The sequence below is a fragment of the Drosophila sechellia genome, chromosome 3L, assembly GCF_004382195.2.
Source record: "Drosophila sechellia strain sech25 chromosome 3L, ASM438219v1, whole genome shotgun sequence".
NCBI lineage: Eukaryota > Metazoa > Arthropoda > Insecta > Diptera > Drosophilidae > Drosophila > Drosophila sechellia.
This window is the reverse complement of record NC_045951.1, coordinates 7,077,064-7,345,266: the sequence shown is the minus strand read 5'-3', so window position 1 is coordinate 7,345,266 and position 268,203 is coordinate 7,077,064. Positions and strand designations below refer to the sequence as shown.

Genomic DNA, 268,203 nt, shown 5'->3' with positions numbered 1-268,203 from the left:
CTGCTAGTGAGCAAATATTCTTCCACAAGTTAAAATCTCCTCCTTCCCAGATGAGGTACTGCACAAACTTACAAAGTAAATAGCAAATAAAGCATTTTCCGAGCAAATTTCGCAGTTTCTTTATGTAGAGATACACTGCAATTGTGAGAATACAGCCAACCATGGAAATAGTACCCACTGGAAAAATCAAAGAATTATTTGAGCTACTATATAGTAGGTGCTTACCCTGAGGTACGGCTGGCATCGACTTCGGTATATATACATGTTCCAGAATCCACATCGAATTTTGATCTTCCAAACGCGGATGGAGGCAGTACCACTGCTTGCTCAATGTCCAGTTTACAGCGGGGTTAATCACAAAGCTTCCATTCTATAGATATAAAATTACATTGAGATACTTTAAGAAGATTGAAATCTTAACCTCATATAGCTTGTACTGATCCTCCTTTACCGTAACAACCTTTTCGCAATACCTAAATTTATATCTTAAGACGATCATGTCGGTGAGAAGGTAATATGTTTCTATAGTTCCATCCTGCAGTGTAATCTTCAAGTAGGGATTGATCCGCTTCAGATTCTCTGTGAGTCCATCTTTACACCGACTATTGGGCAACATTTTGTTGCGGGGGCAGCAGAATCGGATGCAGGGTTTCATAATTCAGATTGTACGAAAGTTTAGCCAAGTCTCAGGGGACTTTATTATCAAAAACTGGTAAATTTATGCGTTTCTTATTATGAATCATTCGAAATCTGGAAAAAGAATGGTCCCTTAAAACTATATTTATTGCATTAAGCTCTGCGATATAGTAGACATTTGGTGCCACATACACAAATTTAGCTACTCATATTTTAATAGTATTATTTCAGATCCTTTGAGTATAGTTTTGCTTACCCTTGTGGTGAAAAAAAGAGAATTCTTGATGAGACGTATTCAAGTATTAAAGTAATGTTAATTTTTCATTCACTTGACACTTTTGTGATGCTGCTTTTATTAATACTTACGTTCCTTTACCAGTTTAATGTGCCTGATATCAGCTTAAATAGCCTCGACCATATGCGAATCACGACCTAAAGGGCTTCAACTGAATGGCACCAAATCGGCTTTCGACGCTCCCCCATTCAGTCATCTACACACATGTGTGTAAAAGTGCGAATTCATGTTTTGTTTGACAAAATCTGTATAAATCTAAAGACCGAATGCCAGCAGTCAGCTCAGCACAGAGCTCTCACATCGCAGGGATTAAATGGAAAATGGGTGGTTGGTACGACGAATGCGACGAGCTATTCGATGCCATGCAAATGGATTGCTTTGGGGCCTCTGGGGTCAAATGGAATTAGCCGGCATTTTCAGAGGGGTGGGAGGGGTACAGAGATCCAAGGACCAAGACGCGAGCACTTGTTGCTCCGCGCAAACCATTTTCATAGTCATTAAAAATTTGCATAATTACGGCAGCCTGCGCCGGCTCATTAACACTTTTGAGGTAGACAGGACTTAAGGACCCAGGACACTCGTAACCAAATGAGCTTTTCATAAGGCCGCGAGAGAATGTTGAATTATAAATGCATGGAAATTAAAAACAATTACATGATATTCCATTCCATTTCGCCCACGGCTCGTGCATGTATTAACAAATAAAGTGCCCATAACGATGCTAATCCTTTAAGCCACACCAAACTGTTCGCGGCTATGCGCCCCCACAGAAAGGGGGCGTGGCTGTCAAAAAAAAGGGCTATCAATTTGCATTGCGTTTGGCTCATTAGCGTCGCTGCCACTGACCACTTGTAAATTTGGCATGTCTATATGGGATATTCGTAAAATTTATAGCCTTGTGGATGACATTCATTCAGAGAGGGTTGATGCTTCTCATGTACTATTGTGGAATTTTAAATAAATAAAATTATTTATTTAATTTTTATATAATAATTTATATAATAATTTCGGAATGAGCTTAAAACGATACATAGCTTACTGGTTTGAAGCTAATGATCTAAACTTTTTGATCTCACCTCGCTGAGCCCGCCATTTGACAAAATAATGCGGTTTGGGCCCTGCTCGATGGCTCGAATATATTCGAAAAGCTTGAATTACAACGGCTAGCAGGGAAATATTTATTTAAAATATTTTCAATGAGTCGGCTCTGGCCATAATAATATGAGTAATTAAATGTCAATAGAATTAAGCCAGACAAAGTGGCACAAACATTGAAATGGAGTAAACAGTAATTTCAATGAGAAAAGCCAACAAAATATATGTGTAATTTTAATAGGAAACAATATTAACTTACACAATAATTTGAGACTACTGCGATTAACTAATATTGATTTACAGTTAAGGTCTTGAAGTGCCGCTGTGAAGTGAAGAAACAAACGTATTGCCCAGAATTGCTGAATCTGCAGGGGAAATTTGCTGTGTCGCTAAGCCGTAAGTCCAACAAGAAAAATCACTTTTCTCCGCCAGACGGACAGGGTGTTTTCCACTTTCTTTCTTTTTTTTATTTTGGTTGTGGGTGGCTTGGGATTTGCTTTCGATTTTGCAACGGCTTTGCCGAATGATTCCCGCTTAATATGCCAAACACAATTTGACTTTTATTCAATATGCAAAAGATACGCGTCAATTTGTTGCTTGTCTGCGGGACTTTTTAATCTGATCGATGTGCAATTCTTCCTCCTCCGACTCAGGCTCTTTAAATCTTCATTTCACGTGGCTGGCATTAACTTCTGGCGTCTAGTGGCAACATAAAAGATGTTGTGGCCAGATTTATGTTGGCAGTTTTACAGTCATTTTAAGCACCACCCCGCCGAACAGCTACTTAAGCCAGTGAGCTCGCGTTGAAAACTTTTGCAACTATTAAAGTCTTAAGTAGAAGTGGATAAAGAGAAGCTGCCACAGTCAGCAAACTGTAAATGCATTTCCACCAACAGCAACAACGATATCACATTGCAAGGGAAAACTTTTCTTGGTCTGTTGTTCTACTTATGCGGCCTGGCCAACACTTTCCGTTCGTTTGTTTGTTTCGGCGAGGACAAGACAAAAACTGACTTAAGCCCACATCCCGAGTTTGGTACGGGTGCTCTTGAGTGGGTCAAAGGGTGTGCTTACCCCAGAGATACCAGGTGTGCTGAATAAAGAGATTAGGGACTCCAGTTCAAAAAGTATCTACAACTCTTTAAATAAATACATGCAGCATACAAGTAGCATATTTTAATCAAGAGTCTTGAGCATGAGATGTTTGCTTTGAATTGGATATATATTCATGCTTTAGTTACATATAAAAATACATTTTCACCTCAAACTCCACATCTTGTAGGTTAAAACTTTATCCAAGTATTTAGAGCACCTGATAACACTTTTTCCATCTTCTTGGGGCTTAACATTTTTTGACTTATGGTAAAAGCAAACGAAATGTCAAATGATTTTCCAATTCCTCCCGCCAATTCGTACTTTCCCATAATATGCACCCTCTTTAGCCTTAAATCAATGTTGACAAAAGTTTTATTGGATAAGTTTGTTTAACGACAAGCAAGAGTAGACGCACACAAAAGGGCAGGTAAAAAGGCAAAAGTTCTTGCTATTTTGCTGAAAAATCAAATTGAGCAAAAGTTGATCTTGAAGCAGGATAGAGCCAATGGAAAGTGTGGAGTGCGGGGAATGGATGCTGGAAAAGTTTTTTTTTTTGCAAAAATCGTTGGACGCGGAAAGTTTGCAATTTGATTTGTGTTCAATGTGCGCGCAATTGATTAGGCATTCTGCGAGTTCATGAATGTCCACTTTCATCAAGAACAAATCCGGACAAATTTTATAATAATTTTTGGTATGTTTGTACTTTGATTTCTGGAGCACATAAATCAATCCATTCATTAACCAGCAATTGCTTGAGATGAAATGATCCTACTTGACTTCTTCGATGCTTTAAGCAGTTCGTTGAAGCAGTACCTCATGATCTACAAGTCAATTCTATAAAGATGAATCATTCAATATGCAGAATATTACTTTATCTATTTATCTAGGTAGTGGATATTGCCCAAATTAATTAATATTAATATTATACCTATTTCCTTGTTAAATATTTGGTATTCCCTAAAAATTTTCATTATAATTTTCGCAGTGTGTTTACCTTGGAAGTACCCCAGACTATCTTCATCTGGAAGCTTGCCAAGTGTGGCACCCTGAAATTTTGCGGCAAGGACTAACAACTGTTGCAGGAGTCGTCCGGAATCCGAACTTCACACCCTCGCATGCATAATGGCATTGTGGTTTTCCGGCCGCAGACTCCTGCTGTTTAATATGCTGTTAAATTACATTAAAATTTGAAAAAGAGTTGGCTCTGCTGCTGGTTGGCTTTCTGATAAGCGTATTACGAGCTGCAAACGCCGATAGCCGAGCTTTCTCATGTGATCGGATGAATAAGCCAGGAAAATCCAGGAAAACCCTGGAACTGGGGTCTTCAATGTCAGGCGGCAGTAATTGGCTGGCAAATAATTTAATGCGAAATCATGGAACACGCCCCCGGGGCGGCAGTGTGTTGCACATTTAAAATGAAATAAGCGGATTAGATTGTGTTGTTGTCATATCGGCGTGTCCTTTTTGGCCGCACCCCGTTGTTGTGTTGCATGTTACTCTAGTATTTATAGAGTTTTAACGCAATCGCAATTTCGGTTGACATTTTGCGCTCTCGGCCATTTCCCATTTTGCAACTTGCCCCAGCCTCTGGCTGTCGATAGACGTCATCTACAGGTAGTCCGCCCCCAAAAAAGTCCACATGAAATCTCTAGCCATGTCGAAAACCAGGTATATATGCCCCATGCCCCCACTGTCTGCTTTATGAAAAATGAATTTTGTCTGTCGTCGGTGGTCCATGAACTGCGTACTGCGGCCGTGTGGCTAATATTATTTCATTTGGCTTTTGAGTTCGTTAGTTGAAGTTCCCAATTCACTGGGGCATTGGCAAATATCTATTCAATTAAATGGCTTAAATTAAATCGCCCTTATTGGCCACTATAAGTTCCATTTGTGCACTTAATTGACATTTAAAATTAATTGAAAAAGTCAAGTTTGGGATTTTAAGGAATTTGGTTTGCCATTTGTCATTTCAGTGAAAACACGAGAATACCTAATGAAATCAAGTAGAGTGCTAATCAAACTTAGGATAAATCTCCTCCAGATTGTTTTTTTTTTTTTGGAAGTTGTTAAAAAATCATCCCGCTTCACATAAAAAACGCTGATGAATAAATCTCATAATTTTGTGTGCCATCCATCAATCAAAAATGTGACATCTGCAACACCTGTGGCTGTGTCAGCCGCAACATCCCTTCAAAATTCCATTTTTTTCGGATTGCTATTGATGTTCGTACAAATTAAACAGAATGCAAATAAGTCAATTTCGAATGAAACACGAAGCGAAATTAATGTGCTACAAAATAAATACGACAAGATAAATGTTTTTGCCACTGAGCGGGTGGCAAGTAACAAGATAAACTGATGCCGGCGTATCTCACGGATGTGCGATGGTGTACTAATAAAAATACACGGACACGAGTCCTGCGAAGCGTCCTTGTGAAATGTGTGAAAAACGCTTGTGGCTCCAGACGTTTGGATGTGTGTGTGTGAGTGCGGCACGTTTAGCATTTCAAAAGGCGTATTGTTTATTTTTTCGTTTTTCCCTTGTGTTTTCACATTCAATGTTATTTATCTGCGTTTTTCCTGCCCTCCAAAACTTCTACGATCTTTTCTCCTTTGTAACCCAAGTTCACTTTCCACAGACCGCTTTTGTAGTTAACTTCTTTGTAGTTTCGTTTGCTTATTCATTTCCTTTTGCCCACATGTACACATGAAAAGTTATTTTTTCATCCCACAATGAAAATGAAAATGAGTGTGCGGAGAATAAGCGCAAGACTGGAAAACTTGTCACGTGATAAACTCGGAAAGCAAAAGAATGTCACGTACTGAGAAGCCCAGCGACAACCTTTGGCACTTAAAGTTTTAAGCTCGCAGCTCGGAAATATGTTTTAATTCCATAATCAGCTCGTACTTGGCCAAAACCCGAAATCAATTCCCCATTGTTACCCTACTGTCCTGCCAAAAAGATGAAAAAATAGGAAAAATCCCAGCGTTTCGGGGCGACGAATGCTGGTCACGTAGAGTTTTCCCCTCCTGGAAAAGTGGGGGACAGCTGTTTGGGTGCACTTAGCATTGCTACATAATTTCTGATGGCGTCATTTTAAGAATTATGAATGCCACGTGACTTCTGCTGGGCAAATAAAAGAAAATGGAAATCCGGAAATCAGGCAACAGGACCTTCAGTGTGAAGCTAACCCGCATAATCGTTTTTGAAAATCTGAGTCAATTTGAAAGTGGGATATTGACGTGAGGCAATTTTTTAAATTGAAAATTTATTCAAATTTATCGCTTGACCGGAAATTAAAGAAATTTATTCAAGATAAGGAGGAAACAAATGATGACTATTTTTAGTAAAAATACTGCAAGGACACTTTAAATGCTACTTCTTATAACATTTATAATTGTCTAATTGTAATGATGAATGCTAATGGGTAACTTACTAAAGAGCTTATCATTTTAGTAATTATAACCAGATACTCTCCAGATACCGTGCTGTAATAAATGACCTTCTGTGATTTTAAGCCCACGATTTTAGTTTCCCCTGCTTGCAGGTGCAATTTAATTTATTTCGTCTGAACGTGAAAACCTCCGCCAGAAAAACACCTCGGTGACCGGTCAAATGTGTCACACATAAACCATTCAATCTGACAACCAGATGGAGGAGATATGTATGTATAAACGAGTTGGTGGGGCTACATGTACATATGTATTCGTAGTGATATGGAAAAGCGATAGACAATGACAGTGGCCAACGCTGACCGCAGTCAAACTTTCGATTTCACTTCGTTAACGTGGCGAGTTGGACACGTTTCCGCCCCTCAGCTCACCTTTTCGTGTTCTGCAATTTATTTTCCCTGCACATTTGTCGAGAGTTTTCCCCCTGCGCTCCATATTCATTTCGGTGGTGCAAATTGCGCACGAAACATGCGAGTGGTGAGTGCACAAAACCAATTTGTAATAAAGACGACGATGGCGAGGAAAAGCTGGAAAAGCGCAATGCCTTCATTTCATTGTTCATTGTTGCTATACCCAGTACTCGAAAGCGTGTGGGGGTATGCTGTATATGGGGTTATCTACAAGAAAGGGAAAGACCCTTTCTTCCTTCCTTCTCTATCAATATTTTCCATTTGGAACATTCCATACCTTAGCCTTCTAATTTGAGCTCAATACTTTCGCTCTCTATAACTTGTCTTAAATACAAATCCTTCAAAATGTTGTCCTTGCGTTTCAATCATTTTCACTTTCAGGCAGAAGATTTTCATTATACGAGCAGGATATCCTTTAGTCAAAATCAGCGACCAGTTCTTTATAGTGTTGAAGGAATAGGTGATGGGAATGGGTCAGTGGGACCGGAGTGGGATTATGCGGCATCAGAAGATGTTAACACATCACGCAGCCGTCCAGGCATTTGAATGCTTTCAATTAAGTTTATGTAGATAAATAGCCGCAACTAGCAGAGTTGACTGAGCCGCTGGAACTGCCTGAGTTGGCTTTAAAAGGACGAACGCGAAGGACGCAACAAAAATGAAACATTGCACGGCTGTAAATTACGCCGGTGTCGGGGGGGATAAAACGGGGTTCTTTGGCGGAAATTGCATTATCAGCGTCAAAAGGCAAAGGCATTTCAGACCCCACAACGAACTTGCCCCATTCTGGTGGCATGTTTTGCCGCCGGCTGCTGTTGCTGCCACTTCCTACTGCACTTCCTGCCCGCCGAGACAATGAGTTGTGATAGCACAACTTTTGCAGCGGCGTCGCGCGTTGCGCATAATTACCGTTCGGGCGGAATGAGAATGGGAGCGGCTGCTTTACCGCCCTCCCAAGACTGATGAGCTGTTTATGACTTGACGCTTTCGCAGTGCATTTAATACCGTTATTGTGGAGCATTTGTAACTAGCAGTTAATAACAGTGCACAGCGCAAACAGGACTTTCTACTTAGCCATGATAGTTTTGCTTACCAATATTACAACGAAGTTGCAGTCCTTAATAGCGGACTTAATATATATTTTTCCAACTTAACAAGTTTCCATCGAAAATTTTGTTCTCTGTACTGTTGCAGCTGCAAAATGGATTACGTTCGCTGGCCATTGTTCATGGTGTTGATATGAAATTTTAATGAATTGTAAAGCCAGGACATCTTGGAGCAACACACATGTGCCTTTGCCGCTCTATCAGACAAACAATATCGCAGTCCCTACTTCAAGTTCAATAAAGTTGAGTGCCTGGCACAAATGGAAATTTTACGCATACCCATCGAGGCGAAAGGAAAGTGCGGGAAAGTGCCCTTTAAAATCACTTTATTACGCCGGCGTGTGTGGGTGGGTGTTTTTCACCCCCAATGAAGTTGAACGGCAGGGGGGGGGGGGGGGGCTGGTGGTGGACACATTTGTTGGGGGCGACAATTTATAAGAAAATTCCCATCGAACTCCGGCATCGTTGGGCAAATGTCTTTCGGCCGATAAAAACGTACCCGGCACACGCTTTAATCATGAAAAATCATATTGAAAGCTTATGCCCTGCACATGCTGATAGCGAAGGGCGGTCCGCAGATAGTGGGCGTGGCAGCCATTAAATTAATATTTCAACAAATTTGCTTTACAAGTATATTTAAGAGCAGGCCAAAGTGTCTCACAATTCCACACACAAAACAGCTGCACAATTTCCGCTGGAAACTTTGGACTGCAAAGTTTTTGTGTGCGACTTTTGACAACAACAAGAACTGAGACATTTGGCAGGGGAAAAATAAGTTACAGAAAGTCCTCCATCGAAATACCCTAACCTAGTCATAATAGTTATAACTTCAGTAGTCACATATAAAGATTAATACCATTGAACTGAATAAGTACTTCTGATAAATACATGTCAATACATTTTCGAATGTGCTAACTAAAGTATATATACTGCTGATTGTAATGTTCAGTAATTATATTATGAAACCTTCTCTTAACCCACTTGCCCAGCATACCCTTCTTCGACAAGTTGAAAGTTTTTGCCGCATGCATTTCAATTGCGTAGCCTGCGCCGTCCTCATTTACATGGCAAGTCATTGGACAAAGTGGGCGCCCCGCTGGATGCCTTGCCACCCGGTGGCATGGAGAGCATCTACCGCCTGCTTAGTGTCTTACATCTCTTTGACTCTAATAGATTTTAATCAGCCGCAGGACATGCGCCCGGACAAGGACAACGGCAACGACAACGTCGACGACATGCTGTTATGGCCCCCCAAATTCCAGTCCAGCAATCCAATGAAAATCGCCGGGGGCCGATCAGGCCTCGTCTTTAATTATGCCAGTTGGGGGAATTAAAAAGAAATGAAATACTTATTTTTGGCCATTCATATCTTTGTTCGCATTTAAATTGAAATCCACAAAAAGAGGGCTTTGTTTGTAGCTAAAGGCTTTGAGCATTTCGGTGTAAAAGTGTCAGTTTAGAGCGCGTTTTTCCACACGATTTCCCGGCCAAAAGCTTCGGGGCAGCGCACACACACCTCTAATGAGCCACTTCACATCCTTGAATTCTGCTGCATTTTCCACCACTTTGACACGTTCCATTCTGCTTCCTTTTCTTTTTTTTCCATCCAAGGAGGGTGTGTACTTTTATTTGCGTAATTGGCCAAATGCTGAGTGATGTGGCCAGCGTCTTTATGGCTGAAACAAATTTAATGCCCTTATCGGCATTTCTTTCTTGGCCATAAAATGACCCGCTTTTCCGCTTTCCATCCCACTCCGTTTCCATTGCCAATAAAAGTGTCAAGTGAAACGCGTGTAATGAGCATCGGACTTTTGCTCTGCCTGACTTCTGACCGAGTGGGAAAAGTGTTTTAAAATGCAAAGTATCATTATTTGTGGGAATCGTTAAACTTCATTTAAAGCTGCGCAAATGGAGCCAACAGATGACCCCGGCGGGGTCACAGCCTCTGCTCCTGTTGGCGCTTATCTTGTCATTGTCATCTTTATTGGCTGCTATTATCGTCCTGCGGGTGTCCATAATGCCGCATGTAATTTGATTACCCACACAGCCCACAAATTGGCACGCCCGCCGATATCAACAGCTTCATCAACACTTTGAGGTCACTTTCACGGAAGGAGGTGTTTTAAGATTAAAGTAGGAGAATTGATATTACAGCATCAACGTCGTTTATATTAACAACGAGTAAAATAATATACAAATTTATAATGTAACAAAGTTTGTTGTATATTAAGTATTAAACTGTAACTACGAAACAGAAATCAGGAATTATCTTTAGTCTAATAGCCCAATTGAAACAGCCGAGTTTGCTCATGCAGCCGCATACAGAAAATAACCGTCAGAACCGAACATATTATCTGTTTCAAAATGAAATATCAATTACTTGAACTAAATATCGATAAATCAAACCTGCAGATACCGATAAGCCCATGTTGAGCTGGAACCATACGTGGGTGACGTCCTCCGCGGACATTGGCGACAGATTCTTACACACTATCCACATGACTATCTTGAATAAGCAGAATGTTATCAACACGAACATCAGCTGAAAGAATTTCAAAATATACATTTTACTGGCACAGAAGAACCTTATAAGGACCTACCAATCGAATTATGAAGATTGTATTCATAATCGTTCCATAAATTCCAAATGCCAGAGAAAGAAGTGCAATGAAGCATGCAACTATGTTTAAGTTGATGGCAATCTGATGAGCTTCGGCTTTCGAGTTCACACCATTGTAAATTACTTCCATTATATTAACAGCCTGCGAATTTGATCAATGATAGTTGCTCAGAATAACTAAAGTTAGTAACTCACGATTGTAGGAAATATAACCATCAGCAGGGCGATCTTAAGAATGAGAGGCGGGCAAACGCACATACTAAAATTTTACGAAATTCCAAAATGAAATGACAAGTTTTTCATGTCTGTAAATATAGCAAGAGAGAACTATTTAGTATGTATCTCGACTATAAGATACCTGTTACTCAACCAAGTGCGGATAAGAATTTATTACATAGCCAGTGGTGTTGATAAAAGTGTGACAACTTCTCCAACTTTAGCTAGTTATTTAGAAGTGCTAAGCCGCAAGATATCCAAGTGGCGGAAGAGGACGGGGTCCTCGAGGTCCTTCGAGTCCTGCCACATGTGGCTGAGTAACAGGAACGACAAAGCGGCCAACAGCAATGCCAAAAACACTGTTGACATTTTCCAGTTGAACGCACAATAGCCCCCATTCCATTTGGAACCCGTTTGTTGTTTGCCGTCTTGTATCTTGTATCTGGTATCTGTCCTGTGTGTTCTGCCGCTCTGCTAAAATAATCGCCACAATAATCTGTCAACGACAGCTGCTGATGTCATAAAAACCTTTTGAAGATGTCCTTGCTGGAGTCCTCTCCTCCTTGTTTGTGGACCCCAAACAGGCTAATGATAATTTGCCACAATTTACACTCAAACCAGACGCAGCAACAGGACCTCCTGGCTGTGTGATAAAATCATTGATGGAGCCAAAAGCTAATTGAATGTTAATCGCTTGGCATTGACATTGCACGTGGCAGCCAACCAACCAACGGCGGGGTTGAAAACTGCCAAGGAAAATCGCAGGAAAACGGAGGAGTGGAAAACCCCTCATCCCGAGCTTTTCACAGATGTGCTGCGATAAAGCTCAAAGGTAAGCGGTCAATTTGCATAAAGTGATGATAAATCAACAGAAAAAAGCGACCTTAAAGTTGCTTTTGTCTTCCCGCCCAGCTGCACTTGTTTGTTTCGCCTCGTCGGGCAAATATACAACAAATTGTCTTTAATCTAAAAATTAAATTTTAATACACCCACCAGTTGTGTGGCATAAAAATGGTATAGATAAGTGGGAGGATATCCTCTTTGTCTACTTCTATGACATATCGCGATCTGGGGTCGGTTTTCTCTCTTCTACTTTTGCAATGCAGCATCAGTGATTAAAAAAATCATTTAATATTATAAAGCATAAATGATCATGAAAATAGAAAAGAGCCTAGAACACAGTAGGCCGAAAATAAGGCAACAAATTCGTTTGTTGTGCCTTTGAAATGTTTCAAATGCAATGCAGTCAAAGTGTGGCTGGTGCTGACAGAAGGACACATTAACTGCAGTCACAGTCCGGCAGTTATAGTCGCAGTTAGGAAAACAGAATCCGGACCAGGGGACGGCCCTTTTGTGGTTCCGCGGAGTCAAAGTTGCAATTGAAATGCTGGCACAAATGTAAATTCAAACGGGCGGGACGGGCACAACAGCCATAGCAGATGTATCAATTGTCTAACTGTGTGCCGAGACAGAGTCGTCATAATGTCCATCAAAATGAGGGAAAAATGACCAGTACACAATGTGTCCTTCTTCCACGGAGGAAAATTACCACAGAACAAAATGTAAAGTTTTAAAAGGATCTGAACAGGATGTTTCTTAGTTCAATTTTAGCTTTTATTAGGAGTCTCTAGTTAAATCTAATAGTATTTATATTAAGCATATTTTATAAAATATTCTTAATTTCTTTCAGTGCATTGTTGGCTATGGGAAACTGTGTCTGTGACGCCGTCTGGAGTGTCATGCTCGGCATGGACCCGTGGGATAGGTAAATTTGATTTATGACCTATTATGCGTCTTATGTCCAGCCATAATTTAATTATACCAAGACACACAGCCAGCCAGTCAGACAAAACACAAAATACCGAACGGCAAAGCGACAATGTCTGCAGTTTTTCAACCACATACACACACAATCTACCACACATAATGCTGTTATTTAAATCATGAAAATTCGCTTACCTAAATTGCATTGCAACAATTGCAGGATGGTCCCAGCAATTTGCTCCCTTGTCAGTCTCGTTTTTGTGGCAAAAACTAAAGCGACAATCTCAAGCCAAAATGTAAATGTAATTCAAGTGCAGTTAGGCTTTCCTTTCAGGGGGTGTGTTTGCGTGTGTGTGTGTGCTTGGCATGCGAAATGAAATTGAAATAAATTATTGACTAATTGTCAACTCGGACGAGGACAATCTGGCATATTTTGGCATGTGGCACGGGGCGTATGCGCAATCAAATCACAAATCAAAGCGCCCGCCGAGAAGAAGAACAAATGCAGCTAATTTGGCTGGCAAAAATTCCAAGACAGGGTCCTCGTTCTACTCTTTTTAGACACGTTTTCATTTCATTTGATTGTTCTTGTCTGGCCTGTCAATTGGCCAAGAGGGAATTAATCAGCTCGATTGCATGTCTCATTAGTGTCATGTCTTAGAAGGGTCAACAAAAATTGAACATTTTGCCTTATTTTTGAGAAAATCTTAAACGAATTTTAAGAGCATTGTGCACTTTTCGAAGAATAACAATCTTTATGGTTTATTACTCATCAATAAACATTGTAGTGTGATGACTTATTTAGATACAATAAAGTTCATAAGTTCATGAAGCATAAGTTAATGCTTATTAAGAGTTGATCCATATCTTTAATTACTTCCATGTCTTTTTATCTATTACCTAACTCTCTCTATCACTTACCTTTCATTACGCAACTTGATTGCTGTTCAAGCAATCCCGTTAAAATATTACTGTCAAAACATGCATTCGGTCTATTAAACTCTACCTCTTGGCCGCCTGTCAATGGTTCCAATTGAACCCATTTAACTGTTACCCATTAATGTACCACATATCTATCCACAACCACTATGAGCCAAGATGTCAATGTTAAGCTTGGGGGGGCAAGCGTATAAGCCATTTATGCGGAGTTGCGGTTATGCGAGCATAAATATCCGTTAATTAACTGACAATAATTATAACAAGTGCACAAGTGGGCCGGCCAGAGGTTCGATTTGGGGGGAAAGGTGTGCGAAAAATATGAAATCCAATTAAAGAGCCATAAAACACGACATGCCACGCCCCCGCAGCTTATCACAAAGCCGCTTACCACCATGCCCACCTCCTCAGCACTTAAGGTAAGACCTCATAGAAGGCCAACGCATAACGATGAATTGGCAGAAACCAGTTTGGCCCATTGTTCACCCAGAAGGTCTACTTTACTCGGCTCATGTTTAATTTGCAACAATCGATCTCCGTCTTTATTGACCACCAAACATTAACAATTGCTTAAGCCCAAAGGCCAAGACTTATTTAGAAACCCCAGTGGGTTCCGAATCCATCGAAGCTCATGTGCGACACACTCTCGGCGGGGGAATAGTGAACCGTCTGGGAGCTTCCATAGCTGGAGACGCCCAGAGCTGGAGCATTGTGGGTGTAGGTGGTGGCAGCGGGTCCATGGTTCACATTGGTGGTGGCCAGTGGGGCGGCATAGGACACAGTCTTGGCCACAACCGGGGCGGAATCAGCATAAACTGGAGCGGGAGCAGAGTACACGGTCTTGGCCAGAACTGGAGCTGGTGCGGAGTACACGGTCTTGGCTACAACTGGAGCGGGGGCAGCATAAACTGGAGCAGGAGCAGCATAAACTGGAGCAGGAGCAGAGTACACGGTCTTGGCCACAACTGGGGCGGCAGCAGCATAAACCTGAGCTGGAGCGGAATAAACGTGCTTGGCCACAACTGGAGCAGGAGCGGAGTAAACAGTCTTGGCCAGAACTGGAGCTGGAGCAGCAGCGTACACAGTCTTCTCAACAACGGGAGCTGGAGCATGGACCAGAGTCTTGGACACAATGGGAGTAGCCTGAGTGTACAGAGGAGCAGCACCATAAGTGGTCGTCTTAATAGCAGGAGTGTACACATTGTTCTGGATCCTAGTGTCGCTCTTCCTCACACTGGAGTACGGGGTGTCCACGGCCTTGGAGTAGCTGGAAACAGTGCCGGCAAAGGACCTCACCACATTCTGTTGAGTGGAGGCGACGGCATCCACCGACGGATTGGCAATGGCCACATGGCTGGCCAGGAGACCAGCATTGGCGCAGGCCACCAGGGCGCACAGAGAGATGAGGTAGCGGAAAGCCATGTTGGAGTACGTGGATGACTGGACGGTTTGCTCGAGTGAAGTTGAAAGCAGGCTGGTTGGGCTGCGACTGATGCTGATTTGGCCAAAATGTTGCGGCTTTTATTCGCATCGGACGCGTGCCAGTTTCTGTTAGTTTTTGCTTGGTTTTCTGGTGATTTTTGGTAATTTGAACTGCCCACAATGCGATGGCAGTTCACCTGCGTAACCGCTTGAAAGCCAATTTGCAGGCATGCATTAAACGCGGTAATTAGGTCTCGGTGTGGGGCAAAAAAAAGGCTACAGCTCCCCCAGTGTAAAATTAATAACAATTTGCCAAAAACAAAAACCAAAAAAAAGTGCGCCAATAGAAGAAAGAGCGCAGAATTTGTGGCAGTAAGAAGCATCCCAAGTTGGCAACACAATTCAATTTGGAGTAGCGTCAACTTTGGTAATTTCAATAAATATTCATCATGCGCCCGTGAGCAGCAGAGCAGGAAAATTCATTTTCCAAACTTGGCCGAAACAAAAGAAAAACATCAAGAGTGGAGGAAAGCAAACAGAACGAAGTGGTAGATGCTCTATGCGTAGTGTGAATAACATAGGTGTTTTTGAATGAAATATCTATAAATAATATTAAATTTATGCCCAATCCATATTCGAACTTTATACTATGATATGCATATGGGATCTTTCTTGAACAGCTATTTAGGACGCACCAAAACTTTCCGACTCCTGATCATTAATTTCAACTTGAGATCTTCCTTCTGGAAGGGCACAAAAACTTCTCGGCTCCCCCTTGGAATAAAAACAAACAAAAATCATAAACAACTGAGTGCCACCACTCCGAAAAGAAGAGAACCACTGACACCCCTGCTGATAAAGTTGACAGCAAAAAGGAGCTAAGGAACATCCCCTTATTGAGGGGTGGCCTCATATTTGCTGCTCGAGTGGAACTCAATTTAATGGAAAAACACGGCGGGAAAATAAAAGTTTGCCCCCACTACGTCGCTGGAAAATTTATGAGCTGCTGATAGTACGAGTATTCAAAATAATTCACTTTCCTGTTACATTTCGCATTTGGGGTGTGGGGCACTTGAGCTGGCCTCCAATTAAGACAGAGACGGAGCACGGAAAGAGGGAGAAAAAAGAGCACAGTCATTTGTCGACCCATTGAACCACTTTTTTTTCTTCTTTTTTTTTGTGGTGAGCTTAGGCCTAAGTCAATCTGTCATACGAACACACTGTAATTTGCGAGTTGGCCGTGAAATTTGGCAAGCCATATGCGAGTTTTGGCTATAAAAACAGTCGCTTGCCAAGAGTTTAGCATCAGTAGCTACCGCAGCTCACTACAAACATCAGCTTAAGTGTTCCATTTTATATTGTCAATTAATCCAATCTTAGCCATGGCATTCAAGTACGTCCTGTTGTCCTTCTGCGCTGTGGTGGGTGTGGCCAGTGCTGGCTTCCTGGCTCCGGCCACCACATATGCCGCTGCCTCCATTCCCGTGGTGGCCAAGGTGGCGCAGCCCCACTACGATGCCGTGGGAACCACCCAGCAGAATGTGGTGCGCTCCTTCGGCGGCACTGTGTCCACCTACTCCAAGAACGTGGTCACCCCGTACTCCAGTGTCAGCAAGGTGGACTCCCGCATCACCAACAATGTCTACACCCCCAAGACCCTGTACTCCGCACCTGCTCCCGTGATCACCAAGTCCTTCTACGCTGCTGCTCCTGCTCCGGTCGTGGCTAAGACTGTCTACTCCGCTCCTGCTCAGGTCTACGCTGCTCCAGCTCCAGTTGTGGCCAAGACCGTGTACTCTGCTCCCGTCGCCAAGGCTGTTTATGCCGCCCCAGCTCCAGTCTACGCCGCTCCTGCTCCAGTCGTTGCCAAGACCGTGTACTCCGCTCCTGCTCCTCTGGTGGCTGCCGCTCCCGCCGCTTATGTGAAGTACTCGCCCGCCGCCGTGGTTGCCCACGCCAGCTTCGATGGATTCGGATCCCACTGGGGATACTAGGTCAGGTCATCCCATCTTTTGTTGACACTTTGTTGAATTGTCTGTACGAAATAAAGTCTGTTTATAACTGAATCAAGCTCGAATTCTTGTAATTACAATAGGGAAGCTGGGCTGCAAAGGTAAAAAGGTTGTCCAAGTAAGCAAATAATTTAAGATTAAACATTTTATAGGAAGTCAGTCATAAATCTAATTCTTGAGAAGTTCCCATATGAAACAATTTAATAACATCAATTTATGGCAACACTTTCACCCTTTTTCTAGCCCTTAGCATTTCGTTTGTCTAGCGTTTAATGGGGCGTATGTGTGCCAAGAAATGTTGTAACCATTCCAAATCCCTGGAAACCATGGTCACTCACCTCAAAAACCCTTTTTATTCTGTTTTCCTAGTTCAACTCTGCATTTTTTTTTTTGCGAGGGCGCAAATATTTAGTGCAAAACTTTCTGTTTGTCTTTGTCGGTTGGGGGGTGCAACAAAAAATTGTTGGCCAAAGTTTAATGAGCCACATGAACCTTTTGGCCTGCGACTCCGTCTTTGTATCCCCTTCTATCTGTGAACTTTGCACTGGATATTTCAGCAGCTTGACCAAAGTGTGGTTGCTTTTGCTGCCGTTATTGTTATGGCGGCTAAAAAGTTTACCCAACACCCAAACACACGCATAAAAAAGGCATTAACGATGTGGGCCGGAGCAAACTATTTAGCCATAAAGTTGGTCGTTCCGGCAGACAATTTCGTATGCATATTTTATGGATTTTCAAATGCTGCAAAATTGTTTTTCACGACTAGAATTTAATGTTGACAACAATAAAATTTATGCGCGGGACGAGGGACACAAAATGAATCTATAAACTTGAGCGTTTGGTGGAGGGGCTGGATCGTCCTTGAATATTTTCTGCTTAGCTGCATTTGCATATTGTCCGGATTGCAGTCCAATTCCGTGTCCGAATCCCCGGCTATCCGGGGTATTTGCAATACTTTTTCAATCGCCCGACATGCTTTGTTGATTTCTTTATTGGCTCATCCATATGCATGCCGTTGTTGGACAGGATTCTGGACATTGGATTTGCGACTCAAGTGTTTATCGTTATTGATTGCAGTCCGTGAAATATGACGATGGCCAGCAGCATCCAATTTGTCTCGCTCGCCAGAATGCCAATACTCATGCCCGGGGCAATGTGAATTCTAAACCGCACCCAAAACTGCAATTCACATGAAAATCTGCTGCTTAAGTTCCATGCAATGTTGGAAAATAGCCCTAAAGTTCAGAGATGTTCTTTAGGATTGCTTCCCAAATCCGAATAGAACTTTAAGTCAATTTTTCACACTACCAAACATTTCGGCGCGTCGCTCAGACCACATACTTGTGCGTTGGGTCTTGCTCCTTAGCAGGATAATGAGGAATACCTTAATGCATATGACTAAAACATACTAAAATGGTTTTTAGCGACTGAATTCGAAGCAACCGATCACTACTCACCTGAATTACGAAGGAGATCACCTGGATGATGGGCGACGAGGGTTTTATGGAGTGCGTGGAGCAGCCTGATCGGTAGAGGTCCTCCTCCATTTCACTGCCATTCTTGTAACAGGATTTTGGGATATTCAGATCGCCCAACTTGTAGTCGTCAGGTCCCAAAACGCCGCAGCACTGGCACTTTTAATAAACGAAGTGTTTAACTTTACTACTTAACTAATATTAATATCTTACACGCCTTTCGTAGAATTCCAAACTCTTGTGATTCATCCATATTCGAAGTACATCTCCAACAATTTGGTACTGCTGTGCAAACAGAATAGTCAACATCATTTGCAACCATGTTGCTAGGAAGAGTACTGTGGCATACTGCAAGAATGAAATACAATCTAGGCAATCGCTGCGTTTTTAAAAATAATGTTTACAAACAATTACAATGCGTATTTCGCCGGATAAGTTCGAATATATGAAGATAAAACCGACGATCAGCAGCGGAACCATTAGGACATTTACGGTTAGAGCGATTATCATGTAGGACCTGAACAAACAATTCCAGCAGCCCATGTAGTCCTTCAGTATGAAATAGTATATGTAGACATCAGCACAGGTGAAAATCTGTGGGTGGGAACACCTTTGTAGTGGCTTTTTCTTGGCTTCCATGATAGTACCTACGAAATTGACCACCCACACAAAGTAGATTATGTACTTGTAGATCTGTAGCTTCCCAACGCTGAGTAATCTCCGAATGACTCCTGTTTCCTCATTATCCACCATACTTTTCCGAAAAATACGAATATATATTATATGACACTGCTTTCGATGGTATAACTGCTCAAAAAAAACAGAATTTATTCGGTTCACAATTAGCGATACTATGTTTTTCAATACCCAAACGATGGCCATTATAATTTGCGAATTCAGCTAGCTTGTTCTCATTTCAATGAAATAATTCCAGTCTAATAGTCTTCGTTGGCAAGGTCATGTAGCCGAAGCCAGTATAGTATTATAGCGGCCATACATAAGAACTATTACGTTGGCAGAAAAACTTGGTTAAGATATATTTATACAATTGGAAAGTATGTATAATCATACCGTAAGGAGCCAGCATACCATAAATATGGGATGAGCTGCCGTCTTGTCAGGATTCAATTCAGTACTTATGCACGCGAACAGAATTATCAGTTTCACCACGACGATTGCTACATAAACAAAGATCATCTGAAAATTACATCAAGAATTCATCTTATGGATTTTTGTAAAACCTCATGCTAACCGACCACTTTTAGAATTCGAATTTTATTACAGATCGCCGCATAGATTAAAAGAACTAGAGTCGCCAGTATAACTACGGAAAGGGATAGGCTTATAATAAGCATAATATAATGGTATCCCTGTAATAAATTCCACATAGAAACATCTTTGGCTATTTGAGCACCATTAATTCCCTGCCAAATGAATAATGAATTTGTTAATCAATCAAATTAGCATCCAACTTACTGCCGTTATAGGTATTATAAGCAAAAGTCCAATTTTGAGACCAAGTGTAGGGCAAAAGCACATCCTGTCAAGATACAATTCGAAAATATATCGTTGGAAGAACTAAAACCAATATGTGGGAAAAAAATTACAATTTTCTGCAATGTTTACAAGTTTATCAAATCCTTACCACAATCACTACTCTTTATAAGAATTAGTCAGTTTGTCTTGAATCCTCTGTTAGCCGTATATAAAAGAATAGATTAAAGATCATACAGCAACACTGTATTGCGTTAAATATTATTAATTAATTACTAATCTAATTAAATGAAATACGTACCGTGAATTTCCAGCATAAAAAGAACCATAAATGGGCGGCAGTATTTTCAATACCTGTTTCTGCAGTTAAAGTACAAACGATTACGATAATACCCTTTGCTACACACTTAAAAATCAAGAAAACAAGCGTCTGAAAAAGTTGAAAATTATTTTCAAAACAATAATTTTGAATAATTCAAAGGTACGCACCACGTTTAAAGCCAATATATGATGACAAATCGCAGCAAAAATGGCAACTATAAGAACAACTAGTATAATAACACATAGTGCTAGACTTATAGTAAGTATAACGTGATGGTGACCCACCAGTTTATCCAGCAAAGTAATATCTTTTGCTATTTGTGCGGCATTAAATCCCTTAAAAAGTGTGTATACAGTAATTTGATTAAACGGGTGTCTATTTAACTCACTGCGGCAAGATGTATAAATGCCAAAAGAACGATTTTGAGTACACGAGTTGAGCAAATGCACATTATATGGTAATCCAATTGACATTGTTCTCAAGTGTTATATAAACAAATATTATTATTTATTTTCATAAATGTTTACTTTTTTGCTCCATTCAACGTTTGAAGAGCTTGAAAAAAGTCTTAAAGAAATCTCTGGAATTTGCATAGATTTATTCAGCATCGCAGTTTTTGACCGCGTTTGGTAATGGAATATGGCTGGGAGGCGGGGAAAACTAGAACTAAGCCCGTACACATCCCTGCATGTGCAAAAGCTGCTGCGGAATTTTTTAATCAAACAGTTGCCATTAATTACTGCAAAATTCTCTAGCCACATAACAGACATTTTTTCGACAGCCAGCCGCGTCGGAATGAATGAAAAGAAAACAGGATGCGCTGCCGAGTCCTTCTTCGTGTGGGCGGGCGCCTGTATTTGTGAGCTAGGATCTGCGAGATGGTTTCAAATGCCATATGGGTGGAGCAGCAGCAGCCGGGGATGGAATGCCAAGCGAACCGACCGCAGACTCGCCACCAAAAGGAGCAGCAACTAAAAATCAAATTAGGTGCAAACGAGCGCCCGTCGGCGGCAGGCGTTCATTTACTTGGCTCAAAAATAAAAAGAAGAAAAAATTGGGCGTGTCGCGGTTGCGTTTTCGTAATGAATAATTTATAATGCAAACGGGCGATGGATTTTATTTTCTTGTAAGCTCTTAGTTGAGATTAAAATTTTGCGGTTGCCCAAAACCGGTGGAGTTAAAGTTCATGCTCCGCAGGATTCGCCTGAATCGGCTGATAAATGTGCGTGGGCTGGTGTCATGTGCACGCTCATGAATTCAATTTGATACACAAACTGATTTATCGACTCCAAAGCAGTGGCAGTTGAAGCAAATTCCAGGCACTTCAAAAAAAACATACGAAACATTCAGTATAATGCAATATAATACAATTTTTTTAATAAATCTTTTCCAAAATTTATATAAGTCAGCATAATATAAATATGCTTCATTCTGATATATACACAAATATTTTATTATTTTTTTAACTATATATTATTATTTTTAAGGCCATACGATTTCTTTCAGTGCTTTGTCTCGACTCAACTTGGCACACGCCATTCATAAGTCAGTCGTCGTCAGTGGGAGAGTAGAGTCGAAAGTCGCAGACGATAAAAAATTACATACACTTGTAACTGGTGTCCTCGGGTCGGAGTCCTTGCCGTTACCACTGCTCCGGAGTTATGTCCTGGCCCCGCCTTTGCCTGTGCTGCAGCCTCTAACAAGGTTAATTTGTTGCGATCGCAGTTCTGTGTCATTTATCTTCGCTGTCAGCGGCAACTTCTCGCATAGAGCGCAGCTCCTGGCATCGTTCTAATTTGAATTTAACAAGCTCACTGGGAGGCAAGGATGTGGACAGGGGTCCATCAGAGCCCCAGTCTATGGGGGAGCATTGAAAATTAAAAATTTATTGCCGGGCGTGGTGTCAATCATCGCTGGCATCATTCTCAGTTGAGCTGAGAAAGTAATAAAGTATTGGAATAAAAATCACTGGGGATTTGTGCTACTCTATCAAAAGTGAAAATTCATATTTTTAATATAATTTTAATTTTCTTTCCAAAAATAAGTTAAGTTAAAAGTACTTACAGATATTAAATGCATCAATATTATTTTGAGGCCCTCAACTCGCTCTATAAATTCGCAAAACCCATGTCAGGATGCATAAGAAATCTCGCTGAGCTTCCTGCCACACAGTTGCAGGCACACACACTACATCATCATCAATTTGTGCCTGTGAGCTTCTAGAGCACCCTCATCCATCCCGTTTCCTTTCCATGCCCCTCTGCCCACATTCATCCTTTCAGGCACTCCGCACTATCCATTGAACGTTTCAATTTCACTTGTTGGCTTCGATTGTCGCCTGTAGTTGCGAAGTTGGGGTAACAATTGAAAGCGACACTTTTATGGTTTTCAGATTTGTGTGATGTTTCCTCTTTCACCCAATTTTACCACACTCTATTCGGTCTGTTTTTTTTTGTTTTTTTTTTATTGTTCATCGTAGCACTTTTCCCCTCTGTTACGTGCTTTATTACACGGGTGCGGTGTTTTTCAGCTACTATTCTAATTGATAAATTCTTTGGAACGAATGCCTTCAAGTATTTTTCACACTAACTTCCAAAGCATTGACCAATATTATTTTTATGCCAGCCAAGGTCTAGAGCTCTTATTTCTGCAAATAAAATTTAGTTGCTTATTTTGCGGCGCCAAATGGCAGCCACAAAAATGAATGAAATCGTAAAATTCAGACCCTGCTGCTGGACCGCATCCACGCCCAGTGAGCTAATAACGTATACTCGAAAACCGGAAACGCCGCAGACCAATCCAATGCCGCACAAAAGCTGACCCGCAGTTTAAACCCCTTTTGACCCTCGACCCCAAAGGAATTTCTTGCTTTTTATGCAGAGAGAAAAATCTATTTTAGCCACCTCTACATGTAACTTAGAATTAGGATAAAACCTATTACGATAACATATCATTTTAACATATTCGTAACTTTTGTCTGTTCTTGAGCTTTCGAAACAGCATTATCTTTTTTATACCCGCTTATATGTTTTCAAAATTCCAATACTGACTTATGTCGATTTTTTTTTCCTGTGTAACTCCATTCAAACTTGCATATGAGTGTGTTTTCCGAGCTTGTGTGCATTGGCATTTAAGTGCCGAAACAAATTTTGGAAAAGAGCGGAAAGAGTTTGCAGCCAGGACGTCTAACATAACCTCGATTTGTATGCGTTGCTTCTTCCATTCGGGGTTTGTCTGTTTGTTTGTTTGCCTTTTGTCTCTGGGACTGCCGTCTATTGCCGTCTCTTTCGCCGGGAGAAGTGCAATTGCATTGCCTCCTCTTTCCCACCAACCATTCAACGCCGCAACGACTGTCCTTGTCCCGCATCCGCGCTGTGTAAATATTTGATTTTTGCATTAAAGTCAATTTGCTTTCATGATTCCGTAATTCATTGTTTACTCACGCCAACTTCTATTACGCCTTCTGCCGCCCGCTTTGATTGTTTATTTTTATATCCCCAGGCCCAGCAGTCTTTGGGATCGGGGGTAGCCATAGTCCCGGAATCCCGCATTTCCGCTGCACTTCCATATCCACTTCCATATAATATCCACAGACTCCGACACACCAGACCGAGCTCAGTGATATCCGCATCATCTTTGTTTGTTGCTCGCAGCAAGGTTTTCCTCCGCCTTTTGTCTGCTGCCGCCTCCCCTTGTTTTTCACCCGGAAAATCCCCGGGCCACCACAATCACCACCATCCTCCAGCGGCAGACTCATCCCATCCTCACTGTTTTAATATGCGCACTCAACGTTAGAAATTAAATCTGGCTCTCAAATGTTATTTGCGCTTTTCGTTTATTTATTTATTTATTATTTGCTTACGCGGCTGCCAGTTTTGTTCCTCGGTTCCTGGGTCCTTGGTCCTGGCCCAGTTTTCATTAGGTAATGCATAATAAGCTCGAGAACTTGCGCCAGTGAATTTAATTCAAATTATTTTCTCTGGGTGCAGATTTTTCGGGGCTGGTCCCCGGCAAAAGCAATTATAAAACTGAATATGAATGGGCGTGTAAGGACTCCGGTTTCAATTGTTTAGTCCTTGGAAATGGGATTAGATATGGAATTTTACATACAGAATGTCCATTGCAGATTTTACAAATGGAATATATTCGTAGAATAGTGTTAGAACTATAGAAATGTCTATAAAACTTAATTTTTATTCGAGAAATCATAAACTACAACAGGTTGCAAGCTCAAGACCTGCAAATTCTATTTATTTTATGCTACTCACTTACCATTAAGGATTTTATGTTTACTTTGCTCCACTCTCGGATTAACCATGAACCGCAAGGAGAATCCTGCGGAGCCAAATCAATATGTCGCACCATCAATATCCTTCAGCTAACCGGCATCCTCAGTCAGCCATCGATTGCCATTATTATAAGAGGCGCGTCGCGTGCAATTTTAACGAGCTTACGCATTTTATCGCCACAAGCGGGAAAAGCGGGAAAATACACCCGGAGACCCTGTCATCGCCTCATCATCAAGCGGACGATGTGGCTGCAGTAAAAAAGAATCTAATTTAGTGCGCGGTTTGCATACAAATGCCAAATACAAGTGCCAATGCCGCAGCGAATCCTTCGTGACAATGATGCCACATGCATAAGTATGTATGGGAGTATATGAGGGTGTTAATTCGCAATTGGTGTCACGATATACATTGATTCGCCATTTGGCTTATGCATTTTTCATTAATTGTCTCGTCCCATCTTGTCGCAGTAAATTGCCAAGAATCCCGCCTGGCAAGCAATTTAATCAAAAATTCTAATTCGTATCCAAAGTTGGGAGCAAGTTTTTAATGACTTTTCCAACTCCGGTTAAAGTTTTAGACGCGCTACAACTGCAATTACTGCAATCGATGCCGGTGTTTCGGTTCTTCGAGTTCCCGGGCTGAGGTGTTGCTACACAGGACTTTCCACGACTTGGGCACCACAGCATACAAAACAACGTTGAGCGCAAACCGCTAATCGCGTTACACAAAACTTCGCCTCCAAGGCAATCGAGTGCGAAATTCCACATACGCCCCGTGTGACGTGGCGATAGCGAAGGCATTCAAGTCATTTCCGCTTAAGCAATCAGTTCTAGGCAGCAGTCGTCATCCGTTCCACTCCCATCCCATCCCCTCCAATCCATTCCTATCCTATCCGATCGGATCCCCTCCAGGTGGGCCACCACTTGACGTGACAGCCGCGTGCTGTAGTCACTCTGCATTTGAATGTCTGAATGCCGCAAAACGTTGCTCGGCAAACCGACATAAATACAAACAAACATGGCTGCCTGGCGGCCACTTCCTCATCCTTTCTGGCCGTAGATTGTAAAGTGGTGAACAGTGCAGTTCAAACTGAGGAAGAGCTTATTGCAAATGTCTAAAAATCCTATTTTCATACATTTTTTAAAGTTTTTCGAGAGTAGTTAGTTATATTTTATACGTCTGTTTATTAAAAAAATGTTCTCAAAAATGTCAAAAATCTAAATTAAATGTGATTTCCACGAATTTCTCTATATCCTTTTTTTGGTCATATGCTAAACGACTGCTCATTGAGATTGCGAGTAAATAACACGTTAGAATCCAATCATGTATATCTAATATTATTTGATATTCGCTGGTTCTGTTATTTTCGCTGTGGGTTCCTAAACCGGAAACAGGAAACCGGAAATTCAAAGCACCGCCGAGCAAATCAAACGGTTGGCCAAATGCAGCACGTCTTGCACTTTGTTATTGGTTGTTGCTATGCAGCTGATGGCTTTTAGTTGCTGCTGCCAGACACTGCGGACAGTTTGAGTTGCATTGTGCAAAAGTTTAATTACAATTTGTACTTTTTTTTTGCGTGCCATTTCTGCAAAAAGTGAAGAAAACTTTTTATTGATATTGCTCGCGAGTGCACGATTCCCCGCCGACCTCCGGCTCAATGTCAAGTGTCATGTTATCCCGGACTTATTCATGTCCGCCATCACAAAGGGAGGAAAACTCAACCGGAACCAAGCAGAAATTACTTGCAAATTGATTACTGACACTGCCTGCCCCGACTTTGAGTAGGTTTTAGTGCTTAATAGTCAATGTCACATTATCGGCGACTGAAACGAGAATATAATACAGTCTCAATGCCCCAACGAAGATACTTGTGTAAAATAAGAGTTTCGTCCTTCCACGAGATTCGGTGGAAGAAATGACAAAAGGGAAACTTGACAAAAGAAAAAAGTATAAATTAATTCAAGTCTGGGCATTTTAAGTTTTGCGAAATGAAGTAGTATTGTGAGCCTTATCAATACAACAACCAATGCCCCTAAGAATCATTTCAATATTTTTGAATCCACCCTCGCTTTGTGTGAAATCAATAAAGCCCTCGACACAGCCTTGGCAGCCATCAGCCGGAAATTGTCATAAATTCATTTTTATATGTGAATCAAATTGGCAGGCACGGAAAGTAAAAAGTGGCCCACAAAAGGCGAAAAGCAGCCGGTGGAGATGGAAAGTGCCAAAGTGCGGACACGGATGTGGACTGCGATTTCGTGCCCGATGTGCAATGTGCGATGCACTCCGCCGTGTGTGGGCATGAAAATTTTATTAGGCATATGCAAATGTGTCAACTTTATTTGCAATATTTCGACACTTGTTGCCGTAATGAACTCCGCGGCAAAATTCAGCCGTTTCATGGCCCGCACAACTGTTGCGCAACAATTTGGTGGAAAATGTACGTGGCGTACATAATGCACACAGCCAATTGAATTAAACAAAATGACAGGCAGTGCATGGCAACATTTTAAAGCCTACTTTGGCTACAGTGGCTGCAGGATGTGAAGTCACCGGGTTGGGTGTGCATAAATTGCTGCTATTGTTTAAATATTTGCCAACATAATTAACTTAATTCAATTGGATTTCCATTAGAGCCGCACGCACAACTTGAACGAAGGAGTGCCGGGATTGACTCAGTGTTTGCCCAGCCAAGGTATCCCATGCCCCATGCCTCCCATACTCTTGGGATCAGGATACATTCGGATTTACTTGGTCTGAATCAAAGGATTGGCCCTGCATAACATATGAGCTGGAAGTTGAGATGCGTAGCTCCCCTTTGACTTTGTCCACGACTCTTCGACGACGTTGTCTATTGACTTTCGAAATCGAATCGAATCGCATTGCATCGCATCGCATCGAAGGCAGCAGCAAATCACACAATAAAATAATTGATTCCATTTCAAATGCACACAGACTTACACACACATACAGAGGCACAGAGAAGATTTGGCAGGATGCGGGTCGTATCGGAACGGATAGAGGACTGCATTTGCCGTCTAGTGCTGAGTACAACTTTATTTTCATTGTTTGCAGATTTAACATTTAACGCAGAACAAACACAGAGCAGCAGAGTCAGCTCAACTTTGGCTTCCAATTCAGCTGGATTCACTGGGAAACTGGGAATTATTTATGGGCCGTACAGGAGGTCCCTCGATTAGGCATCCTTGTTGACCGCCTTCAGCAGTTCCTTGCGGGTTTTGCGGCGCATCCTCAGGTTCGAGATGAGGCGCACGGTGCAGAAATAGATCAGTTCCACTATGCTCAGCATGGAAACGCCCATAAAGAGGCCAAGTAAGCCACCACAATTGGCAAGAAAGTCGGTGGTACCATAAAGCTCTGAGCGCCGAGAGGTCAAGAACTGGGCCTCCTTGAAAAATATGGACACGCGGGACATCTTCATTCTGTCAAAGGGATTTTTTAAGAAAAAATTTTAAATTTTTCGAAATACTTTTTAAGAGAAAGTTATATCTATCTAAAGGAGTTTCTTGTCTGACTTACCCCTGCCTCTTAGCTTGCTCCTCCTTTCCCTCCGGAGAATCCGTATTAATAACTGTCTTATAGTCAAAATCAGCCTGGGAGATCTCAGCCTCGTAGGCAATAGAAGTACACGATGGAAGGCAGTTGCACTCGGTTTCTCCCCGAGTATTCTCCCCTGCGTTAACCAAGCCCTGGGTGAATTCCCTTAGCAGCAGCTCATCCTCGGCTTGGTTATAGCACTTCAAGCTGGCGTCACCACACACGGGCATATTAACATTACCTGAAACAAAACTGGTTAAATAAATCCCAATGGACGATACTGGTCTAAAACTTACGTGGCATGGAGAACTTAACACAGCCACATTTGGTCAACGTGAAGTTCGCCAGGCACTCCAATTCGCAATTACTCTGCGAGTAGATATTGAAGTAACGTAATTCCCTTTCCTTCTGGAAATAGCACTGCCGACGATTAGGTTCGTAGTGCTTCAGACCATCCGAAGTGGTAATGATCTTGGGGCGAATGGATATGAGCACTTCCTGGTCGAACGGTATGCGGAAGTACTGCTTGGACACTTGGGCCACATCGCCAGGTGTGTGTAATAAAATCTAAGAGGTTTCTTGTGAGATGGTTATAGCAAACATAATAGATTTTACCTTGAAACCCTGAACTGGACCACGACACATGTCATCGAAATCAATCTCCGCACCACCCATGAACAGATATAAACCAGCTCGAGCTCCGGGACCCAAAACTCGATTTGGATAGGGAGATGTATCCGCACTGGCGCTATAACCATCCTCCACATTCCAGTCCATGGATAGTCTGTTCTCCTCGCGGAATATAAAGTCGGGAATAATACTGCAACAGAGCTCCAGTCTTCGAATTTGAGCTTATCATAAACTTGATGTCCAATCTTACCCTTCCGCTCGGAAAATCTCCGCTGGACTGAGTGAATTGAAACTGAAGCAAACGCCATCCTCCGTCACAAATTTGTGGAAAATATCACTGCATTTAACCGGAGAGTTACGCCACTTACAGTTCAGATAGGTGTCATCGAAATGGGGGGATACTTCAGTCAGGGCGTCAATGATTTCCATGCCCCTCCGGGTTTTATTACCCAGAGTTACATCATGCAAATGTGGCTCGCAAACCTGCGACACAGCGCCATATAATCCCTTTCTGTTAGCAAATTTACCCTAATAAACATTTGTTTTTAGGTGTGAAAAGCACAATAACTTACTGCTTATCGGTGAGGTCCACAATGCCGCTGACATTAGTCTGAAAATCACGAACTTGGTGATACGAATCCGTAAAATTAAATATCTCACGACGCGTTTTAGTCTCCGGACAAACTGTGACAGCGGGAAATGGGATTTGCCACACCGGAGTGGATTTCTCGGCGAAACTGACAATCACCGGATTGTTGTTCCACTTGTCCCAGATATTTAGGGTCAGCTTAACGCAGGTGAAAACCGATAGCACCAGAACACTGATCCAGAAGAGTCGCTCCAAGAGCGGTCTCTTCTTCTCGCCCAGATACCGGATGCCATGGATGGTCGTATAGTCGCAGTACTCGTGTATGATGGCCTTGGCCGCCTGGAAGCCGCTGCCGTATTTGATCTGCTTCTTGGTGTCCACCTCGTCCTCGCTGTCATCGGATACGGTCTCCCGGAATGACGGAGCCATCCGGGCCATCAGTGCAGCCCGTTTCCACTGGTTGGAAACGGCACAAGGCGGCGGACGTACCGCCTCCTCATGGCTGGGCGTATGGGGTTGTGTGCTGTCCGTCGACATCCGGTCCGGCGTGCTGGAGATGCGTTGACTAAGTCAGCGGTGCGCACGCAAGACCCCGGCTTTTATATACCCATCCGTCCGGGTGCAGGGTGCGGCTGCCGTCCTGGGATGGAACCGGGTGGAGGAATGTCCCGACGGATCGCCAACGCGGCACGCATACTTTTCCACGAATTTTCGGCGTGGGTAGGTGGCGTTTTCGGTGGCGTTTCAATTACTTCATGTCGCTAAGCTGGCGTAATTTGCAAGCTCGCCCTGGAGCACCGGAATCCCCGTGGGGGTTAAAGAAACCCAGAGACTGGCACACCACCTCTCTCACCTGCAGCTAACGTAATTGTCAACTCTGACCCAATGCCCGGCTAAATGTTACCTTTGAGCCTGCACTAGGCGAGGCATTCTAATTAGCCAGTGCGCACTTGAAGCTCACCAAGCCCCGGGTCACCAGCGCCACATCCTCGCCTGCAACTAGCCACCGCGACAGGTGCAGCTGCATATGGCCATGGCCAAATTGAAAACGGCTACTTTCCGGCCACGCGGGCTTATGCATTTTAAATCCCGGCCACTTGACTGCAGGCGCTTAACTCGACCTCGAAACAAAACGCCAAACGGCTGCAGACGCCGACAATGTCGAGTCAAATCCTCACGTTAAACACGGCTAAACAATGGCGGTGCTTGAACATGGCGAACAGCGACCAGAAAATGCTCTATCTAAATAAAAATGATTGGTACTAAAATTAATATTATTTACTTTAGTAAGGAAAGCCTGTCTTCCCCTTGAACTCATACTTCGACTGTTATTTATTAAATTTATTAGTAGTAAACAAATTAAATTAATTATTTATATTATATAAGCATTTCAATTAAAATTATAAACCTATAAAATACAATTTAATTGTTTCTCTTGACTAAAAAAAATTTAATCAAATTTTCGGACATTTAATTAAGCCTTCTTTAAAATGTTTGGCAAAGTCTAACTACCCTTTAATGAGAGTACAAGCAAGAAGTGCAGTGGCCAGCGGCAAGGACACAACAAAGAGGAAGCCACGACAGGAGCAATACGGCGCAACACGATGCCGACCATTTTGGTTGCGCATTTTAATAAAGTGAACTGCATTCGTGGCATTGTGTCTAAATTTTTCGGAGGTCCTGGAAAACGGCGCCAAAACAACGCGGAAAATGGGTCCCCTTTGTTGGGGACTTTTCATTATTGCGAGGCTGTGCCTTCAACAATGTTGGCATTGTCCTTGCACTTGCCGTTGTTACCTGTTACCTGTTCCTTGTGCCAGCCGTAAACATTTACACACTTCTCGTTTCTGTCTGGCGATCATTTATTTTAATGAGCTGCGAAATAGAATTTCTGATGCGTCGCCCGAAATTCAACTAGGGAAAAGTGACTTGACTTGGGAAAATCACTTTAGTTTAGCCACCCATTGCCCACCAAACCATTGAAAGGCTCAATAAATTATATATTTGTATATATATATCTTTATATATATATTTGGTATTCTCATTTAGCATAATACATTTCGTTTGTTGGTTTATATGCTTTAGCTGGAGGACATTGAATTGAGTGTTGTTACTGTTTACAAATTGGTTTGCTTGGTAAGTACATAATACGTTGATTAACCTATTTACATAGCCGCTACTTTTGATATAGTTATTACAGAATATGGTCGCTATTAATATTACGCATATTTGATTATGGTTCTAGATAATGTATAGCAAGTTACTCCGAATTTGTTTTTGAAACACCTGTTGTCACTATGCTACTTTTGATATACAATCTGCGTGGGCTAATTTGGTACCAACGACGATTAATTAGTTTCGTAAATTATATCCAAAATATATAAACATCGGTTAAAGCCGTTGCCAGACGATTGTGTCTGGTTAATAACAATGATCTTATAATTCCGTAATTTGTATCCATATTATTGGTATTAACTATATACAAAGCTCGATTACCGTTCAATTTGCACCGCCGACAGGCGATGACAGTTTAAGCTTTCCATAATTTTACCTATACGTTCACTTATGCAGTTTTGAAACCCAAATAAATACACTTACATTTTAAACGCTAAACCCAAAGGACATGCAAACAACACAAACACAAAGGCGTTTTGCAGTTACAATTACAATTACAAATACAAATACATTACATATAAACGCACACATGGCTGTAATTGATATATATAGTACGCAGTACACTATATATACTATAGCAGCTCGTATTTCATATCTATGGCTAAGTAAAAATGATATGTTTGCTGTAATTTACGTTATTCGTTCTTTTTCTCTTTCGAGCTTATTAGCTCCCTCCAAGGTTAGTCTGTTATAAAAATACTGAAGAAATTGCACTTGTATCGCCATACGATAGCACAAATAACACCGCTCCAATGGGAGTCTTTTGACCCTCCCCGCGAACTTTGACCTATTGCGGTGCGATAGCCAGGCCTAAACTGTTCGACATCAGACTCAAAGTATTGGCAGTTGGCGCTGTGGGTGACCCGGCTGTCTCCTGGAAATAAAGTTAAAGATTTATTGATTAAGGAGTTTAAGCTCTAACTGAAAAACAATCAGTTTTTGGATTGCATATAAAGTGACTATTATTATTTCTTGTATGAAGTGACTGTGTAATTAGTTTGCCCCGGATCATCCATACTCACAATGCTTAAGGTGCGGACAATGCAAGCCCTTGTGGCCGGCGGCTCATCCGCCTCCAATCCGGGCGAGCTGCCCCTCGAGGAGACGGAGCCATTCAGCAGCTTGACGTTCAGTTCGTCGGAGTGATGGGTCTGCTGGGAGCTGCTCGACATGCGTCCATCCAGGGAGAGATCATCCCTGTGCTGATCCTGTAACGGAATCACTGGGGAATGAGAACCACTGCCTGGTGCGGCGGTAATCATGTCACCCGCCTCCTTGGGACTGGCACTGGGGCTGAACTTGATGTCCAGACAGTTGGTCTCCATGTCGCTGGCCATTCCATTCTCAGCCGAAGATACCGATGCCATAATGATGCCCGTTCCCGTGGGCGACATGTGGCCATTGATGGCCTCACTGTTGATATTGTTGTTGCTAATTTTATTATTGTTATTGGGCTCCTTGTTAAGTGTTGATGAGGCATCCGGCATCTGCGGCATCTGCTGCTTTGTGGCAGCCTCATCGCCGATGGTATGGCCATTCTCCACGGCTGCATTTGCAACATTGTTGTTGTTGGCTGTGGTGGCATTGCTGTTGCTGTTGCTGCTGCTGCTGCCCTCATCATCGCCCAGCTCGTAAATGTTAACCATGTGGGCGGCCTGTGCGTGGACCATCAAATCCCAAGGATTGACGAACGCATCCTTGCAAACGGCGCACAGCAATTTGGCGCTCGTCGGCGGAGTCTCTGTAGGCGCAAGGGTGAAACATGCGAAAATTAATTAGTTATTTAAGTTGGAATTTGCAGAAGGACAGACATCGGAGACTCTGGCGCATAAATAACTCAATTTTAAATGCATTCGCCAGCAGCCGCAGGACATGAATGCACAGACATCCTGCCGCCCGGCCACCAGATGTTGCTGACTGGCAAACAGAGGAGCGCCTACGACTTAGACAAACACTTTTGGGGCCGGGGCAAGGGCAAAAAGTGTTTAACAATCATAAATTAATTGCCAACAGACAGGCTGCTCCACGCCCGCAAAGAGGCCCGTTTCGCCCACTTACTTGCACTTGCCGCAAAGGCAACATCCTGGCACTTGCATGTGAACCTCAGCTTGCAATAACTTTTCTTGTGGTCCAATAACTCAGACAGCTCGCCAAAGGATTCCCGGCAATTGCCGCAGATTAATGTATCCGGATTGCCTGTAAATATGCAATGGGATAGGTCTTGAAAACATGTTGAACGTAAGTGAAAAACTATGAAAAAGCTATATGCACAAGAAAAGTACTTTTAATGATTACTAGTAGCTGCCTGTGTTATAAAATTTAAAAATCACTAATCTGGTTTATTTAATTAATATTTCTATAAGGCTAACAGTTCAATGTTCTTAATTTCTTTATTTTAATCATTGCATATCAAAAATATATAAATATTGGGAACTTAGTGCAATCGTTCCACAAAATTCGATCTTATGCTAATGGGCCAAATCTTCAGTTCAGCCTGAAGCAGTTGCTTTTTGTCCAGGATCCTATCTCTTTTTCGTTTCGATCGGCTCTGCAACTCATCATCATTTTGAGCAGAAAAGGGTTTGGGATATGGAGCTGCACCCTGAGCCCTTTTTCTGCGATATCTTAGAAAGTTTTTAATGGCATTTATGCGCAAATCAGGCTGAATGGCGTGTCTACCACTTCGTGGTTGCTGTTGCAAGGCTTTTGACTGCTCCGAGTTCTCATTTTGTACATTCAGAGAAAAGCTGATGACATTTGGAGTTTCTACAACGCCATTATTCTTTGGCTTGGTGCAACATGGAAGTTTTCTGGTCGTACTTTTGGTAGCACGCGTTGTCAAAGGTTTTTGGGTGGTAGTCTTGCCGATTGGAGGCTTAGTTGCCTTCGTTTTGGGAGCCACAGATGGTTTGACAGTGCTTGTTGTAGTAGATTCCTCGTTCTTCACATCAACGGATATCGAATCCTCCTCTTCATTTTTATTGGAGTCACAAGCCTCGGTAGTCCCAAACACTTCGCATTCTCCTTTTTCCTCATTTTGATCCACTTGAGCGCAGTTCATTGCCTCCTGCGGTCGCACCTGTTGTTGCAACTGCTGGCGCTGGCCAAAGAACTCGGACAACTGTTGCAGCAACTCGAGCTGCTCGGCAGTTGGCGGCGGATCGTGTGTCTCCTGTCGCTCCTGCTGCTTTGCCAATGGCACGAATGGCGGCTGGAATAGATGAAAGGCGGGGAACTCCTGATTATATCGATTCAACTTGGCCGACGGCATCTGGGAGTGAAGATGGCTGCTCTGAGTTATCGCTGCTGGCCTCAGATTGGCAACGGGCTCAACCTGAATCTCCTGCAACGGCTGGCTTTCCGGCTGCTGTACGTCCAACTGCTGTGTATACCGCATACCAGGTCTGATTCCGGATAGGGAAGCGGGGCCGTTCACCTGCTGACTGGCGGCGTAACCCAAGGCCTGCTTGTTGGTCAGCAGACTGCTCTTCAGGCTAAGTATTCCCTTCACGTAATCCGCGGGCAGAGGCTGCGGTGAAGGGATTTCCGCCACGGGCCTCGGCATAACTTGCTGTTGACCCCGAACGACACTGAATACGCTTGCAATGGCCAAAAGAGTGGCAACGTGACTCATTTCTCTTTTTCAGAGACTCGGTCGTCAGGCGTCAGCATTTTTGACCCGTTCAACCAGGACAACTAGACGAAAATTATTATTTGGATAATTATTAAAAAATATATTAAGTCCTATTAGTGCGTTACATTTCTCGTAATTATCTTTAAGATACCTACTCCAATCTTTTCAGTCAAGGAGAGAAAATCTATCCGCTGTTTTACTAACTTATAAAAGCTTACTGCTCTTTTGGTAACTCCCAAGATGAAACCACAGACAAAAATTAAAATATACTTTTCCAGCTTTATCCCTCAATTGGCCAGCATCCTTCTGAGCAAACTGAAGTCAATACTCACTGTAGACTTTGAATGGTCCCCATTGCTGATGCAAACTTAATTGCTCCTGAGCATGTTGCTGCTGTTGGTTGTGCTGCTGCTGTTGTTGCTGCTGGTGCTGCTGCTGCTGCTGTTGATGTTGCTGCATCAATTGGCTGTGCAATTGTAGTGGCGTTGCCGCCTGATGAGGCTGCGGTTGCTGTGGGGACAATGCCAAAGTCAACGGCTGCAGCAAGGGTTGCTGATGTTGCTGATGCTGCTGGTGCTGGTTCTGCTGCTGCTGATGCTGATGTTGCTGCTGATGGGCGGCAAAGGCGGCGGCTCCAACCGGATATGGCTCGCCGAGCGCCGTTTGATTAGCAATTATTGCAGACTTTGCATTTTGCGGCGATGTCGTCGCCTGGACAGCCACGCTGCTCTTCAGCTGGAATCCGAATGGTTGCTGGTGGTGCGGGTGGTGCGCATGTGGGTGGTGCTGCTGCTCCTGTTTGTATTGCGACCAGTGAATGGAACCCGGAGCCGCCGTTACCGTTGTGGCCACCGCCGCATTCGATAGCAGATTCTGCTGATGCAGCAGCAACTGCTGCTGCGGCAACAAATTGGCCATGGCCGCCATCGCAACGGCAGCAACCTGCTGCTGGTGCTGCTGCTGTTGCTGCTGATGGTGTTGCTGTTGCTGCTGCTGCACCTGCTGCTGTTGCTGATGGACAGCGGCTGCCGCAGCAGCGGCCACTGCGGCCGCACTGTGATGATGCTGCTGTTGTTGCTGTTGCACAGCCACTGCGAGACCGCCGCCGTTGGTCATCAGACGCTTTCGCTTCTTGGCCCGCACTCCATTCGAACCGCCCCCGCCTGCACCCCCGCCACCGCGCAGCAGCGCCGAGGAGCAGTAGCTGTCGTAAAAGTAGTCCCTGCACGGAGAGAAAAGTAAAGCATTGTTTAATAAGCACCAGCTATCAAAATAATAATGCTTATATGTGAATAACTCATATTTTATCAGTGCATTAAGTAAACTAGTGTCCATTTAGCAGTCGTAATCTGCTCAACCAATATTTGCTCGCTAATTGAAGTGTCACCCCCAAAAGTATGCTATTCAGTGATGTGTAGGGAATAGGATAGTTGTGTGTTTCAGCTTAAACAACGAATTGTCAATACCCTGCTTATCAAATGGTAGCAAAAAAGTCAAAAAAACTCAAAAATCTTAATTCCTTATAGTAACAGTAATTGTATCTTAAAATCAAATTTCCTAATTTGCCAAGCCCACCGATAAATGTGAATTCCCTCTCATTAACTGCAAATGAAGAACCTGCCAACTGTTGCCCAACCTCAATGTCAGTCAGTCACTTGCTCAACCCTCCCATCAGTCCGTCAATATTTGTTTAGGCTGCCATTGCCGCCGTTTGAATTGTCATTTGGCAATTGTGTTTGTGTGCCGGGGTCTCCCGTTGGGTCATGTTGCCAGTGATTGATACAAATGCCGAACCAGGACGAAAATGAACCTCCCCCCGCCCCCTCCCACTTCCTGACGAAGCCAACCAATTGTGGTCAAATGAGTGGGGACAGTGGGCTGGGTGGTGGAGTGCAACAATTGTGGCTTTTTCGGTCAGTTTGTGTGCGGTCAGAGGATGGCAACCAGGTGAGCAGACGTTTAATGACAAACACAAGAGCACCTGGACATAGCTATGGGTTTTCGATAGAGCGGGAGGGGGGCCGTGACATGTTTGCGTTTTAATTACAATCAAGTCGATGTCAGTTGGGCTTCCCGTCCCAAAGTCTCCCCTCTCTCACGTCGTCGTCCCGCGTCGTTGGTCTTTTTAAAGCCAAAGCGCCAACGCATTCGGCATTTCGTTTCGGCGTCATTAAGGTTAAATTAAATATTTCCACACGAGTGCTGGAAGGTCTGGAAGCTCAAGGCCCAAATAAATTGTGAATGTCGCTCAGTCATCATTAAGGCCGCGCCAACGACAAAGACAAACAAGTGCACATGTCAGCGCCAGGACATTATGGCATACATTGCAACTGTCACTCACAGGATCCGCAGGATACCCACACACAAATACTCGTATATACTATTACGGCTACGTTGACGCAGCGAACTCGAACACCAACTGACCAAGAGCAGAGAAAGTGAGGAGAGAAATGGAGACGAGAACTTGGCCTGAAGTGTCCTGGTTCCGGTTGGGCGCAAAAAGCCCGGCTAGCCGTTGACAGCCAAATATTTTATGCCGGTCGGGCAGTTGAAACAAAGGGCGACCCCATCGCCTGATGAATGGTTTCTTATTTATTTATTTATTTGTGGGGCGGGCACTCGAAACAAAAAACCCACCCGTTAAATGATATGTAAATAGAGTCCAAGTGAATGCCACATGGCGGCGTTAAATTGAGCAAAATTAACTTTTAGATTAAATTGAAATGAGGCTAGAACTTACCAATCGTTTCCGGTCTTGCTCACATTCTGCCTTTTCCTTCCGATCTGATGCGCTTTCGGTTCGGCCACCATGTTGACATCTGGAAATGGGAAATTTGAAATGGGAAATTCTTAATGACAAAAGGCAATCTGTATTATAGCCAAAAAATATAAGTATACAAAAATTCAGTGTACTTTGAAGTCATTGTTTCGGAACATAAAAGAGATTTATAACCCTACTCCTTTCATTATGCAAATGAATAGACAAAATGTGAGTGATTAAAAATGTTTTGTTTTTTCTTTCTACGTGCATTTCCATTGACCAGCTGCAGTTCTCGGTTAATTCAATCTGGCTGCACCCCAATCATTAATCTTAATAAAAGTGTGCCAAAGCCAGAAAGTACATTGTCAGTTATTGTTTATGCAAAAAAAATGATGCAAACAAAAGTACAATATATGGTCGAAGAAGAATTGCTCTTTATAACAAAAATTCCTTACTAATATTACATATTCCTTACTAATATTACATGGGCTTTTAAAGTGATTTTCAAGTAGATCGAAAAATTATTATTATTCTGCGGGATTTTTTCTATATTTATTTAGGCGGTATTTTAAATTCCCTAAGTGTATTCAAATAGCTTTATAAACCCTAACCGCATTTGATTTTTTTATGAAAAGGGTGGATACGGATAGCTTTTCGGAAGAAACCAGGATTTCGCAGCCCACGCTCGTTCATCATAATTCATGACAAAGTTTGAAGTGGGACGGCTGCGCCTCCAATCCGTTGGAAAATGGGAGCAGGGGTAAAATTCAGAGGAACCCAGAGCTATCTACAAATTGGTGGGTTTGGCTTACAAAAAGAAAAATACTGCAAGAAAAGCGGGCGTGAAGGCTTTGAGACTTTCTTTTTTCAGCTGCTCCATTTCCTTCTTGGCTTTTTTGTTATTTTTGTTTTTTCCTCTTACTGCCTCAGTGTCCGACTGTTGGGCTGGCAGGCTATAATTAAGATTAAGGATAAAAGCGTAAGAAGGATTTGCACAAGTTCCAGGCAACCATCCCCACTGGTAGCCCAGTGTAAATCGCTTTAGTTGGCCTGGCCGCGTTTTCCAGCGCTTCAAAGTCAATGGCGCGTAGCAATGAAATATTATTCCGGCCACTTCGTTGTCGGTTCTTCTTTTCCTAATCAGTGGAATTAGCATTCCACATTTTGCGATTCGCATTTGCATAAGCGGGAGAGTATTTTCCATGAGAGTCTCTGGAAAATTCGCTTTGTTTGCGCGGCGAACGGGGCGTATGAATATGAAGCATTCGCCGCGTTGCCGCCAGGAGCAGAAGCATCATCATCAACCGACACAGAGCACTAAGTGCATTAACTTGTTCTCCACACGAGACACGCACTGGAGAAATGAAAAAAAAATAGTAAATAAAAGAGTAAAAAAACAGAAAAAGAGATTCACAGAACCGTCAACATGGCAGCTGCAACTGGCGTTGAATTATTTCATTAAACGCCGAACGACTAGACTGCCAGATAGTCGAATAGTCAGGGAAGGTGGCAGATACAAAAGACAGTCGACTGTCTGGCACAACATTGAAATTTCATTAAAAGTATCGTGCCAAGATTTATGTCGGCCGCACTTTAAGTTTTTGCGGCCGGCAGCGACTTCCGCCCGTCGAAATACTCAGACATTAGTGCGGAGGGTGCCTGGAGATATGGCCACTACACATGCCAGGATCGTCGGCGGTTTCTTCATTACCATTGCCTACTATGTGTGTATGTAAGCCATAAGCCAGGACAAGCCATGCCATCCGCACCTTCTTCCTTTGCCCTTCCGGCGCCTTTGTGGCTTTTTTCGCGCGTTTGTTCGATTTTAGTGCAACGCTTCCGCTGCCGGCGGCCATTAACCTGACGAATGCCCCAAACTCCTTTCAGAGCCACATAACTGGCGATATCCTGCGAACATGCAACTTTGGCCAAGGCGAGGACGAGGGTTAAGGTCTAAAATGTCTATGCAAAGCAGGAGCCTTCGTTAGCGGCGATTTCAAGGGACGCAGCAATTGCACAGATTTAAGACCACATTTATGCACTGTAAAGGCAAACACTATCTAGACTATCATATACCCGTTATTAAGGTGAAGGAAGTGAGAAGACTGCGGTTGGCAAACTTCACAGAGGCTATCTTTGACTATTTATAACTTTTTAAGAATTGGTTCGATTAATGTTTTAAATAATTCCCAAAATCTTCAAGTTTCTCCACTTTAAAGTTCAATTTGGCTATCAGTCAAATTAATAAAATGAAATAAATAAATAAATAAAATGAAATGAAACTATGAGATGTCACCAGGACATGTAGGGCATATAAAGGTACCAGGACATTGAAAGACATAATTCCTTACCTAATGTCTGGCTGAGGACCGTCTTGCCATCCTCGCCGTGGCAGGCATTCCGGGCATCGAATGGATTGGTGAACTGCACAAAGGCATAGCCCTTATGCATGGATATGCCTGCAGGATGTTCGGGAATTCAGATTTAGAGGGAATGAGGCTGGTTGCTGGATGACAAGGACTTACCCGCGAGGCGGCCATAGATCTGAAACATGCGCTCCACGTCCGTTTTGGAGCACTGGAAGGTATTCAGATTGCCCACAAAGATGCGCGAGTTGACCGCCTGCGGATCCTGCGAGTTGGTCTGGTTGGACAGTTTGGACAGCTTCATGGTGGCTACTGGCAACGTCACAGATCCTGCCAAGGACACGGGCACGGGCGCAGCCGCGTCGCACCTGTGTTCAAAGAACAAGAACGCAATCCTGGTGAAAACCCTGCTGTTGTCCCCGTTTTTGATGCTGCCCTTTTCCCTTTTTTGTCTGTGGCTAAGACGGGGCTTTTGTTGACGGCTTATTGCATTTGCAGTCGGATTGTTTTCCCCTCAAACTCTGCCGGCTGATTTTTTTCACTTTTAACGAATCCCCAAATCTGTGAGCGGTTGCAGATTGTACGGTACCCTTGGAAAATCTGCAAAATAAGAGAAAAACGCATTGAACAATAAATAAAAATCACATTCGCTTTTGTTTGCCACTGGGCTTAAAAGTATCAATGGGCGTGTTTTTGTTTCATTTATTTATCCGGGTATGAGTTTTACGCTGTCGTGTTGATTTTTGGGAATTTTTAACTTAATGCCAGCCAATTAAAATGCAAAAATGCCTTTTAATTGAAAAAAACTTTTTCATCGGTTAATACCTTAATCTGCTTTCAGAATTTCCTTTTATATAAACACTATATGTTCTTAATACTTTGGAAATTTGTGGTTTATTAATAGGAGTAGCTGTTCACACTTTTTCAATTAGAAGATGCTTCTGTTAAATTATACTTTATTAATTTTCTTCTAAATATCCTTTTTATATTGATGTCCTTTTGATTTCACTGGAAACATGTTTCGTGCTTGTTATTAAATAAAATAACTTTCAAATTGCTTATACAAGGACACACATCCATTTACACACCCATTATCCTTCCTTTGAAAAAGGATGCAAAAGGATAAAAAATGGAGAAGAGGTGCCGAAGCGGCAACAACAAAGAAACTTTGCTCTCTCTCGTGTAAAAGTGAAAAATTAAGCGTTTTTATTGCGCTTTCGATGCCAACAGTGCAGTGCGTCCTTGTCTGACACTCCGCCCCACTCACTCACTCACACTCACCAACACCCACACCCACACTACCACACCCATTGTGGCAACATGTGTGTTCAATGTGTGCGTGTGTGGCTCCTTTGCATAGTATGCGTGTGGTAGTGTGGCTGGCAATGGGCATTAAAATGTACAAAAGACGTGCATGAAATAAAAATAAAACATGCAGCCATAAAAATAAAATACTCGTGTACTAGCAAATTGTTAATGTGATTTTTATGCAATCCCCACCCCCGAAAGAATTTATTGCGGATTTATGGGTGCGCCAGTTGGTGTTAATTGTGAAAGCTTTTGGCGCTTCAACTTGAATCTAATATAGGAAGGAGTCTGCTGATAGACGTAGAAAAAACTGAATAGTATAAAAAAAAATAAAAGGTTAACAAGCCTAAAACATACCATCGCTTTTTGTAGGAACTGCTTCTAATTATTTATTTATTTAGCAGAATATTGCATTCGATAATCATTTGAATGTTTAGAAAATAACATAGAACCGCATTCCATTGCCGGCAGCTGCGGGAAGTTGGTAAATATTCATTGATCGGTATCTACGGCTTTTCCCATCAGTTTTATTAAAAGCGTTTTCGCATTGTTTGGCATAAATCAAGCGGAGGAAGCAGTAAAGGAGTAGCAAGGAGTTTGGGATATTCAGGGCTTTGGCTGCATTGTGCGCCAGTTATGAGTGAAAGACTCTTTATTTATTATAATGGCATTCCTGCCTGCCAGTCTTCTGTCTGGTTTTCCATCCATTCACTCACCCATTCAGGCATTCATTCACTCATTCAACGCTTTCTATTTTTGTGTCGCATTGTCCTTGCAAATGAAGGAACAACGCCGATGGCGAATGCACCGTGAACAAAACCATCAGATCAGCCAAGTAGATAAGTTTGTTATTAAACCTGAGACTGCCACTTTATTTGACTCACAAACATTTGAATTCCAGACGATTAGTAGATAAGAATTTTATGAGTGTTTTGTGATATTATAGGATCATGCTACTCACAACAATTCTGCACATTCCACAATTATAAGAAAAATGTTTATGATTTTTCACAGTGCATGGCCTAACAGGCCTCCACCTCCGGGTGGAGTCATATCGAATAAACGTTTGAATATGCAACAGTTTTGGTGGCCTACTTTTCGCCGCTGCCGGCATATTAATAAATGCAACTTTAATTAAGACAACAATAAGGGTAGCTGACATATTAAAGATGTCTGTGCTGCTAAGTCCTGTGGACTAGTGAGTGTGGCAATAGAGATTCTCAAGTGCCTGCAAGTGGTTAGTTAACTCGGCTTAATTATAATTAACTGCACTGCGCAGCAAGTCAGCAGCCCAAGTTCAACCGCTAGAAAATGTGCAGGAAATTGCCGTAGTCCCCACTTTTCACAAGCCCTTCCCTTCCCTTTCCCCTTTCGAGTCCTACCAGCCCAGTTTTAGGCCCAGGACAAAGGCTGCCACCGTTTGCACTTTTATTTTCCAGACGCCCGAGCGCAAAAGTAAATTAAGACGCCTCGTGGCAAGTGAGTTAGTAAAAGTCGTCGCCGGCTAAACTTCAGGATGCCAACGTGGAGCCGCCATGTGAGCTGAACTTTGTAATTGAGTGTGGTAAAAACACACAAACAGTTGTTGCACAAGTCGCATATTTAATGCTCTACATGAGGTCTAAAACCAAACAACAAATGAAATGCATTTCAATTAGACTTTCAAATCAGTTTAAAGGAGTCTCCACTTTAAGGTGTCTTTGAAAATAGATTTGACATTAGTTCAGATTTATTTCAACAGTTGAATTGAACGACCCTCTTCTCACCTAAGTTGATGTACTCTGCCGCAAAGTGCTTAATTACTTTTGCTGCATCCGCCCAGGCTCGGGATGCCTAATGCCCCGCATTGTCTACGGCTTAAAGTCAACGACTCTGTGGACTACATTCCGCAGCCTCCTTGTTCGAGGATTTCGCTCCCCGATACTTTTTACCCAGCATTTCGTGTTAAAGCGTTTTGATGGGGCCTCGACGTGCCATAAATAATGCAGAAAGCCATTAAGCTGCCGGAGTTGTTGAAGAGCCAACGATGCGATGCTGTCAGGATTATCGGTGGCGAGCGATCAAATGTCAAAGGACACATTTCGTCGGCACGCCTGTTGCTATTTACTGCCTACTGCTCGTATCATCTTGCGTTTTCTTTTTCCATCTCTACATATGTTTATATGGCAGACAACTTTTCATTTCAAATTGCTGGGGGGGCCAGAGGGATGGTGTTGATGGCAGCCCCAATAGCGTAGCACAAAAAAATGAATAGACGTCGTGGCCCATTGAAAGCCGAAAAGTCAACAAAGGGGCTCTCACACCCACCGATCTGAAGCAGATAGAGCGACAAATAACCCCAATTGAAAGGGGGGCCAACCAAGGGGGGATGGGGGAATGACCGAAATGTTAAAGGAATGATGATGATGCCATGTGTGCATTGACAAGCCAGCAAACAACTTTATTCATAAGCAGTCAAACAGGACGAAGTCGGGCCAGGACATGGTAGAACAGGCCAACAAGGACCCGCAGACGTGACCCCGGTCGGAGCGAATAGAATCCTTTCCGAAAAGCATAGAATCCATATGAATGTACTAAGAAAAGCGCAAAAAAAGGGAAATAAAATATTTTATAATAATTTAAATTTATTTTATAATATTTAAGGCTAACATAAAGAAAAGCTTATCCCTTTAACTCAAAAACAAACAAACTACATAACTGGCTTTTTCATTATTCTGTTCGTTATTTCCCTCAGTGCATCGATTTGTTGCCCAGAGATGACTTCACGTCTGCTGGCGATAACTCTGCCGAGTTTATGGAACTCGGACTAGAGACCAGAGTCGAAGGAGCCTTTTGAGCTTTTGGAAGTTCCATGGTTTGAAATTCATATTTTGTACATGCTGAAAAGTTTAAAATTCCGAAAAAGTACTCAAAATTGTCGATAAGCGGAGAACGTGTCACCACCCGGCGCATTGTTGCTTTTTGTTTGCTGTTAATTTATCGTAATGCACAAAACAATTTACAAAAGTGAGTGAGCGACAAACAAACAAAAAAAAATGGATACAAATATTTAAATATATTTACAGGCGTATTAAGTGCCAACTATTTGCATAAATAACAAGAAATTAATAACAAACACACGGCGCCATGGCAGCAGCCGCACAAAAGTTAATAATTGCCGCTGCTGTCAACAGGCTGTGGAAATGGGTGGAAAATGCTACTGACATGTGGACCACATATAAATGAAAAATATGCCAAGGAGCGGGGTGGGGGGAAAAAAAGGAAAACACTTGCTTCGGACCTGCAATGCCATTTTATCACTTGACAGTAAATGCGTTTTATTGCTCATTAAATAAATTAAATTTGCAATGGATAAAGTGCAGCGGGGAAATCGGAAAAGTATTTAAACAATTAAAAAGCCAAGGAATTCACGCTTTAAAATTTTGAGTGTACAAATTTCACGGGAATATACGTGTTGATCATACCGAAATAAATAGCAATAATTACCTAGTTTTACTATAGAAAATGTATACTATAAAATGGAAAGGTACAACAATGAAAGCGAAATTAAATTAAGCAAATTAGTCGCACCAACATAAAATTGATTAGACACACCACGAATATATTTCAAAACTATGATAATAGAGTAACACTGTAATACTGTTTGGCGATGAAGCTAGTTGTGGCATTGTTAGTCTTATCACTAACTGTTTCGGTCTGTGAAAAAAATAAATTGAGCCCCAGGATCACCGGCGGATATCGGGCCAAGGCCTATACAATCATCTACCTAGTTGGAATCGTCTACGCCAAGAGTCCATTATCCTCACTCAAATTCGGAGCCGGCACCATAATTTCGAATCAATGGATACTCACAGTCAAGGATGTTCTGGTATTTAAGTACATTGAGGCCCACTTCGGATCGAAAAGAGCCTTTTGGGGCTACGACATTTTAAGGATATACAGGGAAAACTTCTACTTTCACTATGATAAAGATCACATTATTGCCCTGATTAAGTGTCCCTACCAAAAGTTTGATCGTCGAGTGAGTCGTGTTCGCGTTCCAGCTTATGATTCAAGATTCGATCGATACGTGGGAAATATGACCATGGTGTGTGGCTGGGGAACTGAGAAACGAAAGGTTAGGCTGCCCACATGGATGCGTTGCATAGAAGTGGAAGTCATGACGAACACGGAATGCGCCAAATACTATACCCCATTGAAATGGTATGAGATGTGCACCTCCGGCGAGGGCTTTAAAGGAGTTTGTGAGGGCGACATGGGTGGTGCGGTGGTCACAATGGGGCCAAATCCCACCTTCATTGGCGTCATATGGCTCATGCCCTCAAACTGCAGCATTGCATATCCTTCGGTACACATTCGCGTCAGCGATCACATAAAGTGGATAAAGTATGTATCCGGAGTAGGATTTTGTGAGTATCCCAAATATGAATTATAATGCATCTATGGAAAGTGAATGTCTAAATTTATTAATTTCAGAAAGCGGATAGATGGTATAATTATGCAGGCAACAACTGGAGCAGTATAAGAGAGAACGCTATAGTCGAGTTGCTCGACTATCAGATACCCGTTACTCAGATAGTGTCAGTGCGAGGCAGACATTTCAAAGTTCTTTAACACATCGTCGGAAATTGGCAAAAAAAAAAAATAAATTGCAAAAATATCAAAAATACTTTAAAAGTATTTTCGATTCTTGGACATTACAGTGGGCGTGGACAGGTGTCACTAGAATTGGCTTGTTGCATTTTGATTTTCGAGCTTTTTAAGTTTTTGAGATTACCGGACAGACATACGGGCAGACGGACGGACAGATAGGCATGCCCAGAATGCCTTAGAAAATAATCCAGCTCAAGAATACCTTATACAGTCGGACACAATACCCTCTACCTGTTACACACTGTCCAATGAATCGAGTATACCCTGTAACTCTACAACTAACAGGGATAATGAAATTGATTCGACACACCACAAATATTATTCAAAGCAATCGTAGTAAAGTTACATATTGTTACTGTTTGGCAATGAAGCTCGTTGTGACATTGTTAGTCTTATCACTAACTGTTTCGGTCGGTGAAAAAAATAAATTGAGTCCAAGGATCGCCGGGGGCTATAGGGCCAAGACCTTTACAATCATATACCTAGTTGGAATCGTCTTCTTCAAAAGTCAAACTTCATCCCTGAACTACGGAGCCGGCACCATCATTTCGAATCAATGGATCCTTACAGTCAAGACTGTTTTAAAATATAGCTACATTGAAGTCCACCTCGCATCAAGAAGATCGTATAGGGGCTTTGACATCATAAGGATCTACAGGGAAAACTTCCGCTTTCATTATGACAAGAACCATGTAATTGCTCTGGTTAAGTGTCCCTACCAAAAGTTTGATCGTCGAATGGGTCGTGTTCGCGTTCCAGCTTATGATGCAAGATTCGATCGATACGTGGGAAATATGACCGTGGTCTGTGGCTATGGAACTGAAAAACGACATGCCAAGCTGCCCGAATGGATGCGTTGCATAGAAGTGGAGGTTATTACGAACACGGAGTGCGCTAAATACTATACCCCATTGAAATGGTATGAGATGTGCACCTCCGGCGAGGGTTTTAAGGGAGTTTGTGAGGGCGACATTGGCGGTGCGGTGGTCACAATGGGGCCAAGTCCAACCTTCATTGGCATCATATGGCTCATGCCGGAAAACTGCAGCAGTGGTTATCCTTCGGTACACATTCGCGTCAGCGATCACATAAAGTGGATAAAGTATGTATCCGGAGTGGGATTCTGTGAGTATTCCAATGTGAATTATTTTTTTACTAATAAAAGTGAATGGATATATTGATTCATTGCAGAACAAAGATGTACGTTTTAATAATGCTGCCCATAAAATAAACGGAAAAATAAATCAAACAAAAACACAAAAAAAGTTTTTCTGGAATCAAAGCAACAAAATTAACGAATGTTTATTATATTTTTAATGAATATTAATAAAAATTATTGTAAATACTCTGCAAAATATAGTCCCTTGTTTTAAATCAGTTAGTCATTTGAGTACAGAGTAGCAAATATTTCACAGCTTGAGATTAGCACACCTAAAAAACAGGCGTCCTAAAAGTCAGCTTATACTTACTTACTTATTAAACATAAATAATATGCTTTGTTTATAATGTAACCATTTATTTCAATTTGGGGATATTATATAAAGCACAACCGTTAAAGTGTTAAATTTATTGTTATTGTAGCCCTGTTACAGTTCAAGTTGCACTATTTGCTTTATTTCGCACTTTTCGGTTCAGGCTGCGGTTCTTTAGCGCACATTCATTCATTATCGCCATATATATATAAATATATATATATATATGTATATCTGGTGTTCGGTTCGTCTGGTGTGGCAATAAAAATGGCTTGAATATTTTTCAGTTTGTTATGCATTTTCCTGCCACTTGGGCAGCAACAACAATTATGAATAACTCGCTGCATAATGGCCAGCAAGCTGTTCCCATGAAATTCCTGGATCGATTACCAGGGGGTGGGATATATATTCATATAAATGTATATATATATGTGCATATATCACTCCGCCAATTACGTGGCAAAGGGAACTGAACTGGGAACTGGCAGTCCCGGCGACAGTAATCAAATAATTGTTGCACTCGCTGTCATACGTATCGCACTTTGGCTTTAATTATTTGCACAGTTTTCCACTTCGCAATGGACACGTCGTAATAAGGATATGCGGATAAAGTCCTGAATGTGCCAAGGATTACTCGATTAATGCAAAGCGGTTCATTGCGGCATTTCAATTGGAATTGTTTACTATGCAGCGCAGTTAGTTTACTGATTTCAAAAAACAAGTAATCAGAAATTTGTTTACGTATATGTCAGTAACGCTTTTATTTCAAAACCCTTAGATATTACACCGATTTGTAAATGTGAGCACGTCTGATGTGGAATATTTGATAAAACATATTTTCCAGCGCCGCGACTTTTCCAAAATTATTGAGTTTCCTGATCATCTCGCCCGTGTCGACTAAAATTCGCCTCCATTCCCTAGCATTCCGATGGAGTACAGCTATAGCATTGGCTCCACGTCGCCAGTGTTCATCAGCCAATGTGCCCCGTATAACTTTCTGCGGGAATACCGCCTAGCCTGCGATTGTAGGAATATACCAGCTGTCACACTGGTTAGGGAAGCCCGCAACGCTTGGCACGCACTTAGTGACCAGGAGCAGTCCTTGTTCGAGGAAGTCCCCTATCTGATGGCCCAATTCGGACAATCCATCGAGTCGGCAATGAGGTTAACCGTCAATGTCCTGTCGCCTCAGCAAGTCATAGTGCGAAGGACACGCTCTGATGAGCGGTTAAGTAAGCGTAGAATCCGTCGTGGAAATGCCAAGACGCATAGGAAGAAGCGGCAGCAGAAGATGGGTGCAGCCAGCAGGATGCGAAGTCCAGGGATTGGAAGTACCAGGTGTCGGGCAAGCACCTAAACTTCCCAATTTCTCTGGGAAAATCCCGCCTCTTCAAAACTAAAATGATGGATATGGTAGGAATGAAAAATATAGGTACACTGCAACCAAATGCGTTTTTTTTTCTGGGAGCTTTAGGGCTCATTTGGGTTTCAAAATGTTATGGTTTAAGTAAATAACTTTGCTGAAAGGTAATTTGATAACTGCATTATTTGTTGCGCTTATCGCTTTTCAACTTAATTTAACACCATTGTTTTAGCCAAAAGCTTTCGATTGGTTAATCTTTTAAATTACGCTGTAATTTGAAAATTAATTCGAAAAAGTGTTGTTATTGTTTCCCGCCCTGACCCGCCGATAACCTTGCGACGCCCATCCGCCCACTTGAAATCGAATACGAAATCGAATGATTCACCCACGCACAAACGGAAACAGAAACATTTATTCCACTTGAGCGGACTTCATTGGTGATTTAATTGTTGCGAATTTTTTACAGTAAATTCCATTAAAAACTTTTTGAAAATGCATATTATTGAAATTCATATATTCGTGCTTGTTGTTCGGATTGCTGGAGAACAAATTTTGTGGCGCCTATTTAATTATCCAATTACAGCAGCACCATCAGCAGTGCGAGAAATTAACTTATATGCGAAAATATTCGCCGACGGCACTTTAAACATTTCCATTTTAAAATCAATGCGAAAATGGGCGTGGCATGTGGGGGGAGGGGGGTGTCTGGTTTTTGGGGCGGAAGCCAAAACACAAACACGAAATATTTCGGCTATCACTTTTGGCTGAATGCGGATGCGGCGGATTGGGTGGATTCGGTTTGGGTTCTGTTTTTGCTTTTTGGTTTTTACTGTCGATATTTTGCACTGTTTGCTAGTGTTATTTGTTTGTTATTCCTTGGGCTTTGGTTTTTGCCGACACACGCAATTTTGTGGTCCATTAAAACAGTCAACGGCAGCAAATATCGCTGGTCATGAAAAATTTAATAATTCGTTTACCATAAGAATTAGATGGGATGTAACGGTCGTAAATTGATTAATATGGCCCAAATTAAGGAAAATTAAAGGCACTTCGAGAATCTGAGTTGATGTTTTAAAAAATGTATACTTCCATTTAAGTATATTCATAAAAAGACGGTGACACATATTTAGGACACATAATTGATTCATCAATAAAAAAATATTGTTCAATTAATATTTATATCGCAATATCAACGTTATGCTTATTTTTGGTGTGGCACTGTTATTGTACCGAGATAAGCTACAAGCTATGTGTACCTGAGTTAGGTACCGCACATCTCTGATAGTCTCTAGTCGCGTGGAAATTGGCTCAAAACAACAAAACGGTCGGGAAATTCGTGGAAAACCGTCGAACAAATATAGAAAACTCTACAAAAACGACCAAAGCAAGGTCAAGTAAAGAGACTCACTATCTCTCTCTCTCTCTACCTCGCTATCTCTGTCTCGCTCTGCTCTCTATGGATTGCCACGACTAACGTCACCGAGCGAATGACTCACTGTGACTAATTTTACGGGACTGCACTGTGCTTGTGTCGCTCTCGCTCTCGCTCACATTCGCTCGCTCGCTCTTTGTGTGGGAGAGCGTATGCGCAAAGCGCTTCATTTAATCGACTGACGCACGCGAGCGAGCGAGACATCCGTACAAACAAGTTGAGAGAGCGAAAACTTCAGTGAAAAACAAGTACAACAACTGCCAGCGGAGGCAGAAATTTTCTTCAATCGCCGCGAAGATTTCACAGCGTTTGGGCGTGTTTTTTCCGTTTCTGCCACAGCAAATAAGCAAATCCCCACATATGCGGGCCCAATTAATTCATAAATAATATACCGAGCGAACAGGAAGAACGCCGTCACGGTTCTGCATTCAATTAAGAATATTGATTTAACAACTTTCGCGATAAATCAAACTCCACTTCAAATTCGCATCACTCTCTGTACGCGATTGTTTGTCTTTGTATGTGTGTGGGCAGAATTTGTATTAGTGCGTGAGCAAATTATTGTATAATCGCCGAAACAATAAAAGCAAAACGCCAACGCGAAAAGCAAAAGCTATACAATTAGAAAAACTAGCTGAGCTGCTGCGATACAAGGCAAAACTAAATTGTATGACTAAAATTTGTGCGTTGAACTAAAAGAAAAGTACAAATATCGAAACATTCAAAAACTGCCTGACCTACTGAGTTGAATGATTACCCCGAAGTAATTATAAAGTTAGGCTGCCACAAAGAAAACCAGTTGAGCCACTTCAAATCGAGCACGAAACCAGCTGATCCACTGAAAAACCCTCTGCACCCAGCGCACAGCACAACCAACCAACCCATCGAGCTGCTGAATCCATCGATCGCCCAGTAGTACCACCAGTACAGCATTCATCATGCAGGCCATCAAGTGTGTGGTTGTGGGCGACGGAGCGGTGGGAAAGACCTGCCTGCTGATCAGCTATACGACCAACGCCTTCCCGGGCGAGTACATACCCACTGTGTTCGACAACTACTCGGCGAATGTGATGGTGGATGCCAAGCCCATCAATCTGGGCCTCTGGGATACGGCTGGTCAGGAGGACTACGATCGCCTGAGGCCGCTATCCTATCCGCAAACGGATGTCTTTCTCATCTGTTTCTCACTGGTGAATCCGGCATCGTTTGAGAACGTGCGGGCCAAATGGTTTCCCGAGGTGCGTCATCACTGCCCGAGTGTGCCAATAATCCTGGTCGGCACCAAGCTAGATCTGCGCGACGATAAGCAGACGATCGAGAAGCTGAAGGACAAGAAGCTGACACCGATCACCTATCCCCAGGGACTGGCGATGGCCAAGGAAATAGCTGCGGTCAAGTATCTGGAGTGCTCTGCCCTGACCCAAAAGGGTCTGAAGACGGTCTTCGATGAGGCCATACGATCCGTGCTATGTCCTGTCGTTCGAGGACCCAAGAGGCATAAGTGCGCTCTGCTCTAAGAACTTTGAACCCACACAAAACAAAAATGCGAAGAAGAACTCCAACAAAAACAAAAAAAAAACAAGAAGAGAAGAAGAGAACAAAGCGCAAAATTCTGTGCAAAATATTCATATTCGCTTTGTTGGGTCTTTAGTTACAGCAGATAGTGTGTGAGTGTGTGTGTGATGTGAGTGCAAGTGTGAGTGCGTCTCTGGGTTGCGAGTGTGACGGCATGAGTGTGTGAATGAGTGAGCGTAGTTTTGTTTTTATTGTCAGCTTTATGTGGGGGAGCAGCAGCCACAAAAACAACAACAACACAGCTATCAGCAAGGGGGCTCTACACGGGTTGGGGGCGGGGCCAGGGGTCTCTGGGGGAGCAGATCACAGATAGAAAGATATATACATAAGCATATAAGTATGATATTGTGCGTACACGGTAAAATAAATGTGTAAGAACTTTAAAAACTTGAAATATTGGATGTAATATTGCTCAAATTTGATTACATTTCTTACTGGCACAACATTTTCTATATTGCTCTCGATAATATGTTTAAATTTTTCTGTTCTGAGTTATTGTTTCGTAGCATTTTTAATGACTAACTTGTTTTAGAATTTAGATTAAGTACAACTCATGCGAAACACTTTTGCGTTTATGACATACAAGAATTAACATTTTAAAAATGATTTCGACTAATTAAAAAAAGTTAATTAAAAGAAAGAAAATTTGATTTTCGCAAGTAGTAGTCCATAAATTGCCCTAAAAAGCAAATGCATTAAATTAAACAGCACAAATTATAACTTTGCAACGAAGTTCGGCCTGAGAAACGTATGACAAATCAAATAAAATTAATTGTAAATAAATCTAGACGATTTAAAGCCTTTAGCGCCCCAAACACAGTCACTAGTACCAGATAGCTGTTATCTGGGCGGGGAAGAAAAACCCCAGGAAGGCCCCGCCTATAGCCAATATCTGAACAATCGGGGAATGTGGGAAGCCGACAAAAAAAAAGAAACTTTCATTTATACATATAGTATTTAGAGTGAATGTGTGTGTCTGATCAATGGTCTTCCCGCTCAACGCATTTGCCTGGACTTGATTTAATGTATACTAAATGCACAATTAGCCTCTACTTTGATGTTAATTTATATTACTGATATTTATGTTAAATAAATGCATACATTTTGCCAATTTGTTTTTAACGAAAGAGAGCGGTAAATTACAAAAAAAAAAAAAAAAACACATTATTTATATTAACACATAATTTATCAATAAAGAGTGTAATATTAATCAACCAAAATAAACGTTTGTACAAAACTAAATAGTCGGATGTGAAGTGAGTTATGTTGGGAGCAAAGTGCATTCCAGATTTATGTCTTTTATGAAAGTAAGGTGGGTATATTTAAAGGTTTTTCATAGTTGGTTTAACCCCTGAACTGCTGCATACTTTTCGGCTAGTGCGGAAAATTCCACACGCCTGGCAACTTTAATCTTATCTGCACCCGCATTTGTCACAAATTTTAGATAATTATTTCCGATTGCCGGACACGCCGGAAGTTCTGATCCCCGGACCGGTTGACTAAGCAATTTGCCAGTTCCAGTCCAATCATACATATATACTATAATGGCTACATCATATTTATTTATGCCTTTATGCTCCGCTTTCGATCAATTCCATCTATATCTATAGAATACTTCGATTGTCATAATGAGCCAGCTGTTGATTGATTGCCCGCGGCTACGAGTATGATGAGGAGGGTCTGGTTTGGGTGGGTGGATTTGGATGGCTTTGCGGTCACCGTGTGTATGCGGCTCGTTAGCGGATGTGGGTATGGCCCCACACTGCCGCTGCTCAGTGTGAATTTGACAAATAATTACATAAGACAACCTGCTGTGCGAATTGTGCCCATCCTCCCGCACATTTCAATGGCCACTGATGGATGTTTTTGCCACACCACCGCCCCCAGCCAACCCATCGTGTGGTTTTGTCTGTGACGCGACGAATTGCATAATTGACCCACATTTTGAACAAACACCGCGGCACCAGCCAGCAATCAAAACAGAGAGGCCATAGGATAGGGCGACCAACGAAGTCAATTTAATTAGCAGCAACATTTGGCTAGCATCTAGAACTTGCCTGCACCTCTAGAATTTGCACTTTTGGCTCTAGAATGCGCCGCTGAAGAAGCCGCTGAGTGAAGATGCGTTGACAGGCGTGGAATGTTCGGCATGTTCAGATACAATCGCCCTACTACATTGCATGCAGATACTTTGTATCAGAACAATACCAAATTAATTTATAATTAATTTCATAAATGGGATCCTCGTGTATGCAAGTTATCCAAATAGCAGTTTTAAATGTATAGGTTTCCCTGTGCTTCATGCTGTCTTCAATTAATTTCCAAATTTTGCTACATCTTAGAAAAACATTCTATACAAAAAAGTTTGTATAGTTAGTTTCTAAAATTCATATAAAATGCAAATGATTGTGCTTTTTCCAATGAGAAATAGATTTCCCACCTGTAAACAACGCTCTCACAAATAAAAAGGCATATAATAAAATTGGCTTGATTTTCCCTTGAATTCCCTTTAATTTTCCATTTCCCAACCGCGGTGCAAATTTTAGAATGTGAGCGGGATTTTTCCTCGATTATCCCCCCTCCCATGGAAGTGGGAAAACTGCAGAATGGCCATTACCGCTAAGTGGACAACTGCTGTGCGATGCAAATCCATTGACAAGTGTCGCATAATCATGCCCCATGCCAAATGTAAATGCAAATGGAAAATGCTAAATTTATGCACTGCATGCGTGAAATTAAAAGCTTCCCCGGCGGACTTACAGCTCCATTTGGTCCTGATTTCCCTGGGCCAGGTTTTGCAAAAGAGGCTCGCGCAATTTGTCCGTTTTCAGGTGGTTAACAATTTGGCTAAATCAATTATACGCACGGCGAGCAACGCGAAATCGTGGCGATTTTCAGCTCTTAATTGAGAGATTTCCAGCGAAATCGTGGCCATTGGGAAAAGTGGAAAAATTTAATATGAAAATTTCCAAAAGAATTCCTTGCTGGCCACAAATTTCGTACAAAATGCCAATAAAATACGCTCCGGCGCAAAAATTCCATGCCACATGAAGATGAAGGTAAATTCAGGTGAGCTTGGGCTGGGGGAGGTCAAAATATTTCACACTTCCGGTGTGGAAAATGCTTGCACCTGATCCTCTGCCAAACAGGATATGACGAGCTCGGACACCTTTTCACATACCCGCCCAAACCACCCAGCCATTTTCTCAGCATATTTTCAGCGGCAACTTCCTGCCAGAAAACACATTGCAAATTATGATGCGAATACGAGTTGCGACGGAGGAGAATGGGCGGAAATGTTGAGTTTTCCAAAACAGCCAACTAAAAAAAAAAAATTTCATTTGTGCGCTGATGCTGCTATTGGTTTTGGCTGCTCATGGAAAAACAGAAAAATATAGGACAAATCGATTTTACTCAAACTGGAAACGACTTCAATACAGATCAATAAACGTTTGGAATAATGAAAATCAATAGTTTCCACCTCTTCCTAAATTATCTTATATATTAACTTGAAATTACATGATTTTCACATTTCACATTAAGATACTGAATATTTAAGCGGAATAAAACGCGATGCTTGCTGTGAACAAACAAAAGCTTGAGGACGCAATTGATATGTATGGCCAACAGGCAGGACACGCAGGACATTCGATGGGCTGTGGCGAAAGGAGCGAAGCCATATAGTGGCGTAGCCAATATCCGTTGCAAGGATTACGCATGTGGGTATCTGCCTCGGACTTGTTATTGATAATCTTTGTCATGGCCAGCATGGCAACGTAAAGCAGCGACAGCGGCTAACAAAAAAGCAAGGAGTCACAGGACAACTCCGGCAAAGGATGCAGTCAGCAAAATTTCAGCACTTCACTTTTATTTTATGGTTTAAAAATGTATATTTCCAATTTTAAGAAAATTTACGAGTTCTGGTACAAAATTTACGAAGAAAGTTGTGCGTTTCTATAGTAGAGCAATCAAGGATGCAGTATCTCATTATTTCTGATTGTGTAAAAGATGCGCCAGGATTGTCGTCCTGCGGAGTAATGAACTGCGGCAGGACCAGACAGGCGACGAGCCTTGTTTGTCCCGCCGATCGATGCAGCTGGAGTCGAGTGTATTAAAAACAAAGTCACACTGTGTGTCCTGCATCCTTGTACGCTGCCAAAGTCAATGAACAGCGACGTGGGACGTGGACGTGGATGTGGAAGTGGACCGGCTGCCAGGATATGAAGCGTGTGCGAAAGTTTTGCACAATTAGGATGTCTCCCCAACTCGGATCGCTCCTCCTTCTCGGGGCAATAAAAAAGTTTAAAGTTGCGTTTAAATATGCATTCCATAATTCATGGATGCAGGCGATGGAGCTTTGATTTTCCAGTCGACGCCAGTCAGACAGCAACACGTTTCCGCCATTTTGTTGGCTGGCTGGCAACTTGTTGCATTTTCCACATTTGCATGGTCGGAAAATGGTGATCGGGCGGGGGAAAGTGTAAGGGAAATGTTGACATCCCGAACACGTTGATATTTCCGCCAGACGACGAGCGATGCTGAAAAGTTGAAAACTTGCGCCAGTCTGACATTCAAATCGAGCAAACGTACGTGTGTGTGTTTAGGATTTCAGGTGTGCATTCTGAATTTGAGTATGATTCTATGTGAGGCTTTTCATTTTCAATTAAACACAATTACATGTCCAACTGTCAGCTTCAAGTTAATAATGAACACAAGGCACAACTAAAATCCCGAAATAGGTGTCACTTAGTTGCTCCCCAGGTAGTGCTCAAAAGTATCTGAATATTTTGCTACACTCTATTTTTGACCACCACCCTCAGCTACACAGTTCAAAGATTTTCCTATTTGTGTGTTTGGCTTTTTAAAAATATATGTATATATCTATATGTAAACAACAAAACCCACACCGTCTTGGTGTGCTTAGTATTTACATTCGCATATAATGATTTTTGGGTAAATAGATAGAATTCTCTGTGGGATCGAATCTAATGAAATCAAATGAACTTACTTCTTAATATATTTTCCTCACCAAGAACGTTTCTAGAGCGTAGAAAAATTATTCACCCTCGGCGCAGATTGACATTAATTGTTTAAATTGAAGCGGATACGCTCGACTGGCCAGCGAAATTCTTATAAATTTTATTCCGGCATGGGTGAATTCCATCGAAGGATTTACGCATCCCATTGGACTTTGGATTGCTGTGAGTTCGCAAAATTGCTTGAAGGGCTTAAGTAATGACGGAAACTTTAGGAATTTATGGAGATAGGAAATTAGTAGCAAGGGGATTCTAAGATTTAGTAATGCAATTATTAACATGCTCCAAAGAAACCTAATTACTTTGGCCGGAAATTTAGTCAAAGAGTTGAGAAGTTTATACTTTAACTTCGGACACTTAACAAAAACCTTTTAATTCAAGGTACAAGTTACAAAAACAAAATACAAAATATTAATAAAATGCGGCAATTAAATTAGTCTTAAAAAAATACACATACATATATATTTGTCACCCTGAAACCGCCAAGTGTTGAAATTATTCAAAAATGCTTCTTCCCCCAAAAGTTCCTGAATTTGACGCGAATTCGGGGATTCCCCTTGCCCTTATTTTTTTTTTTTTGGTAACTGATGTCTCTGAGGACACTTTATCATGGCTCGCGAGGCTCAAACAATTGTTGCAAATTGAGCTCAGCGACTAAGTGGTTTTATTTTAAATCTTTCACGTTCAGCACAGAGTCACCAAAAATAAAACCAAATGAAAGCGCGGAAATCTGAAGCTTTATTACAACAAGTTGCTTTCAAAAACTCAACAGTCGCGCCAAGTTGTAAGCGGAATAATTTGGTTTTTCTGTTATGTCAGCTCCCCTTATTTTCTTTTTTCCATCTGCAGCTCAATTGTTTGGTAAATGTCAGTCTTCATTTGTCAGCTACATTCAAAGTTGGCTTAAGTGGCTTCGTTGTTGGACGGATTTATATCTTCTGCCAGATTTATATCTTCATATAAAACGATATGCATTAAAGCTTTAAATGTGGCCCAAGCTACTCCACACCCATTGATGGACATTTAAAATTACAATTGAAATTGAAAAATTTCCAACGAAGCACTTGCAGTCGATTATCCTGGCGCGCAGCTAATACGAATCCTATAAATATTTAGTATAGCTTTTCAAGGACTAATTCTGATTAATTTATCAAACGATTTGCCGATAAGCCTTGACACGAAATGCCAGACTCTGGATTTATGGCCCAACATTACGAGCTGCCTAGCTAATTATTTCGCTGTGTTTGTGCCTTGGCTTTTGCCCACTTAACAACTGCCTGTCTTTGTTTCTTGGCAGTGAATCAAGCTGGGAATCAATAAAATCCGGTGGCACATGAATTTAAGCACGTAAACACAAAAACAAAAGCCGGCAAATGTGCATGGCATCAAAATCAAAAAAATAAAGGGGCCAAAACAACAAAAGCCAACAGCGAACGAAAGTGAATTTCACGCCATTGGCCAAAACGATTTTCCGGTAGGAAGGCATCAATCAGATCGGAAAATATTTCGTTTTGCTTACTTATTTATTATTACTTATTATTATTTATATATATTTCAATGGTTTATTACAAGCTCGTCGAGTTCGCAGAGCTGCATAGTTGAAGCAAGCCCAATATGAATATTTATATTTATTCTAATTTATTGAATATATTAATTTAAAGATTTAATAGCCAAAAGTTTGTAGTTGGCAACTTTTTAATAGCTTTTATTGCCACAATGCAGCAATGAATAAGTTATCATACCCAAAAAAGGATATATTTTTAGCTATTAGGAAATCTTTTAAAAGTTAATGAAAGTTGAATTCTTTTGCTACATATAATTTCATGTTAAAGTAATACATTTGCAATACATTTTTTCGATCAGCTCCTTGAAATGAAATGATTAAATTCTTTTAAATATTTTAAACGGAAATGTAAAATGTAAAAGTATTTCTTTTTCCTAGCCATTTAAGATAAATAACCCTAGACATCTGTGCCACAAAGGAATGCTAATCAAGTGGGAAGCCGGAGCAATGAAATTATCGACCGATTTCGGATTTCCCGTGGCTTCCCATTCCCATGTTCGTGCTCCCTAAGCTCTAATTGAACTCTTTTACTTTAAGCCCGCTTCCTCGTTGCTGTCAAATGGAGCATGTAAATGCAATCCACCGGAATCCGCCAGCCACTCCATGCCACCACGATGCAGGTGACCTTGTGGCAGTGGTTGGGCTGGCGGTGGGGATCTTGGCCATCTTGTTTAACTCAAACCGCAGTGGGCCATTTGTTGTTACATTAACCCACTATGCACAGCTCATAAATAAGAAGGCATCTCAACACCTGCGAATTGCAGTTGCATTCGCCCCCGGGCAGATGGCTTTAATATGCTCGGAATTTCGCAGCGTAACCCCTTCATAAACACTGATTTTCATTTTGACTGCAGAAAGCGTTAAATAGTTTTGTGGTTTTTGGCTGTTTAGATGAAAAGTTAATACGTCTGCGGCCTTTGATGCGTCAGCTGCCAAAAATTAACAGGTGAACTATGCGCGGAAAAAAATGCGTATTAAATCATTTTCCAAAGGTTACAATTCCATAGAGCTTATGTATATAACTATATATATATATTCCCTAGAAAACTAGTCGCTGCTATAAGAATTTCTGTACCATAAAATACGAACGTTTTTTGTTTATATTCACTTGTACGCAGTTCTTTCGAAAAGTTGAAGCTAGGTGACGACGACGAAGTTGTTGAAATTTTTATCATATTAATACAATTCCGGTGAAGCAAAGGACGTGGAAATCGATGCTAAGCAAAACTACATGCATAAATTAGGCGCAGATAAATAAACACGATCGAGATGAATAAGTTTCAGGAATTGTACACATGTGACCGAGCTGTGAGGCAATCGAAAGTCTAAGCAATTAAAATGCTATAAAGTTTTTCACAGGCCAATCACCGGAACATAAACTCAGCGTGTACTCGAATGAAAATCCATCGGAGCTATAAAATATATGGTGGCAACAATTTGCTTGAACCAAGGACAACGCATTGTATCTTACTATTTCTATTTAATTTATTATGCTGACTGGGTACAGCAATAGAAAAGTCATAAAACCATGGCATACTCTGTGGCGTTCGAACGGGAGTAATACGTTTTTAATAAACCAAATAGCAGCAGGCGCCATTTTCTCGGCAGCAGAGGATACACTCAACAGGAATCACCGATATCAAGGCACTATTCAGTTTGGTGCGGCAATAACCGAAAATCTAATAGCCATAAATGTGGCGATTTTGGGGGCTTTCTGGCGTAAAAATGGTAGCCCCCATTTTCGATTTAGCGCCGTGTGTTTAACAACATGTTAACATGTTGACTATTGCAATGAGCATTTCGTATGCGGGCATGCCCGTAAATCAGGCAATCGACTATGAGCCGCAAGCCAAACATTAACCCCGGAAACCCCAAATCCGTTTCCCGCAGGATTCGGTCCTTTTTGCGGACTGACGGGCCATAATGTGATTTAACTAGCGGTTTGCGTTTGCATTTGGTTTGATTACCGATTTTCGGTTTTGTTTGCCTCTTTATGGGATAGTCTCACACTCACTGTTTTTGTTTGTTATAATATTTTTGGAATAATCCTTTTTTTACTTTCTCATTTCAATACAAATACACTTTCTGAACTAGCTATAAAAAATTAATTATAAAGTTAATATATTTTGTTACCTTTTTCTAATCAGTTATCAATTGGTTAGATAATCTTCTTACTCTATTAGAGCACTGTAATATTTTTGTAATCTATGAGAGTTAATTTTATACACCCAGTAATCTAACGATTTAATTTATTGTTCCCAGCACCATCCCAATCCCATTTCCAACCTATTCCGCTCATTTGTATCTCCACTCGGCCGGTCTTTCTAGTTATTATGCTGTTATTTATATTTCAGCGCGAAATTCTCAGTGCCCCTGAATGTTGCACAATTTTCGTGTTTTTTTTCCGCTAGGTTTGTTTGTTTTATTTTTTCTTTTCTTTTTTTTTTTTGTCATCAAACATGTTGCGTGTCTGGCCGCCGTGTGCAATTTAAGCGATGACTGGGGTTAAGGGGGTGCAGAAATTCGGGGAGGACTGCCAAACTTTTGCCACGTAAATGATTTGTTTTGTCAATTATTTTGTTAGCCAACATGCAACAGCAACGGCAGAGAGTCTCAGCTGATAACATCAAAACAAAGGATCCCATCCCTTGCCCAGAGGAATAACTTTTTTGGGCTACGATTTAATTGAGAGGCGTGGCCGCACAAATTGCATCAAGATAAACAAACAATACTGAAATCGGCAAAATGAAAAAAAAGGAAACGGAGTTGATGTGTCCCAGATTGAAAGTCCGATATAGTCTGATTTTTCTGATTTTCCGCAGATTTTATTAAGTGCTGGGTGATCGCTTCGTTTGAGATTGTCTGCGGCATCTGTTTAGACAAGTGAGTCCAATTGCATAAATATTTATCGCACTCGCAGCCAGCTGATTATTTATCGCCTGACGCAAGATAAAAAAATAATGAAACACATGTGCACTCGACTCCCTTGCTTCTGAAATTAAAATTAATGCACATTTGGCTTTCTGCCGGCCTACAAAAATAATAGAAAAACAGAGTTTTATGGGGGGAGAACGACAAAAAAGATGGAAAATCCGTTGCTGAACTGGCAATTGAGTGATGGATGGATTGGCATTGGCCCCACTAACATTCGGCATTTTTTTTTATGCCTCGTCTTAATTAACATGCGCGACATTCTGTTATTTCATTTTTTTTTTTTTTTTTTGTGACATATGTTTAGGATCTGACGTTAGAGGTCTAGAGATTCGTTGGAAATTACCTTAGTACAACTGGAACTCGAACACTCACTCACTAATAATATCTTTTTGGTAAATTCATTTGCTAATGATGCGCCTGGCCAGAGAAATAAATTTCCCAATTCATTGCACTAAATTTGTGGCACTAATTGCACTTAGCCGCAATCGCGATAACTCAAAATAACACACGCGGCACCCAAGATTCCAAATATTTAGAAGAATATTTCAAAAACACACATAGACTGAGAACTCTTGAATTGTATTTGCTTGGCGGAGTGAAAAAAGCGTACAGCTGACCGTTTCACAGTGCGGGCCGTTGCCAACTGAATCGTTGGATAGGAATCGAAATAAAGCCAGCCCCGAATCGCTTGCAAAAGGCTCGTATATCTTTCGGATTTTCCGCTCGTTTTGTTTCGGCTATCTGTCGGATTTTGGCTTCGTGTGGAAAAGCCGGCAAAACAAAATGTAAATAACAGTGGGCAGGAGGGTATATCGGCCAGGGGGCTGGGGTTTTGGGTAACCGGCTTTTGGTGTTGAGCTTTGCAGATCTTACGCCTTACGAGCCAAACGTCAGACGAATGGATGTGTGCCCCCCGCTCCATAAAAAAACCCCACCCACTGCGCCCACCCCCTGTGTTTGCTTTGTGGCTTTTCGGGGTTGTTGTTAGAGAGTCTGTCGGTGTGTGTGTGTGTCCCAACGTTTGTTTGTAGATACTTCGGCTTGGCCTGCAATTGGCGGGAAATGTTGTGGATCGCATTCGGAGTGACTCCTTGTAGTCATTAATATTTTAGAAATTAAAATCTAATTTTGTAATAGAAATTAATTGGCCTTTAATTAGGTATTCGAACAAGGAATTACTTATATTCGCTCCTATTCACTGAATTTAATTAAGTTCAATATATTGTTTTTGTAACAAAAACATTCGCTTAAAATCCTGAAAACTATGTGCTGAATTTTAAATATCTAAATGATGTATAAATTTTTTAATTTTATTGTCACAAGCTTAGAAACACTAAACTATATAAAATATAGTGGTAAGTTCAAATTGGTAGCTTCAAGCTTTAATATTTGTATTATTTTAAAATGCGAAAATTTCATAATATGAAATTATTTAATTCTAGATAAAAATAGCGCATTTTCAGAAATTTTGTGTATCAATTAAAATGTATTATTTTTAAAAATACATATCAAAAACATCTTTTGTTTCCTTTTGAATTCATACCTTGCTTATTTTACATTCCACCTTGTCAACATGTTGCATTGGCATCAAATGTTGCCAACACGCATCGCTCATGCGCCCTGTTGTCCCATTCGCCGAGTTCTTCGTTGTTTTTCTTCGCCTCCCCTCACCACCACCCCCCGGGCCACCCCTTACCACCCAATTACCAACACCATTGCCTATCCCAACCAACACGAGCGACCGCCTAACGCTGCCAAAGTGACAACCTTTCAGTTTTATCGCTTCTACATAGCCAGGGTTTGTATGTTTGTGATTGTGTGCCAATGTTTGCAAGAGGGGGTATGTATATATATGTGTGTGTGTGTATAAATAATGTAACAGTAAATTAGCGTGTTTGACACACTGGGGGCGTGGCCAAACGGTGCGTGCGTTGAACAATCTCAATCAAGTTAATATTGTAATTGGGTATAAGTAGAAAATGAAAAGGCTCTGGTGAATTTATAAAATCTAACATATTCTCCAAGGAAAATATTTTATCCTTTAATAATTAGAACAATTAGACTAATAGAAGAAATATTTAAGAAATTAACTTATTTGACTATTCCGAACCTTTAAAATCCTTTTTCCTACGCAAAATATAGCTTAATATATGATTGCCAATAAAAAAGTAATACATTTAAAAACTCATATATGCACATTATCTAAATTACTTAATCGTGCTTATAATATTTATTTGGCCCAATTTAATATCATAATAAATAGAAGGAAAAATTTTTATGCTCATTAAATAATAATCCAAATTAGTTGACTCAATTAAGAATGATTCTATGCCTATTCTCTAATTGAATCAAAATGTATATTCAATTTTCGTCTTTTCAGAAAATCGAGAGGAAATTATTTTTATATTCCCGTCCCTGGCCAATTACATGTTGCAACAACAATGAGCATCCGCTGCTGAATTTTATTCTGATTTTTAGTCTACTTAAAACGAAGGAAAACTGACCATTGGGAAAATCCGAAGCAAAACTGGGAAAACAACAAAAATAAATAAAAAAGCAAATAAGAATATATTCTGTGAATAATTCAAGAAAGCTCTACGCAATCAGTCGTTTGCAGAAAGAAATATTACAAATTATTACAAAAATTGTAAAGTGTTATATAAAAAGTAATATATAGAAATATAATTGTTTTCGAAATCAAAATTTAAGTGTACATTAAAGTAAGTCAACAAAATGAACTACTGAGCAAGTAAACAAGCAATGAGAGCTACATATACGAGTAGAACAGGCCAAAATGCCTTTCCCGCTCTGATTATATCCAGTTCGTAGAACATCAAATGGGCCAAGACGTAAATAAGATCGTCTTCCTCTCATTTTTTGGGGAAAATCTTGAGAGTCCGCAGCAGGCGCCACCAAAGGGCACTCGATGAGATGACGCGATCGCAGAGTTCGCCTCACCTCCCAATGATCACAGACTTTTCGCACCTGTACAAATCAGTTGTTGTTTTTCGCCTTATTGTAGTGTCTGCTGGCCAAAACGTATTTTTGGTTCATTGCCAAACAGGCGAGCAGCAAAAAAGTGACTGACTATGCCAAAATCTTTTTTCAGACAGTACGTTTTGAGTAGGTATTTGCTTGACTAAAAACTGTTTTAAGTTCTTTTAAGAAAATGAAATATTAATATACTATATTTTAATTAGATTTATGAACTTCACGCTTATATACAGTATCTTTTAATTATTAATCTAACAAATGTTAGTTACTTGACTTTGATTGCTTGTAAATTTCCTTAGAAGTATGTAACGCACTGTATTTATGTCCAAGTCTAAATTGCGTTTATGCGTGCGATCCAATAAGTTTTATGCTCATTCCCAATTCCCAAGAATTTATTTTATTTATTTAGTCTATGTTGGCTCATTTTTCTTGCTCATTATCTCTGATCAGCTACAATATTTACATAAAAAATCCTCAAGTATCTAAATTGAATGATCAGTTATTAACAGATTGTTATCAGGCAAATTAATATAAGATTATCACCGATGACCCCAAATGGCCAAAGATTTTGCCAATTAACTTTAATGGATTTTTTCCCTAATGAAATATATTCTTGAACCTTTACAAGCGCAATCCAATCGAGCACGTACAATAAATCTGTCTTTTATCTGCCTCAATTAAATATGTTCAAATAAAATCCTCGGCCATTTCGTCGTATTTTGGCCCAAAGGGATTTCAAGGGCCGTGACTTTTTGCCCAATCGGTGGGCCAGAAATTCTCACCGGTATTTTGGAAAGTGCGGTGTGTTTGTAGTTTCATTCTCCTTGGGAATTTTGGCTGTAAATTGGCCCAACTGTATTTCATGTCGTGCGCTGAAATATGCGAAGCATTTTTAAGACTTAATTGTTATGGCTGTAAATTATACTTGGCGGTGATATATGGACTCTTCAATGGCGCCATAATCATAATTTCCGAATGACTAAGTGGATGCTAAATCTTTTGGAAGAAGCCAGTGCACTGATTTTTTATTGGTTTCTAATTGGCCATGTTTCACAAGAACAAAATGTTTATATCTTAAATAAATTCGGATAATTTTATATGCTCATATTTCAAAAAGCGTTTCTCAACTTATTTGCTTTTTTTTGGTAATTTAGTCGCAAAAGCCTTGTTATTTTTCCCTGTCTAATTTATTAATCCCGTCACTCATCCATCTCAGCTGGCCAAGCATTAACCCCATTTGGCCTAAATGGATACCCGTTTGCCTTGATGAATGCATTTCCCTGACGGCACGAAAGCCAAAGGAAATATCACTTACGAAAGTCATTCGAAATAATTGCATAATGAATAGGCAGGACAACGAGAGGGGTCAGAGGGCACTGTTCCTGTTCCGGATCCTTTTCCTGTTCTCGTTCCGCTTCCACTAACCCCCAAAAGGCAATCCTACTGGCTAGCTGCGTGTGGTTAATCAGTCCGATTAATCTACGCAGGACGAGTGCAAGTGTTTTGCGTAGGCGGAGGACACGAGCCAGCGAGCAGTCCTTCCTGATGATGATGTCAATTTGCACATAAGTTGCACGTGTAGCAAAACGGGAGCAGGTCCCGAGCAGGATCAAGGAGGTCTATCCAGCAATTAATTTACTTTGGCAGGACATGCGACCGACCGCCTGCTGTTGCGGCACTCAGAGAGGTGGGGGAGGGGGTGTCCTTGCCGGCGGGCCAGCTCATTACGGTTTTGCCGTTGGCATTGTCATATGGAAAGTCTTGGCCGGATGACAATGTGAAAGCCGCATTTAATTGGCATTGGGAATTCGCCGGAGTCGGTTTAAGAATGCCATGGTATGGAATGGTGGGAATGACAAGCCAGCCAAACGGAGAAATGACAATGACTCCGGTTTTGACTACGACTCCGACTTCGGATCCTTCATTAATACAGGACGAGTCCTGCGGTGCAACTCACAGTTGGAGACTTTTGATTGGCATGTCCTACATACGGACAGTGCGTGCCACAACAATATGGTTGTAACAAGTTAAACAAACTTAAGCATGAGCAGATTTACTTAAGTATAGTATTTATGTAGTATGATTACCCCCTAATTTTTTTACTATTATTATTATTATTATTATTTAACATTGAATTAAATTAACCCTTTTTTGATTTAATTGCATTTAATAAGTCACATATCCATCCAAAATTAGGCTGAGTGAACACTTTTGTGTTGAGTCAACGCAAACGGAAGTGCAAATCACGTGTCTTATTAAAAGTTTATTTTAGATCATTAAGAGAATAATGCAAATAGCATAATGCCGCTACGATATATATATACGAGTCTTGAATATTTGCTCAGGTGCTCGAGGGAGGGGAAAAAATAATTTGCATTTCATTTAGCCGCCAAATTTTTTGAAGTAAATTCTGCGGCTGAGGGGAAATGCGGATTGTGCGCTAAGATCCGGCGGAAATGACGGCTATAAAAGCCAACTGCCGTATGTGGGATACGTGTAGCTAAACAACCATAAAATATATGCAAACCCCAGACATTCTGCCACCCCGCACGCACGCACAGCAAAGACAATTAGTGTAAGGCAAGCCATGCCACGCCTCCCGCGCCCACTTCGTGACTTTTGGCGCTTCATCCTGGCAACGTTTGGCTTCCCCCCCTCCCCCTCTACAACCTCTTCAAAAAAAAAGAAAGGAAAATACCACCCCGTGCCGCTGTTTTTCCTTTTCAAACATGAGCATCATGCGAACTGAACGAATGAAATAAGGTGCGGCGGAGGCCATAAAGCGAAATTAAATAAAAAATACTTACATAAAAAGCCGGATGAATGGTGGAAAGCCCCAAGGACACGCCACTCTTTGTTTGAAGATTTCATTTGCGCTGCAAATGTTTCTCAAATGTGGTGCGTAATGTGCCATTTTTGAGCTCACCCCCATCACGAATTGAGTTTATTCTGAGACCTAATTAAATGCGAAGCTTAAAAAATGCGATTAAGGAATTGTGGCTTGACTTTGGTTACATGTACATACGAATTATAAGAACAATTGGATTTTCTTCAACATGATTGTGTGCACTTTGCAAGCACAGAACACAGAACTCACAACTCAAATAGAAAACTCAATTAAAGCGTTTACATTGATGAAATAAAAGTTAATTGCTTGAGCATATTTACTTAAAAGTAAGTCAAAACATTTTGATTTATTAGCAACACGATTGAAAACAAATGATGAACACTTTCATAACTTAAGAAACCACTTTCTTATGAAATATAGTCTTCAAGTTTCTGTTTTTTTTTAGTTTTTCCAGTGCTGGAAACTTGGTAAAACTACGCCCTGAGTTAGCCATAATTCTGGCAATTACAATTATTTAAGCCATATATATAACCAGCTGCCAGACTATCCCAACACGCCATTGCCACCTCATACAAGTGATATAATTCCTTGGGGCTAAACCACGAAAAAGTGCCTTAAGAATTAATGATTTCCCAGGCTGACTGCTGACCCTTAAGAACGAAATTCCTCTAATCGAATTAGTGGAATTAATTTTTGATGATATTGAAATTAGTTGCAGGCAGCACCACAAATTTCACGACTTCCAAACCAAAGGATGTGGGTATTATTTGCACCCCAGGGGGTTGCTCGGTGAATCGTGAATCGAACTACAAAACACTTTTGGCTGTCCCCCGAATTCCTCGATGGCGTGTGGGTGCATAAATTTGCTTTGACATCCCGGGGTTGACTTTTGGCCCGTCTCCTTTCATTGTGCTCTTTTGGACCACTTGATTCTGGCATGTATATCTATAGGTAAAACTGAACTCCAACCCTCCAGTTTCAACGTCTTCCACCTTCATTATTAATGACTCTTCGACATGTGTGTCAGGTTCGGCGAGCGCAAGTTTTGTTGAAAAGCAATTTTATTTACTTTTATTTGGCGGAGTTGCAACAGCCACTGTTACTGTTGATATCCTTCGATTTGTGCTTATAAATGGGGGGCTGCTATGTGTCATGTTATTATTTATTGTGTGCTGCAAATTAAATGCCAAAATACGTTGAATATTTAATGCAGTTGTGCTTAAAGTTCGCCGCCCCTCAACACGTGAGTTGGCGTTGAAGTTGCCAAGTTTTCGCTACATTTCCTACATTGTCCTTGTCCTTGGGGCACCCAGCCACCCATCCGACCATTCGCCCACCAGGACATGATAGCACTCTAACTGCTGGCTAAAATAAGGACCCTGCAGGCGCGAGTGAGAGCGCAAGTGTTTGCATGTCAGCGAGTAATAAGCACAAGGGCCATAATAGTTTTGCCAGTTATTTTATTTTTTTTCTTCTCTCTCCGACCGAGAAGCATTTGCGACCGAAATTCCGCCACGATTACGCGGCCATGACTTGAAAGCCGCCAAGAGCCAACTCTGCTCCTGCTGCAGATAGCAAAAAGTTGGGGGAGATCAATTTGGGATTGACCTGTGACCTTACAATATGTTAAACAAATTGTTTTTATGAAGTTAGTTCTTATCGAAACCAATGAAATGTTTATTTTATTCTACGAACTTTATTTTTAAAGTTTCTATTCTTTGTGCCAATACAAAAAGGGACTTACGAAACTAAATAGTCAGTCAAAATTAAAGATTATATTTTAAATGCTCATTTTAATAACATAATTCAATACAATATTGAGTAACAGATCTAGAAACCTTTTCTAAAATCAAAGAAATTATTGACTAAATGTGGAACGAGCTGTTAATATATTGAGTTATAGGGTTCTCAATAAAGAGATTATCCTATTAAATTCTACCGATTTTCTCCATGCTAAAAACCCTTGAAATAAATCTGGAGTAATTCCTTTCAGTGTAGCCAAGACCAACTGGAGGAGGCCAAAACAGAAAAGAGCCGAACAGAAGAGGCGCCTCCACCTCGTTGAGCGTCTTGGGAGGCAGACATAAATGTTGGACATTAACGGGTAATTTTCTTGCAATTTTGTAGTCGTTAGCGTTTTGTGGCAAGGACGATGACGACGCGCGCCGCGTTGACAACAGCAGGCAGAAATTTAATTTTCGCCAAAAATGTTGCGCCACAATTCGCATAAATTGTGCAGCTAATTTCGGGTGGCAGCACCAGGAGCGGCTGCAGCCGCCCGGAGAAAACTTCTACCAAAAAATATATATATACTTCATCTGCAATTATTTAACTTGCAGCCTTAAAGGGCAGCAGAGGCAAAAGCAAAAGCAATTCCGAATGGAAATCCATTAGTGGCGGACAAATTTGTAATTTCCGCTGTTGGGCACACGCACGCAGGATAGCCAGGACATCCAGGACACAGCTGGACACCCGGCAGGACACCCAACTCATCGCTGTTTTTGAGGTGTGTTCGGTCAGGTAATTTCATTTACCTTACTCATTTAGCACGTTTCTATGAATGAGCGTCGCGATGGGGGTTGTGGGTGTCGGTCGGTGGGAGGTCCGGCTTTTTCCGGCTGTTTGCATGATAAAAATCACATACACTCCTTAAATTTCAACAGCACGCGATGTCGGATGATTATCCTTGAACCAAAAAAAAAGAAATACCAAAAGAAAAACACCAAAACCGAGAGGAAACAGCATGAGAGGAGTGCAACCCACACCTCTTTCATGGTTTGGCCTTTGTCTCCTTTCCCGTGCAGCAGACACTCAACCTTTTTGACTTTTCTGATAGAAATTAATGCTCTGGCTTTTGTCCTCATAAAATTTTATTTGGAATAGTCCGCTATTCATTCTCCCAGCGCACGCAAGCTCCTGGAATCCAGCTTAAAGCAGAATTCTACTTCCCACCTTCCGGTTTCGGCAACTTTTTAATGAAATTCCATAACCTGGTAATCAAAATCCAGCACCCAGATGACCAGAAATATGCCCAAGCACTTGACGCCGGAGCGGCGACAAGATGGAACGGAAGTTGTCAATTATTCAGGCCAAATATGTTAGCCCCGAGGGTTGCCTCAAACTTTCTGCTGAAAATCCTTGCATAGAACACAAGAGATCCAAAAATTCAGAATTTAAATTATAATTATTTGTATAGAATGTCTACATCAATGTACAAACTATTGCATGCTCAATTTGCTTCAATCAGACTTGAAATTAAACCAACTCCTTTTCTGTCCGTAGCCTGCCAATCTGCAATCTGTTTCCACCTCCGGGAGCCAGTTCCTCTGAGTTTTGTGTCCCCGTTCTAGGCTCAGTTTAATTTACATTTATTCACACGTTTAACCAGTTTGCTGCCCCGAGACTCCAGGTGGAGTTCATTTGCCTATTCCGGGAGTCGGAGTCCTGCTTCTGGTCCGACTTTTGGTCCTTGGTCCTTGGGCCAAAGTCCCCGTTGTGCCTTGGCACGCAGACACACACACACACACACTCTCGCACAAACAGGAAGCGACTGACACCGTACAAAATGTTAAACACTTTGGCAACATTTGCTTAAAACTTTTGCCAGTCCCTGACTTTTGGGTAGGATTTTTCCAGGAGGGAAAGGGACTCGGATGGCAAGCGTGTGCTTTCTAGTTGCGGTTGCTGCACACAAAAAGTCAACCGGCACACTGCAGTTAAACCAACAGCAGCGCCAGTAGCAGTTGGTATGCACTGAAAGAAATTAGTATGTATAGAAAACATAAGCAACAATACCTTGTCCGTACAATAGACTTCACAGCTTACTAAAAAGGATAAGATTAACCTAGCTAAAGAATCCATTTTGCCAAAATACTGAACTATTTATATTATATATATTTTTCTCGGTGCAGCAGCAACAACAAAGGGCCAAAAGGTAAACGTGGCAAATAAAAGGCACGCCCGGAAATGGCAAAGCTGCTCGACTACAAAAACAACAGCAATGCGATCCTGGCGCAGGAGCAGGAGCAGGAGGTGGATTCAGGAGCCTTATTCAGGAGCTGGAACAGCAGACGCCACTTGGCCACTCATTGTCGGTCGCCATGGTGAATCCTCAGGTGTTTTGCGCACAGTTTACTACGTTTTTCATTTAACCAACGTTGGGTTCAGGTCGTTTGTCCTGCTTTTTCCTGGATGATGTTGCTCCTGCCGCTTGTTGTTTGCTGCTGGTTGGTGTTTGGTTTGCGGTTGCCTGTGGACGGCAAAACGACACCTCTTGCTGTCCGAGCATAATTAAAAATTCACATAAATTTAGCTTAGCGTTGACGCACACACACACGCATTCTAATTGGGTTAATTATGTGTCGCCTGGACCTTAAAAATGTCAGCCAGTCTGTGTGTGTGTGTGTTGCACCGGTATTATGGCAAAGTTGTCAGCTTCAGGTGGACAGGACAGCACAGGATCTGAGTTTCAAGTACATTAACACCAAATTATGTTGTCGCATATGGGGTGAACGAAAGGGAGTTCAAAGGAATCGCTTGTCCATGATGTGCAGGGAAAGTAAAATGGTTTAAATGTAATCCCCTGATGTTTTGCTCTTTCATGCTGACAAATTATTGGCTACTTATTCAAGCCTGACCCCTTTAAATACAAATAAGAGGGTTAATACTGTGGCTGCTATTCTCTGTAAGTTACTTTCATTTCATATTTAGACCATACATTTATAAAGCGTACTTACCTATCCCTATAGCATTTAAAATAACATATTCCTAGTTTTTTAAAGGTGCACATCAAATTGCAAGCTTTCTCAAAATTTAATAAAACTTCTGTAGTGGTCTTACTTCTATATTTAACCCCTCTTTCGTATATTTCTTACCCCTAATGCTGATCCATTGTTTCAAGCTAAATTACACATACGCCCCGTTTGACACGCCCCGGACGGTTGTCCGTTTTTATGGCCACCTTGTTGCATAATTTAGACCACAATTTCGGCTCGGCAACGGCTTAAGTAGCCAAAAAAGTTTTTATGTGACCCCGTCTACGTGTGCGTTCCCCTAAGACCAAACGTGAACTTGGCAATAAAACAGATTTAAGTTGGGAAAATGGCATGAAAAGTGTGACAAGATGGCCCATAAAATAATGAAACATAATCATAATAGTAGTAATAGGGCGAGGTCTGCTTTTAATCCCGAAGAAAGGCTCTCGACACTCGAAGAAAGCAAAAAGGCACACAAAAGTATGCAACCTATAATGGCAAATGTCAACAGCATGAGCGCTGGGGGGAAATCGGGAAATCCGGGTGGGAAAACGAAGGGGAAGCCAGCCAAGGCAAGACAAAATTAATTACTCGACGTGGAAATGTAATTACGAAAATATTTAGCCCAAGCTCAGCGGCATGCCAAGGCAACAAAATGCCATTTGTCAAGCGGTGTCCCACCGAGCGGATTTCTTCGGGTCAGGCTCAGGGGAAATCCTTGATATCCTTGTTGTGTGAGTGTGTGTGTGTGCGTGTATTTGGAAGCAATACTATGCCGCATACTAAATTTAATGATTTATTAGCCGAGGCAATTAATCAAATCGAATTAATCAAAACCTCATTAAACTGTGGCGCAGTGCAGCAACGCCCATTTTTAAATGCCTCAAGTATGGATTCCCATTCTATATATCACTAATTTTTGTATATTTCCCCATCCGTTTCTTCTTTGACATTTGTGCGTGCCATATGCACATTAATTCCGCACAAGGAGAACTTTTTCCGGCACGGCGTGTGGAAAAAAGTTCACTTTATGGCCCACTTATTTCAGAACGATGCGGTTTTCCTATAGCGCCAGTTCCGCGGTAATTATCCACTCACCATCCGTCCAACCAACTTGCACAATTGCCTTTCTATGTAAATCCGTTCGGACGGGAAAACAGAAATGGTAGCACTAGTACAATTGCCTTGTAAATGCCATCCAATGGCCTAGATGCGTTTTCTCTTGGGAGAAAGACTAACCACATCTTAATGGATACACTTATTTGAAATTTAAAGTTAGAAATCTATATATCAGATACATTTAATAAGTGTTACTTAAAAAAAATACGCTTTGCACTAAGATCGAAAATCCGAGATCTTTTAAGAACCGTATGCTCAAAGTATGTCATCAAGCCGAGTAAATTGAATCCAAGCTACGGAAGGGATGACGATGGCGATGATGACTGCGATGGTTATGGCCATGTCTCGCTTTCAGTGTTGACAGCTCCGCTGACAAGCTGGCCATAAACACGGCCAATGCCAGAAGGGAAATCATGGCGGGAAGATTGGCGACAAAGGACCTGCACCGAAAGGGCTTCGGTTTGGGTTGTGTGCTGCCGCCAGCGTAAAACCGCAAAATTTAATTCCCTTATCAGAAAGTGACAAGCGTGCGTAGTTAATGCAATTTTGCAGCGCATTTAACATGGCATAGCTGCCATCAAGGATGAAGGAAACCCTTGTTATGATGGAAAACGTTGTATCAGCATAACTGCAAACAAATATGCATAGCACAATATGATAAAAAATGCTTTACGAAATACGCACAAAATAATTCTACGAAAAAGTATGAATTCGATCTTATATCCTTTTTCTAAAATCAGTTAAAATTTATATAATTTGATAACTTCTTTCTTTGTGTAATCTTAATAAAAAGCACCGATCCGCATGGCATTTTCCATTATCCAGCGGAAGTTGTTTGCGTCCAGGATTCCCCTTATACCATGGCCACATTTCTTCCTTTTGTCTTCGGCGTGGAAAAACCGCAAATTGCGCAGCTGGAACTTGCCCACTTTTGGGCCAAATTACAATTCCGCTGATTGCATTGCCCACTCTGGCCAGGATTTTCTTTCGGCCGCGAGTTAAAAGCGCCTTCGGCTCATTCACATTTTCCACGCGTTATTCACACTTTACGCCTAGATTTTGAACGCCATGAATCCTCCAACTGTTTTGCATATTTGCGTGCCTGATCCTTGCTCCGCACTCTAAAGTCCGGACTCCATAGTCCGTAGTCCGCAGTCCGTGGCTTCTGCGTCCTTAGTTTGAAGTTTTGTTCCTGTTTTTGTTTCGTTTGGTAGTTTTGCATTCATTGCGAAAGAGATAAAAATAATGAACATACCAAAGGCAAACTCGAATGGCGAAAAAAAAAAAATGGGGAAATGCCAACAAGCAACTCAGCACAACTGCAGATATAGCTCCTTCTGATCCGCCAACGTTAACTTCTAAGCCCCATTCCCATTCCGCCCACCAATTTTTTTTGTATGTGCGTGTGCAACGGAGCTGCGATTCAGCCAAGTTTTTGTTGGCTTAGATTTATGTGCACCGAATGCATAGACGTACAGTAGATACTGCGTTTAAGGAACACCAACTATAGATAAACTCCATTCTTGTCATTTATTATGATTTTATATTATAGTATAATTTTCAGTTATACTTATTTCCCTTTTTTTAGGCTTAATGATTTTTTATTTATTTATGTTTATTTTCAGAGGGTACCATCCTTGTATTTCTATACTTAAAATCGCCTTCAGTTTGAGTGAGAAATGGGCGTTTCCCTGCATTTTCCTGGGCGCCGTGCATAAGGCAAATTGCTTGTAAGTTCAACTCGTATTTTGCATTCTGCCTCACTTCCGACAGTTAAATTAAAGCCATTGTCTGAGTTGTTGTGGCCGTTAGTTAGTTAGTTTTGTGCGCCTAACGTAACAATTGCCCGGCATTTTTATCTGCAACAAAACGCTGCTGCAACAAAAACAACATTAGCCGGGAAAAACAGGAACAGGATTAGAAGCCAAAACAGTTGAAATACGACAGCGAAAACAATTTGTTAGGCCAGAAGTGTTCTGCAAGTTTTGTTCTTGACCAAGTACCTTACCACCCACCATTCCCATTCCGTAATTTGGTTTAAATTCCGGCTTTTGGCCATGAAGTTGGGGGTTTTGGTTGCGGTTTTAATTAGTCAAGCAACGCGTCGAAAGAAAAAACTGCAATCAAATGCGGAAAATCTTGTTTTAGACTCTGCATTGCACGGAAATTACCTAGCTTAATTGAAGAAAAGCATTAAGGATTTACATATGTACTTATATGTCAAAAAGCTATATAATAAACAAATACCTATTTTTGCTGATGCAGAACCCAGGAAGTTTTGTTTTTTAATTACTTTTTCAAACAGTTTTTTTTATTACAAAGATATTTATATATTACATTTATATAATTTCACGTAAAAAACGTCTGATTTTAATTGCTACATTTAGACATCATCGAGACCCAACTGGCAGCCCACTCGATGTGGAAAAACAACAGCTGGAAAACGCATTAATTATGTGACTACGGAAAGAAGGTTAGTGCCTGGGGCCAAAGGCACCCAACGACCCACCACCACAGGCACCACCAATGGCACCACCCACCGCAGACAACCAGCAGGATGACACAGAAAGTGTGTTGAGCTGCAAATGAGGCAACAATGCGACCAAAAGCGGGGCAGGGCAAAAAAAAAATAAACAAAATAGGGGAAAAAGTGGGGAAAATGCAAAGTGGAAATGCTTCGAGTGCAGGCCATGCGTGGCGCAAACAAACTCGGAAAATGCAAAACGGATGTGTAAATAATTTAGACGAGTTGCCAGCACAACCGGCGAGTATCAGTGTGTGTATCTTTTTAGTTTGTGTATCATTAAAAAATACTTACAGCAAAACAAAGCGCGAAGAAGCAGAGCATAATGAAAGGCAGTGGGAAAAGCGGAAAATGTGCCATTTGCGAACTGCAAAGCAAACAGAATGGAAGTTGCGTCCTATAGTATATACATATATATACTTACATATATAGTGGCTTCGTACTTTTCCGGAACGTGCGAGAAGTGCAATAATTATATGCATACAAAGGCACAAACATTTGTGTAGTTACTTTTTTGACATGCTGCAAATTAAACAAGAGCAAAAAAAATGTAAAATAAAGAGATGGAAAGACGCTTGCCGAAGTAAATTACTTTTTGCAACAACTGCACACAATCAAATGCAAGGGGATTAAAAACCAACAAGTAACATGTAACAGCGATATCACCTTTGGATTATGCACCAAAAAACACTCAGGATTAAGATCAATTCAGTTCAGCAAGTTGGAAAACTGCATCAAATTTCAGTCAAAACCAAAACGATTTTCAGACAAAATACAAAGTTATGCTGAGCTATGAAACCTATGAAATAATAAAAGAATTTTTTATATTGAAAAAAACTATACAATTAACATCATTTTTACTCTCAGTGCACAAAACACTCCTTTGCGACCTGTCAGTCTGGATAAAGGATGGGGTAAGCAGCCCAAAAAGAATGGAACTGGGTGCTACCTGGCAAACCTCCGGCGGCATTTGCATACCTGATGCTAAAAAACTATGTTAATGTGTGAGCTATCCGGGATTGAGGCGAGCTGGAAAGCGAGTTCCTCGCCCGAGATGGAGAACCAGCTGTGAGTCCGCCGGCGGGACAAACCGCAGACATTGAAAGTGTCGCCCGCTCCGTTCGTTTCCTTTCGTCCTGTCTGCCTGTCTATCTCTATAAATCTCTACGGATGTGTTGTTAACTGCCGTCGGGCTTCTGAATTACTCCCCCTTGCATTTTTCCGCCTCCCAGACACAAAAGGGGGGGGCGTGGCAGGGAGGTGGCGCCTCAATTTGCACGCTTCGTTATTCAATTAGACACTTGGCACACAAACACAGCGAGTGAAGAGAAGGAGGAGAAAGGGCAAATTGGGAGGAGCAGCGACTACAAGGGACGCATAATTTTGATTGATGGCCCAATAATGGCGGTGATTTATCATATTTGCATGCTAACATTTAAGCCAACGGACGGCTGGTCTGCTCTTGAAGCCAGTTAGCGAATGTGTCTGCGAATTAGCTGCATATCATAATTAAATTTAACCCTTTCAATCTGGGAATTCAGTGCATGGAATGTAGATAAACCCATAGAAATTACTTTAAAAACTGTATAGATTACGTTTAATAATAATTTTTAATAAAAATCTTAAAATATATATACTTTGTATATATCTTATATATCTGCAAGTGCTCAAGTTAGCTATAAACTTATTTTCTTACTGGGCACCGAAAAGTATGCTATGCATCTGAGCAGTTGACACCAATACAACTGCAGCTGTGTGTGTGTGTGAGCTGCACATATATACGCATGTATTCCGCTAATTGGTCTTTTGCTCTCTGCAAATGAAAGCGTTGCTCTGGCAACAGCCACGTGCTGCTGTGGCTCCTGGGCGTATACGCAATATTTGTAGTTTTTTATTGCACTTTCTCCATATACGTGTATGTATGTCTGTGTGTGCGTGAGTTTCCCCAGAGCGGCTGTATGTCTATAAAATCCGGCTTAAGCCGCTTGCTACCTGCGAAATGTATGAAATTTTTGCAGCCACTCAGCAGCCTTCACACACACAAACACACATATACGCACAGGTGTATTTGTGGGGATAAAGCCAGCGACAATGCAACTTCGCACACGCAGAAGTACACAAAGGAAAATATATGTATCTTAAATATTGATTTTTATAATATAACTAAACTACAAAAACAACTAAAAATATAAAACTAAAATAAACTTTGTAATACATTTTTAAACAAGTAAATAATACAGCTAAATTAACTAGATTCAATAAAGTAGGAAATTAGGAAATGGTTTAAGCTTAATATATTTTCCAAAATAATAAGAATAATTTTAAATTATATAGGCAAGGCTATTCTAAATTTATTTAAATTTTTTCAATCACGGTTATTTTTTGTAATGCACATACAAAAAAGCAAAAGTGGAACGCATTTTTGCCAGCAGGTTTAGCTGCCGTTCCCACTGCCTGTGGCTTTGCCGTCGGCTTGGAACGCTGGTAAACACTCAAATCCAATTAAATTTAATACGACTTACTTGGCTTTGTTGCAGGTGGATGTGTGGACAAAGGGACCGGGGGGAAAAACAGAACAGAACAGAGCGACGTGTGCCGTTTGTTTGGCATTTGGTTGTTCTCGTTCTGGTTTTTCATGTCGTTTTATTTCCACTCGCAGGTTGTTTTCTTTTCGGTTTTTATTTTGTTTTTCATTACTTTACTTTTTGCTGTTTTTTTACCAGGTACCTGTAGAGTATATAGCTTTCAGACAGACATATTCTTCACCTGGCTTAGGGACTTAAATTAAATCCCGCAGCTCATCACTTGCCTCATACATCTAAATTATTCCCAGTTTAACATAGTTCTTTATTAATTGTTGTAAATAAAGTAAACACGTTTTTTATTTATGTGGTAATAGTAGAAAATGAGTTAGGCTTTAAAAAAATTTTCATTTATTTACATTTAATTCAAAGTAACGAGCAAGGTATAGTCCCAATACTTTTCAAACCTTCTTTCCAGTTTTGTAATGATTTTGCGGAGTCTGCTTTCGTTTGGTTTACCCGAGTGCTTTTGGCTTAATTAAAGCAACATTTGCCAAATAAAATTAGCCCCTTCAAATGAGCTTAAGAGAGCTAATTGAGTTTTGTGCCCCCGACTCGGAGAATCTGGCTCTCCGGGAAGTTGAATTCGCCGGAAAACCGGCTAAAAAAAAGCTGCAGTAACTCGAAAATGAGGCAATTAATATCGCCCCGACTGTCAGCGATCGAAACAATCCGGTCCGATTCGTTCAGTTTGAATGGGTTTATTCATTCCGCAACTTCCTTCCGGTTGTCGTAGGTCCCGCGGTGCCACTGGCATTGTAAATATGCATAAGCTCCAGAAATCCCTTGGAATATTCATGGAGGTGTGTAAAGTGCCAGGAGCTGCAATCTATGTCATATGCAAAACAAACTCCTTGATAACGGAGGATCACTCCAGGTGACAGTCTAGCATTTGCACAAAATCTACTGACAAAGCTTGAATAAACCATTTAATAGTTTAAATCACATCAATCGCAAAAATATGCAAAAAATCCATATAAGCTGCAGTGTTTTGTCATAAATCTAAACTTTATTTTAGGTAATATTCTTAATTAATTTTATTTATTTAATAATTTATCCAAGACCCTTTAGACTTTCCAGGGTTCGTGATCCAACCCTTGCAGCACTTGGAGACGCCACCTTTGGCACTTTTTCTCGATTAAGTGACGGAAAATTAACTGGTGGATTTTCGGCCATGAAAAGTGGCAGCAGCAAGATCAGACAGAGCAGAGCCAAAAGTCGTTTCATCTTGAGTCAAATCGAACTGGCAAGTAACTGGCAATTGAATGTCGAATCGGTCTTTTATACGAGCGATTACATTTTGCGAATACACTCGAACAAAGCACAGCTTCGGGGCCAGTTTGCGTTCTAAATTTAAGTGGAAATCGTATACAAGTTGGATTTCCGGCTGGCAATTAAGAAAATTGGCCAACACAACGCTGCTGGCTGGCAACGAGTACATAATGGATTGTAAATATTTGACACCTGCCACCCACTTAACCCCAGCCCCAATCCCAATCCCCATCCCCATCCCCATCCAACTCAACCCATTGATGTGGCCTTAATCCAAACGCAGAACAATGCCAACAATTTACTCAACTTAAACTGCCACCCAGCGCAAGTTCTTCGTCCAATTACTTTTTGCACGATTTGATTTTACATTTAACGATTTTTCGCACTTAATTAGAAGCCAGTGTCGATGTCAGCGGCAGGCGGAGGTGGATGTGGAGTTGAAGGTATCCAGCCAAGGGGTTGCCATGATTTGATTAAATGTGAAGATGAATTTTAATTAAAATCCTCCCCCCAAGCTCCTCCACCATGGCTGGGCTCCTTCACCCTTTTGTGGCCAAGTTTTTGACACTCAACGCTTTTCCGACACTCCCCCGAAAATCACCCCGTTCCTAATAGAGCAATAAAAGCCGCAAGTTCATGCCAGACTTAGTCATCGTAATTTATACAAAATGAAAATTAAAGATCCGCTGGCCAAAAGTTTTTAATGCAAATGACAGTGGATTTAATTCCCCAACTACTTACAAGCAATTTGTCAGAAAATCTACACATCTCGACCATCTATTTCAATTAATGACTTTAAGGCTCTGTTTATCATCAATCCCAGGGACAAACAGTGAATTATTTGGCATAATTTCCCTTTAAATGGGAACAATGCCGCTTTGTACAGGCGATAAAAGCCAGCTGGAAGACTTTAGTTAAAGTTTTTTACCAAAAACAAAAAAAGTAAGCACAAAGGAAAACAAATACAGCCGAATTTTTACGGACAGTCACATACAGTCCACAAAAAGTACAAAATACGAACAGGAATCGCTGCCAACAGGGCGAATACTTAATGCCCTTCATTTTCTTGATTTATCTCATTTTAAATATGTATTAAATATTATAAAATAATTAAATAATATGGCTTTCTTATTGTTAAGATATAGAAATCATATTTTAGATTAGAACTCATTGTTTTTTAAGGGACAGATTATTTTTTAAAGATGGCACTTCACCTACCTTTCAAAATTTAAAGTACTACCCATTATGAGTAAAAGTATTCAAAGATAGCCTAGTATTTCAACGATATATGCCAAATTTTCAGAACTTGGCTTAGAGGAAGGAGGGATTTTGACTGTCGCCGCCAATGGGCCATTCAAAATTACGAGCCAACAGTTTCCGCAGTGTTTTTTGTCATTTCCATGCGCTCATTGTCAGTTTTAAGTAAGCAACTTCCTCGTTGTCTTTTTCATTTTTCGAACCAGCAGCCGAAAGTTTTGTGTCCAAAACTCTGCCTACAAATGCAGACAAATATGGAAAAACTCATGAAATGCAATAAATTTTCAAATATATTTTGTGTGCGCGGCAGCCGAGTTTTTAGTTAGTCTGTTTTTGTTTGTTTTTTTTTTTTTTGTTTTTGTTATCCCTTTTTTTGCGTGCAGGTTAGTTTTTCTTTTTGTTTTTATTCTGTGCGAACACTGTACGGACTTTCATTGTTTTAAACCGAAAACTTTTTTCTTGGTGCAGTGCACAGGGCAAACTGATAAAGCCACGTTTTGCAAACAAATTCCAAATACCAAAAAAAAAAAATATAGATAGAGACTGCGACTGGCGCACTCCAAGAATTGACAGAGTCTAAGGCCGAAAACGCCATATAAATCAAATGTTGATTGCGCAAAGTCAGATGAACAAATTTACGAGTCGCTTCAAAGCCGTCTAAAAATGGCAGATATCATGAATGACATACACAAAATTGACCCAAGAACATGTCCGCACTTAGTTGTTTATTTAAAACAATCAAAACGGTTTACTTTAAATGCGTTTTAATCATTGACTCACCTAATTTTCCAGGCATTAACGTTACAAAACACAATGTTTTAAAACTCCGCCGAGTAGTCATGAGTTAGTTAAGTGAAATACTTTTACTACGAGCCAGTCTGTCATCCTCTTGTCAATGAGTATAAATTTTGAGAGATTTTTTTTAGAATTGCCCCATCGCTCGGCGAAGACACAACAACAAATGAAATCAAATGAAATCGAACATCGCCCATCATCTGCGTGCTGATAACTGCTCTTTGCCGATAGAGTTCTCCATTGATAAGAAGCCCAAGTGGGTGGTGGTGGGCTGTGAATGATCGCTGAGCTGGCAGTTGGCTATATAAGCCACAATCTGTGTGTGCGAGCCACATTAGGAGCCCTGGGCCCAAACGGAACGGAGCGTACTGAGAAATGTTGAAACTATTTGCTGCGGTGCTCCTGCTGGCCAGCGTGGCCTTGGCGGTGGACGACTACGAGGGGTGAGTGAACCGACGGAGGAGCAGTGGTTCCAAAAGCAATTAGCCATTCAGTCAGTAACTTGCACAAAACCTTTTAGCTAGCTTAAATCAATTAAATCAGGTGTGCAAGCTGCTTTCTCAAGGATATTTTAAAAATAGCAAATTTAAGGGCCTGTAAAACTCTTAAAAAAGAAGTTTTAAACAATTTGTTAGCTATTTTACTGATTCCACTTTTTATCTGCAGCTACAAGATCTACGACATCAATGCTCGCAACTCTTTTGAGAAGCAGCTGCTGCTGCGTTTGTCCGGAAATGAGGCATACGACTTCTTTGACCTGCCCCGCTCCCTGGACGCGTCCAGTCGCGTGATGGTGAAGCCCGAGGATCAGGAGGGATTCGAGCACCTGCTGGAGAAGTACGGCGTAAACTACTCGGTGATCAACGAGAATTTCGGCGAGTCGCTGCGTCAGGAGCGCGATGAGAACCAGAACCAGAGGTTGATGAACCTGCGATCCGCTGAACGCAGCGTTAGCTTCAAGGCGTTCCATCGCCATGCCGAGATCAATGCCTACCTCGATGAACTGGCTGCCGCCTATCCCAGCCGTGTGTCCGTCCAGGTGGCCGGCAAGTCCTATGAGAACCGTGACATCAAGACGATCACTATCACCAATGGCGATGGCAAGACCGGCAAGAATGTTGTCTTCCTGGATGCCGGCATCCATGCTCGCGAATGGATCGCCCATGCTGGAGCTCTGTATGTGATCCATCAGCTGGTGGAGAACTTTGCTGCCAACTCGGATCTGCTGAAGAACTTTGACTGGGTTATCCTGCCGGTGGTGAATCCCGATGGCTATGAATACTCTCACACCACCACCCGTATGTGGCGCAAGACCAGGAAGCCAATCAGCAGTGCCTGCTATGGAACCGATGCCAATCGCAACTTCGATTTCCACTGGGGAGAGGTGGGCGCCTCCAGCTACTCCTGCTCCGATACCTTCAAGGGTGAGACGGCCTTCTCCGAGCCGGAGACCCAGTTGATACGCGATATCCTGCTCAGTCTGACCGGACGTGGCAAGTTCTACCTGACCCTCCACTCCTATGGCAACTATCTCCTGTATCCTTGGGGCTGGACCTCGTAAGTGTCTTTGTTGAATACCCGCATCTAGTCCCTCATTGCAAACCCATCCCCAATCTTATTGCAGTGCTCTGCCCAGCAGCTGGCGCGACAACGATGAGGTGGCCCAGGCTGGAGCGGCTGCCATCAAGAGTGCCACCGGAACGAAGTACACCGTTGGCAGTTCCACCAACGTTCTGTACGCAGCTGCCGGCGGCAGTGATGACTATGCCTTCGGAGTGGCCAACTTCCCGGTGTCCATTACCATGGAACTGCCGGCCGGCGGTACTGGCTTCAATCCCAGCACCAGCCAGATCGAGGGCTTCGTTTCCGAGACCTGGGTGGGCATCAAGGCCATGGCCGAGAAGGTTGCCGAGAAGTACTAGGCGCGTACAATAAATGCCATTGATATTTTCTAATCGCGCAGTCTTCTTACTATTGGGAATTCTATTTCCGTTCCTTTCATTTGCACGCTTGACAAGATAGACGGGCGTCCCATAGGGCATGGCGCCCATATCACTCGAGCTTTGCCATTGACACAGTATTCTAATTGGGCGGGGCACTCGACTCGAGATACTACGGACTTATCGCGGTCTGCTAATTGGGTTCATCGAGTGGAACGGATCTCAAGTGGCGGTCTCGATTATCACGGTTACTCGGACATTAACTGACTTTTAGCTTTATGGTATTTTTATTTTGAGCTAAATAAGTAAGTAAGTAAGTAATGGTCAAAACAAATGAGGCATTTGATTCACCAATATAATTTAAAATATAAATGAATACAAAATAATTTTCATTTGCTTAGAAAGATGTTTCAATTACTTTGGCCTCCGGAGTTGGCGGAATTTGCTCAATCGGGTTTCTATTAGGAGAAATATCAGTTTTGTTTTTAAATACAATCCATTCTGTGGACTTACCACTCCTTGAGCAATTGAATGGTGTTACGTTTAACAATGAATAACAAAAAAATTAATATACCAAACGACGCATGAATATAGTCGGCTAACCACAAAAGCTGTGGAAAAAAATTATAGGTCTGCATTATACAGAGAATCAAATCCAGATTCCAAGTAACTCCCAAGCTCGTAATTATTCTCGGCCAAAACATGCCCCTATGATCGAAATGAAATATATATATGTATATAAGTTAAATTCTGAATTTAATATATTCATGCACTTACCTCTCTAACTTCACCGTTGGACTGCCTTCATAATTGATCCTTTCATTTCTCAAAAACGTCTTTACGATCAGAACACTGATGAATATGTTGGAAGGGCTTAAAATCAGCATCACTCCATAGTAGAATACAACTGTGTATGGATAGTTCACAGCGTTCAATTCAATGGAATACGGAAACATGTATGTTGCGTCGTTCTCCAAGAAATAAGTAACTAAACAAATAACTACGGTGCAGATGGCAGCAGCTAACCAGACACATAAACAATAGAACCGAAATCGGGGAGCCTTTTGATTAAATTCACAGAAAACTTTGTTAAAAGCATGATTCATGGCCAAGAACCAAAGAAACGAGGCCGTCCAGAAGAAGTAACTAATGTAACCTGCACATAATAAAATAATAATAGCAATAATATATGGTTAATAAAAAGGACATTTCCAAGGACTTACCTGCTACAGAGCAGCTTATGTTCGACAACCAGAAGAGGCATTTCATAAGCATGCAGATCATGCAAGAGATAAAGCACTTGGTGTGTAAATTCCGAAATCTTAAGTACAGATAAACCGCAATAGTCAGTACATAGCATACACATGAAATCACACCAACTACATAAAAAAAAAACGAGTGATTAAAATAATTCGAGCATTACTAAACGATAGATTTACTTACGTTCGCGCACACCTGGCAACAATTTCGGGCATAAGATCAGATTAAAGTTATATATATTTTTAGTTAAATAGTGTCCCGTTTGGCTCCATTGGTGTAATTTTATATCTAGAGTATTATTCTAGAAGCAAGATTTAGATGTTATTATGATAAGACATGACAAATCAACAACAAACCTGTGCCAATGTATGCCAATTACTCTTAGGCTCTCCACAGGAATAATCTCTAACTTTGATATTATCCTCGACAGTTACAATTTTGATGCCATTCAATGCGATTACGAAAAATGAATAAGACGTATCAGTGGGCGCAAATGTCCTATTGGAACAACAATATTGGACGCAGTTGCTCTCTTTACAGAAATATGATGTTGTACCGTTTGCACCTCTCGGATTTGTGCAACTATATTGTTCCGTTCCATTGACAGGAACTTGGAGTTTTCCGTGCATAAAATAGTCATCCACACGTTTTAAAACACCTATATCCACCGTGTGAATACAGTCAGACATTATCGCTTTCGACTCGCATAGAATAATTAGAAAAATAAATACATTAAATAATTTCACAGACTTCAGCATTTTGGAACGTGATTCGATGAGAGTAAGTCTCGACTGGCTGTTTGTAAGATTTCTTCTTATATATATATAGTTTCGATACCCACTGTTTCTATTCCATATGGAACTTAATTTCGGTGTTTTTATTTCGCTAAATTCCATTTGGGTGACCCAACCACTTGGGATCGAAAACCCCTCTCCCATAAAATCCTTCATAAACCTTTGATATGTATGTTTTTGATAAGTCGAGAGTCTTGATTGTTATGCGAAACGGATTACAAATCGATTTGTCAACACACTTAGCTTGATTGTTGAATAAAAAAAAAAAAATAATAAATAATTTTTTGTTTGACAAAACTAAAATAAAAATAACCCAGAAAAATTATTTATATTTTAACAAAAATACAGTTTAATAATAACTAACTTTTATTGCTATTCGTTTATTTGCAAAAATTACCAAAGACTTTATCGTTTAGATACCACAAACATGCTATCAAACTGGCGTTCTCCCGATTTAGTTTATAATGGTGAGGAAATCAATAAACTGAATAATCGAACAAATTTGTTGTTATAGTATTATGCAAGCGGATACTTTTGTATGACTTTCCGGGCCATGGCCGCAATGCCCACCCAGGTCTCCTTGACTATGCTATCTATATCCGATGCCGGGGGATCGAATCCTTTACCACCGAAGGGCAGTTCCATAGTGAAGGAAATGGGGAAGCCAGCATTGAAGGCATAATCATCGCTAGCTCCGGATGCAGTATAATTAATGGTCGTGGTAGAGGGTCCAATCGTATAGATAGTGCCAGTGGCCTCCTGAATAGCACTTTGACCGGCTGCAGCAACCTCATGCAGATCCTCTTCTGTATCGGGAACAGCTCTGGTAAATAGAAAATTGCAAAATATTTAAAAAAAAATATATAAATTATTGCACTTAAGATACATACGCAGTCCAGCCCCAAGGATACAGAATAAGTGATCCATAGGAATGCAAAGTCAAATACATCTGTCCGCGATCCACATAGCTATGGATGAGATCTCCAACGACCAGAGCCTCTGGTTCTGAAAAGGGCTTGGCGCCAGCATATGTGATATCACATGGATCATCCGAGGCACCCTCCTCGTTCCAGTGGAAGTCAAAGTTACGGTTGGGATCGGTGCCAATGCAATCCGAACTGCTGGGTTTCCTGGTTTTGCGCCACATGCGAGTATCCTCCGATAGCTGGGTGTATTCATAACCATCGGGATTGACCACAGGAAGGATCACCCAATCGAAGTCCAGCAGAAGATCGGCATTATCTTCGAGATTATACACCAGCTGGTTGATCAGATAAGTAGCAGCTGCCGGTGAGATCCATTCTCGGGCATGGAAGCCACCATCCACGAGGATCACATTCTTATTACGCCTGGCATCGCCATTGGTGATTGTGATGGTTTTCAGCCAGCGACCTTCGTAACTTCTGCCCACGGTTTTCAGGAAAACCCTACGCGGATGCTCCCTTGCCAAATCCTCGATGAACTGGTTAATCTCCTCATGGTTGTAGTATCTCTCAGTGCCCAATCTTCCATTGTAGGGAAACCACTGGCGTAACATCCGGTTCGTTTCGAATTGACGGCTCAGAGTGAGACCCACATTCCGGTTGATAATATCATACTGCACATTATTCTCATCCATCAGCTGCACAAAGTTCACCTGTTCCTCAGGATGCACCATAATCTTGGCTGGATTAACACCATTAAATTCCGAGAACACCTCATAATATGACGCATTCTTGACCAGTTCGGAAAGAGTTTCTGCTGTAATGTGCACACATATCGAATAAGCACTGTATCAAATCAGAACATTGGGAACAATCACATTGTAGCACTTTTGCAACAATGTTTATGTAAGACTTTTCAGTTCCCAGGCATATCTTGAGTGCTCAGCAATCTGACCACACAAGAATGCTATTCAGACCAGAAGTGCAGAGTCAGCATAATTAGCATGCGCGACTGCTCGATCTTTATGTGCACATGACTCTCTTAGACAGCGGCGCTCTCGCTGCCAAAGTTAAGTACATAAGAGCAAAGCAACGTCTCTGCCGGCGCAGACGGATTGCATTTGGCTAGCTTGGACTCTTCAAGACCAAGTACAAAGCAGTCGTAAAAGAGTCGTCAAAGAGCCTTCAACATGTCCTAATTGAATATTAACGAGTCTTAACAGAAGTTACAATTTTACTGATATCATACTGAATCTCTATTTCAATAAAAGTAATATAAAGAACACAAAAATGCATTACAATTATTACATGGCGACCGTGACATGGTCACTTAAGCCTGTAAAACAATAATAAAAAGAAATATATAAAAGTTAAAATGCGAACAGTGACCATTAAAAAATAAAATTGTGACAATTGATCAAACCCAGACGACAACAGAAGCCGCAAACTGGAGGACTCTGCTCCTATCGAGCAAAGGGACGCACCTACTCTACAAGAGGCACTAGAGGTGTGTCCAAACGATGGACCACGCCCACTCACAATAGCTGAGTATAGGGCAAGAAGACAGCCGAAACCAAAAATAAAGAAGAAAAGAAGCGGCAAAAGGATCAAGCTTCTTCAACAACGGAGATTAATAAAGGACCTAATAAAGACGGCAACTACGGAGGAAGAGAAAACTAACCAAGCCAAAAATCTGGAAGCGATTGAAGCCAAATTGTGCAGTGGTGCGCAATAACGCAGTTGAGGCTGTATTTAATACCAATGCCCAAATCTGCCTTAATATTAAAAATACATACCTCAAGCCGATGCGTGAAAACGCTGCTTGAAAAATACTAATCTCTGTTAGGCTTTTACTAAAAACATGTGTACGGTATTGAATTATATAGAGTAAAACATTGTAAACCGTACACATGCCCTCTAACTAACTTTTTCTTGGACAGACATACGTGTAGGAAGAAATTATAGCAATATACAATTTTTAATCAAAATTTAATAAATAAAAATAAATAATAATAATCGTTCAATTAACAACTATGGGTTGGTTCGGATCTGACGATAGTCAGACCAAAGACAACACGGCTAATGTCGTGAACAACGTCAAAATTGTAGATCACACAGAAGATATTCAAGCACTGTGGGTTTTACTCCTAATTTTGACAATTACAAGTGTGGCCCAGTTCCTTCTGACGTTGTACATAAAACACAACAAAATATTAAAAAGAAGATATATGAGTAGGGCGAATAATCTAGACAGGGTTTAAAAAAAAAATAAATTTTAGGTTTACAAAAAAAAAACAATATATATATTATCAAAAAAAAAAAGAAAAAAAAAAAATATATTTTAAAGAATGAGTATATAAATATATACTAACAAGTAGGAATATATAAAATAGTATGGAATGGAACGAGTTATGTAAAAACATAACAAGAATAAGAAACGAATTTGAAAAATCTCATAAATGTTTGTCACAAAATAGACCTATTTTAGGACCGACAATAAAGAAACATGCAAATATTCTGGTAAATTCCTTCAACGAAGCACGAATACTAGTGTATGATAACAAGGAAAGACTAAATCCAGATCATTGGTCTCAGGTATCGAAAGTTCTCATAAAACTTAGATCGAACTTGTTATCTGTAAAATTGAAACTTGGTTTGGATATATCAATACCAACCATTTTAAATTCGCCAGTAAAAATAGAATCGGACGAACAAACAGAAACAGAAATAGAAGACGAAGATTTAAACAACTTAACAATTCCAGCTATACTAACACTAGCTGAATTGACGGAGGAAGAATTGGCTGAGTCAGACATAGAAGAAACAGAAACAAAATCTGTCATCATGGTGGACGAAGCAGCTGCCCAGAGGGCATACATAAAAGACATTTCAACGGCGATTCCGGAATTTGACGGTAAAAAGATCAATTTGCGTAGATTTATCACGGCAATCAAGTTGGTTAACCTGACTAAGGGACCACATGAAGCTATTGCCATTGAAGTGATTAAATCAAAAATAATCGGAACAACACTCTATAGAGTACAGAATGAAGTTACAATTGATGCCATAATCAGGAAATTAGAAGAAGTGGTCGTAGGAGAAACAACGGACGTAGTAAGAGCAAAAATGGCAAATGTTTACCAAAAAGGTAAAACAGCCACACAATTTACAAATGAAATTGAAAACCTACGCAAGTCTCTTGAATCTTCATATATAGATGAAGGATTGCAACCAGAACATGCTATCAAATTTAGCACAAAGGAAGCAATCAATACAATGACAAAGAATTGCGATCATGGAAAACTGAAAACAATCCTAGAGGCAGGAACATTTAAGACAATGGACGAAGCAATAAGTAAATACATCCATTGCAGCACTGAGATGACAGGAAGTGCAAGTTCCGTTTTGTTTTACAAGAGAGGACAAGGAAGTTACACCAGAGGTAACTACCAAGGACGAGGAAATGGTCGAGGTGGTAATAATAGAAATAATTATAACCAGAACACCGGCCAATACAACAACTTTAATAATTATAACAATAGCAATGGCAGAGGACGAGGAGGATATAGAGAATATAACTACCAGAACAGAGGCGGTGGTAACTATAACAACCAAAACCGCAATTTTTCAAGTTATAGCCAAAATGGTAATGTCAGACATGCACAAGGCACGTCGGAAAACCAGCAGGCTCCCTTAGGGCATCAAGAACAGTAAAACAAAAGGTTCATACCATCAATCTTAATCTAAATATTTTCATTAAAGTAAAAAATGAACACACAAATAAGATACTTACATTTCTAGTAGACACAGGCGCCGATATATCAGTCATTAAAGAAAACTCAGATGAACTTTTGAATCTTGATCATAATAATATAACACAAATTACAGGAATTGGAAAGGGTTCAATAAATTCAATAGGTTTAACACTTCTCGAGATGAGAACCGGTAACTATATAGTACCGCACAATTTTCATGTTGTGGACGACAATTTTCCGATCCCTGGTGACGGAATAGTTGGAATCGACTTCATAAAAACATTCAATTGCCAATTAGATTTTACTACAGAAAGTGATTTTTTCATTCTAAGACCAAACAATATTAAACAAGCGATACAAATACCAATTTTTCATAATATCGATAACACTGAGATAACCATACCATCTCGTTGTGAGGTTATCAGGCAAATTACCGTAAGTTCGGTGGATAACCAAATTCTAATACCCAATCAGGAAATAGAAGATGGTGTATTTGTCGGAAATTCGATATCAGATTCAAAAAACACGTACATCCGAATACTAAACACAACTAACAGCAATAAAATTTTAAATGTAAACAAAATCAATTTTGAACCATTAACTAACTACAAAATAGCAGACCTAAACGACTCCATAAGAGCCGAATCAATTTTAAGCAGATTAAAGAAAAACTTTCCATCTGCACATAAGAAAATGTTGACTGAACTGTGTTCACAATATACTGATATTTTTGGATTGGAGACAGAGCCAATAACTACAAATAAATTTTACAAACAAAAGATAAGATTGAGAGATGATGAACCAAGCTATATTAAGAACTATAGAACACCCCATTCACAACAAGCCGAAATATCGAGACAGGTAACTAAATTAATAAAAGACAAGATAGTAGAACCAGCTGTATCTGAATACAATAGCCCATTATTGCTAGTTCCAAAGAAATCCTTACCGGATTCAAAAGAAAAAAAATGGCGTTTAGTGATAGACTATCGCCAAATAAATAAAAAGTTGTTAGCTGACAAGTTCCCCTTGCCAAGAATAGATGACATACTTGATCAATTAGGCCGAGCAAAATATTTCTCGTGCCTGGATCTTATGTCGGGATTCCATCAAATAGAGTTAGAAGAAGATTCTCGAAATATAACATCCTTTTCTACGAGCAGTGGCTCTTATCGCTTCACGCGACTACCATACGGATTAAAAATAGCTCCAAATTCCTTTCAACGAATGATGACAATGGCATTTACAGGTCTGGAACCATCTCAAGCATTTCTGTACATGGATGACTTAATTGTCATAGGCTGTTCTGAAAAACACATGACCAAGAATCTTACAAATGTTTTTGAACTATGCAGGAAAAACAACCTCAAACTGCATCCAGATAAGTGCTCATTTTTCATGAGTGAAGTCACTTTTCTTGGACACAAATGTACTGATAAAGGCATATTGCCTGACGATACTAAATATGATGCTATACAGAGATATCCAGTTCCTACTGACGCAGACAGTGCCAGAAGATTCGTATCATTTTGTAACTATTATAGACGTTTTATACAAAATTTTGCAGATTATTCCCGTCACATAACAAGATTATGTAAGAAAAATGTAAAGTTCGAATGGACAGCTGATTGCCAGCATGCCTTCGAACACCTGAAAAAACAACTAATGAATCCAACTTTGCTGAAATACCCCGACTTTAGCAAAGAGTTCTGTATTATAACTGATGCAAGCAAAGAGGCATGCGGAGCGGTATTGACCCAGAACTATAATGGTATCCATTTGCCAGTAGCTTATGCATCCCGTAGCTTCACTAAGGGTGAGAGCAACAAGTCAACAACAGAGCAAGAGTTGTCAGCAATACATTGGGCGATAAATCATTTCAAACCATATATATATGGTAGACACTTCACCGTCAAAACAGATCACAGACCGTTAACATACTTGTTCTCGATGGTTAATCCAAGCTCAAAACTGACCAGAATAAGGCTTGATTTAGAAGAATATGAATTTACTGTGGAATATCTTAAGGGAAAAGACAATTACGTAGCAGATGCGTTATCCAGAATAACCATCGACCAACTAAAAAATATATCCAAACAAGTACTTAAAGTCACTACAAGAAATGAAAGTAGACAGGAATCCTGCGCAGGAAAAGGAAATAAAAATGATAAAGTAGAATTGCCTAAGCAAACTACTCAAGAAGCTTCTAAGCCCAAAGTATACGGAGTCATTAATAATGACGAAGTACGCAAAGTAGTGACATTGCATGTAAATAATATGATATGTTTTTTTAAACATGGAAAAAAAATTACTGCAAGATACAACGTTGAAGATTTGTATATTAATGGAACTCTCGACTTAGGTCAATTTTTCCACAGGCTTGAAAAGCAGGCCGGTATGCATAATATCAATCAACTTAAAATGGCACCGTGGGAAAATATCTTTGATAACATTTCAATAGATACATTTAAGAAAATGGGCAATAAAACATTAAAACTATTAAGAGTAGCGCTACTCAACCCGGTGACCTTAGTGAATACAAAGAAAGAAAAAGAAGCAATCCTGTCTACACACCACGACGATCCAACACAAGGAGGACACGCAGGCATTACAAAAACCCTGGCCAGGATTAAAAGACATTACTTTTGGAAAGGTATGACTCGGGAAATAACAGAGTACATACGGAAATGTCCAAAATGCCAAAAAGCTAAAATTATGAAACACACAAAAACTCCTTTATCAATTACAGAGACACCAATAAGCGCATTTGACAGAGTCATAGTGGATACGATAGGTCCACTACCAAAGTCAGAAAACGGTAATGAATATGCTGTTACACTTATATGCGACCTGACAAAATATTTGGTAACCATTCCAATCGCAAATAAAAGCGCAAATACAGTAGCGAAAGCAATATTTGAATCTTTTGTACTAAAGTTCGGTCCAATGAAGACGTTCATTTCGGACATGGGAACTGAATACAGAAATTCAATTATCAAAGACTTATGCAAATACCTGAAAGTAGAAAATATAACTTCTTCAGCACACCATCATCAGACGGTAGGAACAGTGGAAAGAAGTCATAGAACTTTTAACGAATACATCCGGTCATACATATCGGTTGATAAAACTGACTGGGACGTATGGATAAAATATTTCGAATTTTGTTTTAATACTACACCCTCTATGGCACATAATTATTGTCCATATGAGTTGATTTTTGGTAAAACATGCAATTTACCAAAGCATTTTAATAGCACGGATAGAATAGAACCCATTTATAATATAGAAGACTATGCTAAAGAAAGTAAATATAGGTTAGAAGAAGCATATAACAGAGCAAGAATTATGCTCGAAGAACAGAAGAAAAAGAATAAAGAATTATATGACTTAAAATTAAACGATATAAGTATATCAATAGGAGATAAGGTGTTATTAAAAAACGAAACCGGACATAAATTAGATTTCAAATATACTGGACCATATACGGTAGTAAAGATTGAAGAAAGGGATAATATAGTAATATCAAATGATAAGAAAAAACCACAAACGGTACATAAGGATAGGTTAAAATTGTTTAGTTCTTAAAAAAAAAAAAAAAAAAAAAAAAAAAATAAATAATATGGTGGCCACCAGCAAAAAAAAAAAAAAAATATATATATATAGAGAAAAGAGTTAACCCCACATAAGTGCATTGAATGTAAGAAAACATTTTTCTTTTATCATCTTTGATGGTTGAACGATTATAAACTAAAAATTTGAAAAAAAAAAAACACAAAAAAAAAAAACCCCAAGAACACGTATGTTTGTACAGAATGTTCCTTAAATTAAATTTCCTTAACATTAAAATTACTTCCTAAAAAAAAAAAAAAAAAAAAAAAAAAAAAAAAAAATATATATATATATATAAAAAATTTTTAATTATAAAATAACTTCATAAAATTACGTTATTTTCCAAAAGGAGGGAGATGTAATGTGCACACATATCGAATAAGCACTGTATCAAATCAGAACATTGGGAACAATCACATTGTAGCACTTTTGCAACAATGTTTATGTAAGACTTTTCAGTTCCCAGGCATATCTTGAGTGCTCAGCAATCTGACCACACAAGAATGCTATTCAGACCAGAAGTGCAGAGTCAGCATAATTAGCATGCGCGACTGCTCGATCTTTATGTGCACATGACTCTCTTAGACAGCGGCGCTCTCGCTGCCAAAGTTAAGTACATAAGAGCAAAGCAACGTCTCTGCCGGCGCAGACGGATTGCATTTGGCTAGCTTGGACTCTTCAAGACCAAGTACAAAGCAGTCGTAAAAGAGTCGTCAAAGAGCCTTCAACATGTCCTAATTGAATATTAACGAGTCTTAACAGAAGTTACAATTTTACTGATATCATACTGAATCTCTATTTCAATAAAAGTAATATAAAGAACACAAAAATGCATTACAATTATTACACTGCAAAGGCTACCGAACGAGCTTTACCAGAGACTTCGTAGATTTTATAACTAAAAAAAACATTAGTTTAAATTACAATTTAAATTATATTTTTTTATTTTATATCCTACCCTTCGTATTTATTGGTTCTCTGCAGTCCTGCTGACAAGCTCAGGCAGCTTAGTGCCAGAAAGACCCACCCAACTGTCATCTTTCAAAGGCGATCCCTATCTGAGCACTAGCAATTCCAAGCTATCGAAGAAACTTTTGTTGACGACATTCTTGATTCGTTATCGGTAAATCGCACTTTTTATATGGATGGTGGTAAAATCAAGAGAAATAGATTGGAGAGTAAGACTGCTAACCATAATAATAACGAGCCATTATCAATTTGGTTCCCAATTACGTTTTCTCTGAAAGTCAAGTGAATCTAATTCGATTTCAATTGAATACTGTTTTCCATAACAAAGAACTGAAAATGTTTTTAATATTAGAAAATTTACGTCTCTATCATCACTGACATATCAGTGGGTATATATTGTGTTCTATAGATTAATGGTAATTTATTGGAAAAACTAAAAGACATCTTCTAATACATCTCGATCACTTTCTCGGCCATGGCACGGATGCCAATCCAGGTTTCGGTGACGAACTCATCGATGCGGGTCACTGGAGGATTGAATCCAATGCTGCCAGCACCGGGCAACTCCATTGTGATGGACACATTGAAGCCGGCATAGTAGCCATAGTCATCACTGGCTCCAGCAGCAATATACAGGACATTGGTGGAGGATCCATAGGTGTACACCGTACCAGTAGCGTTCTCAATGGCCTCAGCTCCAGTGCGGGCTACCGCATCCAGATCCTCCCAATTCTCGGGCAGATCGCTGTGAATTATGAGTTACTTGCTAAAGTATATATATTTTAAATACGATAGCCATGACTTACGACGTCCATCCCCAAGGATACAGTAGATAGTTGCCATAGGAGTGGATAGTGAGGTACATAATACCCCGATCGGTCAGTGAGTGCATCAGATCCCGGACGGTAATCGTCTCCGGTTCGGAGAAGGCCTTTGGTCCAGCATAGGTGTCCGCACATGGGTTCGAGGAGGCGCCCTCCTCGTTCCAATGGAAGTCGAAATTCCGGTTGGGATCAGCTCCGTAACACGTCTGTCCAGCGGACGTGTATGGCTGACGGGTTTTGCGCCACATTCGAGCCAGAGTTCCGGTCTGGGTGTGCTCATAGCCATCGGCATTGACCAGTGGCAGGATGACCCAGTCGTAGTCCTTCAGCAGATGGGCGTTCTCCTCGAACTGCTCCACCAATTGATCGATGACGTAGAGGACAGCTGCTGGAGAAATCCATTCCCTAGCATGGAAACCACCATCCATGAAGATCACTTTCTTGTTAGCCTTGCCATCGCCATTGGTGATGGTGATGGTTTTCAGGACTCGCTGTTCGTAGGACCAGCCAACGGTCTTAACGAAGACTCGCCTGGGAAAACGCTTGGCCAGGTCATCGATATAGTTGATAATCTCCTCGTGCGTGTAGTAGCGCTCCGTGCTCAAACGACCCTTTCCCGTGATGGGCGCCAAAAGGCGCTGCATCTGCCTCTGGGCAAACTCCTCGGCTATAGAGGCGCCCAGGTTGGAGTTAACCAGAGTATGTGTCATCTTCTCTCCCTCAACCAGCTGTTGGAAGTGCTCCAATTGACCGGGACTCACAATCACACGAGACGGATGACCCAACAGACGAGTCTCGCTGATGAAATCGTATCCCTGCAGACTAAGTTTGTGCAACAGGTGAGCCTGGTCGGCAGTCGACGGAATCACCTCATAGATGCGGTAACTGAAAGCGAATATTTTAAATATACAATTTTATATCTAAATCCTGGCGGCTATCCTTGTTGGATCAGTAGATCCAATACTTACCCCTCGTAATCCTGTTCGGCAGCCACAAGAGTGGTGCCCAAAAAGAGGACTAGCAAACCCAGAGAGAACTTCATCTTCGCACGAACTGAGCAACCGCGTGGATGTGCCGGGCCACTTAAATAGCTAGACACAGTCAACTGGCCACATATCTAATCGACAAATGGATCCATAAATAATAAACCACTCCAAAACTCCCGCACGAGTGACCCGCAAATCAGAGCAAATCAGAACTGGCGCAACTCGACGCTAATGTCTCTTTATTTACAGCTTGATTACGCCGGATAGCGTCTTATCACCTCCGCGGCCATGGCCCGCACTCCCACCCAACTTTCCGTGACCAACCGCTCGATTTGGGAAACCCAGGGATCGAATCCCTGGAAACCTGCAGCCGGCAGCTCCATGGTCATGGCAACTGTGGCATTCACCACGCCGAATGCAAAGTCCGCCGTATCGCCGGATGTGGGATATAGGATTATTAATCTAACTAATTATTATTAGTTTATTACATATAAGGAGTAAGAAGAGAAATGTTGCTCCCGATACTAGCCAAGTTAAAATACAATTGTTCAATTTCTAATAGTTTTGATAGACCTAAGAATATTTAAATGGCTTACTTAAAAACAGCCTTAAAATAATGAACAAATGGTACTTCTTATATAAGCACAAAAAAATAACTTTTTGATTAAGATAAAGTCGCATTAGATAGCAAATATAAGCCACCAATAAATTATATCGTTATCAATTACAGGAAAAATCTAATTTACTATCAACGAAAGCTTACATAATACCTGGAAAATATTGTAAATAAATATAAGTATAATAAATAAATAAAAAAAATCAAAATGAGATCAAAATGTATAATCAGTTATTTCAGTAGAATTGACTACAATATCTATTGAATTTAAAATATTGGTAAGTGATAATTCAAATCTAAAAATATAGAACATACTGATAACCCAAAGGAGCAACTCATTCTTGCCATATCTTGCGATTTCTTTAATTTGGCAATCAAGTAGATAAATATATTAGCTATCTTAAAAATTATCTGCGATCTCAGTGGTCACTTAAAAACTAATTTCTTTTCTATTAAGCAATGAATTAAAAATTAAAAATGATAACAAACATACCTGGTATAACCCCATGGTAACAGAAAATAGTTTCCATACGAGTGTAGTGAGAGATAAAAGTTGAGTCGTCCTTTATAATGGAGCATCACATCTCGCAGGACCTGCGACTCGGGTTGGTCGAATGGTCGCTCACCTCGGTAAATAGGTTCGCACGGATCCGAGGAAGATCCCTCGTCGTGGCCCCATTCGTAGCCAAAATTCCGATTGATATCCGTGCCAATGCAATCCGGATTGCTGGTGGATCGACGCGATTTACGCCAGTAACGAGAATCCGCGTGTGTGTACTCATATCCATCCGCATTGACTACTGGCATAATCACCCAGTCGTAGTCCTGTAAGAGCTCCTGATTATCACCGTAGTTGTCCAACAGCTGCTGGATGATATAAAGCGCCATCGATGGTGATATCCATTCCCGAGCATGGACCGTGCCATCAATTAGAATCACCGGCTTATTCCGCCTACCATCTCCATTTGTAATAGTCAAAACTTTGAGGGGGCGTCTCTCGTAACTCCAACCAAATTGCTTCACTTGAACTCGTTTCGGAAATCTTTCAGGTAAACTATCCAGATAATCATTAATTTCTGAATGGGTATAAAATGCTGATAGTACATCTATGTGTGGCCATTGGATCAGCAGCTTCTTCCTAAGATTCTCAGCTCGTTGGGCATGCACCAAAGGAGCCAGATCCTCGATCAGAACTTTATACTCCAAGTGGTAGTTTCGCAATGTTTCTAAAAACCTTTTAGCTTCCTCAGGTGGTATCATCACATTTAGTAGGCTTTCATTGCGTTTTGGCTCGTGAAAGTCCCATAAGGGATTTTCCTTCGACCACTTCCTTACAAGATTCTGCTCCTCAGCTCCTTCGATCTTCAGTTCGTACAACTTGTAGTCCTTGTAATCCTGCCAAGCGAACAGCACCATGGGCTGCAGCAGCAGTAGGGTTAGCAAACCCAGGAGAAGTGAAGACATTATTGCCCAAAAGTCCGATATTGACTGGGCTAAAAGACTGACTGGCGTGAGGGCTAATCGCATTAACCTTTTTTATCACTTTATTGGAGACGCTGCCGCCTGCTTACGATACCAAAAAGGCGGATCGCTTTTATGACCAAGTAGGTAGTTCCCCTCTTATATTCAGGGCTCGAGAGAACCCACTAGTTCCAGTTCATTTAAACTTAAATTTAAATTTATAAAACATAAATAAAATAGCGATAATAACTCTGTATTTTATTAGTCGTTGAATATAAGTAAAGACAAATCATATTTCGTTTCAAAATCAAGTCCGTGAAAACTGTTGTCCAGTTTCATATATTTAATTAACATCCCTTTTATTTTTTGGCTACACTAATTTTAATTACCAGCAATCTGCAATTCATTCAGCAAATGCATATAAAATCAACGAATAAATATGCATTCCTTTCAGGTGATAAAGAAATATTTAAACGGAAATATTTATTCACTATTCATCTCTTTGATGCTTAATAACGAGGTCACTTATCATTTTAGTTTTAACAAACAATAAATTCAATTGCTTAAGGGCTTAGGAATTACAGTGGCGCCTCCTAGTAAAGGCTGACGTGCCGAATGAACTCGATGAAGCCGGCGAATGTCTCCTTGCAGACGTGGATGATGTCGTGGGCGGGCACATGGAACTCGTCACCGGGCAGCTCGAGCGTGTAGGACAGCGGGATTCCCAGATTGCCATAGGCGAAGTCGTCCAAGCTGCCGGAGGCCTCGTACAAAATGGAGGCGGAGGTGCCGGTGGTGTAGCGAGTTCCACGGTACCTGCCGATCTGGTTGGCGGCCCTCAGAGCCACCGAGCGCAGTGTTCCCACGGTGGGTGGCACGGTGTTTCTACACAGAGAGAAATTATAAATTTTAAAAATAATTAAAAACATAGCAGCAGAAAAAATCATGTATCTAATAAACAGTTTAATTATGAATATTTCTTTTCATCAAATTTAAAATATTTGAATTTGTTGAGTTTTCAAAATTAACATTTATATAAACAATCAAAGAAAACCCCGCATATTTTTTAAGATTTTAATTATGACTATTCCAGGCCTTAAAATGATAAAACTAATTTTTTAAAAATTATTAGCTTGCCTGTCATCAGTTTAAACTTTCGTATTCAACGAGCAGTGCAACAAAAATGAATTAAATGGTTGCATTGGCAGAAATATTCGCGTTTAATTGCTTTTAGCAAATAATTGAAAAGTAAATTGAATTTCTTTCGGGGCCACCCGCTGGTGGGGCCTTCAGCCACAGCCGAGGATTTTCGGACATGGTACATGCAACATGGAAATCAGGGTGGCTGCACTCCACTTTCCGCCCGTACTCACTTCGCATAGCCGTAGGGATAAAAAATGAATTTGCCAAATGAGTGAACATCCAGGCTGAGTTTCACACGGTTTCGATTGAATTCCAGATACCGCACCACCGCCGAGGTCTCCGGCTCCGAGTTGGGTGCAGTGCCCGAGTACACCTCCGAGCAGAGCTGTTGGATTTGGGAGTGGAAAGAATTTTGGCACGGATTACGTGGCGAAGGTCAATGTCGGGGTCAATGTGTGACTTACGTTCTGGCTGGCTCCCTGGTAGTTCCAGTGGTTTCCAAAGTTGCGATTGATGTCCACGCCGGAGCAGGAATGACCCGCATAACGATGACGATTCTTGCGCCAGAAACGATCCTGCAAAGTATGTAAAATATTTATCAAATTCAATAAACAATAAACATAAGAGCAATTAAATATTATGTGAAATATGTATTTTTTAGGTTACTTATGCTCAAAATTCATGTGATCATTTAAACTGGCAGTTTATGAGCACGCAAGAACATTAAACATATATTTAAAATGTATTTGAAATCCCGTGACATCCAAGCACTTTTCAAATGACACTTTTCACTAAAATAATTTATGTGTTTTCCCTCAGCTTTTCAATGAATATTTAAAGCGTATATGTATTACAAGATAAATGAGCAAGACTTGTTCAACACATGTTCGAATCTTTGATATTTCGTTGTTTATATATTATATAAATTTAAGTTTATATATTTATAAATACTTATAAGTTGCCCTAGCTGACATAACAAATGTATCCAACTTATTTGGATTATATGCATTAGTAAATAAGTTAGTTACACCCCCTCACTTACCGTCGTGTGCGTGTATTCATAGCCATCGGGATTGACCAGAGGCACCAGGAAGATCTCCACATCCTGCAGGACTCTCGTGAAGGCGCGCAGATTGCTCAGCAGTTCGTAGGCCAAGTAGAGCACGGTCTGCGTGGTAATCCACTCCCTACCGTGGGTGGCTGCCTGAATATAGGCCACTCGGCGAGGACGTACCCTACTGTTCAGAGAAATCGAGAGAGCAGCTATGTGCCGGCCCTCGTTGGAACGACCCAAGGATTCATAGCGGCAGTACTGCGGATATCTAGCGGCCAAGCCGCTCATGAAGCTGAGCACCTCGTGATACCGCGGATAGTGAGAGAAGAAGCCGCGAGCCTGACGACGAGCCCTTCGACGTGGTCGCTCCGCCTCCTGGCACTCCCCCTGCTGGCACTCCTCGTACTCCGCATCGTAGTTATCCTCGGCGAAGGAACTGTTCGCTTGAAGGGCCGCCATCAGCTCCATGAGCGGCTGCATCTCGTAGCTGACTCCCAAACTGGAAAGACTCGCCTCGAACTGCGTCTTCCGCCTGGGACTCACAGTCAGTACGGAGGAGTTTCTGGTCAGTAGCCAAAAGTCCAGCTCCGCGTCGTTCGTCTGCAGGTCGACCATGTACTTGAAGGCATCCTCGTCTCCATGTTGCACCGTGTATTTTGTATAACTGGGATAAGGATTTTAAAATTTAATGAAATTAAATTACAAGTTTAAGTATTTATCCAAAATAAAATTAGTTAATTTTGCCAACAATTTTAAAGCCATAATTTCCAGTGAGTATGTCAAGGTTGGGTTATAAATTGTTTTGGTAGATACGTGTTAATTAATTCATTGTTGAGATACGCGTTGTTTGGACAAATAAATATTAACATTCAGTTGGCAGGCGTTTAATTAATTTAACAGCAAAACATTTTCGAACCTTTTGCTAGTTGTCTTCAGCAAACCCATTTTTTGTTTGAAACTAAAAGTAACTGATACACCGGATTGCCAGATAATCATAATCTAGCGGCGGCAAATCCCGATGATTGCTCCACATGTCTCAAACTAATTGGACAACAAATTAATTTATGGCTCGCCCTCGCCTGGCGTCAAATTGAGTTGTTGATTCATAAATTTATGCAAAACGACTGCTGGCCGCTGTTTGTTGGCTCTTTGCCAACTCGCAGGGAATCGGTGGCCAATTTATCATCTCTCGAAATTCCACACACATTTATAAGAAAATACATACAAATATGTGAATAGTGAAGCAACAAAACATACATATTTATCTCGTTTGCATTATGCGATTTCGTGGGTGGCAGGGGGCATTGTTGCATTATGATCTGCTATTATATGCCACACAAAAGCTAATCACGTGAGCCGGCCAACGGCATTCGATGATAATTTAACAAGACGCCCCAAACAGTTGGCCAAAATAAAATAGCCAGCGGTCCTCATTTTTCAAACTTAAAAGTTACGATCTATTTTCGAAATTTTCCCAACGCCTATTTAATCAAATCAAAACCTATTGTCCAACTTGGCCTTGTGAAAATGTTTACATCACTCTGCATGCATATCTTTATGTTTTCGAACTTGAAAACGGTTAGGAAACCCAACATCTGGCCAGTATTTATTCGGAAGTATGCTTTTCATTTCGATACGGTCTTCCAGTCGGAAGTTCTGCAACCACAAAGCCATCATTACTCATACGCCACATGGGCCAATGACAGGCGGGGATGTATGCGCGATGGGGGCGTGGCATGTTTGGCAAACAGTTTGCACTGCGATCGCTTGCCAATTGCAAATGTCTGGCAATTATCAACGGAATTGCTGAATGAATGTATGTATGTACATCTGTTGGTCATTGACCAAACGACAAAACGTTTAGCCCTGCTCATTATGATGACTTCTAATCACGGCCAATGACCATGGACTAGGCCAACAACAATAAGAAAAAAATTATTTAAAAACATACAGCTTTTTTTTATCCTATGGTTAGATGCGCCTTTATGCTGTTTGCATATTTTAAGATGTTCAACAAAGTGCACTTAGTATCCAAAACACAAATCAAGTTTTTCATTGTTCAACGAAAAGCACACAATCAAAATATTTCTAAAACAGAGCAATTTGTATTAGTTAAAAAAATCATAAATATTAATTTAGTGAGCTAAATATCTCAAAATAATAAGCATGAGAAATTTGATAAAATTTTGAATATTTTACTTAGTATTGTAAATTTTTGCAGATGCATATTTTGTAACCTAATGAAATAGTTTTTAGATTTGGCCCTATTCTCTATAAATCATTTAATTGACCATTTGAGCATTACTACTTTTAGTTTTGGTTAATACACTTATTTTTTTTAAAACTGTGGACCTGATCCGGGCAGTGAGGGATCATCAAAACCAACCTAAAAAATCATGGATCCATGATCATGGATGCGATGCGAAAACCAGTTAATCAGCTAGAAACAACACTCGACCACTGACCAACAAAAAACGTTTAAAATTGATGTATATTACGTATTTCGGCTTTTTTTTGCTACCTTTTGGTAACGTTGTAATTTAAAATTAATGCGAGTAGCCGCTGCTGATGATATTACCCTTCGTAGCCGGCGAGATTGTTGGCGTTGCTGAGATCCGCCAATCCGACGAGGCATAAAGCCAAGCTGCACACGATTCCCTGCCACATTTTTACCATTTATATGTAAATTTTATATATATATATATATGTATATACTGTGCACATGCACCGAGATGCTTCCACGATCTTTGGCTAATTATGTATTAAAATATGCTTTTGCATGGACAGCCGCACGTATTTGTAAGATTTTTATTTTTGCACTTTTGTTTGGCTGTTTGTTTGTTTTATTGTTTGCACGCTGCACACTGTAGGCGATTGGGTAAGAGTTTCAGTTTTTCAAGAGCTCTTAGTTGAAGTGATTAGCTTGGGGAAAATATTATAATACTAAAAGAAACTCTGTTCAGCGGACGCGATCCGTGCGTTCCATCTCCGGTCCGGCGGAAGACTGACGGGCGGTTTGTAAAGCGGCCGCGAAAGAAGACGAGATCTTGGCCGAAAAATGGTCTCGGATCCGAGAGTCGATTGTTTAGAAAAGTGAGTGTCAAGGTCGGGCTTTGCGACCAGTTTTTAAAGTTCCGAAATAAAGCGGCAAACGCGTCACGAGACGAGATTTTGGGCACGCGTCTTGACCATTATAAATACTCCGACTTTCGGCTAAGAACTTTTGTGATATTTTTGCATAATTTATTCACCGGTCCGATTCCCTTTAATCTGTACTTTTTCTTTTCTTTAATTGATTGGGAATTTTATTCGTATTTTTTTTTTTTTTTTGGTAGATCGAAAACTCGTTTGTCTCGAAATCACTTTTGTTTGATCCGCACTAACAATTTGTTCTGGCTTATTTTGTGGCTTTTGCATCCGCATCTGTCGATTCGTGAATCGATTCTGAAGCCGCTGCTAGTTAATTTTCTGGTTTTTATAGACAAACTCGCTTCCTAATGTCATCATGATGATGAGTGTTCCTTAGCGTTTCGATTTGAAAGTTCAAGATGTGCTCGTGCTGGAGGTGGTCCATACTATTGGAGCACTGAACTTTCGAATATTTTGGCCAAAAACGGACAAGGTCACTGGGCCCCAAAAAGCCGGAAACAATAGTGCGATGGGTTCAGTTCATTACAGTTACCGTTTGGCGTCTAAATACGCATTTATTGAGTTCATTAATTCGTGAAGAGATCATCATCATTGTGATCGCCGCCAGAAGCCAGGTCACTCAATGTCCAACTCATCGTCTGATATTTATATTTGCTTTCGGCACCATTCGTTTCGGACCGCTTTTGTGTGTAATTATAACACTTGGCCATAGCTTCCGGCACTTCCGCCTGCAGTTTTTTCGATAGGGAATTTGACAGATAAACAATCGATGAACCGCCATATCGCATATTTCCGGTGCTAAACCGATCCGAAAAACAACTTGTTTGGCTGAAATAATTTACATTTGAAATTTGGTGCGACTTCTGTGGCTTAATGGCACCACTTGGCTTAATGCCAGCCCGCTCTAGTCGGCTTCTAAATCATTTTAGTTTATTTATTAACCAAATCCAGACACCGCCACATCTTCACAGCAGCCCAAAGGGCATTCAACTTCCCCAGCAAATTAATTCACAATCTCCACGCGACGATCGCATTAGCTTAAAGGCTTATATACATATGTACATGATTATATGTTCGTATAAGGAGGTATCTATTTGGCTTTCGGTATTGTTCGACTCAAGGCATGGCCATTGTTTTTGTCGCGTTTTCGACCGAATTATTTGCATCTGAAAACCCACTGGTGACAATAGATGCGTTTTGGCCTTAACCATGAACATGAAAACTTAAATCTTCGCTTGGGAGCGGAAATGCGAGCTGAAAAGGAATAAATTCAAGTGATAGCAGTATAAACTAATTTACTTTTAAGATCAAATTCCAGCTTACTTATGCTTATTTAATAGAGCGTTTATTGTTTGCATAGGAGTGAGTAATCATCTTGTGCTCGCATAGCAATCAAAGTAATCAGAATATTGCCTCACAAACTATGACAAATTGCACAAAGTTAAATTGCCCTGCCACATGACAAAAATCCAGCTCATTGGGGCAGGTCCAGGCAACACAACTTTGCCAGCAAATCCGTATTCGTTTGGGCATAATTGTTTGGAATTTCGTTAATTCGTAAACAGTTTTATGCTACATTACGTTTCGTCATCGCAACTCGAACAAAAGACAGGAGACAGCCGTCATTCCTGGCAAGAAAAAAAAACGGCCCCGAATTCAACAAAGTTTGGCCCTTTATATTGGCCAACATGCTAATGACATAATGCATACTTGAAAAGGGGTTTCCCCTTTAACTTTTAGCCCCGCAGAAGGACGACCGACAACCGACTGACTTACTGACTGGGAAAGGCTTCACTTGCTCCATTCATCCATTTGGTTTTAGTCCTTGCGTGTTTATGCATAGTTCCACACTGAAAAAAACAGGAACATATTTGCAAAGAGTATTTTAAAGGGGCTACTTATGTAAATAGCCTTTTTCAGCTAAATTGGTATCTGGTTCCACAAAAATATCATTTTATTTCTAATGTAAAATGATAAAGATATAAATATTATAAATAAATAGCTATTTCAAGAACACAAATTTTAAATTAAATAACTAACCAAGTTCCTAAGCATCTAAGAATAATTTAATTTACTAAAGTAAAAGGGTATACAACCGATAAGGAAATAGCAACGTATTATGTAGACATAGCCAGACGTAAATATATGGCAGTCACTGTGTCAGGAAGTTGACTAAAAGACCGTTAAATGAAAATCAACACGAACATGCTTCCTGTATAAATCAACTGGTTGCGTTGCTCCCGCTATATGCCATACATATTTATACCAATTTATATGGATTCAGTTAAGGACTCCATAAATTTTTGTGGGTGGTCCTGCACCGAACTGCCGCGCACTTTTGACTTTTGCGTTGACATGACATTTGCCAGGACATAGGAAGCATATTACACTAGGCAACAAGTTGTCGGAAAAGTATGAGCACCTTGAGGTGGAATATTTGTCAAATATATGGAAAATATTATTGCTGCACAATAAGATATAATATTATTTAAACAAAACCTACATTTTATGCAAATGAATAAAAAAAACAATTAAAAACGTTAAATATTTAAGCATTTTATATGGCAAATGTCTGATAGCGTTCTGAAACTAAAAGATTAATTTATGGATATAATTATTTGCCTGCAGCTCAGTGTAATCAGGAAGCCCAGCTCCACAAATGAACTTCGCTGCAAAACGCTTAACCGGAGAAGGACAGCAACGGCTCCTCCTCCAAATCCTCGTGGCTCGTTTCCCAGGCTGCACGCCAGCAACTGGAGTCCCTGTTTATTTGCATTAGTAGGCGCCTCCTGCGCTTTTGGACGCCCACGTCGCTGCTCCTCCAGCGCCCATTCCCAGCCAGTCAAGCCACCCCGTCCTCCTGTCTGACATTTAGCATATTTGCGTTTTGTGGCAGCTGCAGCCAGGCTGGGGGATTCCGATTCCGAGCCGGAATCCAAATCCAATTCCGCATTACATGCTACCGTGCCCAACTTATTAAACGTTGTCGCTGTCCCATTTACCCACTGCGAACCGCACACTCGAAAAAAAACCTATAAAAAATTTACACACAAATGAGACCACAAATGAGACCAATTAGGTAGAAAGATTTCTCATACTATACCGATAAAAGTTAAATGTAACTAATTACTTACATTTAACTTACTTAATCTTGCAAAATTCTATTGCCAATAGAGGCTATTCCAATTTAACGATCTTACCAACAACTTGTATCGATTTTCTTGCCGTGCATCAGCAGGAGCAACTCAATGGGGGGAGTTGGTCTTTCTGTGGGAGTACGAATTTCGCCACTCGGGAGTACAAAACCCAAGCGTCCGCTGCTCCAGGCCCGCACAATGGAGGACAAACCCAAGCAGGGCACACGGCTGGCTCTGCTCGTGGTCGAGCGGCTGCACCTGAACATCAAGTGCCAGGTGAGCGAGGCACCCAGCAGGCCTGGGTGATTCCACTTAGGTGTCACTGCCGATCGAAATCTCAGTTTTCATTTGTGCTTCTAGCATACGAAGGGTACAAATACTTAAATTCTCAAGTGATAAATCTTTTTCTTGTTTGTTTCTCTGTTAAAATTCTATCGTTTGCTCTGCGATGGCCACCATAACCAAACGTAAAAATCAGACTGCAAAGGATCGGAGCCGTACAGATGCCGCTACGGCGCTTCGCAGGCTGGTCATCCCTCGACCGGACATCCTGCACACCTATCTGGAGTACAAGCAGATCAATCAGTATCTGCAGTATCTGGAACAGCGGTATCCACACTTCGTGCACGTCCACATCCTGGGCCACACGCACGAGAAGCGCGAGATTCGAGGTCTGGAGATCAACTGGATGAACTCGGAGAACGTGGAGCTCTCGCCGCAAATACGGGAGCACTTACCCCGGCTCTTCGAAATCGGCCCCAATGGACGATTCACCGTTCCGGTGATCCACGTGGGTGAGCATTGCCGGAAAACTGTCTTCATTGAGGCTGGCACACATGCCCGCGAATGGATAAGCATCTCCACGGCCCTCAATTGCATCTACCAGCTGACGGAGCGCTACACCAGGAACATCGAGGTGCTACGGAAGCTGCGCTTCATCATCGTTCCGCTGGTCAATCCCGATGGCTACGAGTACTCCCGCACCAAGGTAAGAAAAGATTTTATCAGATTTACCAATTACCACTCCTCACATTTTCCAACTCCATGCTAGAATCCCAAGTGGCGCAAAAACCGCCGGCCACACAAGTCCATCAAATTTGTGGGCACTGATTGCAACCGTAACTACGACATCTTCTGGAACAGCGGGCCCAGCAAGATCAACCGTAACACATACAAGGGTGAAAGTCCGTTTTCCGAGCCGGAAACGCGGGCCATGAGGTGCATTCTCGACAGGATGAGTTCGAACCTCCTGTTCTTTTTGTCCCTGCACTCGTATGGCCAAAGTATCATGTACCCTTGGGGCTACTGCCGTGACAATCCGATTTACTGGCGTGAATTGAGCTCCCTGGCGAGTTCCGGCAAGAGTGCGATCAAGTCCTACAATGGCCGGGAGTACCGAACGGGTAGCATCAGCTGTCTGACCAAGCGAACCATTGCCGGATCCGTTGTGGACTACGTCTATGGAGTGTTGAAAGTGCCGATGGCATTGGTAATGGAGCTGCCATCTCGAGAGCTCGGCTTTCAACCGCCAGTGGAGATGATCAGTCAAATTGGCCACGAAAGTTGGTACGGTATCCGAGAGATGTGCAAGCGCTCCTTTGATCTGCGGCATCAGATTGTCCGTGAAAAGGAGCCACCACTGCCGTGGCCGGCTCGTAACGAAAGCAGTAATGAGGGCGTGGCAATCGTGAATACGTCAACGCCCACGGAAGAGACCAATGCGGCTGGTGGCGATTTTGCCAAAACCACGTCCAAGAAGAAGCGATCCAAGCGCACGTTTCGCTCGCAGCACGAGAACATTGTACGGCTGCAAAAGAGCTTAAAGGCACGTGAAGCCCAAGATCTGCCCGAGGGCATTCAAGCCCTGCAGCCCGGACTCTTCCCGCGGCAAATGGAGCCGCATTATCCACCGATAAAACGATCCGGACTCAGTCGTGATGGACAGGGCGGTGGAGATGGCGTGATTCTGACCAGCCGTGGCAAATCTACCATTTCTTCGCCAGTGTCACTGGTGCTCCTATAAGTTTAGAACTTTTTTTTGTGATTAGTGTGGCAACGTGAAATTAAATGTGTAAGTCAAACTAAACTGCGATGAACCCAAATAGTTTAACTTTTATTTTGTAAGTTACTACAAAAAAATTTAAACGAACCAAAAACAAAATACATTTCTCCTCTACGCATTTCACATGGTAGGTTAAATTGTTTTTTCTGGGTAACATTTCGCAATTTACAATTAAATTGGTTCGCGATGGTGCTAAAACAAACTCATTATTGTTGATCGGTTTACTTATCATTTAGGGTGGGTACCCTAGGTGCAGCATATTTCAGGCGCAGTTTATCGTATATTTTGCGGTCCTGTTTAGTTAATAAATACACGTTTATTAAGTATAAGTAACAATATATTGAGGCATTCTTACCTGTTCGTTAACGGAGGGCCGAAGCTGCTGCAAAGCTTCCTTGAAATGCTGGCTGCGTACGCACAGATCGTCGAGATTTGTGTCGCCGTTGTTGAGAGATTGACGCAGGGAGAACATGGAGGCCTGCTTGACCAATCCTGCCAAATCTGCGCCAGTATAGCCCTCGGTTTGGGCAGCAATTTCATCGAGATCCACATCGTCGGCCAGAAGCGGACGCTTTCCGTTCTGCGATGGAAAAGAAAAAAATTATTTAAATATAATTGATCGAATGAAATATCAGCAAAATTGTACCTTTGTGGTGGCCTTCAAAATCTCGGTACGTTCGCTCTGCTCGGGGAAACCCACGTACAAAATGGTGTCCAGGCGACCCGGTCGCAGGATGGCCGGATCAATGATATCAGGTCTGTTGGTGGCCGCCAATATGTACACACCCTTGCGCTCCTCGACGCCATCCATTTCGGTCAGCAGTTGGTTAACGATACGAGTGCCCGAATTGTTACCATCGCCACCATCCGATCGCTTGGGGCACAAGGAGTCGAACTCGTCGAAGAAGATGACGCAGGGTGCAGAGTTACGGGCACGTTGGAAACAGGCACGGACAGCGCGTTCGCTCTCGCCGACATACTATACAATATACACACATGATGAGCAATGCAAGAAATATACAACATTTCAATTATCTTACCATGTTCATAAGCTCGGGGCCCTTCACCGATATGAAATTGATGCCAGCCTCATTGGCAATAGCCTTGGCCAAAAGTGTTTTGCCGCAACCCGGCGGACCGCATAGCAGAACACCTGACGGAGCTGTCAGCCCAAGACGTTCCAGCATTTCTGGATACTTAACTGGTGCCAAGACAGCCAACTTGAGCTCTTCGCGAATTTTCTCTAGGGCACCAATGTCATCCCACGTGGTGTCTGGCACTGTTATAAAGCCCTCGCGCTTGGCCGATGGCTGCATCACCTTAATGGCATCTACGAAATCGATGAGAGTTAGGCAGAAGTTTGGGTCGGCAAACTCCTCGGGGGGGTTGTCAAGAAAATTGGTCAGCTCGGCCAGTGTGGGTTCATAGTACTCGTCGTTGGAGGAGGAAGAATCCACCTCCTGCTCAACGGCTTTTTTCGGCTCCTCGGGAGCGACTTCGTCCACATCCATGGCTGCGTCCGTTGGTTGCTCCGCTGATTTCTTCGGTGTTTTCTTCGGCGACTTCATCAATGATTTGCCGTTGGTCGCTTTCTTGGGGGTTTCAATTTTGGGCGAGTCGCCTTCTGATTTATCCTTATCAGATGTTTCCTTGTCACCATCTGTCTTTTGTTCTGCCTCTGCATCTTTTGCAGTTTCTTCTTTATCTTTTGAGTCAGCCACAGGTGTTGGTTCATCTGCGTCCTCGCTGGGTTCGTCGTCATCCAAAGTTACCGTTGTCATGTTCTTCTCACTGGCAGCGTGCAGTTCACGGAACTTCTTCATGGACCTACGCTTTACGGCCACAGAAGCTGCCCGGCTGACGAGAGCCATCAGATCAGCACCGACATAACCCGGTGTTAGCTCTGCAATCTTATCATAATTTAGCTTCGGATCGACGGACAAGCCTTCGCACTGGATGCGTAAGATTTCACGACGTTCCTTCCGCGACGGGATGTGTATGGCAATTTCGTGATCGAAGCGACCGATGCGACGTAGTCCAGGGTCCAGGACATCGGGACGCGTGGTGGCCGCTATGACGACAACTGATTGGCCAAACTCATTGGCCTTCAGGTTGTCCAAGCTGCTTATCAGCTGCGAAACAATGCGACGTTCCATATCCTTGGAGGCCCACTGACGATTTCCACCGATGGCGTCGATCTCATCGATGAAAAGCACACAAGGCGAGTAGCCAATGGCCTGATCAAAGACCTCGCGAATCCGCTCTTCCGACTCACCAGAGATGCCACCAATTAGCTCCGTGGCCGGTATTTCCATCAGAGGCATTTTTAGTTGCTGTGTCGTAAAGCAGAGATTATTTATATGTGAAATAACAATTTATTTTTAGTTATAAAACACACCCCGCTAATGGCACGAGCAAGAAAGGTTTTGCCACAGCCTGGCGGTCCATGCAGCAATAAACCTCTCGAAGGCAATAGTCCCAATTGAAAGTAGAACTCCGGCGACTTAATATGGATCAGCATTTCACACAGCTCCTTAAGAGTGCTATCCATGCCACCAATGTCCCGGAAACTTTCCGTGGGGTGCTGCACCTCCAGATCCCTTTTGAACTTCCGGAGGCGATCACGACTTGGGTTTTGGTGCAACTGCTGATATAAGCCAGGCACATTACGGTGATCTTTGGAACGCGGTACGGCGTCCTCTGAAAGACTTTTCGCCCTATTGCCCACAACTTGGTGCACTAAAACAAAAGGTTTAGGTTTCATTGATTTCGCAAAAGTATTTCAAATAACTTACGCTTTTGAATGGTATCCGCACTGCCGGCGTGAATAGTATTCGGTCTAGCTACTAATAAAGAATGTCATTTAACCAAGTCATAGACTAATGGATTGGTAACCCACCTTTCTTTGTAGCCACTGCGATCTCTGGCACGTCCTGCATCAGGCGTTTCAAAGCGCTGCCCTGCACTGCTGGAGTAGGAGGAGGAGCAGGTGCAGCAGCTCCTCCATCTCCGTTGGTGGTGTTTGTATTGGAGTCATCTTCGTTCTCGTCTCCACTGGATATATCGATGGGCTCGCTGATTGGCTTGGGCGCCAGCGGCTTTCTTGGTTGACTGTACAGGCTGTTCATCATATTGTTCATTACACTATTCGTGGGTGGTGCCTCGGAATCCTCGCTAACACAATCTTCCTCGGAACTGCTTACCTTGTCCAAGTTGTAGCTTTCCGAAATGATCGAGAATGCTGCAATAGAAATATTAGTTAAAAACAAAAACAACACTATGTTTCATGTTTACCTTGGTGCACCAGCTGTCTGAATGGTCCGAATTTGCGACGTGAATATTCCGGATACTTTTGCATCAACTCCCTGGTCATCTGCTTCACATCCAGGTAGGTTTCCCCGATGTGCTCCTCCAGATACTGAAATCGAAAGTAGAGCGCAATAAGCACACAATGCGGGTAGCCTTCGACCTAACCTTGTTTTCCCTTGCCCAAATTCCCCGCCCTGCGAAGGGTTTTTGTGTTTTTATTTTTTTGGGCTGCTTTCATGGGAATTTACCGGCTATCGGGCAGCTGGATAGTTTGTGGATATAAACTACTGATATGAACACACCTTCTTTACTCGGATCGTTATAAGATGGTCGTGCAGCAGCGGCTTGGCTTTCTTCATATTATTCAAGGATTAATTCTGTCTAGACATTCGCACGAGGACAATTAAATCACTTTGCCGCTCGCAAAATGCTAACGAAGCGAAGCTGTGGTGGCTTCGATATCTTCGCTTTGGAGGCCGTTTCCACTCTTCCACTTCTCCACCACGGATTCGTATTTATCGAACGTGATTTATAACAATCAAGCGGTAATTTTTGAATAATCTCTACACGGCAGACACCTCAAATTGTTTCATTTAAAAGAATATTAAGCTAACGATAAGACTTTTAAACCTTTTGACTTTTACGAGAGCAAATTTTGCCGTGTGAACACGCACTAAATCCGGCAGTAACTGTTTCATCGATAACGTTGGCGTTGTCCAAGAACTATCGATGGCCGAAGTCAGCTGTTCGGCGTTGTTATCTCGCTCCCGCCCCCAGCATAGTTGCTCACTCCGCTCTGCTCTCTCGCTCGCTCTCTGAACGGAACAACTGAGTAGTCTGAATTTTACAAGTAACCAAACCAAAAATTAAATGTGCTTTTACATCAACAAACGCTGGACGCGCAATAAGTGAGGTGTTAATTATGCGCAGCAGCAGCAACAGCAGCTATCAGTGAAAAAATGTTACACTCCATCTGAGTTAGGCCGCACAATTGTTTTGGATTTTGGATAAATCGCAAAATTGGAACGAATAAGAAACAGCCAGAAGAACATCGAACGGAAAAAAAGAAAGCGCGATGTGCGACGGTGAAATTGGCGATCCGGTGACTCAGCCACGTTCCGAGGGCGGTGGACTGGTCACAATGGATCAGGAGACCCGGACGCACTACCCCGACGCGGCGTCAGATATGCACCTGACCAATGGATCGCCAGATTCGGAGCCCGTGGATCCGTTACTCGTGGCCCAGTGGTCCATCGAGAATGTGACCAGTTGGGCCACCAGCATGGAGCACTTTTCAAGAACACTGCTCGACTGCCTGCGCCAGGAGGCCATCGACGGCGAGGTGCTGCTCTCCCTCACCGAGGATGATGTACGTGATATGCGCTACAAGTTGGGCTACAAACTCACCTTCGGCGAGCTCAAGAAATTCTGGCTAGCCGTGCTCAAGCTGCAGCTACTGGTGAAGAACAGCTCTGCGGAATCCGTAATGCTGGGCATCGAGAGCCATGGGAACGGTAACTCAGTCTACATGCCACTAGCCAGCACCGGCTGCGGTCCACCGTCCTCATCCACGTGCCCCTGTCCGCAGGCCGAATGCCCCAGCTATGTGTCCGATTGCGATACCTATTTGCGCATGGGCGGACGCTATGTTCCACCGGAATACTTCAAGACCGCCATGAGCTTAGGTGAGTGGTCCACAACCTGCCCCCCTCTTCAATTACGAAGGTCAATTGTCCATTGATTGCTTCGGCGGGCTTATCGGTCGTGTGCCAATTCTCGATAGCTTTTCGCTTTTCTCTATATAGCGCAGTTCAGGCATAAACTTTCCTTGCGATAGCCGAGAAGTAAGAGGTTTCCCCATGGGTATGACTAGTATATACATACATATATGTAGATAAGAAGCTCAGGCATATGGAACAATATATTGGCGATTTGCCCAGTTAACTTTAAAACGAAATAATGTATTACATAAACACTGTGCTGCATTTTATCAGACTTTTGCTATCATTTGCCTTAATAATAATACCAATAAGCTAGGAAAGATTTAATATTTAGTTCTTGTTCTTCAAATTCTGTTACCAGAAACAAACGCTTTTCAAACATTGCTTTAATTAGAAAATCTATTTCTGGAGTACATCACTCAATCCAATCACTACCTCAGCGATAGGCCAATAATAATGGTTTCAATGTCACGCGTGTTATAAATGTTTAATCATACCATACGTCATTAAATCCCATTTATAGTTTCTGGTTAGTAGTACCCAACCTACGAAAGTAAACGAATTTACCTTCGAGTTCATGGGTTCATTTGCTATAAATTCTAGAGATACGTCACTCTAACTTTAATAATAGTTACTGGTCACTACTGGCGACGCGTTACTATTATTTATTTTGAGCACTTCGGAGGTTATTTGTGGAGACGTCGCTCGCATTTATTTGTGCACTCATATGCCGCTCATTCTGGCTAATTGGTTTTGTTATTTTTGTGTAACTTTGCGTGTGTTAAATTTCAAATTCCCATTTGTTTATTATACCCTTCAATCGGCTGGCTTACTGGGAAATTTTCAACAAATTTAGCGGCAAAGAAAAACATAAACACAGTAACCAGTCGCGTGTTGAATTTTAGCATTTATTTATTTATCTATTGACAAGTTCTAGCTTATTAATTAAAAAAGGAAGGTTCTGTAAAATTATGATTCGCTTGAGAAATATATAAAATGTTTAAGCGATCAAAGTTCAAACGAAACAACGGGCTTATCTAGGCTAATTTGCTATCAGTGGCTTTTTATTTCGATAATGCATTTATCATTACAGACTATGCTTGTTTTTCTATTGTCATGGCCATTTCAATAGATAAAGCCTACATTTTGGCAGATAAAGCTGCTGAATAATAATACTTTTGGTAGTAACTACTACACTTTTATCACTTTCGGAACGGGGTAAAACACACTACCAATAATAATACGAAAATAAAATGGTTTCATTTTCTTTGTTAAAAGGTTTGCGCATTATATACTAAATTATTATACAAACAAAGATTATTATCAGAAAAACATACATTTGCTCTGATATCTCGAGCTTAGTCATAATTGTGATTCAACTTTATAAATTCGCCATCTTCAGCTCAATTTAAAAACGTTTTAAGAAATTATATGTAGACAGTTTATAGATTATGGTTGCAAATGGCCAATTCCATGACTATTTTTTTTCCGCCTGCTGAGCCAAATTAGTCACACTCGAAATCCGCATGGTAACACCATATTTTTTGTCCCATCAACAGGCTACTCGTTCGTTGTCACCTGGATAACATCGTTAACAATGGTCATTGTGCACGAGCGGGTTCCGGATATGAAACGCTATCCGCCGCTGCCGGACATCTTCCTGGACAACGTGCCGCATATTCCGTGGGCCTTCAATATGTGCGAAATAACCGGCTCACTACTGTTCACCATTTGGGTGGTCGTGCTAACCTTCCACAAGTACAGATTGGTCCTACTGAGGCGATTCTTTGCTCTGGCGGGCACGGTTTTCCTGCTGCGCTGCGTCACCATGTTGATCACGTCGCTGAGCGTGCCGGGAACGCATCTGCAGTGCAGCCAGAAGGATTTTGCCATCGATGATCCCAATGTGGACATGGTGGGCGCCTTGATCATCCGCATGTCGCGAGCCTATCGCATCTGGAGCGGCCTGGGCATGTCCATTCAGGGAGTGAGGACCTGCGGCGATTATATGTTTAGTGGTCACACGGTGGCCTTGACCCTGCTCAACTTCTTTATCACAGAATGTGCGTTATTTATTTATATTTCCGGTGTTGCTTACTGACTTACACTCTGATCCTTCAGACACGCCGCGGAATCTGTACTTCCTGCACACGCTGACCTGGCTGCTCAACATGTTTGGCATATTCTTCATACTGGCTGCCCACGAGCACTACTCCATCGATGTGTTTGTGGCCTTCTATATCACCTCACGTCTGTTTCTGTACTATCATACTCTAGCAAATAACAGGGTGAGCATTTAACAGCTTCGTTTTGGTTTAGGAAAGGGCTTTCTAATAATAACTTGTTTCCACAGGCTCTCATGCAAAGCGACTCCAAGAGGACGCGTGTTTGGTTTCCCATGTTCAGCTACTTCGAGAGCAGTGTCGATGGAATGGTGCCCAATGAATACGACACACTTGGCTCGCTCATCGATGGGATTATTGAGCAGATCTTCAAGGCCAAGGATCAATTGGCCATATCCGTGAAGCGCTGCTGGCTGGATGCCCCGCTGTCCGGCAGTTCATCGGCTCACATTTTTGGCGGCGAATCTGAACAGTGTTTGCGCAATGGCACAGCATCAGCCGCTTTCTTTAGTCCTCACCAGTCGCTGATCGGAGGATTGGGTGGTCAGGGGAGCCAGACGCATTTGCATAGTGCCCAATCCGGGTCCGCCGCACCCACCACACATGCTACATCGGCGCCGGCCAAGAGTGTGCCGACCCAGAAGAAGACCTTCAGGGATGCGAGTGTGGATCCCTTCTCGCGCACGACGTTCGCTGCGGTCCAGCAGGCAGATAGCGCCAAGGATTCGCCGCTGAAGGAAAAGAAACATCTCTGATTCTCACAGCCATTCGCTCTTCCACATTCGTATATCGATATCGATGTCGCTCTTCGAAAAGCAAACATGCAGAAACCAACCATACCGACTGATATTTTTATTTCGAAATTTCCATCGATCCCCTTCCTCTCACAGCTCTCCCCTGTATTATTGACAGCATTCTACCATTTGTAGTGCCTTCCGGGTCAGATCCCCCCAGATCATCCACCCACCATTTAGAAAATCGTTGTGTCCCCCAAGAGCCTTTCCTTAGTTTACTTGTGGAATTTTATGAATATCGAAGTTTTTTTTAGCCGGGAGACGCTCCACGTCGGCTTTGAATTGATTATGATGATAAGATAGCCCTCCTCATTCCGTTCAATTGAGTTTTGAACTAAATGTATTTATTATTGAAGACTTTTTAATGCATTATTATGTAATTGTAAGCATGTGAATCAAGCGTATTTTTAGTTAACTAGTGTTAAGTTTGGAAAGTTTCTGTTGAACGCACAAACACATCAATAAATCAAAATGAATATTATTCTCAGAGTCTGGCGAAGCCACTTTAAAGGTTATTCAAAATTTTATTCACTAAATGGATAGTTTTGCACAAAAGGTATCTCTCTTTGCTCAGTCTTTTCCCCACCTTTGGTAGTTTTGCTAGATTCGCAGATTATATTGAAAAACCTGGTTAATCATTTAGCATTAGCTGGATTTGGAGCAACCAGATCCAATTGAGTTTTATTAGGAAAGTACGGGTTGGTATAAAAAGAATATTGTGGGTTACAAACGGATGAAATTAAGAGTTCGTTTCACAAACAGAATAAAAAGCTTTAAAAAGAAAAGACCAGCGGGCTTCTACAATTCATCATTTTATTTTTGTTTGTTTTAATATAAAAATGGCATTTCTTTACTAATTTTAAGTTTAAATTACTAATATAAAGTATGTATGATTGCGGTAATTGAAAAATATATATATATCATATATTCTCGTATATATTCTTCAAGGTGTGAAAAAATAATTGTAATGAACATGAAACATCTACTTTCTGTCAAGCGTATTTTATAAGAAAGCGTTCACTTTAACTTAATGAATAGCTTTTATACCTTTTTTGTTGTTTGCCTTTTCTTTTCGTTTCTTCTCATTATTCATTTTTGTATGGTGTAAAGCAAATCGAAACATTTCAGTTGTTTTTTGTGTTTACATTACTTTGCAGTAATTCGCATCAAAGGAAGAAACAATTAACAAACGATACTCGAGAAAATAGGCAAAGTCAAGCGTTCGTTTCTCGGCTTAGTGAACAAGTAATATGCAAAAATAAACTATGAAAAGTGTTCTTCATGAGTTGTGAGTTATCTTTGTTGCTTCGCTTCGTTTCATAAATTACATTTTCAAAACACAATATATGTAGTTTGATACGTTTTACATCATACCTTATATGCTACATCATGTGCCTAACATTATATTTGCCAATTCTGTCGGTTTGAGTTATGTACGAAGCTACGTTTGAGGTTTCATTGAATCGTTCTCTCTACGGATGCACCCATATGTATATGTCTGCTGTGGCGGTGTGCTTATAGTTCATATAGTTCATATTAGATATTTGTCATTTAATTAGAATTTGCGTTATTTGAAAAACATAAATTTAACAAGTTGGTTTGTTGGTTTCTCTCTTTTGTGGCTTATGCTTGCTTTTAAATAATTCATTCCTTTTGCTGCTAACCGATACAATATATATGTAAATCTAGGCATAAACTATAACTGTTTTCTTTGCGTGTATTTCAAAATATATTAAACACGATGTATGTTGTAGTTTGTTTTTTTTTTTTGTTTTTTCGTTTTTTGCTTTTTAGGTTTGTTTTGCGTTTGCTTTAGTTTCCTTATTTGTTGTTTGTTTTAGTTTATGAGGGCTGTTGTTGTCGCGGTAGATCTACCGTCACATAAGATCGTAGTGCAATTATTAATTTCTTCTTTCTGAGGCTACAGCTGCGTACACAGCTTTACGACAGGTCTGAAATGAAAATATGATGTAATTAGCAATATAACCATGACGGGTGGTAACTTGAACTCACAGCTAGGCGCTGCCTCGTAGCGACGCTGTATCTGATCATATGTGAACTTCACAAAGGCATCGTACTGCTCGGCCAGCTTGGTGGTCAGCACGGACTCGTATCGCTCCCTCAGCTGATTCTCGCGCTCCTTGATCATGCTCTCGCAGATGAGCTGCACCTGCTTGAACGTGAACAGGGCCTTCTCGCCGTGGCGCATCAGGTTCTGTGGACTGTCCGGGCGGCGCGGACTCTCCGGACCCATCTCCGATCCGCTGGACTCCGAATCCTGCATGCGCTCCAAGGCCGACGATGTGATCGGCAGCTGTTTGCGCTTGTGCAGTCTCTTGATCTCATTGCACAAGCTCTCGGCCATTTTGTCTGTGATTCGAAAATAAGAAAGGTGTATTTAGATAATATGCTCAAAAGGGATACGAAATCCCTTTTCCAGCATCGACCTGATTTACTAACCTGGTGACATTTTGGCCAGCGACGACTCACTGAACGGACTGGGTTCGGTGCTGTCCTTGGCGAATCGGTTGCTGGGCGTGTGGGGCAGTCCCGCCGAGGTGCTGGGACCGTCGCGAGATGGCGACGCTGGACCTGCATTGCTCCCGGCCTGTCCAAAAGGATTGCAGCGCCGGCGCTTCGGAGGCCGCTGGTTCATCGACTCCCAGTCTAGAGCTCGTTTCAGGGTTGCACAGGCCATCGCTATGATTGAGGTTCTACTACCCGGTGGTCTTCTGATGAATAGATGGCTTGCTTGATTGTCGGTAGCTGCTGATTATTGCCTCGATTCCGGATGATGGATGCTGCAGATGGAAGATCAAGCGTCGGCTGCAATGGGCAAACAAACAATGAATGAGTAAGGTGAAGTGAACACCTTGCTGGCAGAGAAAAGACGGACGCAAACTGGTTTCAAGGAAAAAACAGGATTCACAGGCGTGCACTCACGCACACGCAGCAGATAAAAGAAAATGGTGCAGCGATTTATGGCCGCCAGTGCTGGCAATTTGGCCTTTTTCTCGCCTTTATGCATCGAGGGCAAGAATTGAACGCTCCCTTATCTTATCGCTTATGGAGCGTGATTTTGGAAACATTTTAAAGGGGTATGATAACTACCATATGCTTTAATGCTACAAAAACAAGGCCTTTGCTTTATGAGAGCCGAAAAAAAGGAAGTTACAAAAATTTGTTCGTATATACTTTTCGCTGGCCAAAGTTTATGAATAAAATGTTTATTTTTCTTCAATTAAAGCAAAATATTGCAAAAAAATTTATTACCAATACAGAAATTGTTTTGGGTTTTTAACGCTATTATCCGATATTTTTCCCAGAAAGCTATAGAAAATATAAATGCCAGTAAAAAACTTTTAAATGCGAAGTTCACGTAAGTTTAATGACTTTGATGACGTCCGTTTTAGATAAATATTCACGACAAAAGAGATGTGAAAAAATTCAAGCCAACAAAAAAATGCATTATTGTCCCCATTTTTACGTTCGGCACGACTAAATTATATTGTTTAATAGAATTATTAAGCAATTAATCATATTGTTATATTCTTATATAGTCAAACCTAATTTTTATAAGACTATCATAGTTTCCAGGACAATTAAAAGGAAGTTTGGCTTCCTTGTGGTTTCTAGCTTCTTTCGGCTAACGCCGACAGCTCCGATGCCCTGCAAGCAGCTGCTGTTGTCGCAGGAAAAGGGCGATACCGAATCGGAAGACGAATCCAGAAACTCCAAAGAGAAGGAGAAACCAGGCAAGGAAAGCTATGAAGCGAAGTGGCGCTGCGCAATTAAAGGACGGCCGACCATAAAAAAAAAAAAACCACCACGACAAAGGCAAAATGCATAGAAATGCAGAGGGAAAATAAAGAAAACAGAGAAAAGTGTAAACTGTAACCCAATAGCAGAACAACCACCGATAAAAGAAAACTACGCAGGATAATAAAGCGTGTTCTTCTCTCTCTTCCCCTTTCTTTCTTCTCTTCTTCTTCGTCGCTGCAGCGGCAGCTGTACCAGCTGTTTTCCGCACTAACACACGCACACTGCCCTCTCGATAAACCGCAACACGTGTGTATGCATCTGCTGCTGTTTTTGCTGTTGCCCACAATTATTAAATATTTAAAGTCATATTCAAAACGCTTTTGGGTTTAACATTATACTCTTTTACGTGACAAATGCCAGAGATTAGTTTAAAAAAAAGCAACTGAAATGGCAGCAGGCAAAGCGATCACACTGGTTGTCCCACTCTAGCCTGCACACGCACGAACACAAGGAAACGCACACGCACACCGTTGTGAGTTGGAATGTTGATTTCATGAAATTTTAAAAATGGTCGCATCGCATATCATTATCAGCTTTTCAGAGAAACGAAAAGTTAAACAGCTTATCCAACCATCGCACTTACATTAATGCGTATTTGAATTTTTCCTTCCGACTGCCTTTTTGCTTTCTGCACCACTTCACACGCGCTTTATTTACTTTTTTATTGTGCCACTAGTCCGCTGGCACATACCAACTTACATTCACGTCCGTACTTCGGTTTGGGTGATTAATTTAGGTTTTCGGTTAGATATAGTTAATGTTATTGCTTGCTGGTTGTTTGAGCAGTATTCCAAAGGCCACTGAAATGCACTGTCAATAGTGGTTCGTCCTCGGCGACTCGCTAGATATAATTTACAAATTTTCGTCTCGCTTCTTAGCAAAAATGGACGACGATGCTTGCGTGACGGGACGTGAACAGAGTGACCGCATTTTGACCGTTAATATTGGTCGCCCTGCTAACGGGTGTACCAGAAAATACTTTCTGGTTATACCAAATATACCATAAACTTCAAATTACGCAAAAAAGTGGGAAATCGTAAAACGATTAAAAAATTAGAACCTAACATGGGAGCATAATAAAATTTAAGTTGTCTTAAAAATAATTAATTTTGAAATATCACTTAACTAAAAAGTCTTTAGTATTTTAATCAAGCATAATATTTAGTATATTTGATAAGCCGGAAGGTTTTCTATAGCCGTCAATGGGCGGTCCCACCATTCAATTCAACGACAAAGTAGGAAATATTTTCCACTCTTGATATCAAATATTTTTGCACTTTTATAAGCGTCGCCAGGCAATTTTTTTATCCGCGTCTTTGCCGTTTTTACAGCCAATAAAACCAACGACCTTGCCCAGTGCGTGTGCCTTCGTCACCAGTGGAAAACATTACGTAGGGGCGCAGGACGGAAGAAAGCAGGAAAAGAAAAGATCTATAAATATTTTTAATCGCCGTGAAAGTAGCCAGCGGATTTTAGTCGCAAAATATTATTTCATTTGCGGTGCGAGGACACAGTAATCTGCGAAAATGGTCTTGAAAGTCTACGTCAGCGGCATGTCCGGCAATAAGGAGGTGAGTTTGTGGGCGTGGCGGGCTTAAAACCGAAATAGTGTCATGTTATTGGAATGTTTGGCCCTGGTATTAGCGACAAACAGATAAAAAGGAAAAGAACCAAACTAATGTGGTGACGAACGCATTGCAAATTCTATTTCTTCTGCTGCGTTTCGTCTTTGTATGTATGTACGTGAATTGGACAATGATGATGATGTAGTGTGTGGTATGTAAGTCTGTATATTTGTACAGTCAAAGAAAAACAAGTGGGTATTTTCGTGAGTGCGCTTGTGTGCGAGTGTTAGTGGTGGCAAGAGGCAGAACAAACATACATTTCATTGCCCATATAAGCTCATTCCACTGTGAACTGTAAATTGTTCATGGAAGAGAGGGATTTCCATTGATCGCAGTTGCGTGGGTCGTGTGCATGTGTGTGTGTTGCGTGTGCATGCGTGAGGGGTGATTCACTTCCCCCCTCTCTCTCATTCACTGCCTTTGTTCAATTGGCAGCCTTCCTCTCCCAATAAGAACAAAAGCATAACGGTCATTGTCCGGTTCACAATTAATATGTTTTTGTCCTGCCTATGTACACTTTAAAAAAGAGTTGGGAAACACATATTCTTATCGTAAGATAAATGCTGGGGTGCAACAAACCATTTTAATCAGCTTTTTCATATCGTGAGTTTCTGGCGTTGTTTGTACGTACATATGTTTATATCGGCGGGGAGTTGGCCTTGCGTGCGCTTGTGTGCGTTCGGGCTTGCCGGTAACATTTCATTAGCGATTTGTCATAGCTGTAATTGAGAGTGTTGTTAAAGGTATTTACACTGAACAAAACGATACATGTTAAAGGTATTTTATATACTTTAATTTGTAACTTTCTTTTGAAATTTATATGTGCGATCAAATAAGTGCTTTCACTGACACTCGAAATCCATTTTTACAGGTGAAGAAGCGCCAGCAGCGCGTTCTCATGATCCTGGACAGCAAGAACATCAAGTACGACACCGTGGACATCACGGAGCCCGGCAAGGAATCCGAGAAGGAGCTAATGCAGAACAAATCGACGAGCAACGGCGGAACGGTCAGCGATCCAGAGCCCCGTCATCCGCTTCCTCCGCAGCTGTTCAACGATGACGAGTACTGCGGTGACTACGACGCCTTCGACATGGCCAACGAGATCGATACCCTGGAGGTGTTCCTCAAGCTGGCCCCAGCCGACACCACGGCGGTTAGTACCGCCCAAATCGAACTGAAACAGGAGAACGGCGATGCCAAGAAGGAGGAGGCGGAAGCGGAGGCGGAGGATAAGAAACCGGAGTCCGGCGATGGCGATGTGGATGTCAAGGAGGAGGCTGCGGAGAAGGCCGAGGTTTGAACTTGAGCTATTTTCACGTATTTTCCGTTAACTGTTACGACGCAACAAACGCAGCCAGCAATCATCTGCAGCAGAGCAATAGAATTAACAACAACAGCAATGTCTTGAAACTTAACCTTACAGTTAACAGCAGATATAACACCCAATGTTACCTAACAGCACAGACACTACCAACTTTCTACATATATCAATTCTTTATGGAGCCCGTCTTCGATTTCTACTCCCATAGGGTTTGCAGAGTTGTAATTGCAGAATATGAAGTGCAATCTACTTGAAAACCCTTTTAAATTATACATACAAATTCACAAACTAACTTTTAACTACGAGATTTCTTTAGACCTTTTAGACTTTTTAGACCTTCATCGGCAGAGCATGAAATCGAAGATCTTCCAATTTTTAACGAATTCATTATGACGACTGCGGTTGTTAAGCTAAGTTTATGAGCGTATTTAAACGAGGGCGTTCGATTGTGTTGGCCCCCGGTGAAAAGACAATTTTAATCAAAATATTTATATTCATTAACTGACATCCAACAACTTGTATGTACCATTTATACACACCTGTAAGGACTCGGAATACTTACTCGGAGCACTTAAGCCTAAGTTGGAGTAGTGTAGAGAGCTGAAACTTATTGTGCAGCCGTTATGTTAATGCTAAAACATAAAAAAGCGCTGCCCCTGTAATAAAGGAAATATATTTGTATTAACTAAAAAAAACAATAACCAATCGCAAGCTTGTTTTTCTAACACTATGCAACACACTCAAACTCTAACACCAACACATCATTAACTCAACGGCTAGTTTAATAATGAGAATGTGACAACTAAATTTACTCAAGGCTTTTCTAATACCAAAGATCTATAGTGAGATTTTCCAAAGTTGGTCTTTAGTTTTGACGAAAGAGCTCTTCACGAAAAGTACAGGAATATGGTGAATTTCCATATTCTTGAGCAATTTCTTTGCCTTAAAGACCGACTTTTTCGAAACAGTTTCGTAATGTAAAAACATTACTAACAATTGAGTGATTCTCCAAAGAACGAAGACGCTGACGACAAGGACAAGGAGAATTCAAAGGGCGAGGATGAAGACGCAGATGAAGAAAATGCCGAGCAAAAGGTAATAGATCGATAGATCCTGCATGACCGAACCATAACTCTAGGCTTTTAGGGCTTGTAGAAGCTAACAAAGGCATGATCTCTTGCACTGTAGTAGCCCAGCGATTGTAGAGGTCTAATCTTGTAAATACAACTTCCACTTTCCTCCCAAAAAAAAAAAAAAAAAAAAAACCACCCATCAACAACCCACAAAACATTCGCACGCCTAATCCCACCACCCACAAAAAGACTGAAACCGAAGAATCTGGGGACAAGAAAACGGATAAGGAAACTGCAGGTAAAGTAGGAAGATCGTCCCTAGACTCTAATCAAAATTTCTACCCCGTAAAGACGCTGAAGGTGAGACCCAAGAAAAGTCAGAGGAAGTGGATACCAAGGAAAAATCAGAGGTTGAGAGTATCAAAGATGATGAGGTTGGAAAATCCGAGGATGTTAAAGATGATGAGGATGAAAAATCCGAGGATGCTAAAGATAAATTAGAGGGAAGTGAGACCGCAGAAAAATCGGAGGATGCTGACACTACTGAGAAACCAGATGTTGAGGCCACCAATGATGGGGATACAAAATCAGAGAAAATTGAGACGCAAGAAAAGTCCGAGGAAGTTGTTGCCGCTGAAGAATCGGAGGCTGAAAGCTCCAAGGAAAAAGCGGAGGAAAATGAGAGCACCAAAGTCAATGAGGATGATAAATCAGTGGATGTTGATGAAAAGAGCGGGGAAAATGTAAAAGAAGATTCCGCGGATGCAGATAGTGCTACAAAATCAGAGGTTAAAAGTACCGAAGATGAGATTGTAGAATCGGAGGATGTGAAAGATGAATTGGATGAAAATGAGAGCACCAAAAAGGTCGAGGAAGTTGATAGTACTGAAATATCCGAGGTTGTAAGTACGGAAGACGAAAAATCAGATGTTAAAGAAAAACCTGATGAAAATGAGGCTCAAGAAAAGCCCGAAGAAGTTGTAACTGCCGAAAAATCTGTAGAGGAAACCAAAGAGGAAACCGAAGAACCAACCGAGGTGGAAAAACCTGCAGAAACGAAGACAGAAGACACGCCCGAAAATGAAGAAAGTAAACCGGCTGGCGAGAATTCCTCTTCCGAAGAAAGCGAAGAAGAAGAGTAAAAGAAAAGCTATCAAAATCGATTGAACGACAACAAAAATCGCACTGACATCCGCATTACCAACACCAATGCACAAAACACACACACACGCACACGCACATTTAGCCAAATAATACCAAAAATGTTTTGTAAATAGAAACAAGAACCCACTAATAACGAGTCTGGTGGCGGGTAATGAACCCTAGTTTAGGCCTTTTTGTGACTTATTTACATTTTTTACTCCTTTCCCAAAACAAACAAAAAAAACTCCCTCCTGTCTACAACAACAATAAAAGAAGTTACCAGCGACCACAACAACAACAACAGCGCCAGCTAGGAAGACTTCAGATTCCCAATCGGATCTCTTATTGGACAGCGAGCGGGCAGCGGCTGCGCAGTAGGCGTCGGCGTCAACGCAGGCAGAGGCAGCGCCAGCTTTGATTCAAATTATTTTATGATTTTTGCAAACTATTCGGGCTTGTTGCAATTCTCACTATTTTGTGTCGATATGAATTTACTTTTGCGAAAAAAATATATCAAAAATCAAATTCTAAAAGCTGTAAGCAATTCGTTTATTTTAATGCTTACCAAAAATGTAATAAAACAATAAACTTTAAAACCGTGGTCAATAACTTACTTGAATGGTTTAAATTAAAGTAATTGTGATGCTATTTATTTAAACGAATAAAATGTTAATATCTAGAAATTCAGCAAAATTGTGCAATAAATTTATGTTGATTCAGCATTAAAATTGGCGAAAGTAGCAACAAGCCCGTGGGTTATTTTTTATCAGTTTATAACACAACAAAAGAGTAGTAATATCAATAGACTTTTGTATTTACGTGTCTCACTTTTAGTTCTTGTATCCAAATAATTAAATATACAGTACATTATAATTATGTTTAGTACAGTACACGGTAAAATGAAGTTATAGTTATTTACGCACTAGTTCGGGGACTTTTCCATTACAAAACTAGTAAAAATGCGAAGGAAGGGTCGCATTGGTGTGCCTCCGCCACGCGCCACGCGAAACTCATTTACTAAAAGGAAAACAAAGAGGCTTCTCTTCCGTCCCAGTGAATTAGAGAGGAGGTTGAGGTTGATTGGGGTTCGGGACGTCCATCCATCCATCCGTCCGTCCGTCGCACTGTCCATCTAGACAGTAGATTTAGTCGCTGTCCTCCTCATCGGACGTATCTGTGGTGTAGTCGCTCAGGTTCTCCTGCTGATCGGTGTGCTCCGGCTCCGATTCGCTCAGATCCCACTGAGGATGATCCGTCGGTGGTGCGGGCGCCTTCTGTACATCCAGCTTCAGCTCCTGCTGCTGATCCATACCCAAATACGAGTCTGAAACAGAGGGAACATTGTGTGAGAATCCCTTCCAATGACAATGTACTATTCAATGCAAACTCTTTTAGAAACTCACCCGATCTCAGGCAAACGGTGAAAGTGTAGACGCCCGGCCAGCGCGGCGCGGTGAACTTCAGCTGGATCTCCTCGTTCTCGACCAGATTGGTCACGTGATAGGGCGCCGTGAGCAAGGTGCGGGACTTGCGGTCGCATATGTAGGTCCACCAGTACTCCTGCTTCTCCTCGGGGAAGTAGGGGCAGTGGACGGTGTGCGACAGCCGAGACTTGCCCTCGAGACGCTCCCTCTTGTTAAGCTTAGCTTGCAGTCGCTCCCACTCCTCGTCATCGTCGTCGTCCAGCGAGGAGTTGTTCTTGCCCTTCTCCTCATCCTCGCTGCCACTGCCGGCAGCCGATTCCACATCGCTGCCCTCCGCATTTCCAGCCTCCGATTCGGCATCAGAGTTACCCGCCGCCGCTTGATCCTCGGATGCCGTGGTCGTAGCTGTGGCCGCAGCCTTGGCCGGCACCTTCTTCTGGTTCTTTTGGTTCTGGGCTGGTTTCTTACCACCCTTTCCCTTGCCACCCTTACGTGGCTTGGCCCAGGCGGAAGCTTTCTTGACCGGCGCAGCGGCAGCAGCCTCATCCTCATCGCCGGCAGCCTCCTCGTTGGTTTCATCCTTGATGCCCTGCTTCTCAGGCGCCTTTGTGTCACCGAACAGCGTCTTCATGTCCTTGCGCTCCAGCGTAACCGTGACCGTAACTATGGCCCCGGCGGTCACCACATTGGTGTTCTCATCGTCGATAACCTCGCAGCGAATGGAGAAGTCAATCAGCGGCATCTTGCCCAGCACTTTCATCGTGTTCTCGTACTCAAAGTCAGATAGGTTCTTCAGAAGCTGACGGCTCTCATCCGGCTTGAGCTGGGCGAATTGCTGCAGGTTCTTGACGTGCCTCTTCTTGTTCATGAAGTACAGATGGTCCTCGGTAAGGTGGGGCAGCTGCAGCAGTGGCGACTTGAACTCCCACAGGCCTTGGATAATCATCGGCGACATCTTCATGCAGTTCTCAATCGTTTCGATGCTGGGCAGGCGGGGCACACGTCGGGCATAGGCCATCATGACCAGCTGGTGGACGCAGGAGACCATTTCTTGAACCAAATACGGACATTTCTTCACCACAAACTGGCGATCGCGCTCCAGGGTTTCCGGATTGAGGGGCATGCGACTGAGATGGGCATGCAGGATGGCGCGAGCCTTGATGGAGTACATGCGGCACAGCGGATGCTCCTTGCACTTCTCATTCAGATTGGGCAGCTGCCTAATTAGCTGTATTCGAAATGGAGTGTTATTTGTAACCGAACAAGGCATAGAAATTCCAATAAAATGCACTCACCGCCGGCACCTCGTCATTGTCCGACTGCCGCTCCTGGACCTGCGAGTTGTGTCGCTTGTCAAACTCCAAACTGGCTGCCAGCACCATAAGTGCCCGCTTAAGCAGCATGTGCGGTGTCTTGTGGATAAAGTAGAAGTACATCTGAGTGGTATCGAGCAGCACCTTGTCGCCACTGAAGCGGATTGAGCGGTACCACCAAACACCCACTGCCGAGGGCATGGCCACCATGAAGACCAGGCCGTACAGACCCAAAACCCAAACGCTATTCTCCTTCTCCACAATCCACGAGGGCAGGGCGATGCCAAAGGACATGGCACCCGGTCCATCTGGATTACCATATTTCTCGTAGTTCTCCTTGGCCACATCGTCGGTCAGCGCCTGGTACGCTTTGCTCAGCATCATAAAGGACTTCTCGTCACCCGTCTCCTTGTCGGGATGCAACACCTTGGACAGCCGGTAGTAGGCCTTCTTGATCTCGGCCTGCGACGACGTCGGCGGCACATTCAGGATCTCGAAGGGATCGAAGCTGGCCATCTCGTAGTCGAACTGCGAGACGCGGTACGTGAGGAAGAGCAGCAGGGCCCACCCCAGCACAATGGTCAGCTTGATGGTCCATGACGTGAGAGCTCTGTACGGCTCGGCATTGGCCAAGATGGTCTTCTTTTTCTGGCAGTCGGCGCACTGACATTCCTCTTTAAGCTTGCTGTTATCTGCAAGTATATGTAAGAAAATTGGGTCAGTACGGGGATTATATAGGCTATTTGATAATAGTATTTGAAATTTATGATTTTCACTTAACATGGCTAATAAAATGATTTAAAATAAAAACTATCCTTACAGGTTAGCAGGTTATACGATTAAAATTAGTTGAGGTCTATGCACATTCATTTTTTTTTTATTTTTACCGGGAATGCCAGCGCTACAGAAATGGAAATCTCGCGAGAGGAAAATCGTGAGAGAGCAGCCGATTGGTCAGTGAGCGTGTGTGCAAAGTGCACAAGCTCAGCATGATCGCGATAAGTCAAAGGTAACTTGCTCTTGATCACACCTCCTCCACCGATCACAATGATAGGGGAGTTATCTTGATATTAGCGACGCATGAACGCTTGTGGAGCGCAGAGTGCGCTGTCCCAATTGGAAAATGAAGAGAGCTCGACTTGCGGTAATCGCAGCTTTCACCCATACGAAGACGATGAGCTGACGTTGTTAGAATAACTTATTGGAACGTGTCCATTTGGTTAGTTGTGGCGGCGGGAGGAGGGTGGGTTAGAGCAGGGGAGCGGGGTAATCACATGTATGTCTATGCCTCTGCCTTACTGGCACTCACTCACACACACACTCGCGCACAGCTGCAGGTGGAAAATTAAAAAACAAGAGCGAAGAGAGTGCGATTAAAATCGGCTGGGAAGCGGCACTTACCTTCTTTCTTTTTACGTGGCCAATAGTAAATGGTGGTCGGTATCAATATTAGCGCCAAGAACGATAACACAAAGTAGTAGAACGTTCCGCCGCTCTCATCATACTGAAACTTTTGACCCGCCATCTCCGGCAGCGACTATACGTGTCTTGTATTTTTTGTATTTTGTGTTTTGTCTGGCACTGCCTTTTGGCTCCGTTCCTTTCCTTTCTCTGCCGCCGCTTTCCCCTGCACTTTTCCTCCGGTAGATCCAGCTGATGTTGCTGTCGCGTTGGAGTTATCGCTACAATCGTTGCGCCCCGTGGCTTTTCGATCGACACGCGGCGAGCTGCGGGATTCGAATGGGGCAGGAGCTGCTGTTGTTGCTGCTGCTGCTGCAAGATTTCGCGAGATTGGCACGCCGCGAACTTAAAAAACTCTGTATTTACACCGACGCATGAGAATGACACGTAGGGTTGTTTGGCTCGTGCTGGAGCCGATAGGCGTAGCTGGAGCGGAGCCAGTTCGATTGCACGGCTATTGATAGTCGGGCGGCAGCATTCATAGTTTAGGGTTGCCAAAGCTGGCAGTACTAAGTTTAGAACCTGATATTTAAAGTCACCAACTATAAAAAATGTTTTCAAGCTAAACTTTTGTCAGCAAGTTTTCAATAAATGTATATTTTTAAATGGATTTCCCTGTTTTTTTTTTTTATAATATTATATGTGCTCGCTAGGAATCCAAAGTAATTATCTGATTAGCATGAGCTCATCGTTTCGTTAGATTTTGGGTTTAGCACGTTAGCAGCCTATTAAAATTTGCTCATCCAAAAAGGTGACGGCGGAAAACGGGGTATTAATATAAAGGTGTGACCCTTTGCGAGCTTTTCTTCAGCTTGCCTTTTCGGTATTTCGAGTACGATCGTTCAATTAGTGTGTGCGTGCCCCTAAAAGCTGGTGATTTCCCAGCTTAACTCCATTAGCAGCGCAACTGTAGCAACGAAAAGGTGACATCTTAGAGATGGCGAATAGCATTGGAAACAGTGAAGTTAACCGCACCGCACGTGAAGTGCAGCAAAACTTTGCCGAGTCGCTCGGCTACGCGGAAGAGATAATCTGGGATCTGTAAGTACTCCTACTGCGCATTAGAATTTCGCGTCCAAAGTGTTTGGGATAATGACGTAACCCCTCTCAGGTTGTCCCATGAACAACCAGACGTGCTGAGGGGCAAACTCTGTCAACTGATTCGTGATTCTCCGCCACCGGAAACTGCAACGGAAACTGAGAAAGACAAAAAAATCCGGCTGAAGCACAACGCGGATAATGAGCGCGCCCGTCAGATCATTTTCGATGCCGTTTGGGAGCAACGTGAGTTGGACTTACAGATTATATATAGTATAGTACACTTTTTCGCTGGCTTAACTGTATACAATTGTTTTCCAGGAAAGTATACCAACCGTCAATCGCTGACGGCGATCATTTACGTAATGGTGGTAACTAACGAAACGGACGTAAATCGCGCCGAGGACTGCAGAGTCTTCAGCGTGCACCCAGTCTTTCGGGCCCGTCGATGCATCAGTGAGTCATCCTGTGCATACGTATGCAATCTACAACATATTTCCCATCTAATCCATCCGATTTGATACTCAGCTGGCAGCAGTGGCACCAGCAGCGACAGTTCGAATTGCTGCAATCTGTTTATCGACGAGCTTGGTCGGGTCTACCAAAACTGGGAAATGTATGTGACCACCAACGAGTTGCCTGCCGGAGTGATGGTGGCCCCGGAGAGGGGTATTTATCGCCTGGTCCGGGATCAAGTACGTCTGGATAAGTACACAACGCCGGCGGGCACGACCAACAGGAAGGTGCTGGGCTACCTGGATACCGGGTCGGCAATCGGAGGATTTTTTGCTGCCTGTGTGCCCATTGCTGCCCTGCTAACGCTGCCCGTATCCGCTCCGCTGATGGGCGCAGCGGGAGTAGTAGGTTTGGCCAGTGCTGGATACGCCGCAACGCGGTCTGGTAACAAGCTAGTCGATCGCAGCCAACACGAGCAGTCTATCAATGTGACGGACCGCGACGCACGTGGTCACTGGTTGGGCGTGGCTGGTGGCACTGTGGGATTGGCAGCGGCTGGGGCCACCACAGTCTTGACAACGGCCACAAATGCTGGACGCGAGGTGGGAGCGGTGAGTCGTTTACCCCCCCGGCATTCAACAATGCAGCGAAAATGTTTAATATGTATATACATAGATCACCCAACTGACTGTGAATAGCATGAACATATCATCGATTGTGGTCTCGGGCACTGGAGTTGCCAACGGTGTGCTGGATCTGATTCTGGCAAGTCTCACTACGAAACTTAGATTAAACTTAACAGCATTAAACTTATGATCTTCTATGCTAATCATAGAAAGCAAACGACGGTGACGAAATTAGTGGGATGGATGTTCTGCAATTGTCCGCTTCGTTGGTGCTGCTCACGCACAGTGTCTACAACTTCAAATTGGCTTCGACCATAATTAATGAGACAAGCAACGCTAATATTGCCGACTATCGTAGAAACCTTTCTAACAGGCAGAGGTAAATAAGGCTGAAGGAGATACATTCTGTCGTAAACAAGAGTTTCTACTTATAACTTTCTTCCATCAGGCGAACCTTTGACAAGGCTGCCAAGGAGACCGTTCGGATGAAAGGCAGCACTCGCGGCAAACTGGACATTATACGCAACGTAAACGAAATTTCGCCACAAGAGTTTAATGATCTTTTTAAGATCAACAAAAACTTAAATCAGGAGGGCGTGCGATACTCATTCGCACCCGATGGCAAAGGATTTTTATTAAATGGCGAGGTGCAGACGACGGGTGCGGAATTGCGAGCTAGTGTACAACATAACCAAGGAGGGAATGTCCTAGGCAAAGTTAGTCAGCCCATTCCCGGTAGCCATGCGGGTTCTGGTCGCCTTCAACTGGGCGGCGTAAATCAGGTTTCCCGCCTAATCGGACCGCTGCCCACATCCCATCCTCGACAGGAACCCAGTACCTATGCCGCCGGCGTTTTCGCCTTGGAGCTGAGCTCTGTGATTGTGGGCGGTGTTGTTTTCGTACTGGAGAAATACGGAAGAATCATCTTTGAGCACGTGATCAATGCTGAAAGTTTTGAGAGCCTAATCAACACCATGGCCAATCAGCTTGATCCAGAAGTCTTTGACTATATAATGAAATTGACCCGAACCTTCATGGACAGCATGCTGGAAGAACTCACCTCGGTGCTAAAGTTCTATATATCAACGGAATCCGTTCTTTACCGCATTTTGGTGTACATTGTACGGAACTTCGCGAACATTCCATTTTCGGTTATTGCGGATCACACTGGTGAGATCATAGCAGCCGTAAGGGCGTACTTCATTTCCCTGAATCCAAATGCGTTCCCGGGTCTTCTTCAGAGGTGTCCAAATTGTATCGGCTACTTCAGCATTTGCCCCTTGTAAGTGTCTAACGAAATTGTTCGTTTTAAATTGGAAAGGCAATCAGCATGTAATAATTGTTGCCTTATTGTTTAACCACAAAGAACGTTAGTTAGTTGCGCAAATAATCAATGGTATAACTAAATATGAGCACAAATTAACAACGATGAAATTGTTTTAACATTTAAATAAAGATAACCGTTTTATAATAATTTTAATAAATGGGGAATTTTGGACCGGAATGTTTATGATTTCCGGTTTTCGAGCACAGAATATTTGAATCATTCATTGTTTAACGGGGATTTTTAAATCTTTAAGAGTAAAACCTAAATTTACAATCTGATAGTCTCTAAGGCGATAGATAAGATTAGATATTTAGGTGGTATTGACAAACTGCAAATCGTCGGACCCAAAGCATTATATTGGCAATATTAATGTGTCGAATGTTTGTTTATTTACTATCTTGCGAATGTAGTTTCTTTCTGTTATCAAGAATTATAGATAGTTTATATAGAGATGGCAAGACACGAAACCAATCGAACTATCGATAGCTGGCGGTACTGATGCTATATGTCGCCATCTTTTATTAGAAATGGGCAGCTGTTTCATGTGGACGCAAGTTAAATTGTAGATTTAACAACAATAACGACAACCGGCGTCCTTTTCAACATATTTTTTGTTATCCACCAAGTGTCGGTAGGTGAATTGAATCAAGCGGGATTACAATTGGTCGTTGCGAGAAATCGATAAGCGCCCTCTTCGGGATCCCGGTCATCCGCTGTGGGTCGCCACCTAAGAAATCCAATTTGTCCATAGGAATGCCAAGGAGGACAAAAAAGGACGAGGACCCCGAGGATCTGCAGACCTTCCTCAACAATTTCCACAAGGAGATCGAAGGCAACAGCGATGAGAAGGTAGTGAACACGATTTTGGAGGCCATTAGCGCCGAGGCCATCGACTTGAATGAAAATGGTGAGGAGGCTGGTGGATCGAAACCGATGGAGGAGGCGGAGGAAGAGCAGTTGGCTGATGCGGAGGAAGCGGAGGAGGAGGAGGACGACGAGGACAAGTATTTCATAGATGACGAGGGCAACTGCTATATCAAGACTACGCCCAAGAAGCAAAAGGAGCTACAAAAGAAGCTCAAACAGGCAGCTGCCAAGCCGGGAAAAGCCACACGTTCCGTGGTCAGTACAGCCACCAACAAATGTGAGTACCCTTTGCCATATTTGTGCGTTTATTTTTATCACTTGTTCGACTCTTTGTTAGCCATCAATTTGCGGCCAGCCAAATCGACACCGAAAGCGACTCCATCGAAGCCTCCCACAGAACCCAAGGCAATTAGCGTTCGACCAGCCCGAGCAGCTGCAGCCAAGGCGAAGCAATCGGCGATGCCACCGCCACCGGCATCAGTGGTCAAAGTACCGGCACCCAGGGGCAGGCCGAGAAAAAACCCTGTCATACCGAAGCCTGAACCCATGGATTTGGAGCGGGAGCTAGAGGAGCTGGTAGATGAGCCCGACATCAGTTCAATGGTGACCGAATTGTCGGACTATGCCGTAGACGAAGCTGCCGTAGAGGCAGCCACATCTACGATCACGCCAAACGAGGCGGAGGTCTACGAATTTGAGGACAATGCGACAGAGGATGAGAATGCCGACAAGAAGGACGTAGACTTTGTGCTAAGCAACAAGGAGGTGAAGCTGAAGCCAGCTTCTTCTACCAGCCAAAATTCGAATGCTTCGGGGCATAAGTACTCATGCCCACACTGTCCGTATACGGCGAGCAAGAAGTTTCTGATCACGCGCCACTCACGGAGTCATGACGTCGAGCCATCCTTCAAGTGCTCCATCTGCGAGAGGTCCTTCCGATCGAACGTGGGCCTGCAAAACCACATAAACACGCACATGGGCAATAAGCCGCACAAGTGCAAGCTCTGTGAAAGCGCCTTCACCACCAGCGGCGAGCTGGTCCGTCACACTCGCTACAAGCACACCAAGGAAAAACCGCACAAGTGCACGGAGTGCACGTACGCCAGCGTGGAACTGACCAAACTGCGCCGCCACATGACCTGCCATACGGGTGAGAGACCATATCAATGTCCGCACTGCACCTACGCATCGCAGGACATGTTCAAGCTGAAGCGACACATGGTGATCCACACCGGCGAGAAGAAGTACCAATGCGACATCTGCAAGTCGCGATTCACGCAGTCCAACTCACTGAAGGCCCACAAGCTCATCCACAGCGTGGTCGACAAGCCCGTCTTTCAGTGCAACTACTGTCCGACGACTTGCGGTCGGAAGGCTGACCTGCGCGTTCACATTAAACACATGCATACCTCTGATGTGCCGATCACATGCCGGCGCTGTGGCCAGCAGCTGCCGGATCGTTATCAATACAAGCTGCACGTTAAGTCACACGAGGGCGAAAAGTGCTACAGCTGCAAGCTGTGCAGCTACGCTTCGGTCACCCAACGCCATCTGGCCTCACACATGCTCATCCACCTGGACGAAAAGCCGTTCCACTGCGATCAGTGCCCGCAGGCCTTCCGGCAGCGTCAATTGCTGCGCCGCCATATGAATCTCGTACACAACGAAGAGTATCAGCCACCAGAACCGCGCGAGAAACTGCACAAGTGCCCGAGTTGTCCGCGGGAGTTTACCCACAAAGGTAATCTAATGAGACACATGGAGACTCACGACGATTCGGCGAATGCTCGCGAAAAGCAGCGTCGCCTTAAGTTGGGCCGCAATGTGCGGCTGCAGAAGGATGGCACTGTCATCACGTTGATCAAGGATCAGTTTGTGGATATGGACCAGGACCAGGAGGAAAACGAAGAGGATGACAATCCAGAGAGCTATGACTTAGCTGAAATCGAGCCGGAGAACTCGGAGGCTGAAGACGCTGATGATGATGTGGAAACCATAGTCAGTGATCCGATCCGTCAGAGAATCAAGCCCGCACCTATCATTATCAACAAACAGGCCAGGCTTGCCGCCTCCGAAAAGCAGCCGATGATCATCAATCAACGCCTCCGAAGTCAACGGGGCACCAAGACGTTCCACATCAAGGAGGAGCCGGACAACTCTGACTTCACCGTGGAATGGCAAGGGGATGACGGCGAGGTAATGGTCGTAGAGCTGGTTAATGGCGACGAGGAGGTGTTGGTCAAGCACGAACCGAGCGCCAACTCCAAGATCAGTGCCAAAAACTGCTTTGGTTTCGAGGTAAGTTCGCAAAAACTTCAGCTGGCATTTGTTCCATTACTCAAAAATTTGGTTTTCATGCAGGACGACGATGATTATGAGGAGTATGGCGATGCGGAAAACGAGGTCGATGGCGCTTCCCAGGAGTTTCTGCAGCTGATGGATATGATTGAGCAGGATTCTTAGTCTCCTGAAAACAAAGCTAATGGATAAGTAATTATGACTAACTTATGTACATACCAAGCATACGATAACGTATTTTTACGTTACATTGTTTTCTATTTAAGTACACATTTAAAACAGTTAGGAAACCTATTTTTACAAGGTTATGAAATGGATTTTAAAAATGTATTCTTTCGAAATGAATGTATAATTCTGGATAAGCAGTTAACATGCCGACATGGCGACTATTTTTAAATGATCCCCGACACTTAAACTTTAGTTGACAACTTGGCATAAATATTTATTTAAATACATTTACATATATTTCAATGTTTTAATTAGTAGTATATAGTATATGGGCAAAATGTTAGGTGCGTTTGCGTTTAGCTGCATCTGGGCGTGCACTGTAAATTCTCGGCTGTTAGTTGTCGTTTCTACCGTAAAATGTTCGCATAGTTCATAGTTTTCCATTTCCACTTCAGCAATCTGGTTAATTTTCTTGTTATTTTTCCGGTTTCTCTTGTCCGTTATATCATTTTGTTTCTTTCAAGTGTATAACTACAATAAAAATATATATATTTATATATATAATATATGTATATATTTTTTAGGTGGTGCAATGTGCAAAAACCTGCCGTGCAGTGCATCATTATCATTATTTCAATATATAGTTGCGTTCATTTGTGTTGATTTTATAGTGTCTGCATAAAACATTAACAATTTGTCGTTAATAGTATACGAATCGCATTTGTATAACAATTAAAATGGAACAACGTCGATAAAGGAAGTGCACATTGAGTTCCGAGTGAGTTAGATTTGATAAAATGACACTTAGAAAGCGAAAATTGCTTGCAGAATCGAGTTACGAATACGAAACACACTTAGAAATACAAGAGCTAAAAAATTGCATATCCTATAATTCAGTAATGCTCTGCGAGATTTGCTTGATCCCCACCCCCGCTTCCCATTCGTTGGGCGAAACTAAAACTGGTGAAACTAAACGAGCTAACTAACTACGTAACTTTAAAGCAAAATTAAGATTAAAAGTATAAAGTAAAATGTAAAAGTAAAAGTAAAAAACAAATTCTTGGAAAGCTGTACTATGGCTCTTTGCTAGCTCGACGATAAGCTTGGCTTATATCAATTTACTTTTGGCTTAACAATTTTCTGTAAGGCTGCTGTTGGTTTTGTTATCCATCCCATTTCATTCATTTCACTATCCAATCCAATCCAAATACTATCCTCCTCCTATTTCCGTTCTCATCGCTCTGGTTTCGGTTGACAGTTAGGTAGGGGTTCTCTGTGGGCTTTTCGGTTTGGCAGAGGGTAACATAAATCTCAGAATATCTTCAGCTTCTGCAGGAAACGCAACAGGGGCGCACTGAGGCACGCAGGCTTCGGCTGGCTGCTGGCCTGCTGCTCTCCCGGATTGGCGGCAAAAGAGGCTCTGCCGTTCGCAATTCACGACTGCTCCCTCTTTTGCCTCTTTGGCTGCTAATTGCAATTGAGCGTGTTCTGGTTGGGGCTGCTGCGTGAGACGTTGTTGTGATTGATCTGGTTCGACTGCGTGATGCTGGCGCTATCGCTCGTCTTCCACGACAGCAGCTTGTTGAGCAGGCGGTCCATGTACGGATTGCTACCCAGACGAGCCACCTGTGTGGGTAGAGAGATTACTTTAGTTTAGCACAAAACACGTAGCAACGATGGGATGTTTGCGACTTCCAAGCAACTTCCACTTCCCATTGCTTGTCTTGAAGTACTAACCTCCGACCGCGCCTCCGCGTCGAGCGTCTCCAGAACCTTGCGTGTATACTGAAAGCTGCCCAGCTTTTCCAGCAAGGTGATGCAGTACTTCTTGACCTCAATGTCGTGCGTGCGCTGGCGTAATATGTCTGTGGATATAACCATAAGCCATCAGCTTAATGAGTGAAAAGCCTTTGGTTGAGGTCAAGACGTTGGACTTACGTAAAACCTGTTTATCCTGCTTCTGGGTGCGAACCGCATGGATTACCGGGAAGCCGAACTTGCCCTCCGTCAAGTCCTCGGCGAAGCTCTTGTTCTCCGTGTACTACAGCGGAATGTCATCACAGATTAACAATGACTTATGCATATTGCCAACCATTCATACGCTCACCTCTTTCAGACTCAGATTGCAATAGTCGTCGCGTATCTGAAAGTACAGGCCCAATATAGCCGTCAACTTCGAATAGTCCTCCTTGTTGGAGCTGAACAGCTGCATCAGGCGAATGGCCAGCATGAAGAGGCCGCCAGTCTTGCGCACAGTCATCAGCTTGTAATCCGACTCGGAGGGACACGTGAAGCTGTCGCGCCAATAGATCTCCATGCCCTGGCCTCGGTGCAGCTCCAGCAATTGTTCGGTGTACACCTTGGTGGCCTGCAAGAAACGCGGATTACTTTGAGCTCCATAGCAGAGGTGGATTCGCTGATCCGATTTCGTGCGTACCTCCGGATGATCCAGCTGCTGCACCTTCTCCAGCGCCAGAAAGAGTGCATAGTTGGCCGCATTTATGGTGCTGGCCACGCCGTAGATGGAATGCGCCACGGGCACACCTCTGCGAAGGATCGAATTGTCTTCAATATCATCAATGCTGTAAGTTAGTATCAAGAACACACATGTGTATAATTTGCCGTGAGTTAATTCTTCTATTCAAGCTTAATATACTTTCAAGCATTAGATACTACAATTTCACTACCTTACAATCAACTTTGCAAAGAAAAAATTCGAGCCAGTCATTTGAAATTAGAATAAATGCGAAAATATGTTCTTCGTTTTATAATTCAATAGTAAACTTATCAGCAGATGTTTTTGTAGACCTATTAATTCAGAATTGCACGAAATCAACACGTACTGCATAGAAAAGTATGGGTTTTTAAATAGAATTTCACAATTCGAGCGAAGGGAGCCTCGGATTCCATGTGTCCACCATCCACATTCATATTTATAAACATACGTTGGCGCTCCCCCTGTCCACACACCACCTCCACCTCCCCCCTCATTCCACCAAAATAATGGATGTGTAAATTTAAGCCTCGCTTAAAGGCCGCCATCGCTTCAATAACTACGATGCCCGGCGGGTAAAACGAGCTGGGCAGCCCAACATTTGCGTAATTAAAAAATGTTTGCGCTCCGCCAAAGCTGGCAAAGTCATTGGTAGGGAATATGGATGGTATGGGTAGCGGGACGGGATTGGATGGCTTGGCACGAAGGCGTGGGCGTTGAAGCGACAACGCACAAAGGGGCCGGGATATAGAGAAACGATGGGATGAGGAATGGTATGGGATGGGGATTGGGTGCAAAGGAGGCTGGCTGGTGTTGGGGAAAATGAGGAAAATGGGCTGCGTGGCAAGAGTTGTGACAATGCCTGTCGACTGGCGACGGCCTGACTAACTGACAATGGGCATAAGTGCATGAATGACGAACGTACGGACGAGGGTCGTACGAGGAGGCACTATGGCCGCCACTGACTACGGCTGCAACTGCTGGCGTCGTTGTAAAACTAAGTTTTTTGCCAATATGAAAATGCATTACTAAAACGGAAAAAGTAAGGAACAAGTTAGAACAAGCAGGCCACTTGGCGGAGGAATGAGACTGCTTGCTGTCAAGGAACAATGCTGGGGATTTTAAGCAGAATTAAGGCCATTCCTGAGTGTTTGTCTCCGAATGGTTAATGGCCACAGGTGGCCGGAGGCAGGACGGGATTAGCTTGAAAGCGACATGAATATTTCCTTAGCTGCTGCCTGAAGATAGGCGAAAATCCCTGGTCACTTCGACTCACTTGACTGTCTTCAATTGAAAAGCGGCGCAGACACTTCAATTGGCTAAGTTCAAAGTTTAATTGCGACTGTTTTGTTGGCAAGCCATCATCTTATTCATCGCTTTTCCTCTCCGAAGGCTGCCCTGGGGAAAAATCTAAATAATTTATGCAATTTCCGAATCCCCACATTGGATTGCAAAGAAATTCAATTGTAAACAGAGAAACCAAACCTGCGGGCTCATGATGAAATTTGAAAATTGATTTGAGGCCAGCGCACAACGCTCTATCCAAATAGTCCAAAAATGTGTCAAATCCAATTGGACAAAGAGGAGTGCGAGAGTGAGTCACCGTCATCGAAATGATAAAGCAAAGTTCTATATAGCATATGCGCGTTATGGAAACGAACTGAGCAAAAGAACTTCACACTCGATTAGGCATTTAACTGGAATCCATCTGAACGAAAGGAAATAAGCCAAATGTATACAAATACAGACTCTGCAAGTGTGAATTGAGATAAGACATGCAGGAGAAGTGGCCAAAACGGGGTGGGGGTCAAACGTTCGGGTGTTTTGGGTTGGGGGGCACAAACAAAGCGTAAACAAAGGCAAATTATGGGGAGCAGAAAAGCGAAGGAAGGCAAAGGTCAAAACTAAAAAGTAAAGCACGCCAAGCATGATTAGTTGGCTGGCAATAAATCGACAGGTATTTAAATACATTCGTACATAAATCTAGCGCAGATTTTATATGTTTTCTGAAAGGCATATGTTTAGTGAGTATGTATGATGATACTTTAGTAAAATATTTTGTTTTAATATTGATATGCAAGTTAGTCAGTACATTGTTATGATAATATTTATCGCTTGAGTAAACTTTGCTAAACTTTTTCATAGAAAGAAGATAGTATCTATGCCAAAAACACGGCATTGTTTGTATTCTGTAGTTTCATGCTGATTTATTGACGTGCTATTAATCTGATATAGGGCTATTAATCGGACCGCAGCTGTATACTATAGTTAATTGATATACTCACAGCAAACTGGAATTGTGCAGCATCTGCACAATGTCTCCGATTTGCGCCAACTTTTCGCCCGGTATGAGCAACCAGTGATTGAATGCCAAGGCCAACTCGGAGCGGAATTGCTTGCCAGGAATCTGTTGTATGTATGTGAAGGGCTGCAGCAGAATCTGGATAGCGTTTTTGCGTGCGTGGGCCACATGTAAATAAAGCCCAAAATGAAGTGGGTCGAAAAAGAAGGAGAACGGAAGGAAGGCCAAAATAGCTGGTTAGTTTGCTGTTGTGTCTCTCGTTCGGTCGCCACTTTCGAATGTCAAAGTTCACGGGGTCCGGAAGGATTAAGCCGTGGGATAAGTACCTCATCCTGCTCCTTTTGCGTTGATTTATCTTTGGTCTTCTGTAATATGATGTTCAGTTCTTCCATTGTTGTCGCTGTTGTTGTTGTTGTTGCTGCTCCGCCGTGGCCTTGCGTGTGTGCTTTTGTTGTTTTGATTGCGCGCGGGGGGTGGTGGTGGTGGGGGGTCACTGCGGTGTGGGGCGTGCTTTTTGTTTACCGCTTGGCTTCGCGACACGCGTGACTAGAATTGCTGCTGGCCGCCGCTCTTCAACTCGTCGATTCCACTTGGTTTTTAGCGTTATCCGCACAACTCAAGGCAATTACACCACGGAAAGACCAAAAACAGACTGTTATTGAAGTTCTTCCGCGGCCTGCATATTGGAGATGGTCGCAAATCGATGTTTCTATCGATAGGGTTAGGTATCATCGATATGGCAAGAGATGAGCAATCTGGCTTAATAGAAATAGGCGGAAAATAGCCAAAAATTAATATTACCCTATTATTTTTAATAAATAAAATAATTTATTTTATGTACTCTTTCGTTTAAATCGCTTATAAATAATCTCTTACTTAGTAGCCGGTAAAAGCTATACAGTCCATTACTGGCTCCATCTCGCCAAATATCGATTACTCGGCCTGCTGCACTTGCCATCGCTATTTCAATTGGGTTGCTTGCGTGGAAAATAGCTTTCTAGCTCACTTTTTGATAATTACACACGAATCGCAATAAACAATCAAGGAATTCACTGCAAGAATGGCGACAGCAGCTCCCATGATAAAACACTGGGACCCCAGCATGAAGCACAACGATATGGAGCGGTAGGAACCAGGCACTGGCCAGCAAAATACAAAGTTCGATCCCACATGTAACTCTTATTGTTGTTAACACAGATGGATTTGCATATATCCCGCCTACATCAATAGTAAAAAGACACGCCAGGAGGGCCGTCGGCTGCCCAAGGAGAACTGTGTGGACAATCCCAGCTATATAGAGATCCGCGATGTGCTGTCCGTGTCCAACTTGCAGTTCCTCATGGAGAACAAGAAGTACTGTCGCGAAAACAGCAGCGAGATGGAGTTCCGTGGTCGTGTGCGCGTCCAGCTGCGTAATGTCGATGGCACTTTGTACAACAATGACTTTCCCACGCGCGAGTCCATCATGCTGCATATCGCCAGCAAGATACCGCAGCTGAAGACGCGACAGAACAAACCCGGCGACTCGTACCACCAGCAGTCGCAGCCACAGTCGAATGCATCCGGATCTGGGGGTGGTGGTGGCGGCAAGAAGGGAAAGGGCAAGCGCCGCTAATGACTTCAGTGGCAACTCGTTGTTTGGTTTCTTTTGTAATAAACGATGTAAACAAAGATTTTGTGTGTTCTGGGCCAAGTTCAAGTGCGGGAATTCGGCCTTGGCACGCCGAAGTGTGCCAAAAAAACCGGCACAAAGAACTCAATTAGAGAACCCAATTGGGAAATGTCTCAAGATCACACGAAGTCAGCATAAATTCCGGCGAACTGTAAGCTAGAATCAACTGTCAGTCACGAACATCTACGATTTCACCTGGTCAGCGTTATAAAATCGGTTGCGCATCGCAATTGGCCAGACAGTTTGGACTGGAGCACCCACAATGATGACGGAAAAGATACGGAAGAGCAGCCTCAGTGGCTATACGGTGCTACTTCTACTGGCTGCTATTCAGTTTCAAGCAAGAGTTGTGTCCAGCACGACGACCAAACCGTCGTCGACATTGGCCACCTCCACGAAAGCTAGTAGCAATGTGAATCCCCTCACGGAGTCGAAGCTCGAGAAGAATTGCAAGGCGCTGTGTGAGCATTGCGGCTGTTTGGGCTTCTACTGCGGCGAGGAGTGCCTGTGCGAGTGTAATGACGACCAATCCGATACTGAGTGCATCCGCACCATGCAGATGAATGCCAAGACGTTGAATCTACCATTCGAAATCGTCATCCAGGGACCAAGCAACAATCGCTTTGTGCGCAACGCCCAGCAGTTCGAGCAGAAGCGGGATCTGGTGGCCAGGAGCGCCACCACTTCGGTGCAGTCGCCTCGAAATCGTCGCTCAAACATAACCATCTACAAGCCCTCCGCAAAGTTGGTCATTCAACGTACGGCCAATGTCTTGGAAACGCCATCCAAGGCTTCGGAGCAGATAAGGCACAAGAGGTCCGTCGATCACCTGGAGTGGTTCAATGACTTTGCCAGTTCCCTGGTCCGTCCCTCGCCACTGGGCACTAGAGCGCAGAAGCAGCAGCGTGCATCAGCCAAGCCATCGGCATTCAAGCGTCAGGCTGAGCTGGAGGAGCCGGCTCGTCGGGAACCATGGTTCCTGGAGCAGGCTGCTTCGCGACTGACTCGCCCCGCTCCCCTTAAGAAGGATCCGTTCTCGCGTAAGAACAAGAAGAGTCCTTTGTTCCGAAAGAGCGCCAAGAGCAAGGCGTCCAAGGAGCGCAAGCAACCGGAGCGAGAGATTCGACCACTCCGCGACGCCTTGCAGGTGGTGGAGCGGATACCCAAGGTGCTCCAGGATACGGTCAGTCATCTGTCCTCCGATCCACGCACTGGGGATGTCTTCAGCCTGAATATTAGGAACGAGGATGTGCCGCAGAAAAAGGATCGCCAGACTGAGGATCGTGTGCCACGCAGGCCTAGCGCCGCCTTCCGTGGATTCCGACGCAATGAGATCATACCCGAAGCCGTCACCCTGGCTGCCCCAATGGACCTTGTGCCACGAGCTCCACTTCCCGGCCAGCGTCCTGGTGGACTCCTGCTGCCCTGGCTGAGGCAGCGGCGATTGATGCGTTTGCAGCAGGCACAGGGAAATCTGTAGACCCCACAGACTCAATTTACTTTCACTTTTATTATTATAATCATTTGTTGTATATTTATAAGGCATTTTGGGCTCTCAAAAAACAAATAAATTTGCATATTATAGTGTTCTGCAGTAGCAGCGAAAGTATTTAAGTAGTTCTGAGTGGATTTTTGTAACCAAAGTGTACTACTACACCTTTATTTAACTATAAAACCCAGGACATCAGTTCTCACATTCTAGGAAACTCACAAATCTATCTGCAGTGGTAAGATCTTTATGTACCTGTAACATTATGATGGCGTTTTCAAAGATCGTTTTACTAGTTACTATACTATGCTTAGGGACTATTTTGCGATCTATCTTACAGATGACAGAGGAACTGGACTATCTTAGTAGCATACTTTCGGGCGCGGTCGTTATCTGCCGTGGGCTCCTCTCTCTCCGGACGACAGCTCCAACGCGCTCTGTGGCGACGCGTCGTCCGATTTGTTGGCAACAGGCGCTGCCGCGTCAGTTCAGTTCAGTCCGTCGCGTTCGTTCATCTCCAGTGGTCGTCGCTGTTCCGCTGCAACAGTTAGTTAAAACACACAGCCCGATTGGTAAAAGGTGCATTACCCGCTGGAAGCCCCACAAAAGGGATGCGCGCGGTGGGGGGGTGCCCTTGAGTTCTAGATGCACCGAAAGGTACATGGACGTAGATACAGATACAGATACAGATACAGATATAGCCATTGGCAGAGGGAGAAAGGCGCTTTCTTTGCGGTTGGTTAAATATTACAAAAATCGAGTGAGAGGAAGCGGGAGAGCGAGAGTGAGACAAAGAATGAGTAATTTCGAAAAACAAAGAGTGCATGTTTTCATTTAATTTACATACAGTGTGTGAAGAAAAATCAAAATACAACTAAGTAAACAGTAGAAGGCTGGCCAAATAATTGAAAATCAAAGCAAAGAGTGCAAAGGCAAAGTAGCTTAACGAAAAAAAAACAAAAGGCAGCCAAAGATCAACGGTCGCTATCTCATATCTAGTATCTTGTATTTGAAAGATGTGTGTGTGTTTGCGTACTTCGAGAACGAGAATCTGGCGCTCAACTGAAAACAACCAAGTGCATCAATTGGCAATTGGTGTATTCAATCAGAAATTGATTTACGACGGAGTGATCTTCAATCAGTGATGATTTGATTGATGTAGGAAGTGGACAAGTCTGATTGATATGGCTAATCGCTGCACTTGTTGCACTATCGAAAACTAAAGTTCTAGCATTGCGTTTTTATTTCGTACCCTGTACTGGCGAATCATTTTCTTTGGCTCTGATAAATGAAATCATGTAATAAACTGACGTTCTGTACGAACCTTATCATGCCATATAAACAAAAACAACGGCATACTCACAGTGATAGTGGCTCTTACTAAAGAAAAACGCCCTACAGACAACCGCACATGGCAACGAATAACTACAAACAGCTGAATATTGCTTTATTTCGGCACCGATTGCCTTTATCTTCCGCAATTTGTGTGATAAGTTCAGCCAACTGTTTTCCATATCTTCGGTTTTTCGAAGAAGGATAATCACGCGACGGCTGGCAGATAATCCATTCCATCCATATTCAAGTAGTTGGAGGCACCGATTCGAGATAGACTCTACTCTGATAAGTGAATCATTAGGATAAGACTCTGCATATTAATATTTACAATTCTTCATGGGGCAAAAATGCTTTTAGTCCTCGCTAGAATTTTTACAATAATTACAATAATTTTACACAATCAGAGAATAAATGTCCAACAACTGACACATTCATTCACCAAAGCTCCATCAAAAAAAAACTCATTCGAATCCATTTACAGAATGACTCAGTGGCGGTGAAATCCAGCAAACACGTCCATCGCAGCCAACCCACCCACCAAAACATCACAGCCAAGCAAACCAATTATGGAGTTTGCCCGCCGAGTTTCCGCTCGCTTTGAAACCAAAAGACTGCCGGAGGATGTGGACGATGGCCTGGAGACGCTGGAGGAGTACAAGCAGCGCTGGCGCTCCGTCCGCATCATCTACTTCACGATGTTTCTGATGGCTTTGGGCTTCAGCATCATTCTCACAGGCATTTGGCCCTACCTCAACAAGGTGCGTACCCATTTTGGCCACGCTATTCAGCTGCTTTTCAATCCCATCTCCCTTCAGCTAGATCCGGATGCGGGCAAGGAGTTCATGGGTCTGATTGTGGCCGCCAATCCGCTGGGACAAATGATCTTCAGTCCGATCTTCGGGTGGTGGGGCAACAAGCTGGGCAAGATTCGTCTGCCACTGCTACTTTCGCTGTCTCTATTCACGCTGGCCAGCGGCATATACTCCTCGCTGGAACTGCGTCCGGACAATGTGAAGTACTGGATGCTCTCCTCGCGTTTCCTCATCGGCGTCAGCTCGGCGAATATTGCCCTGTGCCGCTCCTATTTGTCCGCTGCGACGCGAATCAGCGAACGCACCCATGCCGTTGCAATGGTTTCGCTGGCTCAGGTCCTCGGATTCATCATTGGTCCAACTCTGCAGGCGGCAGTCACACCGCTGGGAGATCAGGGACACGTCTGGCTGTGGGGCAAGATGCACTTCAACATGTACACGGCATCCGGATGGATCAATGTGCTGATGAGTATTGGAAACTTCATGATGTTCCTGCCCGGAGTGTTTGAGGTGAGTGGCCAGGTTACTTGGTTTGCTTAAAAGTGGCATTAAATATGAACACTCCTACAGGAGCACAAAATTGCAGCTCGCGAGGTGATGGTGATGCAGGGCGGCACATCCGAGAAGGAGACTTGGAAAGGCATCAAGCCCAGCTATCTATCCGCATGGACTTTGATCGTCGCCTTCTTTGTTCTGGTATTCAACTTTGTGCTGCTGGAGACGTAAGTAATCCTCAGAGTGCCTTTTTTTTAAGCTATATATGATTGGTTCCTCGCCTTGCAGTCTGGGGACATCCCTGACAATGGATATGTTCGCTTGGTCCAACGACGAGGCCCTATGGTACATGGGCATCATGATGACCATCGCAGCTATTGTCTCCCTGGTCACGTTCGTTTTGATTGAGCCCATGTGCAAGATTATCGCCGAGCGTTATGTGCTCATCTGGGGCGGATTTTCGCTGATGTTTCTCGGTCGCGTGCTCTTCGTGCCTTGGGGTCCGGATCCGCCAAAGTTGGCGCAGCCTTTCAATGCCAGCTGGAACCTGAGCGAAAGCGATCCCATCTTCTTGGGCTGCCCCACAACGCAGAAATGGTGCGGCGAACTGCCGGCCTTGACCCTGACGCAGTTCATCATTGGATTTGCCTTCACCTCGATAGGATATCCCATTGGGGTGACTCTCATTCAGACCATATTCTCCAAAGTTCTGGGACCTCGGCCGCAGGGCGTCTGGATGGGCTGGATGACCGGTTCGGGTTGTCTGTCCCGCGTCCTTGGTCCAGTCTTCGTGGGATCCATTTACACGCGCCTGGGCACGTTCTGGACCTTCGGCGTTACTTCGGCCATGATGCTGGTCTCCATGTTTTGGTTACAGTGCAGCAAGTAAGCTGAAATACTTTTCTTTTTTAAATGGGGTTCCCCACAATAAATAACATGTTATCTTCCCAGTCGATTACTAATCCCGCCCACATTCGAGAAGGCAACACCGGTCGAACTGAACAAGCACAATGGTAGCAAGCTGCTAGACGACCACTCACCCGACAAGCACAATGGTACCCCACCGGAAGATCTGTCTCCTGATCAGCCCATTTTGGGCAAGCACGGCAGCCAGCACTCCATTTCACATGCGTAACGACGGCTGGCGATGGAGCATCCGTAGATCTAAGACACATCGTTGCAATACTGCCCCTTAAACTAGCTTTAAAATACAGTGTTTATTTTTGCACAGTTTCGACTGATTATGCGTTTATTGTTACTACGGATGAATGTGTAGAGGTTGCACGTCGTTGTCTAGTCTTTTAGGCGTGTTTTGCATATAGGAAGGATGCTTCGACACGTGTTTCCATCTTCTTGTTTAAGTGTACGAGTAAGGGTTAGTTTGGGCTTAGTAAAATGTATGTGGTTTACCAAGGCGGCAGCCACAGTTGTGAAATTGTCGTCGGCATCAGCATGTGCTGCTGGTGTGCTTGGTGGTTATGGTAGTAGGCCGTCGCTGGCGACCAGCAGAGCAGCCAGCAGTCCCCAGGCGCCGTTCTTCGATTGCTGGTTGTGTGGTAGAAAGTGTGACCCATGGGCAGGGGCATGGGTAGTGCAACCGCTACTCAGCTGCTGCCGTGATAGTAAAACTCATCTCAGTAGGGCGCATATCTGCGACCCGGCGGCGATGGACCGCGCATTCCGCGCGACGAAATCATGCGTTCGTCGAATGCATCGCGACTAAAGTCCTCGTAACCATGTGGAGTGGGTGAGCTGGGGTGAGAAAGAAAATAACTCATTAAAAACTGATTTCAAAATAGGTTCAATGTTATGTTATCTACATTTCAACATTTCGTTGTATATTTTCATCATATAAACAAAGCACTTTCTTGGTCTTTATTACATACTTATTATAAGTAAGTATGTACAACTTAGTCATCTGATAAGAATTAACTTTAGTACATACAAATTTGCAAAAGAAAGTGCGACATTTCAACCACTCGAAGTGTTACCTACCCGTAGCGACTCATTCCATTGCTGCTACGCGGCGGCGGAGGCGAGCGCCGGCTGAACATAGTGTCGTATCCACGAGAAACGCTGCAGGAGCGCAGGCTACCGCTTAAGGTGGGCGGTAGAGGCATGGGTTCGCGGCGAGAGATGGGCGGCGGTGGGAAGTCGCGCATTCGCGAGGTCTGATAGCGACGCTCGTACAGATCGCGTGAGTCCTCGAAGCGGCGGTCATAGTAGTCATAGTCCTGCGGGTGGGAAAACAAGTTTCAGATTAGTAGGAGCACAGAATATGAATAATACATGGGCACAATGGATGATTTGATCGGGGGGCAAATGGATGCTGAATTTACCCTAAAGCCATCCATGATGCGGTCACGCAGGAACGGCGGCGGCGGTGGTGGCGGCGGATACGGGTCACGACCGTACATGCGATCTCTGTAGCCGCCGGCGCTGAGGGGCGATGGCGGCTCGCGTCCGCCTCCGGCACTGCCGTACAGTCGCGGACACTCTTTCGACCAATGCCCGGATCTTCCGCACCGATAGCACTGCTCCGGATCGCCCATGCCCGGCTTGGGGCGGACCCGACTGGTCGACACTTGAACCTTGAGCGGCTGGCCATCGACAACGCGACCGTTCAGCTCCTTAATGGCGTCCTGCACATCACCGACACAGTCCAGATGGACAAAACCATAGTTGCGCACAATGTCGCATTCGACGACGGTGCCGTATTTCTGAAACAGTTCCCGCACCTCCGGCGCCCGCGTCTTGTCCGTTAGATTTCCCACGAAGATTTTCGTGGTCGGCGTATTGGGCGCCCGCCGGCTCTTGGCCGCCTCCACCTTGATGGCGAACTCGTTCAGCGTATAACCGTTCAGATTCTGTATGGCATCGCGACCCTGCTGCTCCGTCTCCATGTGGACGAAGCCATAGTTCTTCACCACGTCGCACTCGACGACGGTACCGTACTTCTCGAACAGTGCACGCAGCTCGGTGGCCTGTGTCTTCTCGTCTAAATTCCCGATGAATAACTTGAACGTGCCGGCTCCGGGCATGGCGGCAGCGGGTTCCGCTGCGTGGTCGTCCACGGTTATATCGTTTATATCACTCTGGGTGGGGTAATCCCGGAAAATGGATATCTACGCGGCGGCGGCGGCGGCTGCGTCGAAAATATATATATATATATATATATATATTTGCCGATATGTTTGTATGTATATACCGCGGTTGGAGGACGACAACGGCGACGAACAAACGCGATACCTCAAGAGAAGAGAGAAGACAGTGCAATTTTTTTCTATTTTAACCAATACGAGCAAAGGGTAAACATTTAGGCAGCAGCACAAGGAGCGCGATTAGCCAGTAATCTTAATAAACTCGGTTTTAATTCGCATTATTGGCGTTGGCCTAACGCATACATAAAAAAAAAGATGGCGGCGGCTAGAGTTCACATTTTCTCACGGTTCTCGTTGCTTTCGTTGGCGTGGCTTTCAAATGCGGTACGGATAATGTGGAGGAGCTGACTTACCTGATCGGCAGCGGGGTTTGGATGCAAATTAAATTTTAAATGCACAGTTATACTTTTTCTACTTTCCGAGCCGAGCAGCAGATTTTCCCAAATCGATTTGTCCTTTGTCCGCAGTATGACTGTGTAACGTCTGGAGGAGTGTGACTGAGTCTGACTTGGCTGGAAATACCAGCAAGAGTTTGTCCCGTTATATGGTCACTCTGTACAAATATCGGTTAGTTAAAATAATGCGGAAATTTTTCAAATATATGAAGATTGGAAAAATTATAGAAAGTTCAGCGATTATGATTGTGACTCAATAAATGGAACTCTGTCTCGGATCAAGGAAATAATTGACTTCCTTCCTTATATACTTTACAGAAATTGTAGAATGAATATGTACAAATAATTTACCGAAAACTGCTAGCTGACTTGATCGCTTCAAGGAAAAATGTTAAATGTAAAATGTGGTAGAAAAAATCATAACTAACAGAAAATATTTACATTGCAATGTATTAAATATTTTCAAACATTGCTGTAAAAACATTTAAGAACAATGTAGTGTATTTAGTATTTAAAAAGATTGCAGTAAAAACACAGACGATCTGTCAGTGTTGGCAAACGACCGCAGAGACCCCGTCGATCCAACCACCCCCAACACTAGGCAGCTACAAAAAAGCGCGAAGGAGTCACAATTTGGACAAAGTTAATGCGAAATAAAAGATTTGCGCGCGATCATGGAGACCCCGACGGGTAGTGGGCGTCCCGGTCGCATGGCCACTCCGCGCCTTTCGGAGCGCAAGCGGCAACTGTTCGGCAGTCCCAGATCCAAGCTCCGCCAGATCAACGACGACGAGGATGATGCGGACGTAGACAGCCTGGGTGTCTTGCCATTGAAGACCCATGTGGCGGCCAACAGGCAGGGCAGGAGTCTCTTTGCCGCAGGCGCCGCTAAGTCGAGCAGCAGTGCGAACAGCAGCCCGGAAACCAACAAGGAGAACAAGAAAAGCCGTGGCGGAGTCATGACTGCCACGGCGGAGCAGCTGCCCCAATTGTTTACAGCCACCATGCGGCTAAATAGCAACAGCAGCAGCAACAGTCGCAACAGCAGCCCCCGCCAGCCGAGGGTCCAAAGAAAGCGAGCGGATTCTTCAATGTCGTCGCCCACCTCTTCCTCTGAAGGAACTCCTTCGAGAGCCAGAACTAGCATCAGACGCAGTCCACGAACCTTCAGTGCGCAGAAGGATCCAGATTCGTTCTCCTCGCCAGAATCATTTCAGACTAGGCTAAGCAAGGTGGCAGATATGCTAATGAAGGGTCAGGATCCAAGATCGATGTTAGAAAAATCAAAGAAGAAACACAACCACAGCCTAAAGACCACTGCCCAAGTGCATACAACTAAACCGAAGAAAACGAGCCCAGCTGAAGAGTCCCAGTCGGAGGACGAGAAACCTTCTAGCAGTAAGAATTACAGGAAGAATACAGAAGTTCGTGAAACAAGGAGCTCGCAAAACATCAGTCCAAAAACCAGAAATAGCCGAAGAAACTTCAAGTCGGCGGGTAAGACGCTAAAGGCCACTGCCCATGTACATGAAAACTTGAGGTCGGATGACGAAGAAAACCGAGATATTAAAAAAGAAGCATTTAAGATAGAAAACAGCAGAAGCAGCTCCAAATCCCCAGTGGAAGTGTTCAAGTCGATTGACGATGCAGTAAATCGAAACACAGGAAACACGAAGAATAAAACAACGAGATCTCCCAAAGGAGCCGCAGCAAAATGGCCAGAAAGCCCAAGAAGTGGTATGAAGATTGATGTCGAAGTGCCCGAATCAGACGAAGACGCATTCGATCATAAGCCGCAAAAGCGACAGCACCCTGAAACGTCCTCCCAGGCTGCTCCTTCAGCGGACTCCGACTCTGGTTCGCCGCAGAGCAAGATGCGCAGGGTGACGCTGAGCAGCAGCATTCCCACCATGGCCTTCTATTCCCACAGTGCAGAAGCGGTCACAAAGTCAAGAAAGCGACCGTCCATATCCAAGAATTCGCTTAAACAACCTACGAAAATCTCGCCAACCTCCCGTCCACTATTGGGCATTAATAAGGGAGTTCGCCATAAAATACGCAAGCGTCACGGTTTTGCCAACCGACTGCCAGCCACCGATATGGACAACATTCTCAACTCGCTGAGCAACGAACGGCTCAAGAACCTGATCACCACCAAGCGTGAAGAGCGCGCCAAAGTGGAAGAAGTCCACCAGATTCTCCGTAATGCCAAGGACCCGATCAAAATGGCCAAACCATTGAGTGTGATTGAAGCCGACGATGCTAACAACAATAACAATCTGCCAGCAACCGCATGGCAAGAAACATCGGCCGACTTTTCCGATCTTAGTGATGTTGAAGACATTGATCCCATCATCGAGGTGGAGCCTATCATACCGATAATTCGCCACGAGCCGGTTCAGAAATCACCAACCGCCGAGCCAGCCGATCTAAGCAAGCGAAAGTTCTTCAAATCAGGCCGCCGTAGTAGCACCTGCATGGAGGTGAGAATCACGGACAACATCCGGGCCAGCGTCAGCCAGGGTAAGATTGAACTCGTCCAAACGATACGCCGAAAGCCGCGGCAAGTGCGCGTCAAGTCGGCCACGATATTTTCCGCCGAGCAGGCCACTGTGGATGCGATCCTGAAGAATCTGGACGATACGGTGGTTGATGAGATTGTAGAAGCCAATCCGGTGGTACAGGCAACGCCCATGGATGCGGAGGAGACGAGCATGGAAACGGAGCCCCTACCGAATATCATTGAGTATGCACCAGAAGCGAACGATGTGGAAATTGATCCCTTTGCTGAGTTCCGTCAACGTTTGCCATACCAAACCGACGATCCCAATGTCGTGGAGCAGCAGCAAATCTTGCTGGAGTTTCTCATTAGCAACAACATTTGCACCGAAAAGAACTTTGAGATCTTTATTGCCAATCCTGATAACTACAAGGACGAGGCCAATCAAATTGTGGACAATTTATACATGGTGGTAAACAGCGAGGAGGCTGCGCAGTTTGCTCAGATGGAAGTGGAAAATACAGCGGTGGCCATTGCACCACAACAGGATGCGCCAGCAGTAGAGGAAGTTCAGCCAAAGCTTTTCCCCATATTCACTCAACGCCTGCAGCCCGTTGTCCAGAAATCGTTGCGTCGTCGGCCGGACACATCGATGAGATTGCTAACGGCGGCGGGAGGATCGAATCAGTACCAGATCGATGCTGGTCAAAAGGCCTTCGGAGCACGGCAGTGTCAGCAGTGCGGACTGGTGTACACCGTGCACGAACCGGAGGAGGAGCTGCTGCATCGCGAGTACCACAATTCCATCCATGTGCTGCGCTTCAAGGGCTGGATCGACGAGGACATTGTGTCCGTTTATCCGGAGTGGGCCAGCGACGGCCGCATCATACGGATCAACGAACGCGCTCCGGCAGCTCGGCTCGACAGGCTGCGGGATCTCATCGGTGTGGTGGACAAAGAGCTGGGCTACTCCTCGTACATTGTGCCAAAGATCTTTGTGGCCTTCATAGCAGTGCGCAAGCAGCAGATCGTGGGTTTCTGCCTGGTGCAGCCCCTCTCGCAGGCCCATCGTTTCATCCAGGTCGATGGCACGGACTACTTCAGCGAGGAGAGCTACCCGGCCAGGTAAGACATACCCAACTGCACGCCTCTTCCTTGTCAACGGCTAAAATGTACCTTCTTTCAGCTGCGGCGTCTCACGCATATGGGTTTCTCCGCTGCAGCGGCGCAGCGGGATCGCTAGCAAGCTGCTGCGAGTCGTCCAATGCCACACAGTGCTTGGTCAGGAGATCGCTAGGGAGTGCATCGCCTTCAGCACGCCCACCGACGATGGTAGGGCTCTGGCGCGCCAGTTCACCGGGTTGGATAACTTCCTTACCTACGACCAGTGATCGGGGAAATCTATTGAAGCTATTGAATAGCTGGATTGTTTTTGAGTTGGGATTGCTTCGAAACCTGTAATAGTTAATAATAATAATAATAATTTTTTTACAATGGTGGCTTAAGATGCCTCTTTTTGCGCAATGAACTTGATCTATTCGTCGAGTCGCATTAATTTTGAAAATATAGATTAATATTGTTTATCATACTTGTCGGGTTTTTAAATTATTGTGACAAAGGTCATAAACATTGTTTAATATACTTTAATTCTAATCAACAACTTTATGCCTAAATTTATGCAGTAAAAAATGTACACAACCTGCACTTGCGATCGATGAATGGTTATCGATCGCTTGCAACCATGCGGCGAGTCTACTAAGTGCCATCACTAGCTCACTGAGCCTGGCTTTTGGGCGTTGTTTTCGTAGCTGCAAAGTGGCTGAAATTAATAACTTTCAAGAGCAGAAGTGCGTAACACACCTGAATGGGACTTGTGCCAATCTCAGTGACCACCAATCGCGCGCAAATGGTAAGTGCAATCCGCATTTAAGCTGCAAAGTGGGGAGCTGCAGGTGCTGCTAGTTAGTTTACTTTGGTGACGCCACGCCCAATGTGACAAATTGGAATCGGTGACAATTGGTTTCGGGGTGCAAGTGGCATGCAGCGTGGTGGTTGAACCGCTTTCTCATTGCGAACGCATTTCTTCTCTTGCCCTCCAGACCATTGAGCATTGTGCAGCAGGCTATTGAGGCTCTGGCAAGTAACCACACCCCTGAAAGACTATGTCCACAATCGAAGAGGAACGCAAGGCGTACGAAAAGAATCCCTACTTCACGGGCCACATCTACGGCAACTTCTCGCCGTTTTATGTGACCATTGCCATTTGCACGGTTGTCCTGGGCACGATCATAATACTGAACATTATCTTGGGCTGCTGCTCCAAGCATCGCAAGTACTGGCAAGACAGGCACACGGGCAATCGCTGGCTGGTCTCCATTTGGTCTGCCACGCCTCACAACCAGCCGCCATTGGACTTCACTGAGCTGAAGGACGCCTCATACTTTCAGCGCTTCCATGTGAGTTTTCGGTTTTTTGGCCAGAGCCCAAAACATCGTAGCTTATTGTTTGGAAACTATTACTTCTTCTAGCCCACAACCCATCAGCAAGTGTTCCCCGACGACGTTGTCATCGGCGTTGAGGACTTGGAGCCCGTGCACTCGGCGCACCATCATCATCACCAGCAGCAACACCAGCGTCCGCCACGCCCAGAGGGTCGTACTCTGCACCAGCAGCGCCAGCGCGAGGAATACGTGGAGTTGCAGAAGCGCGAGAGCGACATCTAAGTAGCAATGGCTCTTTACTTCCTTTATCCCGCCGTGGCCGCCGTCGCCCTGTTTATCGTGGGCGTTATCATTGTCATGCTGCGCTACGGACCGCGATTGTGCGGTTTGCGCCACCATGCGCTTCCCGATGACGAGGACCTGCGGGGAAAGACGTACGAGCATGAGATTAGCTATGCCTAATCTTGTTCAGGGGTGTCCCATTAATCCCATTCAATCAATATGCCTTTTCAACTTTCAGTAGCGATATTGTTGGTGATTTCTTGGACAGCCCTGCCTTTAATTTACATACTTATACTTCCCGCAATGCTACGAATTGCTTCTTATATATCTCTCCCCCGAAACTAATCCTAGCTGCTGTAAGAGCCCACTAACCCGTCTGCACCCACCAACCATATCAGTTTTGCATGCAGTACAAATAGCTTCATTAGCAACTAGTTTCGTTCGAGCCGTTTCCATTCCATTAATCGCAATCTGACAATGTGCCTTCCACGTAGAGACTCGTGAGAGACTCGTCCAAGTGTCTTTAGCGTCGTAAGATCGAATTGTATTTTTACATTTAATACCCATTTCGGGTAGTCTGTCCACAGATGCTGCATTTAATATTGTCCAATATTCTACTCGTATGAACATATCAGTGTCTTGTATCTACTACAAACTCTATACATTTGTATTCGTCCATTAGTTTTGTAATATTGTACTTTGAAGTTGCATCAAATAAATCTACGGTCCCAAAAATAATATTGTGTCTTTTGTTCATAGATGCTAGTGGTTAGCTTGAAATGGCAAAAAGGAATTGTTAACAATGCTTCAAACAAAAGTGTTGAATGTATTTGAGTTTTATAAATTTTGCATACAATAAATTTAGACCGCAAATGCCAAATAACAATATCTTATTCAATAATACAGTATAAGGTAAATACTAGAAAATAATTCAATGCATTCGAAGTGAGGTATAAGTACAAAGAAATTCCAAAGCTTGTAGAATCTACTTCCTTTTAGAAGGCTTTTTTGTGTGTCTTCGCACATGACGCTCCGCTTGCTTGCCGGGAGCACCCAGTTCATAGCGAAAGATAATGCAACGCCGGTCGAAGAAGGTCTTTAGATCCTTTGGATCGTATCGATGGCCCATGTGCTTCAATTGTAAGTAGACCGCCTGCAAATCAATGGGTTCGTACGTGAGCACACTCTCGTGCAGTTGGGGATTGGCGCAGATGAGATTGTGCCAGGCGATGTGCAGTGGCACCAGCGGCTGTGGCGTCTTCTTGGTAACGTTCGTTTGCATGACAAAGGTCTCGAAGTCATCGCAAAGACTCGGGGGAAGGGATTGGGAGAAGCGCAGCAGTTCCTCGCCAGTGGCATCGTTAAACGTGAAATCCTTTTTCGGCCCAGTTGCCGTCAAAGTTTTAGTGGTTAGCTTTGATACTTGCGAATGTGGTCGCTCCATAATCACAGGAGTTGACTTGGAACGCACAATTGGCTCAGATCTGGCGGGTAAATCCTGAACAGCAGCCGTCTTCATTATGGGATGCGTTTGATTGTAGATGAATTCGAGCATTTTCACCGCCTGCTTGCGTTTCAGTGGCTTAATGCCGTACTTGTAGAGCTGCTGGAGGATCTCCGATTCCGAGAGGGTGGCGAAATCTGGCTTAGGTGAGTGGCAAACACGCACGGAGTAGACATTACCGTCAACATCTACTTGCTGCGGTTCAATCGGAGTTTGGTTGCCTAGAGCTCTTGCCTCCGATATGGCTGTGGTTTTAATCTCTCCCTTTAACAAAAGATCCAATCCTCGAGGCATGTCACTTGTTTCGCCAGCACTGGAGGCGGCTTCCTTTTTGCTTTGGAAAACCATCAGATCGAATTCGTCGAAGTCATCATCAGAATTTTGCGCGGGCTTGCTTATTTTCGACAAGAGCTCGTTAAATTTGTGGCTGCTCCTGCGTGCCAATGGCTTTGCCGGTGCATCCAAAAACGAAGCTTCTGCCCAGTTGATTTCATTGTCCGATGACTTCTCTTTGCCGACGGGACTCTGCAGTTCAGATAGACTGAAGGGTTGAGACGGAGCAGCATCTAGTATTCCGAACTCGGCACGCTCCTTGCTAAGAGCACTCTTGTTGGGTGAATGTGAATCTTGTGATTCATTGCCATCCGTGGAAAAGGCCATTAAGAAGGCATCCAGATCCTCCTCAGTTTGGAACTGTGGGATAGCTCGCTTTTTCGATACCGGAGATGCAAAGCAACTGTCTGAGCTATCGTCCCCGATATCCAAATCCTTTACGGTCTTATTGCCCTTCCAAATGGAGTAATTGATTTCCTCGTCGGAGAGAAGAATTGCGTCGTTTTCATCATCGCTGTTCTGAGTTAAATCCACACTTGCGTCCGACTGTTTGTAAGGAGAAGCTGCTGGCGAGACCATCTTCTCGGCTGATGAGTTTAGCGGACTTTTGAAACTGAGATCCGTTGATAGACTAACGCTCCTTCGAAGCGAGTTCCTCGAGAAATTCAATTCACTAAAGCTTGAACTGCGTTCGGTCTCATTTGGAGTGGTTAATATGCCGAGCTGGTGTGACGATTGCTCGGAACTCTTCAAATCTCTTTCCATGCTTAAGGAAAACTCAATTTTATCCTCCTCTTGTGCTGTTGCATTCCACACAGGGAATGTTTCAACATTGGCATACTTTGCGTACAATTCCTTGGAGATGGGACAACTCACATCCTGGGAAGTAAAATCTAGAATTGTATCACCTTTTAGGTTGTCTACATTGGAATCTGCTTCCGATGAGGCAATTAGGTTTGGGGTTCTAGGATTCGATTCATTAAATTCCACCATTTCGAACTCTTGTGTTAGGTCTATGAAGTCATCGATTGGTTTGTCTGGAAATTAAAATATGAATGAGATTTTGGTCGTGCACCTTTTCTTACTTACTCACCATCAAAAGAAATCTTCTCCTGCGTAGCGTTGGAAACAGTCTTTACTGAAAGCAAATTGAAATACTCTTAAGAGGTGTGCTGTCTATATGAATGGAGATTCTCACCTTCGTCGCTGGAAAACACTTCATACGTGGTTATTTGAGATGGTTCATCATTGCTGGACACAACTTCTATTTCCGCGACCGAAGATGATCGTTCACTTATGCTGACATTCTTGTAAACCTTCATTGAAAGATTCCTAACGTCTTCGGGTTCGTTGGAGATAGCAGTCGTTACTATATCCGGCTCATCTTCGGAGTCCGCAAAGAGATCCGGAGAGGTGCAGCGGGTTGACTGGGCGGGAACGGTCAAGCTGGCTTTTGAGGTTGTGGGCTGCAGGTTTTCCTTGTCTTCCATTGTCATTTTTGGACGCTTATCCGGCGGCTCCTTAGATGGACTGGTACCAGTCGACGAGGTTTCTGCCTCCACAATATTTATCACTACAGAATCATCTTCGATCATGTTTTCTGCCACGAGTTTTTCCAAATCATCCAGTTCCTGCATCACTTCCTCTTGCAACTTCTGAGGATCACCGAAGTGTCGTTCCAACTCAGCGTAGACAAGTTCATGTTGTTGCCTCAATTGGCGGCATTTTTGGGTCTCACGCTCTGGCGAAAAATCCCTTCCCTGTATCGCAGCCCAATTCTTTAAAAGATGGTGTGCCGGCGTGCGACTAACTTCAAACAAGTCGGTTACGTAGTATGATCCTAATTCATCTATGGGCCCTTCGCTTGGTTCTCGAAGGATGCGAGATTCACCCTCAGCTCTGAGTTCCTTCAACGTTGCGGTGATCACAGTGTATGGTAGCAGATAACAGTCTTCTTTCTTTGGCTCCTTTCCGCGCACTTTTTGGCCCAGCAATGCAGATACTTTCTCCTCGAGCTTCTTCTGTTGCACCTCCGGATTTCTTAAAGTTAGGGCAGTAAACCTATTGGCCCACTTGCCACGTCTACCTCCTTTGCTGGCCACTACGGGCAGGACCGCCAGAGATTTATAATCTAAATGGGGATAAACGAAAGTCCAGTCGTACTGTCTTAACTTTATATGATTACTTACCTTCCTTGGCGGCTGTGCGGAAGCCATACTTCTGCAGTTTATGACGTATTCTCTCTGTGGACTTATCTTCATCATCCATTAGGTCAACCACTGCATCGTCATCGTCGTGCAAGCGCAGGCGTCCATGCTTCTCACTCTCCGACTTGGACAGCGCCAGCGCCATTTCAATGTCATCCGGACTGAAGTTGTCCGCCATGCAATGCTGGGCGGTCACCTCTGCGAAGATCTGCTCGTTGCGCAGGAAGTTGCTGATGCTGGGCTGCTGTTTGCTCTTTCCGCGTCCGCGACGCGCGCCACTCGACGATGGCCCCGTGCTGGCCTTGAGCTTGGGTGCCTTTTTGGGCTTGGGCCCAGGTTTTTCGAACACATTGCTGGAACGTATTGGTTTGATTTTGGGGGCAGGAGGATCGGGCTGAATAGGAATGTCGGCGAGACATGAAGGAACTTCTTCAGCACTTTCGGGTGTGGCAAAGAAGTTGGATAACGATAATGTATCTGCGGCTGCTTTGGTGCTTCGCGTTGAACTTCGGATGAAAGGAAAACAAAGTGTTCGGTTAGATAATAACATTCATTTTATTGGCCTTTATTTCAATTAAAATTACCGAGGCTGCAGGTTTTTGAAGTTGGCCCGCCGCGTCTTGCGATCCATTATTTGTTCCTCTGCTCCTCGCTCTCCTTAATGGCGTCCTTGATGAACTGCGAAGTCCTTGGTGCGCCGAACTCAAAGAGTCCCTTCCTATCGCGCTCCTGTTCGGTTTGGGCCACCGCCTGGGACAGCTTCTCGTTGGCAATGCGCTGGATGGGAGTCAGGCTAAAAAGGAGGCGGTGGCAAGCATTAAAACCACATTTATACGTTAAATTCGAAGATCTACTCACCTCCAAATGCCGAAGAGCACAGTTCCGGCGGCCAAGAGGGCATAGGCAAATCGATTGCGATACGTGTAGGATGGTGTGCCGTAGGTGCGTCTGGGCTTCCGCTTGGTGGTGTCGATGGGATCCATTGCTGCAAGGGCCGCTGAATTATATAATTAAATACATTTTACCCGGCAAAAAGTATGAAAACATGCTTCAACTCGGCGTTGCTGGATTAGGGTTGTCAGGCTATATTAAAACAAATCAAAACAAGATGCAAGAGATTTCTGCGTCGTTGAGTTGTACTTAAATAGTTTATCAATTAATCATTATCTGGTTTAATTAATATAATCAAGCGTAAAAATATATTTATATTATTCTATTTTATAAATAAGCATGGCTTACTAAAATTTGCATATCAATTAGAGAAAACTTTCGATTATAATGGAGAGCAAAACAGGAATACCATTAATATTTGTGATCGTTATCGCCTGCCAGCTGTTTGAATGCACCTGTAGCTGCGTCGACAACCCTGCTCTACAGCGAGTTGGCAGCCCCGCCATTGTATATGCGTAATTAACGCTAATTAGGCAGAGAAAACAATTTAGTTTCATTCGATCAGCAATAAAGTGCGGTTGCACACGTCACCGAACATTTGTTGCCCAACACCGCACTGCGAACTTCAGCTGCAAGTGGAGTGGAAAAACTGCTGATAACCGATGAACCCAGCGACAACTAACTAGCCCACACAGCCAACAACAACAATAGTTGTTAGACAAAGGGTACTAGTACAGTAAACAAAAACAAAAGCAGCGAGATAAGCAAAGACAAAGCAGAAGAGTTCAACTCGCTCGCTCGTTCGCAGAAATTGATACAAATATTTTGCAGAAACGGCAATAACGAAAAGAGCAAAACGAAAGCAAAAAAAAAAAAAAACAATTGCGACAGGAAATCAGAAAGCCGATTAATCGTATCACATAGTTTTGCATACGCCCATTCTGCGGGAATCGGCCCCCCATCCAACTGGTCAGTGCGGATTGTGCCAGCGTTGAGTGGAGATGGCGCGCGAGGACGAGGAACGCATCGTGGACAATGAGGAGGTGTCGCAACCGACGGAGGAGGACCAAGTGGTCAGTCGGGACGGTCGGCGTGACAATGAACTGAGCCTTCCGTCCGGCGGCTGCTGCATGCCCTCGAGCACGAGCCACCGGTTCATGGCTCTGGTGTTTATGTGCCTGCTGGGATTCGGCTCGTATTTCTGTTACGATGCACCCGGCGCCCTGCAGAACTATTTCAAGCGAGATCTTCACCTGACCTCCTCCCAGTTCACGCTCATCTACTCGATTTATTCGTGGCCCAATGTCGTCCTGTGCTTTGTGGGCGGTTTCCTGATCGATCGACTGTTTGGCATTCGACTGGGCACGATTATCTACATGATGATCCTGCTGGTGGGTCAGCTGATCTTTGCCTGCGGCGGCATACTGGACGCCTTCTGGATGATGATCCTGGGACGGTTCATCTTCGGCATTGGCGCCGAATCACTGGCCGTGGCCCAGAACAGCTATGCGGTGCTCTGGTTTAAGGGCAAGGAACTGAACATGGTATTCGGCCTGCAGCTGTCGGTTGCCCGATTCGGCAGCACCGTCAACTTCTGGGTGATGCAGCCCATCTATGAGTATGTGAGCAATTTTTACCAGGGACATACCGCTCTGGGCGTCGTCTTACTGCTGGCTACACTCACCTGTGTGATGTCGATGACCTGTGCCCTCATCCTCGGCTGGATGGACAAGAGGGCCGAGCGGATTTTGCAGCGTAACAACAACCCGGCTGGACAGATACCGAAACTCACCGATGTCTTCTCGTTCAAAGCACCCTTTTGGATGGTATCCATCATTTGCGTCGCCTACTATGTGGCCATCTTTCCATTCATTGCCCTCGGACAGAATTTCTTTGTTGATCGCTTCGGGCTTTCGCCTGCTGAGGCCAACACCGTGGACTCGCTGGTGTATCTAATTGCAGCCGTATCGTCTCCGGTCTTTGGTTTCATCATCGACAAACTGGGCAGGAATGTGACCTGGGTGTTCACAGCGACACTGACCACCATTGGAGCCCATGCCCTGCTTACGTTCACCCAGCTGACACCCTATGTGGGCATGATCATCATGGGACTGTCGTATTCCATGCTGGCCGCTAGCCTGTGGCCTCTGGTGGCTCTCATCATTCCGGAATACCAATTGGGCACGGCCTACGGCTTCTGCCAATCGATACAGAATCTTGGCTTGGCGGTCATCACTATCGTGGCTGGAATCATCGTGGATAACAGCGGCGGCGAGCACATGTGGCTGCAGTTGTTCTTCATGGGCTGGCTGACCATTGCTCTGATCTCCACCGGCGTCATCTGGGCCTACAACAACAAGCACCGCGGTAATCTCAACATGACACCCCAGCAACGGGCACAGTTCGTCAGCGCCGAGAATTATCAGAACTTTGAATAGAAAGGGGGGATACAAAGGAGCGAACGGCACCCGCAGATCGGATTATTATCGGTTATTTAGTGTAGACATAAAAGTTACTCTCTGCGGGCAATGCGCCTTGGTCCGTTCCGCGATGTGATGATGATGTGTGATGTGCGTCTCGGGTCGCAAATTGGTATTTACTAACTGCAATTGTTTGTCATCCGACGATAGGGATATACAATACGCCCTGATCAGCCATGAATCAGTATTGATATGCGATTCGAGCCCGATCAGGCCGGTTTATATGCTATTTTACGCTATGTATTTTTAGAGCAATTTATTATTATTAAAGTTACCGCATGTTTTTTTGTCAACGTTTTACAAATTAAACTAAAATTGAGACCCCAATTCCAACTAAATGTTTAATTATCACAAACAACATTCAAGACTTGTGCGCCTAGGGAAACGAATTGCTATTTAATTGTAAATATGTACTCGAAATTAAATTTCATTTATACAACTTGGTCGTTTGTTACTAGCATTCGCACGAGTTCGAAACTGTGTCCTGGTTAAATCTCCGACATGATAACTTTGTTTATACACATGCCTTTCTTCAAATAAAATGAATGTAAATTACGATAAACATCGTTTAACTTTCATTTTGGGTGTTAATGATTTTATTTCGCAAAAAAACGGTGTCTGAACGTTGTATATCGTTTCAAAAGTTCCTAGGGCCCAATTAACTAGCTTAAATTAATTTCCATCGCCTAAAACATCTTTATGTCCGTCCTCCGCTCCAGAACCTCAATGCACTGCTTGCTGTCCATGCTGAGCACATGCAGCTCCCTCAGCGGCTTCGTCTTCTCCTCCACCGATTGATTACCACGCAGCGCTTCCAGCAGCAACAAAGCTGTTCCTCGTGCCGCCGCCAGCAGCTTGCAGGCATCGTGTGTTCTGGCGAATCGAATGGGAGTGAAAGGTGTCAGATTTATGTTTATTGTGCACCATAGCATATGCAGAGATGACTCACCGCTTGAAGAGCAGCTCGGGACGACGTGTATACTGTCCAAAGAGCGCGAATAAATTGCGTGTCATGTCATAATTGAATTGCGCTGCTCCCGCAGCTGAGAACTTCGTGTTCATGACCATGCTCTCGAGCATGAAGTCATCGATTTGATGGGCTATCAAACGGAGCGTTTGGGCGAACAGATTGGAGGAGAGTTCCCGTTCCAGATTGTGTAGCAGCGTGACCAGCACCTGGAACATTTCGCCACCACTGGGCGAAAGGATGAACGGCTCCCGGCTGTTTTGTTCGGGCATGGTTGGCCACGCATCACGGCGATAGCTCATCGATTTCGCTTTCATCTCATTGGTTGCCTTGGTGGCCATATTCCGCATTAGTTGTCTGGCCCAGTGCTCCAACTCAGCGACGGCATGCTCGAACACTGAATTAATCTCCGTGGCATTTGGACCGGCAAGTGCCGCATGCAGGTGCAGATAGTGCACGTTTTCGCCCCATTCACGGAGCACCATTACCAAATAGTTGATGGCATTCAGTATGGGAATGCTTGGCACCGCTCCGCTGCTGTGCAGTTGCACCAGGCGTTGTCGGAAGCTATCGATCAGCTCCAGTTGCAGGTGCAGGAACTGCAGCTGGTGGCCCGGTTGAATCAGCCCATAGTAACGATCCTTAATAGCGTCCAGCAGTCGCATGAACTGATCCGCACACTTGGGGATTTTCAAATCGTTCTCGAATGTGTTGGGATCGATTAGCTGGAATGGTGTCTCCGCCTGCAGAATGTCATCCATTTTTTCCGCACAAACTAGGTAAGCACATTATTAAATAACAGCAATCGAGGGCAGAGACCTTATCTCACATCGTTCTTCCAGTGAAATCCAGCGTAGCAAATACATCGGTTGAGTGATGACAGAAATCGCGCTGGGAAAACTAGCAGGATACCCAAATGTTTCGCGTAACTCGGATTCAAAGGCCAGCGTCTCATCAAGCAGATGGGCAAATAGTATCTCGTCCTGGGCAATCTGTTCTATGTCCACCGCCAACTTTTCAATGGCTAACTGCACCAGACCTCGAATAAACTCCAGCTAAAAGAGGATCACAATTAGAATCTTGAGTGTTCTAGTAAGACACCGAGACACTTACCCTGAGATTGTAGTCCAGCTTACCCGCTTTAATGGCAGCTGGCTGAAATGTTTTGCCCACAAAGAAATGCGTCTCCTTGCCCCAGTTGAGAATTTGCGTATAGAACCACTCGGGCTTGTCTAATCTATTGGTTTGCCTGGTGCCTGTGAAGTGAAATTGGAAACGCTGGCGATACGGCGCCAATAGGAGCTGCACCACCCGGTTGATGGGCTGGCACACGATGCTGGGTGTGATGCTTTGCAGTGGCGCCCGCTCTTCGGCTGGAGATTTGATAAGGAACATGTACTCCGCTAGCAGCTGCGCCTTGGCAGTGTCTCGTGCGGAAGAATAGTTGAGGGCCTGCTGTTCTAGATGCGCCCAGCGCATGCTCTTCAGTACAGCCTCGAATTCGCTGGACAGCCGCTTGAGGAGCAGCTTGTGCCAGTATATGGCAGTGCGTTCGGCAAAGGATTTCAGCGACTGTGCCTGCACAGCATGCAGGCGACCCACTACGCTGTGCTCGCAGTCGTTGCCCTCGTAGAGGGTTAGGTAGATATTAACCAGTTTGTCCTCGTCCTTGCCATTGATGGCGTTGCCCAGGGCAGCGCTTATCTCCTGAATGTCCTGCACCAGGAGCAGATACTGTTGCAATTGCTGCAGTTGTCGCACCTTGTCCAAATCCTCCGCCACTCCCTCAAGCACGGGCTGGCATTCCATGAGCTTCCTTTTCAGCTTGTCTTCGAAGTGAGCCAGCTTTTCCAGCTCGAAGTCTATGCTCTCGCAAACCTGTTGCTGGCATTGGAAGGCGGTTTTGAAGCAGGACACGTTCTGGGGATCCTCGTAGTCAAGCTTTTAAATTATATGGATCAAAATCGTGATCTAGATAGATAGATAATCGTCCTACCGTTTGGGACAAAATTTGGAGGTGCTCTTTGTAGTGACTAACGAGGTGACTGGCCCGGTGCAGCTGGCTGGCATCCTTTCCGATCTCCTCGTTTAGTCGCGCCACTATGCGCAACTCCATTTCGCTGAGTTCTGCATGCATTTCGGTGCAGTAATAGCTAAAACAACATTTAAATTAAAAGCTAAACGGGCCACGAACCACGTATAAAAAATAAATAGTTGAGCTAGTGTGACCATGTCGCAAAACAATAGGCACGACTAGTGCAATTAATTTGCGGGCACAAAAGTTTTAAATGAAATTAATTTGATATTACAATTTTTATAATATCTATAATAATCAAATAACTGGCTGTCACGATAAATAGGGAGCTACAAATATTGATAAGATAGTATTATATTGTGGTAAACTTTTTTCTACTCTTCTATCTCCCCTCGCCAATGCGGTCTCACAGTTGCTAGTGTGGCTGCCACTCACAAACGGTAACACTGCAGAAGCGGCATTGTTCAAATTGAACAGGTGTGGCGTCGTTTTCTTTTTAGATCTTCTTTCCAGAAAGTCGGTTGGAAAATGTTTACGCCCAGGCAGAAAGGATACGGGAATGGCTTCATTTCCTCGCCACAAACACCTCTCAGCTTCAGCCGGGAACTGCGGCAGGTGCTGCAGGAGCGGAATCTTCTAACCGCCAAGTCGCGCAGGAAAGGTGAGCAGCATACAAAGGCGTCGCCAGGTGTTCAACAACTAATGGTGAATATTCGCTTCGTGCAGTTTGCTCCATGCTGGACAGCAACAATAGCAGTCCCATTGGCTCACCCAATCCGGAAGCGGGAAAACGATTGGGTTTCCGGCGCCAGGCCATCCAGGAGATCATCTCGTCGGAGAAATCGTATCTGGAGCAGCTGGAGCTGCTGATGAACTTTTTTGTGCGTCCCTTGAAGGAACAGGCTATCATCGATTGCTCCAATCACACGCTGCTCTTCGGTCAAATCGAGATGATTCACAATCTGAACGGAGAATTCCTGCGCGAACTGGAGGCGAACATGGAGAATGTTGCGCACGCATTCCTGAAAATGGCACCATTCTTCAAGCTGTACTCGGTGTACGCCTTTGACTACCGCGGAGCTCTGTTCATCATTCAGGATTTGATCAGCAAGAATCCGGTGTTCCGAAAGTTTCTGGAGCAGACTGAGAGTCGTCCGGAGGTGCAACGCAAGCTAAACTCTCTGATGATTGTGCCCATCCAGCGGGTACCGCGGTATAAGCTTCTTCTGGAGCAGGTTCTGCTCTACACGAGTCCCGCAGATGCTGACTATAAGTTGTTGAAAGGTATGATCTTCAAGTTAATGTTAATCAGATATCTTATAATTGCGCTCATCCTTTCAGAATCCGTCAAGGAGATCGAGGCCACCGCCAGTCACATAAACACCTGTGTAGAGGAGCAGGAAATTACCCAGTATCTGATTCATTTGCAGAACTCCTTGGTGAATCGCACACCGAACATTGTGAAGCCCTCGCGACGGGTAATCAAGGAGGGCGTACTGCAGAAGATCACTCACAAGGGCACGGAAATCAAGCGGTATTGTGTTCTCATGTCCGACATCTTTATGTACTGCAAGATGATCAAGGAACGTGCGCCCAACACCGTTGTGGAAAATTCATTGGAGTGTTGCTGCATTTTTCCGTTGAAAAAGTGCAAAGTGTACGAAATGCTGCCGGGCAACTTTAAGCTAACTTGCCAAAGTGATGGCATAATCTTCGGTAGCGGCGATGTTCAGCTGTCGCGCACTTGGGTGGGCTTCATCCGCGATGCCATTGATCTGCACGTTCAGTGTCGAAAGACACTGCGGAAGGACTCGAGCAAAAGAACGCCCATACGCAAGAAGGATATGAAGAAGTTCGGCGCTGATTATGTACTGAGTCCCAATAAGCGCAAATGCGTGAGTACCAAATAGTCACAATAACAAGATAAACACTCATTTTTTTTTAAAACACTATAGGAATATGAGACGGTTTTCCGCAATAAGAATCGCAGCACGGATTCCGAAGAAGAGACTGAGGACAGTGCTTGCTTTTCTCGAAAGCGAAAAGTGGCCAGTGGAATTTTGAGGACTCCAAATTCCAATCCAATGGCAAAGGCCTCCTCCACCTCCTCACTTCCCATGAAACGTGTTGCACCACCACCACCAGCTCCTCCAGCGCCTCCGGCAGTTCAGATGCGCCACCAGCAGGGTAGACCAGGAGAGTACGCCAGCAAGGAGAATCGCATCTCAAAGTTGTACAAAAAGATTGCTGCCGGGGACAAGGTAGCCAATGTGCGCGGCATCCTCAAACGCAGCAATGTACCGGCGCCCAACAATGATCACGATCCAAGCTACGGCTTTGCCAGTCGCTACTCCGACTCGAAATCATATTTCAGGGCCCACAATGTGGACAACACCATACCAACATTTGTGAAGCGAGAGGATCTGTTCAACGGGGACAATATGTTCCCCGTGCATTTGAAGAGCCATGAGGAGATCTGCACGCCGCCGCAGAAAAAGCGCGTCAAGTTCGACGACACCTTGGATGCAGTGTCTCCGGTTTTGGTCGAGAAGCCCTTTGCTTTCTCCAGCGAGTCGTCTTCCGCCCTAAAACCCACCTCTTTGCGTGAGCGAATTTATGATTTCTTTGCAAATCTATTCTAGAACTAGATGACATCAAACTGAATCGTATACATATATCATCGTTTACAACATTTATACACATCAATAAATCCATTAACAATTGTAATCATTTCGAGTGCCGCAGTTGGCAAATCTTTTTCATGAATTCATCCACAGCTGGTTCACTGATCTCCTCCAGCCAGTTGCCATTTCGCTTAAAATGCGACCCAATTATCACTGCGTGTGCATCTTTGTAGTAACTGTCGATATTATCCCTGGTTACTCCAGAGCCAATTATCAGTGGAACCTTCACCCTGCCGGATAGATGCTGCAGATCTTCTGGACTGGCTGCATGACCCGTTGCTGTTCCCGTGATGATGATACCATCGGTCATAAAGAACTCTGCCGCATGAGCCGTTTCCAACAGACTGACATCGGCGGTTATGGCATGTGAGCTGTGCTTCTTCTTCAGATCCGTGAAGATCAGCACATCCTCGGCATCGATGAGCTTCCGGTAGCGCAGCAAATCGCCCGCACAGGCATCCGTGAAGCCCTCATCCGCCACGTGGCCAAAGACGAATCCCTCGGCGCGAATAAACTGCAGCTGACTGGCTTTGGCAATGGCCAGTGCTTGTTTATTGCCGCAGGCGAGCACTTGGACACCACACGGAATCTCCTGGGGGACCACATCGCGCACCGCCCGCCCCAGCCGAGTCATGCAGGCGACTATCTCGGCGCCAAGAAGACGCTCCGGCACATAGGGGATGTCGTGCATGTTCTCTATGAGCACAGCATCCTGCAAAAGGACTTGCAGTCAGTTTAAACAGAATGGAATATTACTTATGTATGTACATCCTACCAGTTGGTGTTTCTTGTACAGATTCGCCTCGTAGATGGCCTTTTCAATCGTCTGCTTCCAGTTGCCGGCGTATCGTGGTGTTCCTGGTGTTGTGGTTCCCGGATTAGTAGCAATCGGATTTGGTGGTTACTGAGGCTCTGGTCTAGCCTCTCTCACCTGGCAGCGCATCCACGTGTATCATGCCGATTACTTTGCATGTTTGCTGGTTGAATACCTTCAGGAATCGTTGCATATTTGATTTTAAAGCGAAGCAAATGGTTGGAAAACCAAAGTAGTTTGCCGGTAAACAGCTGATAAGCAAACCAGGGATGGATGACATTTGTTTATGTTTTTTTTGGTAAATTAATTAGCTACAAAGTAAAGCTATAAATTAAAAAAAATTATTAAAATTGTTTCTAAATATTCATATAAAACAGTTTCTTATATATTTAAATAAAAATGTTTATTTTTTTAATTTATTTTTAATTTTTAAGTACTTAAATACTTTTTAAAGTATGATTTTTTGAATAATACACTTTGCCCCTTTTAAGTACTGAAAATCATTTAAAAAATCTATTATTTTTTATATCGAAAACAACAACATCACGAAGTAGCACTTTAAATAAGTGGCGAGTGCCAGCGAAAACAATTATGACACTTTGGCGTAACAATGAGGACCGCTATCGGCGGCAAGGAAACCGGAAGTGGACTGAAAGCAGCCGGGAAAGAGGCACTGGGAATAGTAACTGGGGAAATCCGCCTACAAAGTCTCGCCGAATGAAAGGCTTCTCCATTTGGGCGGTGGCACAGCTTCTGTTTTGTTCCTGTCGCCACTCAATTACATTGTTTCAGGCGCCAGGAGCCCGTCGTCCTTGAGTTTGATTTGGTTTGCAGTGGGTGGGGTTGGGCTGGAATGGTAAGGGTATGTGGTGGTGTGGGTGTGGTATATAGGATGTGCTCCTAACTGGTTGGGCCCAGCGGAAACGTACTATGTGCGCGACAGAATTTCAATTATCAAAGCGTGCGTACTTCTCCACCTTCGATTTGCATAACCCATACCCTGTAACCCGTCGCCATTTGTTTGTTTGCTCGTCATTGTTTTCCTCGCCATCGATGTTCTGCGATGTTCTTTGTGCCAGCAACAATTGCGCTTTGTCCTGTTTGCAATATGTAAAAACGATTGTTGTAAATGGACTCCACTGCTGCGGTTCCGATTGATCGAGTTCCCATAAGAATGTGCAATCTAATTGAATTTTGTTTGGCACCTGATTGGCCAGCAAAGTCGAGCAAAGTTGAACACGGCATACAATCAGGATATGCCAGCTTAATTGATATGGAAAAGAAATATGTTTGCTCCTAGCTGAAATACATTGGGAATTTTTTTTATCCTGGCTTGCTGATTAAATCGACTTTCGTTTCGCTCCGCAAAGGACCTGTGCAAATATCCTGGGCCAAGTGGAAACTCTTTACCTGTTTGGCAAACAGTATAAATAATTTATAATCTGAGCCAAGTGTCCTTTCGCACTTCCAGCCCACTTCCGCCGCACCAGTTCCCATTTCCCCAGCTGGTCCGCAGGATCTGTGTCCTTTGGCGTCGCCTCACACACATGAGTATGTGTGTGTGTGTGTGTGGGTACCCACTTTGTTCGGCTTGTAGTTGCAACAAGTTGTTTCCGTGTTTGCCTTTTGTGTCCCCGCCCTTGATTATGCGAGCTGCTAACAACCTTCATCTGTATGTTTGTCTGCACCGCACGGCATGGCAAACAGAAAACATAATGTCCAGGATATCCTCCCATCACGAACCCCCAGCAGGACCCTTCTTTTTCTAATTAGCTTGCGGAGCGGAGTGCATGATAAAAGCACTAAAGGAAAATCAAAACAAGGATTTATTATCTATCAAGGTTTGAAAAATATGCGGTCAAGTTAAAAACATATTTTAAATTGGATTTATTAGGTTTTAATCTAACATTTTGGAATTAACATTTGATGATTTGCTGTTTCAGTGTAACATATAGTACTTCTAATTATATTTTCTTCAGTGCCGAGTTGAATGCCAACCTTATGCTGACGAGGCCAAAGAACCAATTACTGACCAACTGATGGAAGTTTTGACAAAAGGGAGAGCTTCTCGAATTCGCACTAATTAAGCTGCCCGGCTGCAAGTGCATAAAATATATAACGCATTGTGCAATAACAAAAGGCTCTTCAAAAGTCAAAAACAAGCCATGTTGATAGCCATGTGGACGGGGCCGAAAACAATTGAATTATTTAGCAGGCAGCAGGGTAAACTTTTTATAGTCTCTAATTGAAAAGTTGCCGTCAGTCGTGGATTGCCAGCGTTCCTTCACCAGCATTCAGCCTGCTCCTACTACTCCGAATCTTTCCCTCAACTGTCAACTGCAGAAGATTGGTTGAAACAGTTGGGTAGCAAGGTAGCCCATTTTCCTGACCGCAAAAACTTGCCGACATTCATTTGACAGGAGACAGTCGTCGTCCTGGCGAAACTAGAACCCCCTAAAAAAAGAAGGAAAACTCCAGTCGGAAGTCGGCCTAACGAGTTTTCCATTAATCTCCGCGTAAATTACATTTTTACACCTAATGCCGCTCAACGTGGGAGAAGCTCTTTATCATTGTCGAATCAGCGGCGACCATTTTACAAATTAACATTTAAAATATTCGGCGACGTTGATTTTCCGAGCTGTCGCCGGACGAAGGACTCGATGGGCGCGTGAGAGAATTTGATAAATTTGCCATTTTATTTGGCATTTGAGCGTTTTTCATTAGCCAGTGTAAATGCAATTAGTCAATAAATCGAGTGAATATTACCAATTTTCATGCGAGCCACGTCGGCCGGCCAAATGCTGAAGGGCAAGGACATCGTCGCGACGTTCCTGCGAAATGTGCGTGCTGTCGCTATCGGTGGCCATAACTCCTGAACGCCACCGGCAGCGCATCGATCATCATTGGCCAGCCAAGTGAGGGTGGGGGTAATATGGCCAACACGCAACCAGGCTGCACTGCAAATTGCTAAATGAGCGAAAACATGGCCAAAATGTGTGTGCACAGGGGCGGCTTGTAAGCGGCCAAAACTGCAAATCGAGGTACTTACCTTAAGGGAGCTGATATATTGAAGCATTATCTGTTTAAGTTTACATAGCTAAGCACTCATGTTTTTAATTTAAAATCTGGAGTCTTTCTTAGAATATATATTAATTAAAACTACAGCTTAAAGCCATATTTATACAAATTAAAATAAAAAAGTAGCCGGTCAAATTCATAGAAAAGCTAAGTGCTTTTGCAAACTGACAACAAAGGTTTAGTTTCCGGAACTTCAAACTTTTTAATCATATTATAAACTAAGCAATTTGCATTTTTTTGTAAATTTATTCAAATGCATCAGTAAATATTAACTTTTGGCGACACCTTTAAGACTCGAAACTTCGCCCGCGTTATAGCCATATTTTTTCAGACTGAATGTCTTGCACCTTCGCAGTTTAACCCACTTTATGGCTCTTTCCATAATGAGCAGTGCTAAATTTTCACCATTTCTCAGCGGTTGGTGCTTACCAGGCACTTCGTTTAATGTTGACTGCTTTACAGCCCCCGCAATATTCCACTAAATGATTTAGGTGACAAAAAGTTTGCAGACGCCGAAGAGCTGAGCAAAAAAAAAAAAAAACAAGAGACAACTTTTTACTTGGTTGTTTTGGCTATGAAAATATAAATATGCCACAAAGCGCAAGGAGGAGAGTGCAAATGATGCCATAAACTGAAATTGCAAGCGCTGCACGAACAATTAAAGGCGAACAACACGTGTACGCCACGTGTGCACAATTTGCTGCAGCTGCTCAGGGAGCAAATAAATTACTCAATTCGCCGTTTCAACTGACAGGCAGTCCAGGCAGACAGGCCAACCAAATAGGCCATAATACGAACAACGTCGAATTTTCAAGAGAACTTTAATTAAACTAAGCCACAGCCGGAGAGAATAAGCGACGTTTTCGTGACCTCAGGTGGCAAATATACGTTGGCGCACCCAGTACCAAAAAAAAAGGAAGAAGAATAAACCCGATGAGCAGACAGCTGGATTCGGGGAGTGGCCACTGCTCCAGACATGGCTAGTTGGACTATCGGACTCGCTTTATCTTGGTCAGCCAAAAACAAATTGTCGCACCTTGAACTGCCCGCAAAAGTATACTATGCTTTTTCATTTCGCTTTTATTTATTGGATTTCGCTGCAGAACGAAGCGAGACTACAGATACAGATACTGTATCTGAGGAGTCAAAACCAACTAGAACATGGCACACACACATTATAATTCCCTGCATTAAGGAAAGAAGAACTTAATATATCAGCTGCGCTTGCTTTTTTCTGCGTGTCCTTTAGCTTTTAAGCCGGACTTCATAGATAGTCATCAGTGGGCAGGGATAATTAGTGAAAGTGATTTGTGTCGGTGGTTGAGTTGATCGTTCTGCAAATCAGTGGCACTTCAAGAGCATTTTCCCTTCCATTTAATTTGCATTCCCTGCCCGACAGTCGACGACTCCTTTTACAGCAGCCTTAAGCCTCGCTTTATCCTGGTCTTAAAAGGCAAGCAGGTATTAAAATGGAGCTGCCATGCAGCCGGCTTTTGTCTTTCCCAGCCGACTAATGAAGCTGGGCAAATGCATTCTGCTGAAATTCCTAAAGGATAGAATTTGCATTCCATTCAAGTGGGTCGGGTATTTGAGGCATTTGCTTGGCTATTTGGACTTTTAATCACGCAACATTCTGTTTGCCTTGCTTTGCAATATAATTCCAGCCACTGTGTGTGGGATAATATGGCGGCTTTTCTATAAACTAAACATTCAGTTTTTTATTCCGAATTTAATGAATTAATTCTGTAAGCTCTTTACGGATTTCGAAGCCAAGCTAGCTAACCCTTGAAATAATTACATACTTTACTGTGTTGGCATTTTAATTATTGTAATTTAATCTCGGCTTTATATCTAAACTAATTACACAATATACAAAAGCCAAACTAAAAGCGGGTTAATCCTAAAATTAAAGCGCTTGAAGGTGTGCAATCCTCACCGCCTGTCTGTGTATGTGTATGTGTGTGTATTCGGGGCAACCAATCAAAGTTCAAAAGTTCACATCATTTACAGCGAACAACTTTGGCTGCTTTGGCCCAACTCAAATTAAGAAAAGATAGCTGGCAAGCAGGAGAGTCGCACAAAACTTTTATAATTTTCACAGTCCAAGAGAGCAACGAGAATAGTTAGTTACGAAGTACACACTTGCCACCCCAAGCACCCGCAGTCCTGCGACAAGGACTCTTGTTCACACCCTCGATATTGTCGCATATTTAAGCTGCTTAATTCCGTTGCCAATGGCATCCGTATTCTTTTTATGCCCTTCCAAGCCAACAATCAATCACAGCCTGGCTGACGTCTGTTGACTCCCGGCCAACAATGCATGATGCAAAAATGCGTCGCATTCGCACCTCCATTCCATGGAGCAAAGGCCCACAGGACCAAACAGGACCCACAAATGCCAAAGCCTCAAGCCAATCAGGCGGAAGGTATGGGTGCGACTGCAGATCTGTGGGCACGGAAAGTGCCTTCGATGCCCGGACACACACACACACACACTGCCTCCCAGTGCTGCCCTTCCGCCATCCGCCATCCGCCACCTCGGTGGATGAATCTGCGTTCTGCGTTCTCCGTTCCTGAGCGCCGTGTACGTGGAGGCATGAAATTGGGTCGCCTGGCGAAAGGCGGGGTTCTGGGTCATCGTCGTGGCGGAGCGTTCCGCACGGATTCGGTCTCGGATTCGGGCAGCCGCAGATGGAGAAGGAAAATGCCAACCATGAGTCTAAGATTGCGGAACAAAATTCCTAAATAACATGGAAATCTATTTGGGTATTTAAGAGGAATGTGTAGCCCTTGCAGATGCAATTTCGCAATTGACAATTTTTGGTTGCTATCGGTAAACACTTCAAAAAAATCATGTAAAAAAAAATGCATTTTTAAAGAAAAAATTTAAGATACAAGCTTTTCAAAATGCATATCTCCTTTTTTACAAAATGTTACTTTTAAAAATATATTACTGATTTTTGTAAATAAGCAATCAATAAAGTTGATCACTCTATAAATGTTTTTACAGTTTATTTGAATTTAGCTTTAAATAATCTGAGAATTATTTATTAATAGAAAATGATTTGATATGAAATTTATTAGAAATATGTTTGCAGAACTTTCTTTGTGTGTAATCCTTAGTGGCAGGATGCGAGTGGTTCGGTTCGGATTGTGGCGTTTGCTGGGTGGTGAGTGGCCAAGGAAGGAAGCCAACGCGCGCTAAGCGCCGTCGCTTGATGGAGCTCATCATAATTTTTGGGGCGCCATGGTGGAAAGCAAAAAGGAAACAAAACAAATCGAAGTGGAGCGGACAAGAGCAACATGTTGAAGAGCGCGCGACAAAAGAAAGAACGGCGAGAGCGAGAGAGTGCGAGAGCGAAAGCTTTGACGCAGCTTTTCGAGTTTTCGGCACTAACCTTCATCTTGAACTTCACGGAGAGGGGAGCCATATGTTTGTGTGCGTGTGTGTGAGTGGGTGGGTGGTTCGGTTGGTTGTATGCTCCATTTCTAGGCCAAGTCTCGACCCCCTTTTACCATCCTTGGCCGTAAAAACATATGCAACAGGAGGGAATTCATTCATGACCAACCCACACCATTAGGCAGCGGATAATCGTAGTAACAGACGGAGCTTTGGTAGAGCAAGTTTCGTATTACCCAAGAAAGTGACATTATGTTATAGTTCTATAATAAATACTTGTTACAATCTTCTTGAAAGTGCAACAGGCATATAATATTCACAATATGTTTATTAAAAGTCTAATAATTACCTTTTATAATGGTGAAAAATATTGTTATCAGAACTTTAATGTTAAATTTTAATAAATTCATTTTTAAGGCTTTTAAATAATAATTAAGTGCACTTAAATATTATACAAATATTTTTTAAAAAACATTTTTACAACAAATGGCCTATTTTTCATACGACCATGTTAAAAATTCTTTGATTTATGCTAGAGAAAACACAATAATAATTTAAATTCGTAACTTGACACAAACTTTTGCTACATATCTTGAAAAAATTTGAAATTCAAATGTTCCTAACGGTAGAACTCCCTGTTGAGCTTTGTTGAAGAGAGTCGGGATGTTGGGGAAAACTGAAGACTGAGCTTTCTACACACACTCTCGCTCTCTGCGGCTCTCGCGCTCTCACGCACACCATTGCCAGCTCTTATCAAAGGACAACGGCTGGCTGGAAGCCAAGCCAGCCAGCAGGACTCGCATTGAGGATAGCACAGTAGCAGAAGTAGGAGCAGGAGCAGCAGCAGCAGCGGGAGCAGCAGCAACAGTGCGATGGATGCACGGCTTATAAGGTGAAGCCCGAAACTGGAGCAGCTCAGTTCGCTGTGGGCAGGCGTCGCAGAAGGTAGTAGCTCTATTCACCCAGCGGCACCAGAGGAAGTCCAGTCGGCAGCCGAGGGACCAGTCTCCCAGCCAGGAGTCAATCGAATCAAACAAAAAAAAAAGGAAAAGAAAAAGAAAAATCCTAGAGCAAACCGACGGCGGTGTGAAAGTGAGTGCGCGAGTGCCAAATGAAATGAAACGAAACGAATAAGCCAAGCAAAGCAAACTGCTCGTCCCTCAACTAAAACAAATTGAATTGAATTAAATTGGGAGAGAGGTGGAGCTGCAGCAGCAATTAAAAGCAAATTGCTTGCAGCTAAACGACGAAGGATAAAAGGGGCCAACCGACGGGATCCGCCCGTTTATGTCACGCTGCATTTGCACATAATTGCAAACTGTTGCGCGGCCTGCAGTTTCGCCTTTTATTGCCAGGCAATAAAATAAAAATCCATTTGCCCGAAACCATTACACTCCCCTTAAAAAAAACCCACGACAACTGTTGCACACTGGATACACCACATAGGACTTAGGACGGACACACGGACACACTGAACGCCATACTACACCACACTGCACTTGGGGGCCACAGGACATAACCATTTATTTTACGATCTCAGCCTTGGTCATGCCCCATTAAATATGCTTCTGAATGTTTTGTTCAAGTTGAAACGGAAAGCGAGAAACGAAAAACGATATGCGAAATACCGAAAACGAAAAGTGCACAACCAAAAATTATGCTAAAATAAATATTACAAAAGAGAGCGAAGTAGACTAACAAAAAAAAGTTAAAAAAATTCTGAAAGCAGCAGCAATTTGCATCAGAAATTCCGAGTTCTGGTCAAAACGGAGCAGCGTGTCAATTTATGCAGCCATAAAAGTTGAAGGCGAACTCGAGAGCAACCGAAAAGGAAGAAAGGATTCCCATTCACCAGGTGAGTCCTTGAAACAGTTTGCACTATTCACTGGAAATGGTTAATAAATCGACAGTCTGCCAGCGACATTCGCAGTGCAATTAATGATAACAACCAAAGCATTCATGGCTCTTTAATTATTCATGACAGTCTTCATTATTGATTTAATCCTTGTAAATTCCACACACGACTAACATATGTACATATGTGCGATATAGTAGTAAATATATGTATTATTAACACCTGAGGGCTCTTTGCGATTGCGAATGTCCGGCTGAAAGTTGATTCACGGCTTAATAACATAGGACAAAGAAGGTGATATAAAATCCGTTTTATTATTGCAATAAAGTATTCACGCAATTTTTGCAAATCAATATTTATGTTCGCACTCAGTCGGCGAACGATGCATTTGTTGTTAGGATAAATCCCGGAAACGTCGAAACGGCGCACATGGCGTATACGTAATGCGTATTTTCTTTAATCATGGCAAACAAATATTGACGCAACGCACGCAAGCTGGCCGTAATATTTTGATGATGTGGATGCCTCGGGCGCATCTAATGACCACCGCTTCCTTATCGCAGCAAACTATTATGGCCACGTACACGAGTATTACGAGTATTAAATGGAATATGTCGTCTAATTTGCTGCCGTATATCATTTAACCACGCTGCCTGCGAAATGTGCAGCTGTTGTTTTTATGGTCGGTTGACTTGGATGTGCTGCATGGTCTAGTTGGGCATATAGAATAACAAGTGTCTGTCAAGCAAAAACGTAAACAAAAACAGCAACAGGCCGATGGGTTCGCTACATCCGCAGTTAATTAAAACTCAACTCCAATTTGGCAAATGTTCAGTCGCGGCTGGCTAAATAAATTTATGCAAAATCCGTGTCATACACGCAACTGTAGCGGAATGCAAATTTCAAATCAAATTAAGCAAGTAATTCCATGGTGGCCCACCTGGCGTATGAGTGCTGCGGCTCAAGTGGTGCCATCTGTTTGGCTTTGCTCCATTTCAAAGGCAAACAATTAGGAGGCAAGTTAAAGCTGAAGGACTGTGAATGGGGCAGGTTCATTCGGATACCCTGAAAAGTGATTAATTTTTCTGACCAACAAATATATCCCTCAATCAGCTCTAAAAATAATCGTGAAACTTTTACCCACAAACACCAACAATTGATTCCGAATATAAGCTTCACTTAGCCGCAAAGGATGTGACCTTTGATAAGTTAGGGTATTGATAAAAGGCGGCACGGTGAACAAACGAAAAGTGTGGCACCGTGCTTTCATGTCAACTTTGTTAATTAAATGAAGCACTTAACATCGGGCGACATATTTCACCCTTTTTGGGGTGAGCTGCGTTTTGTTTTCCCTGTTTATTTCTTCTTTTTCGCTAACTACATAATTCGGTGTGCCAGTTCCATTTTAATGACTGTCCAGTTCCGTACTTCTTACCATAATTTCCATTTTGACTTCCGTTCGCCGTGCTGCCACTTCTGTGCTTTATTGCTCGCCCATTCCAAAGATTTTTCGAAATATTGTCCTTAGACTGGGCGACTGAATGTGGGCAACTTCAAAGGATTCCGTGGGCCACTGTGACTTTTGCCTTTTTCCGCTGCTGTTTTGCATAAAGGTTACAAACAAGTTGTTTTTCAATTTCATTCTTCCGACGCTAATTGCAAGTAAAATGTTTAGTTTCGATGAGAGCGCACAACTTTGGCTACTAACTACTTTATTATTTGCAATTTATTGCTGTTGCACAATCTGTGCTATTTTTTCGGGCTATTTGCATTGTTTTTGACATTCCCTGTTTGTTTGCCAGCTGCAATTGTTGTGGTTTCTGTGGTAAGTTTGTTAGGGAATGGCTTAAGGGCAGTGAACAAAAAAAGAAATGCACACTGTTTGCAGCGCGAACCACGACTTTATTGCGTTCAAATTAGTATTTCCAACAAGTTTTTTTTGGTTTAATTTGAATAAGAACGAAGCGAAAACAAATAAAAAACCAATTATATGCCATTTGGGCAATCGTAAAAATGTGAAAACAAAAGAGTTTTGTATTTCTTGAATAATTTCTTTTGCTCGTAGGCATAATTGTCTGCATTTTGAGTTCTTGAGTCTAGATAATCTTCAAATATGGTTTATTTTATGGAAATAAAAAATTTGAAAATAAATGTAAGGTTGGTGTTGGAAGTTTTGCATAGTATCTTGTAAAACTTAATCCTTTAAGGTTCTGGCATTAGTAATAGGATCTAGTTTGCCTTAGTTAAATTTGGAAACTACCTACATGTTGGGTCCTTTTTGTGCGAAGGTTCGCTGTAAGGTTGCCATGTCAATGAGCTCACTTAGATTCAGTATTCCATTCATATTGCTCTAATATGCGACAACAAGTATCCATCATTAGCTTGATATTCCCATATCGAGTTTCCACCTCCTCCCCCTTACAATTTCCGAATGACCTCTGCCAGAAATGTCGCAAAATATTGTCGCCTGCTGTGTTCCCAAATATTTGTGTTATGTCGCCGACGATGAGCGTCAAATCAGAATTCTATATGTTCAACAGCCAAAAGACGGTAGGCTATGTGCTAAAAGCAAATGGAATTCGCCGACGGATCGAATCGAAAATACCCTCGTCACAGCAGACGACATTACATCAAAGAGTCCTTGAAGGAGTTATTAGCATGCCCACTGAGTTATGAAAGGTATGCCAAAAATGGGCAATTAACCTTATCAAGACGCTGCGTGCTAGTAAAACAAGGAATGCCAGCGAAGATGTGTCCTCAACATCGTTAAGATTTCGCAGTGAGGAAAAGCGACACGGCGAAATGAAAGGAAGAAACAAATAAAACAGGACGAAACCGAAACCCGTAGCCTAAAATATACGCCATTAGACAGACGGAATGCCAAAGCAAAGGCAAAAAAAAGTAAAGTAAAATAAAAACAAGGAGTGGGCGAAGGGTCCTTCAACGGGGTGGCAAAGGCAAAAAGCAATTTCAAATATTTTCGTTACCTGCTTGTAGAAATTTTTACGTTTTTCTGATTACGGAGCAAAGCTTTCGTTGCCTCTTTTTTTATTGTTGTTGTGTAATTGTGCGCACCAAAAAAGGGGGGAAAATGGGGGAGTCGCCCAAAAGACGACGGTGAAATGGGTTAAGGGAACGGGCAAGTTGTGGAGCAGGAGAACCTGAAACAGCTGGGTGGGTGGCAGCACTTAAGGTCCGACTCCAAGGCTCCATTCTAGACATTTGAAATGCAAAGAAGCATTGCATACTTTTCCACATCCAGCGAAACAGCAAGGAGGCAAAAAAAACACTGCATTTTATAGGCAAATGCAGCACAACGAACATTCGGGCCCAGAATGGCAGCGAATGTTCCTTTCGAGGACCGGATTTGTCAAACAGCCAACAGGACGAAGAGGCTTGCTTATTAACTATAGCATACTTAGCAGCTGAAATGGAAATGCTGTCCAGTATGCTGAAGAAGTCAAGAGTTGTCGTGGCAGAACTTCAGATATAATTGAGATTTGTTTTAGTATTTGTGCAAGCAGAGAAATTTGCGTATTTGCGTACACGTGAATTGGGTTGGCAGTCATCAAAGGATTGAAGGAAAAGTTGGCTAGAACTTTTCTAAGGATTAAAGAGCTTTTTAAAAAATATTCAAGACTTTGCTGTAGCTGGGAAATCCAGAATGAGTGATTAAGTTAAAGCTGTCTAAGGTATTTATTAAAGTGTTTAAAGAGCTGTCATAATTGAATGGCGCACAAATGTATGCAACACATTTTAAATTCGCTCAAATTTCAAAGCATACTTTTAAACACTTTTGAAAGTGACTCTAGTGTTTTTATCGAAATATTAAAATAGTGTCCACATATTTCCAATTGGAACGGAGTTCCATCCGCATGTCTGAATTTGCTTATATTTAGCTCTGCGGCTTAATAGCTTCATGTTCATGCAAAACCGGAATTATCCTGCGGAAAAGCTGCTCGCCTACTGCTCTTTTGCGACTATAAATAGATTCAGCTCCAGCTTCAACTGTTGCGCAGTAACCGCCAACTAAAAATAGCAACCAGCTGTGCTCCATCGCCGAGTGGCATAAAATCCAATAAATTCAGCTGCGGACAAAGCCGAATTACTCGACACGTCCTGCGTCCTCCACAAATGTCGACGTGTTTTAGTGTAAACACACACATACGCATATACCGCTTCGCTTTAGCACTCGAATACATATTTGTTTAGCTGTTGGATGTTTATCAGCTTGTCGCATGATTGATTTATATGCCCTCTGGATTATTAATGGGCGGGGCCAAGTCAATTGAAAGGACTCCACAGGACTCGTGTCATTCATTATTGATACCCTGCATGAAAGTGACACACACGCGCACCGCCACAAATACAAAAAAGGAAAACCATCGGAATTGGACATCCATTTGCTTTTTTATCATATTCAAATGCTGTCCATTCAATTATGTAGAATATCTCAAGTCTGCAGAGATGAAAGTTGCAAGAGCAGAAAACTTATAAAAATGATAGTTGCTATAAAAGCTTAATGATAGGATGCACTACGCTTTTGTTTCAACAAACATACTAATGATATTACCCTGTTAAATGGAAGTACTGGCATTGTTATGTTTCTCTACCATCAAAAAATGGGCTAAAAAGCAAAGGGGTGGGGGGAAATGGTAGATAGCTCCTCGCTTAATTGCTACTCCGCTGGGAGCAGGAGCAAGCATCGCCCGGTTGACTTTGTTTGCTCAAGCAGAGCTGGGAAATGGAAAATGCCATGGAGGCAGTGGGCAGATCATGAAAGCGGGACAAAGTGAAAATTTCCTTGTGTTTCTGCTAGCAGTTTTTACCTACCACCCCAAAATCATACCATCTCCGAAAAATAAAGAAAAACTTTCAGCCCAGCAGATGGGGAAAAACACACGCATATGAGAATTATCTGGAGGACCTTAGGAAACCTGGTGGGCGCAGCTGACTGTTTTATGGCTCAATCATAATTTTTCACACTGTTAATGTGCAAATGCGCCGCCAGACAAAAAGTGCCGAGGGGTGGGGGGAAAAGCGACAAACACTCAGACAGAACAAACACACACACCCACGAGCAAGTAAGTGAGTGTATGTGTGTGTGTGTGGAAAAGTTTTTCAAGTGTTAAATGAGATAACGTAAACATTGTGAGGTTCTCTCTTCACAGGACGTGAATTCCAGGACAATGGCTGGCAGTTCTCATCTCTTTGCAACACGCTGACAGACTGACAGCTCACCACCCCGCCCATCCGCCCACTTCAAGGTCATAATAATTATTAAAAATAGCTCGCGCTTCTCGAAAGTTCTTAGGCGAAATGAGCATTTTTATGACCTCCAGCCTGCCAGCTGCAAAAAGTTATAATTTATTGTTCAAGTGACGTTTTGATTGCGTCTCTTACTTACCCACTTCTTTTTTTTTTGCTGTGTGTTGCAAGTATCTGCAAATATTTGTGTGCCTCCTTTGACATTTGCAGTCGCAACACTTTCAGTCCTCAAAGTTAATTGAGTTTCAACAAGTGGCCATGTCCTTGCGTCCTTGGGCGGCTGGAAAGTGCACAAATCGCTGTGGATTAAGCTCTTCAAGTGGTTGGAGCCTAATGAATTGCCCTGGCATGCAATCGGTTTCACTTGGTTAATGAAGTGCTCGTCTGCTCGTAGATTTGATTGCAGTTCGTTGCAATCTGAATGGATCAGGTAGGCAGCTCAGTTTGCTCAAGTCAGACTGACATAGTTGCTTCGATTTCTATTTGCCGATTACTATTTGCTGACTATGCTAATAGCAAATATCGATGGCTAAGGAGTAGTACACTGAGCAAAATAAGCGATGACTATGTACAATTATTTATAAGTTATGAAACATAAAATCTAATTCTTTCTTATAATATCATTTAATCTTAAATATTAAATACATTTATTGTACAGAAATCTTGACTTGCTCGAAACAACATATAACTTTTATTATTTTACCCTTTTATTACACTCGTATTTTTTACGATTTTCACACTTTCACTTCGTTGCGTGATGGATATTCTGCTGCCTCGGATGCCTCTGAATTCCGTATTCATATGTGTTTGGTTACAACAATATATATACGAGTATATATATCACAACGCAGCCCCCATGCAACGCCAAATGTCAATTTCAATTTATTGAATATGTAAAGAGATCAGGCGCTGAAAACAGAAATAAATGGGCGTCAGAATGAAAATTGAAAACGATGCCAGCTGCGAGGACCTCGACTGAGTTCTGGTTGTCAGCCTCGTTGGCTGCTTATTAGTTTAAATTGTAAACAGGAAGTGTTGCGGCACCGGATATAAGGCCAAGACGCTTTTAGGCCAAGGAAAAGCCAGGCAAGGAAAGGAAATGGAGGGCATGGGTGGCATTTTGATATTTAGATGGAGCACCAAAGAAGCGACTGGCGACTTGCGACTGGATTCAACTTGCCTTTCGCCTGTCAGCGGCAGGCGAGGAATAAACTTTTAAGCGAATGTCAACGGCGGAAGCACTGCGCCCAGAGATGCCTCTTCACTTGGCCTTGGCTGCCTGCCCACTCCCCACGCGCCACTTCCTCATCCACGCCCACTCTTTGCCATCCTCTTTGTTTGCCGTTTGTTGCAACTGTCGAGCATTTAGTTAACTCTTGGCGGTGTCCTTGCCGTTCTCAGTCAGTCGGTCGTCAGTCAGTCAGCCAGTCAGTTGGAGGAAGTCTTGAGTAGTCAGTTAGCCATGCCGGCGGCTTAAGACTCAATGGGGTCTTTAATTCGCTCCTGGAGCCGCTGACATTACGAACTTCGCCGCTGGCCAATCCCCCTGCTATATTCAGCATGCTCCTGCATTTTGCATGAGCTGTTCATTGTTGTTGCTGATGTTATGGTGATAGTGTTCTTGTATGAGGATGTACACGAATAAAAAGGCTAAAAAATAAATTTTATTAAGTCTAAGTAATCCAAGTAATCCAGCTTTAGAACTTTAACTATATGCTATGCCATTAACTTTTAAATTGATATTTTAAAAAGAGTTCGTAACAAATGAAAAATCCTAGCCTGCAATGGATGAGTATGTTTTCTCTCACTGCACTTGCTTTCTCCATTTTCGCTAGTAAAACGCACAAACGTTTCCATTCATTTCGAATGGCTTCTGATGCCAGGCCAACGGGGCGGATGGATAATATACGAGCAGTCGGAAATCAACGGGTGGGGGGGAACAAACACGGCTGCCGGGGGAATTAAAACCAACAAGACAACAGAAATTAATTTAAAAATCCTCGAGTGAAGTGAAGGAGCACCAAATCGCTTAATTATATTAGCAAACATTAAGTTTAAAGCTTAAGTGGGTGGCAGCAGATTTGTTCGCTGGGGCTCAAAGTCAAGCTTCCGCCTGTTTCATTCGCTTTCATGGCGAATTGACAAAAGAAAATTGTTGCTATAACAATGACAGAGCACCCAATCCCCCCTCGCTCCTGCTTAAAGGACGCGCCTTTGGGCCTATTGTCTCGCTTTTATTCGTCACAATCCAAGCGCAACAATGCGACATTTTAGGCATTTATGGTGTTCCAAAGTTGTTGCCAAAGCCCGATGATATAGACGTTGTACCCCCACATCCCTCTCACCATTCCATGGTAATTGAAGTTGTTTTTGCCGTGGGAAAGCTACAAGGTCCTGGCCATCGGGCCGATATCAATCATATTTATGCAGTTACGAGTACGACAGGACAGGCACCTTTTCTCCCCCCCTGCACAACCCACAAGCCAGCTTGCGTGATTTATGCGTCCCATTCCTGGAAAATCCTGTGAATCCCCCCCTGTCCCAATCTCTGTGGTAGTCTCCTGCTTATTTTATTTCTTTTCTTGCCAAGCTGATAACCAAATTTTGAACAACATAAAAGTTGATTTTGTCAGTTGACAAACAATGCGCATAATGCATGAGCAAAAGGCCCCCAAGCCCCCAATCCCCCAATACATGATACCAATCTCGACCTCGGGCCACACCTACTGGCCAAAATTTGAATGCTGGCACGAACATGTCGGGGAATAATGGACAGCTTACATGCGCATTAAGCTGCTTTCAATAACGTTGGCCCAAGTACAAGTTTGATTGGAAAACTCTCGATGGCGATGGCGATGGCGATGGCGATTGCGATTGCGATGGTCAAATGCTGGCCAGAAACGGGAGCAGCAGCCATTGTCCATCAATTTGTTGTTATCATATTTTGGCCATTTTTGTTGCTCTTCACGATCCTTGGCAATTCAATTTGCAGGCGCAGGACAATGGAATGCCATTCAAAAAAGGCAAGCAATTGGGCATTGTGTATTCACGAGTCCTTTAAGAGGGCATGCATTGTCATTTAAATTGTCATTAATTTTACTAATAACATTTTATATATGTTATTAAGTTGCTCAAATACTTTGTAGCAATTATTTTCCACTCGTCTAGACTGTGGTTCGCAAATAAATCTTTTCTTTGGACCGAATGGAATCATTTTCTGTATCATAACTTTCTTGGCCGACTTAATCTGACTTTCTCTGCTAGTTTTTAGCTGAAATTCGGTTTACTTGTGAGGTTTTGGCATATGTATACTATATAGTATGGCCTGCATATTTATGTGCTATATGTTGGTCACGCTCAGCACTCCACACAGGTTAAAACTTTATAACTGACAAAAGCAAGCGCCAGACAAATGGCCAACTTTTTGTTTTACCTCCATTTCATTTTTTTTCCTTTGTCCTCGATTTTGGCCTGGGGGCTGAGGGGGGGCCAAAAGGACTAAAGGACCAACTCGAAGACAGTTTAATGGGCTTTGACAACAAAAACATAAAAATTTAAATGACATAGACGAGCTACGACAGCGTCGCTAGAAGGAGATAAACACATATAATATTTATTTATTTTTCCTCGATTGTGTTTGTTTGTGTTGCAGAATTGTGCTTTGGTAATTTGTAAATCTGAATGTGGAATGTGGGAGATTGCTCATTTTAGCAGGCATATTTCGGAGCAGGCAAATGGTTGTCCATTAAAGAGCATTTGTTTTTCGAGATGTTTTTGCGGCGAACTTATTATTTTTGGTTTTCCAAATAAAAATACCTTAAAAAAAAGTGTCATAATATACATTAAATAGATACAAATATATTTTGCATAGCACCTACTTGCATTTTATCGAAAAGATACAGTATCGAGATCTTTAAATTAGCAATAATTAAGGTAGTTTAAAAGTAATGGCAAATATCCTGTGAATATCCTATCCTATAGAATATCCTATGGAATCACTTCCAGACCGTTTAAGCCATTATCGTAAAGCAGCTTCCGCATAAACGAGTCGCGAGTTCTGCTGCGTCCTTGGCTGTCTGCCTGCCAGTCTGTTGCTTACCATTTTTTTGATAGAGCCTGTCTGTCAGTCGTCCTTTTGCTGAAACACCCGTCCTGACACCGCCCCCGCCCCTCTGCCCGCTCCTCCGTTGCCTTTGTCCTTTTCATTTTCTCTGTTTGTCTAGGCAGCCATTTTGAGCGTTGTTTTTGTTTCTGGCGTTGCTACCGCATTTCTAATTGAATTGCTTGCTACGTAAAGGTTGCCATTGCCATTGCCGGTGCCGGTGCTCCTGACACGAACAGGCTGCCACCAGGATCTCCAGGACCTGCTGCACGGCACACAGCCATAAAGGCAGCAACATACATACACAACGGGGCACACAGCGACACCCGCTCACGGCCATAATCGAATTAGATAAGTTAATAACTTGATAAAAAGTTACAGCGTGCTGGTGCTATTTGGCTGCCTGAATTTGCCTTTGTTGGGCGATGGTTTGTCATTCATTGTTTGCCAGTTGTCACTGTCAATAAACGGTACGAAATGAAGTTGCCAAACAAAATTTGTTTCACAAAAAATCGGACGAAACAAACATTGAATTTGCAAGTTTTCACGTTGCCGACGGGTTTGTCCAGACGGATTTGGGATGTGGGCAGTCTGAGGGCTTAAATAAATATACGTAATATTAATATAACTTCTAAAAAGGTATATTTTTGGTAAATATAAAGAAATCTGTTACAAGGGATTAGGTTACCCCTTGTAAATAAAAGAGTCAAATTTTATATAAAAACCTTTTGGGCTTTAAAACATCAACAGGGAAATAATCATCATGCAACAAACCAAGAACCAACAAACAAACAAACAAGGATAAGGGAAAATGGTGGCGGGAATTATTCCCTGAGTTATTAGCCTCGTTATGGCAGGGGCGTGGCATAATTTACGAGCCATCACCCTCAATTCGGCAGGACCACAATGTCCTTATCGATTTTGTTGCCGAATTTATGCATGATGGTATCCATACATATGGCTTTAAGCGACGTGATGAGGCTGGCCAAAAACTTCAGACAACCGCCGAGTGTTGGCCGCTTTAAGCCAAAAGCCCTTGATCAGGTTGTGGACAGGAAACGGGCAACTGCCACTAGACTGACACTAATCAGTTCAAAGCACATTGACCCAATTTTCCACAGTGGGGGGGAAGAACCACGACAACGCTTTGAGCCCATCAAATGTAAACACAACGGCTGAAAGGGGAGACACGGCTATGTAGATGGCCGTGGGCCAACGGTGCGTATGCGTATGCAGGCCACAAAAGCCGTCAAGGCGAACCACTCGGCCATATGGACTGGACTGGACCATGGCCACGTTTGTATTGACAGCTCTCCAGCGCTCCAGCTCACCAGTTGTCCGACCCGGTGCATTTTAATGAGTTTATTATGCCCATAATAGCTAGCCGGCGAAGGGCAGCAGAAGCGGTGGAGCCAAAGGAGCGAGCAAAGCAAACATATTTAGCCGGTTGGGCGATAAATTATACAGCAAGGAACCAGCTCCACTGGGCAGCTCAAACTGGGGCACATAATAATAATGATGTGTGCATAGGTGGACTCCGCCCGCGGGAACTCCACAGCTAAGTTTCCCTAAGTCCCTATTGGGGTTACAGTAGAAGAAAAAAGTTGGCTAATAAGCTGATTTAAATGGGAATTAGCTTTTATTGCTATCTGACTTGCTCACTACCGAATCCTTTGATGTTATGTGTTATGTGCTGTTGTTTTAACTACATTTTTTTAAGTGTATTTTCCTGGTCAAAGTCCAGCCGGTAGCTCCTGGCAAAACAATAAGCTCAGCTGCCCTGTCTGACTGCCAAAGCTCCTGGGCGGTTCCTGAGCTCATTAAAGTCACGTCGTCAACAAGCAAAGCTCATTTAAAGGTGTTGCTAGTATTCAATTCCTGAAATATTCATAAAAGTGCTAGAAATGATTATTATTAAATTCAGCAGAATTAAACACGAACACATTGCGAATGGCCGTGAATCGCAGTTTGCTGGCCAGACAAAAGTAATATTTATGTATTGTACATAAAAATGGCTGTGAAGTGCGTGGGTGAAAGTAGGCCAAGTTTTTAATAAACACCCGACACGCAAAAGTTTTTTGGCACGCACTCACACACACATTCATCGCAACTAACACACTTACAAAGGAATATTTATATGATTACTCTGACGAACAAGTTTAGAGAGCAACAAAAGAACTTGGCGAAAAATAGAGTGGCAATTTGGGGGCAGTGGGTGTAACCTGCACATGTGCCCTAAATACACAGAACCAAAAGTATTGTAGATTTTGTTTAAGGATAAAAAGTATAAACATTAGGCAATTGTATGACAAAAAGCTGGTTAAATTATGTTGGGTTTCTACTCTATATAGATCTTAAGCTAATTTTCCATGCTACTTATTGCTGTTGGTTAAAAGTGGCCACGTCGCGCTGCCTTATTAAATTAGTTAGCGCACTCAACTCGAGCTCGAAAGCAGCTGAAACGGAAGTCGAGCATATACAAGTTTTTCAATTTCCTGTGGCAAGAGTGTGAGTGAGTGTGTGTGTGTGTGAGCTCGTTTGAGTAACGTGTACCACACCGTTTTTAGTGGCATTTACCAACCAGAGGAGAACTTAACATGGGGCCAAGCCCCTGCGATAACCGCTGTTCTTGCCGCCAGGTCAACTAGTCGGGCTAATCCTGTCCCGCTTTTGGCTTAGCTAAATAAAAAAAAAAAAAAAGAAAGGAAAATAAAAGCAGGAAACCCCAAGCTGCCATTTTGCTAATATACCAACTGAAATGCTGACCAGCTCACCTGGGCTCAGCCCCTCCATTTTCGGGCAGCACAAGCACAAGCGTACACATATTTTATCTCATTTATTTCTGGTAATTTACTTTGATTCATCGATTTTGTAATATATATACGTGATATGCACGAAAGGAGAGCTGAGGAAACACGCTTTTATTACACTAACTGTGGGTAGTATGGCGTTTTTACGATGTTTGTTATTCGCTGGGGAGAGTCGTGTTTACACCAAAATGGTCTTAAAGTTTCCGAGCTGGCAAACGAGGTTGTAAAAGTTTTTAAGTTTAAACTCCTTGAAATGGGCTAAATTAAAGGGCAAAGGACTCTTGTTCAACAACTTCAGAGTTAAAGAATTAAATGAATATATATCAGATATAGCCACTTTTGAATGTTTTCATTTTTGGTGCTTTATTTAGGGTATTAAAAACACATCCTCAATTGCCTTCAGTCTCTATAATATATCAATTGGTTGTTGTTTTTCGTTTGGCCTGGGCAATGCATCAAAATGTTTCAATCCTCCAGTTGTTGTGTGTGTGTGTATCTCATGTGTCGAAATCTGATTGAGTTATTGAGCGAAAATTCCCTTTAGCTTCCAGATATTTTCGTTGCTCGCAATTGTGCACATCCCAATCGTAATAATAATCGTATCTTTTTATGCGGCAGATAGAAGTTCGGAGTCCATAAAAAGCCAGCAGTGGATTAGGTTATATTCGAAGGTCTGTGAAAGGCTTTAACGCGATTTGTGCACATTAATCATACGCCATGATGCACAGTATTGAAACCAATAACAGGGACTTATACAAACATTATTCCTAGGGCATGTTGGGCATTTTGGGAAAAAAACTTATGACGTTCATTTTGGCAAAAGTGTGACAGACAACGAAATCGAATTTCATTAAATTAGCAGAGAGCAGACTTGAACAAGGACACGACTCTGGATGCTTGAATCAACGGGCGCCATTAACAAAAGCAAATACGAAGAACTTTGGTAAAGGTAAAAAACAATCGATTGAGCTGGCATGGACAACATCTTTCCCAGAGGGCGATTCATTGACAATTTGCCAGGCAGGACGACTCTCAAGTTTTTGGCACCTGATTGGGGAGTTTGGGATGGACGTGTGTGGGTGGACCCTATGTCTGTCGCTTTATTGTTTGCAATTTGTTTCTAGCTGCCCACAAACAAAACTTTATTTTTATGGCTAAGCCTGAGGCAACGACGACACGCCCAAAAGGCTAAAAATAAACGAAACGTGCCGCTCTATTTATAGCCAACAGCATATAGCGACTATAACACTTGGTGGCAGCAACTAATACCGATTGCCATAACCGAGAAATCGTGGATGAATGCCATTGACATTTAAGCTGCCACAAAATTGGTTTTCTGCGGCAGCAACTCCTTGGCTTCTGCCACACCTCATCCATGCTTCTTTTTTGGCCTGGTCATGTGTGCTTCTTTTATTTTCTCTGTGTGGCTTATCGAGCGCATTTACATAACGAAAAATGAAATTTTCAAATTATAACAAATTGAATTTCCCCAAAGCGTAGCAAACAGAGAAACGAAATGGAAATGGTAGAAAAAGCCGGCTAAAGAGGATAACCAACAATCGTAGAGCTCTAAATATTGACATATGCCATAGGCCTGCAAAGGAAAAAAAAAAGTAAAACAGGTGAATTGGAAAATGTCTAAGGGGATTTACCAGATGATTTGATTGACCATAGTTTAGCAAATTAAATTGACCGGGCAAAGTTACCTTTATTTTATAAAATATTTTAATTTGTTATAAATGAAAGCAGCCTGCTCCTTGCTACAAATAAAGTGGCCCCATTCGAAAACTAAGGTGCTGCAATTTCAATCTGTGCTCCAGTTCAATGAATCTTCAAGCGCTCGCTGTCTGCAACTGCGAACCAGTTCCAATCGGATGCACTCCGCATACTTGTATCCTTGTAGTCCAATCAGTCACCCGCCTACGTGTTCGATTCGACGAATTCAACATTTTGTGGCGCCGCCTTGGCATCGCATTTGCGGCACATTGTGTTGTCTTTTGATCGGCGGGCTCCATTTCTTAGCCGTCTGTTCGACAGGCGCAACTTCAACTGGGCGAGTCGAGTCCTTGTTTGCCTTCTTTTTTTGTTGTATTTATGCGTTGATGTTTTACGTGCCCGAAATGCCAATATCCTGGCCATCCTGGCCATCCGAAAGGTATGTGCGAATACTGACGATCCGTATGTGCGACGATTGTACGTGCAAAGTTTATATTGTGTAAATGCTGGCTGGTAAAGTAAAAATGCTAAAGTGAGAGGCAACTTGGTTAGATGTTGCCAAAAATGTATGTATGACCCTGGAAAAAGGGGTTAGCATGCCAAATGAATTTATGTGGTTTCTGCCGGGCTTCTACCATTTCGACTCGGGTTACATTCATATTTGGTATTCGAATCCATTCGTCAAATGCAGAAAGTGAATTTAGCGCTTTTTGTGGATTTCCTTTTTTTTTTTTTTGGTTCTCCGGTTTCTCTGCCGGTTTTCACTGTTATTAAAGCGTGGCAAAATATTGACGCAACCATTAACAAAAGCTTTTAGTGCAAATACAGCTAGCAGTGGCACATGGCCATCGGCGATGCCATCGTGCAGTCGTCCAGTGAAAGTGCAGCGAGAGTCCAGTTAAAAGGGCGGTCGACACTTTGACAGTCCTGTCGTTTTGTAGCCCCGCTTTGTATGCCGCGCTGCGTTGCACATTTCCATTTGCATTGTCCTGCCTCATATCCCCCCTCTCCATCCAGTGCCAAGTGAGCTGGTCAACGGGCTATGTATTTTTGCTGCCCTGCAGGTCCGCTGTCCTGCTGAGCACTTTCAGCCGTTCCAAATTCGCTTCGGCATGTGCAATTGCCTGGGACAACGGCCACATCCCGAGCTGCAGCAGCCACATCGAAGCATGCAACAGCAACATACATTGTTGTCCTGCATTTGTGTTCTGTGTCATGCCGGCTCTGCCTGTGGCATTGATTTGACTTTTCAGTTGCCAATGGAAAACGTTTCTCGCCAAGGACAAAACGCCAGCTTTAAATCCGAACTCTGACAGTATTGTGATGGGGTATAGGAAAAGGATATTCAGCACAGCTCAGCTCAGCTTGCCCATAAATATTCACAGCAGATGCTTGATTTGATTTGCGAAAGGAAATTAATAACACTGACTTATTTTGATCATCGGGCTTCTCTAAGTCCTTGAGCCAATTTCCTTCAATTATGTAATTAAAAGTTTTAAGATGCAACTTAAATTTGATTTAAAGAGAAAACTGCATAAAATAAATTCCACATTTGATTTTGTGGCCCCCGGGGTAAAGAAAAATCAAATAAATATATTGGTGCTTGAATAATTCAATTACAATTTGATTAAGATTGCATTACGCATTTATAATTGAAAATAAACAATATTTTTCATATACTATATACTACATAAAGCTTTATAGTGGAAATTTTCGCAGAAAACAAACAGGCAACTTAATTATTTATAGTTTTAAAGTCTAAATCATAATGGATATGAAATCCATTTGCAGATTGAATTTCCATTTCTTTTCATTCCATTTGCGCTCAGATTGGATTTTGAAAATGGGAATGAATTAATTTCAAGAATATTTGAAATATTAAAGTTTTCCCCAATTGCTTTAAATGTAGAAGAGAAATGTAGAAATGAAGAGTGCATTTGAATTATTCGCCGCTTTGAATTCCACCAAATTCCAACCTCGACAATCATCCAATCCCATTCCGTCAACCTTTCCGCTGCAAAGGCAATCAAACATGGATTTTGGCTGCCCTTCGAGGAGCACCCTCAATCTGAAACAGGCAAACACAATTAATGGGATAAAAAACGAACTCGAACTGAGAGTCGCGCACTCTAATTTACTTTATTTTTGGACACGAATGGCGGACCAAGTTAAGTGCGTGGCCTCAGCAAAACGGAAACGGATACTCATGCAACCGAAAGCGGAAATGTTACGCCGACGACAGCGAATAAGACGGGGTGTATGTGTGTGTGTGCAAGTAGGGACGCTGGGCAAAAAAGGACGAAAATAAGAGGCACCCAGAACGGATCCACAGACACACAGGGTCGAGTCGTGTCGAGCAACGCATTTCTAGCATTAAATTTATGTACATGTCATTGGGGGCGTATACGTAACGTGCCCGACGGGTATCACGGTATTTTTGGCCCTTCCGTCCATAAAGTGTTGCGAATTCCTTACCTGAACAGTGCCTTTGTCGGCGCCATTTGATGGCCGGGCTTAAAAAAATATTAGCTGCCGCACCGCGCCTTTAATCCACACAAATTAAGCCCTAAATTAGAAAGCCATCACTTGAAGTAATTGCCGGGCCGATTTTTATGCTTTATATCCTGGTTTTTATCTTTGCAGTCGCAGCATTAGCGGACGTGCTCCGCATGCCAACATGATGTAGTAGACTCGCTAGTCTCCAGCAAGGACAACTCAACTCAATACACTGACTGGTGCTCTGATGATGCCCCATTTCTCGTGCCATCGAATTGTTTGCGCCAACGGTAGGTGTTTAAAATTTCATTTTTACTATACGGATTTTTATTTCGCATTTAATGGGCTTCCTAGGTCTTTTTCTTCTGTTTTTTTTTTTCTGAGCGTGGCAACAAACCCTGAAACAGTAAAGTTGTTTGGCTGCCCACATGAAACTTTAATTTATTTTTGCATAATTTTCAAGGTGTGTGTGTGGGAAAATGTTCATTAAACACCCGCAGGAATGTGTCTCTCTGCTGCGCCGAAATGTTTTTGTTTTAAATTGAGGTAGCCGCCGCATGGGTGCGATGGTCCCCGGGCTTCGATGTCCTTGTCCCTGTTGGGACACGAGTGGGCTGCCGGTCCGGGTGACAGTGACACCAATTATGCATAATTTTGTTGGCAGTCACGGGACGAAAACAACCATAACGAATGCCAACTTTATTAATCATGCATAACGCTAGTCTATGAGGATAATAAACAGCGGAGTTATCGTTATTATAATGATTGCTGGTAATGGACAGGAAAATGAGGTGGTCCGGTGGAATTATCTCATTAGTAGGGGTGAATTTAAAGATTATTGTTGGAAAAACTATGCTGATTTGAAGGATTTCATAATTGAACCATATATATTAATTATGTAATAACTTTGACTTATCAAATAGGGGAATATAGTTATAGATATAGCTATAGTTCTCTTTGGTTTATGTACACATTTGATGATTCTATCTTGAAATGTTTTCCTTTGGCCTTTTCTACTTTTTCGACCTGCGTCATTAAAACAACACCCAACTTCGTTAGCTCGCTCCACGGGTCTTAGTTGTGTTTATTATTATATCCAAATGCCACGCCCACAAACAGACCATAACATGCACCGCAAGGACACCCCCGTGTGGCACATCATCCCTCATTCCGCCAGGAGTGATAATATTTAGCCTCGGTCCGACCGCAGTTTTAATGCCTTTTTCATTGTCTTTTCATCGTCATCGCCATGGTCGAGGCCCATGTCGCTGGTCACGCCCCTGGTGGTTGGGCACATTGGGTCCTCGATCCTGGATCCCTTTGCATTCATGTAGCTGGAGGTTTCAGGCGGACCGAGACTGAGTGGCTCTGGCAAATTGACGTCATGTCATCAATCAATCTTGCTGCAGAGCTGCGAGCCGCACGCCAACGCATCATCACGCTTTTCCTTTTCCCATCCTGACAGTCTGTGAATTTTTTTTGTTTTTTTTTTTGCATTTTCCCGCCGCACTTCTCTTAAATCCAAGTTTGTCCGAGCAATTTCAATTTACTACGGAATACTGTTTTTCGCTCGGACAATTTTCATTATGCATTGCGATGGCTTTTAACTGCAGGCCGTTGGAGCGCGGCTTGATTTATGTTTTTTTAATGAGCCCCCCTGACGGTTTAGCTATTGTCTGTCCAAGCGTGAAGCCCTCGCAAATTTCAGACCTTCGAGTGGTCGCTTTGAGCGTGTTTGCGGGGCAAAGGGTTCAAGGCCATAGCATTGACCTTTGCCACAATAAATATTCAAAGGACGTACTGTTGAATGGGAAACAAAGTAAGAAATAGGCAACGAAATGCGTCGGGTGCTGTTAAATTTTAATTGCGTCGCAGGACAGGGCCACCATGGCGTATACGTTATGCATGTGACCAGGAGAAGTTGTCGCCTGCTAATTTCCCATTTAACATGGCTCCCTTTTTCAGTGCGTGCGAATGTGTGTGTGTGTGTTCGTTGCGCTGTTTTATTGCTCGGTTATTTTAATTAAAAACTTTGCTCAGCTGACAGTAGCAATTGCCCCAAACCGCCCATCCTTAACCCATTTTGCCCGCCTACTCAGCAACTTGCCACCGCTTTCTTGGGCCGAAGTTTCCTGCGCATTTTGGCTGCCTCGAGCAGCGTGCGGCATCCAGACAACAAAGCTGTCGCTACAAGAGCCACTTTTGTGCGAGTATCTTCCTTTGTCTTGGCCACCATCCCACCCACACATCCAGTCATCCGACGTTTTAGCGACTTTTGCTATTTTTACGCTGCTAAGCCGCCATTAAAGCCATATGCAAAATATGGCCACGTTAAGAGCGTTAGGATGTGAGGCGCAATCTTGTGCCTTCTTCTCTTTTTTTTTGGGTTTTATTTGTTCACTCCTCTTATGTCACCTTGTTGATGATGTTGGCGACATTCGGAAAAACAAAAGCGCAAAGCGGCGGTCCTAATCCCGCTTAACGTTCTGTTGACATCGCCGTGCCAACCGAATGCCACCAGGCATTTCGTCACATAAAAAAACATGGCCAATATATATATGTGGAAAACAGAATAATGAAAAATGTATATGAGGGCCGAACAACACAACAAAACTGAAGGGTCCTTAACGAAAATAAATCATAAAAAACGAATGGGGAATGAAATACAGATTACTTGGGCACGAACCAAGCCCCTCTTTAAGCCGCCAATCGGCTAATGGTTTGTCACAGAAATGTTAAAGGATATTTTACCAAGGGAATTACTGCCTCCTCCAATTGAGTTCAGTTAGTTTTAAGCAATTAACTTAAACGTTAGCTAGCCAAAACATAGTGATACTTAAAATGCTGCTTGAATAATTGCATTTCAACGTTGGTTAGGTAAAATAAAATAACTTGGCTTTAAGCAAACATAGTGCGAAATTAGTTTCCCATTTAAGTCCTGACCTGACCTTAGCAAAAATCCCACATAGTTTGCGAAAATTCCGCACTGTACCGTACCACTGGCAGCAACACGTTTTAATTACCAAGCATTTAAGCAAACAAAAGCCTGAATGTGCAGTACAAAAATACATTTTCATTGCTCCGCAACGCGGTGTGTGCATTGCGCATACGCCGCGTACGCCGGCCAAGTTCGTAAATAAGCTGCGGCGCCCTTAATTGCAGACTTTGTACTTTGAACGGGGCAAACGGGGAATGGGTTAATACAAAACGCAATGAAAGCAAACAATAAACCCGGTCGGCATAAAGGCCAATGGAGAAAAAATCCAGAACAGTACAGAACAGAACGAAGCAGAAGCTGAAAAGCAATCTTTATGATGGTCCTTTGCTAACCCAGTAAAAATGAACTTAAAGCCGAGCTCAACGAGTTGGAAACATTGAACGTCTGGCAGAACCATAACCCATCTTCGCCCCACTCCCCCGCAGTCTGTCATGCCCCCCAAGAAGCCCCAACCCCGAATCCCCTTTTGCCCCCAGGAGATGTTGTGCATTGAGCCGTTTTGGATTTTCTTGTAATTTGCAACAATGTTGAGCTGTGGAAGCTGCTGGTGCTACTGCAACATCTTCGTTCCTTTGCCTCCACTTTTGTTGTTCGCTATTTGACATGTCAACGCCAAACAAAGCGCTGCTAGACCCATACACACATTTATTTTGGGGGGATCTCCAACCATTAGCACTCCCCATGGCGTTGATTGGCGTCAAAAAACGCATCAAACAAAGGCAAGGTGACTTTCAAGTTCAGCGCACATGGTCAAGAGGTGGGGTGGAAATTGAAAGGGGTGAGATATTTTGGAGGTACTAAACGCTAAAAGGCCAATTAGTATAACAAAATAATTAAAGCAAACTGAAAACCAATTTTAAAGAAGCTTTAAAATAGTTTGAAAACCAACTCTTAAATGAATAAGAAAGCAAGTCTTTTCTAAAAATGAGAAATCGATGAATTCGGGAAAGGATTTCATAGTTACTGCTTTACAAACTTCTTCATGTAATAATTTTAAGACTTGTACAATATTCTTAACAAAATTTTAAAATAATGTCTATATTTACTCATTAAGTCTTATGCTCTTTATCCAAAACTTTTAAAAGTTGCATGGCCAGTGCCTCACAGAATTTAGCCAATATTATGCATTAATTAGCAGCATAAAGAGTTTATCGAAAGTTTGTACTTAGTTTTGGGGCCACAACCAGTACGAACAAGTGCAGGCGTAATTTCCCCATCGATTTTGAATGAGCCGAGCATGCTTGGAATTGGTAATTAAAGGCGGCCAAAGCATCTGTGGCAGGGGAGTTCAAGCGGCAGGCACTTTCAAATTGTTGCAATATCAAAGGCGACAATTAAACGTTGACTCGGCATGTGTGTCGCTACAGCCACTTCGTGGTTTTGGCCACACTTCACAATTAGCCGAAATAGGACACACATAGCACGCACACACACGCAAATATACAAGGCACATTAATTATGCATGCGTATGTGTGTGACGCGCCTCCAATTTCCAGGGCCACACATTCCTCATTGGCGAAAACATTTTTGCGCCACCGCAAATATAGTCAATGGATGGATCCAGTGTCCTCTGGGAGTGGGATAACACTGAGAGAAATGGGAAGTGTTTGAGTAAGTAGAAAAGTTGTACGAAGTTCTTACGATAAAATATATTCAACTATTGCATTTGGCATCAAAATAAAAGCCTAAATTAGTATTGTTGAATTATAATCTAATTTCTTTGAGTGTACCTTGTAAGATGTCTTACTTGAGTTTTGCTCAAGACCTGCGTCTAATTAGGCAGCCTGCGTACGCCTCGCTAGGCTTATACGTAATTTGATAGTTTTAATTGGCCATTCCATGGTCCCCTTAGACTTGCGATGAAGCTGGAAGGGTAAGAAAACCTCTTACATATGGAAATTTGGATTGAAAGACGAGGCATATTTAATTAAATCCCTTTCAGTACACAAAACTTGCATTAAAGTTTCTGTGTGAGAGTGGAAAGTGCTCGAGTCTTGAGATCTTCTGTCGATTTTCCCCCTGACTGGTTAATCTTAAGGACGATTGGCATCTACAGGATTTCTCGCAACCGCCATAAGTGCAGCGTGTTTTGATGGCAAAACCTGTGTAATTTATAGCCGCAAATCCAGCAAGTTAATTGAATTTCTGTTGCATTTGCGCAAGTTGCCCATACGCCCCGTTGTTCGCAGGATTGCGTGTAACGCTTGTGTTTTCCCTCTGTTCTCCGTTTTTCGCCTTAACAAATGAAGCAATTTAACAGACAGCTGCACAAGGCAGGTGACCCTTCTTGGGCGCATTTATCAAAGGGAACTCCTTCTACGGCCTTTCAGTTCGTTCAGTTCGGCACTTTTGCATGCTCGATGCCCATTACTCATGGCCCCTTTTGCCCATTGTCCTGGCCAGTTAGTCCTGCTGCTGTAGTTGCTGTTCCTCACCAGACATCTTATACACACACATACACACAGAAGGATCTCTGGTTTATTGCATTTGACAGAGAAATAGCGCTCGAGTCCTTGCTTTTCGGCCCGGCAACATGCTGACTACAAATTGCCAAAGCAAACAATGATCGAGGGTGGGGGGCAGGGAAAGTGCGGATTGCGATGCATATGCTGCACTTTTGTGATTTATGGTGATGACGATGGTGCTGATGATGATGCCAATACTGATGAAGCGGAAAAACGAGAAATCCCTGTGGGCGGACACACAATCCCTCGATTTCTGGTCTCTGTGGTGGATGCAATTTTTTTTGCATCACGTTTAATGCAATTCATGCTTATCGCATCACCTTTCATCGCTTTATTACGGAGAGTACAACAATAGTTTTCTATCTTTTCAGAAACAGCAATCAATTACAAACAGCTACTTAGTAACAGTTGTACTTTAAAGTTGCAAGTTGTGCTTAGCAATTATTATTTTTAAGAATATTTTTTTCTAAATTTATTATCCATACCTCTCATTACGAATGGCATGTGGTTTCTAAAGAAACATTTTAATTATGTTTATTTTTTGAACAATATGGTTGCTAATGGCCATGGTTCCTGCTGTTAAAGCCATAATTATTACCATTATTGGTTGCTATTAACCTGGCTGGTTGCCACAGTTGCCGATGGCAATTAAATTATATTTGGCCACAATTGCAGCATTGTTAAGGCCGTTTCGCTCCCTGAATTTCGGTGTCAGCCCGTGCGTAAAATAATTTATGTTGTGCCACGCCCACGCACACACACAACTAAGCAAGACATTTGAATGCCACACATTTGTTTGGCTCAGTTTTTAGCCCAAGCCATGGCAATTTTTGCTTTTTGAGATGTCGAATCTGGAATATCTGCCGCAATGTAAACGACTTTTTTCTCTGGACTTTTTTTCATGTCGGTTTAGTGGCTTTTCCTTCGTTCCTTTCTTTTTCCTGCAGATATTTAAAGCCACATATCATGTGCGGGCCAGGAGTGAAAAATAAATTTTATGCCAGAGCATGCGTTGCCGTTTGTTGTTGAGCAGCTGCTTTGTCATTTTCACGTACAACCGTGCACCCTAAAATCCCCATATTCGGCGCCCCAAAAACATCCTGAACTTCACCCCCATTTTCAATTTTTTTTTTTTTTTTTTTAGCGGTATGCGCAACACATTCATCTGCCAGTTGCCTGGAAAAAACTTGGCTTTCGCGAAAGAAAAAAATGACATAAAGCGACATAATAATTTTGCCTTTGAAATTGCCTTACAATTGGTTTTTTTTGCGGGTGTGCGCGAATTCCTTTCGTTTTTTGGGGAACTCTGCGTTTTTTACACAGCTTATTTATAGCTGTGGCTTTTGTGATATAAGGTATATGATGAAACATTAAAATTTCAAACACCCTGCATTTAAATTTATTTCCTGCTCAAGGATACCCTATATTAGGGATTAATTTATTATTCATCTTCGCTTCAGACAATTACAATCTTTCAAGCTTTGGTTAGCGTATTTAAAATTCTTATTGCTAAAATCCACGAGGGTGTTTTTCAATTTTCCGCCTTCTATTTGGTTTTCGCAACTTTTTGTGTGCAACTTGCTACCGCAGGATTGTTTGCACAGGTGGGTGGCTGGCTCACGAAATGTTTTCAAATTATGCATGGCAACCAAATCAGCTCACAAAATGTGTCTAAAATGGACTAGACCCTTGTCTCAGTTCATTTTGGGGCACAAAAAACGATAATTACTGCGAGTTGATGGAGAGCGCTGTGTTGTGACAACTCTTCAGAGCATTCGGGAAGTCACATTAGTGCAATCCACATTTAATTTAGTTTTTTACCCCCGCGAACGAAGAAAACTTTTGTCGAACAAGGGTTGCTGACGGCAAACGAAAACCCACGCAGGCACCACTTCTTCTCACTCGGTCCACATGTCGTATGCGCAATCATTAATAAAAACTAAATAGATTGAAATGGCATGTGGCCTTCCTTTATGGCTTACATTAGTGCACTGAAAAAATATATGGTTAAATGACGATTAATTACGTTTTTTATATTCTATATAAGGAAGGGTTCTATTGAAACAGAGAGCTCTTCAAGATGGCATAACAAACATTTTAGTGAGAAATACAGAACTTTTCGTATTTGCTGTGCTTTGAGCCACCTAGTAACTCACACATGGCACAATGACTCGGCCAGTGACTAATTAATCTTAATTAAAGCCAAGTTGGCTGCGTATTTATGGCCCCTTTCCTTCACACACATGCATGTGGCTATATCTATCTATGTATATATCTATAGGTGGTGGTGGGCAGCTGTTGCTGTTGTGGCTCCGCTTTCATTTCATTTAATTGCAATACATTTGTCAGTCGCTTAATGGCAAATTTACGTGCACCATATAAATCAACTTTTGTGTGTTGGTTGATTTATTTTTAGCGTTTTTGGGCAAGCAAAACGAAAACCCAATAAACCCGGCCACACACACAGATACTACAATGAGATAACAAAAATGGTTTGCAAATTATTTTCAGAGTCCGCTAATTATGGCACCAGTTGTAAGCAGGATAACATGCGGAAGCTAATGCCGCCTAGAAAGAGACGGGTGTACCGCTTACAGAGAGAGACGGCACCATGCATGAATGCGCTGATTACGCCCACGAACGCAGTGGCTTACACATCGCAATATCATCGCTGTTTTGGCCATTGTTTTTGCTGGATGCGAGTTGTTTGCCAACTGTAGTTCCAGTTGCTATGACTGCTGGCCATTTAAGGCCATATCCTGGCACAGCTTGCTTTTATGGCATTTTAAAGCCACTCAGCACAGCACATAATACCTTTCATTGTCCCCGAGAGTACTCGACTACACTATCCGGCGTGTTGCCAGCCACGATAATGTTGAGAATTTAATCAGTTTTGTTCTTATGACGACAGTAAAAAGGTTGACAATAACCAAGTATTTTATTGTGGGCCAGCTTAACAACAGATAGTTCGTGAAATGTTATTGATCTCGTCGAAATCCTATTATGAAATTTTTGCTCGATGTGAAATTGACAAACGTTGAATGGCTTATTTTCATATTTATTCGAATTTTTGGTATTCAGTAGTTCAGTTGTAGGAATAAATACCAGATATATCTAGAAAATATTTAGCTAGAATATTAAATAATTAATTATAAGGCACAGAGCTTTGAGCTTTAAACTATTCAATAAAACAGATTTCGCAAATAATATTTTTGATTAGAAAAGCTTTACTCTGCAAGCATAAAATCCTTTAATTTTCTACGCTTTCCACCCAAGTTTAAGCTACTTCATTCTTATTGCCAAAACGAAATGGCCCAGGAGCCTTTATCCGGATACATTTCCATGGAAATTTCAACGGAAGGAAAAGACGGACAACTAAGCTCGTCACGTTTGGATGGCTGGGGGAAAAGCTGGTCCCAAAACTGTTGGTGTTCAATTTGGAATTTCATTTTCGCCAGCCGATTTGCTCATCCATAAATGAGGGCCAAAACCTGGCAAACTAATTAATTAGCTACTTTTCTGCTTGGTCCAGCGTTTATTTTCGCTCGTATAATTATTATTATTATTTTGTGCGAGGCCATATATGTGGGCTAATTTATGGACCAGGACAACTCGTCCTTGTGTTACCTTGAATGTGTGTTGCGCCCAATTATTCATGCAGATCGATTAGCTGTGAATCCAAAAACGGCTCATTAGGCTCAGCTGATTAAAGGTTAATTAGGCCAGCGATACTGGGGGCGTACTTCAAAAGAAATTTAATTAAGAGCTGTGCCTTGAAGTGAGCAAAACGACGCTTCAATCAATCGATGAATGTCTATAGAGGAGTGAACCGGAGCCTAAATGCAATCGTCCTTTTTTTCCCCCTCCTTGAATTTGGATGAGCAAATAGGAGACGGGCGGTAAGTCAACAAAACTGCTGACGAAACGAATCAAAGATAAATATAATGACTGACTGGTAAATCGGGGACATTGGGGAACTCGAATCACAGTCCCAGAATGCACTGGCTATAAAAGTGCCAAACAAGTTGGCTTAATTAATTTTTCTTTTTGTTTGGAAGAGCACTTCGTCTGGCTTTTCTACTATGTAATTGCTTTTATTCTGAAAACGAAAATGTTTACTTACATACATACACATAATTCCCGCTCAAGTCCCGGGGTCAAAATTCAATTATTGCCCAAAAATAGCTGAGTACCATTCTCCAGCGGATTGCAGAAGTTTTCCACCTTAAACAAACATCTCGTTTCGTCTTTATCCTTGCAGAGTCTCGATAAGCGAAAAACGGCGCGAGTCTGGACCAATTTATAATCGGGGTAGGCAAATCCCGGGCGCAAGTTTCCAAGTGATTAATTTCGCAAAAAACAAAAAAAAAAACGACGAGGAGTAGGAGTAACAAGTTGAGCCAATTACCAGCCAGCCAGATAAGAAAGCCAGATGACGCCATGAGTTTCCTCAGCTCCATGCAGCAATATGTAACAAGTGGCATCTCGAGTTTGGGCCTGGGCAATCGTCGCTTCTCGCTTTCCCGCCAGGAGTCGAGTGAACAGCAGTCGGGGATCGGAGGCGCCACATCTGGCGGCCTCGTTTCCGGCCAGCCGCAGCAGCTGCAGCAGCCGCAGGTGCCGTTTCCGCAGCAGCCATTGCAGCAGTCACTTCCGCAGCAACAACAGCAACAGCAGCAACAACAACAGCAGCAGCAGCAGCAACATGGCCACGCCCCCTTGCAGCAACAGGCGAGCATCGGCAGCGGACTGGGCGTCTATGGCACCCCTGCCCCGCCCACCGGAGTGGTGGCATCTTCGACGTGCGGCAGTAATTACCCCTCCGGCGGGGTGGTAATCGGCAATCCAAATGCCACCAATCCATTACTGGGTGAGTTCTGATAACAATAAGGTTTTTTATTTTTGGTAAATGTACTAATGTACTTTATTTAAATGTGGGAAAATACATTTAAAATAAATATTTGTTATTTTATTGATTTTAATCCCATTACAATTAATAGCTTACAACATATTTTAAAGAATTGCTATTTAAATCATTATAATTTCGTTGAGGCTTTAGTGTGCATATTATATTTAGTTTTTAGTTAAGTTGTTAATGGAGTTTTCCGATGTGGTTTTAACCCTCCGGACTTATCGAGAAATCGTGTACAGAAGTACGTATGAAAAGTACCCAAGATACACCTTTAACTTGGCTCTCAGTTGACTTTCACTTTTCATCAGCTGCCATAACTTGGCCCAAAAAAAAAAAACAATTTGTTTGCGTATGCGTGCCGCAAAGATGGTAAACATGGAAAAGTTTATTGAATCCGCCAGACGCCGTCGTCATCGGTTCTCAATATGAAAATTACATTACATGTCTTGCCATCCGCCAAATGCGACCAAAGTTTCCCAATCGCCGAATGTTTTTGGCCAGCAACGCCTCTCGCATATGGATCAACAAATGTGCAGACTAAACCACCGCAATGGGGTGCCAGTTGGTTCTGGTGGCTGATAGTGGTTCTTACACAAAGAACAAAAATTCTAGAAAAATGTTTTTGGGTTTTGAAATATTTGATAGCATATGTGTAGCTGGAAAATAACATTTAAAGCCAAATAAATTTGATCTAGCACAATTATTTAGATTTTGTATCTTATATACAAATACAAAACTATCTTGCTCGTGTAACACTAATTTCTCTCAGTGTATGATAGCTGGCGAAGCGAAAGCAATCAGCATGCATATGTGACTTCTTGTGCGGCTTCGTTTCCGCTTTGGCTCCGTTTGGCTATGCAAAACTTGTTTGCCAAGTTAAACGATGTACAAGGTTGTTGTTTCTATCGCAGTTGGCAAATGCAAACACATTTAAATGTCAAGACGCAGCAGTGGCATCAGCATCAGCATCAGCAGTTGAAGGAGCAGGAATGGCAGGACCACAAACCGCTGGATCCTGAACTTTCCGCCATAGCCATCACATGCCCATCGCCATTGCCATTGCCAACGACATTGACTTGCCATTTGGCTGGGATTTTGATTCACCGACGTCTGCAGCATTTGAATCAAAATTGAAATTGGCTTATCTTGTTGCACGAGCGGCGAACGAGCGGTTTTTCCTGGCCAAACAGCTGCCAACGGGGAATTGTCGTTTCCATGCTACAAAAAAAAAAAAAAAATATCCCATCAACGTGTGTAAGCGCCTTTCCCAATTCCGCAGTCCACTGCAGTCCAACTTTGACTTTACGCCTTGTGCACACTTTTAAACCAAACCGAAATTCGAGCGCATATTCGTATTCCTTTCGTTGCTTTTCTTTGCAATTTTTTAGTTGGCCCGGCTTAACCGCTACTTGGCCAGAAAAAAAGCATTCTTTTCATAGCCACATCAATGGTTAGCTATTTCCATTCGAAACCCCGCACAACAGGCACTCTCCGCCACCGTAGTCGTAGTCCTTGGCAGCCAGGAGTGGCAACCAGGACCAGCTGCAGGAGCCACAGGACCCACACAGATGCATGTCAAGGTTGCGGGCTGCGGTTGCAGTGCCGTTGCAGTTGCCACTACCGTTGCCTTCAGCACGGACCACTGCACCACACGGAACCACATCGCACCACATTGACTTTGACTGCGTTCCTTACACACCTGACTTTCCGTGAGCGTGGCCATCAGCTAGCTGTGCTCCACAGACATTTGCATGTTGCGGGAAATTATAGGATATTGAACAAATAGTTTCCAAGATCAAACTTTTCGTATGACTTTGTTCAATCTTCTTATTTCGATGTGAAGAAAGTTCACAGAAGCACTAAGGGAAAACAAACATGGGTCTATTTTCTTTATGCCTTTGCAAATAGGTAGTAAAACTGATTGTTAATGGTATATTATTTATATTTTTACATTGAAGTCAAACCAAATACAAACCATAGAGTAAATAAGTATAATAACTTTTGTTCGCCTGCTCCATATTGATTTATGTAATTCAGCACATGCTTTTACCCCTTCTAATTTTTTTCCCAAAGGTTACCCCAAAATACCAGGTGGTGCCGCGGGACCCGGCAGTCCCTCGACATCCGGCTCCGTTGGGCCAGGTGGCACGCCCCAGTCGCGTCGCCAGTCGCGTGCATTGGAATGCCTGGCTCCACCGCGCACCGGATCCTTCAGGCAACGCAATTCGCCACTGCATCAACCGGATCCGCCGCCTCGTCCGCCGCTGGCCTTCTGCAAACGCCGCCTGAGCTGGCCCGAAGTGGATCCGCGCTCCAATTCCGGGTAAGTCCAAAGTCATAGCCAGAACCGAGACCAAATCCAAGTCCGGTGCCCTTAATGCATAGTTGATGAAGTGCCAATGGATTTGGCTAATTTAATGCCTGTCTGGCGGAGATTGGTTTGGAGATGGAATGGGTGAAGGCGCATGTTTGCTGGAGGTAATTAACCCACAGATGGAAATGCTAATATTTTCCCCCAACTTGGCTGCCAGATATTTACACACCAAAACCCACACACACACACGAGAATACAGAGGTATTCGCATGTGAAATGCATAAATTTAACATTGCGGCATAATGAGCTTCTTTGGGGATTTGGAGGGCAGTAAAGTAAACAAGGCGTGGCGCTGGGAGTCACCAAATGCGGGGAAAATCTAAAATAAATTACATACATACCAATTAATTAATGTACATCAATATCACAGTTGTGTTTTTCGATTTGTTTTCCGAATTGCCAAACAAAAACTTTACCGCTCGACCTTCATAATTACGTAATTCCAAAAGTTCCTTCAGTTAGTTGGGCGTCGAAATTGGAAAGAAACTTCAGCACCCGCCCACTTGCCTAGGACCATGGCAACTTTGGATGCGGGCGAAATAACCTTTGAGTGTCGAAAAGTTTGTTTGGGAATAACCTGCACAAACACACACACACACAAACTCACAAATAGAGGGTCTTGTTCACTGGGCTTAAAGGTGCCTCTTTTGGGTCCTTGGATTGCTCTCAATGCGGCCGAGAATCATGTGGCATCCAGGTGCAACATCCTCCAGACGCTGCAGCACCATCTTTGTGCCTCAAAAGGCAGCTTTTCCAGCACTTTGCATAATGCGGCATCTGCTTAACCTGGAAATGTGCGCTCGTCGCGAGTGCGGATCACAGGTTACATTTAATTAAGCCCGAAAATGAGGTTTACTCTGGAGATTGCTTAAAGAAATATGAGGTTTTGATGAGCCGAAAGTGTGAAATGCGTCCTGAAGAGCCCGAGCTGCCAGCAGCGAAGTTTTAACATCCATTAACATGGCTGGCTTTGGCTTTCCGGCATAATTGGTCTCGTAAAGTACACCAAAGTTGTTCAAGGATGAAATTAATTTTCACCGCTTTGTAAACTCATGACCTAGGGCGCAGACCAGTGGATATTGACCAATATTGAAATTAATTTTTTTCACATTTGCACAGCAATTTGATTTATTCACATTTAATTGCACACTAGTTGAAAAGAAACAATTTATCCGCCATTTGGAAGTCAAACCAAAAATTGAGCTTATTAAAATGCAATTGATGCGCGAGAACTCATATTTTATGCATTAACAACTAATTGCCACAACTTTGGTTTGTCACCACAGCCGATAAATTTTAGCAAAACGAAAATAAATTGCTCGCAGTGGGACTGATTAATTTATATTTCATAAGAGCCCTCTTAACACAAAGCCGCTGCTTATCAATTATTTAGCATCAATTGGCAGTCAGACAAATAAAAACCAATATTAATTATGTGCTGAACAAAAAAAAAAACAAACTTTTGCGCCCTTAAAATTGTTTACCTTAAGTTAAATACAAAATAAATATTTGCGACTAAATAAATACGAACGAAATATAAAAAAGTTTAGCAAAAACTTTTCCCTCAGCCCGAAAAAAGAAGAAAATGACAAGAATACTGTGGAAAAATCTTAAAAATTGAAACCAAAAATGAGCGTTCTCCGAGGCGATGAAATCACATAGCAAGACAGCAAGAAGAAAAATAAAAGCAAACTCAAACATCTGGGCGAAAACTTTAAAATTAAATTTTTTCACAAAACAACTTTAGAGTGGGACAACTTTAGACAACGCAGTTAGTCTACACTATCATTTACGGCAATTATGTTGACCATTTTCGCACGAACACGCCTTCCGCCCCAAACACTCACCCCCATTTATATAAGTATATATATATTTATTTACATATTTGTCTAGATGAACACCGAAAGGCGTGTGTTCCCAACATTTCGGGGTCGAAAGGAAAAAGTGCCGACAGAAATTGTTGCCTACTTTCGTGGGCTCTTCAGTTTATTTTGTGCCATAAACGTAAACGTAAAAAATCATCAACGCCGACGACAAAGTTAAGCCGCTTAGCTGTTTTCCCTGCTGAGTGGACAAAGTTTTTGGCCAAAATTTTCTTTTTTCCTGCCACAGCTGCTCGAATAAATCCGATGGGATTTTGCCAGAGTGCGGGGCATGCAAATCAAATGATTAGGAGCATCAACTATCGGGACTAGTAATAGTTAGGACCAAAGCCAAAAAGTTTCAATCTAGCATGCACTGTAAACAAAATATTTTGGATAAAGTTTACCTGGTTTTAAGTGCTCATACCTATATAATTTGCAGCAAACTTCAGTAGGCGAAATTTTAGATTTCTTAAGGTAAAATTTGAAGTTGGTTTCAAAATGTATTAAATATTTTTAATAATTAACTAAGTTGGGTTCATAGACATTTTTTCTGTGTGCCAACGGGTGAAAATTTGTATACAATTAGCGGCTCAGGGAAAGCCTCTGGTTTTTGGATATCAAGCATACGCCGAGTGGTACGCGGCAACAAGCGACGACCCTTATCAAAGTTGAAATAGGTACGGCACTGTCACATTTGTATGTCGGCAACGGCATATTGACAGTGCCAATTAAAGTTGGACACCCAACTGACAGCGGCAGCAGTCGATTTGAATATCCTTTGATATCCAATCGACTGAGAGAGAGAGGGAGATAGTGAGTGAGTGAGTGAGACTCCATAAAAATGCACACATACGTATTCCAATGTATAACCCTATTTTATAGCCCTTTTGTATGTGTTTCCCTTCACAGCGTTCAGGAAACGGATGGGTCGTACTTCGAGAACTTTACATCGCTGGGCTGGAAACGTGAAAATCGTCGCATGTCGGCCACGCGTGCCGCCGAAGCACGTGCCGAGGCTAATCCCGAGAATGAACGTGATCCGCCGGCGGGTGAGGAGTCCATTGACCGCCAGGACGAGAAGGAGAAGCTGTATGCGGAGGTGCTGCACACCATTGCCAATACGGTGGGCGCACCGGCTCCAGGTGGACAGGTAAATCAATATTCCGGGATGAGTAGTTGCCTCAGCTGCTTCGAATACAATTATGATTTGGGACATTTTTGGGATGGAGCTTAGGTTTGGGTTACGGGGACTTATGCAAATAGTTGCAAATTACACAAATTAGGGCGATTTAGGAGATACGGAAAACATTTTTGCTTCGGGGCGGGGACACCACATGATTGAAAGGCTTAATCGCCGGCATTAAGCTTTGAGACGTTTTGCAATTTGAATGATTAATGCTTGGGGTTTTGGCCAGCCCAAAGGCAAGGAAGCACATTCTGGGATTCGGAGATTTTGCAACTGGACGAAATCAAGTGGGTGGATGGGGATATTTCTTCCATTTCCCAGCACTCAAGCTCCCAAGTCTCTGTTGAGAGGGTAGCAAAATTCAATTAAAAATGTGCTACTTTTCCTTCTCATTGCTGATTGCCATTTTCAAAAGGAATTTCCCAATAATTCTGCCATGGCCGAGCCCGGCTTAACACGAGTTCATTTTTCAATTATCGTTTTTAATTTAGCAGTAAGAAAATTGTTAGACGCCCAGTGCACAACTAATGAAACTTGAGCAGTTCCTTCCCAGTGGGAGTGAAAGTGGGTGGTGGATGGCAAGGTTACGCCATCATAACAAAAGTTTCAACTAGTAGCGTAAAATAAGGTTACTTCGCTCCTGCTGTGATTGAGTTGAAACCGGTCAAATCTCGCGGGTTTCCGCAAAGCGGATCGAGAAATGAGAAAACAGGACGAAGGACGAAGAAGTGAGTTGGCCATGTCAGTAAAGTTATTGCCTGGCCGACTCTGCGGGCGTCCCCAATGCTCGAGTTTTTGCATTTAATGGTAAATAATTACAAATAAATGCGATTTGCTCGGCCAGCGAGTCATCAGAGGGTTAAACCTGCCCTAATGGAAATTAATGAAAAGCGGAAAAAATAAAATAAAAGTAAAAACGAAATGGAATGCGGGTAAGTTGCAGAAACAGTTGCTGAATTGCGAAGGTTGCTTGGTAACAATCCGGCCAAGTGGTGTGCCATTTAAAAGATAAACAAACCGAGCTGAGCTCCGATTATTTTCAATTATAAAGACTTTAGTTGCAGTAGTAGTAAGAGTATCTTAAATGAGGGCGCCATTTCATTTTTTGCTAATGAGTATAAATGTAACTGGGATCATCGGGCTTAAGTCGCAAAAATCCAATTCGCTGATTTAGTTCGGCACACAGAAGGAATATTTAATTTTCCCACTTAAAAATCAATCCAAGTTCTCTTCATCCAAAACAGCGTACTACAAGTAAATGTAATTAAATTTTTAAAATATTGCTCGCTAAATGCAGATGGTGTGCACCAATCTATCGAGTAAATTTAATGAAAGTCAGATTATTCATCAAATCAAATTATAATAACATCCCAGTAGTGGGGAAAATGATGAAAGCGTTTTTCGAAGCGTGATTGAAATCAAAAGACGGCAGGCTAATAAATTCAACGAGGATAAATCAATACATTCGATAGAAAAAAGAGAGTGAAAAGAAAGTGGATTTTTTCGATGAGGCGGAGGCGGGTAGTCAAAAAACGAAATTTCAGCCAAAGCGAAATATGCAAATTTTTGTCCCAAAAATGAAATTATAATTTTGTTGACTTGCAAAATATTTACAAATGAACGACAATATAATTAAATTAAATTTTTGAAAATATTTACTCTCTCCCTGGTCGCGTCACATGCGGCGTATACGTAATGTGGCGCAACATGCTCCATACTCCTTACGAAATCCGGAGCACAGTTTGCACACTACAAGGACGAAATGTATCTGCACGCACAGCGCGCCTTCGGTGTCAATCCGGATCGTCATTATCGCCTGCTGCACGCCTCCGCCGAGGATAAACCAAAGATAATCGTACTCTCTGCGGTGGTAATCGAGGCTGATGGCCTCGAGGCAAAGGATGCCAATGGTAAGCCAACACAATCGGCACTTTGCCGCACTTTTCCACAGATTTCCGCACTTTTCCGCCCCACTAGCATCCACCTGCCACCCATTCAATGTTTCAATCTGCCTATCCATCTACCGTGCGCAAATATTTTTAGTTTGTAAATTGATTTTGCGGCTACTGCGGTAATTGCATTATGCGGCGTGTGTGTATGTGTGTGTGTGTGTGCACTTGGGCAAATCAAAAAGCCAAACGAGCCATCATCTATAGCACTGAGCACCATGTGCGCTGACTATTTCCACCAATTATCCCACATTTTCCGTGCAGCATTTGTGTTGCTGTCCTGCCCCAATCGACCAAGTCAAAGTTACAGTTTTGGTTATGCCCCATCTTGTTCCTTCAGCTCCGTGTGCGTTCAATAAATTTGCAATTTAATGCTTCCCATTTTGTTCATTATGCTCAAGAGCCAGAAGCCCCAACGACCAGAAATAGAAATGCACAGAGGGAAATGTTCGTGGCAGCAAGTGAAGCATTACTTTTAATTACATCTAAAGGTGTTATTTCGGAAACACAGGAAAAAAGTTGGCACTTACATGGAATTTTGCAGGCAATCTAATTTGAAGTTGAGCTAAAAGTTTATTGCTTTTTTAAGCTATCATTCTAATTTCAATTTTGAAATAATTCTGTTGAATTCTGTTGAAACAAAATTGTTATAGCAAACTTTGATATTGGATGTCTTCTACGAAATGATTAGCACCATTTCTTTACCCTCAAAGAGAAACTTGTAGGAATTCTTCTCAGTGCAGCAGTAGCAGCAGCAGCCTCATCGAAGGCAACGCAATTTCGCATTTTAATGTGCTCAAGGATGTGTAAGGAATACGTTGAGTGCTCCTTCGTCTGCGTCTGCTTCAGTTGGAGCATTTTTCTATCGCTCGACTGGCCGGGTGGCACATCACCATCCCCATTCCCATCACCGTGCCCAATCCGTGAAGAAGTAGTGCAGTGTTAGTGTGCCGTCTGCCATCTGTTAAATGTACTGATGATGACGGCCAATGTCTGCAGGCAGGGGGCACAGCAAATAGGCCAGAATGAGGCATCCTTCTGGCTGGGATGGGGGGTTTTGTGGACCCGGGGCCCCTGGGCAGATGGCAAACAACTCGTTGCCAATGAAACGTGGCCGATGAGAGCGGTCTGCTTTTGTTTGGGCCCATTCTCGATTGGCCAAATAAGCTGGCAAGGCTGAGAATCAGGTTCAGTTCCGTGCGATTCGGGTCAGCTTGGTTCGATTTTCATTAGCAGCCAGTGAAGCCCTTCCCTTCCAGCGGCTGGCTGGTCAAGCATGAAAGGCAACAATCAAATTGGCCATTACAATGAGTGGCTTCAATGTACGAGTCCGAATTTCAAATGAATCATTTCGGCGGCGTAATCGATTTACCGGCGCAAAAACACACTAAATGTAAATCGAATTCGCAAGGAATCCGTTTTAGTACATAATCAGCCAGCAATGGCAATCGGATATTACTTCGCTTATTTGCTGTCCACTTTGAACCCAATTTAATTAATCGCCCTGAAATTATATCGTGTCGGGTTGGAGAAATTGTGCTCAAGGCTGCGTAATTGTTTCAATTAGGTAGATCTTTGTGCAAAAATCTTAATCTTGGCATCTGTGGCAAGCGATGAGCTCTGCGATGTGCGCGTAAATCAATGGCACTCAATAATTGAGCGGCACTTTATGCAAATGAAATGTTAATCATACGCAATGTGTGACTGGGAGCAGCTGACGCCACGTTGTCCCCGCCGGCAGTGCCATTAATTGCCATTTAATGTCATCAGGCGACCTCTTCATTAATGCGCCACCATTTCCCACTCCATGCCAACATCCATCTTTTTGTATCTTGGTTCGCTCGAAGATAAAAACATAATATCAGTTACATTACGCCGCCATAGCTTATTAATTGAATTATTATTGTATTTTTAAGGGCAACACTTGAGTGAAAAATTGAAAAATTATATCTTTTTGTGGAGCTATCTGCGAGTTAAAAACATAAACTTTGTTTTATTGTATGTCAATTAACTAATTTATTAACTAATCCTTGCAAAAGAGTTTGAATAATTTAAATACTATTTTATTTGATAACCTAACTAATACATTTAAATGTTCTGTAGTCTGAAACTCTCTCTCTCTGCAAAATCCAAAACTTTGTTCCATGTTAACTTAATTATTCATTGTCCACCCGCCCAGGTTTCTCGGATCCGTACTGCATGCTGGGCATCCAGCCGGACGAAAACGGCGGTCCGCCCGTGTCGCCGCTGCCGCTGCCGCCGACGCCGCGCGCCCTTTCGGCGGACATGAGCGGCGGCTTTGATAATAGCGCCACGGACTCGCCGCCGCACCGGAAGCACAGCTTCCGGCTGAGCTTCAAGCGGCGGGAGGCGGGACGGCGGGAGCAGCGCGACTCACTGGGCGGACCGGTACCGGCCAAACTCATTAAGGCGACCAGCATCAAGCCGCACACACTGACGCCCAAATGGAACGAGAAGTTTAAATTGTAAGTAAATCCATTGCGATTCTAAGCTCTGACATTTAATGATGGATTTGTGGAACTGAATCGAAGCGGCAAGCATCAAAAGACAGGCATTTTTGTTTCCGCCTGATCGACTGATAAATGAGAAATCCTGGCAACAGCAAAATGAAATTTAAACAAATCATTGGCATTTGTGGTCCCTGTCACATGCTCAACGATTCGTTTCAGTATAGAATGTATTTTACGAGTTGTAAGCCATAAAAGAAACAAATTCATTTGCATTTTCCATAAATGAAGCACAAATGCACATAAGAAATGGAATAAAGTTTATATTGCAACTGCAATAAAAATGAAAGAGGCAAGAATACCAAATTTCAAATGCTCTTTTCATAATAAACGAGTAGTGATTCGTGCGATAATTAATATAACAAAGAGATTGTTGATTCATACTTTTCATGGAATAACAAATTAGTACATATTTAATTGGTTTATTGTTTCTCAGAATTCTTGTATCATTGCCTTCATTAAATGGAAACCACATGTTCCACGAAATATGAATCTTTTCTCAATAATTACCCAAGGTCTTTCCAGTGTAACAAATTACGTGTTATTCTTGGGAAATCAACCAAAAGGGTAGGGAAAATATTGTTTCAGCTTAATAGCAAGAATAAATCGAGCTATAAATTAAATGGAGCAGAAAAGCTTAGCACCCAGAATAACCATAAATCTTTGGGTATAAATAAATCACTTGAAATTAAATTGCAATTCCCTACATTATTACTTCCCGCAGCGACATAGATGACATCAATACGGACACCTTTCACCTGGACATTTGGGACCACGACGACGAAAGCTGCGTCATGGACGCCGTTTCGCGACTGAACGAGGTTCGTGGCGTCCGTGGACTGGGTCGCTTCTTCAAACAGGTGTGTCAATCCGCACGTCAGGGTTCGCAGGACGATTTCTTGGGCTCCGTGAACATTCCGCTGTCGGAGATCCCGTCCACCGGACTGGATGCCTGGTTTAAGCTGGAAGCACGCAGTCATCGCAGCACCGTGCAGGGTCGCATCCGGCTCAAGTTGTGGCTTTCGACTCGCGAGGATCGGAGCACTGTTAGCGAGGAGAACCACGAGCAGCAGATCCACAAGGTGGAGCAGCTCCAACGGGTATTCATGCAGCACGAGGTCACCACGCACGAGCCTTCGTGGACCTGGTGTGGTGACCTTCCGGGTCCGGCTCTGACCATTCTGCATCAGCTGGCCGTGCAGTCGGATCTCTCGGACTTACACTGCGCCATGGCCAGGTGGGTTGCTATAGATTATTTAATTATTAAATATAAATATATATAAATAGCTAAATTCGTTGACTTAAACTTTCTTTTGAAAATAATAATTCCATTTCCAGATATGTGGCTGCTGCCAAACTGAATCGATCTACCCCGCTGGACCCCAAGTTTCTGCATCGCCTGCTGAGCGACGTGGAGAAGCAGTGGAATCAGCCCAACCAGGAGGCACTCAGTCGAGATCTGGAGCAGTGGCTGGCGGATGCGATGAATGGCTTCGTGGAGCGCTCCCTCAACCAAATCCGTCGGCACAGGGACATCTTCCCAGCCCTCAATCCGCCATCTCTAATTCGACTGGAATTCCTGCTGCGCTGCCTGGGACTCCTCGGCTCGATGCGGGCCTTTCGCGCCGTCTGTCCATTCAATAAGGGCGTCAGGGGCGAGGTGGTCAATGCCCTGCGCAAAGGGTCCGTGATGTGGGGCCAAACGGTGATGCGGGAATCGCAGTCCATGCCCAATCCATTATCGAATTTCGTAACGACATTAACGGCGGACATTCAGCTGGGACAGACGTACTACCATGCCCTCTTCGACAAGTGAGTAGATTTTAGGATCACTTTTAGTCGCCGGTTTCGGTTAGTTACCTTTGTCCAACACCCATACCCACACCCACACGCATCGGTTTGGATTGGATTGGGTATGTGGCACACGTGTTGCCCATTAAATGGCTGGTCCAAGGTGCACGCACACTGTCCTCATCGTAGACGTATGTACATAAAATGTGCTCGGAACATTTAACAAAACAAGCTGGATACCGTTCGATCCCATCCCAGTTTCAGGGGTTACCATGCGAACTCCGTGTTGACCCAATTGAATTGTGACCCCACGCAAGTGCCGTCACTTCGATACCAACTAATCCGCCATCGGCGCCGGGGGCGGAGCACTTTACAGTTGCCGGTTTCTAATCAGCTTGTGCATTTGTCAAATGGCCAAGTCAAAGTCATAAAGCTAACGAGCATTAATGAGGGCCACAAAATGTTGTCATGACAGATTGCCAGCAGCGTTGATAGTGACTGAACTAGTTCTAACCCAAAGGGCCAAGTGTTTCTCACTTAACTTCTCAAATAAATGTAACCGGAAGCGTGCATTTCCATCCGAAAGTTACGTACTGTTTAATGTAGTTTAGAATTTATAAGATACCTGTACCATTTAGGTATCAATTTAGATGCCAGCACTGGTTCCTTTCACAATTTCGGAATGTCTATCAAGTGAAATGATAAATCGAACCACCTAATGGCTGAGATCACGTTACGGCCGTAAACGCAACCGGAAGTGCTTCCATAACGGGTCATTTATAGGTGCATAGAGCCGCATCCTTGGCCATCCCGACGGACTAATCAGTCACATATTTGCCAGTTAGCGCGGCCATAAAAGAACCTTAATGAGGACATCAAGTGGCTTACACACATAAGCCCCAAATTAATTGCGCTGTCATAAAAATGCTCTCACGTTGCCCTTCTCTTTTTCGGCCCGGCGAACAACCCGGCCATCCTGACGAGGCATTTAACAAATGTCCAGGGGCTGTCAGCCAAAGTGTTGAGTGCTGAGTCCTGGAGTCGGGTTGCATTAGCAAAATTTACTTGCCGGCTAATTGCTCCATTTTCTCGCTTTAAACTCGGCAGGCCATTATTCGCAACTCTTTGGGCGGAAAGGCAGCTTAAGTGGTGATGACTGTGTCAGGTGTTTACACCATACAAAGTTAGTTTATTTATGATCTTTAAGACCTTTTTATTAAAAATGAGTAAATGATAATATTTGAATGAGTAGTTTGGTTATTGTTGCTTACTAGCAACGAAAGATGCAGTTCCTATCACACTAAATAACCTTTAAAAAAAGAGTCCCATGTGCAATAAAACAAAGAGAGAGAAGATAAACCTTCGGGAAAAGTTAAAGAAATAATTAAAGCAATAACAAGTCGAGCGAACGAACACCTGAGATCCCATAAATCCCATAAATCGATGTCCAGCCACGTAAACGTTTCTATCTTTCTCGGCAGCACGAATGGCATACAGTACTTCAGCATCATCTACAAACAATACGATGCGATGGTGGGCGAGGAGGTGTACAGCCGGATGGCCGCTGGCCAGGTGCCCGGTGTGCGAATGAACCTATCCCAGTACGCCGTGCTCGAAGGCGATGCGGAGCCGGTGGACACCAAGCCGTTCGAGTTGTTCCTGGCCCTGCAGGAGTTCTGTCAGCTGAAGCGACACCTGTCCGCCCAACCTCAGCCGCCGGAGAAGCCATTGGCGTTGAGCAACAGCCACGAGTGGTTCATACCCACGCTGGAGCGCTGGATGATGGTGAGCAAGGCCAAGGCGCTGCAGAGGATTAGGGCGGCCATACGCATGGATGCCATATGCGAGGGTGAGCGAATTGTGCGGTACAGCAGCTCCTCGGTGGACACGGCCAGCACGCTGCTGAACATCAAGGAGTTCTGGAAGGTGCTCAACTGGCCGGATGAGGATACGGCCATCATGATGGAGTCGCAGCTCATCGATGTGGTCTGCTCGGCGGCCATGCACTATTGCGATTTAATTCACACCGCACTGGCGGACAGTGGCTACTATGAGCAGCAGGGTCCATTCCGGTGTTCGGATGACATGTGTGTGACCGTCAACAATGTGGAGTATGTGCGTCGCACTCTGGCGGAGTTTCGTTCCGATGAGCAGCCGCTGGAGGAGTCAGCCGATAATCTCCTCGAGTCCAGTCTCACTCACATGGAGAACAGGTGTGAGCGGATACTGTCCAAGTTGGCTCCACTCATGCAGATGTCACTGCAAAAGGCCATGTTCCATCTGGCCTGGTCACCCGACTCGCTGCCCGCAAATCAAGCCATTGTCCCACTGCTGGAGTACTTGGATTGCCACCTGGCGGCTCTGAACAGCGCCCTGCTCACCAAGAACTTCAACCGATCGCTGCGATTTATTTGGAAGACGGTTCTGGGCGAGATGTCCCGCCAAATGGAAACTGGTGATGAGACGGACAAGCCGACTCATTTCCACAAGCGACTCTATGAGGCACTGCAACTGCTCATCGATTTCTTTCATGCCGAGGGTCAGGGACTGCTCCTGGAGTGTCTGCACACCGAGGACTTCTGGCGCATCGAGCAGCGACTTCAGTTCCACAAAACGGACACGGATCGACTGATCGACATGTTCTATATGCAACGTCTGAGGGAGCAGCTAATGGCCGTCATGCCCTCGCCATATGGATCGCTGGCGGTGAGGGCCTACTTCAACCACGACTCGCTCTGCGTGGAGGTCCTGCATGCCAGGGATGTGGTGCCCCTGGATCCGAATGGCTTCAGCGATCCCTTCGTGGTCATTGAACTACTGCCGCGAAGGGTTTTCTTGCACTGCATGGAACAGCAGACGAATGTGCATAAGGTAGGATATCAATTAACCACATTCAACTAGAAAAAACATATTTCCTACATGGAACCACAGTTTGTAAAAATATAAATGTTGTTTTTTTAAATATTCATATATTTAGCGTACTCTTAACCCCGTTTTCGATGAGTGCTTTGAGTTCTCCGTGACCCTGGAGCAATGTTTGACCGAAGGAGCCATGATCTGTTTCACGGTGATGGATCACGATGTCCTGACGGCGAATGATTTCGGTGGGGAGGCCTATTTGGCACTGGGAAACATACCCGGTGTGGCTGACTACAGTACGAGTGTGGACAACTTCCATGGACTGAAACAAATCGAGCTGCCACTCATGGAGCAAAAGGATAAATGTGAGTAGAAAATACCCAAATAGCGTAGTTATCCTTTGATGCTATGTAAATTATTCTACCCACCCATGAAGGCAATCCCATTTTGCAAATCCTCGAAGTGCGCGTCAATGACAAGCAGGCTCAGGACTTTGTGCGCAAACAGAAATCGCGGTTTATCAATTGATTCTAGAAAGGATAACAAAGGAAACAGGACTACCGAACTAACCGTTTGTAAAACGTTGAAAAGTGCGGATCGAGCAATGTAATTGCATCGATGGCGTTGATTTTGATATAACTTAACCAATCTAAATTGTATCCAAACCAGCATTGTATGTATTGTACTTAATCTAGTTGTTCGACAAAGACTCCTCCTTATCTTCAGTTTGTAAATGTTAGCAAGGAATCGAAATTCAAATGGTGCAAAAGTGACGAGTGACTAAAAATCGGGGAATTCAGATTCCCCAGCTCTACACACAAAAAGTTGCTTGAACAAAATTATGAATAAATTGAAACACAAATTAGGGACTTATTAGAAGCCTAGCATTGCTGAAATTGCCACAAATTGGCAATCAAACCAAAGTTATCTACAGCAAAAATCACATATGCGAAACACACACAAAAACTCGAGCTATCTACTCCAGCACCCAGATGCGTTTTGAAGACTTTTACCAGAAAAACACGATATACAAAACTCTCAAAATATCACTAGTACACTGAAACACTTTTTGGGTCAATTTAAACGAAATACGAATATATCAGCAACAAGTATACCTAATTATACAAGCCACAATTCAGCGTCACATATTTTCTACCATACGCCAAGAAACAATCAAAAACTGCGTAACTCTGAGCTTCTTTGAAAACCCCCCAAAAAGAAACACAAGACACGATAATACACTTACTATACACAGACAGGAGAAAGCTATTTACAAAATAAATATTAAATATGAGATATATGTACATGATTTGTACATTTTATATCAGGCCCAAAAGACAGTGTAACTAAGTCTAAAGTATATTTGTAAACTATTTTCTGAGCACAGATTTTGTATAAATTTATTAGACACGCGCTTGTCCCCAGAGAGGCAGCCTTCAGCTCTTTTGCTTATACACAACTTAGGGCTTTCCTTCCCATCCCCCACCCACTTTTATGGATCCTTCGAAAAGAACCCCAAACCCCCAATTGGTTTAACCCACCCAGAAGGACTCGCTTCTATTGTAAATTTTGTACTATATACAAGGGTCTCTATGATGAAGGAACTTAAAACCTATGCACGCGGTTAGCTGTGTGTGTGTTATAAATAATTGAAGAAATTGTTGAAACTGTAACTCTTAACTGTAAACTGTAGCAAGAACTTTTTATACCTGTCGCTAGGGAGGCAGTGGGCGTGGCTGAGGACAATTTAAGTGGGTAAAAACTGAGGATAAAACGAAAATAAACTAAAACTAAACTACTAAAAGATGCACAACAAAGATGAAAATCCCAGTCAAATTACAACTAAATATTTTTAATATTTACACTTAACTCAAGAGATCTGCAAAGAAATTTCATGATTGTTAATCACAACTAAATGGAGTATTATGCAAAGATGATATACATAACTATATATAGATAAATGGATACAAACTTAATCGGTAATCAAGTATTTAGTTTGTAAGACAATTCTTTGGTTTCTCATCACTGCACAGCCATTCAACCTTTTTTCACTTCAAAAACTTCTTTTTTGAGTTAGGTTTTTCTATAGTTATTTTAGTCTGCCATCGCCAAGACATCGACAGTGATCAGTGACAATCCTGGACGCAGGGAAGTTAGGATCCCGAGTAAAAGATATGAAACATCGAAGTAGAGTCAACGCTGTACGATCATAATTTCTTCTAAGTACTCCCACTTTCACTCAGTATCTTCCAAAGGGCACTCGTTATTTTCGAAAACTACCCACTTCAAACTGCTATCTTCCAGAATGCATGTGCAGCAAAAAGCCAGTAAGCAGACAAATAGTTAATTGGATAAATAATTAAATATAGGCCAGAGTTTGCTGTACTAACCAACCATTAACTACTGTGTTGATATGTGTACCTATGATAATTTCACAAATTCAAACACACACGCGATCGAAGCAGAACATATGAAATGAAATGAAATCAAATTAAATTATTCATGTTACTGGCACTATTTAACAAACAAAAAAATGTGAAAAATATATGAAGCAGGCAGAGTAGGATAATTTTAAACAATTGTAAAATTTCATTTCAAAGCGAAACTGATAGAAGAATGCGGAAATTGGCCAAACAATGAGACCAAACGCATTTCCCAACCGCAACAAACCCAACAAGCAACTGAAACTGTGGAAAAACCAAGGCCAAAACATGCATAAACCTATACTAGAACTAAATATATATATATATATATGTATACATACATATTTGAATGTGCAATTGTTGTGCTAGTTACAGAATACAAAGGAAACCTACAAAGAGCCCTCCTACATATACAGATTGCAAATGCAAATACGAAACACTTTTAATTGCCACATTTACAAGCGACCAGGAGCTGAGAAACAAAAACTGCAACTATTTTCGATGATAAAGAAGGTAACATGTATTTATTTCCCCGTTTTATTCAGGGCACATAATTCCCAACCAACAAAAAAAATAAAAAGATACCAGGGACTTGAAACTATTTTTTGTATGCCAAGACAGAACTAATTAAACAATCCACCGCCGAATCTTGATATCAATATTTTGAAGGAAACTACTGAAAACCAAGCGTAAAGAATATAGTTTTTTAAATGTGAGTGCAAATACCAACGGGCCGCAATTCAGGTTCCTAAGCTCCCCTCCGTAAATATCTGAATGGATGTATCTGAATAGGAAACACCGCAAACTCTAAACTATAGCTAAGTACATAAATGTGTGTCTGTGCCACAGCTAATGTCAAATCAAAATGAAATCGATACGAAAGCGATAGGGAAACTAAGAATGAAAACGAGGACGAAACCCCTTAAAACATATTCAATGTAAATTCAACAAATGCTGCAGCAAATAAAAAAAACATTATCAAATTCAATCAATAAATGTCAATGAATAATTAACTAGCAAGTGTCTTTTATTCAAAAGGGTTTGAAAAAGGTGGGAAAAGGTAAATATGGGATTGCTATGCAATGGATTACAGATTGTACTGTAAAGGGCATTTTACGTAGTGACGAAGCGCACCAGCTGACAAGCAGAAATCAAAGAAACTCTTTAGGTTCTACCCTTTTTAATTGATAAGTAATTGCTGGTAGACGAGTAAGATTTGCTATCAGCTTACAGGTAATTTATATTTGCTAGCAATTTAATTTTCCAGAGAACTTTCATCTACTGATAAGCTATAATCAATCCCGACGACAGGCCAAACGTCAGAGGTATGAAAACAAATTGTCGTCTTGCTGTCGAGTTTGCGGCCGGGAAAATGTTTGCGGAATTGATTTGAGGCATTATCTGGTGCACGTCAAAGGTCCGGAGTGAAAGTGTGGAAAAGCTTTTATCTAAATTAAATCCCGACACATGCGAACCCGTCGGTTTTTCCCCTGTCTTTTTCCAGCCATTTTAAGCACATGACGTACGAACGACTTGCCACTTAAAGGGGTCAACTTAAAGCGATCCTTTGAGACGACGATACATATGTACATATGTAGATGGTCTCATTTTATTTAAGGCACAACCTAAACTTCTTCACGACACTCACGACTGAGAAATCTGTGCAGTTTTATGCAACTTTTATGACACCAGAGCGCGCACACAAAAAACTTTTTACGACTTGCAGTGCCAAAGAACAAACACCAGAGCATCTCGAGCTGCGCCTGATGCGTAAAGTCAACAAAAAGTAACGAACGAGTTACTACTACTACTACCCTGAGGAACCGAGTGAGGGATTTCACAAAAAAGTGTGTGCAAAAAGTGCTGGCAGGAGGAAAACCTGAAATAGACAATGCACAAAGTATGCACAGGATCCTGTTCGTGTCAGAATCAAAGATATCCAACTTAGAGCAGGACGACATTCGCTGCACGGAGCAAATAAAAAAATTAGTAAGGATTTGACACCCTGGAGACGGGGAACAAATATTTCACATATCTCAGTTTCAGAGGAAAGTTAAACAACAGCTGGTAAGTTCACCTTTCAGTACAGTTGGAAGCCATATTAAATCAAAATTAAATTTTCATAATATGTATGTACATTATTTTTATTTTTTCAAATTATAAATGCAAAATAATTTATGATCACAAACTAATGCAAACTGCGCAAACGAAAGTTGCACGAAAGTTGTTGGAAAATTTCGCGCAATATTTCTATACAAATGTCGAAAAATGTGGCATGTAATATTTTTTTTACATGACTGACTATTTTGAATACCATTTAGCGTATAAATTGCAACCTTAAACGTTCACAGAGAGAGCGGGAAGTGCGGGGAAAAGTGACCCAGAGAGTTGGGCCTCTGGCCCCATTATCGATGCCACTCATCCTAATGACATGATGCAAATTAAGCCCCCAACTTCTGCCCGCCAGCCAACATGACCCCTAATGCTCCAGCCAGCAGTCAAAAGCATTGCACAGTCACGTGCGGCAGCTGGCCAAAAGCGTTGCCTGTCAGCCAGTGGAGCCTAATGCAGTAAGCCCCCAATGCAGTTCACCTCCCCGTAACCCCTGTAACGCTCTCACTCCCACCCGCAACTCCTCCCACCACCCACTTAGCATCCCAGTGCACTGAAACAAGTTTCATAGATATTGTGACAAATTAAAAGCTAAATGTAGAAATAGTTTTCAAGTGTAAAAGTAATCCGCATATTGATTTTTAAGTAAATTAAATACAACTAAATATGTTAGATATTTTTTAAGCTTTTTAATCAAACGCAAATACAAATTCTAGCCCAAAGATAATTTTTCTTTATTTTAATAATGTCTTTGTTTTCATTACCTTTTTTTCTCTGTGTGCGAATGCAGTGCACGTGTTGCAGAAGTTTCGGTTAACAGTTATTAAATGCAGTTTTTGCAGTTTGACAACAAAATGCAGTCGCCAAAAGTGCAAAGTGCAGATGGTGGAGACCGGCACGGCCAGGCCAACAAAGCCACAGAGAGTGAGTAAGAGAGAGTGCGAGTATAGCTGGGAAAGAGCTCGGATTGAGTTGGCCAAGAGCTCAACCGGTTCGAGTCGCGTTTTAGACCAGTTTAGACCACTCACAGGTGCTGGAACGTTGTCGCAACTCTCGAGCGATCAGTTTGAGCCGAGATCGCGACGCGTTCGCTTCGATTTTGTCCAATTTTTGCAATCTCCGCGATTGCAAAACAAAGTTGTACTCCAATGAAAATAAAAAAAAATCTGAGATAAATAACGCGCAGCAAAAGCAACTATTTTTAGCGGATTACGTGAGTGTCATTTGAATTTTTTCGGCGTGAAGTATACGCCCGATCTGCTGGCGAAAAAAAAAGAAAAGGAAAAGAACAAACAGAGTGCTGACCAAATTTGCTCGCCATCTGTATATGTGTGTCTAAGCCAAAGTGTGTGCGCGAGTGTGTTTGTGTGTGTGTGTATTTGTGTGTTGGCCAGCTCCAAAACCTGCTGCTATTATTAGCCTTAGCCAAGATTATGGGCGATTTCATTATGGCGCTGCAATTTGCTGTGCCGACGCAAAAAGCGAAACAAAAATGTAAAACAGCAGTGTCCGGGCCAAGAAGATTTGAGCCAAGTTAGACGAGTTCCGAACTCTTGGCCATTGTGTTTGGGCCGCCTCACACCGACCGATTCGAGCCAACTTGCGAGAAGCTGCAACGCCTTTCATTCATTCATTCATGGCAGCGCAGGCGATTATATCATTTCGTGTATTAATGTGTTGGCTGGCATTTTGGCCAGAACCAGTAAAGGTTTTTGGCCCACACACACACACACAAGCACATTTGCAAAGCGGCGACGATGTCATCGCCTTCATATTTGCATTAATATTTTTCTCCACACAACCAAACCACCGCATTGCCAATGTTTGCTTTCTCGATTTTCGGTGCAGCAGCAGCCAAGTGAAGTGTAATGAAATGTGTACAGCGGCCAAAAACTAACAACCTGTCGCACTGGCTGGCAAAAAGCGTTAACAATAAATAAGCGAAACAATACCAACAGCACGGCCAGTTCAACTGTATAACAATGAGGAGAGAAGGTAAGCCAGTTTTTGTATTTTTATTTATTTTGTAGCCCACAACCATGCCGCGGAATACATTCCCATATCTCTGTATATATATGAAGGGAAGTTGTGTGGATGCATAGACGAGAATACAGAGAGAGAAATCCAAGGACACATGTCTCATAACAAAATTAGATCATTTGAAGATAAGCTAACTCAATTGAGACTATGAAATTTCCATTAAATGTAAACTTTTAAGAGTTTTCAATTTTTTTTAAATTATTTAATGGTTTCTTTTTATAATGACTTAGGATCAAAAGATTGGTTTTTCAAACTGATTTATAAATCTATATTAAAATTCATATCTAGTATTTTTCGGGCACATCAATTTTTTTAAAATTTATTTATTTGCCAACAATTTGCTTTTTCGTGCAGTGTAATTGCATTTCGAACATCTTAAGGCTGCCATCCACCTTCAGTTTCAATTTCCGCAAAACGTTGAACCGAACTCAGCTGTTGACTTTGCGTGGGTGGTGATTCCATTGATTACGCACCGGTTGACCCTGAAAGTGTCAACCAAATGTTGGCTGTGGAGTGGCCTTATATGAGCGATTTTCGGTCTTTTGTCGTTCAGTTTGTTCGCCTTTCGATGGCCGAAGGAGGAGTGCTTATGTCATTTGTCAACGGACCAAAAATGATACTCCACACCGAAATCCGTTGGCAATTCGAGGGAAAAGGCACTCTTTGGTCATTTGGCAGCAAGACTGCAATCTGTGGAATTGCCTTTAGGCGACAGGGAGACCAGTACACATGCCAATACCAAATGGATCAATGAGTGAAATTTAATGTGCTTATATGCATTTAATTTATGGCTTTCACTTTTCGCCCGAAAGTGACAATCGTGATGGCAAAAGGCATATCAAGCGAATGCTTTGACATAAGCCCTTACCCAACCAATATTATCATAGACTAGGAAAAGCGTTTTCAATGGGCTGCTGGCTTATCTATATGGTGTATCTACAGCTCCCATAGTTACCATAGTTCAGATATAAGAGAGAAAAAACCCCCCAATGTAACTAACCCACTGTGCATAACAGAACTTGCTTTTGGTTTTGCTTGTTCAGTTGGTTGGATTTTTCTTCGGCACTATTTCATCGTGTCTTCGCCGTTGGCCATGTTTATGCTTAAAAGCCAGCCATGCTTAGCACTCTGGCCATCCAATAAAAGTTGCAGCTAGAAATTCAAAACCAACGCCAGCGGCCAAGTGTTTCTAGTTTTTCTCTTAAAACCCCCTGTTTTTTGTTTTTTTTTTCTTTTGGTTTGATGACAATGTTTTGATAATAATGATAATTTTCTGTGTCTCTTATTGTGCTGGGGTTTTTCTGGTTTTTATTTTTGGTTTGGGGTCAACATGAAGTTGTGAGTTTCGTGATTGCGCCGAATTCGGTAACAATTAGAGTTTTGGCGATGATAGCTTTTCAGCTAAAAGAAAAAAGCCACTGCTCATGGTCAGCAGCGTAATTCGCAAGATGCAGGGAAAGTTACGTAATGCTGCTGCGGCTCTTGCGGTTCAGCGCAGACAGGTTTTAAACGGACAATTTGCAGCTGCACACGGTGCGTATACGTGTTAAGCGAGAAACTAGCGATTCATTGACTCCAAGCCACAGTAAAATTTAAACGAAGAGGGTATATACCCAAATGTATATATGCAAAATACTCATCAGAAAACACAAATCAATCAGAGCTAATCACTCTCGGCAAGTTGGTTATATAAAGTCAAGTTGCTATACACAAATATCCATAAAAAATAAACTCCCAGGTTTCGCAGTGTTTCTCATTTTTCGATGTTTGCGTGTGAATCGGAAAGACAACTAAAAACTGAACCTAAAAACCAAACCAACCATTATGCAGGTACGAATTATCCAACCAACTGCAACTTTCATCTGACATTTGAGGCGACTGTATGCAATTGAAATCTGCAAGCCGACAGATGACTTGGTGATGGTGATGTCATCATCACATGTAATTAATGCCTCGTGTCGCTTGCACATTCATTGCGTGCAAATTATACGAAAAAGTATCCGACATTCAAACATTCAGACATTCAGGCATTCCGCGGTTGCATTCGAGCTATATAAATCAGCTATCGAGTCGCAGATCGATGCTAAGTTGAATACTTATTGAATCAATGATGCCAACCGGTTTTGACTTCGATTTCTGATGGCTGATTCGATTTTTTAGGGTATCATTCAGCAGCAAATTATGGGTTTCATTAGACTCTCAACAGCGATTTCAAAGGCCATTACTGGCATTCTTATTATATTGTTTACAACGCTTATGCATAATTCTAAAGAATATTGACTGGTGAAATTTAATTGGTTGCCAAACATTTATTCAGAAATATATGTTTAATTGGCCTAGAGCATCTTAACTTGAAAAAACTGTGTTAGAAACTAAAACTTACTACTTCCTTAATTTGTTTTATGCTCCCACTAGATTAAGCCCCAAATAAATCCTATAGCATTTCATTTGGCCTGGGAAACAATTAGAAGTGTATAAACAATAAACAATGCTCAATATGCAAAACCTCTTCACTGCTCAATCCATAATTCAATTCCAAGCCATGGCAACGTCCTCAGTTTCAACATCTAATTGAGTGAGCAAGCATTTAATGAAATGTGCCCAAAAACCGAGAAGCAATCAAAAAATGGCAAAAGAAGCTGAAACTTGTTGAAAGCACACACAGTTTTTTGGCTTCTCGAGTGGCTTAAGCTTAAACAATGCCAGCCAAACCGAGATTCTGTGAGCCACACTTGACATTAAAGCATTTTCTCAGGGGCCACATAACACGCCCCCACAAATCTTCGACGTGGCTACGAAATTATACATGTATTCCGAGCAAGAGCAAATAATATACAACATCAAGTTGGTTGGCCAAATTATAAAAGGCAACACCCATCTCATAAATCGCTGTCTGCGTTTCGCCGCCAAAAGACCTTGACGGCCAGCCAAAATACAATAACTTTATAAACAAATATACAATGGGGGGAAAAAAGAAGTCTCAAGATTGTGTTTGATACTTAGCGCAGATTCGTTAAGTTCAACATATTTAGTTTGTTTACTACTTCTATGATCTAAGCTCATCTTCATCACGAGAGTCGCGTCATCACAAAATACGTTGATTACACGGAGATGTCATGCAAACATTAGGGTATAATTACATAAGTTAATTTTTTTTTTGAGGGAAACCCAAAAAAATGCCGCGAAATAATTGTGAAACAATGAATGTGCACAAACAAACAAAAAAAACGGCCTAACGAGTTGCAATATTAATTAATCTCCATCCGTGTCCCGGCTGCATTAGAATACTGGTATCCGCCACCAACTGGGCATTCTCAACACCGATCCATGGCGATCCATTCCGATCCAATCCAATCCGCTGCGAACGGAGCAGCTGCAGCCTAGCGTGGGAAACCGATGGCGATGCAAACTGGCCAAGGCGGACACTGGCGGTCCGGGATGCTAGGTGGAGTGGTGGACGTGGATATATAGCCACGATCTGGAGCCTCGAGTTTGCATATGCTCATGTGTGGATTGCTGCCGCATTAGCTTATTATTTGATATTTAAGGTCTACTCTTATTTGTTTCCACCACTTTTTTCATTTGCCCTGTCAAGTGTACTTACCAACATTATTGTCAACTGGCTGTGTTGTGCAATGGAAATTAATGTAACAGATTGATAGCAGAGCGCAAGTACAGGCGATACTCACTACAATTAACCTGCTATTAGCACTTTCTTATTTAATTGAAAGTATTTTGTTTTTAAAGTTAACATTCCACTTAAATTGTGTGTTTTTAATTAACTCGATGAATCAGAACTGAGTCTTATGAATCAACTCATCAAGCACTGTAGGTTCATTAAAAATGCATATATATATATATATATATAATATATCTTTATAATTGGTCTGAAAGATATGTCCGAAAAAAGAAAGTACAACTAGTTTTTAAAACCGAGCCAAAAGTTTCGTATTTTATTATAATAGGTGCAACTTCCATATGGTTATAGTTTAAAAAGGCATAATAACACCAAATTGGCTTAGGTAGTTTCGCCTGTATTTGCATTGCACCACTTGTTTGCAACTCGATCTTTATGTTCGTCCGTAGATCAATAGATTACTGCGACTATGGGGTTTACGAGGTCGTAAAAGTGGCGCAGTGTTTGGTTTAGTGGGTCTGTCTGCCTTTGAAGTTCAGTCGAGAGAGGCACTGTAATGAAACCGAATTATGTGCACAGGCGGTCGTCGGAAAGGAAAATGGAAAAGCGGTGGCAGGCGGGGGGAGGGGAGATTGGCAGAACGAAAGAAAAGCTATAACGGTGCGGCTGTGTAGCGGTGGCATGCAGTCAAAGAGATACATTTTGGGCTCCCTACTGCCTTGGCTGACTGCCCATAAATAAGGCAAACAGGTTTACACATGGCAGTCCCCACCCCCCAACCAAAAAACCACCGAAACCGCCAGCGAACCACTGGAGCCACCACCACCTCTACCCAAAAGCAAGAATATTTATTATGCGCATTGTTTTGGGTGCCATTTAGACCGTGTGCCACAGATACGTATCCGTGCGGACTCAAGAACGCAGTTAGAATTAAACTAAAGTACTGAAAACACCTGACGATCTCTATCTGCATCGGTTCTGCTCGGGGACCTGGTTAATGTGGCACAACAGCGTTGGTAATAATCTTGGTAGTAATCCAGACGCCTGTCTAAGCAGATCATTCATTGTGCTGTTGTCAATCGAACGACACCCTTGTTTGCACTCAAGCCAAAGTGAATATCAATTTACTTACGCCATATGGCAGGGAAGGCAACCTAGGGAGTCCAATAATGCCGGAAGACGACACCATTAGCCCAGAAGCCAGGCACCCACATGAACATATTGGAAAAGTGGGCTAATGAAGTGCGAATGGCCAAGTGTGAACTCCACCACATATTGATGCGGAATATGTTGGTGGAATGAAAGGCGGGCATAGAAGTACTTAGCTACTGGTTACTCTTAGTACTTAAATAATATATACCCTGTAATTTAAAGGGGTCATACTAAGTATAAGTATACATATCTGCTTATATAATCTTGACAGCATTTCGAATGAGCTTCAAAGAGCTACAAATCAATGAGTAATTTTTTTCAATCAGCGGATTAGCTTGATCCCCCAGTAAAAAAAAGTAGAACAATGGAACTTAACTTTGTGCCAAATCCGCAAATCATCTTGGACCTTTTGGACTTTCAAGTGTGCCTGCTCATGTTCTAAGCCCTTGAATCCACAGTTTCTGTTTCTGGTGGAGTTTGGAGCCCAAAGACAACTGTTGCGTTTGATGTGCAAAATGGGGAGCATGTGGAGTTATACATATGTGGTTGATTGAAATTGATGTGGCAAACGTGACGCAGTCGAAATAGGGACCTTTTTAGACACCTCACATGACCACTTCATCGTTTCTTGGCCAACAAACAACAGCTTCATTTTGGCCTAAAAAAACCAAACAACCGAATGCTGTAAACAATTTTTGCTGTTGCCTCAAGTGAGCTTGCAAAAAATAAAAAAAAAGGAAAGAATCAAAGGGAAAAAATTGAAAGCGGTGGGCGTGGTTTTTTTTCTTCTTTTTTTTACGAGGAGGAAGTGGCCTAGCTAAGGCCGTTAAGTCAACTTTCTCCACTCGATTGTGGGGATTTAATATTGTTTGCAACGCCAATTGTAAACTTCTTTTCGAGTCCGTTTCTGTGCAATTCTTTTTCCGCCTCATATCGGCCATTGATTTTAATGGCTTACTCGACGCGGCGCAACATTAGAAACACGCAGCAATAAATGGCTTAAAAATTAATAAAAGAAATATGGCATCTTTATCGCACTTTCATCGCCCAGTGCCCGCACTTGGCCATAATTAATTTGCCTTTGCCTTTTTGGCCAAAAAGCCTGACGACGTGAGCGAGCATTTGATGGCTAGAAAGTTTTTTTTTTTTGAGGTGTCTTCTGGGGGTGTCTGGTTGGTTTCGCACGGCTTTTGGCCATTGCCGTTGTCAAAATGTTTTGCCAACTGACCGCCCATTTGAATTCTTTTTGGCCAACTTGTTGGATTACCATGGGTCGCTTTGAAAGGGCCGCAGTGAAATTATTATTTGGCCATTTTATGCGTTGAAAGTTTTAGCCCTGTTAGTTTCGAAGTTTAACAGAACTTGCCCATCTTGCTTTATGAATAATATATGGCATTGTATAAATATTTTTGTAATATGTACATAAATAAAGGATCCTGCCCATTGTACAACTGAATAATTTTAAACGCTGCTCATTTTTCAAGTCTGTGCGCCCTTTTCGGAATCCGCGGCGGTCTCTTTTCTACGTTCGTTTGTGTCTTTAATAGCCGGAAGGGTTAAAAATTTAATGGAAAAACGTTTTAATAAATCAGTTAAGTGGTCTTGCCGCTTTTTTCACCCCTGCCCCCTGCTCTTTGCGGCTAATTACACGCATTAGTGTTGGCCAGTCCCACATCCCCAGGTCGTTTTCTTTGGCGTGTTAACAGCCGCACCGGTGTCTCCAGCTTCAGCTCCATCTTCCATGGACCCGACTCCAAGCTTCACATCTGGAACTCCATATACACACATATATATATATATATAGACCCATATAGCCTGCAGACCCTCGTCGCAATGTCGGCCATGCAGCGCGTAATTTAGCAATTAAAAGCGATTAACGCGCAGCAGACATGGCTACTTAGTGTCTAAGATCAGCGACTAGACTACGCATTATATACATACATACCTACTTGTATACCTATATAGTTGGATGTGGCCAGTTTGAAGAGCGCTTCGAATCAGCATTATGTGTCTGACTCCCAATAATGCAATCAAATTTTATGCTGATTATCGAAAACATGTTAGTTATTAAAGTTAATAGTCGTGCGCAATTAAGCGAGGCTATTCTGTTCGAATGCATTTGAGTGTTTTTGATTCGAGACTCGAATATTCATAAATTCCCAGCGGTATACATACTTATGTGCTCGCTTAACGACTTATCAAATGGGTTTTAAGGCTTGGAGAACACCAAACTATTTGGTTTGCTATTGTGCAGAAGGCTTTAAATTTTGTTATTTACTTAAAGCCCAGATTCCACACACACCAGATTTTACATTCACAAATTCCCAAACGTTTTATTAACCAAACAAAAAAAGACTACAAACCCATAACATTTGCTGATTTATGGATATTAAAAGATACTGCAGCGAATGGTAATGGTAATGGTAATGCATATCACATAGACTCAAATTTCGCAGAATGACATGGTAAAGTGTGTTATTATTTATTCTAGCGAATTCTGGGGGATATTTATTGCAACTTTTGGCCAGGTAAAATGGATATCCCCTGCCAACTTCACATCCTTCGGCCAAACATCACCGGGATTTTTTGTTTTTTGTGAAAGGCGAACCAATGCGGGTTGACTGTTACAGATTTGTTCGATGGCAACTGGCCTGGCCTGCAGTTCTAGTGAATGCCATGGCCCAGTTTTTTTTTTCGGCCACATCCATGGCATGGAGGGGGAGCCAAACTTTCTAAACCGCGCCCCCAAATAAAAAAAAAAAAGAAAAATATGCCTCTCTGGCCATGAAATTTGCATGCTGACCACAAGTTTTCTGCTCCACCAGCAAGTTCAAGTCGTTCAACCTTTACGACACTTGACCACAACTCTTGCAGTGGAGTGCATTTTTGTGGTCATTCACTTGGCGATGGCGCCTCGCCTGGTTTCTCACCTGGGCGTTGGTGTTACACAAATTGCCGCGAATTAACTTCTCGTTTTCAGCGACGAGCAATGACTTCCGCTCTTAACCCATTGTTGCCCCTGCGCCAGCGGAAGCAGCGAAAGTGGTGAAATCCATCGAAGACAATGGTGGAGGCGCCACCGCTTCAACGGTCGGTCGAACGACAAAATGCAAATTTCTTGTAACCCGGTCCATCTAAAATGCTTTACGAGTGATGGGGCAAGAGCATATAGTACACAGAGAGAAAAAAATGGGCAAAGTTTGCCAGGCAATATGATATTCTGTGGTATGAAACTTAACTTTAAAAGGTTCTATCTTTCAGATACTATATGTTACTAAATAGGTATTTCAGCGCAAAATTTATACAAAATGATACTTTAATATAGTTTTTTTTAAGTGTGACATATGGTTGCCCCCTTATATATATTTTATATATATATATGAAACTAACGATGCTCTCGAGTGAGTTCTCGAGACTTTCACGGTTTATTAAGGCTGTTTATGTGGCGTTAAATGTTAAGGCCTCTCGGTGCGCCAAGGTAAATGGCAAATGCGGGAACAAACACATTTTAATGGCATTCGCATTCCATTTGCTTGGCCCCGCAAAAGGAAAAGGCTTTAATATAAGTCAGGCCTAACAAAACAAACCCCAAAAACCGCATAAACAAATCAATGTGCGGAGTGGAAATCCGACGCATGGGAGTTGCAAGTCCGTCGTCTTTGATGGCCGCCAAGTGATAGAAGTGGTCAGAAATCAGTGGAATACATACATACTCGCAGCCAAAGAGGCCAAATGGAGCGGTTCGAATCCAAGCCAGAGCCACGGGGACCACACAGATGAAAGGGTCGCTCGCCCTTTCAGTTTTCTTCTCTTAGTTTTTTATTTTTGTTTTCTCCTAAGGTTCCTTGTCTCCCAAACTCCCCGAACCGCACACCCGATTCGATTTTTCATTTGACGATGTACCCGCCCACACCATAAATGTATGTTTGTGTCCCCAGGCACAGAAATCACCGCATTGAACTTGAAAGTTGGCTATGGGTGTAGAGGGTCTGGACCGAACTGAACCGCAAAGAGACCCCCACACGAATCCACAGATCCAGATCCCAACTGACAATTGTATCGCGATTGACCGCCGGGCAGGGCACAAATGTAAATGCACTCGGCGATTGGCTTCAGCTGAAATAATAAGAAGGCTGGCCGCCATTTCTGTGGAGGATTGGCGGACGGAGCAGGAGGAGCAGGCAGCCCATCCGAGCTGGAACAACTTGCCGCGATAACGACACCCTTTAATTGGCCTAATCGAGGCAATAACTCAATTTTATCAGCTGCCAGGCGTTAATGATATGCTGCGAAAAAAGGAAGCTGGCAAATTATAAACAGCCAGATTCGTTAAAATTAAATATATATCTGATATATATCTGATTACGGACAGTTGAGTTGTGCAGCTGATTTTTCTTCAAAGCATTATGCTAATAATAAGAGGCTGCATGATATGGGCACAAATCTCAAACTGGTTCGTTAAAATTCTTGCCAAAAACACCTAAAAGTGAGACGAACTCTTGTTTTTCCATTATATGGCTACTTTTGATTGACATATTCGAGTGTCATAAGTAGAACTCATAGTTGGCAAGGGGTTAATGATGCACAGAGGAAAATCAGGTATCATAAATGTACCTAAACATAGTAAAACCTTTTTTTGCTAAACTATCTTACCTGTTGATTGACATATACGAGTGTGATAAAAATGCTGATTTATGAGCAACTGGGGTGCGTAAACAAATGCATGGGAACATCGGGCAGAGATTAAGTTTGCGGCCGATGGAACCAGTTTGCCCTTAACCCGCTGGCGCTCCCTTTCATCAACTGTCACCTCGGTGCGATCGGTTTGAATGGGATTGGAGTGACGCACCCAGAACCGAGCACTACGTGACCAAGTGACAAATTGCCAGCGAATGGCGAATGCGAAGGACAGGCAACTTCAATATCTCTGCCATGAACTTGAAAGAACGAACGAACGAGCGAACGAATTTCTCCAACTTGGCTGAGTGCCTGCGGTGTTCCTGCTGGCCAGGATGGTTGGTATGGGTATGGAGTATGGGGGCGAATTTAACGGAAAAGTGCAACGAACTGCCATTCCAATCATTAAGATGGGTGTGTCCTCCGCTCGGGAACCATAAATTGATATAAGTTATGCAAGGCGTAAGGGAAGTTTAAGGTCTGTTTTGATTGCAAAACGGAATTAATGGATGCAGAGAATCCTCCATGGACTGCCAGCTTATCGAAATACCTCTGAGTTTATGATTCTTTGTCGCGGGTTTCAATTAAGTGCTGCTCTTAGATAAGGTAGAATGTTTAATATAAACTCAGTCTCGCATTATTTTCAATTGAAAAACATTTCCGTTGGAGTTGCTTGAAATTTTTAATGATGCAGATGGTGCTTTTGAGTTTTTTGTAATTTTAATAAATATTAACTATTCAACTTGTACAACGAGCAGAGAACACAGAGCCATGAAACTTTACATTACGCTTGTGAAATTCAAACAAACCAGTTATTTTATTGAATATGGCTGCTGTCTGCAGTCTGCAGTCGAATGAAACTTTCATCGCTCTAATTAAAAGTTCTAAGCTAGTCGATAAAGTGAAGCCAAAACCTAATTGCCATGAAGTCGAGCTCATCGTGTGTTTGTTTTGCTTTACTTACCCATTGCAGGCACCTCGAGGAATTGCTAGACGGGTCCATTAGCAGTCAGTCAGCCGCAGAGAAGAGCCAGCAAAAGATACGGATACAGGCGGAGCAAAAGATACAGGATGCACGAGAGACAAGTGAAGAAGTGAGTTGCGCGGATGGGCCACTTAGCGGCTAATATAGCGGCGATAACATTTGCGATCCAATTACAGGTTGAAGGGCAGCCATTATGTGGCCACGCACGGTCGCCTCACTCCGGATCCGCCCTACGTCCACTCGAACCGTGGCTACTCCACCGACGGCGATGAGACCCACTCCCACCGGGCGCCCTCAGAGCGCACCTACTCGGAGTACACGCTGACCCACGAGCGCATCTCGCCGCAGTACAATGGTTCGCGCAAGAAGCGCTCCTCATCCTCGAATGGACACCACCAGCACCTGCAGAGCAGCTATAGCCACAGTCAGATGGGCCTCTCCAGTTCGCCGGACAACGGAGGACCTCGCTCCCTCAGCGGACCGCCGCCCACGCGCCAACCACCGCGTGCTCCGTCCGCCCTGAGCTACGACCAGGCTGGTGACGCCGGCAGCGACATCTATGTAACCAGTGCCGCCTACAAGGCGCCCTCCGAGATCAGGTGCGTTGTTACAACTATGTACATAGCATATTATACATATCTAAACTATCTATCATCCAATGCAGTCGCTACAGTCAGCGTCCAGTGTCGCGAGGAGCTCCACGGAGTGTTTACTCGGTGGCCAGTACGGCCAAGACCGGACGCAGTGCGCGCTCGACGACTCGGCGAGGCGCCAAGGTGGAGACGATGTCCGCACCAAATCCATTTTGCCCCAATGTGAAGGGCGTGTGCTGCCTGATGCTGTTGCTCAACTTGGGCCTGATCCTGGTGACGCTGGGATTCGTCATTGTGGTGCAGTTCTATGAGCCACTGTACGTGTGGATACTGGGAATCGTGTTCCTGGTCTTCGGCTTCCTCACGCTGATCGGCTGCATGATCTACTGTGTGTACGTGTTCCGGGATGCGAAGACGCCGTCGCAGGTGCGCAACGAGGATCTCTACTGGACGCGGCACTGGCAGAAGAACATCGGATACACGCCGCAGGAGATCAACTACAAGGCGGACAAGTATGATGCCTACTCGGATCGCTATTCGGTTAGCAAGCTGAGTGGCAAATACTCGGATCGCGAGAGCCAGCGATACTGATTGTTATGCATATGTATGTATGTACATACATATGCGGTTTGATGAAAGGGGATCCTTTGGGCGGAGAAGAAATATGAATAGCCACATATAAACCACTTATATCTTAACTAATTGTAAGACTATCTACTAGTTCTAAACGGTTATTAACAAGGCCCCTCAACGTACCTGCTGCAAGTTGCTTGCTGGTTTGTATGTTTTAAGAGTGAAACTGACGGGAGACGCGAACGCGAGGATGCAACAGAGTATTGTAATCTGCCATATTTAAGAAGGTTTATTAGGTTTGATTTGGCTAATCAACAGGAGAGTTTTATGCTAAAATTGTAACTGCACTTGTAACACACGAGAAATAAACAAGCAAATAATACATACTAGAGACAACGCGGCGAATTTGTTTTATTTTCAAACAGTGCTTTCTATTCTTTAGTTTCGATTACTTGATTCCCTTTTTTTTTAGTGTAATAAAATATTCTATATGGCAACTCTTATTAGTCTGGCAACCTTTACTGTTGTGGTATTTTTCCAGCGTGGTATTAACAGCGTGCCAGAATACTATACGGTATATTTCAGCAATCGAACAACGGCCACATTGCGGTGCGGAAAATAAACAAATTGCAATTATTGCTTAGCACAAACGATTTGCCGTGATAATGTCGTTTCATCTGAGCACAAAAGAGCGCCTCCTGCTCCTGATCGACGACATTGAGATGATTGCCAAGGAGTTGATCGAGCAGGCACACCAAAAGATCTCCAGCACCGAATTGGTGGACCTGTTGGATTTGCTGGTTGCCAAGGATGAGGAATTTCGCAAAATGCTGGAACTTGCGGAGGAGCAGGCGAAAGTGGAGGAGGCGATGGACCAACTGCGCGCCAAGGTCGAGGTGCACGTAAGTAGATGTTTTGCATTCCCCAAAAATCAGTTAAAAACTGGATTTCCGCCGTAGGACCGTGAGATCCAGAAGCTGCAAAAGTCGCTAAAGGATGCGGAGCTCATACTGTCCACGGCCATCTTCCAAGCACGCCAGAAACTGGCCAGCATCAATCAGGCCAACAAACGACCGGTTTCCTCCGAGGAGCTCATCAAATACGCACATCGGATTAGCTCCGCCAATGCGGTCAGTGCTCCGCTCACCTGGTGCATAGGTGACCTACGGCGTCCCTATCCCACGGATATTGAGATGCGCAACGGGCTGCTGGGTAAATCCGAGCAGAACATCAACGGCGGCCCAGTGACCCACCAGAACAGCGGCATGCCCTCGGAGCAGCAGCGAACCCTGTCCGGTAGCGCAGGAAGTGGGAGTGGCAGTGGTGCCGGCGGCGAGGTGCCCAATGCCTTCCAGAACCAGTTTAACTGGAATCTCGGAGAGCTGCACATGACCATGGGCGCGTCTGGGAACACAGTGGCCCTGGAGACGCGCGCCCAGGACGATGTGGAGGTCATGTCCACGGATAGCTCCAGCTCCAGTTCCAGCGATTCGCAGTAGAGTTGGATAAACAACTATAACTAAATCTCGTTTAAGCTAGTAGTATTAGGTATTTAATAAAAGCGCGCTATAAGGAAGGCTAGTTATATATATGCGTGAGTGGCTGGGATACATATCTAATTTTATGACCTTATTTAATGATGTTAATTTACAATTTGAATTGGCATTTAAAAATATTAAAATTGTCTGCAAATGAAATGTATCAGTGGAAACAGCTTATAATAGCTCCGTGACAAGAGCTTGGTACTTTTGCCGTACTGCGATACGGTCCTCCTTAACCGCACAAACAATCGATTGGCAGGGTCGCGTGCAATCGATACTTTGACAGCTCTCATGTATTTTAGCTTTGGTTTTTCAAATAAAATGGAATGCAACGCGAATGCAGCATGTTTCAAGTAGCTAAAATGTGGCCAAGGTGTAGTCCAGTGTCGCCGCCAATCGCAAATCAGCACCGTGTGCGCCTTTAACGAAAGATAAGCCTCGAAAACGATAGTAGAAAACCGACCCCCCGTTCGCAGTGTGTGTGTACAGAGGGCGAAGCGAAGCGAAGGCTCGACTCAAACCAATTGCAATATCAAATATAAAGAAAAAGTGGAAGTGGAAGGTGGAGTGGAGTGGCCAGGGAGCGAGAGACACCGCCATCGCCACTTGCATCGCCGCATCCGCAATCGGGTTACACACGACACTCACATACCACACAGGCCAAACTTTTACTTTTTCCCATTCGATATTGTTGGAGAAAATTTGGCAAAAAGAAAACAATTTGAATACAAATACAAACAGAAAGGTTTACGAGTGGGGCGACATGATAGTTTGTTTGAGTTCTACACACTGCATGTTTGAATTATTGTAAGGCCCTGAAGTACAGTGAAGACACGCGAACGTACATCCCATACAGCGCCCCTAGAAAGTCGCACAGACCGCCCAGACATGATGATTCAAGAGCCCGTGCAGGTAAATCAATAGCTGCTCGGTCCACATGGCCTCTAAATAAAAACCAATGTTCTCCCTTCTTTTTTCGGTCCCAAAGGCCGCCATATGGCATTGCCTGAATTACTACGACTTCAAGGATGCCGTTTTCCTGTCGGAACGACTGTGCTCAGAAGGTATGGGTCAAGGTCCCGTTTGTCTGACCGGGTACATCACTTATTTTCTCTTTCACCGTGTCCTTGCAGTGGAGAGCGACGAGACGATATTCCTGCTGGCCACCAGCTACTTCCGCTCCAATCAGGTGCACCAGGCATACTGGCTGCTCAAGGAGAAGGCACGCCGCTCGCCGCAGTGCCGCTTTCTGCAAGCCAAATGCGCCTACGAGCTGAAGAAATACGCCGAGGCAGAGAGCTCCCTAATCTCCACAGGATTCGCGGACGCCAAGAACTGCGATGAGCTGCAGCGGGACTTCGGAGATCTGGCCTGCTTCGCCTATCAGCTGATGGCCCAGATCTGCATGAGGACCGAGCGCAATAAACTGGCCGTCAGTGCTTTAAGACGCGCCCTCAAGCTGAACCCCTTCATGTGGCACGCATTCGCGGATCTGTGCCTGCTGGGCCAGGACACAGATGCGGCGACCATATTCCAGATCCACAGCACAGATGTGTTCAATACCTGCCAGGGCAGCAGCGTAAATGCCAATGCAATGGTGCTGTTCGGCGCCGAGCAGCATAGTCAACAGCATCAGGAGCGCCAGTCGCTGATCACCAACCTAAGCAATGTATCCAACTACATTCTAACCACGCCCGTGGATCAGCAGCAACAACAGATCAACCAGAATCAGAACCAGCACCACAACAGCAACATGGTGACGCCCATCAACAATAATAATAATAACAATAATCTCAATAGTTCGATCAGCATGCTGCGCGGCGGCTTGGTGCAAAACTCTAGCATGCTGGCGATGCTGGAGGACACACCTATGGGGGCTCCGCAGGACACGGCCGGCCAGTATCAGCAGAACCAGCAGCTCTACGACATGAGCAGCGGCACTCCGTTCCGCAAACAGTTCAAATACCTATCGGCCATCTCACCGCCAACTCCGAGCTTCGGCATCATGCCTTTAACTAGTCCGTGCACCGGCAACGATGGATCTTTCATCGGCAACCACACGCCCGTTATGAATATTAGCTATTCGCCGATGCCGCAGATGCTGGTCGAGGTCAACCAGGAGCCAAAAATGATGGGCAAAAAGCTGAAGACACATGTGGGCGGACTCATCAATCGCAAGGAGGGCAGCCTTAATAAACCCGCCGTCTTTACGCAAGCCGGAAACATAACGCCCCGCACTCCGAACAACAATAATGTGGGCAACAATGGCAATATGAATGTGCCGCCCAATCCAAATGCTGCAGTGCGTCGCAGTTCGCGGCTGTTCAGCAACTCGTATTCGGTGAAGGAGAACAATAAATCGCCCAACATAGCCAACAAGTTCGTGCAACCACGTTCGCCGCCCCGCAAAGCCAAATCACGGATGACCAAGATCTGCCTGAATAACGAACTGATCGAGGAGAAGTCCCACCACCTCTCCGAGAAGCGCAAGGAGAAGGTGGAGACTATTACATCCTCGGGAGCGAATAACAACAGCGGTGGACGCAGTGCCGCCGAGGAGGCCAAAGTACTGCTGAACAATAGCCTAAACAATGCCCAGACGATGGCCCACCAGCTGATGGGACTGAAGAAACAGTCGGCCGATGGACTGATGGTCCTGCTGCGAGGTTTAGCTGAAGCCTATCAGTTGCTCTCGAACTTCCAGTGCAAGGCGGCTATAAAGCAGCTGGAGACGACGATACCAAAGCACCACCTGAACTCCAGCTGGGTGCAGTCGCTCATCGGACTGGCCAGGTACGAGATGCGCGAGTATGAGGCGGCGGTGGCGATATTTGAGACTATCCACAAGGCGGAGCCATGCCGCTTGGACTACATGGAGATATACTCGTCATCCCTGTGGCATCTGCAGCGCGAGGTTGAGCTGTCGGCTCTCGCCCAGGATCTGATTAACCAGGACAAAACCAGCCCGGTTACCTGGTGTGTGTCCGGCAATTGTTTCTCGCTGCAAAAGGAGCACGAAACCGCGATCAAGTTCTTCAAGCGGGCTGTCCAAGTGGATCCAGACTTCGTCTACAGCTACACACTGTTGGGCCACGAACTTGTACTCACCGAAGAATTTGACAAGGCGATGGACTACTTCCGGGCCGCAGTGGTTAGAGATCCGCGGCATTACAACGCTTGGTACGGCATCGGCACCATATACTCCAAGCAGGAGAAATACGAGCTGGCTGAGATTCACTACGTGAAGGCGCTGAAAATCAATCCACAGAACTCGGTTATCCTTGTGCACATCGGCGCCATGCAATTCTACATGAAGAAGAAGGATCTGTCGCTGCAGACACTAAACACGGCCGCCACGCTGGACCCCAAGAACCCGCTTACGCGATTCCATCGCGGCTCCATCTACTTCTCGCTGGGCAAGTACCAGGAGGCGCTACGCGAACTGGAAGAGCTCAAGGAAGTCGTGCCCAAGGAGTCGGTGGTGTTCTATCTGATCGGCAAAATCCACAAGACGCTCGGCAACATGGATCTGGCGCTGATGCACTTCAGCTGGGCCACCGACCTGGATCCCAAGGGTGCCAACAATCAAATCAAAGATGCCTTCGACTCCATGGCCCATCCCAGCTGCTGTCCGGCCAACACAACGGCCCTGGACGTTGATCTGGAGCCCACTTCGGAGCGTTCCGACGACTCAACGCAGGCGCAGCAGGACGGAAGCTACGACAGCGACTACTAGGAAGCTGCAACTCCAAATTCACGCGGTTGTATATACGTTAAATGAGAACACAGTAAACAAAGGAAAACTTAGTAACAGATACAAAAAACCCGATCGATTGCTGCTGTATTGTCGTGGAGGAAAGGAAACCAATTATGAAGTATGATAAAGTCTAGATAACGTTTAGCATTAGTAATTTAAAATATACAAAAAGTAAATGGTTTAAACAAAATTTGTGCACTCTGAAAGTCTAAGGCAAAATAACGAAAAACAAACAACAACAAAAAAAACAACAATTAAATACCACTTAAAAATATACAACAAAAAGAGAGAGATACATTTTAAATGTTAAGATAAAGCCACAAGGATCTTATGGGAATTAAATATGTTGGACTTGGACATTAAAACTATTTAAAGTGGAAACATTTCGTATGTTCACTTATACTACTGCTATAAGTGCCCAATCACATCTAAGATACTTCGAATTCAGCCTCTTCGTGTTTTATCGGAAAGCGCAGGATCTGCTCGTGGGTCAATCCCTGAGTGATATCCAGCACGCAGCGCAGTCGCTCCAAGTCCACGTTCAACATGGTGGCCAGTGTGGGCAGATGCTCCTCCAGCAATATGTACTGACGCGGCCGCTGCATGGTCAGAATGCTGCTGATATCCTTGGTGCCGAAGATCTCGCCAATGGAATCGGACAGCGAGATGTTCATGGAGACATCGGAGTCGAGATCCGATGGCGATTTGTTTACGATTTCACCACGCCGCTCCGGGGTTTGGATCTGATCGGGTGTGAGACACAGATCGCTAAGTTGCATCGCTGGAGCAGACAAGGATCGTCTTCGAGCGGCACAGCTGGAATCCTCAGCGGGCGGAAGTTGATGAACAAAATGGGCGGGATATTTGACAGGCAGCTTGGATGGCGATGGTGTGTTCCCAAGGTGATCAGTGGGAATTCTTGATTGCAGTTTCTTAGCCGGTTGTTTTGGTTTTCGACCACGTTTTTTGGGAGTGCATTGAATGTTCTTCCTTTGTGAGTTCCTTGGATGAACTCCTTTCTGAATATTATATTTCTTCTTTTCGGTCTTTTCTACTTCATCTAAACTTTTCAGGTGGATAATCTTATCTGAAGGCTTCAGGTGAACGATTCTATTGGAAGTTTGCAAGGGGACAACTTTTTTTGGGGATCTAAGATGGACTAGATTAACTGAGGATCTCAGGTGCACCAACTTAGCTGCAGGCTTCAGGTGAACCACTTTCCCTTGCTGCAGCAATAGTTCGCTGTAATCATCTTCAGTGTTTCCAAATAACTGAGGAGAAAGGTTTTTGGGCGGAATCTTCTGCACATCCCGGTTTTCCTTGTCGATGAGGCGTTGTGATCGCCGCAATGGGGAGTGATGGGAGCCACACAAAAAGGAGCAGTATGTGGAGGCCGGACTCGGGGTGGCTGTTGTCCTTTCCATACTGTTTTATACTACATAAAGAACACGAATATGGTTTAAAACTATTATTCAATGCCAAATTATAAAAAATAACAGTTGGCGCGATAGCAGGATTTACCAATTGAATAACAGGACTTTATTATCTAAAAATCTTAGGGTTGCCACACAATTTAATAACGTTATCGGTCGTAAAGTTGTGTCGAATTTAGTTTTAAATTGAAATTGATGGAGTAATATATTTTTAAAATAAAAGCCTATCACTTATTGTTGCTAAATTTTGCTCCAACAGAGACTATTATGAGATAGAGCTTTATCTAATACTAACTCAATGCGAATAATGTTTTAATATTTTTAAGTTTGCTTATAAATTTAACAGTGGGTTAACAGTGAGTCCACCTGGCAACGCTCAATGCAGTATTTTAGTATTACCAGCTCTACCTGTAAGTACAGTACATATATTTTCAGTATTGACTATCATGCCTCATTGTTTTTAATCTGGTCACATCCGATGGCAGCGATTTTACGTAAAACCCCAATTGTAAGTAAAAAATAATGAAAATTCACTTAAAATCTAATGCCACGATGATTTTAGCTTGCGGGAAGCCTACATAGGAGTTTTGCCTCCGCCGCCAAGGTCGCAAAAGCAAAACCCGTCAAAACCGGCTCCATTTCAGCTGTCGGCGAGTCCATCGCCGCCAAGGGGTAACCGCTTTTAATTTATTTACTTAAAAACCAAGTAAATATTCTCCTGATTGTAGCTTCCTGCGTCCCCATAAGCCGTACTCTCCACCTGCAGATGCCGCCGAACGTATCCGCACCGTAGCCGCCTCGCTTCAACTGAAATCCGATCAGCTGGGGAATCTCGCCGAGAAATTTGAATTCCTGAACGCGTGCTTTCAGGAGCTGCAGCACGGAGTGCCAAACTCCCAGGTACATGAACTGCGCACCGTCAGCGATGTTATCGCTTTCTACCAAACATCTGTGGATACCACCGTGCCGTTTGATGCACTGAAGCGCATCGAGCTGCCGGAGAATTTGCACATCCAGTACGAGTACGTGCGATTCCATCCTGAGACAGATACCAAATTCGACGGCAAAACGGCTTTCCCCAAGAGCTCCACCCTGGTCACCGGTCTCAAGTACCGTGGAAAGTACGAGGGTCACGAAGCCAAGCGATCATGGCCTTAGAAACAGCCAATTGTTAGTTGTTAATGTCTTACACTTATTAAACGCCTTCTGGAAGCCTGAGTTATACGTAATATATATTAGGTATTACATTTACTAAATGTGGTACTTCGCTTAAAATTACTAAATACTACTAAGTATTGAGTCTATAAATGCTCGGCTAAAATCTGTCTGAGATCCGAGTTGTAAACACTTTCCAAGGCCGCCAACACTCGATCGTCAGCAAGTAGCTCCATTATCCTCCTGTCCTCCTTGACTGCCTCGAAAGTGGGATACATGAGCTCGGTGGTGATATCGGTCACTGCCGGCTTGTTCATGATGCTGAGGATCTTCTTCTGCAGCTCGATCTCTGGATCGGGAGCTTTTAGCTTGGCCAGAGCATTGGCCTCGCCCACCTCTCGCTTCAGTTGCTCCTCGCGTTCGCCTTCGAGGTACTTAAGAATCACCTCGTACTGCGACGCGGTCAATGGATGATTGTCTGCCAGCCGTTCCAGCAGCCCCTGCATTTCCTCGGGATGTCGTCGCTGTCCCTTGTGTATGGACAATGCCGGCGGTAAGACGACAGCGTCGCGCTGTTTCTTGAGCCTAAAATCGGTGGAGATCAGGGTGATGGCGTCCTCCAGCGGCATGTTGCGATGCTCAGCGGGTACGCCATACAGAATGTTTACTGTGATGCTGTTGTGTTCCTCGTGCTGCGGCGTAACCAATACCGCATACAAGCAGCCTCGCGAAGAGATGTTTGCCAGGACCTTGCCCAGCAAGACGTCCTCGTTGGGAAAGAGGACATCCACGCGCAGACCGGAATTCTTTAGCCGCTCCTCAATGTATTCTGCGTACTTGCTGCAGTTAATGAAAGCCATGAGTATCCCCTGGAGTTGAAAAGTATTGGGAATCATAACTTACGTATTTTCGCGATTCTGGACTATGATCTCGCAATCGTTAATGAGGGGTTGTCCTGCTGCCGCTGCCGCTGACATCATAAGGCCGCCCTGAACTGTGACCTGGCCTCCTTGATTTGAATTCCTTTTGGCGATAGCATTAGCCGCCTTCGATTTGATGCTGGCATTGCGTACGGTGAGCATGTTTTGCTTGAAAGTGGACTTGTGCAGGGCGAAGGCGGCTTTATTGGCCAGCTCCTCCGTTTCAAACTGCACGAATCCATAGTTCTTCTGGACCATCGAACCGAGCACTTTGCCATACGGCTGGCAAATGCTCACCAGCTCCTCGCGCGTGCATACCGGCAGGTTGCCCAAGAAGATTCGACTCTTGGCCAGTGCCGGGTCCTTGGTTATGTTGTAACCTGCACTTCCTGGATCAGACATAGATATTTAAAGCTTTCTGCTGCACACAAAACCGAAACCGAAAATTCAAGTGTGACCAGACGAGGCAATGCAAACATACACACCGGTGAATAGTTACTATTCAGAATTGGTGTCTGTTTTTTTTATAAAATTATAAATTAAGTTCGCTTGCTTCCAGAACTTTCTTTACTATTTAACCCTTAAAGTTAAAAATATTTCACACTTTTAGTTTCCTTAAGTTGCTTGATACAATTTTAATTTACAGAAATGGCTCGTAAAACTTCAGATACTATTAATATTTTGCTGTATCCCCCTAATATTAAAAAAAAACCTATGGTCATACTAATGATGTTAAGTTCATTAGCGGCGTTGCCATACTTGTATATCCAGCAAATAAGTGTTTTCAAATATTATTTTGTTTTAATTTGATTTATAGGCTTGGAAGTTTTACCCACAGTACTTTTAATGCTAGAAGTGTTGTTTATAAACATACTTTATTGCTTAAAAAATAAATAAAGCTTGCGCCTTAACAGCACGCTGTTATGATAACAGCACAGTCGGATATTTTAGCGTCTTGCCTGTGCTCGGTGCAGCCACACTATTTTCTTTCTTTTGGCTTTCGTTTCCGGCGAGGTACGTACAAGAAATTCCTGCTCCACGTTTTTGGCTTAAATTAATGTCAAATTTTCCATTTTAGCGTTGATTAATACATTCAACAGAAGAAATGGTGGGTTCCCGACAAAAGTGCGCCAATGATTCCAGCAGGAAACTGACAATTAACCTACAAACGCCAGCTGTGGCACAGCCCACGTGCATTGCGAAGCTTCCTAGCGACGGAATGAATTAAAAACAAATTTGTATGGTCGGCAACTAGCTTGTGAAGCTAAAATACCATGGAATAAACAGAATAACTGATCGGTGCCATGGATATGTAGAAAACATACGCTCGAGTGCCGACCAATTGTTTTCCCGGTCCAAAATACCAGTTCTAATACGTGTGTTTCGTTTGCAGGGTATTGATATCAACCACAAGTACGATCGCAAGGTTCGCAGAACCGAGCCCAAATCCCAGGATGTGTACCTGCGCCTGCTGGTCAAGGTGAGGCTTTTGACGCTAACTACCAGCGGAATGTGGAGATTAATGCTTTTTTTTTGTTTGCCCCCGCAGCTGTACCGCTTCCTTCAGCGCCGCACCAACAAGAAGTTCAACCGCATCGTCCTGAAGCGCTTGTTCATGAGCAAGATCAACAGGCCGCCGCTATCGCTGCAGCGCATCGCTCGCTTCTTCAAGGCCGCCAACCAGCCGGAGTCTACCATCGTGGTCGTCGGCACCGTCACCGACGATGCCCGCCTCCTGGTGGTGCCCAAGCTCACCGTGTGCGCCCTGCACGTCACGCAGACCGCCAGGGAGCGCATCCTGAAGGCCGGCGGTGAGGTCCTTACCTTCGATCAACTGGCTCTCCGATCGCCCAGCGGCAAGAACACGCTGCTGCTGCAGGGCAGGCGTACCGCCCGCACCGCCTGCAAGCACTTCGGCAAGGCTCCCGGTGTGCCCCACTCGCACACCCGCCCCTATGTCCGCTCCAAGGGACGCAAGTTCGAGCGTGCTCGTGGTCGTCGTTCCAGCTGTGGCTACAAGAAGTAAGCGACTGGCTGACTGGACTGGATTCGGCATCCTTTTGGTTAAGATAATGATTTTTCTCGCCATCGCTTAAGCAGCACGGCAATAAAGAGGTTTTATTCCAAAAGGTGAAAACGAACGTCCTTAATCTGTGCTGTATTCGGTTGTACTAGTGAAGGTGTGTGCTCCAGTAGTTGATGATCGGCTGATCGTGCGGCTGCACGCCAAGCACCTTCTTCAGTTTGCCCTGCACGCTGGTGGATTTGGCATGGTTGAGGCAGGTCACTTTGCTGGAGATGGAAGACAATTTATTTTTGGATCTATCCAGCAAAATAGGACGGCTACTCACTTTTTCCACTCTTCGATGAGCACCTTGGTCTGCTTGTTCAGCACGAGTTCTGTGAAGTTTTTCTCCTCCACAGCCTTCAAAAGTTTCACCATAAGATCTGGCACTAAAGTGGGAGAATCATTAGTTAGGTTCATGTGTAAATGGTTCCCGTTTTCACAAAATCACCGACTGGTTCTTATCAGTGAAAGCGGGAACTGACTGAAAGTAAAGCTTACATTTTCGTGGCAGCTCTCCCGGCCATTTGACCGACACCTCGTGTCCGTTGACGTGTTTGTCCAGAAAATCGATCCGATAAACGGAGCTACTGGCCATTGGCACGGCTATGTCATTGGACACGGATATGATTTTGTACTCGGAGCTGATGGAGTGTTGATGTTGGGCATCGATTCGCATTAGATTGTGCATGGGCTCGGGCAGGAGTTTCTTAAGGCAGACCATGAACCGGAAGGTCTTTCTGGGATCACCTCTGACCACAATCTTCACCCCAGTCAAGGCGCAATAGCAGACCGTGGCAAACTCCTCCTTGCGCACGACACTCTTGAGATGCCGCAACGAGAAGAACTCCTCCAGATCGGGATCGTCGATGCTCTCTATCATTGGCAGTGTGGAACTGTTGTAGGTGAGTCGCTGTGCGGGCGGACGGCCACTACTTTGCGGCGGTAACCACGGTAGATTACCGAAGGTCACGTGCTCGGTGAGGAAGCGGGATCCTGCCAGCAGGAGCCACGAGAAGTGTGAGTGCAGCTGGGCGAAGATGTGCTCCTCGCCTGTTAGCTCCAGCAAGGAGCGGGAAGTGGGCATCAGGAACTGAGTGCCGGACAGACGCCTCTGTCGCTCTGAGTACGTCAGCTCCTCCGTCTCCTTGGTCTTTTTGGCAGCTGCCTGCAGCTCCGATGACACCTTTTTCAAATGCTCCGCCAGAAAGGGCTTGATGTTGAGCAGGAAATATTTGTCCTTCATCAGCACAATGATGGAGAACAGCTGCGAGTAGCCGCGGGCCTGCAGGTCGCTCACTCGGAAGGTGTGACTCAGGATGTGGCCCCTGGACGAGTCGCCGAAGAACACGAACTCACCATCCTTGCTGGCATCCGTACCATTGCTCAGACTGAGCACCGCCGCCTGCTTCACCAGACTGGCCACCTCCGGCAGCACCGCCACCTTCGTGCTGACGAATGTGGCCCCACTCTCTGTGTCCCTGCTGTAGATCGCATTGTTATTCTTGCCCATGGAGTAGTTGCAGGCGGAACAGGTCTTTTGCGTCTGCTGATCCAGCGACAGGTCCTCCAGCTTGGTGTCCCTCAGAGTCTGGGTGCAGAAGATGGCGCAGGGACCGTGCGCCTCGCAGAAGTGGCACAGCGCTATCACGGCATTCATCGCTGCTCTGTGGTTTCTATTATATCCTTGGTTATGTTATTGTTTATTTTATTAGTTAATAATACTAGAGTGACCAGGTGCGTGTATTCAGTGAAATACCAGAAATGGCCGTAAGAACATAGAAAACATCGCAAGGATTTCTCAAGCGATATTTTAAATTTGGCGGGAATATTCACGTAATTTTTTTTTATCAAATATATATATTTAAGAACTTGTTGTTTTGTATATGTAAAATATGAATGCAAAAATAGTAATTAATTTACTAATATTAAATAAATACGCATGACAATAAATTCAAAAATTATGTTAATAGAAGTTCCAATTAAGAAAAGAATTTTTCAAGTATGTTTTTAAGATATGTAGAAATGTATCTGTAATTATTTACCCAATTAATTATGCAGAACGAGAATGTAAAGCAGATCTGGATGTCTTTATAACCCAATTTGGATGCTAATTGCTTGAGTCTATAATGCTTTAATTCTCAGCATCACAAATGGGTACCAATTCAAGTAAGCTTCATTCTCGAAAGTTATTGTGCCACCGCCAGTCGTTTTTCCACACAATGCAACTGGTTTCTTGGATATATTTATTGGCCTGTTCATTGCCTGTGGTTAGGAGTGCGTATAAGGTGGTCGCTGCTCCAGTTGGCCAGAATATCACGGAGTATATGCACGCGCGCCAGAAGAGGCATCAGTTGATCTACAGGAATGGAGGAACCATCCGTTTGGTAGTGGGTCCCGTGTTGGCCACTCAGCTCGAAGATCCCGTGGTCTGGCGCAGCATGGTCTACTACTATGTGCTGCATTTCGGGGCATTTACTCTGCCATCGGCACCACTTTATCCCTGGGACAAATGGGAGACGATATATGCGCGTTCGTTGCAAGAGAAGATCAGGAGCTTGGATAAGTCGCATGAGGACGACACTCGCCTGTTCGTATATGCTGCCTTGGAGAACTACATGGACCAAGTCAGTGGATCTCCTGGTCGAGGTCGTCACTGTTTGCTGCGAGGGATCTGCGAAAATGCGCAGGTGCATCACCATGTGGGCATCATGGCGGAGCTACTTGCCGTTCTACTCACGTGAGTTATAGTTTTGGAATGTTATAACTTAAATGAAAGATTTATATATGTGTATTAACTTCATAGACCTGGTAAAACGCGCTTGGATGTGGCCTACAAGGAGGCTTTAGCAGCTGGCAAGGCTGGAATCGATTGCCTAGCTCGCTATTCGGATTGTCCAAGAGGTGAAAGTGTGTTGGATGCATATGCTTTGGATGTGGAATATTGAAAAATGTTTTTTAAGCTGATTTTAAGTGATATACAATTTTACGACTTGAATAAATCAAGTTAATTCAATGATTACCGCTGATAGTGCTTTTCAGTAAGTTCAACTGGAATCACTGTCAACCTTCGAGTAATCTCTGCTCACATGAACAATCTAGGTACTCTGCTGAATTTTTAACACTAATTGCAAGTGATTTGCGCCCTTGTCGTCGCCACGCCCCCTCCAACTCCACCGACTGGAGGATGTCGCCTTTGGTAAACCAGAAACATGAGTGCATCCATGCCAACATCCTCCCCAGAATCTGGTGGAAAAATGCGTTAACATTAATGGCTTGTGGCTGGTGCAAGTTGGGCTTGGAAAGCGGTGCAGCGTAAGCCAACACACGACCGCCATTTTGTCAACAATGGCGTCAATTAAATGGAAAATGCGGCACCAACAACAGCCGCCGTGCGGCAAGAACGCCGGCAGCAGCAACGAAAGACAATAAATGCGTCTTAAGTGGCACATTAGGCTCGCAGACGGTGCCAAGCGGATGGAATGGGCTTTCCAACAGGGTGCAGCAGATACTACTTCAGTCAGAGATTTCCCTAGAATAACTTACTAAATAATAATTGTATTCAAATGAATTAAAGTGTTTTAAGTTATATTGTATTTTCCATATAGCATTATCATTCTTATTACCTAAAAATAAAATTGCTATTCTAGTTCAATATTTAATGAGCTTTAAATTAATTGAGCATTAATTGAATATTTTTGCTTGAAATAGGAAGATAAATAGATAATGAAATGATATAAATATTTGTACATATAGGTAGGATAAAGTAAATCTGTAACTTTTACTTGTATATTATGAATTCATATCTTCGTTTATTTTATTTGGCTTATAATTTATTAATTTGAGTTTTATACATTCATGCACCCTGTTCGGAATCCTCAGCTGCGCCTCGTGTGCACAGCTAATTCAAATGCGATTATGACAACGCGAACAACGAAGGAGCTAAGCGGCGGAGAAGGCGAGGGGAGTGTGGTGAAAGCGGAGAAAGTGGGGCGAAGGAACCTGCCAGAGTGCAGTTGGCGCAGCAAAGGGGGGGGGGGGGGTTCAAGAGTTGGATGGGGGGAATGCCTGCACAACTTTGCGGTGTTTGAACTTGTGATGGTGCAGTGGAATAGGTAACTAATGTCTGCGGCTGCCATGTTTATGCGGCAGCAATATAGTGAATTGAAAAATTCAACTATATATAAGGAACAAAAATGGAAAAATCGTTAAAATGACTACCAAATAATTAAGTTAGTTATATTCTCCGCATGCGGTGCGTATGAATAAAATTTATATATATTTTAATTATTAGTTATTTTTTTATTGGTGAAATTATTCAGTTATAGAATTTCAGTCTCCCAGTTTTCCGGTGTTTTTAGAGCAGGACACCCGCATAAACGCTCCAGCATGGTGGGGTTCCTGCATCGATGTGCACACATGCTCATCCTGGAGCCGAGTCAACACAGTTTCCTGCCCCCTCAGACATGCTTCCGTGCATTTCCGCCCCAAATTATGCAGCAAGAACAAGCGGAATCCGACATCAGGACAAGAACCATTAGACATGCACTTTGATTTGGTTGAAAACTTTATTGCGGATCCCCATTCTCTTCCGTACTCCACAGCAATCCGCAGCAGTAGCAGTAGCAGGAGCAGCAGTAAATCAATCATCTTCCACAATCAAAAGCCCGTCGAGGAAGTTGAGACCCCGAGGACAGGCGCTGTATAGGCCCAAGCAATTGGCTCCAGCTCTTCCCGCGGCGTAGGCATCATGGTATGCATTGTCCAGATCCGCTTTGCCGGGACTAAAATGATTGGCAGATTAAAGTAGCATTTAAGGGGATTAGAGTAAGTGTTTTAAAATAAATGAGAAATTATGAATTAGCACTTAATGTAATAGCATTTCTTTAACTTGAAGACTCTCATCTTATACCTGAGTACGATATCCATAATTTCCGAGAACACACCAATATGATGATGGATCTGAGCATTCTCGCATATGGAGCGCAGCAGGCATTGTCTGCCCATGGATCGGTTGTTGTTCCTCCTGCCCATGTACTCCTCCAGAGCAGTGTAAACTAAGACCCTGGCATCGTCCGCATATCGCACTCCGCCATTAGCCACATGGCGCTCAATATTCCTACGCATTTGCGTCAAGGAACGAGCGAAGGTGCCTTCCCACTTATCCCACGGCCAGATGGGTGAGGTGGGCAGGGAGTAGGATCCACCTTGGAGCGTGAAGGAGAGCACACAGGAACGGAAGGTCACCTTGTCGCCCAAGGGAATGGGTAACGATGGACCAATACTAAACTTCATAGACCCACTATTCTGGTAGATCAGCCAGCGTTTCTGTCGATGTCCCATGAATTCCGTGAGATTTCGAGAGCCAAATCCTCGGGATGGCAGGGTGAGCATGGCCACCGCCAAGAGCAGACCCGTTGTCCACTTCATGCTCCCAACGACTAACTAGCTGCAGGTGTAGGCGTCACGGACTTAACTCGTTCTGAAATAGCCCGTGAATTAAGTGAGCCATCAACGCAAGATGACAAGTGGAAATTTCGGAGGCACAAACATTTGGCCAGGCAATTAGCATAATGAATATGTCAAGAACTGGATTACACTGACCCCAAAAAGGTGCATGTATGCATAAATATTCAAAGTATACAATCAGATATATGATTTACCAATAATTTTTTGGTTTAAAAGTAAAAACATATTTAATAAATTAAATAGAATGTCGATATATAGAACAAATATGTATCACTAAGCCAAGTTGATTTTAGGCATGCAGAACACATTATTTTTCAATGTGTTACCAATCCGTTTTGGTTTTCTATTTGCACACGTGAGTGGAAAACTGAGTGGACAACAGCCACCTAATTGAGTTCGGCCCAACTAGAGTGACCCAGAACGTGGCAGATCGAGATGAAAGGTCACAGAAATATGGTGAAAGACCCACCACTTAGAAGACCATTAAAACACGCAAAATCTCTCACACAATCAGCCGGCAGAGCGATGAAACGAAAAATGTTTGGCAAATTATTTATACAAATACGGGAAGTAGCACCAACTGTCTGGGAGACCGCCTCAAGGCGGAGATAATATCCTTTTTTGGGTTGTTTTTTGATTTGTCGACGTGGCCGGAAATGAAAAGCAAATAGCTGTTGCAGGAAAAGCAGTTGGCAACCGAATTTGCTTATATCACAGCCCTGGCATGGCAACTGTGGTGGCAACAATCGGAGTGCTGCAAAAACGTCTACAAGCCGCAAAGATGAAGACGAAGGAAATGGATTCCGACCACAAATAGTGGTTACGCTACCGAGAACCCATGTGGGTGGATAGGTCTGGCAAATTCGCAGTGCCGCGAAACTTTTGCCATTCACCTAAATCTCGGACACTTCCGCTTCCTAGCGAATAACAGGCAACAACTCGCAGAAGATATAAATTCATGTTGACAATTGAATGATTTATAAAAAATGCGTGCAGACGAAATTTTCACATTTCTCAAATGGCTGCCCAAAAAAAGAAATATATATATGGAGGCCTAAGTGTAGGCGTAAATGAAAAGATCAACAAAACCTTCCGATTCGGAGCAATAAACACATTTAATAGACACGTGACTAGCTCATTATTCATATGAAAGACGAACTCCCGTAAATTGTAAAGTCATTGTTGATATTTTAGTCTAGAAAATTTCTATGGCATTTATGCAAAATCCATTTTAAAAATAGATTTTTAGCTGCCAAAATATTTATTCAAAAGTAATTGATCTCAATAATCTTTTTAAAAGAGTGCAAGAATGTAAAGACATAAGTATTTTAATGACTTCTAACCTATTAAACTAGTGAAGATTGCAGCCTCAATGCAATTTGCTGATTTTTAATTTGTTGCAAAAGATTATGTTTCGTTTGAATGAGTAAAATTTTTAAGTTTTCCTCTCTCTTTTGCAGTGCTCTCCGTCACTATGTTACTGCCATTCACAGTGTTGTAAGTAGATTTTCATCTGAAGTTAGAGTGCACAATATGCATTTGTTAGGCAAAATAATTCCCGACCTAATAGAGATTTTGGATTTCCTATTATGACTTGGGTCCCCAGTGACCAGCAATCCATTTTTGAGTCCTCTGTTGCATCTGCATTACTTAGCAGTAGTCCTGATTTATGGTTGCATATGTGCACTTGTTTGCAATATTTTTGGCAAAAGCTTGTTTCATGCCGACATTGCCGTATCTCATGCTCAGTCCTATGACATTGCACATGTTTTTACCCATTTTCACTTGGCCCGTCCGCCAGCTCCTTTTGCCCAATTTGGCACAGCCAGAAACTTTATTTTTCTTGGCCGCAATTAGGCAGCGGGTGTGCAAAGGAGTCAATTCTCGGGAAAAACAATATCTGAAGTAGGGCGTGGCAGAGCTGCCCGCAAGGAGCATTACTCCAACTGTCAAAGGCAGCGTGAAAAGGACGAAGGACCAGGGTAAATGGAAGTAATTGTGACACCCAATGGACTCATAGCTACCTCATTCGACCTTCTGCCTCCCACCCCAAAAAAAAACGACTCCCCAGAGCGAAGTTCTTCTTCTTCAATTTCTCACACAAACTGTATATAATATTTATTATGTTGGCATAATAAATTGCAACATGAGGCAGATTCATTTTCGCACTTGCGGACATTTTTCATTTTGTTGCCCGCCGGGCAGCAGCTGCTTGGACTTTGACGGTGCGACGGGTGAGGTGGGTGGTGGGCGGTTTGTGGGCGGTATGGTTTCCTTTTTTTGGCCGCCGGTTTAGTGGGTGGTTGCGGGCGAAGGAAAGGAAGTAAGAAGCGTTGGCGCCACACCCATGTCGCCACTGGTGTCCTCGTTGCGATGTTGCAACTGATGAGCAAAAAATACTTGTTGCCCATCATCGAGTTCCGTTCGAGCTGCCTTTGAATTCAAATGGCATTTGAAGACCGACTTGATTTATTTATTATCATTCGCATGCACTCATTATTCATATCAGTGGAAAAAGAAGAAAATAAGGAATTAATTATAGATTGTATAATTTAAAGAATAATTTTTGTATCTAGAAAAATATATCATTATACTATACAGATATATATAGGAAGGATATATATATATATATATATATAGATATATATAGATATATATATATATATATATATATATAGAAGGATATACCTCCTTAAACTTCCTAACTTTTTTTATAATATAATTAATCGTAACTTTCATTTTATAAAATTTTAATTTTTATAATATAATTTTTAAAATATTAATTAATCGTTTAGTATATTAAGTTGCAACTATAAATTGGTATTTAATTAAATTTCTTTCATTACGACCTAGAAATGTATTTAAAAAATAAAGACAAAAATAATTGTTCACCACAATGATTTATGTAGTTTTCTCTAAATAAGTTTCCAAGCTGGTTCCTTCCTTGGCTGTACTGCATCACCTGTTCTTCCTTCGCCTTCGCCGGCTACCTTGGCATGTGCACATTTTAAAAGGGAAATTTAATAAACCTTGTCCTATTTCACGCTCATTAGTGTCATGATAAATTGTGGAGCCACACAGCCCCACGTAACCGGAGCGCAAAGGAGACCGCCGGATCCGGGGTCATTTCTCAGGTGAGAAACGCCGTTGAGATGGGTATCACGATGGCCATGTAAATGTGTAAATGTGGCCCGGTTGCGAAGTTCAAAGGGCAGCGGGGCTTAACTGTTGCACAATGCGTAGGACCCCACACAGAAATGGCCATAAATTAGAAAAGTTCGCCGCTGATGCGGACAAGTTGCCTTTGATTTGCCAGTTTTGTTCGCCATTTTATGGCCGTTTAATGTGCTGACATGTCGGCAATTACAAGAGAAAGATCGCCGCGAAATGTAAATGCGGGTGGGCGGGGGATGTACACGAGTTCATAGAGCTCACATAAATTCAGGCAATAATCTCATTGTTTTCCCATGCGCTTTTTATCACGCATCAGGGGGGGCGGGGGGTCGGTGGAGGTAACTGAAAATCGAGACACTTTTCCCCATCTGTTTGCGTTTGCTCATTGCCTTGCTGTTTTCCTTTTTCCTTTGTTGTCAACAAAGTTTTGCAGACACAATATGTCTGCGGCAGTCGGTTGTCTATATATATATATATATATATATATATATATATGTGGTATATCTACACATGGTGTGTCCCAATCCCTTCGGTTCATCTGTCCGTCCGCCTAACTGAGCTCTGTTCGTCCCGCCACTTGCTTCCATCTGCCATCTGATGTAGCTACTTTTATGGTTGATGTTATTACTTTTTTCTTGTTGTCCTCACTGACGCCTCGCTTTTTCATTGCCCTGCGAACTCCTGCCCCAGCTTTTCCCGCCAACTGATACTGCGGCATGCAACAGCATAAAAAGTTGAAGGTTGAAGGCAATCTGGATAGGATATTTGTAAATGCACTAGAGAGTATAGAAAAAATATATATTTAGATGTATAGATTATTTTTCTTGAATTTATATCTATATCTATACATTTATTTATTTTTGCCTATATATTTGTATTATTATATCCTAAGCTAAAAAGCGTATATACCCTCTCCTTAGGGTATCATCTAACATAACTAACTTCAGCAGCTGGTTATTGTTTTTTATGCTAGTTGCAGCATTGCTTTTTGCCTTTGTGGCTGCCACTGCACTTCAGACGTCGCCATCCTCGTGGCTTGGCGACGACATTTAAAGCGCCATGAATATGCAAAACTTTTACACTTGCTTTTTATGCGCAAATGTATAAATTGAGGGAAAAATGAAGAGGCAAGGCAAACAAACGCCGCTGGCAGCAAGGATATTTTTTCGTCCTCTCCGGGCTCAGCACTATTAGTCGCCAGCATTGGCAACTGGCAACTTGTGCCGCCAGGATGCTGGAAAGCTGGGATGTTGCACTGCTGGGATTCTAGGATCCTGCGATCCTGGGTTGTTAAAATGCCCCCCCACTCCCCACCCCTTCGTCGCGCGCAATAATTCTTTAATAATAACGGAGCTGAGTTGGCGGAGGCCAAAGCGTTTGTCGGTTAGGTGGGAAAATGTGTTCCGGCGGAATCGGAGTTCCTGGCCTTCCACTTTCCACTGCCATCGCTGCAGCCAACTCGATTGCGGGCTATAAAATAAACACTCACTCACTGCTGCCCCAGCTCCTTGTCGCGTTATCCTTTTTTCAGCAGCTTCTCATGGAGCACTGAGAGAAATCAGACAGTACTCACAGAAATAATTTCATTTAAATGCTTTGCAGTTTGTTGCTTAGTATATATGTGTGCATTAAGATTCTCATTGTTATTATTAATAAATAAATAAAATATTCGTATTAAAAATGTATCCTTCATTGACTGATGGTAAAAAGTTATACATAAGAAGTTTCAAATTTGGTAAAACCTTTTCACAAATTTCTCCAAATTGTGTTGAATATGTAAATGAAATTGCAATATGAATTGATGATTAATGAATATCCAATGTATTTTCTAGTGTTCAGCTCCTTGCCAACGTTTTTTGTCACTAGCTGCGTTTGAAGTTTTCGTCCTTCCTTCTCGACTCTTTCCCATTTTTTGTTCGCAACTGCGGCTTGCTAAAAATTTGTTTGCATTTGCAATGCAGAATTAAATTATTGCTTCCCCGTACACCCAACTTTTTGTCTGCTGCTGTTGCGGTTTTTCCATGTTGCTGCCACTGCTGCTGCGTGTTGCTGTTGCACGTTGTTGTTTTGCGCACCGCAGCAACATTATCACCGGGTTTTGGCTTGTTATTTGAACGCCGCTTTGAGACACGAAACTTTGGGCCGCGAAGCACTGCGGTGTGAGGGCCATATTGATTGGAAGGCGCTTAAAGTCGCCAAGAAGCTGGCCAGGATACTGTGGTCCCCGGGCGAAGTTCAAGTTGCCGCCGCAGGATGTTATTGATAGCGATCTCATCTATTAAACGCTTTCGAGAGTAATTGCGGTGGGGGGAATTAAAATCCTTGAGCACGAGCAAGGTGGGAATTTTCTTGTCTCGGCAGCAATTTCAAGTGGAAATCCAATTATGTAATACTTCTTAATAGCTGGAAAAGATAAGATATGCAATCAATATGCATTTTACTTAATAAAAGAAAGATAATAATAAGATAGCAATAATATCGAAACCACTGTTAAAAACGAACCCTATTTATTTGCCCAACTTGAGCAATTTCTCAGCCAAATAAGCAAGGCATTCCGTTTGGTTTTGCTTTTTTTTTTTTTTTGCACATCCTGAATTTGTCGCTGTCCTGTCCGCTTACTTGCCGCTTTGCATTCATTCCAAATATTTGCCGCCACATTTTCACAAACAATTTTCGCATGCATACTTTGGCAGGGTTAGAGTTAAAAAAAACGGCGTGACTCCAGCTGTAAGGCAAATCCGGCAATAACTGTCTTGAGTCGGGAATCAGGAATCACCAAGGATGCGATGACTGCCGCACAGCAACAACGAGACACCCGGTCGCGGCACCCAAGGTTCCCTAATGCGTTCGCCTAAATTAAGTTGGGAAGTAAAAAATGATCAAGGACGAAACTTTAATACACTTGCAGCTATTGACACATATCAATAGCAGGGAAAAGTATTGATAGATTGAGATTATATTTAAATATCTCTTATGCTAAAGTCAAGGATCAGACTTTTTTACAAAATCCAGTGCACTAAGCTTAATAGTTGAAATTTACTTTGAGTTACTTTGAGTTAGCTGTAGTAAGTTTCAATATCCTTGATCTTCCAATCGAAAATGTATAGGACACCACCTGCAAAGGGTATTAAACGTATAAAAAGAGAAGCTAAACTTAAGGAAGGAAAAGGCGGCGACGAGGTAACAGCTCGGATCCTGGCTGGCGAAGTTTGCCAGCTTGCAGGCCGTAGTCTCAGTGCCCATGGATGAGTTGGCCCGGGCATGAACTGTGACCCCGGAATGGGGGGCCAGAAGTCAGAGAGTGTGCGGGGGTTAAATATGTTTTTTGTTATTTATGCAAATTCGTTTCTGTGTTGCCAGCGACCTGGGCATTGTTGTAAGTCATAATGGCGTACAAGCGGCGCGGGAAAAAGGAAAATTCAGGGGGGTGGTGGGGCATTCCGAAGGGGTTTCCTCAGGCTTCTAACCTGTTGGCATTCGGGGGGCTTCGTGTTTATGTGCCAAACACTCGTGCTTTCCCCTTGTTTTATGCAAATTTCCCAACCAGCCGCATTTTCTCGTCCATTTTTCACAGCATCTCGGTGGCTGAGCTATAGTCGTGGTACTTAGACTACAACTTTGTTGCAAGTTGTTCATTGCCGGCATTCTATTTTACCTTGCTACATATTTAATGCCCAACAATAGGCTTGAATAATGAATACGTTGCCCTGTGCCATCCGAACTCACACACGCACACACTTAAGTTCGCAAGGACTCACATTCAGGTTCAATATTTGACACTTTGGGGCAGCACTTTAATCTCAAATTTGTGCCTGCGCCCAGTTTATTAGACCTAATGTCATAATTTATTATATATGCCTACGAAATACTCAAGGACGAACGAGAGCCAGACCCCAAAGTTGGCTGCTCGAGGACATGGGTAATTCCAGCCATTTCTGGCTGCATAATCACGAAAAACACTCGAAACATTTTTAATTAAAATTTTGTGTTATGTTTGGGCTGAAGTGTTGGGGCGACTTAATGGGTTACCCGGTGTTTGCTGCAGGTCAGCTCTGCTCACATTAATTTACGTAAACGAAAGGTGTGCCCATTATATTAAATCAATTAAAACGAATTCGCTTACATGGTCATGAAATAGGAACTAATTAATTAGATTGGGTTTAATAAGCGAAAGGTTGTAAATCAAATAAAAGTTTACTAGTTCATTTCAGGAGGTTCAATGCAGTTTTAAACATCATAAGGGATGATTCTAAATATTATTGTTGAATTTAATACATACATTTATCTAATTCCTCTTGTAACAATAATAATATTCATGCTATGATGGGCTTCTTTTGTGTTTTGATTTATGTATTCTGAGAAATGAATCCTTACTAAGCTTCAGTTAATATAAAAAGGATCCACCTTTCAGACGCCTAAATGTTGTTTGGTGGCTTCGTTGATTCGGGTAGTTACTCTTTCCATCTCCGCATGTGGGTTAATTTATTTAAATCTCACCTGTAATTCATATTCCAGAGGTAACGTTGGCTGCATAATAAGCAACATATTTGGGTGATACTGCCGCAAAAACAGCCAGCATCTGAGTTCCTCGGCTGATTTTGTTGAGTATCCTTGTTCATGGGTGCGTGTGCGAATATTTGAGACATAAATTTGGCAATTTTTGTGGAGCTACGTGTTGTTGGTTGTTAGGTTGGTTGGTTGGTTGGTTGGATTTCGTGTCCGTGCAGCATTCGTGTCGGGTGTAAATTTGCAGATAAGTAGCATTAGTTGGGCCTTCCATCCTGGCGCCTTTAGCACGGTTATTATGTAGTTAACGAGTGTTTATTAGCATTTTAATTACCTTTTGGGCGCGTGAAAGCTGCGCGCATTAGCCAGCCCTTAGTCGCAGTTATATGCCGGCGGGCTGGCAATTTACCCCTGGGACTTGGCCGACAATATATGGCTAAAACTTTAATTATGTTTTTAAAGTTTAATGAGCGGCAGCGGCTTTGAGCTTTGAGTGCTTTCAAAATATTTGCTCATTTCAGCAGGTGCAAGAAAAAACTTCAAAATCATTTCATTAAAAATTCAAACTACAGTGAAAACGATTTAAAACATACACACATATAATCGAATGACATAAGCATAAAGGAAATTAATTCGTGTAGTTTTTCATTTCCTAACATTTAGTTAGGTATTTAAACCTTGTTTTAGAATCCAAAAGATTTTACATTGTCTTGTGTAGCTTGCGTTTTTGAACCTTAACTTGAAAATATTATGTTCCTTGATAGCAGATAATCCCTAAACTTTAAAGTAAAAGTTAAAATTATAACTTATTGTGGTAGTACTATGAAAAACATGTAAAGCACAAACTATTTTTGCTACAACATTTTTCATATGCTACAATAGTAGAGAAATATTTGCATTGCTCTAATAAAAACAAGGGAAAATTTTGCAAAAACTAATTGGATGTGCTGGGCGGAAAAAAATTGCACCACGCAGCGGTAAGCGTAGGAAACGGTGGGCGTGGCCGTTACGGAAAAAAGGGGCGGATGGCTTGTTGCTTGTTAAAAGTTCATTAAACTCATAGAATGCTTGTAAAGCGAGATGATAAATTAATCTACAGCAGGCAACGAAGCGCGCTATTGAGTGGGCGCAGCGAAAGGGACGGCGAATAAGGAGTGTGCGACAGAGAGGGGGATGGGTGGAGTGAGGAAGAGGGGGAGAGAGAAAGAGAGAGCGGTACAGATGGAGAGCTAACATAAATGACGAGTTTAATTTGTATGCAAACAAGTTGGCGGCGTCGTCTCGACACAAACACGCTGCTGATGTTGACGGCGATGAGGATGATGTTGGACCCACAGTAATTACGCACACATTTAAAGAAGTGCAGCGGCACATACACACTCGCAGGCGGAAAGAGAGCGGGAGAGAGAGCGAGCAAGATGGCGAGGTAGCCATGATGGTTGCTAACTGTTTCCGCTTGATGCTGAGTGACGTGCGAATGCCAGGAATGAAGAAGCATTGCACTGCAGCCAGAGAGAGGGAGAGGAAGAGAGAGAGGGGAGGGAAGTGAGGAAGAGAGAGCGGGAAAAAGTGCTGAGAGAATTATTGTGATGAAATAGCATGTGCATTAGTTAAAGTTGGGGGAAAGCATTTCACTGGGGTGCACGATAATGCCAGCGAGGGGACTCCAAAGTAATGATGCAGAAAACATGGCAGCTTTGTCATTCGGTCGCCTTCTTTGAATGGCAAGCATATTTCAGCGCAAGCTGCATACACTTTTGGATTTGATTAAATAGGTCAGTATTGCGATGGACGAACTGCACTGAACTTATAAGCAAAAACTGAATTATTAAATTCATACATCCCATTCATGTCAGCCCATACAGTTGTGTTACCAAACAAACAAATGCAATTAATAATTAACCAAACGAATAAGCAGAGTAATCCAATTAGAAAGTACTCGGACTCCGTGGCGTATGCGTTATATTTCAAAGAAGCACTGGGATCAACCTTTTAATTGGATTCTCGGCAATAAAATGATTCGCTCGACTAGCAGCGTGTAATTAGCATAAACTCGAACAGTTAATTAGCGTAATAATTGCGTTCATTCAAACAAACACAAAGGTAGAGGGGATTTTAGCACCAAAGGGAAAATAAACTAAAGGAAAACAAAGAAGCAAAGCAAAAGCCAAATCCAAAATCCAAAGTGGAACAAAAACTAAAACTATTGGAGTCTTAATTAGCGTGCGTGTTCAATTACAATCGAGAGAGCTACTGTTGCCTCGAGTTTCCATAGATTCCTGGCCAAAGTTGGCTGAAAGTGGGTGGCATTGGTTGAAGTGTAGTTCCTGGTAATAAGCCATTATCAGCTGCTGTTACTTGAATTTATTTGCCAGACAAAACACGCTGAAACAAAGCAGAAGACCCGGCCAGCACGTAATGCCAGAAGGAGGTGGGCGTTGCGGAAGGACGAGTGCCGGAGGACAGGCTGTCATTCATGAATTTCAAATAATGTCGATGTCGAACACTTTGACTTTGTCCTGCTGCCATGCCATGCAATGCGATGCGATTAAGGCGAAAACCACCTCGTCCACGTTCTCCTCCTGCTGCGTACAATGTCGTGATTCCATTCCGTGATGCCTGGCATGCCAAAATCCAATGAAAGACGTTTAGTTTGCCTCGGTGTCGTAGTCCTGCGACGTCTCGAGGAATTCGCAAAGAAAACAAGCAATGAAATCGCATAACTAACAATGAATTCCTAACTTGAAGCTACTTGAGCAGCCAGCCAGCCACCAGCAGAAAGAAGCCCTGAGATGAGTTGAACGTGGTCTATGTCTGTGTTGCTACGGTTCTGCCCCGCACGCCCCTCTTTCATCAGCCACACACACGTGACTATACAGAGAAAATATAAATCACTAAAAATGATTATCAATTGGATTCATGATTATTAGTAACTATATACGAAAGGATTGTGTGCCTATAAAGCTGTATAAGTTCAAAGAACTCTTAAGCCTTGCACAATATATATCTAGACTATTAAACCATTTAAATAAGCAATTACTTGTACAATATATTTTATTCAAGATTTTCTTCTTGTGCATGGGGTGCAAAAGTCGACTGGGAGTTCCTTAGAGATTTCATGGTGAAAAAATAACTTGAAGCGTGCTTTTCTCCCGTGTGTCCTGCGGGTGGGCCTTCATTTCTATGCTGCCTCTGTGCTGCCGGTCGCGATTTGCTTTTCCTTTTGCTTTTCCATTTTCCTGCTGCTCCGGATGGAACGTGGATTCTTTGCTTTGCTTTCTGTCCGCCGCTTGGTTTACTTGTGGGCGCATATTTGATTTCTGTTCGCTGGAATTTCAAGGAGTCATCAGCGCCAGTTCCGGCTTCAGATTCATATTGCAGCTCAGTTTTTACGCCATTTGAGCAAATGCAGTCGATTCATTGCATAACACTGAATTTATCTTATCGCCATGCCATTCCCATGAGTCAGCAAATATTTATGGAAACTGACGTTGGGCAAGGATAGTTTCACAGCCAAGAGAAATGCTTCCTTGGAAAGGTAATTTATTGCGTATCATTTAATTGTTTGCCATTAAATTGATGGCCAAAATATTGATGGTGCTGTCTGATTGGGTTATCAACTGCGGCCAGGCTAAACCAATTTGTATAGCTGTACATAAGATATATATATGTTCTCATGTGCTACTTTCAATCGGACACATACATATGTGCTATCTTGCTGCCCACAAAGCCAATAAACATGCGAGTAATTTCATCGACAAACAAGGCACAAATCCCTCGATGTTTTGCTTACTTTTAGCCAGCAAAGAACAACAAACGAAAGCAATACGAATTGAAGGTTTTCGAGTTCAATGGAAGCGATTCCCAGCTACGATCCCAAATCCAAAATCCATTGCATACTTCAAGGGGTGGCTGGGCTTCAGATCGCATGCTACTGCTCTTGACTTGCATTTCAAGTGCATGTTGGTTTGCTGTGGCTGCCGTTCCACCATTGTTCCATCGCATTGTGGTCTTCTTCTTGGCCAGCTTCTAGTTTTAACAATGCCACTGACTGCGGATGACAGCATTTCGTGTTCCAGTTGTTGTTGTCTTAACGCCACAGCCCGCGGGCTTTCCAGCTATTGTGGCCATGCGGATATACGTGCATATGTATGTGTGTAGACACACATACGTGTGCATGTAGACAGGCACTTCTATGACAAGCTGAAAAACATGTTAATTTTTGCTCCCAAAAGGAGAGAGGGGATGCGGGGATCGATTATCACAGCCTAATGCAAAACGCCGCAACTGCTGATGCATAATTTAGACGGCAGACTGTGCTCCAAATGAAAAGTCGGCTTATCAGCAGCGCCTCTAATCAGTGCAAGGTAACAAATCCTTCGCCAGGAAAAAAAATATTCCAACAGCGCGGCAGGCAAATAGGCATTATAAAAGCACGGCAAAGATTGCAAAAAAGTGTGTACAAAATAATTCCACAACAGACAGAGGGTAAAGAATAAACAACGTTAAGGTAAGGTTCAAGTCAGGTCGCAACCATGGGTGATGAATAAAAATAAGGACCCAAAATCATACTTAAATATGTGACATACATACGTCTAAAAATATTTAATAAATTGTATCTGTATTATTATATACAAAGTAGCTAGAGCTTGAATATAAAACTTATGATATAAAAAGCTGCTTTTGTTTAAATATTTTAATAACCACAGCCATGGTGTCTGAGCCATTTGGTGTGCCGTTCCTGTTGTCGCCAACGACTTGTTGGCAAAAGGCATTTAACGACACCTAAACAGAAGACGTCCGCCCAGCCAGGAGAACAGGACAGCGCCGGGACAGGATACAGAAGACAGGACTCGGGACTGGAGATGGCGAACAAGACGCTGTTTACATACAGCGATGCAGGGTGTTGGTGGAACATTTTTGAGGGAGACGAGGAAATGGGTGAACGACTGCTCGCAAATTCTAATAAATGTAAAAGAAATTGAATGAGGTTATGGGGAAGGTTATGCCACGGCAGCTGCGAAAATGGCAGAAATTGCCAGGCAAACGCAATTTTTAGACTCATCGTTCTACTTTTCTTTTTTTTTTTTGCTTTTTTTTTTGTATCTCTGTGGGTAAAATGAAAACTAAACGAGTTTGTGCTGGCCTAGGCAACATCATCCTTGACTTGGATTTGGTGGCAGTCAGCAAATTGGCAAACGCACTGCGGAATTGTGGTGCTGTCGGCGACAGTGAAAATTGCTGAGCCAAAATGGATATCGTTTTAATTTTTTCAAATTGGGGACTCAACATCGTTACGCGGATAGACAGGCTGCAGGCAGGCGGGCTGGCGTGGCTGGCAGGAAGATTTGTGTGTAGAATTTTTGACCAGGAATTTAAATTATAATTGTAAGCGGTGAGGATCTGACTGCAGACGAGCCATTGAAACCCGATAATGTTGCGAAGAGGAATTCCCGATTTGCCAGTCGGATATGCAATCGCAATTTGGAAAGGATTTAAATTGGGCTGGCCGGAACGCCACATAGTGCACTAGTAGTGGTAGGAGTAGTACAGTGTCCTGCTGGCTGACTGACTTTACATAATGCCTGCCTGATTAGGGCAAAGGGCATGCCA

General features: G+C 43.0%; 52 protein-coding genes across 69 annotated transcripts in view; 26 read left to right on the top strand and 26 right to left on the bottom strand.

Moving 5' to 3' along the window:
* Positions 1 to 697, bottom strand: part of LOC6611157 (probable G-protein coupled receptor Mth-like 6) — a 1,338-nt gene extending 641 nt beyond the window's left edge. The window contains 3 exon segments of the mRNA XM_032719192.1: positions 1 to 177; positions 226 to 370; positions 422 to 697. Coding sequence (XP_032575083.1) covers positions 1 to 177; positions 226 to 370; positions 422 to 655 — 556 coding nt within the window. The 5' untranslated portion in view covers positions 656 to 697.
* Positions 698 to 10,297: 9,600 nt separating this feature from the next.
* On the bottom strand, positions 10,298 to 11,018 carry LOC116801147. 2 transcript variants are annotated; one of them, XM_032718992.1, is made up of 4 exons: positions 10,906 to 11,018; positions 10,691 to 10,852; positions 10,507 to 10,632; positions 10,298 to 10,444 (listed from the first exon to the last, which is right to left on the bottom strand). In XM_032718992.1, exons 1-4 carry the CDS (start codon positions 10,966 to 10,968, stop codon positions 10,367 to 10,369), a joined length of 429 nt encoding a protein of 142 aa, XP_032574883.1. In that variant the 5' UTR covers positions 10,969 to 11,018; the 3' UTR covers positions 10,298 to 10,366. The 2 variants fall into 2 exon arrangements, with proteins under 2 accessions (XP_032574883.1, XP_032574884.1); XM_032718993.1 differs by having other exon boundaries at positions 10,360 to 10,444; positions 10,497 to 10,632.
* A 3,122-nt stretch (positions 11,019 to 14,140) lies between these two features.
* On the bottom strand, positions 14,141 to 15,113 carry LOC6611156 (pupal cuticle protein G1A). Its single transcript, XM_002035677.2, has one exon. It carries the CDS (start codon positions 15,046 to 15,048, stop codon positions 14,221 to 14,223), a length of 828 nt encoding a protein of 275 aa, XP_002035713.1. The 5' UTR covers positions 15,049 to 15,113; the 3' UTR covers positions 14,141 to 14,220.
* A 1,247-nt stretch (positions 15,114 to 16,360) lies between these two features.
* On the top strand, positions 16,361 to 17,114 carry LOC6611155 (pupal cuticle protein C1B). Its single transcript, XM_002035676.2, has one exon. It carries the CDS (start codon positions 16,431 to 16,433, stop codon positions 17,040 to 17,042), a length of 612 nt encoding a protein of 203 aa, XP_002035712.1. The 5' UTR covers positions 16,361 to 16,430; the 3' UTR covers positions 17,043 to 17,114.
* Positions 17,115 to 17,809: 695 nt separating this feature from the next.
* On the bottom strand, positions 17,810 to 19,486 carry LOC6611154 (protein late bloomer). Of its 3 annotated transcripts, none has more exons than XM_032718418.1 (6): positions 19,403 to 19,486; positions 19,187 to 19,342; positions 18,950 to 19,129; positions 18,749 to 18,883; positions 18,518 to 18,694; positions 17,810 to 18,468 (listed from the first exon to the last, which is right to left on the bottom strand). In XM_032718418.1, exons 1-6 carry the CDS (start codon positions 19,415 to 19,417, stop codon positions 18,352 to 18,354), a joined length of 780 nt encoding a protein of 259 aa, XP_032574309.1. In that variant the 5' UTR covers positions 19,418 to 19,486; the 3' UTR covers positions 17,810 to 18,351. The 3 variants fall into 3 exon arrangements, with proteins under 3 accessions (XP_032574309.1, XP_032574312.1, XP_032574311.1); XM_032718420.1 differs by having other exon boundaries at positions 18,339 to 18,458; XM_032718421.1 differs by lacking the exon at positions 19,403 to 19,486 and having other exon boundaries at positions 19,183 to 19,237.
* Positions 19,450 to 20,091, bottom strand: LOC116801045. The gene is made up of 4 exons (XM_032718423.1): positions 20,012 to 20,091; positions 19,792 to 19,959; positions 19,607 to 19,732; positions 19,450 to 19,539 (listed from the first exon to the last, which is right to left on the bottom strand). Exons 1-4 carry the CDS (start codon positions 20,072 to 20,074, stop codon positions 19,471 to 19,473), a joined length of 426 nt encoding a protein of 141 aa, XP_032574314.1. The 5' UTR covers positions 20,075 to 20,091; the 3' UTR covers positions 19,450 to 19,470.
* Positions 20,092 to 20,203: 112 nt separating this feature from the next.
* LOC116801044 lies at positions 20,204 to 20,818 on the bottom strand. The gene is made up of 4 exons (XM_032718422.1): positions 20,740 to 20,818; positions 20,519 to 20,686; positions 20,331 to 20,459; positions 20,204 to 20,273 (listed from the first exon to the last, which is right to left on the bottom strand). Exons 1-4 carry the CDS (start codon positions 20,800 to 20,802, stop codon positions 20,205 to 20,207), a joined length of 429 nt encoding a protein of 142 aa, XP_032574313.1. The 5' UTR covers positions 20,803 to 20,818; the 3' UTR covers position 20,204.
* Positions 20,819 to 27,597: 6,779 nt separating this feature from the next.
* Positions 27,598 to 29,988, bottom strand: LOC6611153 (pickpocket protein 28). Its single transcript, XM_002035674.2, has 6 exons — positions 29,401 to 29,988; positions 29,079 to 29,339; positions 28,814 to 29,018; positions 28,495 to 28,765; positions 28,181 to 28,439; positions 27,598 to 28,083 (listed from the first exon to the last, which is right to left on the bottom strand). The coding sequence occupies exons 1-6, from the start codon at positions 29,952 to 29,954 to the stop codon at positions 27,837 to 27,839; spliced, it is 1,797 nt and encodes a 598-aa protein (XP_002035710.1). The 5' UTR covers positions 29,955 to 29,988; the 3' UTR covers positions 27,598 to 27,836.
* A 1,425-nt stretch (positions 29,989 to 31,413) lies between these two features.
* On the bottom strand, positions 31,414 to 62,320 carry LOC6611150 (G-box-binding factor). Its single transcript, XM_032718110.1, has 8 exons — positions 62,034 to 62,320; positions 40,513 to 40,953; positions 40,339 to 40,446; positions 37,967 to 38,045; positions 35,559 to 36,448; positions 33,651 to 33,788; positions 32,615 to 33,333; positions 31,414 to 32,466 (listed from the first exon to the last, which is right to left on the bottom strand). The coding sequence occupies exons 2-8, from the start codon at positions 40,655 to 40,657 to the stop codon at positions 32,380 to 32,382; spliced, it is 2,166 nt and encodes a 721-aa protein (XP_032574001.1). The 5' UTR covers positions 40,658 to 40,953; positions 62,034 to 62,320; the 3' UTR covers positions 31,414 to 32,379.
* On the bottom strand, positions 33,969 to 35,543 carry LOC6611151. The gene has a single exon (XM_002035672.2). The coding sequence runs from the start codon at positions 35,224 to 35,226 to the stop codon at positions 34,027 to 34,029; it is 1,200 nt and encodes a 399-aa protein (XP_002035708.1). The 5' UTR covers positions 35,227 to 35,543; the 3' UTR covers positions 33,969 to 34,026.
* On the top strand, positions 45,305 to 46,331 carry LOC6611149 (serine protease 1). Its single transcript, XM_032718111.1, has 2 exons — positions 45,305 to 46,070; positions 46,138 to 46,331. Coding segments are annotated over exons 1-2 (762 nt in total). The 5' UTR covers positions 45,305 to 45,310; the 3' UTR covers positions 46,140 to 46,331.
* On the top strand, positions 46,453 to 47,617 carry LOC6611148 (serine protease 1). The gene is made up of 2 exons (XM_002035669.2): positions 46,453 to 47,439; positions 47,506 to 47,617. Coding segments are annotated over exons 1-2 (879 nt in total). The 5' UTR covers positions 46,453 to 46,562; the 3' UTR covers positions 47,508 to 47,617.
* LOC6611147 lies at positions 48,507 to 49,224 on the top strand. The gene has a single exon (XM_002035668.2). It carries the CDS (start codon positions 48,715 to 48,717, stop codon positions 49,141 to 49,143), a length of 429 nt encoding a protein of 142 aa, XP_002035704.1. The 5' UTR covers positions 48,507 to 48,714; the 3' UTR covers positions 49,144 to 49,224.
* LOC6611146 (ras-related protein Rac2) lies at positions 50,859 to 53,283 on the top strand. Its single transcript, XM_032718112.1, has one exon. It carries the CDS (start codon positions 51,520 to 51,522, stop codon positions 52,096 to 52,098), a length of 579 nt encoding a protein of 192 aa, XP_032574003.1. The 5' UTR covers positions 50,859 to 51,519; the 3' UTR covers positions 52,099 to 53,283.
* A 19,841-nt stretch (positions 62,321 to 82,161) lies between the features above and the next one.
* Positions 82,162 to 83,790, top strand: LOC6611145 (carboxypeptidase B). Its single transcript, XM_002035666.2, has 3 exons — positions 82,162 to 82,278; positions 82,502 to 83,392; positions 83,460 to 83,790. Exons 1-3 carry the CDS (start codon positions 82,211 to 82,213, stop codon positions 83,755 to 83,757), a joined length of 1,257 nt encoding a protein of 418 aa, XP_002035702.1. The 5' UTR covers positions 82,162 to 82,210; the 3' UTR covers positions 83,758 to 83,790.
* Positions 83,791 to 84,109: 319 nt separating this feature from the next.
* On the bottom strand, positions 84,110 to 85,796 carry LOC116800946 (probable G-protein coupled receptor Mth-like 6). Its single transcript, XM_032717755.1, has 6 exons — positions 85,392 to 85,796; positions 85,219 to 85,336; positions 84,999 to 85,154; positions 84,553 to 84,931; positions 84,289 to 84,483; positions 84,110 to 84,233 (listed from the first exon to the last, which is right to left on the bottom strand). Coding segments are annotated over exons 1-6 (1,251 nt in total). The 5' UTR covers positions 85,794 to 85,796; the 3' UTR covers positions 84,110 to 84,232.
* Positions 85,797 to 86,177: 381 nt separating this feature from the next.
* LOC6611144 (carboxypeptidase B) lies at positions 86,178 to 95,383 on the bottom strand. Its single transcript, XM_002035665.2, has 4 exons — positions 95,078 to 95,383; positions 94,972 to 95,017; positions 86,720 to 87,570; positions 86,178 to 86,652 (listed from the first exon to the last, which is right to left on the bottom strand). The coding sequence occupies exons 1-4, from the start codon at positions 95,155 to 95,157 to the stop codon at positions 86,346 to 86,348; spliced, it is 1,284 nt and encodes a 427-aa protein (XP_002035701.2). The 5' UTR covers positions 95,158 to 95,383; the 3' UTR covers positions 86,178 to 86,345.
* A 71-nt stretch (positions 95,384 to 95,454) lies between these two features.
* Positions 95,455 to 99,009, bottom strand: LOC6620844 (zinc carboxypeptidase A 1). The gene is made up of 5 exons (XM_032717754.1): positions 98,004 to 99,009; positions 97,826 to 97,828; positions 96,881 to 97,029; positions 95,895 to 96,797; positions 95,455 to 95,833 (listed from the first exon to the last, which is right to left on the bottom strand). Exons 1-5 carry the CDS (start codon positions 98,976 to 98,978, stop codon positions 95,536 to 95,538), a joined length of 2,328 nt encoding a protein of 775 aa, XP_032573645.1. The 5' UTR covers positions 98,979 to 99,009; the 3' UTR covers positions 95,455 to 95,535.
* A 414-nt stretch (positions 99,010 to 99,423) lies between these two features.
* Positions 99,424 to 104,634, bottom strand: LOC6611141 (carboxypeptidase B). Of its 2 annotated transcripts, none has more exons than XM_002035662.2 (5): positions 103,751 to 104,634; positions 101,161 to 101,836; positions 100,583 to 100,693; positions 100,349 to 100,503; positions 99,424 to 99,860 (listed from the first exon to the last, which is right to left on the bottom strand). In XM_002035662.2, exons 1-5 carry the CDS (start codon positions 103,846 to 103,848, stop codon positions 99,569 to 99,571), a joined length of 1,332 nt encoding a protein of 443 aa, XP_002035698.2. In that variant the 5' UTR covers positions 103,849 to 104,634; the 3' UTR covers positions 99,424 to 99,568. The 2 variants fall into 2 exon arrangements, with proteins under 2 accessions (XP_002035698.2, XP_032574970.1); XM_032719079.1 differs by lacking the exon at positions 103,751 to 104,634 and adding an exon at positions 102,089 to 102,132.
* A 3,149-nt stretch (positions 104,635 to 107,783) lies between these two features.
* On the top strand, positions 107,784 to 109,555 carry LOC6611140 (carboxypeptidase B). Its single transcript, XM_032719971.1, has 2 exons — positions 107,784 to 108,447; positions 108,511 to 109,555. The coding sequence occupies exons 1-2, from the start codon at positions 107,908 to 107,910 to the stop codon at positions 109,480 to 109,482; spliced, it is 1,512 nt and encodes a 503-aa protein (XP_032575862.1). The 5' UTR covers positions 107,784 to 107,907; the 3' UTR covers positions 109,483 to 109,555.
* Positions 109,552 to 113,296, bottom strand: LOC6611139 (nuclear valosin-containing protein-like). 2 transcript variants are annotated; one of them, XM_032719970.1, is made up of 9 exons: positions 113,133 to 113,296; positions 112,816 to 112,939; positions 112,421 to 112,762; positions 112,317 to 112,367; positions 111,920 to 112,260; positions 110,562 to 111,854; positions 110,168 to 110,500; positions 109,877 to 110,101; positions 109,552 to 109,814 (listed from the first exon to the last, which is right to left on the bottom strand). In XM_032719970.1, exons 1-9 carry the CDS (start codon positions 113,187 to 113,189, stop codon positions 109,743 to 109,745), a joined length of 2,838 nt encoding a protein of 945 aa, XP_032575861.1. In that variant the 5' UTR covers positions 113,190 to 113,296; the 3' UTR covers positions 109,552 to 109,742. The 2 variants fall into 2 exon arrangements, with proteins under 2 accessions (XP_032575861.1, XP_002035696.1); XM_002035660.2 differs by having other exon boundaries at positions 112,317 to 112,364.
* Positions 113,297 to 113,627: 331 nt separating this feature from the next.
* Positions 113,628 to 117,978, top strand: LOC6611138 (sphingomyelin synthase-related 1). The gene is made up of 4 exons (XM_002035659.2): positions 113,628 to 114,515; positions 116,111 to 116,614; positions 116,673 to 116,839; positions 116,905 to 117,978. The coding sequence occupies exons 1-4, from the start codon at positions 113,906 to 113,908 to the stop codon at positions 117,427 to 117,429; spliced, it is 1,806 nt and encodes a 601-aa protein (XP_002035695.1). The 5' UTR covers positions 113,628 to 113,905; the 3' UTR covers positions 117,430 to 117,978.
* A 289-nt stretch (positions 117,979 to 118,267) lies between these two features.
* LOC6611137 (akirin) lies at positions 118,268 to 122,214 on the bottom strand. Of its 3 annotated transcripts, none has more exons than XM_032719972.1 (4): positions 121,874 to 122,214; positions 119,929 to 120,294; positions 119,482 to 119,838; positions 118,268 to 119,420 (listed from the first exon to the last, which is right to left on the bottom strand). In XM_032719972.1, the coding sequence occupies exons 2-4, from the start codon at positions 120,164 to 120,166 to the stop codon at positions 119,410 to 119,412; spliced, it is 606 nt and encodes a 201-aa protein (XP_032575863.1). In that variant the 5' UTR covers positions 120,167 to 120,294; positions 121,874 to 122,214; the 3' UTR covers positions 118,268 to 119,409. The 3 variants fall into 3 exon arrangements, with proteins under 3 accessions (XP_032575863.1, XP_032575864.1, XP_002035694.1); XM_032719973.1 differs by having other exon boundaries at positions 121,990 to 122,214; XM_002035658.2 differs by having other exon boundaries at positions 119,929 to 120,269; positions 121,990 to 122,214.
* A 239-nt stretch (positions 122,215 to 122,453) lies between these two features.
* LOC6611136 (SH3 domain-binding glutamic acid-rich protein homolog) lies at positions 122,454 to 127,328 on the top strand. 3 transcript variants are annotated; one of them, XM_032719057.1, is made up of 6 exons: positions 122,454 to 122,525; positions 122,622 to 122,861; positions 123,787 to 124,212; positions 125,254 to 125,334; positions 125,562 to 125,610; positions 125,664 to 126,722. In XM_032719057.1, exons 2-6 carry the CDS (start codon positions 122,817 to 122,819, stop codon positions 126,452 to 126,454), a joined length of 1,392 nt encoding a protein of 463 aa, XP_032574948.1. In that variant the 5' UTR covers positions 122,454 to 122,525; positions 122,622 to 122,816; the 3' UTR covers positions 126,455 to 126,722. The 3 variants fall into 3 exon arrangements, with proteins under 3 accessions (XP_032574948.1, XP_002035693.1, XP_032574949.1); XM_002035657.2 differs by lacking the exon at positions 122,454 to 122,525 and having other exon boundaries at positions 122,532 to 122,861; XM_032719058.1 differs by lacking the exons at positions 122,454 to 122,525; positions 125,562 to 125,610; positions 125,664 to 126,722 and adding an exon at positions 126,729 to 127,328 and having other exon boundaries at positions 122,532 to 122,861.
* On the bottom strand, positions 127,249 to 131,080 carry LOC6611135 (translocation protein SEC63 homolog). The gene is made up of 4 exons (XM_002035656.2): positions 130,594 to 131,080; positions 129,175 to 129,884; positions 127,859 to 129,107; positions 127,249 to 127,779 (listed from the first exon to the last, which is right to left on the bottom strand). The coding sequence occupies exons 1-4, from the start codon at positions 130,715 to 130,717 to the stop codon at positions 127,601 to 127,603; spliced, it is 2,262 nt and encodes a 753-aa protein (XP_002035692.2). The 5' UTR covers positions 130,718 to 131,080; the 3' UTR covers positions 127,249 to 127,600.
* Positions 131,081 to 131,503: 423 nt separating this feature from the next.
* Positions 131,504 to 134,248, top strand: LOC6611134. 2 transcript variants are annotated; one of them, XM_032719056.1, is made up of 7 exons: positions 131,507 to 131,694; positions 131,765 to 131,937; positions 132,013 to 132,147; positions 132,220 to 132,758; positions 132,823 to 132,912; positions 132,983 to 133,152; positions 133,222 to 134,248. In XM_032719056.1, exons 1-7 carry the CDS (start codon positions 131,591 to 131,593, stop codon positions 134,057 to 134,059), a joined length of 2,049 nt encoding a protein of 682 aa, XP_032574947.1. In that variant the 5' UTR covers positions 131,507 to 131,590; the 3' UTR covers positions 134,060 to 134,248. The 2 variants fall into 2 exon arrangements, with proteins under 2 accessions (XP_032574946.1, XP_032574947.1); XM_032719055.1 differs by having other exon boundaries at positions 131,504 to 131,694; positions 131,765 to 132,147.
* Positions 134,249 to 134,606: 358 nt separating this feature from the next.
* Positions 134,607 to 137,728, top strand: LOC6611131 (transcriptional repressor CTCF). The gene is made up of 4 exons (XM_002035652.2): positions 134,607 to 134,731; positions 134,852 to 135,244; positions 135,305 to 137,265; positions 137,329 to 137,728. Exons 2-4 carry the CDS (start codon positions 134,854 to 134,856, stop codon positions 137,428 to 137,430), a joined length of 2,454 nt encoding a protein of 817 aa, XP_002035688.1. The 5' UTR covers positions 134,607 to 134,731; positions 134,852 to 134,853; the 3' UTR covers positions 137,431 to 137,728.
* LOC6611130 (geranylgeranyl pyrophosphate synthase) lies at positions 137,695 to 142,896 on the bottom strand. Of its 2 annotated transcripts, XR_004361796.1 has the most exons (8): positions 142,556 to 142,896; positions 142,213 to 142,367; positions 139,871 to 140,015; positions 139,541 to 139,801; positions 139,372 to 139,474; positions 139,171 to 139,298; positions 138,556 to 139,059; positions 137,695 to 137,964 (listed from the first exon to the last, which is right to left on the bottom strand). XR_004361796.1 is itself a non-coding variant. In XM_032719059.1 (7 exons), the coding sequence occupies exons 1-7, from the start codon at positions 142,619 to 142,621 to the stop codon at positions 138,901 to 138,903; spliced, it is 981 nt and encodes a 326-aa protein (XP_032574950.1). In that variant the 5' UTR covers positions 142,622 to 142,896; the 3' UTR covers positions 137,966 to 138,900. The 2 variants fall into 2 exon arrangements, 1 of the variants encoding a protein (XP_032574950.1); XM_032719059.1 differs by lacking the exon at positions 137,695 to 137,964 and having other exon boundaries at positions 137,966 to 139,059; positions 139,871 to 139,979.
* A 282-nt stretch (positions 142,897 to 143,178) lies between these two features.
* Positions 143,179 to 143,902, top strand: LOC6611129 (signal recognition particle 19 kDa protein). The gene is made up of 2 exons (XM_002035650.2): positions 143,179 to 143,354; positions 143,427 to 143,902. The coding sequence occupies exons 1-2, from the start codon at positions 143,290 to 143,292 to the stop codon at positions 143,842 to 143,844; spliced, it is 483 nt and encodes a 160-aa protein (XP_002035686.1). The 5' UTR covers positions 143,179 to 143,289; the 3' UTR covers positions 143,845 to 143,902.
* Positions 143,903 to 143,988: 86 nt separating this feature from the next.
* On the top strand, positions 143,989 to 145,510 carry LOC6611128. The gene has a single exon (XM_032718515.1). It carries the CDS (start codon positions 144,164 to 144,166, stop codon positions 145,379 to 145,381), a length of 1,218 nt encoding a protein of 405 aa, XP_032574406.1. The 5' UTR covers positions 143,989 to 144,163; the 3' UTR covers positions 145,382 to 145,510.
* A 374-nt stretch (positions 145,511 to 145,884) lies between these two features.
* Positions 145,885 to 149,263, top strand: LOC6611127 (major facilitator superfamily domain-containing protein 8). 3 transcript variants are annotated; one of them, XM_002035648.2, is made up of 6 exons: positions 145,885 to 145,969; positions 147,207 to 147,483; positions 147,541 to 148,047; positions 148,108 to 148,259; positions 148,321 to 148,917; positions 148,984 to 149,263. In XM_002035648.2, the coding sequence occupies exons 2-6, from the start codon at positions 147,292 to 147,294 to the stop codon at positions 149,165 to 149,167; spliced, it is 1,632 nt and encodes a 543-aa protein (XP_002035684.1). In that variant the 5' UTR covers positions 145,885 to 145,969; positions 147,207 to 147,291; the 3' UTR covers positions 149,168 to 149,263. The 3 variants fall into 3 exon arrangements, with proteins under 3 accessions (XP_002035684.1, XP_032574403.1, XP_032574404.1); XM_032718512.1 differs by having other exon boundaries at positions 145,888 to 146,047; XM_032718513.1 differs by having other exon boundaries at positions 145,896 to 145,962.
* LOC116801063 (RNA-binding protein lark) lies at positions 149,249 to 151,684 on the bottom strand. 2 transcript variants are annotated; one of them, XM_032718516.1, is made up of 4 exons: positions 151,547 to 151,684; positions 150,372 to 151,281; positions 150,028 to 150,266; positions 149,249 to 149,784 (listed from the first exon to the last, which is right to left on the bottom strand). In XM_032718516.1, exons 2-4 carry the CDS (start codon positions 151,071 to 151,073, stop codon positions 149,667 to 149,669), a joined length of 1,059 nt encoding a protein of 352 aa, XP_032574407.1. In that variant the 5' UTR covers positions 151,074 to 151,281; positions 151,547 to 151,684; the 3' UTR covers positions 149,249 to 149,666. The 2 variants fall into 2 exon arrangements, with proteins under 2 accessions (XP_032574407.1, XP_032574408.1); XM_032718517.1 differs by having other exon boundaries at positions 150,372 to 151,177.
* Positions 151,685 to 152,161: 477 nt separating this feature from the next.
* Positions 152,162 to 155,616, top strand: LOC6611126 (N-acetyltransferase eco). The gene is made up of 2 exons (XM_002035647.2): positions 152,162 to 155,213; positions 155,275 to 155,616. Exons 1-2 carry the CDS (start codon positions 152,263 to 152,265, stop codon positions 155,477 to 155,479), a joined length of 3,156 nt encoding a protein of 1,051 aa, XP_002035683.1. The 5' UTR covers positions 152,162 to 152,262; the 3' UTR covers positions 155,480 to 155,616.
* A 230-nt stretch (positions 155,617 to 155,846) lies between these two features.
* LOC6611125 lies at positions 155,847 to 156,832 on the top strand. The gene is made up of 3 exons (XM_002035646.2): positions 155,847 to 155,997; positions 156,188 to 156,544; positions 156,617 to 156,832. Exons 2-3 carry the CDS (start codon positions 156,251 to 156,253, stop codon positions 156,809 to 156,811), a joined length of 489 nt encoding a protein of 162 aa, XP_002035682.1. The 5' UTR covers positions 155,847 to 155,997; positions 156,188 to 156,250; the 3' UTR covers positions 156,812 to 156,832.
* Positions 156,796 to 157,549, top strand: LOC6611124. The gene has a single exon (XM_032718519.1). It carries the CDS (start codon positions 156,818 to 156,820, stop codon positions 156,989 to 156,991), a length of 174 nt encoding a protein of 57 aa, XP_032574410.1. The 5' UTR covers positions 156,796 to 156,817; the 3' UTR covers positions 156,992 to 157,549.
* A 68-nt stretch (positions 157,550 to 157,617) lies between these two features.
* On the bottom strand, positions 157,618 to 161,532 carry LOC6611123 (structure-specific endonuclease subunit SLX4). Of its 3 annotated transcripts, none has more exons than XM_002035644.2 (5): positions 161,440 to 161,532; positions 160,838 to 161,361; positions 159,847 to 160,779; positions 159,742 to 159,786; positions 157,618 to 159,685 (listed from the first exon to the last, which is right to left on the bottom strand). In XM_002035644.2, the coding sequence occupies exons 1-5, from the start codon at positions 161,484 to 161,486 to the stop codon at positions 157,797 to 157,799; spliced, it is 3,438 nt and encodes a 1,145-aa protein (XP_002035680.1). In that variant the 5' UTR covers positions 161,487 to 161,532; the 3' UTR covers positions 157,618 to 157,796. The 3 variants fall into 3 exon arrangements, with proteins under 3 accessions (XP_002035680.1, XP_032574401.1, XP_032574402.1); XM_032718511.1 differs by having other exon boundaries at positions 159,593 to 159,685; positions 159,742 to 159,781; XM_032718510.1 differs by lacking the exons at positions 160,838 to 161,361; positions 161,440 to 161,532 and having other exon boundaries at positions 159,742 to 159,781; positions 159,847 to 159,964.
* Positions 161,387 to 161,936, bottom strand: LOC116801064. Its single transcript, XM_032718518.1, has 2 exons — positions 161,714 to 161,936; positions 161,387 to 161,648 (listed from the first exon to the last, which is right to left on the bottom strand). Exons 1-2 carry the CDS (start codon positions 161,836 to 161,838, stop codon positions 161,486 to 161,488), a joined length of 288 nt encoding a protein of 95 aa, XP_032574409.1. The 5' UTR covers positions 161,839 to 161,936; the 3' UTR covers positions 161,387 to 161,485.
* Positions 161,937 to 162,236: 300 nt separating this feature from the next.
* Positions 162,237 to 164,788, top strand: LOC6611122 (major facilitator superfamily domain-containing protein 1). Its single transcript, XM_002035643.2, has one exon. It carries the CDS (start codon positions 162,748 to 162,750, stop codon positions 164,182 to 164,184), a length of 1,437 nt encoding a protein of 478 aa, XP_002035679.1. The 5' UTR covers positions 162,237 to 162,747; the 3' UTR covers positions 164,185 to 164,788.
* An 11-nt stretch (positions 164,789 to 164,799) lies between these two features.
* LOC6611121 (RINT1-like protein) lies at positions 164,800 to 167,441 on the bottom strand. The gene is made up of 5 exons (XM_002035642.2): positions 167,190 to 167,441; positions 166,307 to 167,134; positions 166,023 to 166,248; positions 165,176 to 165,968; positions 164,800 to 165,099 (listed from the first exon to the last, which is right to left on the bottom strand). Exons 1-5 carry the CDS (start codon positions 167,328 to 167,330, stop codon positions 164,913 to 164,915), a joined length of 2,175 nt encoding a protein of 724 aa, XP_002035678.1. The 5' UTR covers positions 167,331 to 167,441; the 3' UTR covers positions 164,800 to 164,912.
* Positions 167,442 to 167,664: 223 nt separating this feature from the next.
* LOC6611120 (FYVE, RhoGEF and PH domain-containing protein 3) lies at positions 167,665 to 169,955 on the top strand. Its single transcript, XM_002035641.2, has 4 exons — positions 167,665 to 167,889; positions 167,955 to 168,512; positions 168,570 to 169,123; positions 169,184 to 169,955. The coding sequence occupies exons 1-4, from the start codon at positions 167,757 to 167,759 to the stop codon at positions 169,868 to 169,870; spliced, it is 1,932 nt and encodes a 643-aa protein (XP_002035677.1). The 5' UTR covers positions 167,665 to 167,756; the 3' UTR covers positions 169,871 to 169,955.
* LOC6611119 (uncharacterized protein F13E9.13, mitochondrial) lies at positions 169,898 to 170,978 on the bottom strand. The gene is made up of 3 exons (XM_002035640.2): positions 170,844 to 170,978; positions 170,688 to 170,770; positions 169,898 to 170,624 (listed from the first exon to the last, which is right to left on the bottom strand). Exons 1-3 carry the CDS (start codon positions 170,917 to 170,919, stop codon positions 169,956 to 169,958), a joined length of 828 nt encoding a protein of 275 aa, XP_002035676.1. The 5' UTR covers positions 170,920 to 170,978; the 3' UTR covers positions 169,898 to 169,955.
* Positions 170,979 to 178,131: 7,153 nt separating this feature from the next.
* LOC6611118 (BAI1-associated protein 3) lies at positions 178,132 to 223,817 on the top strand. Its single transcript, XM_002035639.2, has 13 exons — positions 178,132 to 178,296; positions 178,791 to 179,059; positions 195,599 to 195,741; positions 205,176 to 205,784; positions 207,900 to 208,149; positions 210,975 to 211,215; positions 212,993 to 213,161; positions 215,380 to 215,686; positions 216,453 to 216,965; positions 217,067 to 217,540; positions 219,001 to 220,390; positions 220,497 to 220,743; positions 220,815 to 223,817. The coding sequence occupies exons 4-13, from the start codon at positions 205,355 to 205,357 to the stop codon at positions 220,904 to 220,906; spliced, it is 4,113 nt and encodes a 1,370-aa protein (XP_002035675.1). The 5' UTR covers positions 178,132 to 178,296; positions 178,791 to 179,059; positions 195,599 to 195,741; positions 205,176 to 205,354; the 3' UTR covers positions 220,907 to 223,817.
* Positions 223,818 to 225,967: 2,150 nt separating this feature from the next.
* Positions 225,968 to 238,966, top strand: LOC6611117. 2 transcript variants are annotated; one of them, XM_032717574.1, is made up of 5 exons: positions 225,968 to 226,126; positions 226,765 to 226,908; positions 237,393 to 237,513; positions 237,581 to 238,003; positions 238,069 to 238,966. In XM_032717574.1, exons 3-5 carry the CDS (start codon positions 237,491 to 237,493, stop codon positions 238,586 to 238,588), a joined length of 966 nt encoding a protein of 321 aa, XP_032573465.1. In that variant the 5' UTR covers positions 225,968 to 226,126; positions 226,765 to 226,908; positions 237,393 to 237,490; the 3' UTR covers positions 238,589 to 238,966. The 2 variants fall into 2 exon arrangements, with proteins under 2 accessions (XP_032573465.1, XP_002035674.1); XM_002035638.2 differs by having other exon boundaries at positions 226,762 to 226,908.
* Positions 238,967 to 239,156: 190 nt separating this feature from the next.
* On the top strand, positions 239,157 to 240,146 carry LOC6611116 (mediator of RNA polymerase II transcription subunit 4). Its single transcript, XM_002035637.2, has 2 exons — positions 239,157 to 239,472; positions 239,530 to 240,146. The coding sequence occupies exons 1-2, from the start codon at positions 239,236 to 239,238 to the stop codon at positions 240,067 to 240,069; spliced, it is 777 nt and encodes a 258-aa protein (XP_002035673.1). The 5' UTR covers positions 239,157 to 239,235; the 3' UTR covers positions 240,070 to 240,146.
* Positions 240,147 to 240,358: 212 nt separating this feature from the next.
* LOC6611115 (cell division cycle protein 27 homolog) lies at positions 240,359 to 244,058 on the top strand. Its single transcript, XM_002035636.2, has 3 exons — positions 240,359 to 241,023; positions 241,100 to 241,175; positions 241,245 to 244,058. Exons 1-3 carry the CDS (start codon positions 241,000 to 241,002, stop codon positions 243,845 to 243,847), a joined length of 2,703 nt encoding a protein of 900 aa, XP_002035672.2. The 5' UTR covers positions 240,359 to 240,999; the 3' UTR covers positions 243,848 to 244,058.
* Positions 244,059 to 244,256: 198 nt separating this feature from the next.
* Positions 244,257 to 245,467, bottom strand: LOC6611113 (meiotic recombination protein P22). The gene has a single exon (XM_002035634.2). The coding sequence runs from the start codon at positions 245,290 to 245,292 to the stop codon at positions 244,297 to 244,299; it is 996 nt and encodes a 331-aa protein (XP_002035670.1). The 5' UTR covers positions 245,293 to 245,467; the 3' UTR covers positions 244,257 to 244,296.
* Positions 245,468 to 245,709: 242 nt separating this feature from the next.
* On the top strand, positions 245,710 to 246,532 carry LOC6611112 (39S ribosomal protein L50, mitochondrial). The gene is made up of 3 exons (XM_002035633.2): positions 245,710 to 245,809; positions 245,864 to 245,973; positions 246,030 to 246,532. Exons 1-3 carry the CDS (start codon positions 245,780 to 245,782, stop codon positions 246,457 to 246,459), a joined length of 570 nt encoding a protein of 189 aa, XP_002035669.1. The 5' UTR covers positions 245,710 to 245,779; the 3' UTR covers positions 246,460 to 246,532.
* On the bottom strand, positions 246,514 to 247,778 carry LOC6611111 (nuclear receptor coactivator 5). Its single transcript, XM_002035632.2, has 2 exons — positions 247,360 to 247,778; positions 246,514 to 247,296 (listed from the first exon to the last, which is right to left on the bottom strand). The coding sequence occupies exons 1-2, from the start codon at positions 247,776 to 247,778 to the stop codon at positions 246,603 to 246,605; spliced, it is 1,113 nt and encodes a 370-aa protein (XP_002035668.1). The 3' UTR covers positions 246,514 to 246,602.
* Positions 247,779 to 248,339: 561 nt separating this feature from the next.
* LOC6611110 (60S ribosomal protein L18) lies at positions 248,340 to 249,513 on the top strand. Its single transcript, XM_002035631.2, has 4 exons — positions 248,340 to 248,390; positions 248,455 to 248,484; positions 248,770 to 248,856; positions 248,926 to 249,513. Exons 2-4 carry the CDS (start codon positions 248,482 to 248,484, stop codon positions 249,400 to 249,402), a joined length of 567 nt encoding a protein of 188 aa, XP_002035667.1. The 5' UTR covers positions 248,340 to 248,390; positions 248,455 to 248,481; the 3' UTR covers positions 249,403 to 249,513.
* Positions 249,393 to 251,174, bottom strand: LOC6611109 (folliculin). Its single transcript, XM_002035630.2, has 3 exons — positions 249,943 to 251,174; positions 249,728 to 249,830; positions 249,393 to 249,668 (listed from the first exon to the last, which is right to left on the bottom strand). Exons 1-3 carry the CDS (start codon positions 251,099 to 251,101, stop codon positions 249,548 to 249,550), a joined length of 1,383 nt encoding a protein of 460 aa, XP_002035666.1. The 5' UTR covers positions 251,102 to 251,174; the 3' UTR covers positions 249,393 to 249,547.
* Positions 251,175 to 251,645: 471 nt separating this feature from the next.
* Positions 251,646 to 252,457, top strand: LOC6611108. Its single transcript, XM_002035629.2, has 2 exons — positions 251,646 to 252,181; positions 252,248 to 252,457. Exons 1-2 carry the CDS (start codon positions 251,664 to 251,666, stop codon positions 252,387 to 252,389), a joined length of 660 nt encoding a protein of 219 aa, XP_002035665.1. The 5' UTR covers positions 251,646 to 251,663; the 3' UTR covers positions 252,390 to 252,457.
* A 1,533-nt stretch (positions 252,458 to 253,990) lies between these two features.
* Positions 253,991 to 254,894, bottom strand: LOC6611107. Its single transcript, XM_002035628.2, has 2 exons — positions 254,354 to 254,894; positions 253,991 to 254,225 (listed from the first exon to the last, which is right to left on the bottom strand). The coding sequence occupies exons 1-2, from the start codon at positions 254,869 to 254,871 to the stop codon at positions 254,084 to 254,086; spliced, it is 660 nt and encodes a 219-aa protein (XP_002035664.1). The 5' UTR covers positions 254,872 to 254,894; the 3' UTR covers positions 253,991 to 254,083.
* Between the last annotated feature and the right edge of the window lie 13,309 nt (positions 254,895 to 268,203).

Excerpts from the sequence above, each read along its gene's own strand:
- LOC116801147 (XM_032718992.1), bottom strand. The coding sequence starts at position 10,968 with ATGTGCGTTTGCCCGCCTCTCATTCTTAAGATCGCCCTGCTGATGGTT. Across the intron at positions 10,853-10,905 it reads TGGTTATATTTCCTACAATC|GCTGTTAATATAATGGAAGT; the intron begins GTGAGTTACTAA and ends TCAAATTCGCAG. Across the intron at positions 10,633-10,690 it reads CAATCTTCATAATTCGATTG|CTGATGTTCGTGTTGATAAC; the intron begins GTAGGTCCTTAT and ends AAATTCTTTCAG.
- LOC6611156 (XM_002035677.2), bottom strand. The coding sequence starts at position 15,048 with ATGGCTTTCCGCTACCTCATCTCTCTGTGCGCCCTGGTGGCCTGCGCC.
- LOC6611155 (XM_002035676.2), top strand. The coding sequence starts at position 16,431 with ATGGCATTCAAGTACGTCCTGTTGTCCTTCTGCGCTGTGGTGGGTGTG.
- LOC6611154 (XM_032718418.1), bottom strand. Across the intron at positions 19,130-19,186 it reads TTGTGTGGGTGGTCAATTTC|ATTTTCACCTGTGCTGATGT; the intron begins GTAGGTACTATC and ends TCCCACCCACAG. Across the intron at positions 18,884-18,949 it reads TATCCGGCGAAATACGCATT|TATGCCACAGTACTCTTCCT; the intron begins GTAATTGTTTGT and ends TCATTCTTGCAG.
- LOC116801045 (XM_032718423.1), bottom strand. The coding sequence starts at position 20,074 with ATGTGCTTTTGCCCTACACTTGGTCTCAAAATTGGACTTTTGCTTATA. Across the intron at positions 19,960-20,011 it reads TTATAATACCTATAACGGCA|GGAATTAATGGTGCTCAAAT; the intron begins GTAAGTTGGATG and ends TTCATTTGGCAG. Across the intron at positions 19,733-19,791 it reads AAATTCGAATTCTAAAAGTG|ATGATCTTTGTTTATGTAGC; the intron begins GTCGGTTAGCAT and ends TGTAATTTTCAG.
- LOC116801044 (XM_032718422.1), bottom strand. The coding sequence starts at position 20,802 with ATGTGCATTTGCTCAACTCGTGTACTCAAAATCGTTCTTTTGGCATTT. Across the intron at positions 20,687-20,739 it reads CATTTATACATCTTGCCGCA|GGATTTAATGCCGCACAAAT; the intron begins GTGAGTTAAATA and ends ACACTTTTTAAG. Across the intron at positions 20,274-20,330 it reads TTTTATGCTGGAAATTCACG|TGTTGCTGTATGATCTTTAA; the intron begins GTACGTATTTCA and ends AACGCAATACAG.
- LOC6611153 (XM_002035674.2), bottom strand. The coding sequence starts at position 29,954 with ATGTCGACGGACAGCACACAACCCCATACGCCCAGCCATGAGGAGGCG. Across the intron at positions 28,440-28,494 it reads TGTTAAGTTCTCCATGCCAC|GTAATGTTAATATGCCCGTG; the intron begins GTAAGTTTTAGA and ends GTTTTGTTTCAG. Across the intron at positions 28,084-28,180 it reads GAGCAAGCTAAGAGGCAGGG|AATGAAGATGTCCCGCGTGT; the intron begins GTAAGTCAGACA and ends TCCCTTTGACAG.
- LOC6611151 (XM_002035672.2), bottom strand. The coding sequence starts at position 35,226 with ATGAGTCACGTTGCCACTCTTTTGGCCATTGCAAGCGTATTCAGTGTC.
- LOC6611150 (XM_032718110.1), bottom strand. The coding sequence starts at position 40,657 with ATGAAGCTGTCCAAACTGTCCAACCAGACCAACTCGCAGGATCCGCAG. Across the intron at positions 33,334-33,650 it reads TGCCTTTGCGGCAAGTGCAA|AGACTCCGCCGACGAGCGCC; the intron begins GTAAGTGGGCGA and ends TTGCGCCTACAG. Across the intron at positions 32,467-32,614 it reads TTGTCCGCACCTTAAGCATT|GAGACAGCCGGGTCACCCAC; the intron begins GTGAGTATGGAT and ends CTTTATTTCCAG.
- LOC6611149 (XM_032718111.1), top strand. The coding sequence starts at position 45,311 with ATGAAGCTAGTTGTGGCATTGTTAGTCTTATCACTAACTGTTTCGGTC.
- LOC6611148 (XM_002035669.2), top strand. The coding sequence starts at position 46,563 with ATGAATCGAGTATACCCTGTAACTCTACAACTAACAGGGATAATGAAA.
- LOC6611147 (XM_002035668.2), top strand. The coding sequence starts at position 48,715 with ATGGAGTACAGCTATAGCATTGGCTCCACGTCGCCAGTGTTCATCAGC.
- LOC6611146 (XM_032718112.1), top strand. The coding sequence starts at position 51,520 with ATGCAGGCCATCAAGTGTGTGGTTGTGGGCGACGGAGCGGTGGGAAAG.
- LOC6611145 (XM_002035666.2), top strand. The coding sequence starts at position 82,211 with ATGTTGAAACTATTTGCTGCGGTGCTCCTGCTGGCCAGCGTGGCCTTG. Across the intron at positions 82,279-82,501 it reads GCGGTGGACGACTACGAGGG|CTACAAGATCTACGACATCA; the intron begins GTGAGTGAACCG and ends TTTTATCTGCAG. Across the intron at positions 83,393-83,459 it reads TATCCTTGGGGCTGGACCTC|TGCTCTGCCCAGCAGCTGGC; the intron begins GTAAGTGTCTTT and ends ATCTTATTGCAG.
- LOC116800946 (XM_032717755.1), bottom strand. The coding sequence starts at position 85,793 with ATGCTGAAGTCTGTGAAATTATTTAATGTATTTATTTTTCTAATTATT. Across the intron at positions 84,932-84,998 it reads CATAAGCTGCTCTGTAGCAG|GTTACATTAGTTACTTCTTC; the intron begins GTAAGTCCTTGG and ends TATTATGTGCAG. Across the intron at positions 84,484-84,552 it reads CCAACGGTGAAGTTAGAGAG|GGGCATGTTTTGGCCGAGAA; the intron begins GTAAGTGCATGA and ends TTTCGATCATAG.
- LOC6611144 (XM_002035665.2), bottom strand. The coding sequence starts at position 95,157 with ATGACAGTTGGGTGGGTCTTTCTGGCACTAAGCTGCCTGAGCTTGTCA. Across the intron at positions 95,018-95,077 it reads AGAACCAATAAATACGAAGG|TTATAAAATCTACGAAGTCT; the intron begins GTAGGATATAAA and ends TGTTTTTTTTAG. Across the intron at positions 86,653-86,719 it reads TATCCTTGGGGCTGGACTGC|AGCTGTTCCCGATACAGAAG; the intron begins GTATGTATCTTA and ends TCTATTTACCAG.
- LOC6620844 (XM_032717754.1), bottom strand. The coding sequence starts at position 98,978 with ATGTCTTCACTTCTCCTGGGTTTGCTAACCCTACTGCTGCTGCAGCCC. Across the intron at positions 96,798-96,880 it reads GCCGAACAGGATTACGAGGG|TTACCGCATCTATGAGGTGA; the intron begins GTAAGTATTGGA and ends ATTCGCTTTCAG. Across the intron at positions 95,834-95,894 it reads TATCCTTGGGGATGGACGTC|CGATCTGCCCGAGAATTGGG; the intron begins GTAAGTCATGGC and ends CATAATTCACAG.
- LOC6611141 (XM_002035662.2), bottom strand. The coding sequence starts at position 103,848 with ATGGTAAAAATGTGGCAGGGAATCGTGTGCAGCTTGGCTTTATGCCTC. Across the intron at positions 100,694-101,160 it reads ATGAATACACGCACACGACG|GATCGTTTCTGGCGCAAGAA; the intron begins GTAAGTGAGGGG and ends CATACTTTGCAG. Across the intron at positions 99,861-100,348 it reads TATCCCTACGGCTATGCGAA|AAACACCGTGCCACCCACCG; the intron begins GTGAGTACGGGC and ends CTCTCTGTGTAG.
- LOC6611140 (XM_032719971.1), top strand. The coding sequence starts at position 107,908 with ATGGCCACCATAACCAAACGTAAAAATCAGACTGCAAAGGATCGGAGC. Across the intron at positions 108,448-108,510 it reads ACGAGTACTCCCGCACCAAG|AATCCCAAGTGGCGCAAAAA; the intron begins GTAAGAAAAGAT and ends ACTCCATGCTAG.
- LOC6611139 (XM_032719970.1), bottom strand. The coding sequence starts at position 113,189 with ATGAAGAAAGCCAAGCCGCTGCTGCACGACCATCTTATAACGATCCGA. Across the intron at positions 112,940-113,132 it reads TAACGATCCGAGTAAAGAAG|TATCTGGAGGAGCACATCGG; the intron begins GTGTGTTCATAT and ends TTTCGATTTCAG. Across the intron at positions 110,102-110,167 it reads TTTTGAAGGCCACCACAAAG|AACGGAAAGCGTCCGCTTCT; the intron begins GTACAATTTTGC and ends TTTCCATCGCAG.
- LOC6611138 (XM_002035659.2), top strand. The coding sequence starts at position 113,906 with ATGTGCGACGGTGAAATTGGCGATCCGGTGACTCAGCCACGTTCCGAG. Across the intron at positions 114,516-116,110 it reads CAAGACCGCCATGAGCTTAG|GCTACTCGTTCGTTGTCACC; the intron begins GTGAGTGGTCCA and ends TCCCATCAACAG. Across the intron at positions 116,615-116,672 it reads CAACTTCTTTATCACAGAAT|ACACGCCGCGGAATCTGTAC; the intron begins GTGCGTTATTTA and ends CTGATCCTTCAG.
- LOC6611137 (XM_032719972.1), bottom strand. The coding sequence starts at position 120,166 with ATGGCCTGTGCAACCCTGAAACGAGCTCTAGACTGGGAGTCGATGAAC. Across the intron at positions 119,839-119,928 it reads GCTGGCCAAAATGTCACCAG|ACAAAATGGCCGAGAGCTTG; the intron begins GTTAGTAAATCA and ends TTCGAATCACAG.
- LOC6611136 (XM_032719057.1), top strand. The coding sequence starts at position 122,817 with ATGGTCTTGAAAGTCTACGTCAGCGGCATGTCCGGCAATAAGGAG. Across the intron at positions 124,213-125,253 it reads AGGCTGCGGAGAAGGCCGAG|AACGAAGACGCTGACGACAA; the intron begins GTTTGAACTTGA and ends GATTCTCCAAAG. Across the intron at positions 125,611-125,663 it reads AACGGATAAGGAAACTGCAG|ACGCTGAAGGTGAGACCCAA; the intron begins GTAAAGTAGGAA and ends TACCCCGTAAAG.
- LOC6611135 (XM_002035656.2), bottom strand. The coding sequence starts at position 130,717 with ATGGCGGGTCAAAAGTTTCAGTATGATGAGAGCGGCGGAACGTTCTAC. Across the intron at positions 129,108-129,174 it reads ACAATGACGAGGTGCCGGCG|CTAATTAGGCAGCTGCCCAA; the intron begins GTGAGTGCATTT and ends TTTCGAATACAG. Across the intron at positions 127,780-127,858 it reads CACCGTTTGCCTGAGATCGG|ACTCGTATTTGGGTATGGAT; the intron begins GTGAGTTTCTAA and ends CCTCTGTTTCAG.
- LOC6611134 (XM_032719055.1), top strand. The coding sequence starts at position 131,591 with ATGGCGAATAGCATTGGAAACAGTGAAGTTAACCGCACCGCACGTGAA. Across the intron at positions 131,695-131,764 it reads GAAGAGATAATCTGGGATCT|GTTGTCCCATGAACAACCAG; the intron begins GTAAGTACTCCT and ends AACCCCTCTCAG. Across the intron at positions 132,148-132,219 it reads TCGGGCCCGTCGATGCATCA|CTGGCAGCAGTGGCACCAGC; the intron begins GTGAGTCATCCT and ends TTTGATACTCAG.
- LOC6611131 (XM_002035652.2), top strand. The coding sequence starts at position 134,854 with ATGCCAAGGAGGACAAAAAAGGACGAGGACCCCGAGGATCTGCAGACC. Across the intron at positions 135,245-135,304 it reads CAGTACAGCCACCAACAAAT|CCATCAATTTGCGGCCAGCC; the intron begins GTGAGTACCCTT and ends ACTCTTTGTTAG. Across the intron at positions 137,266-137,328 it reads AAAACTGCTTTGGTTTCGAG|GACGACGATGATTATGAGGA; the intron begins GTAAGTTCGCAA and ends GTTTTCATGCAG.
- LOC6611130 (XM_032719059.1), bottom strand. The coding sequence starts at position 142,621 with ATGGAAGAACTGAACATCATATTACAGAAGACCAAAGATAAATCAACG. Across the intron at positions 139,475-139,540 it reads GCAATCTGAGTCTGAAAGAG|TACACGGAGAACAAGAGCTT; the intron begins GTGAGCGTATGA and ends ATTCCGCTGTAG. Across the intron at positions 139,299-139,371 it reads GCAGGATAAACAGGTTTTAC|ACATATTACGCCAGCGCACG; the intron begins GTAAGTCCAACG and ends TTATATCCACAG.
- LOC6611129 (XM_002035650.2), top strand. The coding sequence starts at position 143,290 with ATGGCGACAGCAGCTCCCATGATAAAACACTGGGACCCCAGCATGAAG. Across the intron at positions 143,355-143,426 it reads AAGCACAACGATATGGAGCG|ATGGATTTGCATATATCCCG; the intron begins GTAGGAACCAGG and ends TTGTTAACACAG.
- LOC6611128 (XM_032718515.1), top strand. The coding sequence starts at position 144,164 with ATGATGACGGAAAAGATACGGAAGAGCAGCCTCAGTGGCTATACGGTG.
- LOC6611127 (XM_002035648.2), top strand. The coding sequence starts at position 147,292 with ATGGAGTTTGCCCGCCGAGTTTCCGCTCGCTTTGAAACCAAAAGACTG. Across the intron at positions 147,484-147,540 it reads TTTGGCCCTACCTCAACAAG|CTAGATCCGGATGCGGGCAA; the intron begins GTGCGTACCCAT and ends ATCTCCCTTCAG. Across the intron at positions 148,918-148,983 it reads TTTTGGTTACAGTGCAGCAA|TCGATTACTAATCCCGCCCA; the intron begins GTAAGCTGAAAT and ends TTATCTTCCCAG.
- LOC116801063 (XM_032718516.1), bottom strand. The coding sequence starts at position 151,073 with ATGCCCGGAGCCGGCACGTTCAAGTTATTCATCGGGAATTTAGACGAG. Across the intron at positions 150,267-150,371 it reads GCATCATGGATGGCTTTAGG|GACTATGACTACTATGACCG; the intron begins GTAAATTCAGCA and ends TCCCACCCGCAG. Across the intron at positions 149,785-150,027 it reads AATGGAATGAGTCGCTACGG|CTCACCCACTCCACATGGTT; the intron begins GTAGGTAACACT and ends TTCTCACCCCAG.
- LOC6611126 (XM_002035647.2), top strand. The coding sequence starts at position 152,263 with ATGGAGACCCCGACGGGTAGTGGGCGTCCCGGTCGCATGGCCACTCCG. Across the intron at positions 155,214-155,274 it reads GAGGAGAGCTACCCGGCCAG|CTGCGGCGTCTCACGCATAT; the intron begins GTAAGACATACC and ends ACCTTCTTTCAG.
- LOC6611125 (XM_002035646.2), top strand. The coding sequence starts at position 156,251 with ATGTCCACAATCGAAGAGGAACGCAAGGCGTACGAAAAGAATCCCTAC. Across the intron at positions 156,545-156,616 it reads CATACTTTCAGCGCTTCCAT|CCCACAACCCATCAGCAAGT; the intron begins GTGAGTTTTCGG and ends TACTTCTTCTAG.
- LOC6611124 (XM_032718519.1), top strand. The coding sequence starts at position 156,818 with ATGGCTCTTTACTTCCTTTATCCCGCCGTGGCCGCCGTCGCCCTGTTT.
- LOC6611123 (XM_002035644.2), bottom strand. The coding sequence starts at position 161,486 with ATGGATCGCAAGACGCGGCGGGCCAACTTCAAAAACCTGCAGCCTCG. Across the intron at positions 161,362-161,439 it reads TTCAAAAACCTGCAGCCTCG|TTCAACGCGAAGCACCAAAG; the intron begins GTAATTTTAATT and ends TTTCATCCGAAG. Across the intron at positions 160,780-160,837 it reads CCGCACAGCCGCCAAGGAAG|ATTATAAATCTCTGGCGGTC; the intron begins GTAAGTAATCAT and ends ATCCCCATTTAG.
- LOC116801064 (XM_032718518.1), bottom strand. The coding sequence starts at position 161,838 with ATGGATCCCATCGACACCACCAAGCGGAAGCCCAGACGCACCTACGGC. Across the intron at positions 161,649-161,713 it reads GTGCTCTTCGGCATTTGGAG|CCTGACTCCCATCCAGCGCA; the intron begins GTGAGTAGATCT and ends CCTCCTTTTTAG.
- LOC6611122 (XM_002035643.2), top strand. The coding sequence starts at position 162,748 with ATGGCGCGCGAGGACGAGGAACGCATCGTGGACAATGAGGAGGTGTCG.
- LOC6611121 (XM_002035642.2), bottom strand. The coding sequence starts at position 167,330 with ATGCATGCAGAACTCAGCGAAATGGAGTTGCGCATAGTGGCGCGACTA. Across the intron at positions 167,135-167,189 it reads TCCAAATTTTGTCCCAAACG|CTTGACTACGAGGATCCCCA; the intron begins GTAGGACGATTA and ends ATAATTTAAAAG. Across the intron at positions 165,100-165,175 it reads CCCGAGCTGCTCTTCAAGCG|AACACACGATGCCTGCAAGC; the intron begins GTGAGTCATCTC and ends TCGATTCGCCAG.
- LOC6611120 (XM_002035641.2), top strand. The coding sequence starts at position 167,757 with ATGTTTACGCCCAGGCAGAAAGGATACGGGAATGGCTTCATTTCCTCG. Across the intron at positions 167,890-167,954 it reads CGCCAAGTCGCGCAGGAAAG|TTTGCTCCATGCTGGACAGC; the intron begins GTGAGCAGCATA and ends CGCTTCGTGCAG. Across the intron at positions 168,513-168,569 it reads TGACTATAAGTTGTTGAAAG|AATCCGTCAAGGAGATCGAG; the intron begins GTATGATCTTCA and ends TCATCCTTTCAG.
- LOC6611119 (XM_002035640.2), bottom strand. The coding sequence starts at position 170,919 with ATGCAACGATTCCTGAAGGTATTCAACCAGCAAACATGCAAAGTAATC. Across the intron at positions 170,771-170,843 it reads ACACGTGGATGCGCTGCCAG|GAACACCACGATACGCCGGC; the intron begins GTGAGAGAGGCT and ends CCACAACACCAG. Across the intron at positions 170,625-170,687 it reads TGTACAAGAAACACCAACTG|GATGCTGTGCTCATAGAGAA; the intron begins GTAGGATGTACA and ends GTCCTTTTGCAG.
- LOC6611118 (XM_002035639.2), top strand. The coding sequence starts at position 205,355 with ATGAGTTTCCTCAGCTCCATGCAGCAATATGTAACAAGTGGCATCTCG. Across the intron at positions 217,541-219,000 it reads TACCATGCCCTCTTCGACAA|CACGAATGGCATACAGTACT; the intron begins GTGAGTAGATTT and ends CTTTCTCGGCAG. Across the intron at positions 220,744-220,814 it reads CATGGAGCAAAAGGATAAAT|GCAATCCCATTTTGCAAATC; the intron begins GTGAGTAGAAAA and ends CCACCCATGAAG.
- LOC6611117 (XM_032717574.1), top strand. The coding sequence starts at position 237,491 with ATGCACGAGAGACAAGTGAAGAA. Across the intron at positions 237,514-237,580 it reads CACGAGAGACAAGTGAAGAA|GTTGAAGGGCAGCCATTATG; the intron begins GTGAGTTGCGCG and ends ATCCAATTACAG. Across the intron at positions 238,004-238,068 it reads AAGGCGCCCTCCGAGATCAG|TCGCTACAGTCAGCGTCCAG; the intron begins GTGCGTTGTTAC and ends CATCCAATGCAG.
- LOC6611116 (XM_002035637.2), top strand. The coding sequence starts at position 239,236 with ATGTCGTTTCATCTGAGCACAAAAGAGCGCCTCCTGCTCCTGATCGAC. Across the intron at positions 239,473-239,529 it reads GCGCCAAGGTCGAGGTGCAC|GACCGTGAGATCCAGAAGCT; the intron begins GTAAGTAGATGT and ends TTTCCGCCGTAG.
- LOC6611115 (XM_002035636.2), top strand. The coding sequence starts at position 241,000 with ATGATGATTCAAGAGCCCGTGCAG. Across the intron at positions 241,024-241,099 it reads TGATTCAAGAGCCCGTGCAG|GCCGCCATATGGCATTGCCT; the intron begins GTAAATCAATAG and ends TCGGTCCCAAAG. Across the intron at positions 241,176-241,244 it reads GGAACGACTGTGCTCAGAAG|TGGAGAGCGACGAGACGATA; the intron begins GTATGGGTCAAG and ends GTGTCCTTGCAG.
- LOC6611113 (XM_002035634.2), bottom strand. The coding sequence starts at position 245,292 with ATGGAAAGGACAACAGCCACCCCGAGTCCGGCCTCCACATACTGCTCC.
- LOC6611112 (XM_002035633.2), top strand. The coding sequence starts at position 245,780 with ATGGCAGCGATTTTACGTAAAACCCCAATT. Across the intron at positions 245,810-245,863 it reads TTTTACGTAAAACCCCAATT|CTTGCGGGAAGCCTACATAG; the intron begins GTAAGTAAAAAA and ends CGATGATTTTAG. Across the intron at positions 245,974-246,029 it reads GAGTCCATCGCCGCCAAGGG|CTTCCTGCGTCCCCATAAGC; the intron begins GTAACCGCTTTT and ends TCCTGATTGTAG.
- LOC6611111 (XM_002035632.2), bottom strand. The coding sequence starts at position 247,778 with ATGTCTGATCCAGGAAGTGCAGGTTACAACATAACCAAGGACCCGGCA. Across the intron at positions 247,297-247,359 it reads GTCCAGAATCGCGAAAATAC|CAAGTACGCAGAATACATTG; the intron begins GTAAGTTATGAT and ends CATTAACTGCAG.
- LOC6611110 (XM_002035631.2), top strand. Across the intron at positions 248,857-248,925 it reads ACCTGCGCCTGCTGGTCAAG|CTGTACCGCTTCCTTCAGCG; the intron begins GTGAGGCTTTTG and ends TTGCCCCCGCAG.
- LOC6611109 (XM_002035630.2), bottom strand. The coding sequence starts at position 251,101 with ATGAATGCCGTGATAGCGCTGTGCCACTTCTGCGAGGCGCACGGTCCC. Across the intron at positions 249,831-249,942 it reads GGGAGAGCTGCCACGAAAAT|TGCCAGATCTTATGGTGAAA; the intron begins GTAAGCTTTACT and ends CTCCCACTTTAG. Across the intron at positions 249,669-249,727 it reads CTCATCGAAGAGTGGAAAAA|CAAAGTGACCTGCCTCAACC; the intron begins GTGAGTAGCCGT and ends TTCCATCTCCAG.
- LOC6611108 (XM_002035629.2), top strand. The coding sequence starts at position 251,664 with ATGCAACTGGTTTCTTGGATATATTTATTGGCCTGTTCATTGCCTGTG. Across the intron at positions 252,182-252,247 it reads CTACTTGCCGTTCTACTCAC|ACCTGGTAAAACGCGCTTGG; the intron begins GTGAGTTATAGT and ends TTAACTTCATAG.
- LOC6611107 (XM_002035628.2), bottom strand. The coding sequence starts at position 254,871 with ATGAAGTGGACAACGGGTCTGCTCTTGGCGGTGGCCATGCTCACCCTG. Across the intron at positions 254,226-254,353 it reads ATTATGGATATCGTACTCAG|TCCCGGCAAAGCGGATCTGG; the intron begins GTATAAGATGAG and ends CAATCATTTTAG.